The following is a 288,358-nucleotide window of genomic DNA, read 5'->3' as shown; positions in this document are numbered from 1 at the left end:
TAATGTCAGTGTGACACAAAATGCGTCACTTCCATTTGGTTTGGTTTAACAACACAGGTGGAAAAAAAAAAAAACAGCTCATATACCTAAAACAGCCCAAGGTTATTGGCGAATGTAACAATTTACAGCTGTGCCACAGCTGGTGGAGCACTTCCTCTATCAAACACTAACTTGTGCTGTCCTTATGTCCTCTTGTCCTTACAACACAGATTGTTCCTGGGACTCAAACTGGTTCCTGCAATATTGCGTCTTGCGGGTTAATGCCACTGAATAGTTACTCACTCAGAAGCTATTCTGATTTCCACTGGAGAAGGAGGTGGGAGGCGGCGCGCCATCATTTACCCTCCTGAGCAAAACATGTACTGAGAACAAAACATTTAAAGTGTCAGAATAAGCATCCGACGGGAAAATAAAACTCCATGCACATCAAATATGCATTGAAGTAAATGCTACTTTATAATCAATAAAAGGGGATTTGAAGTACTGTGCTTCAATCTGCCAGGTGTCAGAGAAGAAATCCTTCTCATGAATATGTTTCACACAGGATGAAACCAATCATGTTTGTTTGAATATTTCCTTTATTTACACCATTTTGTCATTTTTGACTGTTTTGTGGGTGATTTAAGGAAATTTGTGCTGGTTTTGAACCCTCTATATTTGCAGCACCAACAACAACAGAACAGAAAAACAATAAAAATACGTATCTCCTGCAGATTCTATATTAATTGATTAACTCCTAACATCAAAAAGTGATGAACTGCTGTAACCCTTTAAGACTGTGTTGTTTCAAGCCTAGTGACTGTGCTAATCTTTTATTTAGGTTTTGCTGTAAGCCCTGCAGCCTGATGAGAAATGACCTGAACTGAACTATTTCTTTGATGGTAACAGATGTGTCTAATAAAAGCCACTAATTGTCTGCGGGCCCAGCTAATGTACTCTGAGTAATCAATAGCGCAGTTAGCAGGTTGGCGTTTTCAGATCCAAATCAGTAAGAGACAAGCTAGCCTAATGGATGAATAAAAACAACACACCAGCATCCACTTGTATCGCTGCACCGTCTACACAAACATCCTGAATTTCTCCCTCTGTCTAATCTCATAATCCATGATTAAGCTTCGACTGACTGCTGTGTTTTCATGAATCAGTTTGTTTCGTTTCATCACGTGTTTGCGTTTATCGTCAGACAGGCAGAAAGAAGTGAAATGAAAGATGAGAGCTGTATTAAAAACAAAGGAAAGAAAACGGTTGTTATGGAAAGAGGGCAGCAGAGAGAGAAACGGGATGAGCTAAGCAGCGGAAGTGGGCGAGAAGTGGCATGGTGGGGGCTGTTACTCTGTTTGGATCCGATCTATATTTTCTCTTGGAGACACGTTGATGCCTCTGCAGCACCGATATGAGTTTTCATAGCTGGAATTATGAGTTGTTTCACCAACTCAGTAGAGCCGATGAAACCTTAAAGCATTTTCTCCAAAGTCATTTGTTTTCTGTGTCATTTTGCTAGTGTGCTTCTATTTGAGCCTGCAAATAAATGGATGTCTAATATTCAAGAAAATAACCCATCCTGATACAAAATAAGTTAGGGTCATTTTAAAATATATATGAGAGAACATTCAGTAAATCACCTAGTTGGAATATTATGTTGTTTGATGCATTCTTCTAAAGTTATGTCTACAAAAAATATATATGTCATAGTTCTGCGATTTATCTATCTGTGAAGGACGTTTCAGAGAACTTCCACAGCAGAGTTTAAGGCTAAAACTCTGCAGGCTTGTTTTTCAACCAGCATCCTGTTTGCCCAAAGCAGTCTGTGGCAACTGTGAGAGTTAATAAGTAATTTAGTTAAAAGGTCACAAAGTATTAAGGCTAATATCTATGCAGCACACTCCTACCTACTTACCATGAACCCTTACTGGTCTCTTTTTTTTTTTTTCTTCCACAGTGTAGCATTTTTTTAAAGAGGCGTCTAAGGTCATGACGGTGTAGCTTCCGTTTGAAGAAATGTTCTGTTTGTTTTTCAGGTTAAAGTTGCATTTGACTGAGAAGATCAATAAAGAGCAAATAGGCAATCATTTTTAGGGTAAAAGTTGGTGCTTAAAAGAAGAAAGACAAAAACATAATAAAATAAACTAGAACTTCTGTTTAATTGTTTCAGATCATCCATATCATTTTTGATATTAAAGATTATCTATAAAACCATCAAGCCCAGTTGGTTTTAATAGGGCTTTTCCACAATAAATGAAATTGTTTGTAAACATACAAAAAGGAGGACGATACTTTTTTTCAAAGTGCATAGATAGAAGATTTGTGACAATGTTTTAATCACATAATCCATGAAGATTGAAATCAAATCTGCATTTTTCCAAACAGATAACATTCCCTTTCATTATTTTCTTTTTTTTTTTTTTTTGCATTGAAAGCCAAAACTCCCAAACCAAAATAGATATCAGCTAATTTAGTCTCACTCACATGCAACAACAAAGAAATTCCACTATTCAAATCTCTTTTTATGTTTTGAATATTCAAAGCAGTTCAGGATGAAATCGGTGGATCACATCCAAAGCTATTTTGCCCAAACATATACTTCTGCAAGCACATTGTCCTTTTTTCTTTTTTTTTACAACATGCAAATCTAATATTCAAGCAGAATACAAATGTTTAGCTTCCGAGAACATGGAGGAAACTTATGATCATAACCAGAAGGAAGTGATATGTTTTAATGCCCTCCGTTTATAAATACTGTCTTGCAAATTGGGCATGAGCTCATCACTGGATAACATCACAGGCTGGTGCTTAGAAAGACGTTTATACAAAGGTGACACGCCAAAATGAGTTGAAACTTTAACATCAGGTCCGGTTCAGAGGAAAGCTGTACATCTAACTGAACAGAGATTTTTTTGTTTCTTTGGAAATGTAGTTGTGTTGCACATTTATCCACAAGTTTTCTTAACTACATCTCCTCTAGTTCTCCTCATCTACCTTTCTGTAAGAAAAAAAATCCTGAAATTATTTAATTTCTCTTAACAAAGACAGAGATAATTTGGGCCAAACGAATAGACCTCTTTCACGCTTTCGGGTTTGAAAGCGGATGTGGGGTTGGACAACATCCGGTGGCTATAGCGTTAGCATGAAAAGGCCAGGAAAATGGCTCAGTCTCGGCTTAGTTGTTTTTGTTCAGTCCCTGGTTGTTCATGTAGGGCAAGAAAACAGCCTGATCTGTCATATCATGAGTTCCCGACGGACCCGGACCAACGGAGGCAGTGGATCCAGGCGATCCGAAGAGATGAAGGTCCGGACTTTTGCATAAAGACGGGGAGCACTTTCGTATGTAGCCGCCACTTCACACCGGAGGATTTTGTTAGCGGATCCACCACCAGCCGCCTAAAAGTGGAGCTGTTCCTTCCCTGTTTGCCTGGAATAACTTCACTGCACCGGCAATGAGAGAGTCTGCTTTCGAGAGTGCGAAGAAACGGCAGTTTGTCCTCTCAGAAAGCTAGCCAGGCTGAAGATGCTACTGCGGACCATGACTACACGGCACATCTACCTGCAGGTAAAAGATAGTACGTTGTATATATTTTCCATGTAAGATAATTTCAGTGAAATATAACTGTTGCTACAATATTATTATTATTATTATCACATAATGATGAGATTATGTGGTTATGTATTTTGTGGAGAGATTAAGTCAATGCCTGTATACATAAATGCTCCGACTTCACAGAAGTAATGTTTCAAATATATAATTAAAACTTATTGCTAACCGCATGTTTTGATCATTTATTTTGTGGTTTTACAGGTGCACTTGATGAAGCTCTGGATTATATTAAGGAGTTGGACAGCATAGCTACTGTGACCATCACCTGGACCAACTACCTCTTCATTGTGTTCTCTTCCATCAACCTGTGAATTAGTCGTGAGAAGGTAAAAGCCAGTATGCCTCAGAGATTTCTGAAGTTCTCTCCAAATGTCCGTGTCATCTTGGACTGCACAGAAGTTGCTCTGGAAACGCCATCATCCCTCACCTTACAGTCTGAAACGTTCTCTGCCTACAAGAACCACTCCACTCTGAAAGGGCTGATTGGAGTTGCTCCCAGTGGGTTGGTGACATTTATTTCAGCGTTGTACACAGGCTGCATCTCCAACAAAGAAATAAGGTCAGTGGAATCCTTCCTCTGCTTGAGCTTGGAGATGAAGTCATGGCAGATAAAGGCTTCCTCATTCAAGACCTCCTTCATGACGTTGGAGCCAAACTCATCATTCACCATTAGGCATCCTGGTCAGTTCAGCAAGGAAGAGACAGAGGAGACCAGACCATCGCTCGGCTGCGGATCATTGTAGAGCGAGCAATCGCTAGAGTAAAGTGCTACCACATCTCACTTTAATAGGAACTGTCAATCAAATCTGGCACAACTGTTGTGTTTTGCAAATTATCAAGGCCCATTTTTTGTGTTGCAGAGTAAATTATTTCTGTATGTTAATTGTTGTAATGCTATGTAAAAAGTTAAATGTCTAGACTTTTGCAAAAAATATTCAATTAAAACACTTTGGCAGCACAATGTCTGGGATCACGAGCGCCCCCTGCCGAGAGGCAGGAGAACCGCCTGCCTCACCTCGAAGCTGTTCTCTGCAGTTTGTGATCGCTCTTCACAACACTGTACATCATATAAATAAGCTAAATTATGGAAAATCAGTTCATACAATAAATGCTTTTTAGCCATTGTATTGGCAATGTACAGACAGGAGGAACATGCGCTCATGCAATGGCAGCCAGTGCAGTTAGCGAGAGGTTGAGCAATACCAGGTGAGGCTGGTAAACGTGAAAATAGCAACATAAATTATTTTATCATCATATACTATTATTTTTCCATGATGACAGGTGAGGGTTAGGGTTAGGGTGCAAGTCACTGGCAATGATGGAAGAAAAGCTGTGAGAAGCTGCAAGAGATCTGAGACAGGAAGAGAGGTTAACCCTCCAACAGGACAGTGCAATGATAGTTTAGATCAGAGATTAAATGTCCCAGTTAAAGTCCAGACATGTCTTTCTATAAATTATAAACTCAGGATGGCTGAATCTAAATATACAACACACTTAACAAGCATAACCATTGATTTTATGTAAATGACATTAATTTGCACTGCTACAAGAAGCTTCTAGCTTCATGTTCTAGTCTTTGCTACACGGAGTTTGCATAATCTCATCATGTTCAACACACATGCATGTTGGGTTAACTAATCTCTCTTAATTACTCTTGGCCATGAGAACTTGTGTGGGTCAGGGTGCATTGTTTTTTTTTTTCCAGTTTGTCTCTGTGTTGCCTTGTTTCCTGTGAAAAACATCCACAAAGCTGGTTTTGCACAGGAAATAAAACTTTGTTTTGGCTTTCATGTTAGGAGGGACAAGGCTGGATTTAGGAATTAACCTTGGAGATCCAAGGTTAATTTCAATATGTGTGTTTTTGTTCATTCTTAGGCCGCTACTTTTAGAATTCTTGGTTCATCTGTTTTTTTCAGTCGGCTGTGGTTTTCCCTCTAATCATCTGAGAGTGTCTGCAAATGGACAAATGAATGAATGAAGACTGTGAGGAGGATTAGCTCTAGGTCAAATCATGCCAGGACTAGAGCCCAACTTGTGTGTGTGTGCGTGTGTGTGTCTGTGCGCGTGTGTGTGCATGCCTGGGTGACATGATGCTGCGTGAGCAGAACAGACACAAGGATTAAAGACAGGAAACCGACAGCTTTGAGTTTTTTTCCCTGGTCTGCAAACAAATCCTCTCACATTTATAGTCGCTATATATGTAGGACATTCACTGTTACTCTTAAATCAAACAAGTTAAAGTTACATTTCATTGTAACACAACCCAGCTCTCTTTTCACTGTAAAGGGCCAAAGGTAATCTAACATGAAGCAACAAGCTAACCAAGCACAACACAATAAACAGCAGCTACAGAGCAATAATAAACATGTATGGACACCCTCTTGATTTTAAAACCAAATATGAACAGACTAGAAAAGAAAAAGTTCCATCTTTTCACCTAGATTTATTTCACAAAAAGCCATCACAGCTCAAAATCATTTCAATTTGCTTCAATTCCTTTTCAGACAGAGGAGAACTGCTCATGATCTCCAACATCTTGCACTTCGGTCCAGTCGGACTGAAAGGACAGCGAGTTTTCTTTGGTTGCCTCAGACGCAACCTGACAAACCTGGACTGGGTTGCCATGTTCTTTCATCCTTGCAAAATATTTCTAAACATGACCCAGTTGTTGTAATTCTTACTTTGCTGACATTAAGTTTATCATTTAATGTAGCAACCAGGCACTGTTGAGTCTAAGACGGTGCTTCGACAACTTGCTTTTGTTTATCTTTGATCCTTGCATTGCCCGATCTCAGGTTAAACTTGCTGCGACGTTCACTCCTATTTACCCAAATTTGGCCTTCCGTTAAGCAAACCCATCAGAAGAGAGACCGACAACTCTCCATGTGAGAACATTCTCAACCGTTCTGGAAAACATTGTTTTGTGTCTTGGAGACAGACATTTTTTTGTTACATCTTGTGCTGACCCTAAGTAGATGCTGCCCTGAGCAATGAGCCATCTAAAAACTGCCACCGTCTATGAAGAGTGTTGTCTTTTTCTCTCAGTTTTATAAAGAATGGTCAGATTAGGTTCTTGGAGATCATCAGCAAAGTATTTTCTCCTTGGTGTGTTGTGGCTCTCTCCACCCTGCAGGCCAGCTGCTGTTTCACGCTGAATAAAATGACTTTGAACTGTTCTGTTGCTGCTTGTGCTTTACAAATAAATAAACTTGATTTAAACTTAACTGCAGCCTATTTTTTGACTATGGCAGTGCAGACTTTTTTGCATATTGGATTTGTTTTATTCAACCCCCCCCATAGCATGGTTAACTTGTCTGATTATGAAAGTTGTAGCAGGCAGAGAAAATATCATTTTTGCGGGAATAAAAACTTATCAACATCATAGAATGTGTCTTTCTTTTGTTTAATATTGATAAGTGAGCGTAAAGGAACCAAAACCAATCATGAGAGCAAAATCAAGGAGAGGAAGAGGAAGAGAGGACAAGAGTCCTGGAGGATGAGTGAGAGGAAGCGAATGTCCTTGCTAATGTGACAGTCACATTTAAGAGACTGAACTTCCTGTAACTAAGTCTGTGTGTGTGTGTGGGTGTGTGTGTGTGTGTGTGTGTTTGCTTAGGAGCATAGCTAGTCAATTGCCCAATTGCTTGACAGTCAACATGATTATCAGTCACAAAACACACACTTAAAACACAACCCCCCCCTCGAGGGAAGCTGCCGGAAGCACAACTAAGGCTCGCCTCCTCGTGGCGTTATCTCAGAGGGTTTCGATGTGACACGGCTGAATCACACTGTGTGTCACCACATTAGACAAGCTCATGCCTCTTGCTTGGATTCTTTTGAAAGATCCGGCTCAGTTGTGAAAGGTCAAGATTGAGTAGATTGTTACCAAACTTTAACCCCGAGTCCACTCAGGAGAGGCAGCAGTTTTTCTTTCAAGCTGTTTTATTCTGTGTGGGTTTTAATCTCACCTTCAAATAATTTAAGGATTTGTTTACAACTGTTTGATTGTAGATTAATATAGAGATGTATAGTTTAAAACACGGCCCTGGCTTTGAATATTTTAGATTTGTGTCCGATGAGAGAGTTTCTAAATAAAATAGTTGTGAGAAAGGTGGAACTGATCGGATTTCATGTGACGAACCAAGACAAACAGGACACAGATATCTGTAGAGCCACTTTTCATTGAAACTGCAGCTGCAAATGTCTCAAACTTTTAACATACAGATATATATCTTTGCTTGCGCTTCTTTGCAAAATAGCACCACTTTATTCAAACTGGAGATTGAGCGTCAGCTAATGTCAATTTGGACTTGAACTGGGCCATTTAAACAAACAAATTTGTTCAATTATGCTTTTGCAGGTGTGTGCTGGTCTGCCATGTAACATTCAGTTCAATAAGCATGAATACTTTTTAAAGAGACTGCAGCTTTCAGTTTTTTCTCACAGCTGTGTTTATGGAAGAAAACCAACATTTTAAGCTAATCAGAAAACACTGAAAAAGTACAATTAATTCGAAATAGAAACATTTATCTCAAATTCTCTGTAATAATGTTCAGATATTCATTTCTAATACAATATGAATGTGATGTATGTTTTGTGCATCATATCTGGTCTTACTTTACGGGAACAGAAGGCAGACTGTGAAACTGAACTTGTATCTGGCAGATCACCAGCTTAAATCCACGAAAAGCTAAAATTACTACAAGGATGGAGCTAAAGGCGGCGCAGTCTTGACTCCAATGTGAGCGCTTTATTTTTAATGCTTTCTAAAATCGATGGCTCATTTTTGTACTGCCTTAAGAACCCACAGCAGAGTAGAGGGCAACCTCACCTACGCTTTGAATCACCAGATTGAAAACTATTTATAGGGAGGCTCCCACACAGCTCCACACATATTAATGTAGGTTCACCAAAAAAATAGCAAAAAAAAAGCTGATAAGTAAACAAATGTATTACATAAAATATTACCATGGAAATAAATCAGGCATATGGTGCAGCCTATTGAGAATTAGATTGATTTATTTCACTATTTGAATGTTTTTTCAACCAATGAGGGCCTAGAAACACCAACAGCAGGAGTAGTCGCTGTTTCCTTGAAGTTAGATTAATGTGTGGGAGGAGCCCAGTACCTGGATAAAACCCAGTTTTGCGTAGGAAAAACATCCCAGTTCTCTTGCTTCTGCAGGGCAGAAATTTTTTACAATGGCTCCAAAATGCAGCTATGAAAAAACTGAGTGGAAATGCATTTAACACAGATTCATTTTATTCTCCAACTTTTGTTGATTGATCATTTTTGAGATATGTCAAAATATATTTTATATCTCTGAAAGCAAAGCGGATTGAGCTCTGTCTCTCAGTTATATTGTCTCCTGATTTTGCATACAACTTGGCCTGCAACAATAACAAATGTCCCAGTAGTTATTGCGATGATCGATAATATTGTTGTTTTGAGACTATTTACAAGTAATACATCAACAATGCTACAATTAACACTGGAACTGGAATATATTTTAAATATCTACAATAAAATCTGGAAATGACAACCAAAAACAATTTTAAAAAATGGACACAAAAACCACTTACAACCAAAACCATGCATTAAAAATGCTAACGGAATTGAACTCTTCCTGCTACAGGTGGTGTGAAAACTATTTTCTCCTAGGAATAATGTCAATAAAAAGTAGTTGAGGTGAGATTAGATCAACTTTTAGAAAAAAGATATGCGGAAAACAAATATTTGGATCCATGACCATGTTTGATTGAATGTTTTCAAATCTACATCTGTGTCTCTCATCTACTCAGGTGAGCTGCGACATAGAATTTCTCGTCAGACGAAAAGGGTCAAGCCACATTTACTGGACCTCTCAACTAGTCTCATTGCATTTGACAGAATATTTTGCCTTTTTTAAATGCGCTCTGGCATATCCACTTTGACTTTGTCATGGATACTTGTTGTCTCTTTTTGCTGGGAGGCATTCTGCTTTGCTTTGAAACGCTGTCCATTTAGATGGCATTTTGGTTAAACTCAATTCTTTCACATCTATCTATAGAATGTTATATAATTTTAAGATAACCCAGACCCAATTATGGTCACAAAATATGGCTTAGTGGAGTATTTATGTTTTAAAAAATGGCTGAACATGACATCAGATTACCTTCGTTGGAGTAGTTAACCAGGACACACTTTATAACATTTTAGAGAATATGACTCTTGACTGAATCCTGTATCTCCTGTTCTTTTAAAAGTCATTTTCATCGCATTAAAGGCAGGGAGTATTTTGGGCAGTTTGTTACATCTTCCACTGTTGGAGCCAAGCAAACCCCAAGAGAAGCACGAAGTGAAAGTTTTCTGGAGCTCACAGCCCGACTCCCACTCAGTACATTCACTGGAGCCAAAACACAGGGCCCTCGTTGCAGTGTCTAAAAATACGTTTGAGTTTTGCGCAAGTGAGAGAGGACTTTTGCTGGCAATTACAATGTTGCAAGCGCTGGTATCATCACTAATTGCGTAAAAACAAACATGTCTTCCACTGGCATTCAGCCTGAAGACAGAGCAAGAATACGTCCATCGGTGACTTGTTCATTTACGCTCTCATCAGCGTAAATGAGACTGGAATAAATCATTTCAAAATTTTTTTTGCATACTTTGCGTAGTATATCCCATAGAACTCAACAAAACCTGATTGTGTGATTGTGTACTGTGCACAATACAACATTACGTGAACTTTTAAGTCGCAATATTGATTGTAAATAGGCACAGACGAGGCCCATGCAACGGTGCTGCTTGCCAACGTGTTTTGTTTGTTCCCTTCCCCTCGTTCCGTCGTGCAACACTCCGCCTCCTCTACTTCCTGCAAACTGAACGTCACTGGGGGCAAAGCCATCACCCCGGCAGCTAAAAACAGGTCAAGTGTTGTTCCATGATGTTGAAATTGTTAACCTCAGCCCTCAGGAGAGAAGGGGAGCATGAGAGAACGAGCATCATGGGAAACGGGAGGAGTCAGGGAGGTTTCACATTGTTTGAAAGACAAACTGAGATGCAGCGGGCGAGTTTGAAGAGCGGCGCGTTTTATCCGGCTCTGCCGCAAACCACTTATTTCCTCTCCGTTCCTCCCACTCTGCTTCTGAAATCACATCTGCACCATTAGGGAATGATACTTGTGCTGAATTTTGAAATTACAATCAATTCACCAGAGGACGATGGCTACTCCCGAAATAGTCTTTGTGGGTAGTTATTTGTGGCCTTATTTCAGTGTGAGGAGCGCTCGGGTCAGGGAGGAAGCATTAAAGAGAACTAAAAGGGGCCGCATCATTTCATTAATGTAGTCATAATAAATTCCACTGGTTTATTTTTAGTGGGAGCGTGTTATGTAATAAGCTTTCATTGAAAAGGTTATTGCTGAAAAAAAAGGAAAGAAAAAACAAAGGAACTAAGTAGAAATTATGTCCTTTTAAACAAAGTAGAGAAAAGATTTAAGTAAAAGAACATTATGTGGTAATCTCAGTAGAAATTGTTGGGTTTATCACTAAAAACTCATAAAATGCTTTAATACACTAATTAGAAGAACCATGTGGCCCCTATGAAGGCTGGATTATCCAATGATCATTGTGGGCACAGGTAGGGAGGTAGGGAAGCTTCAGTATGTGACTTTTACAAAAACAAAAGAAGAAAAAAGTTTTTTACATATTTGATAAATTATCATTATTCCATAACAGTATAAGACATATAACCTGAGAAAAAATTAATTAAAAATAACAAAATTGAGCTCCTCTGTCTTTTCCCACTGCTAGCTGCAGAAATATAGAGCTCAGTCAAAAACAACCAATCAGAGCCAGGAGGAGGGTCCTAGTGCTGTTGATAAATGTTCTGTATGCGCCCACTCACCCCCAGCGCCTTTCTTTCTCCTTCACTATAGCTGGTGCTCATTCGCCATGCTGAGGCTAGTTAGCTTGCCCACCAAAGACAGCGGATAAACAGTTTTCCTGTAATGGTAAATTGTTTCTCTGCATTTAGAAGCACATACACAAGCATGATCGACATCGCGAAGACCCTACTTTTGGCTCTGATTGGTTTGTTACTCCTTCTGTCTGCATTCCTGCAGACAGTAGGAAGCATATGGATTTTTAAAAATATATATATATATATAAAAAGTTGTCAAATTTTAGATACTTCCAGCCTGTATATAAATTCATTGCCTGATTTTCTTTGTCAGTAGCTCACATAAGTGAGAAAAACAGCTTTTCATGTTGACTTGTCTCAATGCAGAAAATGGTACTCTATATAAAGTTATATTTTGAATCTTTGCCATGACAACGCCCTGAAATATTAGCTTGAGCTCTAAAAGCACAGCACATTTATCAGTGGGCTGCTGAAAGTGGAAGGGATTTAAATTGTGGAGGCAATCATCACACTCTGAAAGCTTTCACAGTTTAGCTGAGGTGTGTGATCAGTTCTAAATGCGTTTCTTATAAATTGCTTTATTTATGCATGAACTTCCTGAACCTGCAGCAGGAAGTTGCAGGCCTCTGTGGCCTCTCCTCATTTACAGTAAAACCGGAAATGCTCCTGACCCTACCTTACTTGAGTTCCTCTAACACATACACCCGCAGGGAGATTATTGGACCACTTGCTGCCATATGTGTTAGTGAACTTGTTTTTTAGTGGAGAGCGCCTGAGGGGTCCCTGGTGGATCTGGGCAGCTGTGCAGGACTCAGCAGCTCAGGGACGACGAATGACACAATTAAACAGAGCTTGATAGCACCTCTGTGACTAATGGTTTCCTTTGCTGCCCGTCTGAGCACAGACAAACATTACATAAGGAGCAAAGTAGTACTTTGGTGTCCTCTGAGGGTTTTATATGAATTCATTGCATACACAGGGGGACTTCTCTTTGTTAGTAGGTCACCTAAGTAAAAAAAGCAGCTTTTTATGTTGTGACTTGTCTCACCGCAGTGACTGGTAAACTATATGAAGTTCTCACCCCCATTTATGTTTCACTTATTTTATTGCTTTCAATATAAATTAGTTTTTGAGCACAACTCATTCAGGAAACAATCTTTTCAAACCTCTTTTCGAAATCTGTTTAATTTATTGAATTGATCAAAACATATTGTGCTTATTTGAAGCATTTTGTCTTCTTTTTTTAGGCAGATCAGAGGTCTGCAACTTGTGATCCCACATAATGGCACTTCATACCTTTTGCTAAAATTTAAAAGGAACTGGTTCATATTTTTAATAACCTGCAATATGTGCAGGTTTTGAACAGTTTTTAATTTCTTTTCCAGCAATATCTGTGATTTTTAAAAAAAGTCATTCTCATGTTTATCTTTATTTTAAACTATGCCTTCCACAGTAACACATTTTTACAGACAGTAAATTTCTCCAGTTATTGATAAACATCAACTATCATCAGTTTCAAGTCATATTTTCATAATGGCTTGAAAATATGATGCAAGTTTGCCTTCGGAAAGACTGATAATATTTCTGCACCTGTTACTGTGGAGAAATATGCATCGTGAAGGTGCATCTTCTAATGCACCTCCTGTTGTGAATACTCCGTCTGTTTTGAGGGCCTCGCTTACCTTGAATGCATGTTGGAATTTGTTAGCTGAACAGGTAAACCTGTTGTTTTTTTGTCCAAACATGTGTCACACTTGCAGGGGGTAGAATGCACTTCCTTCACTTGTGTTGTACACACCATAACGGCCCATCAGTCCACTATGAGTGGACCGACAGAGAGGTCATGTGGTAATTAACTTTGCTCATTAAACCCGACCTCAGACTTTGTTCTGCCATCTGGATCCAGTGTTCGTCCTCCTGTGTGCGGAACTGACTGACAAACTCTTGTTTTTCTTAAAGATAAAGGACATAAAATGTCCCCTGGTGCATTAATCTCTTTATTTTTTCCGCTTCTTTTCAAATATTCAATTAGAAATCTGGGATTTTATAAATAATAATGCTGCTGAAAAACAATGAGCCCTTAGTTTTTACCTCTCTACATTAGTCTAATGCATGTTTTCCTGCTGTAACCTCCTACACACTACGTACATACGAATGACGCACACAGTGCATTGTATTACAGAATCCCTATCTACATAACGAATGCTAAAGCTTTAGCCTACTTCTCAGTGAGTTGCACTGCATTGTAGTCTGCACACACATCTGCTCATCACATTCCTAAAATGCACTCGATGCCAAATTCACAAGAATATTGTTAAGACCACACAGGCAACTTATTTAGAAATGCAGCTGAATATGTGAAGAGGTGGTCTGGCATGCACATTCCACGTCAACTAAATTCCTATGCAATTATGTGAAAAGGCTCAAGAATAATAAAAATGATTTGCACCCATTACTGAGTACAGATTCTTCTTATTCCTGCTCTACAGAAAGCAAAAAGAAAAATTTTAAAAACAGGATATAACCAAATAAAACAGAGCCATGTGCTCCTATGCACAAGATTCGCCATGAGTCATTTTGCCTGTCCCAAACAGTTGCTAACAGAAGCTTTAGCTGACAGCCAAGTGCAGGAGGAACAATGAGTCATACCAGCCTCGCTCACAAGAACCCCATTTTCTGCCAGATTCTATGTGATGTATGTCGGCGAGTGTGTGCACACGAGAAACAGAGAAACTCTGACAACTCATAGATGCGAGCAGGGCAGGCATGGATACAGTCTTTACAATTGTTTGTGTGTGTGGGGCGACGGGGGTTGCAGAGAGAACAGGGGGTCTTTTGTGTGGTGGATCGTGACAAATAAAATGTTCCTGAGATTGATAAGGGATCACGCCGCCTACAGAGGTCCACGAAAACATAGCGTTATTTTACAGCTCTTCATTGTAAAATAAAGTGTCATGCACTAGCTTAAAAAGTTATGGTAATAAGTATTTTTTTAGATTGTACTTCTTACTTAGGCCAGTCCATGAAAACCTGCATGCTTTTCTGACATATTGTGGAAAATATGTGGTTGCATATTTTCCACAATATGTGGAATATTACAATTGCATATTTCTGCAAATCAAAGGGAGTTGTGGTCACATATTGTCGTGAATGCCTGTGAAAATCATAATGGAAACAGGAATTCTGCTCTCTACCAGAAAAAACTCAAAACCAAAGTTTTGTTTATCACTGGACTGCCTTAAGTCTAGACTCACAGAAGACAAGAGAGTCTGATTGATTGAAGACAAATCTAAATAAGATGATGTGAAACAAGTGGTTTGCTGAAGCTCAGAAATCTTTAAATATGGCTGAAATAAAACAATTGTGCATAAAAGAAAGGGCCAATATCTCTTCAAAGCAATGTAAAAACGCATCCATTTTTGTTAAGTGTTGTACAGCCAAGTATTAGGGGATACATTTTCTCCCTCTAGAGTTGAGGTAGTTCAGATAGCTTTTTTTTCCATTTGATAAATAAAATAACTATTAAAGAGCTACATTTTCTATTAAGGTTTTCTGTTATTTAATTTAGTTTGATCTGAAGCAATTAAGTGCTTTTATTTTTTCCTGCAAGATGTGATAATTCAAAATATAAGCAAGAATAGTGTGCATGTGTGTATTTGTGTGAGACATGCATACTAAAAGGAGGCAAGACAGGATCTGTATGACGAACTGTTGCTAAGCAGTGGTTGTTGCTAGGTGGGGTGGAGGTGTAAGAAGTGGGTTCAGGTTTGCAGACAGTGATGGAATCTGAGGGTTTACCCATGTTCCCGTGTGAGCACATGACGTGCGATCCTCTGGAATGAAGCGACATGAATACTAATGCTACAGAGTTTCTGCTTCAGACACGCACACACACCTCCACTCAGAAACACCAAGGCTTATTTATCCCAAACTGAACTGCAATAGAGACAGATTGCAGTTTTAAAAACAAGACTTGCATGTGAATGAATTCATATTTTAAAAAATATATAACATTTCTGAGTCTGTTTCAGGCTCCACAATAGAAGAATGACTCATCTGTCCTGCCTTCTCTTGCAGAGCAATCAAGGAACGCTGCAGAATATCTGGCAAAGGAACAGATAAAGCACAACCAGCGCCCCCCTTGGCTTTCCCTGGCACGATTACAGGGTTATGCACAGGAGGGGGAAAGCCTCGCAGTTTGCCGGCATCCCTCCTTTACATCTCCAGACATTCCCCCCTGCATGCAAGGCACACATGTTTGTCCAATAAAACACAGCCGGAGGCTACGTGTCCCCGGCGTAATCTCATTCTGATACTGTTTGATCCAATCGAGTGAAGGACACACTGGGAAGGTTGGCGGGGCGGGACACAGGCAGCCATTTGTACTGAAGGTCCTGCGACAGAGGATCCAAATGCCAGTCGTAGTTCTTTAGCAGGTATCTGCAAGCTTCCTGAAATATAAAAGCAGAGAGTGATTTCTATTTTCAGTGTGTTTACAGCAGGGTGAAAACAGTGTTTACCCCAGCCAAAGCTTTTTAGGTTTTCGCCGTGCAAAACAACAGCCCCCACAATATTTTGATTCCATGTCTGAAATTGCAAAGCAGGCCCTTTTATCAGCCAAGCTTCAACACAACATCAACTGTTTTGGACTGAGAAGGTAGCAACAAGTCTCATATTTGAATTCAGACCCATATTTTCATATCATCTTTAGTTTTCAAGCCTCTTCTTAAGATCCTGATGTCATTCCCAGCATTTCTCATTGGCTTATCCTGCGGCTGCTGAGCCGACCAATCGCGTCGCCCCTACCCTTCACTTTATGAATGAGGATTTTCCTGATGTTGGGGGAGGAGCAGGATGAATGAATGGGGAGGAAAGCACTGAGGGAACTGAGGAAAGATGCTGAGGGCGGGGAGGGGGGAGCTGGGGCAAGAGAAGTGCAGGGAGGAAACAAGAAGGAAAAAGAGCGATGAGTCACATCTCTGACCTAGATCCCCACAGACTCCTTGTTACTCTGATTACTTCCTCCTCAGTGTGTGAGCAGAAAATGGTTATCCTGTTAAAAACCAGCCAAATGCAATGGATTACCAGCCGGATCTGCATTCGTAATAAAACTAAATTGTTGGTTTTCTCTTGTACTAAGCTGAGGAAGTGTCTCTGTGTTGCCTGCAGGAGAATCTCCAGTTATTGGCCCCACTGTAACAGATGTAAATAGTCTTAAAATCTGTTCATCTTTTACTGCAGAATCATAATTTTAACAATTACTGGGGGTTGAATATTTATTTACCTCACTGTGAACTTGTCTTGCTTGTTACAGATCTTTAACAGAAACTATTTGGTCTGATCACAAACATTTTTCATATTATTTCCAGCAGAGGGTCAATAAATGTAGCTCTGGTGATTATTAAAACAACTATCTTTAGTTCCCTTTTGAGATTATAAGCTTGTTTGTGAAAACTTATGAGTTCAGACCCAATTTTCTTAATGGGTCCAAAAATGTTCATAAAGCAGGTTATTCTGCTCCAACTAAAAATATTATTCATTCATATAAATGTGTTTAGGCTTTCAGGATTGGTAGATATGTTTGTTACTCAAATAGTGTTTAAAATTAAATTATATACTTCCAAACTGTCCAAATAACTTTAGAGGAAATTGCATGTTTGTGAAAGCAAAAATTATATACATCTAAAAAAAACTGACAAAAAAGGTGCGTTTAACTTGTAGAAGTTCATTTGTGCAATTAATGTAGAAATTAATTCAGTAATTAATTTGTAAAAAAAAAGTTAATCCCATAAAAGGGAAAATATACATTTCAATAACAATGTTTTGTTGGATTTTTTTTTCAATTATTTGATCCAAATGTACAAAAACGTACAAATTATATACTTATAAAAGTGTTACGATTTTTCTGTCAACCTGGGACCAGTTCCAACAAATAAATGGTAGGTGAAATAGACGTTACTTAAAACTAAACGTTTTCTTCCATATTTTTTTGTATAAGGAAAAATAAATTACCAAAATAGAAATGAAATGACAATTGGCTAACGTTTCTTTGATTTCTGTTTAGTGAAAAAATATCTCTGGTAATGACATCATCAGTTTAAGCCAGCTAATAGAGCAGAAGGTTGCGTTTACTGCTGCTGTGTTGATGTATTGACAAATTGTAAAAGAAAACATTGAAGCGTGAGCTTTTTAGCAGAAGTTTTATCTCGACTCAGACTAAAACTGATGTTGGGGGAGGAGTGGGGGGGCTTCTCTATCTGGACATCCCTATATCAGGCTTGATTGACTCATATGTGATATATATGTGAGTGCAGGGTGTAGGTGTGTTGAGTCACTTCTTGGAGCTGCATTTCAGACAGACAGCTTGAGATACCACCCACCGGTGTGTTGCATTTTTTAATGTAGGACATGTCAGTGATGTCAATGTAAATATAATCTACCTACGCACATTAAATAACACGCTTTAATTGCACTAGTTAAACATATATACATTAGATGTGCATTTCAGCACCTGGAAAACATTTTCGTTTCGTCATTAGCCCAAGTCGAGCTGTGACTATGGAGAGAGCTGCTTTGGAGGCTGGGCTGCCATGGTATTCCCATGACCACTGATCTGTTTACAGGATGACTGGTGGTGGTTCACCTCTCAATTAGAGTCTCCTGGTTTTAATGTTGCACAGAACCTTCCTGACAACAACCACTGCATCTAACTATATGCACTTTGCCAGAGTACAAAGTATCTATCGAGAGAATTACAAAAAATATCAATACATTATTTGCTGCACAAAAACTTAAAATATTATTTCTTCAATTAAATAGGGTAAAACGTAAATATACACAGGGCAGAATAAGCTACTTCTATTGCTCCAATTCAAACTCAAGCTAGTGTAATGTTTATTTTTGTTGGTTTGTGTATCTAGAAACACTTTTTGTGTAATGAAATCAGAAACACACCTTTATGACATGGAACCTCATCATCAATGTTGGTGAACTAGCAAAAGCAATATCTGCACATATACAAATTAATAAGACACATTAGTAAACTTCTATATATGCGCAGACAGATACCTGTTTTAATTGACAAAAAAAATATTCTAAATGAATTAATTAGATATTTTTCAGTTTTATAACTTCTCGCTTCTTTGTTCGAGCTATTTTCTCGTTTTGTTGTTTGTACTTTTTTTACAAATAGGTTTATCACTTGTCAGGAACTACACAAGACAACTTTAATAGCACATTTAATGAGAAGCAGTCATATTGAAACTAAGGATGTGGCTGAAGGTTTTGAGCTCACCTTAATAAAGATCTCAGTAAGGGTCGAACCAATGCAGTTTCTGGGCCCATTGCCAAAAGAACAAAGCAAATGCTCCTGGCCTGCATTCCTGAAGAAAACCAGAGCATACAAGAAATTTCAAAGAAATTGAGTATTCTAGAATTTTCAGTTTTTACGAACATTCAGGGAAGTTCCTCTCTAACTAATAAAAGCCAGTAGAAAATGCTATGTGATAAAATCAGTTACAGAAGGTGCCAAAAAAAAAAAAAACTGAACATAGACATGAATTGTTTCTGTCTCCCTCTGTCATACCTGAAAATGTCCAAAAGAGAAATACATGCTGGTAGTTTCCATCCTCTAGTCAATAAAGTGCCCATTCAGGCCATCTCCTGTGTCTAATGTATCCTGTCTTCCTGAAACCTGAGCTCTGATTAAAGGCAAACAGGAAGCATTAGAGATGTGCAGAGTCTAGAAGCAGTTAGCCAGATGGTTGGTGTGTGTGTTCGCGGAGAGATTATTAGTGTTCTCGCTGCTATCTTTCTGACAATTTAATGTACTATTAGGGAACATCCTAGAACATTAAAACGATTGCTGCACTGCAGAGTTCTGTAATGCTGAGAGAGAAGGAGCGCTACAGCAAAAGAAAATGTCAAATATGATGAATGGAAGGAAAATGAGTCCAATCTTGAGTATTATATGATGGACATTATAATTCATTTTACTCCGTAAAAGTACAATGAGCGATCAGTCCAAGACTCCATGACCCAGACACCAAATGTACGAACATTATGTTGCATTGGTAATATTAAAAATATTAGGTATAATCTATTAGAAAGAAAAGCAGTTCATGAAAAATGCATTTAGATTAAGGAAGTTGTGATCATCTTCCAAATATTGGAATGTGATAATGGCTTTTTAAAATAATTTACTTAAGAGTCCATTAATAAACTCAACTCAATACAGTCAACTGCCTTTGATTTTATGTCCACTCAACCCATAGTGTTTATAACAAATGTTTTCTTAAACAGAAGAAATGTTCCTGATCTCAAATTCCTCTAAAAACCCGCTCTGATATCTGCTGCAGTCGCTGAGATTCCTATCTGACTCTGTAACATTTCTGATTATTTTGGGGTCGGAGCATGTGTGGGCGTTTGGCTAATGGGATGTTAGCTTGCCTGTTCACTTCCTTCTGAAAAAGCAAAGACACATCAATGCACACCATGACAATATACAGTGGGATTATGTCCAAAAGAAATGCATAAAAAACAAGAACAGATGAAACTGTGATGATTGTAGGTGGGCTTGTTATATAACAGGACTGCAGTCATTAAATTAGAAAGCCAGGTGGCTTGAAAATAAGGCTGGAAACTATCACGGCAGACAGTAAAGCAGTTTCCGGATAAGCTGACAGATGGAGAAGCAGGGTGAGAGGCAGATAGAAGAAAGGGGAAACAGACTGGTTGATGAAGGAAACCTTGGAGAAAAAAAACACCAAAAGGCACAAGCAGACACAGTCAGTAATCTTTATGAATCTTGTTGCAGAAACTCAGTAGCAAAGAGGAAATTAATGTTTAATCGTTAACCTCCATTTTTTAGCCCTACTAGTTTATGCAAAAGACAAACACCTTAAGTTATAAATACCATAATGTAAAAGGGGGAAGTTACAAAATATCATTGAAAGCAGGAAAATGCAAGATGCAAGTTTTTTTTAAATAAAACCATGTGGCTCAGATCTTTTTCCAGTATAAGTATGGAAGCTTCAATATCTGGAAACAATGGTCACAATTAAGGCGAACTGGAAAATTTTTTTAAACTGTTTTGCAAAATATGCATTTATTTAGTGCATGTAACACATTCACTGTGATATTTATCAACATTTTAGATACTGAATATACAACTGATATGGTTGAGTTTCAATAATAATGGTTTTTAAATTATGTCATTAGTACAGGACACAACAGTTCGATAATGAAAAAGCTAAGAAAAATGCAGTAGCTTATTGCATAATTATAAATGAAAAAAACTGACAAGTCAACTGATAAGTCAGCCTAGATAGCTGCAGGTTGCCAGTGTTTTCATCCATCTTGCTGCTCTACCTTTATACACTCTACTATTATGTTGTTGTTGTTTTTTTTATTTTAAACTGTGATTAAGTTACATGTGTTAGCAGAAAATGCTTTTTTTTAGCAACAATTCATCAATCTATGGTTTACAGAAAATGCATTATTTAAATATGCTACTGTATGAATATACATGCAAAAAGGCAACTAACTACCCACAATGTTTGATGAAAAAAGATTTCTTGCATTTATTGCATGTGCCACACATACTGACTAATGTCTTAAGGCCTTGTTCGCCCAAAGCTGGGAGTCATTCTACTATTGAATCCATTTTCAGACAGAAAAGAAACTCATTTACAAATTAGTTTTAATGACATTTATAGATGATAAAGACAGTATACTACTCCATCTTTTGTCAAACCCCATCAGTCTGGATGACTCACCACATAGATTCATACACCATTTTTTGTTATCTGTTTTTTATAGCTTTATTTATTTATTTATTTTTAAACTTTTACGTCACTGCTGCAAGGAAAATCTCCTCTGACTCATTCTTTAACTCTGCCCCAATCTGAACGATGCACTAAGGGAATCCCTGTTGGTAAAAATAGGTAAGGGTGGTACAGTTACTAAGGCAGCAGCTACCTGTCTGCTCATATAGATGTTTCTTTTCTTACTTCAATTGTCAAAAAACGTTTCTGAAATTACTATAATAATGGAAACTAAGCTGAATTATTCATTCATTTAAAACTGAATTCAATACAACTAGTTAAGCATATTATCAAGAACTACATTGATAAAGCAGGTGTAAGACATATTTGAACTACCACTTGTTTATTTTTTCGGACCTGCCTATTTCTCCCTGTCCAATACTTTCTGCTGAAACTGACAAAATGCAACAAAGCATCAAAGTTTTATCTGAAAACCTAAATCTTTTCCCACAAAAATCCTGTTGTTACAAGTGAACCCTCTCCGGTCACTTCATTAGAAACACCTGTTCAGATGATTGTCAACACAAATAGCAAATTGTCTAATCCCATTCCGGCATCAGAACGAGCATCAAAATGGGGATGAAATTTGTGACTGAATTGTTGTTGGGTTTCTCTGAGTGGCAGAATGCTCAGACATAAAAACCTCCTGGCTTTACAGGAAATGCTCTAAAAAATGGAAAATAACACAGAAAAGAGGCCGCAATTCACAGAGGCTGAGCAAAAATAATAGTTTAGAAACAAGTTTTCAGGTTTGATGAGAATCAATTTCAGCAGCCATTTTCAGATGGGCACACTGTTCCATTAGTACCTTTAGTAATTTTTTCTACAATCAGCATTTACTAATTTATTCTTCCCAAAAGGTGTCGACTAATTTACATTGTTTGAAAGACAAAACAATAGCAATATGTACGAAGCCTTTCATTGCCATTGAACAAAGTATCAGTAAGAGTCATTATTACGCAAACCATGTCAGTGTTGTGAATGACAGCTAATGTTCTGAGAGGGGAGACTGGGTGTTTGCAGCTCTGCAGCACTGCTGTGAAAAGCTCCAAGTCAACAAGCGGAGGTGAAAATGGCTTTGCTAGAATCAGTGCTGCAACTAATGAGTTTCTAATCAGATAGTTTTAGTACAGATTACAATCTGAATATTGATATTCTTCTCTTTTGGATACCTGACTGTGTATATTTAAACATGCAGAAAACACTTAAAGACAAAGATAGGTAAATAGTTTCCATGGCAACAGATGCATACATTACCAGGGCATTAATAAGCATGAATGAGAATAAACATGTGAATTGAGGAGGTGAATGAAAACAGAAAAGGGTCGACGGGGAGAGGTTTTATTTGTCCAGAGAAGTCACAGACATTTTTTTTAGGCTCTCATTTTTACACTTCTCAGTTCTTCTCAATACTTTAATGGATGTAGAGTATAAATACTGTGAATACAAATAAATTGAATTATGGTTGTGGTGTTATGAATATGTAATTCTCAGGGTATTTGATAACACAATTTAAAGAAGACCTCCAGAGTAATGTTTTGGGTGTTTCTGACAAATGTTCGCTTTTTCAATTCATCTGACCTTCTGTTAGTCTTTCAAGTACTGAAATGCAATTTCTCCGCTTATTCAGTTTTTCCAACCAAAAGTGACGCCCTTGACTACAACAATAAAAAACCTTGCTGCCGACAGAAATAATTCTTTAATTTCCTTTCCTTTGACAATGTTTTCTAGAGCATGGAAAAAAAAAAGATTGTGCTGAAAAAACACCTGGACAAAACTGCAACCTTTTATTCTCTTGCCATTTTAATGAAAAAAGGCTCTTTGTGACACATTTCCTCATCATCCTTAATGTGTTACAATAACTGAAACTTCCTGTCTCTTTCTGTTCTTTCGACAGTAAGCCACAGCAGATTAGCAAAGGAAACAAACTTTGAGTGATGGTGCAATAGATAATGCTCTGTATGGTTCTTGAACACAGGTGAATGTATAAACTTCATCTATTCTGGTAAAAATCACAGAAATTCACAGTAAAAACTCATATACTGGTATGACTATTCTGGAAATACTTTTGGACCATCAAGTCTTAGCATTTTCAGTGCAAGACTACATAATGAAAGCTACACCAACCGAGAAAGACCTCCCCATTCATAAGTTTGCACCAACAAGCTTGAGTACAGATAGCAACTGTTCACATGGAAGAACTAAAGGGCTTCTTTATAAGTATGCTGTGGTCACATGAGATAGAATATTGAGCTAAAATGATAATCATTTTAAAGTACTCAAAGTGAGGGCTTTAAACCTAAGAACACTGTGTCACCTGTCAAACACGATGCCGTTGGACTGGTTCATTGTACAAAGTTGATGAAATAACGAGGACTAGCTTCTCATTCTTCAGAAATCAAAAACTTGGCAATTGAACGTGTGATATTCTAGTGTTTCAGGATCATTGCATTCAGGCCAACGATTCTGAATGCACAGGAAAACTGTGTTTAGAGAGGCTAAAACAGGCTACCCTTAACATTCTGAAATGACTTTCCCAAAGCTCAATTCTCAACTCGACTGAAAATTATGGAATATATTTAAAATTCAAGTCTGTAAACCAACTAATTTAAATGTAATTTAATAATTAAATGTCAAAGAAGGACTCATAATTATGTCAGAGGAGTGTTAATGGCAACAAATGTAAATGTAAATTTGAGCATGTATGTTTATTTTTAAACTGTTTATACTTAAGAAAACATTCACAACTAATTTATTCCCTTTAATAAATCATTAAAGGCCAAAATGATTTTGCTGACTGCATAATAATTGTATAATTACATGCTGAAAATAATTATGTGCTTGATTAAACCTCTAAGATTTTAAAGCTCACAATAAAAAAACACATTTGCCGTAAAATACATATCTTAACACCATGTGTGCAATGCACTGGTTTTAAATTTAAAGTGTCCTCAAATTGCATCAGATCAGAGGTATTCAGCTCTGACGTATCAATGAAGCAACTGGAAGTCTCCCATGCCTCCCATGTTGTTGGACATGCAAAGTGGTCTAAATCTACTATGGTGAAAGTCAACTAGGAGAACTAAAGACCGTACCTCCCACTCCATCTTTCTGGCAGGAAGCTATCAGGCTGCTGGAACACCTTTGGGTCACGATGGATGAAGTAGCTGACATACATTGCGCCATAATCTTTAGGAACACAGAAGTCTGCCAGGGTGGATTCCTGCAACCACACAAGATTTTAAAATATTGAACGTTCATTGTAAAAAGGAACAATTTTACATTTTAAAAGGGTTTTATGGTTTTTTTCTTTTTACATCTTAGGTTTGACTACTTTTACTTCTGGACTCAAATTTGCTCAGTAGTAACTCATTTTCAACATATAAATGTAAAGTCTATGATATATGGAGTTTCCCAACCTTCTTACTACAGGTGTATGAAAGCACATCTAGTTCTTGATGGAAGATACCTTTGCCCTCCCTGACTAACCAAATTAGGTAGCTTGACATAAAATGTTGCATATTTTAGTTCCATCTGATGGAGTGCCCAGTTTTTTCCACCTGACTGTGAATATTAATGAGTTCCAGCACACTTTTTCACAAGCATAAACATCCTGCCACATAATTTTAGAACAAACTCCTTATTATCTATGCTCAAAGTTGACATGTATTTTTATTTTATATATAGCATAAAGTAGATTAAGTCTATTTTATGCTTTTAGTAACTAAGAAGACTTATGACAAAACAAATTCTGACCTGTGTGTGGTGACACCAATTTTATACTTTACTCATTTATCAAATAAAAACGTGGGCAGGATGGATGGCTGTGAATAAAAAACAGAAAGCTCAACTTTTTTACTACCATGTGGGAAAGTAGCAGTCAGGTGATGCTATTCATTACCATGAAGTGCAACCACTTCTAACTATTCTAAACACCCATGTATCATAAAGAGCTCCAAGATCCCCTCTGTATCAAAAATAGAATTTTAAAATTGAACCAGATATTCCAGAGGCTCTCCCCTGATAACAGCAAATATATCTCCCTAAATATGTCATTTCCTTCTAATATTATCTAAAAATTCCATGCATCATAAACCCCAGCAAGGCCACCAGGATCAGAATGTTCTGCTGCACAACCTAAAAGAATCAAAACTTTCCACTTCACAGCGTCACTGGCACACATCTGCCCCACCGGAGACCCAGAGCTCCCCGCTTGCTTCCTTCCGGGTCGGCCAATCAATCACAGAGACAGATCAATGCCTCCCATTGGACTGTTGCGTAACACTGTTTGATGAGGTCATAACGATCATAGAGAGCTGTAGCGGGAAGAGGCTGGGTGGAGAGTCCTTGCGCTGTGCACATTAATGTGCTTTAAATTGAGCCAAAAAAATGACAAGTCATATTAAATGGGTACATTTATTGTGTTTTATAAAATCAGAAACTGGTGTTTATTATGTTATTGAAGTCCTATGTGACATCTCAAAAGAAGAGATCTTTCCATAACTTGAATTTTTTTGCTGTTTCTCTACACTTTAAGTAGAAAATTCAACAATGCCCCACTTTGCTGACCCAGATTCCCAAAGCCAAACGACTTTGAGAACTCCTCAAACACCAATTCGCTGCATCTAGCGGTCCTAGCCCCGATATTTTAGAGCAGAGTGTTCTGCTCAACTCTCAGCAGCATGTAGGCCTCATTAGAAAGGAAATGAGTCGTTTTCTCTCTTGTCACCTGATGCCATCTGGTGGAAGAAAGAGCGCACAAAAACTCTAATTTTTAGATTCAAAGCTTACCATGACAACTCATCCAGCTTACCTTTTCAGCTATTCTGAGTCCACCAATGAAGGGCGGCCACAGTCTCTGCACCTCCAATAGAACTCTGTGAAGGTGATCAGGATTACGGATGGCTTCTTTACGACTTTCCCTCTGATACAAAGAGTTGTGAAGCGTAATTGTTGTTACTTTCAGATGGAATTTAATTTACATGTCCTACTATTAACAGTATTAACATCACTTTTTATGCTGCTAACATCTAGAAGGTTTAACAACAAATATTTACAGAAATCTCTGCTTCTTTTTTGTCTTTCTGGCTAACAAGATACTTGCATTCCTCTTTTGTATTAAGTGCCTGTCTGTGCATACCTGTTCAGGTCCTCCAAGAGCCAGAGTGAAAGAGGTGAGCAGCGATGCCAGAGCTTTGGGAATGAGTGCTGAGATGAACAGAAGGAGATGTTGAGCAGCAGAACCAGAGTTGGGAAATGGCACGGAACCCAAAGCGCCGACAAAACTGGATTTACATTGAAACCACAGTAACGTTAAAGAAGTGGTGATCATGATAGCTACAAAAAATCTTTTGTTTTATTTTTGGTGGGAGACATCAGAGGCCTCAATAAGGCTCTAATTCTTACAATATGAGATTTTGGGTGCATAAACCAGTTTCCAGTTAATCAAACAAACATGCTCAGAATTTTGGAAAATTAGTTTTAGCTGAATATCTCTAAATGAAAAAGAAATTACAGAAGAAAGCTAGAGAAAGAATGAAAAGAAGCAGAAGAGGCCTTTTTTCACTACATCAAGGTAACCTGAGCAGCCTCACCCCTGTGTATCATTCTCTAATTTGTCTTTGATGATCTCCATCAGTTTGCTTCTGGCATCCATAGCTTTGGCGAAACCCGATGTCCACAAAGGTACCTTCACATTTACTGGAACTGAGATGAAACCTGCCAGCACAAAGATACCCAGTGTCTGAAGCAGGAAAAATAAAGCAGTGAAGTAATCTAAAAAGAAGAAAAGAATGGATTTGTGTTGCAAATTAATTTTGAAGAATAATCTTCTTTTGGGGAAACAAACTGCCTGTGGTTTGTGTTTTATATTTTTGTTTTATTGTCTAAAGAAACAAAACGCATTACTCACTTACAACATCTGACATTGAGTTAAACAATGAAGAAAGAAAAGCGGACCCACTTAGGAAAGTGAAGGGACTTATTATTGTATTTTTTTTTTAAATGTGATAAGAAAACATAATTTATTTTTATATTTCCATTTGTCATCAAAATGTACCTTCCAAATGTTTTTCTTGTAGCTAATGCCTGAAACACACATCTGCCTTATCTGCATAAATTCATACAGTTTTGTCTTTCCCATTTTGAAGACTGCTTAAGAAATAATTATCCATCTCATATTTATAATTGTCAAGGAAGAAGAAAATCGCATGTATACTCAAATGGAAGTTCGATTTTTCAAATTTTTGGAGGCATGAAGTTATGTTATTGCAACAGAAGCTTAATTTAAGATACTTTGCAGATCTTTGCCACAGGTGCCAATATGTACTTTTTCTTACATCTCCAACCTTGCTACCCCCATGTCACCCTGGGCAGGTGCCCATGTTGCCCATATAAACACACTGGTGCCAATAAATGTTGTTGATGCTTTATCTGTGTGGATCTACCGTGCCAGTGTTCTGTGCAGAGCTCCATGATTTCCTGGAAAACCTCAGGCTGATCCTCAGCTCGTACGTTCAGGAAAAGACCCAACACCATCTCCGAACCCAGACGTTTAAAGATTGAATAAACACACTGTGGTTCCCCACTAAACACACACATACACACGCGTTTGGTTAGGTCAAACTGTAAATTAACCTGAAAATTCCAGCATCTATATCAGTGAAAAATAGGTGCTTGTTTCCTTAGCTTATTGTGTTCATGCCACTTAAGGAAACTGAAATTCATTTTGGTAAAATATGGAGTTTGGACAACTTCAATGTGTCAAATAGCTTATAGTGTCAACAACAGCACACAGGGTTTACATAACCTGATTGAGAGGTTCTTTAAGCAGTGGTCACATACACTGTGAAGAAAAAGAGTTTATATCATTTTAAATGTTCACAAAGAATCAATTTTCTTAACTGAAACCTTTGAGCGCATAACAGATAAATTAAAAACCAACACTCTTCTTACCTGGACAGGTAGTTAGTTGAGGATTCCAGGCATGTTCCTGTAAACAAGTGGTTGAGAGACAGACGGAGGAGGCAGGCCTCCTCACCTGAAACATAAACGCAACCAGAGATTAATATCAGTACATGTACAAAGACATGGACGACATCAACATGAGGGACTGTATCTGCTTACCATTCATGGTGACAACAGTGTCTCCATATATGTTTGTCATAAAATCAGTTGGGTCCTTCAGAAATATGTTAGACTTTTCTACAACACATCACATAACAAAACAACTTTAACAATGAAGCTCAGAATATCCAGACAGTGTTTGGGGATGTGCAAAAATAAAGCAGATACCCAGGAAAGTCACTTTATTGTGATAGGAGTCAATTACAATCATTGAAGTATAGAGGTACATAAATATCAGTACCATATTTTTTAAAATATTGCCTTAAAATACACATTCACCATACTGTACATTCAAAACAACCTGCTGATCTGAAAACATTGACTATATATTGTATAATAAACACAGTCACAGTTTCAATTCAATAATGTGGCAAATTATAGTTCAAAAATGTAGTTTGCAAGACAAAAAATTATTAAACTACATTGAGTTAATGTTTTGGTCAGGGAAAGTATCCTAGCTTCTAATATATTTTTCATATACATGTATAACATATTTTGATCATAGCTAGAGGTCTCCAGCACCAAGTCTTAGGTTATTGATAAATTGTATTTGTTGTGTAGCCTAGGATAAACTTTGGTTTTTAATCTAGAGAAGGCTAACACGCTACTCGACTAAAAAAAGAGGAAACAGCAATGTCTAAAAACTGTTATTTTCACAGAAGAACACCTGTGAACATACCACAGAGCAGCTCTCGCGCCCCCTCGACAGAGCAGATAAAGACGGTCGGTTTGTTCATCAGGCGGCCTTGGAACACTCTGCTGCTGTGTCTTTCAATTCTCTGTCGGCAGAAGATCACCGGATCCCGGTAGAAGTCCAAGGTCTTGTCACCAAGCAACGAGACACCTGCATTTCCTGGTAGTTTAGACATTCAGGACCGAGACTTATGCGCTTTTATCTAACGTGTAAACTGACTAGGTTCCTCAAAAAAGAAATTGCAGTTAGACCGCATTCAGCCTGCTAGCAGTAATATGAAGTTTTAAGTCAACAGAACTGACTTCTGGATCAAGTTTGTAGAAACTAGCTAGCAATGAGTGTTCGCCTGACCGTTGCCCTGAACGTTTGCGAATGTCGGCAGACGACGTTCGTTCGTTCGACAGCTGTGTCAAAATGAATCGGGAGCGCGCACAGTTTTACCTAGGCTACAGTGCGCACTCCCGACAAAGGGGACGGGGAGAACAAGTTTTCTCAGGGGAACAAAATTTCGCACAACGTGAGCAGACAAACGTCTGTCAAACTTCAAAAGAACTTGTATTAATGACTTAAAGACTATAGAGTCAAAAGTAATAATAAAACCCTCACCTCTACTATGTGAATATGAGAAACATTAAAAAAAAAATTTTTTAAGTCAGTGAAAACGTCAGTATTTTAAAACATCCAATACTTAGAAGAATATAGGATCAGTAGAATGACTTCAATATATTTTGTACAAAGAGTACTACACTAGAGCTGACTAAAGCGCTAAAGAAATTCTACTTTAATACATTTTGAGGCCTCTAGATGGAAGCACCGACCACATCCTCCCTGTCCAGGTGTGCTCTCTCTCTCTCTGTTTTTCTCTCTCTCTCTTCACGGCACGAGGCGCTCTGTCTCACTGTATGCCTGTCAGTGTCACTCATCTGCAGCTCGTGTGGATCAGGCTAGGTGGGCACGCGGCGGTTTAGTAATTTCTACACTAAAGTGGAAATATGAGAGGGAACTAAATCCTATTTGCTCCTGTTTTATCTGGATTTAAAGGGCGAGGAGCTTTTAGCAGGTGGGGTAAGATTTAAAAAGTTGGACATGTATTTTGTACTTTTTTTTTTTTACAATACCAGGTTGAATTCACTAAAGACATGTAATTTGTGTGACTTAATTTGTGATGGATGCAGGATTATGTTATGTGGTTGTGGCTTAGTGTGTGAATAGCCAGTTATTAGTCCTGGTGGTTTTTGTAAACTGTTTATAATAATTATTATAATTCATCCTGTAGTGCAATTTCAAATTTTTCTTTAATTTTCTTTATTATGAATAGGTTGTGCTCTGTGGAGGTGGAGCCTGAGAATAGAGCCTTGAAACTTTCATCAAAACTTCATTTAGTTCTGCAGTTCAGTCATTTTATGATATGGCTAATCTTATATATTATTTGAGCTTGAGGTGTGTCTACCTCACAATATGAATTCTTAAACATACGGCAGTCATAGCTGACCTGTGATAGAACTGGTAATGAGAGGGGATCCACAGGCATCCGGTCATTCTTCGGCTTGAGAAACATGCAGTAAAATACAAGTGCGTCAGTAGGCATTTACTGCCTGTAGTGTAGCCATTTGTTTAGACAAACAGAACAATGTCAGTAATATGTCATTGCACAAATGCAGGTATTTCACTGCTTTCCCCTGAAGCTTTGTCGTTTTGCCGGACTGCAGTTTCACACATCAGACTGTCTGCAATTTCTTACTCAAGTTTAGAGAAAAAGTGTAAGAAGTAACAAAGATACTTTCAGTATAAATCAGTTAGTCTCACAATCTATCAACAATTTAATTTGAAGAATTTATTGCACAACTTGCTACTAAGTGACCTACATTGCCTTTTTAGGAAGGCACAGATTTCTATACATTTGAATTTAAGATATCTGACCCAAACTCAGAGGATAAGAACCACCCGCGGTGGGTGAGGAGGGAATTTTTTATATATATCTACAATATTTATATATAAACAAAAGGAAACCTAGTGGTTTTATACAACAATAGACAAACATAATCTAGAGTACCCTATAATGTAAAGAAACAGAAAAGCACAGCTGGATTCACCATCCTCTCTCAGACCCAGTTGACCAAAACATTCCTGATGAGCTCTTAGGTTCTTTCTAAGGTTTGAACTCAGCTGTCAGTGTGAACTTTCAGGGTAGATGTCAGAAGGAACTGATAAGCTACTTAGAAGAAGCAAAACTTGAAAGAGTTTTGAAATTATTTGAAAATATAGCACTATTCTTACAGACCATGGTGTAAACATCATAAAACATATACAGAACACTACTAATACCTTATCATAACCTCCAACAAACATTTAAATGTCACATTTCATACTATACTTTTATCTGGCTAGCTTTGGTAAAAACAACCAAGGCCAACACAAATGTCAGATTGGATGGTGGTCACTGAGTTCGAAGAACAACTGAATGGTGATGCAGTGTTTGCTTTGATGCAACACCCCAGATCTAACCCTAACCCTCTATTTGGTACCCATAAATAAACTGTTCTATACACAAGTTCTTAACTGTTTTTTCATCAGTTTATTAGCTGTGGTATGAGTACATATTTTGATGAATTATGGATTTAAACACCAATAAAAATGCTAAAATCTCACAATTTTGCCCTGTTGTAATAAACAGGGCAAAGAAAAACAAAGACAGGGGAATAAAAACTTAGTTGAACACTTTCACCTACTTTTAACTAAACAGCAGCTCTGAAATTTATGTACATATTTTCTAAAAGTCTGAGATTGCTTCCTATATATTAATTGTGGTCCCGATTCCCTTTAAGTTCAGCTATCTAACATAAAATGACTGATTTTGACCCCTGATCACAGCAAACTAACTCTGTGGCCTTCAGGTGATAGATATTATTCATTTAAGTCACCTTCATACTCCAACATGAGTAAAGGTGATGAGCATAGAAAATCACTTCAAATGATTGGTCAGCAAAACATGAGTGAAATGCTGCCCTCATAAAATGTTCACAGAGGGTTGGTACAAAACGTCCTCAGAAAAATCATGGCCTTTCAGAACTGGAAAATGGACAAGAGGCAAAATTGCCAGCACACGTCATTGGTTCCTACATATATTCTCTTCCCTGACCTGCCTTTTCTGTTTTCTCTTTTGAGTCCTTCCTCAATTTTCGTTCAGTAGATTCATAATAGTTAGATAAAGAAATATATACTGTAAAATGTGTGTGCTATGAATATAATGAGTGTTAGATCCTAATAAAGTGGTTTCATCAATCTGGACTTTGCACAACATTGCCAGTTACTGGAAGCCTGAATTAAATGGAATATTTTAAAATTCTTATCTAAAAACCCATTCATTTTTATTTAAAAAGCTTTGTAGTTACATAACTGCACCATTTTAGTCTGTTTTTTTTTTTCATTATTAGCAATTTCCTCCTTGATCAGCTCTGATCATTGAATGAAATATTGGATTGTTCTCACTGAAACAAAACTTAAAATTCCCTCTTCCATTTTAAAGTTGGAAAAAGACTAAGGACATGCAGTGCGCTCAACAATAATTATCTTCATTTATAAGCACTCATAAATTTATCTGTTGTGTTAGAAACATAATTTCATATTGAAACATTAAGAAAAGTTAAACATTTAAGTTTGAGTGAAATAGTTGGCTTTACATACAAAGCTTTAAACTTATTCATCATATATGTCATCAATCAATAAATAAACTGCTTTTTAGGTGTTAAAAGTGTCCAGGAACTTTTCAATGGATTCCTATATTTATTGTTTTTCCGGCGTATAAATATTGTATGACTGACAATTTCCCTCAGGCAATCTTCAAAATGGGAACACCAACAAGAATTGTCATTGAAGTAACTCATGAATGTGTTAATTTTGATGAGAGATATTTGTACAAGATAATCACTGCTCTAAACTTGCCAACAGCTACAAATAGAGCAATATATTAAGGGTGTTCCAAAAGTATTCCAAAATTGACAAGCAGAAAACTGCAGCATAAAGATGAATATTCAGGTCAACCAGTCTCCATAGAAGTCATTTATTTTAAGGCCTTCGTATAGCTCTTCACTGGGGCAGAGACTCATTTTGGAGGTCGCTGCATGCAAAACAGAAGGAATGCAATCGACCTCAATCATTTGCAGTTCTGTATTCTGGATTCACCTGTCCACAGATTTTCTTGTGGAATTTAAGGGAAAGTATGTTAAAATGTATTTGTTGCTTGAACTAATAAAGCAGAGACTTTTTATAGAGTTTCAAGTATTCATAGATTTTGAGTAGGCAGGTGAGGTCCCTAGCCCTAAGGAATACTGGGGGTCCACTATATTTTAAATTGATGAGTTTGTAGATGGTAAAGTTCTTAAAAGTAAAACAAGAAATAAGCTACAATCAAAATCAGATAGTCAGACTTTTTTTAAAAAAAGCACAAAAAAATTTACATTTCTACCAAGTTTAATCAGAAAACCCACCTATCTGAATTTTGACATGGAAAGTTGTAGGAACATGAGCCACCCTGAACTCCATATTTAATATGACAGCCTGTGCATATAAAATGGTGACTAAGTTGGAGATATGAATTTTCTGTTTACATTTCTACTAGTTTGTATCAATCTAACCCACTGACACACATGATGCTGTTAACTTAGTGTTTATATCCATTTGATTTATGACACTTCAGAGATTTTGATAAAAAAAAAAATATATATATATATATATATATATATATATATATATATATATATATATATATATATATATATATATATATATATATATTTGGCCTAGAAATATGTTGAACATTTATCACTTTGTGTTGCCAGGTACCTGGATTAAAAATCAAACATGAAGGTTTTACATTTTTATTTGCTACTCACATAAAACTGGTCACTCCAAAACCTCAGAGAGGCGTTTTTATTGTAGATGCACCATCTTTTTTACTGTGGGAAAATCCCTGTCAACAATCCATTTTAAGTGTAATTTTGTAAATCATTGGTGGACTTAATGAGACCCACATTTTATTTTTTTATGATGCACGAATTAAACTAGAAAGAGTTTCTGAAATCATTTTTAATAGTCTAAGTTAAAACTTCTTCATGTTTTAAAAACGGTTCTGAATTTTAAAACGTAGTGAGATCTCACTCATCTTCTCAAGATTTTAACCTAAAAAAGAAATCAAGCAGCGTTGCTCCTCTGTTAATAAATCCTGGTTGCTGCCTTTCAGAAAAACTTAGATAAACCAGCTTTACTTTGCCAAGATATTTGTCCTTATCCACATGGGTGAAACATTTTACACAGTGTCAAATCTGTGAACACATTGGACTGATCCAGTTCTGATGACGTGAGCTACTAGATCCTCATCTTTTCATGTACCCTCTTATTTTTCCAAGAAAAGAGCAGTATTATTCCTTTTCTTAAATTCTTATGTGAATTTATCATCTGAGATTATCATAATCCCTCTATGCATCATGATGAAATTGAAAGCCTAAGAATGGCATGCATCCAGTTCTGGGCAGCAGCCAGCAGACTTCAAACCCAGTAAAAGTTCCCAGGTATCTGTAAATGAACCAGACAGCCAGGCAAAATAAGGGAAATTTGTGAACAGCTGAGTGTAACACAATGACCTGACCTCCTGAAAAACAGAAATAAAAAGTTGAAGTGGCCGTTTCAGGCATCAGGCTCTTTGTCGTCCTTTTTTAGCCATTCCCTGCAGACATTTAAGAGAGACAAACTGCCTTCAGGCTAATTTTGAGCCATCTGTACCAACGCCAACTCATTAGCCTGATTTTTTCTGAGCCAGCCAGAACTTATTCATTATCATCGTCACCTCACCCACATATGTCTCTTCTCAGTTAATGGCAGGGACGACTTTAAAAGCTCGTTGTTTTCTTGTCTTGTTGATGCAGATAATTCAGATTAGGTAATCACTGCACCAATTGTTTTATTTGTCTTCAATGTGGTGAATTTATTATTTCCTACCTCCATCTTTTAATTCCTATGCCTAACACCATTTCACAATTAAATCTCAATTCATCCGATGGGATTAGGCAGTCTTAGAAACATTCACTCATTACGAGTATCCCATCAAGCCAAAGGATTTTTCCATCTATTGATACCTAATCAGAAAAGGAAAAGTTATCTGATTTCCAATAAATTCAGCCTTGTTGATTCCACTGGAGTTATAAAATTACACTTCAGAGCTGACCATTAGCAAAACAGGATTTGTGGTAGTCACGTTTCAGTTATCAATCGTCTGATAGTCTTTGAAAGCATCGCCACTCAGATCAAGATCAACTTTTGGTTGAGCTTTTCCAAGGCTCTGTTTACACGACAACAATTTCTGGTGAAAATGGAAGTTTTGTTGTGTTTGTACTGTACACCGTTTGAGGACGGGTTCCACAGTGCAATGGCTCTAAAACGTACCGGTGTCCGTTGACTCGTAAAAATGATAAACGGATCTTTTCTGTCGGGGAATCCCCAGCTCATGCAAACGTTGCTGCTTCCTACAATCCACAGAAGAAGAAACTACTGACAATGCTGGTGTTGTTAGTTTGTGTTTCCACATCAGATACGGTCCCCCCTGGCGTCTCTTCACCGCTCCCCGTGTATTTTGCCACGCGAGTTTGTTAGTTCGGCTATCATAAGAAGCACGCGCTTGTTTAGCGCGCCTATCTAGAGAACTACGGCTACCGTGAAAGCACAAACAACGTGTTTCAGCGAAGTTTCCCCCTCTTTTTCCAACTAATCAGACACACAAAGTGCGTGTTTTCCCCCAATATCTGGGGGAACGGTAGCTGACGGGGAAACGCAAATCGATGTGCCTTCAAGTAGAATTTTTTTTTTTTAAATACAAGCACTCTTAGTTTCAAAGAACCTAGCACCAACTAGTGGCTTGGCGAGGGCATTACATCTTTTCGATGTGTACCTTTACTGTGTAAACAAAGATTATAATTAGATTGTCTTCATTTAAATGTGTTAACAGAAATGGAACAAAAATTCCGTCATGTAAACAGAGCCTAAAGTCACTGATTCTGATGCAGTCCGAAGACATTGCACCCCCCCCCACATAGGAGACATAGATGACATGCAATGTTTTGTAACAATCGTACTACGGAATAACTGAAACTTAAAATAATCTGATACAGTGGCCTATTCAAAGTCAAAAACTTTGCCTGATGGACATGATGTTCCCACAGAATCTTTGAAAAATTTTGCAAACCTCATTAGACTGAACAAACAAGTAAGGGAAAGCTGACCGAAGTTTCTCCACAATGACTTGAGAGAGTGGCTAGCTGAGACAGGATACATCTATTTATCTGTTAGTGATTTCTCCAAAAGATGGCAACTGAATTATGCGGTATACACATTTATTCAACAACTGTATTTCATCGAAACTCTTTTATCTCTTTGATGAAAGTAGCATTTTATTATGAGAAAGCATGATATGATGGTATGATTTGTGGACTTGAATTACAAATTCTCCAATTTAAGAAACATTAATCAAGCTTCTGTGGATTAGTCTGGAATAAGAATATAACATTACAACTTCCACAATTCTATTGGTACCCACCCAATATATCCAATATGAGGTACAGTCGCTGTCGAGCAGCATAAGATGAGCCTTAACAGTATTACGCTTGTATCGTTGATCAGTGTTTATATTTGGTGACATATGTTGTTGTCCGACAGATAAGCTGAATGAGTGCATTTATCTTGTGCAACTAACTGAAAGTTAGTTTGTAATGCTTGATGTCTAATAACAAATTTTGGTTAAATATTGTCAGTAAAACAAATTCAGGAACAGGAACTCTTTGCACAGTTAGTGATTTGATTTGAATAAACTGACCTTCTTAGTAGAAACATGCAAAACATTAAGTGAAACATTACACCCCTGACTTAAAGAACGATTCACATTTGAAGCATTCATTGCTTTTTAATCAGGCTTATTATAAGATGCATATTTCATTAAGCACAATTCAAGGGCATGTTTTGACGTGTGCAATGGTGCTAAGATAAAGTGTGAACCACAACAGAATTAACTTAATCCACAGGGAGGCACACAAAAAGCCAAGGCTTTAGCCTTTCCTGTTTTCTGCTTTTATCCATACATGGCTTTGTATGAAAGTGTGTACAAAGTTTTTGTGTAGAGCCAGATACTAGAAGTAATAATTTCAAATCTCGATGCAGGGCTGTGAAATTTCAACAAGTTCCAGAATTTGGTGACAGATTAATAGATTTAAATTATGTGCTAAATTCACAGATTAATAGATATATAAATATTTTTCAGAATCAAAAATTGTGAAAAATTTAGATTTAAAACCTGAAATGCTTCTCTATCAGTCAGTCTGAGAACATATCTTGCCTTCCTACAAGTGGCACTTTTTCTGACATTCTTGACTAAGCCTAAGTTATTTTGCTTTCATGCTGGATGTTTGAATAATTTAGCAATATCCTGTTTTATTTGAGCTGCCAAATAACATCTTTTAGCAAAACAAAAAGGAAACAAAATATTACCTAGATGCCAAGAGACTATTTAAGGGTTTACTGCACAGGCCTTTCCATAATTTACATGACAGACACCACAACAAGGTATGGGGTAATATTGGAAACATCCTGTTTTGCAACAATTACATTTTTCTGTGCCAACCCTATCTATCTAATCAGAATTAATCTTTTAGCAACTAACTGAAGTTCAGTTCAATGTCAAACTGAAATTTTTTGCTGCTTAGAAATCCTTTGTTTTCAGGACAAGTTTTCAAATGTCTAAAAGTGTAAAAACAAAAGACGATTATATTTATCATTTTCATTGAAATAAATATAGATACACATTTTGTATATTTAATAGTATCTAATTAATCCAAACGAACTTAAAATATAATATTTAAATTCATTGATCGTACTCATGTTGACTTTGTCTATGTTAGCTATTTTGTGTATTTGGCTATTAGGAATATCTTGAATTCTAAATTAGTCTTCAATATTTGTTATCAATCACAGGAAAGTTAAAAAACAAAACGCTACAGCTACACAATTACAGCTTAGTTATAACCCAACAACAAACACTGAAATATATGAGTGTGTTCAAAATTTGTTTTCTAATTTTAGTATCAGTTTGATGTTCTGCAGTGAGATTTTTACTTTGAAACAACAAATGATAATTTAAAGACATATCACAGTGCCAGTAGAATACATTGTGTACATATGTAATGGACTACTGTGATCAAGCTAAATGTATTAGCTGGATTCAATTTGGTTCTATGATGGTACTTTTACAAATGGAGAAACAAGAATTTAAATTCATCTATGGAGTTTAAGTTTTTTCCTACATACCTCAATTAATTTATGCTGCCATAGAAGTAATGCTCAGACCTGTATAGAGCTAGATAGTTTAGATTTAAAATAAATAAATAGGTAAATAAATAAAAAAAAAATGTTTGAATCTGTTCAGTTGTGTTGAACTCTGACATGTGGTTTTTGAGTGCATTAAAGCTTGCAGTCAAAGCATTTGTTGCTTTCGGTGCAACAAATGCTTGCAAATGGTGCAGAGCATTTGCACTGTTGTTTGCTTTATTCAGACTTAGCCAGATAAGTATGAACACACCCTTTATAAAAAGCTATTTATGAGTTCTTATGACTTCCTGTTAGTTTGTTACAGTTTGAGGATTGGCTTATTGGTGTTCTATGCAAAAGTTGGAGATATGAACCGGGAGCCTTATTTGTCTGCTACAATAAGTTTTTTATATTTCCCCTGTTCAATTTTTTCAGCAAAGTGCAGAAATCCAAATTTCTTGGGGAGACATTTGTAAAAACTCTTTCATGTTTTTAATTTAAATTAGAATGCCCAGGAAATACCTCCCAGTTATTGGCGCTTTTATGTCCAGCTTTATTTCTTAGAGTATTCAGTAGAGAAAGTTGGACAGTATGTGACATTCCCTTACTCAGTATAAAGACCATAATTTACTGTGAAAATAATTGAGCTAAAGACAAAAACATTGAGCTTTTAGGATTACCTCTACCACCAGGAGGTTTCTGGCCTTTCCTCCCAGATTCTAGCTCTAAACAAGGCCTCTGTGTTGCATAATTTCATTCTCAGTCTGCTGTGCGTACCAAACAAGTGTCTCTTCCCACCATTTCCTGCTGCGTCTGTCATTTGACATTCATAGTAAAAGTTTCACTGTGAAACAGGATAGTTATTTTTATTTTTTTTTTTAAGTTTTGACAAATCTTTGCAGAGTTAAACTGACAGAAGGTCTGCTTTCTGTTTGACACGCCTAAAAGCATTTTAGATTCTGCTATTACATCATAATCAGACTTTTTCCACCAGCAGTGAGTTTCTTGAGATTTAGAGCTTTGTAACTCTAGAGCAGGGGATCATAAAGTCTTCATAATGTTGCAGCACAAGGTCTTTGTTTTGGATATGTTCTGTGTGTTTTTGGATAATTATGGTTGACATTGCTAAGATCACACCGTGCCAATGATTTTCATAGTTGGTTTAAATGTCAAATGTTGGCGAACATATGAAGCAATCGGGTTTCAGAGAACCATAGACTGAAAGATGTCTTCGCTCTTAAATGTTCTTGTTTAAGAGACAACCTTGCTGATTTTATTCAGGATTTAAGCTGAGCTCTTTTATCACACTTACATCTCCAGCTCTCCACGGGTTGACTTCTCTGTGCAGAAACAGTCAGCCAGGCGGCCTTGCAGGCTCCTGCCATCAATCACAGTGATTACTCTTGAGCAATTGTCATAAAAACCTGAAACCTAATAACTTGAGTCCAGATAAGGCTTCAAAAGAGTCTGGATCTAGACTATAAAACCCTCCATTTGAGGACATCTGACTGATCTAGTCAGATGGTACATATCATACACAGACCACATTAGTCTTGTTATTATGTATATTTCTAAAGAGGACAGTTGACTGAAAATGAGGTTGAAATTTTAGATCTATTTATGTTTTTAATTTTTCTTAATATTGATGCAAGATGTGGAATCTTTGACTGCACTCGTTAAGTAACTTCATTCCATCTTCATGCCACCTATTTGTTGGTCCGTCCGTCCCTTTTTCCAGTCTGTGGTCTCTAGATGTCCATTTAAAAACATTTTTTCTTAAATTTTGTGGGCTCCAGTGTCCCTTACCTGACGGTAGGCTGACAGGAAGGGTTAAGGAGAGGAGGGAAGACATGCGGCAAATATCGTTGGGTCCGGTAATCAAACCCACAACGGCTGTGTCAAGGACTCAAGGCCTCCAAACGTGGGTCGCGCTATCCCCTACGCCACCACAGCATGCCCTGGATGTCCATTTTTAAAGCGTCATTCACAATTGTGTAAATATCTTCAATAGCGTTTTTTTTTTTTTTTTTCTGTTTTGTACTTATAAATGTCTGAAAAGTCTGAAAATTTGGATCTTGAAATGTGTAGAACTTGGAGAATAAAAGGTGTAGGAATCCCAAATTACCCATAGTATATATATATATATATATATATATATATATATATATATATATATATATATATATATATATATATATAGAGAGAGAGAGATTTTTTTTATTTTGCAACAATTCTTACTCATAGTTTTTTTATATTTTTGTGTTGCTCATGTGAACTCACTGAAAGGAATATTATTAACAAGAGCAAGCCCTAATAAATGGCATCGTAAAATGCCCATTACTGACTTTAGAAACTTACGTGAACAGATCCAAGTTCACTGTCTTCAGGCCTGAGATGACTCTTTGTTGAGTTTGATAAGCAAAAGAAGTTCCCTTCAATAACGTTCTCAGATGTTGCCAGTGCAGAACCTAATCTGAAGAGTGCCTTTTTGGGAGCTATTTTAAGCCTCTGATTTGGGGCATTATTGTGATCTACACAGAACTGAGTCAAAGTCAACTCTCTGTGTTTGTGATGTGGTGGGAACATGTAATCCAGTGCAGCTGCATGGTTTATTAATGACAGAATCTTTTGATGCTCTTGGTTTCTTTTTGAGGCTGACACTAAGAAGTCAGGTCAGACTTTACACACAGTGTGCAGCAAAGTTTCAGGTGAGCCCATCTGTCTGTGAGGTTGTTATTGCTTTGCTAAGCATTTGAAATTAGCAGGGGATAGAATAGAAATTATGATTTATCCCTTGGCAACAGTACCCTCCAACAGCCCTTCCACACACAATCTCACACAAACACACAGTTCAGCCTGCTCATAATCTGAGGTGTGAGAATATGTGAGTGAGAAGTATTTATTTACGTCCTACGTAACCAGAAAACAAGTGAATGCTGGAACCTTTGAATCAGCTGCAGTGTTCAGCAGCACAGTGGCCGCAAGACAGAGTTGGTAGTTTCTGTGTTGCCACGTTATGTTTTAGAAGAAATCTTTGTTAACTCATTCATACAGTGTGAAGCTTCACCAGGTTTTAAGAATACTCAGTTTTAGGTTATGCATTCAAGATGGAAGATTCAAATTTGGTGTAAACCTGCTGGCATGTGGTTCAGAGGAGTTGAGTCACATGTGAAATATGTATTAATTATAAAGGAAGGAAGTAATATTACAAGGACTTGTAAGCATATATGTAGTTTCTGTGTGACCTATACAGTTAATCTATTGTCTTTTCCTTTATCCTTTTTACAGGCATAGTTAGATAAGAGGGTAGTTGGGAATGCTGCAATGATTATATGGCTTGTGATAAGTAAACAACTAGTAGTGTTAAAAATCTTTCTGCTTTTCGTTCAGAGCTGCGATAATGAGCGTTGCAGCCCAAGCCACCAACATGTTTTTTGTGTGGGTTGTAATTTGGAAAAGTGTCCAGGTCTTGAAATTTGACACATTTTTGAAATCATTTTATAACTGTGTGATTTTAATTACTTTAAACAAATTAATAGTCACACAGATAGCAATTAAATATTTGCTTGGCGCATACCGCTGTGAAAACATCCATTCACTTGGAATTTGTGTCAACTTATGCATCTTCTGGCACATGAAAAAGTAACTTTCACATGAATTGTGCAGCTTTGCTTTGAAAAGTTAGTGCAAGTAAAAGTGGCTGATACAGGAGAGGAGGAGAAACAACATTGTCATCCTACCTGATATTAATTGCCACAAAAAAGGAAACTTAAAGTGCAGATGTTCAAAGTAGCAATTAGTTTCCCACACCTCCATTAAAGCAAATTCATCCAGTCAATATAACTGGAATGAAGTTCATTTATTTGCAGATGTAAAAGTGGTATTAACGTATGTTTAAAGTTAGGTATTCAGTGTCTGTTGGCAGTGATGGTATTAATAATAAAAATTGTTTGCCGTACAGCCAATACAAAACAGACATGAAAATCCGCCTAACCTTTTTCTGCCCCTGCTTTACAAAGTTTATTTTGTTCAGCTCAGCTCTGTGTCAGTCAGTTGTGAAATGAAATCGGTGAGCTGTGAAAACACGCCTCCTTGGAAGGAAATCACACGCAAAAAAATTGCAGCTGCCACTCAGAAATTCTTCTCCTTCCTTTCCTCACCCTCTGGATTCTATCTGTCCTTTGTCCTTACTTAGAATTTTCTCATTTACATCTTTCTAATTTATTTTAGGGGGAGTAATTGAGTAATCAAGAAGCTGGAGGACAAATGGACAAATGTTATTCTTTTGAAGGTTCTATGCAAGGATTTTTAACAAAAACTTAGGAATAATATTCACAGCTTTTTTTATAATTAATGTTTTCAGATGATTGTGCTGCTATTCCTCTTCACTGGAATGATTAAATTATGACTGTTAGTTAAAAAAGGAAAGAAGGACACAATCTCTGAAGAGGTTTTACCTCAGAGACCTCAGCTAGACATTCTAAAAATATAGCACCTCAATCTAGGAAAATACAACCCAGATTTCCAGTGTGATCCTTTAGCTAAGTTTATATGTATGCATGCATTTGCTTGCAGACATAATTCTGTTTGAGAAGGAATATAGCTTCATTCAGCAAAGGTAAAAAGATTTAAAATAAGTTATGATCAAGTCACCCAAAATTCAAACAAACCTGCCAATATTAGAAAGAAAAGAATCCAATGAATAACCTAATTACAGGGAAAACAACTGGAATTTTTCAACTATGAGCTTTTGTGAATTTAATATGACCTTAAAATGATGCAAATGTTTGATTAGATTTTGGTGGACAAATTGAACTATACAATATCTGAAAAAGGGAAAGAATAACACAAGGACAACTCTGTTTTTTTTGTTGGTTGGTGTATCACTCTGCCTGCTACACACAGCAGATAAAATATAGAATACACTACTTACTACACAAATAAACTATTCCTAAAATAAATAAATTTTAAAAAATTAATCTTACCACAGTAAATTGCAGAAGGGCTGGTAAATGCTTGTGTTGCAAATTTTTCATATTGCACTATATGGCTCATTGTTCTGCTATAGATGATGTAAAAAAAAAAAGTTTTAAAAAATTTGGTAAAATTAGGATTCAATGTTTTTGAGTTTGCTGCATGCTCCTTATTATCCATATAGTGTTTTCCCTTAGCTGGAACCAATCTTCTTTTATCCTTTGCCCAGACAAGGCTGTGCAGGAAGTGTGTGATCATCCCCTTTGTCTTATGAAAGCTAGAGCATCTTTTTCCTGGCAGATTTAGAGTGCAAAAGAGCCATTTATGCTGTTTGTATTTTAGAAAAAATACTCAGTAGGCGCTTGATTGAAAGCTTAGGCCACTGAGGATCACAGGATGAAAAGAAACTCCTCTCTAATCCTCACATGGCCTTCATGTGTTCAGAGAACTGTCTCTTTTAAGTACTGCTGGTATGTAGTGTGTAGTGGGAGTGTTCTTAGGCCAAACACAGGGCAATTGTGGTAGGTCAAGTTATTTTATTGCTCTCCTCCATCCGATCCTTTGACTAAAAAGATATGTCAGAAAGTGATGCAAGTCTGCAGTATTTGTGCTGATATGATATCTTTACCTTTTAAAATCTTAATTACATGTTTACATAAAAATATATTCAGAAATATCCTCAGTCCATTCTCACATAGTGGTGTTGACACAAGAGTCTTAAGCCTGCAGATGAGTCCCGGAGAAATGAAACTTAGATAAAAGGTAATGTGTCTTCAGGAAGTAGGTATTGTTGACAAGGTCGCCTCCTTCCAGTCCATCAGGTGTCGATATGGACCCTCGAGCGAGATAAAACCAGAGTCACCATAAAACAGGAGATACAATGGTGTTGTAATAGGTGCTTAAAACTGATAAGGGTCCTATAAGCCAGTCAAACAAACCCTCGCAAACAGACGCTTCATGAGGATAATCCTTTCTGCAAAGGATATTATTATAGCTTCAGTATATTTCCTACATGGACATAAGTGATGAGGCATTTTTTTTTTGTATCTAAATGGTTTGAAATGTTGCAGAAGCCAAATTTTACAGGAAATAAAAGTTAGTTGTGTGCTACTGTCATGATATTTCTGTTACTGATAATTTTAGACAAAATATAATAGAAATGTTGTAAGGGTTTCAAATATGTTGCATTTTATGACAGGTTTGCTGTTAGCATAAAGATGTAATTATTGTGTACCTTGTAAGTGAGACTGCAGGGATATTTTGTATCATAATAATTCTTTACAAATTAACGACAGCTATAAAGATTTATAAAATAAGTAACAAGTGGACATCATTACAATGGCGACATTGCTATTATCTAGTTTCTTTTTTTCTCACAGTGTACATATTTTATTCCAGTGAAAGTCTTAAAATATGTTTCACTCTTTAAATCTTTGAATGCTTTCTGTAGTGTCATGTATTTTAAGGCATCCAAATTGTGAACTCACGCAACATTTGATCAATAATGCAACAAAAACAGTATTTCACCCTATGCTGAAAGGGTGAAATACTTTCAGCATAAGGTGAAAGGACAGCTACTTTGTTTTATTGACCAAAGTAGCTGTCCTCAGCTACTTTTGAATTAACTTAAATTTGAACATGCTTAAATACATTTTAAATAACTCCATAAATAGGTCTGATACTTAAGGTCATATATTATTCTTTTATAGGAAAATGTCCTGGACTGAATATGATGTCTGGTGATCTACAGCAAATCTATTTGAGAAAAATAAACTGTTTCCAGGTGAGAAAATATATAGATACTCATTGTCTAATACAGTTAACCATATGTTGTTATAAGCTGTTAAAATTCCCATTTGAGGCAGATTTCTGACTTTTGACCTTTGGTGGCACAGGAATGAGGAAGAAAAGATTTTTTTTTTCTTTCATGACACCTCTTAAAGCACTGCCCTATTAAATTATCAAGCTATTAATATGACCTCTAAAGAGAAACTGACAGGTTGATTTATTCTGGTGGACATAGCTGGTGCTTGTGACGGTCTAAATGCCCTATAAACATCACACATCATAAAGCTTTGATCCAGCTTCTTATTTTTAGCTGCAAATGTTGCATTTCTGGCCTCTTTATGCTGCCACAAGACTGATACACAAGAGCAAGACATTCAGCCAGTTTACAGACGCATGCTGGCTGCTACTTGCAGGAAAAATGCAGACCTGTAGCAGGAGCCAACACAATTACTGTCTGGCTGTGTGCGTGTGTGTGTGGTGTGTGTACCATCAGGGCCATAGCATGGGGTGATGAGGACTTTCCTCGGCTGACCTCGGTGCAGATGACTAGGGATGGCCACAGCATCACCTCAACAGTAAGTCTAAAAAGATCCAACTTGATCCAGTGGACTTTGATTGTTTCACACACATTTATTGATTCTCATGACTAGTTATTGCTGACTTATCAGTTATATTTGCTTTACATATATTCAGGTTAAGAACAAAACTTAACTGTATTTTATTGGATCACAATTAGATTCCGATTGTAAAGTGAAAGAATAATAAGAGGTTTTATTTGATGATTTTTTTTTTTACAGATTAAAATCTGAAAAGTGTGTCATGGATATGCATTCAGCTTCCTCGAGCCAATACTTTAACAAAGCGCTGCTGTAACAGCAGCAGGTTTTTTAGTAGATGTGTCCAGATGCGTTAAACATCCAGAGCATAAGACTTTGGTTCCATTCTTCTTGTGCGTGAACATCAGTTTTTCAAGTCTTGCCACAGATTCTCTAATTAGATTTCAGTCTAGATTGCCTGGGAAATTCAATCACATGAAAATACTTAGCACTAACCCATCACATTCTTTGTGGATCACATTTTTTGGAACTATTGGAATCCTTGTTGTTAATAATTTTTATGCGCTCCTTTTACCAAAATGTCAATGTCGTACAATCCAATTCTGTGATTGTAATTTAGAGAAACATTTTTTTGTTACAAATTAGACCATACTCCTTTATTCTGATGTGTCTGTATTTTCAAAATGTTTCATTTTGTCATTTCTTATTCCTCTCACAGTTTTTCGGATGACGTAATAAATAATGGACAACAGCAGCAGGAGCAGCAAGAATACTTGAGCTCTTTGGAGACGGTTTTTCTCACCGTCTTCCTCTCCATCATCATTATTTTGACTATGTTTGGCAACCTGTTGGTTATGGTTGCCCTCTGCAAGGACAGGCATCTGAGGTAAGGTTGTTTTGGGTTGTTGTTTGGTTCCTGAAGTGGAAGAAGTGTTAAAGTTCTCAAGTAAATAAGTAAAGTCAGCCTAAAGCTGGTAGGAAGTGAACAGCAGTTAAACACCTTCATATCTATTTTTAATTAGATACTTAGATTGGTTTGGAAATGTCTGGAATTTAAGCATTTATTGGAGAACAGCATTTGTACTTTCTAAGGGACAGAGTCAATGTCTAATATTGATCGATTTGATTTTCAAATCGATCATACGATTTGAGACTAGAAAATATGACGCTTAGACAAAAAGAACGCAGAGGAACCCTGGCAAAGAACTAGAACTGATATTTATTCTTCATGTTTCTGAGTAAGCTTTCCTGTTTTGTTGTTTCCTCTTAGAAGAAAAAAGACCAACTGCTTCATCATCTCTCTGGCGTTCGCTGACCTGTTGGTTGCGCTGCTTGTGATGCCCTTTGCTGCCATCGAGCTGAGCACCGGCCAGTGGCACTTTGGAGAAATTTTCTGCCTGGTGCGAACCTCTCTGGATGTTTTATTGACCACAGCATCTATCCTTCACCTCTGCTGCATTGCACTGGACAGGTCTGTGTCTGCGATAAGGACACAATAGAGGAGAATTGAAACAATTATATTTTTTTCTAAAGCTTTGACACGCTGGACTTAAGACTTTTTAAGACTTTTTAAGTTGGGAGCAGCAGCTCTCAAATTTGAAAACAAGTCAGGAAGTTCTTAATACCATAGTTTTCAATTTATTATTTATTTTCTCACTATTTCCCATTTCTCTCCTATAGAAGGTATGTCTGGGCCAGTGATTGGTTGAGACATCATTAATGGGGCTATTGCTGCCTTTAATTTTGTGTACCCTTCTTGTTTTTCTTTCTCACATAAAAAGTATATATGCATTTTTGTTTAGCTGCGTTTCTTACTTGTTTTTCATACTGACTCTGGTTCTACTAGTGGTTTCTTTCTGTTACAGGCAGGAAGAAATCTGCTTGTATCAGGTTTCTTTGGTCCCTAGAGATGAAGAACTGATGAAAAGTCAAAGAGACGTCTTGATCAATTCAGTTCAGCTTACTTAGATACGCTTTTACTAACCGGCAATAAATTATCAAACAAATTTGACTTAATTGTATTACTCAATGTGTCTACATGCAAGTGGTGCCAAATCAATGCAATTGGATTTTATGTGAATGAATTGAAGTGATTTAAAATGAATTTTCTCAAATAGACGAGTATGAGTGCATCATAAACAATAACGTCCTGTATTCACATCTGATTCACAGCTTTGGGACTCTAAACATGAGCGCCAATTTTACAACTTAAAAAACATAGTTGTCTGCCTCCACCCCATTTTGCCAGTGGACACCACATTTTGATAACCAATGGTCACATTAAATGAGTTCTATGTTTAAATTGCATTCAATCTTGATCAGTGCATAATAAACACAGTGTGTAATGTGCAAATCTGTGTTTGTTTTTCTAGATATTATGCCATCTGCTGCCAGCCGCTGGTCTACAGATGTAAGATGACCACAGTCAGAGTGGCGCTTATGCTCATCGGTTGCTGGGTCATCCCCACATTTATCTCTTTCCTACCCATCATGCAAAAGTGGAACACTATTGGGATAGAGGACATTGTGAGTTCTCAGTAGCTGACATCAGAAATGTTGAAAAGGTGTTGAAAATAGTGGCTTACTTGTCTTTGCTGTTCAGATTGCTGACACAACAATATTTTCAGTTTCAAAAAACAGAGGTGAGTTTGTTCAAGGCACAGATTGCCAAAGACACACACATGAGCCATCAACTTATAGTCAGTTTTTCTTTGACTAACAGTCTTTACTTCCTTCTGTGATGAGACAGGAATGCTCTCATCACAGAAAAAAAATTAAAGCCACATGGTGTGAATACAAATGCACAGTGATTTTCAGACAATTTAAGCAAATTAATCCCTGTATCATATTTTTCTTTATTATTGTCCACTATATTTGGCATATCTTGTAAAATTCCACACAACTAAACTGACAGAGTTGTGAATAATTTGCCTAGAAACCATGGATTATATTAAATTGTTTTTACATCTCGAGGTTCTGCTCCACCTGTGCATTTTTTATTTATCCCTTGTTATTTCTTAGCAGTTCCAGGGCAGCTTGCCAGACAGACTAAATCTTTTTTAGTTGAAAAGGATATTACAAAGTACTTTTTTATTATGGCTTTTAACATAACTGTTTCTTCAGGCTGTTTGGAACAAATGATGGAAACCGTCAGCTTGGGTCTCTCCAGAGTTCCTGTGTTTATTCTAAGCTAAACTAATCCTCTCCATATAGAATATATCACGATTATTTCTTTGTCTCCTGTCAGGTTGAAGAGAAGCAATCCCTGTCGGGAGGCTCCAACACAAGTTGTGTGTTTCTGGTCAACCAGCCTTACGCCTTGATCTGCTCTGCCATTGCTTTCTACGTGCCACTGGCCCTCATGGTTTTGGCGTATCAGCGCATCTATGTCACTGCCATGATCCATGTCAGGCAGATACAGACTCTTCAACGTGCCAGCTCCGTTCCGCTCACAGATTCGGACCAGGTCATAACCATACGATCTTCCACCTCCTCGGATCCACTGAATCACTACCGCCTGAGGACAGCGACCGGGTCCTTGCCCTCAGAACATGCTCAAAGAAGACACAGACGCATGCGCATAGAGACGAAGGCAGCAAAGACACTGGCGATCATAATGGGCTGCTTCTCCCTGTGCTGGGCGCCATTTTTCATCACGAATGTGGTGGACCCCTTCATTCATTACTCTGTACCTTGGCAGGTGTGGACAGCCTGGTTGTGGCTGGGGTACATTAACTCAGGATTGAACCCCTTCCTGTACGCCTACCTGAACCAGGCTTTTCGAAGGGCGTTCCTCGTGATTCTTTGCTGTGGAGACGAACGTTACACTCAGCAGGGTGCCTGCTCCACAGGCTTCCCCAGGCCGACTTCCGTCCCGTCAGGGTCCTCCATGGCTCTGAGGTAAAACACAGAAAAAAAAACAAAAAACAATCACATTTAAAGATTCTTTGCTCAACAATAAAGCTGTGTTCCAGCTGTACTCAGAGTTGGTAAAGTCCTACTTCCTAACTTTGCATAGCCTTCCAAAGTTAAATTTGTGTTCCAATATGGCCGTATCTCACATGAACAATGATAAGATGTAGTGGAAACACATGCATTTTACAGGACACACATGTAAAAGTGAATCTAAAAGAAGGAGGCTGAATTTCTAAAATATAATTGCACATCAAGCCTATTGTCAGAGCAGTAATTACATGTGTGAGAGAAAAGGTGTAAATGGGCTTGTTAGAGTGAGCATCTGCATGTGGGTGTCTGTCTCCTACAGGCCTGTGGCAAAGAGAAAATAATTTCTACCTTTGGTCAGAAACAGATCTAAACATCACATTCATCAAGGCAACATAGAGATTATATTATTCTAAAGCGTATAGTGCCTATGAAAAGTATTCACCCAATCATGATCAATAAAATTTGGCTTTTTTGATAACATTTTAAGATAAAAATACAAAATAATAAATAAAAGTCAAATAGATATTTACGCCCTTCCAGTTTGTATTTAGTAGACCCACTTTTAACTGCAATCACATCACAGAGTCTTTGTGGACAGGCCTTAATCAAGTAGAACATCTGGATGCTGTAATTTTACTCCATTTTTCCTCACAAAACTATTCACTATCTTATGTTTCATAGAAATTGACTGTGAGAGGCACTTTTCAAGTCCTCCAACAAATTGATATCTGGGCTTTAACTGGGCCATACCAGAACATCTACCTCATTCTCCTCAAACTATGTTTCTGTAGCTTTGATTGGATATTTTATTGTTTCGCTGGAAAATAAATGGTTTCTCTCAGACAGAACAATATATCCTCCATAATTTCTATATGTTTAGTAATTGGTGCCCACCAAACACAGTATCTTGTCTGATGGCCAATCAGCTCAATTTTGGTCTCATCAGACTAAAGAACTTTCTTCTTCTTGACCATGGAGTCTCCATGTTTTTGGCATACTCTAGTAATGCCTCGTCGACCTTCCAGACAGACACACATGTCTTTATACTAAAATCATTTAAGACACGTTCACTGCAGTCTGTATTCCATTCACTGTCAGACTACAAGCTCAAACGGGCTTATAGATTTAGGTACGTCACCTACGGGATAAATATTTATGTAATCACTTGTAATACATTACATATTTTTATTTGTATTTTTATTTTATTTTTTGCAGAAACTGGTCTTAAATTTTAATTATACAGTTGTTGAAACATTAAGTGTTTCTGCCGAGGGGGGCTGAAGATGGACGCAGAGCTTTTCTGTTTTGTATGTGGAAATGATTTTTAAAACCCCATGCACTGTTCTTTTTCTACATTATGCATCATTTATTTTGGTCTGTCACATTAAAATTAAGTCAGTCTACATTGCTATTTCTGGTTATGTGATAAAGGTCAAAATATGATAAAGGTCAAGTAATTTTTTTCTTGAGTGCATCATAACAAACGAAATCACTATGCTCGTCATAAATGTATTTAAGCAAATACCTTAATGAATCACACCTCCTATATAGCTGATTTAAGTATAATATATATTACAATAGATATGTCTTTTTCCACAGTAGGGACTGTGTTAATGCTGGCAATATAGTTGAAGGCTGAGTTTGGGTTTTCTGCTTCTTCGAGTCAGGTGGATGATGAAGGAGGTGGCCTTTATGTGTCTGCACTGTTTAACATTTTTGCAAGTGCTTCATGCTCAGAGAGAAACAAAGGCGAGCGCATGATCACTTACAGTCACTCACAGATGACAGATTCATTGAATATGTGTGCAAGGCACTGGAATGTCTGCCACACCAAAATCCAATTCGGTCTGTTTATGTTATTTGAAAACAATAAAAGTTTGACCAAAGTACTGCATAAGTAAAAATAAATAAATAGTAAAAACAGACATAAAAACAATATTGGACAGCACAAAAACTCATACAGCAGAACAAACAGCTCATATTGTGTTGAACAGCAGCTCACAGCAGTTTTGTAATCCTCTGGACTTCATAAAGCTCTAATAATACAGGCTGTTTACCAAATTAGCTCTGACTATAAATGGTATTTTTTACTCCAAATTTTCACTAAGTTTTTCACTGGAATGTCGACAGTAATCAACATAATGGAAATTAATTAAAAATGTCCTCAGAATAAATCCCAAAGGCATGAAATACAAAGAGAAAAGGAGAAGTCCTATTACAGACTCTTGAGGAATCCCACAGCCAAAAGATGATCTTGAAGTATCATTCTGACTCTTTACAATTTTAGTTAAAGAAAGAAGTAATTCCCTCTCGTGTTTTTCCTTCAGCTGTCATTGTGAGTGTATATATACACAGTGGCTGAGCCGATATCTCTGCTCTAGTCTTAGAACTTTTACCTGGAATACCTATTTAGTGTGGGCTTATGTTTCTCTACCATCTCTGTACACATTTCTTTGGGCTCTTCATCTGTGTGTAGGAAACAGTAAAGACAACCAGCCTTGACTCTAGTCTGATGTCGTCTCTTAAAATCCGTCCATGACAGAAAACAGACTCAATCGGATTACTGCTGACATGACACTGGAAAGTCAAATTACAGGAGGAATGCTGTAATTTGCCACGATTAGTTAATTAGATTTAAGTGTGGAATTTGACTCGGCCCGTCTAACACATAGTCATATGTTGTCTGTTTTAGAGACTTTGAATTCAGGTCAGTTCTACAAAGTTTGTTTTTTTTTTAATTCAAAGAATAAAGTTATAATACTACAAGAATAAAACAAGAATAGTTGGTGTTAATATTACCAGAATAAAGTTGTAGTACGAGGAGAAAAATAGTCATATGTGTAATAGTAAATTTATGAAAATGCCAACATGAAAACAAAAATTAAACAGAAATGTTGAGCTTCTTGTCAAGTTATATTCTTCAAATATTAAATGTCTGAAGGCAAATAGTTGCAAAAAATAAATACTCTATTTATTAGAGGTATTGGGGTACAGAGAGATGAATAAGATTGCAGACTATTTTAGGATTTTCATTGCAAAAAAACAAACAAAAAAAAAATGCATAGTTTTCTGTTTAAATTACAAGTATACATTATATGTTGTAATTTCATACAACAACCCAATGCAGTACATTGAAGTTTGTGGTTGTAATGTGTTAAAATGGGAATAAGCTCAACGGACATGAATACCATTAGTGTTTGGTATTAAAACAAAGTTGGGCATTTCTTTCCCCTGGAATGTAGACTGTCTTCTAAAAGTAAAATCACAACCAATTTCAAAGTTCAAACATATTTTGTCAAGTAGTTTGACTTGTTGGCATTGCTAATAAACTTGATTAAATGCTTGAATGCAAAAGACTTAAGAAAAAGGGGAGGAAAAGAGTGGAAAAGATAAACAGAAAAGGGAAAGAGAGAGCAGTAAGGACATGAGAGAAGGCAGAGAACTGGAAGAAATGACTGTAAGGAAGGAAGATGAGGATGGAACAGAGAGAAAGACCAGGAACATGGAAATATGGGAGGAAACATCAGACAAAGAAAGGGAGACAGATGATCGCACTACAGGCTCTTATGACGTGTTTTTATACACCGTCCTCATAAATTCCAGCACGTGTGTGTGCGCACTTGTTAGCCCTGTGATGGACTGGCGACCTGTCCAGGGTGCATCCGAACTCTGCTGCTGATATAATCTATTTTCCTACCTCCCAACAGAAAAAGGAGACTTTGAAACCTCCCAAAGCTTGGCACAACTCTGCGTGTGCACATGCAGCATGTAGTTTTCAGTTTCTGTTATTGGAAAGTATACATTGGCTGACAGAGCTTGAGGGCTGGCTGAAACATCCAGAGAGAAAGAATGTGCCATGCTCTGATTAAACTGGAACCATTACAGTGAATCCAAGCTTACATCCAAAACATCAACAGCAGCAACTTATCCAGAGCCCAGAATCTTACAGCAAATGTCTTAGATCACCTAAACAAGACATGTCCTCTCAGTCAAACAGATTGGGAAACCTTTCGTCAGGGAGTGACATTGCTAAGTCAGCAAGTCAGTCAAACAAAGACAGCTAAATTATGGTTTCAACAAACCATTAGTTTAAGGGTATGCACACTTATGCAACAAGGTTCAGGGTTTGTCTTATATTTCATTTCATTTTATTCTTTTTTACATCCCCCCTAGTATTGGTCTTTTATTCACACTGTACATATCAGATTAAAGAAAAGTTTGTGCTTAATTCTTTGGGGTCCCATAATTTTACATCAGACATTTGAACAGCTCTGAGTATATATTGAGTTGAGGAATGGGGTAGAATTACTAAAAGGTTTATTTGAGTATTAAATATCAAAGGTGGCCTACACTTTTTCTCTGGGTTTCAGTAACAAGTAATTCCATCACTTTTTGGGGAATTGGTAATCTGCTTTGTGTTTCAGTGCATAAGAGTTATCCTTGACTTCTCTCAAATGGCTTCTGTTCACTCAACCTTCACGTCTTTATCGCCTTCAGAGATGCAAAATTTTGCACTTTAAACATAATGTATGCAGTCATCATATATTAAAACAACGTGAAAAGAAAGAACATTAACCTACATTATCCTAACCCTAATCAGTTTTACAATTTGTTTGCATGAGAAAGTGTATCATTCTTGTGGTTTGGACATCAGAGGAAGTGAAACAGACATGATAATTTGTCTCTCTGAGTGTTAGAGCGAGAAAAATATCAAGCATCAAACCAAGACTGTCAAATTGTTCCATTAACAGGATCTTTGTGATTCTCTGCGAGTTCCCCTTCAGCTCTGACTCAAATAACTGTTCTAAAAAAAAGTTTTTCTAACTTTTCTATAGTTTTTGAACAGAAGATACCAAAATACAGAAGCCATGCAACTTGGAAACTAAATAAACTCCAAATTCTTAAACTCTCTTTCCAAAATTTTAATGTTCCCTAATTATTAAGAGCAGGTGAAGCTGAGCTTCATGCTGCAAAGAAATTTAAGAGCTGTTCAGGAACAGGCAAAATCTATACTCAAGAATCCAGACGGAATGATCCTTTATTGGATATCCCTCAAAAAAATTGAGGATACGTGCATGAGAAGGCACGAAATATTTATTTTAACATTTACTATTCAATTGTAAAATAAATAAAAAGCTTGAAGAACTTATTACTTTGGTTATATTTGTGTAATTTCAGATCTGTTGAGCCACCGATCAACAGGTCTAAAATCTTCCATGTTTCCAGGGACAAGAGAATTTAAACAAAAAGGGGAACATTTTGTGCTGAATGTGAATATGGCTCAAGCTGGAGAGAGAAGTTGCACTTGAAAATTTGGAGTATGAAGTACAAACACAAATGAGGGGTTAAGGTAAATGTATTGAACTGCCACAGAACAGACATTCGTAGGTTCATGAAGAAAACCTACTTTACGCAAGATATACATGCATACAGTCACTTAAAAGAAGGCATGCACAGATCCAAGTGTTTCATTATGTGTCATAATGTGTACTGATTTAGCTGCAATATAAAGAGCATTCCACACCAAACTACTGCAATAACAGCTGGCAATGTCTGCTTAATTTTCATTTGCAGAGTTCAGGTTACTATGATACTTTTTCTGTAACAGCAGTGGGAATCAGTTGGCTGCTTTCCAGCTTTTTGGCTTAAATCAATTGTAGTGACAGGGCTGGTACTTTATCCTTAATTGAGCAGGACATTTTCAAGAAAAGCACCAGTCGATGCTAAAGTTCTTGAAAAGTGCCATTGAGAGTTCAAATAGTATTACACAAATGATAACCATTAGAAGTATTGATGTAAGCCGGTCATCATTACTGCACACAATCTATAGATCATACAGTTTCCTAACCTCTCAGGACTTTCTGTAAACATTTTCATAGCTGTCTTATTAAGAATCCTAAAACTGCACTGGAAATTAAAGTGTCCTGTAATATCAGACTATTGATTCTTACTGGATACTGCACATTTGGTAACTTTAATTAGACTAGATTCCATTTTTATGATGAATCAATGCAAACAGGAAACACTAAAGAGCTTCAACCTTTTTTCATTCCTCCCAGTTTGTTGAACTCCAAACAATCACATCTGTATTTCAGTGGTGCACACAGGGGTCACTAGTGAATCTTTAACCATTCAGCCTATTTTAGCTTCAGGTGAAGTACATACTTTACATTTCTCAGTCTGCACAAAATAAGTCTATAACAGTGGGTATCTGAAGCTGACTAGTGAAGGGCTCAGTTTAAATCTGACAAAAATACAGACACTGAGCCTGTGCACCCGCTGCAGCTGCAATTTAATTTCAGTTTAAACTTCAGACATTCTTAAGATTTATTTAGTTTATTTCATGTTTCGTCTCTCTGATCATGTGTTTTTATTTAAACCTTCTGCAGCAGAAACTTTCCCCTCAGAAGCAGATGAAATGCAGAGTAGTTCATTTCAGTTCTGTTCACTGCAGGTAAATTGTTTTTGAGGAAATTGATCATTGTGCTCCAAGTTCAGTAAAGTCTACCTGCATGCCAAAGCAAACATGAGTTTAATTTTGCGGCATTGTGCTGGCAGCACTCGGAGTGAGTTATTGTAGCTCTCCAGCCACCACAGCTTTTATGTGTGTCACATGCTGCCACAGCTCTAGCTTCAGGTAGATGAATGCTCTTAGCCAAGTTGCTAGTACAGAAAAGAGTCCACTCCAAAATATATATATAAAACAATTTTCAGGAGTCGTTCAAATACAAAGTCTACCTATTTGCTTCTTCTGAGACCCATGAGAATCAGCTGTAGGTTTTTAGGCGTCTAGTTTTCTACATTTAAAAATCTTGTGTCATTCTTGATGTAACACATGCTCACAAAAATACATACCTTATCTCAGATAATTGTATAGACACAAAGATGTTTCAGATGTCAGGATAATCACCACACCACATTCCAATATAAATCCACACTAGAAAACAAATTGATTTTTAAGAAGCAGAATTATGGCCAGCAGTGTTCTGGTCCAACAAAAACAGATGAAGTTTGGATCAACACAAATTGGCCCCAGACATCTTATTTTGAAAAAAAGTCTTCCAAAGGGTGAACGATGAACACCTTTGAGCTGACAGACCGGCTCGATCCAGCCTTGATTTTGCTTTACTGCACGTTATTCTGAGACTGGTATAAGGTGCAGATAGCTTCTAATAAGTTTCAGCTTTTTCCAAGAGATGGTATCAGGACGGGCCGGTTTTTCACACATTGGTTAGAAAGTCTGACTTGTGCATTAGCATATAGCTTACTAATATTTAGCAATGGATTGGCTTCTTAAACTGCAACATCAAGCTTAAATGTACAAAACTCCAAAGCACTTTGTTAAATGATTACTGTTTTAATGATGACCCCCTGCCCCCGTTGTAAGCAATACTTGCAGGGGTAAATGACAGCTGTCCAGTGACTGAGATCAAAGTACTACAACAGACCCTGAGTGGTTTTTCCTGTTATGTGCAGTGAGTGTGAAGTTAAACTAGGTAAAATTTAAGCCCAAATGAGAAGAAAATTGAGAATGATTGAACGAATGCAAATGAGAGCAACCGTCAATTCAATGCCCTTATGTAGAATCTGTTTTGTACATCAAAATGCCACAAAAAAAAAAGATCTCTAAAGGCTTTTGCTTGCTATCAAGTTGTACATCTATAAGCAGGAAGTGAGTTGGTTTTACTTCAGTGGAATGGGAGAGGATCAAGAAGAAAATCCTGGCAGATAAAATCGTTTTTCGGCCTTATCTGAAAAAACCAGGCCTGTTTGGAGAAAGAAGCGGCTTTTCTTTTGATCTCTGACAGGAGACACAGTAGAGCACAGTGATATGGATACAGGTAACTTTAAACTGTAGAAAATGAATTTTTAAAAAAAGATCTACATTTCCATACATTAATTTTTAGATTGACAAAAACAGGCATGAAGGAATAATAGACAACAAACAAATGCCAAAGGATTTTTTTAATGACATGCTAGTATGCAATTATTGTAAGCTTTAATTTAGATTATGCTGATTTACTAGCAAGTTTAGCTAAATTACTTTAAAGTAATTGGAAGCAGACAACATTAATAAAGCTGATATTGATGCTAGGAAGATGCTTGTGATCTGTCCAGAGACTTTTCTGCCCCAGAAATCCAGAAACCAGCGCGGACTGACGATAAATTATTCTGTTTATAGTTTTGTTGGTCATTGTTGAAGTTTCCTTTCCATGAAGAATTTGAGCTACAGCCTTTTCCAGACTTAATTTTCCTTTTGAGAGCAGTCCCAGTTAGGCTAGTGCTACATGGGCAAAAGCATTTTTGATCTGTTCAGCTGCAAACACATAAATAATTCTACGCAAATGGTCTGATTAAATTCAAAATATTAAAGAGCATCAAAAGTGTGCATGGATATGATTTCCTCTTATTCTCCAGTTCATGGGCAAGTTAACTTCAACAACATATTTTTGATGACTTACCCTTAGCTTTTATAACCCAACTGTATTCAGATTTGTTTTTTGTGGTGTTTATAAAGAAACTTTGAAATCTTTCACACCAAAAGACAGAAATAGCTGCCCACAGGAGCAAGCAATAACTTTTTATAGCTGTACTTGTGATGCCATCTGACTTCCTGCAATTTTACATTTAAACAATGAATGCAATGGATTACATATTGCAGCTGAGGGAAATGCATTTAAAATCTAATATAAGAAATTTCTATCTGAATTTCTGAACTGAGAGATGATTATTTTTCTTGGCATAATTACGTTAAAGCAGACTTGTATGCTCTCTTATTTAAAGGAGCAGTGTGAAGGATTTAGTAACATCTAGTGGTGAAGTTTCAAACTACTAGCAATCTGTCATGTTCCTCCATTTTGTAGTAGTAAATACGACATTCATACGCGTTGTTGCAAGATGATTGAACTGCAGCTTATTGACCTTCTAACCCTCTCTTATTAAACATACTTTTGATTATTTGGTACAAGACTAAATATAAAGCAATATTTAAAAAAATCACTGACATATGAACCTTGCATAAAAGAACCTCACTTCAGAAAGAAAGGTGAGGTTATTTGAAATCCAATTATTAATATGTTTACTGTTTAGAGTTGGCAACAAGGTTTAAAAAGAAACTTTAAAGCGTGGTTCCTAAGAATAATATTTTTTTACCTGCATTTTTGGCTGTCATTCTAGTTCAGCAGTAAACAGGATGACAAAGATCCACCGACTTTCATGCAAAATCAGCTTTTGGTGCACCTTTATGATACTAGTTTCTGCATGGGATATTTCATTAGTGTCTATTTGGAAGAAACCAATGAAAATGGCTTTTTGAAGGAAGAGTGGTTATTTTCTGTTCTTGTTGCTAATATTAGAGAAAAAAACATAAAAAACATACTGATCACAGATAATACAGGTTGTCGTATTATCTGTAGCGATTTTCCAATCTCTGTTTTTTTGTGGTTGAGGCAAGTTTAGGGGAAAAAAGTTACAAAACATTGTTATATTACTGTCATTTCAGAATGTAAAAATATTAGCTTTATGCTTTTACATGAGCTAGTTTAGTGAAAAAGGTATTTCCCAAACATAAGTGATACAAAGTGACTTTTTAAAGGACATGCATGCAACTGCAAAGATTGTTAAAAAGGCCACATGTAGGTCCAAGCAGCTCATCATGCTTGGACCTGCATTTATTCTGCTAAACTGCTTCTCTGTTCTTGTGGGAAAACACAACTTGTCTCCTTTTATTTTCCATCAACCCACCGCCGCGTCTATCCTGTCTCATTGCCTCAGCATTAAAAGATGATGAGACACAATTTGATTATTTAATGTTCCCAAACCATAGTGGGACAAAATTAAAAGAACACAAAGCTCCCCTCTATCTCGTCTTGATCTCCTTTAAAGGTCACATAACAGGTCAGTTGATGTTTTGTTCACAAACGACAGAAATGTTGATGTTTTCAGTGTAAGGAGATGAACAATTATTTCAGTACAAGTATCTGGACCGTAACAACATTTCTCTTGCACTGCAGAGAAAAACGTTTTTTTTTTCTTTTTAAACCAACAGATTGCACAAATATTACAAATTATGATGCCTTTTAAAATGTAAACTCAGTAGAATGAAAGAATTCTCCACATTTGGAATGTTAGGCTTTCTAAAAGGGTTCAAAGAAGACATTTGCTACAGTACTATTAGAATTTTAAAAGCCCTTTTGTTCCCATGAGACACATTAGTGAACATAAAAGCCGAGATTCTCCTGTTTCTCGCTGCCAGTAAAAGAGCGTGGAACGAAGCCTCAGCTGTTCTGCATAAATCTGAATTTGTATAGCAAGTGACAGCTGGCACGTCCTAAACAACATGAAGTGATTTTAAATTACAAAAAACGTGCTGCAAGACAAGTTGCCATCATGTTCAGCAAACTCTTCCAGGATATAGTCAGCTATGCATTTTTTATAAACTTATGCTGACAAATTTGATTTGGAAAATCCCTGTTCCCTCTGATTTTTTATTTTTTTTAAATAGAAATGTTCTCCTTTTATGGGGATGACAGATACTTTTGGGTCACAAATAAAACTCAGAATTAACTTCAGACTTCGGCCTTCAACTGTCTGAGGAAAGATTCATATTTTAACCCTTATTGTCAGTAGGACTAACATCTTATTTTGTGACCAATAATAAATGAAGTTTTTGCTGAGATGCGATTTTAATGTTTAATGTTTAATCTGATTTAATGTCAAATAGTGATAAAATGTAGATTATCGTTAGTAAATGTCTGTTTTAAATGATGAACATGCCATTGCTTAATCTTACAGATTATTTTGACGACCTTTCTTGACATCGGGCTCAAAAAGAGTTTTGTCTGAATCATTTTGTTTTTATATTTCTGATATGGAAATTCAAACAAAGCTTTTAAGATAAACAGTGTGACTGTTGTGATGTGACTGTGAAATGCAAGTCGTTTTTTTTTTTTTCATTTTTTTAATAGAATGATTATATGTTTAGACATTTTGAAAACAGAAGCAGCTGCAACTGTTATTTACGTTCCTTCCTCTTTAAGAATGTGTTTAATTTTTTTTTTTTAAGAAACTACGTTTGTGCTGGCTGTGTGAAGCAACATGACCACTCTTACCAAAGTCTGCTTTTGTTTTACTGATTGGACACTTGTGACATCCTATCCCTGCAAGAGTGCTGACTCAGCAAAAGAGAGACAGAAACCAGGGAGCATCCCAATTGAAACTAAACAAAGCATGATCAACAAAATGTTTATCGCGACCCAGATCTGTCAAGATTTGGGTCGCGATAAACATTTTGTTCACATCATATTCTTTGTTACTTCGGGTGTGAGAAAAGTTTTGTCTGTTTACATTAATAACCTTATTAATGATGCACATGTTTTAGAGTTTAGAGTTTACCTGTTTACCTTTGGTCTATTTGGCATTAGGTTTATTTATGTGGACTGTTTCTTTTAAACATTATAGTTAATAAATAACGTACGTAGCTTCCTTTCTGAGAAAGCAGGACATGAGCACGTGTGGTTTATATGTTAGTTTTCAGATCCTAACAGATTTTTCCACATTTTATCATCAAGACCTGTCTTAAAATATATAAAGTTTTATATTTTCACTCTATTAAGAATAAAAGACTGAATCATAGCCTTAAAAGTATCCAGGAGGTCAAACTTAAAATGGGCATCTGACTAATGAGGAGGATGTTTTGGCACTATAACTAGGATCAAATGTAATTCCAAGAAAGTGTTCATATAACTGTTTTTTTTTAGTAACTAACAGATGGCTGGATGATCGTGTTCTTTGCATCTCTTGTGGATGGTAGTAGACTTGAGCTCTTTTTTCAGTTTGTTGATCTGGAGAATAAAGATGTGACCATAATGCCAAGATGAAAATGTTACTGTATGACAATGGATGCTCTGTTCTAAAGTGCAGCAAAAAATAACGTCGAAAGAAGAGAAATGGTTGTTTGTTGTTAGTTTCTTTCTGGGAAGAAGAAAAAAATAAATAAAGGTACATTTTAAACTTTCTCAACTCAGTTAAAGAACAGTTAGAAAAATGTTTCGCAATTGGAACATTTTAAAGAAATGTTTCAGTTTTCCTGGGAGGAGTCCAAAATGTGAACCAAACTCAGACTGTGCAATCTACAGAGAAATGAAATCAAAAATCAAATCAAATTTTATTTGTATCGCACATTTCAGCAGCAAGGCATTTCAAAGTGCTTTACATCATAAACACAAAAACACAAAGTCATGCAACATAGAATAAACAATACATTGTTACATATTACATTTCAAATACAATTCTAAACAAGTGTGGTTTTAGTTGAGATTTAAAGGAAGTCAGGGTTTCTGCTGTTTTACAATTTTCTGGAAGTTTGTTCCAAATTTTTGGTGCATAGATGCTGAAAGCTGCTTCTCCTCTTTTGGTTCTGGTTCTGGGGATGCAAAGCAGACCAGAACCAGAAGACCTGAGAGATCTGGAAGGTTGATACAACAACAGCAGATCTTTGATGTATTGTGGTGCTAAACCATTCAGTGATTTGTAAACTAACAACAGTATTTTAAAATCTATTCTTTGAGCTACAGGGAGCCAGTGGAGGGACTTTAAAACTGGTGTTATGTGCTCTATCTTCCTGGTTTTAGTGAGAACGCGAGCAGCAGCGTTCTGGATCAGCTGCAGCTGTTTGATTGATTTGTTGGACAGGCCTGTTACAATAAAAGGCAACTAAAGATAAACCATCCAAGAGTTTCCTCTCAGACCCAACATGCCTCAGGCTGGCCAGTGAAGTACTGCACTTCCATGACTGGACCATTAGAGAAGGCCTGGAGAAGAATGTATCAGTTGGAAGTAGTGTCAGGAGAAAGCCTCTTCTCTCTAAGACAAACATGGGTTCATGACTCAAGAGTGTCATGTTGCATCCGGTTTAATCACAAGACCTCTGGAAGAATGTACTTAAACTGCAAGAGAGACCATATTGGAGATGTTTAGCCAATTATAAGGAGACATGTTTGGAGAAAATCAGAGTTTTGGGGTCAAGTGTGAAGTTGAAGCTTTGCCCAAACTGAATCGTTCAACCAAGAAAGCAATGCTGTGGAAATGAGTGGGTCAAAATTTAACCACAATAGCTGGGAATAATAAAGACACACAGAAAATGGAAAACTCAAGCTAAATCTGCTAAAGGTGGTTCTGCTAAATGTGTCAGTAATTCTCAGTGAGTTTGATTGGACTTCCCATGACTTCTCCCCAATACTGTTCCCAGCAACTCCTACCAACATCTCTACAGTAATAGTTTACAGATTTAAACATTTTCAATACAATAACTGAAAGAGTTTGTAAAGATGTTCATAATTTGAAGCCTATTTTCTTGCATTAAGACTTGGTTAATGTGGACTAACAGAGTTTTTGTCTCTTTCAGATTGTCCTTCCTGCCAAACAGAAGCTACAGCGACAACGGCCAGACAATCCTTGCCAATGAACAAGAGTCTCAGGACTCTCTTGGGCCCCTATGAGGATAACTTTACGGGAACAGAACTGTGAACTGCTCATCAGATTTAGGGGACATTTAACTACAATGTCTTGGCATCTGTGATCTTAAACAGTGTAATTTAATGCTAGCTTACTTTCGATAGCGATGCAGTTCCCTCATGACCCTTGGCTGTTTCATAATAGCAGTGTAATAGCTCAGTGAAGATGAACTCTGCTTAGAGAATGTGACATACAAGACAACTGCTGCTACTCTTAAACAATAATGTTTAATTAAAAACAAGAGTACAATATAAGTGCATTTTTTGAGGTAAGCATAAAGTATATTAAGGTTGAAATGGAGATCTTATGTTACGCTTTTATTTTATATTTTGAAATGTACAAACTCAATGTGATTTTTGAACACTAGATGGCAGTAAAGCAACCGTTGATGTCCTTGCCAAATGGGAAGGCATTTGAATACTGAACATGATATTTCAATTAATAATTGATTATGAAAAGCTGATAGATGAATGTGTCTTAACAGTAACGAGGGTATACCTCTGTCAGGTTTTTGATGTCTGGTTGAATGCTGACTGTCTCCAGCCCAGAAAACATCTCCCAAATTATGAATTTTAAGGTGCATAAAAAGCCATCCATTGATTCGTGTCACTTTTTTCTTTATTCTTCAACTCTCATCTTATCTTTTTCCAGTCACTCATGAGTTCAGGCCTTACATTTCATGAAACAAAATAAAACTAATTTTGGTTCATGCTTCAGCAAAAGGGAGCTCGTTTAAATCTTATGTAGCATTACGATCTCTATTTATTAATGACTCTAGATATCTATTTCTTTTGCTCTCTCTGCAAAATGAGTAAAAAGTACAAATGGCTACACGGAAGTACCTTTTTAAAAGTTTCAAACAAGGTTTTTCCAACAAAGCCGAGTGAAGTTTTAGTTTATATCTCCAGCACACAGACTGAGGAGATTGGAGAGTGAACTAAGAGAGGGACAAATGCTTGATTGTCCACCGCTGAGCAACAAGAGGAGTGACACACCTTAGTATCACCAAGTATCCATAACGACCATTGGACTCTATCTACAAGACAGGAAAAACCTTAACTCCTTCAATCACAAACCAAACTGCTGTTCTCTTGAACAGCAGTGATAAAATATTTTAAAACTGATTTCCTGATTGGAATAACACAGAGCCTTCTTGCAGCCATACATCAGAAGAAGGAATGCATGACCCTTTTGAAAAACATTTCACTCCTGCACACTTTGGTGTCTTATCTCATCCTAAGGCTTTGTCTCGCAGTCCCACAGAGCCAATGCTGTATTTTGGTTTTATTTTAAGGTGGTGCTAACAACAGAAATATATTTTTAACCATACAAGACACAAAGCCAATAGTTTGTCCTTTTAAGGACCGAAGGAAACCACTAGTGTTGCTATTTTGGTGAGAACCACGGCCTTGCTGACTTTTCTTCAACAAATCGCTCCACTGAGAGGGGAAAAATGTTTCTTATTTCATTCAACACATAAGAGGTCAGGCTGAACCACAGCTTTAAAACAAGAGCTGTCTGATTTTGTTAGAGAAATAAGGATATGAGAAGTGGCTGCCATGTGATCACATCAAAACAGAATATGTTTCCCAAATTAATCTAAGCCATTTATTTATTTAAAAAAAAGAAAAAATATTCTTTAAAAGTGGTTCAAACAAGATTACTGACTCTGGTAGTGGTGGCCATCTGAAGTCAGTCTTCGAGGCGCGTACCGAGTGAGAATAAACGCGAGGAGAATGGATTTTCACTTTTAAGTCTCGCCACTAGGTGTAGCTGCAGCACTGGTAACTGGTAACTGGTATGGTCCTCTGTTGATAAAGGTCTGTACATAAGAACTTATGTCTGCTTATTAATAACAAAAACATACAAAAAATAAAAACAGCAAAAACATGGTCAATGACATCACCTGCATTCCATTATTATTATGTGAGCAACGAACTTCAATGTCGACCAAATAATTATTTTTGCAAATTCAAATGCAGACGGACGAGCCTTTTGAAAGTAAAAGAAAAAAAAAAGTTGTTTTTTTCTGGACTTACCAAGTCAGAATCTGTGAAAACATTTACCCTTTTTAAAAATAGAAATGATTTCCTGTTCCTGTTCCATCTTAGATCAAGGCTTTTACCGGGTTTGTTAAAGGTAACAAAGGTAATAAGCAGTAATTTAAACAATCTGTGTGTAGAGTATGATAATTCAGCACAAGCAGATTTTTGTTGCTGCCACTGTTATGAACTGATGTTGGAGCAAATGACATGCAGAGACAGATTGCATGTCATTTGCACAGCACAAATACACTAGGACTTGCAGGAATGTAGTCGCTAGGGCAACCCTCATCCACAGGCACCAGCCCCTCCTCCTTCCGCTTCGCATCCCTCGTCCTCTCTGCCCCCCTCCAATCCACATACAGAAACGAGACAACGGCTGCTGCTCCCATCATGCTTTGCAGTAGGAAACAGGAAGAAGCAAGTAGACACTCCGCCAGCAGCCAGCACAGTGGGGAGCAGCACAGGCATCAGTCATCCACCACCAGACTGATGGTGGATGAGGAGGCACCACACGTGGAGGCATGGCTGATGTCGCCTCCAGGATGCACTCAAGCTGCTGCTTCTTTGGTGAGTTCAACCCTCTTTGAGCTGTTTCTCAACAGCTCAAATCGTGTAGTGGCATGCAGAAAGGATCTGCAGACAGATGGATGCTGCCGGTGGATTTAAAGCTACAGTGCGGTAATCCTCTGAGATGGGAAAGAATGAGGGGGATTGGGGGATTCTTGGCGAGAGACTGGCAAAAAAGTGATAAGGAAGGCAGGCAGAAACACTTCACATCTTTAGGTTCTTAGTCTTTCGTTTACTTTTTTTTCAAGCAGGAAGTAACACAGCTACTCTGTACTCTTAAGTTTCAACAACACGTTAAAATTATGATGCAATCTCACCAATTACTGAGTACATTAGAGGAACACAAAGAAAATGAGCAGCCACATCTTCCACCCTGACAATGATGACACATTGAGTGCAGCACTCATAGATAGACCCACATGCAAATCCACACACAGACCCTCACTGTCTCACATCCAGTCCATTTCAGTTGGATTTATTCCTCCTCATTCACTCTCTGACGTGATCTGTTCTGTACATTCAGTGATTAGACTCTGGAGGTCAAACATGAACAACGAGAAATAAAACAGCACACATCTAAGAATAAATACCTCATTTATTAACTGCAAATCCAAATGAAAGCAATAATTATTACATCAAATAAACATGAAATGAAGTAAAATAATACATCGAAATATAAGTTTGGTATTCCTTTAATTTAAATTGTTTGTTGTCTTCAACTTTCACCTTAATTTGTGATTGTTCACCCTGATCAGCAAATATTAAAGGATGTTCAGTGGGTATGAACAAAATTTTATTTGGACATAATTTAGAGATTATGTGCAATTTATTTTCTTTTTTATGCATATATTTATTAATGACTAACTTTATTTATTAAGTTAGGAAAAGTAAAACATGTAGAATTTCTAAGCTGAAGACTGACAATAACAAAAGGAGCATTGAATTTAAATTTAATGCAATAAACAAAACACATGACTCATCTGCATAACTCAGACTGATCCAAAGGCAAGAACACAACCTCGTTCCTTCAATGTGGTTTTAATTATGTCTGAATATTCGTTTTATTTGCAAACATAAATTAAATGTGTAAATCTCTTTTTGTCTTCTGTCAAAATCTGGGAAAAAAATGTAAAATATATATATTTTTTTTGTACAACATAACACATTAAGGGATTTTGTTGTAACATTATAAATCAATAAAGAAAGTTATTGTGATGGAGGTTGAGCACTTTTGTGCCAAGGGCAGATTGGGTTAAACCAACTCTAATTGAACAGGATATTGTGTAGTCCTTCAAAGTGATGTGAGGAGATATGTTTTGTGTTGCCTATATTACCTCCGTCAAGAAAATTGTTGATCCTGTCAGAGACATCAGCTAAATTAATGTTCTAAATGTCACAAAATGAGATAAAGCAAGGCTGATTAGATTTAGATGGTGGTAGGTTGACATTAAATGAAAACTAATCGAGTGCAATTAAAAATGAGTTAAAGCAGAGCAGGATGCTGAGTCCAGGATACTTCCTGTTTGATCTGCAGGGAGGTCAACATATTTCTCTGCTTTCCAAAACTCAGCAACAAAAAGTGTGTCATACTTGGAACGTTACACCAGACTAACATCGTTATGTTATGATCCGTAAATCATTTTCAAGTCAAGTTAAAGTAACACAGGAGAAGTTTTCTGATTTAAAACTACATGTATAAATTAGAAATCTGTAAAAATGCAGACAATTCAGAGTAAATGTTTTGTGTAAAGTCAAATATGAAGCAACTTATTTTTTATGGTACATAAAACTGCTGAAGAAAATCACCTTTTTAACAGCTGTCTTGCCATAATAACTTACTTGTGAGCAAAGAGAATATAAATTGCTGAAATGCACAGAAGGCAAAAAGTCAAACTGACTGCAAATATTCTCTACAATTCCAACATTTACATTTTCTGGTAAATCTTTAACAACAATTATATTTTATTGCATTATAATAAAATATCCCCACACAAAATAGTACATAGTAAAAAACATTTTCTAAAACGTTTTACTTGAATACATGTGTTGCGCTGCAGAAAAAAAAACTGCATTATACAAATAAAGTTTCTTTAAACAAGATACCACACCTAAATCTCCATTTATCATTCTATCTGGTACATTTCTTTCAATTTAAAGTTTCTACTTCACTTTCAATAAATAAATCTTTAAATAAGGAATTCGTTTGTTTAAATTCAGTGGGAAGGACGAAAGAACTTGCCATTGAAATAAGAAAGACTTTTTGAAAGAAAACTATTTTTGTCAGAAAATTCTCAGAAAACTGGTTGAGTGTCGACTTGAAATAACCAAATTTTTATGCAGACCCAGAACATCTATAAACTTTATGAAAAAATTAAGTGTAACATAGAAGAATAAGTCACTTTGTGGAAAAACGCTTGTATGAAGGATGCATTTGCAACAGAATAGTTATGTTACATATAATTTTAGGTCAATGATCAATTTTTTGAAGTTACATTTTCTGTTTGGCTCCTCATTTCTTTCCCCCTATTTTGAAATCTCAGCAGCAGAGGATTTCTTCACTGACCTTCTCAAGTGACCAAAACATTTCTGCTACTAAAATCCAAAGACCTTGACCCGTTTGTTTTCATGTATGTGACTAAACTTGCCACCAGGTGGAAATGACAGTACATGACATGGCATTTTCAAAAGCTCTGAAACTGCATCATCTAATTTAGGTGGTATAACAGCGTAACAGAAAAAAACATCACATTTCAGATGGCTCAGACATTCAGAACTCGCTCTGATTTCCTTCACTTCAGTCTGTTAATGGTTCAATCTGCTGTGGAAATACTCAGCTCTCTGCAAACACCCCCTTCACAAGCACAGCCACTGCACTCATTTCTCAGCATGGTTTTAAGACAATATAGTGAAATCGCTTTGAGATAGATTTAGGTTTTGGGAACTGTCATTCAATGAATTCTTGAGTCAAATATATTATAAATGTTGAAATCAGATCTTCATATGTACTGCATAAAAGACAAAATCTTATTATTTTCACTCTACATCAGACTAAACCTTTCCTGTTTTAGGTCAGTTGGGCTTACCTAAAATATTTCTACTTGTTAAATGTTCACACACACCTTTTCTCTTGTAACTGGATGTATGCATGTCTGATTCCTTACCTTTCCAACTCGACGTTCTTCCCTCGTACTTCCATCTGGTTGGTGGAGTTCACCAGGCCATCCTGCAGCAGAAAGAGCAAAAAAAAAAATAATCTAGATGTCACAACACTCTTTAGGCACAACTCTTTCACTTTAATTTCATGAGACTGCAAGACACCTCTCCAAAATCATTACTGGAAACACGCAAAGAAGGTTTAGTTTAATCCAATGTTGGGTTTTAATGGGAATAAGAGTTGTGTGTATTTCTGTCCTGCTGAGTATAAACATCTGGTTTCAACTTTAAATAAATATAAGATGTGTTTCAAAATTCTGAAAATGCTTTCTGCAATTTTTGGTTTGCAACAAATGATCTGAATTTATATTTATGTCTCTTAAGTTATCCTTGGATCTATTGGGTTTGCAAGCCAATCAAATTAGTATGAATCTTGCAGCTTTGCCTAATGAGAAACATTTTCAATTATTTTAAATAAGGGAAATTCCCTAATTTAAAATATGATTTTTAAAAAAGTGAAGAAATGATTCAATGTTATTATTAAGGATCAGATGATAAGAATGTCCCTGCAATTTATTTTTCCGAATCAGAAGCAGAAATTCCACATCTTAATGGCTGGAGTAAACTATTACATGTTTATTTTGTGTTACGCAAACACTCCTTTTCTCACATTTGCTTTATGTGGTTAAAATAAAAACATTACACACCCTTTTCCATTTACATAAATCAAAGCACTACCTCTCCGCTGGTTCGTTTTATCTTTTGTTTGCCATGCAATCCACTCTGTCCACAGGATGCATTTAAACGGTATGACATGTTGACAGATAGAGCTGTTCACCGTTTTTTTTTTTTTTCTTTCTGCAATCACTATTGCTGACCCAAACATGCAACAGGAAAGATAAACACCACTGTCCAGTAAAAAATTGACTATATTTAACCTCTTCTCTAAAGCCATACAAAACATGAGGTCACACCCACTTCATGGGATCGAGCCAATGGCAAGCAGGGTGAGGGTGAGCAAAGGGCTCCTTCTTATCTTGATATAAATTCTGAAAGAGATCGTACCCTCATCTACTGAGTCTTCATGCTCGGATGACGAAGCAGCTGCAGAAGTCACGCAGGGAGCAAAACAAAAAGAGAAACAGGTTTAAAAAAGAGCCGCCAACTCAGATTAAGACTGCAAAACTTCTGGCGGCCCATAAAGCAATGACTCTATAGGTGAGTAAATCATTACTGATCAGATAGTTCACATAAATTAATGCCTGTAAGTGTTTTTATTGTCTGCGCAATATTTTTTTATTATATTGTTTCAAACTTGTATGGTTTAATGAGCAGTATTAAAAACTTTAAATGATTTTTTTTTTAAATATTAATGCAGTAATGAATAGTTTTTTTTTCCATTTTATCTTCTTGGCTTTGTAGTTTGAGAAACTCAAAACTTGAGATGAGAAGTTTGTCTTTTGAGTATTTCATTTTAGATTAAGGTCACCATGATTTCAAAGAAAGGAATTCAAATAAGGAACTGTTACTTCGACCCTGCTGTTGAAATAATATGCTACACCTTCACTGTCGACGTCAAGGTCAGGATCAAGACCCGAGATAAAGACTGCAGCTACTAACCTGCAGCCAAATGTTTCTGTTACTGTGATAAAGCCAAGCCACACATGGCTTCATTTAAAGAACATATATCTATATGTATTTTTTTAAAATATAATTAACCATGTGTTCTTATAAAATGTTTTAATTTCAACTCTGCAGACTTTACACCTGATTAAATGAATTGTTTCCATCCCTTAATAAAAAAGAGATTATTGATTTATTCTCTTAGCAGGAGCAGGGTGCTATTATGTCGGCTGATAAAAGAAGGAGAGTGGTGACTAGAAACGGCTGGCAGAAACACCTTTAATCAGCCGCTTTCACTGTTGCTCTGAGCTGACACTGTGGTTCATTTCATTTGTCTGATCCTCAAAGACCCTTGGTGGGATTCCAGCAGGGATCAACAGTCAATAAAAACTTTTTTTCCAAGTTGTCAGTGAGAGCGAACTGCCTCACAACAGTAATCCAGTTTTTTTTTTTTTTTAAATGGGGTCATTATTCGTCTTCCATCATCTAAAAACGTCAAGTGAAATTTATAGGACCCGTCTCAACAGAGCTCGATCTTTGTGTCCGCTTCTTTAAAGTGAATATTGCAATGCAAACTGAGCTCTGCATCAATCTAAAGATGGTGATTTTAACCTAAAAAAATAAGAGAATACAAATTAATTAAAATACTTTGTAGAAAGAGTTTGGTTTTTCTTTTTTCTTGAAGTAGACAAAGAACCCAGTCATCCTGGTTTCGCGTCATATCTGTTCCTGAGAGCCGGCGTTGTCTCCGGAAGTCTGAATCACAACACATACCAGTGTTGTGATGGGCCAGGCAGATTACATGTCCATTAGAGAGTTTTATGGTTTCTGACACATGGTTTCTGCTGCTTCTCAACAGACACTAACCTCGTTAGAAAAGCCTTCAAATAATCACAAGTTTTATTCATGAGTGTCCTGCATGTGCAGATCACTTGACCGACGAGTCTTTTGACCAAGAATATCATTTCAAGATTGTAGAAGTCAAGAAAGCGTTCATTGATAAATAACTCCCTGCAAAATAACCCCAAATCTTAGGATTTCTGAGACAAGCATCAAAATTAAAAAATATTAATCACAGACAGTGTTTCTGTTACTAAGCCAGTGCTATATTTCACAATTGTTGTTTTTTCTTCATAGCTATACGATTCTCACAATAGTAATCAGAATTTCAGCCCTCTGATTGGTATTAATAAACAATATTAATAATATTGGTATTAAATGAAATTTTTCAATCAGAATTCATAGACAGCAGTTGGAAATAACGGTGTTTATTACCTCTGCTGCAGTGAAGCAAGGTTTACAAAGCTGTGTTTTATAAGTGGTGCTTACAGGAGATTTATATAAAACAGCAGTGGGTTCCATAGCTACCTTTTTATTAAAAAATATTCATTAAAAAAAACTGCAGACAGGAGTTACACAGAACATTTCAACCACTGTTGAAATGATGCAGGACCAATAGTGAGTCTGCACCCACAGTTACTTGATGATAAACAATGTTACAATAACACTTCATGCTATTGATTGAATTTTATTTTTGTTTTTGCCTGGCACTATATTTAGCAAACTGAAAGCAAAGTTTTGATGAAGTTCACCTGAACGTTGACAGCAAATTCCAATAAGCTCACTTCACCTTAGCGGCGGATGAAAATGCAGAAGATTGTCAAAACAATATGAATACTTTAAAGTTTATCAGGTCAGCAATTAATGCGGCATTTCTCAGTCGATGTGCAGTCAGACCCGTAACAACTTTTTTAGTTTGTTTTCCTCTCCATTTTTAGTTCTGACTTCTTGGCCAGCACTTTTGGGTTGTTTTATTGTCCTTATATAGAGATGCTCTCAGTTTTCTTATTGCGGTTGCATACTTGCCTTTAACTCAACGCAGACAGAGATATCCAAACACACAACGTCAGCACATAGTAAAGATGACAAACAAGGAAACACATATCTGTGCCTTCGATAGTGAAACTGCTTTCATCACCAATAAAGCTTGAGTAACAGCTGTTAGTTTTGCTTTTAGTATAATGACATAATCAAAATACCTGGATTTAGCTCAGTAACACAGGGAGATTAATCTGCACAGCAGTGAAGCTCTGTTGTTCTCTCACCAAACTATCTAATTGTTGATTCGCTGCTTTTCTTCGTCCGAGGACAAGACTTCCCAGTTAATGAGTAATTTGGAGTGAATCTTCCCTTTGGATGGAAAGAGGCTTTGGACATTTAAAGCCTCTTTCTTCTCCATTCTGATGCTCAATTTTGTAATATAAAGGCCTGAATGAGTTGAGTGATTCGCCTAGATGCAAGTTACTTCTCTGTTGAGAAGTAACTGAACAGGTGCACCTAATAAGAGGATACACAGCTCAGGATAAAATTACTAGACCATGGCATTGAATGCCATTGAAAACCACCAAATATTGACTTTTGAAAATTTGCATTATTTCTAAATGAATATGAACTTGTTTTCTTTGCATTATTTGAGATACTACATTGTTGCTTGCATTCTGAAAACATGTTGTCAGTAGTCCATTGTTTCTTTTATTCAAACATTTACTCAAACAAATATCTATAAAAAGCTAAATCAGAGAAACTGATCTTCTTAAGTGTCTGAATTTCTTCCTGAGCTGGATATGGTTTGCAGAATACAAATATTTCCTTAAAGAAATTGCACACAGATAAACGGTGTGGGGATCTATCAATAATCCTGTGTTTCTGATCTAGGAGTGCAGCTGACAGCCTCTGGGTCTTGTCCTTCCTCTCCTTGCGTTGCCTCCTCTTCTTCAACGAGATCATGGAGGAGGTTTCTCCAGACCCGGAAACCCCGTTGGCCCCCCAACCGCCCCGGCTCCTGGAGCGCCGGGTTCGCCAGCAAAAGCCGGCAGTCGCCGTTCTCAAATCAAAGCTGAAAAATAGTTTGGCCTGTTCTGGACCAAAGGTCCGGTCCACTCTGATGGGGTTTTTCCCGGTGGTGCGCTGGCTACCAAAATATAAGCTTAAAGCGTACATTTGGGGCGATGTGATGTCTGGGCTCATTGTTGGGATCATTCTGATTCCACAGGCCATCGCATACTGCCTGTTAGCAGGAGTGCCACCCATTTATGGCCTGTACACCTCGTTTTACGCTAATATCATCTACTTTCTCATGGGGACGTCCAGACATGTGTCCGTTGGGATCTTCAGCCTCATGAGTCTCATGGTGGGACAGGTAAAGCACAGTTTTAGAGAAACGTGTTTGTTCCTGAACCATAGTCACTTTTATCACGTTTTGAATACTGGCTGTTGATGGTGTCTCTGTAGGTGGTGGTTAGGGAGGTTTTCCAGGCTGGTTTTGATCTCAATGAGGACTCCACACCATCTCCTCATGAAATATTTAATGACACGCTGGACCTGAACTTCACTCATAAACCCGAGCTCACCGTGGAGCTGATGGGTATGCAGTTGGGGAAAGATTCCTACGCCATCGCCGTCGCAGCTGCTGTTACATTTCTGGCTGGTATCTATCAGGTAAAGGAGTTGGGGGTGAATTTAAATATTCTCATACCAAAGCTATAGCTGGTCAAATACACCCATAAGATCCTGTTTACTTTTGCAAAGCAAAAACTCAACAGTTAACAGGATTTAATTATGCTATAATAACCATCATTACAAGTTCAGTCATAGATTTATGAGAAAATAGGAAGAAAAACTGAGTTATACCAATAACAGGGAAAGGTGGCAGATTTTAGAGACAAAGTAGAGGAAGTGATGTAACAACATATCTGCAAGAATCTTTTTAGCCAAACCTTAATTTGGTTCTCAAATGTAAGGTTTTGACACCTTATTCTTTAATAGTTCTTGAGACTGTGTTAGCAGTGGAATCAATAACCTTGTATCGGTAAACATACAAAAGTCACACATAAATTGTATGCTGCTTCAATTTTGTTTTTAAGCACAAATTTTGTGAAAACTGCAAGTTTTTTGATTTGCAAGCCTCAAGGATTGCTCAGAGTGTCTGCTGTTTTTGTCTTTCCCATGTCAGATTTTGATGGCGGTGTTTCGGCTGGGCTTCGTCTCTGTCTACCTCTCGGCCCCCATGCTCGACGGGTTCGCCACGGGGGCTTCGGTCACCATCCTAACTGTGCAGGCGAAATACCTGTTGGGCCTAAAGATTCCTCGTCATCAGGGCTACGGGACAGTAGTCGTCACCTGGTTTAACATCTTTGCCAACATTCACAAGACCAACCTGTGCGATCTCATCACAAGTGCCATCTGCATTGCAATTTTAGGTCATTCATCTGTTCTTGCATCTCCAAGTCTCAGGGTTCTCGTTGTAATTTACTCTCACATGGTATAATGCTAAATATTTTTATTACAGTTGCTGGGAAAGAGATCCAGGACCGCTACAAGGACCGCCTAAAGATCCCCTTACCTACAGAGCTGGTTGTTGTAGCAGGAGCTACGCTTGCTAGCCACTTTGGGGAGTTCAATACCCGATACCACTCCAGTGTTTCCGGTCACATTCCCACAGGATTTACTCCACCTCAGATCCCCGCATTCAGTATTATGCCACAAGTTGCACTGGATGCAATTCCTTTGGCAGTCATTAGGTAATGTGTAACCAAACTACAAGCATGTTTGTCTGACATTAAACATATCTTATTTTGTCATTACAGACCCAATCTAGTGGTTTTATTTATTTCCAAATAAAGCAAATGTTTTACTCAATGATTTAAGTACATTTTTCTGAAATCCAGAATTACATTCAAAACTGCAAACATTTTTATTTTAATATTAGAGAGACAAACTTAAATGAAATGTTTAAACCACCAATAATAAGTGTTGAGAGAATGTGGTGACGTCACATTAGCGCAGATATTTGTGCTGGTTTCTCTTTCTAAAACTAAAATTGAGCAAAAAGGTTTTGCTGGAGTGTTAAGTGACCAGCAATATCTGAAATACAGTGAATGCCAGGTGCATCCTGCCTTTACATTTCTCCAGAGTCAGTGAAGTCCATTTGGGTTCAGGGTTTGCCTGATTTCACCATCCTCACCCTTAGCAGCAAATTATTATTTGACTGTTTTTCTTTGAGCTCTAGGATAACTTGCTGAAATACTTTTTCACAATTACTGAGCAGTTTCACTCAAATGCCTGAGAGGGAAATAATCTTACCCTTCATGTTTAATGGGATTTCTTGCAGTTTTGCCTTCACCGTTTCGCTGTCTGAGATGTTTGCAAAGAAACATGGATATTCAGTTCGTCCCAACCAGGAGATGGTGGCCATTGGACTCTGTAATGTCGTCCCCTCCTTCTTTCACTGTTTCACCACAAGCGCTGCACTGGCAAAAACGATGGTGAAGGACTCAACTGGCTGCCAGACTCAGGTGAGTTTCAGGCCATGAAAAAAAGACAAACCTGGGGTGACTTTTGATCTAAGTTTTCTAAGTCCATAAAACCACAAACTGAATGCTGTGAAATCAATCAAATGGCTCTGATCCAAATTTAGAATCAAGAACATCAAATATTTAAATGAAAGTAGATATTTTCACACAACCACTAAAAATACTCAATTTTCCCCAATGCTTGGCACTAAATCACTCTAAGTGTTTTGAGTTTTAGCCTATTTTGTATTTCCAAAGTTTTTTTTGTATTTTCTAAATGTTTTATTTCTCTTAAAATTCAGAGATGTAAAGTCGTCACATATTGTTCTTTCCTCATGATGCAATTCGTTTCATGAAATTCTCCAGTTCCTCTGACGGCCCTTACTTTCTACTTGCATTGCCGTACTCAGGGTTAAAAACTGACCCTGTTTTTTGTCCCCCTCTGAATATGATTAGTGTCATTTCTACCAAAAACAAACACATTGCCCCAATTTCTTTTTACACATACTGACATGGTATTGAGATGTTGCCACTCCAATGTCAGAGCATTTTGTTTTTACTAGTTTTTTTTGTGTCTCATATTTTCAGGTATCGAGTCTGATCAGTGCCCTTGTCGTCCTTCTTGTCCTCCTCTTCTTCGCTCCATACTTTCAAGCTCTTCAGAAATGTGTTCTTGCTTGCATCATCATCGTGAGCCTTCGGGGAGCACTGAGGAAGTTCAGTGACGTACCGGCCAAGTGGCGAGCCAGTCGAATGGACGCCATTGTTTGGCTGGTTGCCATGTCAGCCACAGCCCTGATCAGTGTGGAGCTGGGCCTGCTTGTTGGCATTGTCTTTTCAATGAGCTGCATCATTTATAAAACCCAGAAACCAAAGGTTAGTAAGTTAATAGAAATCCTAGAACATTGGTCGTGTTCTCCAGTTTTCAAGGGCCAGTGTCCAGGAACTTTTAGATGTTTCTGTTTCAGTGCATCAAATGATTGGATCAATAGTTTGACTGCATGCCAAGATAGTAGTTCAGATTGTTTGATTCAGATGCGTGGGACAAGGAATACTTCTTAAAGTTGTTGGACATTGACCCTCGAGGACTAGAGTTTGAAAACCTTGTACTGAACATTAAAGGTGACATGTTTACAAAATGATACCAGAACTGCCAAGATCTAACGTTTGTTTTCAGGTGTCTCTCCTTGGCCGGGTCGACGACATTGATCTGTACGAGGATGTGGAGGAGTACAAGAATCTAACAGCCCCAAGTCAGGTTAAGATCTTCCGTTTCCAGGCTCCTCTGTACTTTGCCAATAAGAACTCTTTCCTCAAATCCCTCTACAAAGCTGTCGGAGTCGAACCTTTCTTGGAGCTGACAAAAAGGAAAAAGGCAGAGAAGAAGGAAAAAGACAAGTCCAAAAAGCAAGCCAAGACAAATGGGGAGGCAACCAACTTTGATGTCTTTGTGGGGCTTGTCCAGAAAGAATTAGAGTTTCACACTATAGTTTTAGATTGCTCAGCCATCCCTTTCATTGACTCAACAGGCATGGCCACTTTCAAAGCGCTGGTTAAGGAATACAAAGAGGTCGGTGTAAGTGTGCTTCTTGCATGCTGCAACACCTCAGTCATCGATGCTCTACAGAAGGGAGAATTCTTTGGGAAAAATAACAAATACATAAGTAGCCTGTTGTTTTATACAGTTCATGCTGCTGTTCTTCATGCAAACAGAGTAGCAGAAGAAAAGAAGGCTGAGGACTCTGCGGTGTAGATTGACAGGAGGAAATGGTTATTTTCCTTTCGCCTACGTGCTTAAAAGTGATTGTAGGCCATAACAATGGTGGCTTGGGTAGCGCTGAAAGAATAACAGGGGAACTTTGCTCATAAAACAAAGAGGTACGAAGAGCAGACTTAGCAAAATGAAGAATATGTGCATATAATTGTATCCCCTGGAGTAATGACGAATGATGCTTGTTTTGGGATAAATTTGAAGGTCCAAAGAACTGGTTTGTAAAAAGCTAGTAAATACACATGCTGATGAACAAATTGTGTTTGAAAAATTTCTCTCAATGTTAAAGTTCTATTTTTCTAAAAAGCAACTAAAGGTTGGAAGGGCAAGTGATTAAAATCATTTCACTAGTAGCCCTTAAATCTGTCCGTGTGTTTTGCTCCGCCAGGTTTCGACTTTTGCTCTCCTTTTTTTCTGCATTGTTACAGATTTTAATCTATTACCAACGCAAAGGACTGAGTCACTGGTGGAATATTATTTCGCTTTCTCCTATGGAGTCTCTCCTTCCTTCCTTTCTGCACAAGGGAAAGGAACTCAACTAAAGGCCAAGCCAAACACACCTATGGTTTTTTACCCAAGAGAGTGCCTGTGCATTATTTTTAATTGTTAAGTGTAGATGTGTTCAACATTTTTAAGAAGTCTGACTAGACGTATTTTGGAATTGCTTTAAGAATCTTGCCAGAGCATTAAAAGAGGTATTAAAACAGATATAGCACTCGGAAATTTCTGCAGTTAGGTTAGTGTTTAACCAAACTGGATCATTGTTCAATATATGTTCAAGTAAGAATGAGTGACTTTTGTTAGTGATTTATGAGTTTTCCACCAACACTTGTGGAAAAATAAAAGCAACTTAGAGAGAACATACAAAGTCCACATAGTCTTTACTCCACACCTTCAGAGTCCAGACTTGCAAATTTAGCCATTTCCTTGCGTGCCAACTGTCGCCTTAGCTATAAATTATTTCCTAACAGCTGGTTAAACTCTTCCTGCCTAGCAGAAGAGAACAAGGACTTTGCTCGTCCTGAGAACCTTGCATTTAGAACCGGGTCAGTAGAGCACTCTTGTGCACATGCCTTGTTCTGAACAGTCAGCAGGAGCTTTAAAAGAGTGTTTGAGTGTTAGATCTTTTGGTGCTTTTAAAATGTTTTGAATTTTTACTAAAGAATCCAGTGGCAGCAGGTGATGTCTCCAGTGTATTTTGTCAAATTTTTTTAAACTTTTAGTTTTTTTAATCAAAAACTTTGTGACTAGTGAATAAGCTCAAACTGTTATTTTTACTTTTTTTTGTTAAATTACTGTTTTTCATTGTCTCTTATCCTGTTGAGATCAAGACTGATAGCACGTCTAACTGTACAATGTGAAAATTTTACAATAATATGCAGACATGATTGTAAATATGGACTGCCTTTTTATTTATATAAATTAATTAGTAAACTCTTCTACGCATTAATTTAATTTAGGTTTAGAGGTCTGTGTGTAATTGTGACTTCCTGTTTTTTTTTTTCGGCATAGCAATTCGGCATTCAGAAAAATATTGTAATATTCAGTACTTGGAATAAAATTAGTCTTTAGTAAAGCAAGTGTATGAGTCTAGACTCTTTTATTAAATGGGGTTCCTCAGTATTTTGCAGTTTGGATCTAATTTGGGGGAAACTGGTATTTTCATTGTCAATCTGGCAAGTTTAGACCATATCGGATATTTATTTATTTGTGTCGTTTACTCTCTGCTCACTGGATGATAATCCTTTTTCAAAACACTCTTTGTGAACCCAGTAAATGCTTGAGAGTGAAAAAGCTAGTCTATCCTAAAATACTTTGTCCGGTCCATTTGGCACCAACAGCCTTGCTGTCTTCAAAGTCACTTAGAAGTTTAGATGCCGAAATGCTTGAACTGCTGCAGTCTTATTTCAGTATTAAATAAATGAAAGCTCAAAATAATAACTAGGAAGGAAAGCACCACACATCCACAATCTTTCCAATAAGACATTTAGAAACAGTCAGCTGTACATAACTAACCATTAGGTGCCGAGTTAACAACATAATCATCATACTTTCAAACACTGAAGTCATGTCTGGTGAATAATAATTCCCCCTAACCACTACCTTTTCTGACTTCAAATGAGAAACTTTAGAAAATGTGATCCTCCAAACAGAAACCACATACCTGTTTGCAGTTTACTGACGCCAAGTATGCAGGTATCATCCAAGAGGTTCATCTTTCACTTATTAACGGTAAACAAGCTGAGAAGAAGCTCGCTGTGCATCCTTGCGGTCAATGATTGATTTACCTACGTGTCAATGTACAGCCGGCGTAATTAAAGCAACACACAGACGGAGTGAGAGCCCAACATGTTTACCAAGACAAGAAAGGATTGGTTATGATTAACAAAATGGTACCAATGGTACCAGCCAATGTTTCTAGCCAAGGTTGTGTCAAATTGTTCTAATAATAATGGCATCATTTTAATCTGACGTTTGGTATCTTAATGATTTGAGTTTCTTTTTTGCAATGGAAACAACTTACATTACTAAATAATTCCATATTTTTAAAACTATAATTTTTTGTGGATTTTCTACGACATCTTTGATACAAGTTTTTGTCGCTATCAACAAGATTCTGGCATAACTGGTAGAAACAGTGGAGGCTCTTTAATGAATCTGGTTTTAGGAATGGTCAGCACATTTTTGTCTAATGTTCATCAATTTCAAAACTATTCAATGTGTGTTTTGGATCAATGTCTTGATGGAACATTCAACTATATTGTGTTTCAACCATCTAACCTAAATGTCCTCATCCTGTGTCTTCCTCCATTCAAGGAGAGGCTGGCGACAGCTTCAAGTTTGACTGAAGTCTGTTTCCTAAAAGAAAAGTGGTCAAATACTTAGCCAGCATTGCTCAATGACAGCATCAAAATATTATCACAGTGAAACCTGCTAAATGAAATTTAATCGCACACTCGTGAATGTGTGTTTATAATTTGAACCTTTTTGAGAATGTCTAGATTACACAAAATCCTCAAATGAATTTAAATGTCCACTTAATTCTTCTTTTGAAATTCATTGAAGTTGTAAAGTCATTCCCCTCCGGAAATAGAAACATGTGATACGAGGTTAAATCAGCCATGTCGTGCAGGAGCGCATGTGTTTAACATGCATGAAGGGAGCTGGTAGTCAGTTGATAAGATAAAGACATATGTAATTCACAATGTCACCTCCCGCCTAAAGCTAAGAAACATGGGACAATTAAGTTTTTTTCATCAATTAGTAACCCTTTGACAACCAAATATGCTTATACACAAAGAGGGATAACTTTATTCCTTGTGAATCAAATTAGGGACACTATTTCTCTTGGACAAAGGTAGAGACAATGACTCTGTCCAGGTAATTCACTGATTTCCCACAACTCCGGAGGATGACGGTGCTTCCAACCCTTCCACTAAGACTGAGCAACAAAAAAAAAAGAAGCTCATTCCATTCACTCGTATCTGGCATCTCGTTTTCTTCTTTTCATAATCAATATCCGTGGACCATAGATAAGGCTGGAATGAAGATGAGCTGGTAGACTGAGACCTGAAGTTTATAACTCAGCTCCTACCTTACAGTGACAGAGCACTTTACTACAGACAAAACCCTAATTAGTCTAGGAATCGTCTGCTTTTTCACCGACGCATAAAACACTGAGATACTGGAACAACTTCGATTGCATGAGAGACTGAGAAGTCCACCGTTTTTCAGTTGAGTACCAAGAGTTCAAACTTGGAAGAGGTGACTGTCATTCTGGCTGAAAAACACTCCAGAGCACATGTCATGTTATGGCTCCAGATGCAGAGGGAAATGCATCATCTGCAAACAGCACAAGGCTTTCCAATCTGGACGTCCTCGTCACCATGACTAGGATTTGAGATCCTGTCTGTATCTCAAACAGCATCTCTGACGTTAGGGAATCCAAGTCACCGAACAAGCTGGACTGCGGGCCATTATATGCAGACATATTCCTGCTTTTGTCATAAAATAAACCAGTAAAAAAAAAAAACTGCCAAAATGTGAAGTTAAAAACAGTTAATCCTTATTGGTAGCGCCAAAATTAGAGATCAAGTCGGAGAATGTCTCTAAAACTTAATCTCTAGCATTTTCTGGAGCATATACAGTCTAACTAAATTTAAGGCTAATGCAGGAAATATCAGCAATAATGCACAACTCTTCAAACACTGCTTCTGTATTTTAACAAAGCTTTTGTTGATTAGAACTTACAGACTGTATTTCAGGTTCTGTTGTTTATCTCAGAACGCATTTTTCCATAGTTTTGAGATAATTCATTCTTTTAAATTTGCGAAGAACATTTTCTGGGATCAAACTGTGTGTATGTGAGAACTGTCATGTTTTATATCGTCAGTGTTTTCAGAGTCCAGTAGATGTGAATGATTACTGAAACTGAGGGAAAATGAATTTTTTCACAGTGAACTTTTAAGACAACTTCAATGTTTTGAATATATTTTGCATATATATTAAACACATTGCTGAAGTTGGCACTACAGTTCAGCACTGAGCTAAAAAGTTATTTTATAGCTTTTTTGAGAAACTTTTCATCCTCCTGAGATACTCTCAGTTCTTCATAGTTTAATCTCTTTTATGGAGTTATCTTTACAAAGATTTACTCAATTATATTTTTCTAAGTACCTCGTAACTTGAAGTAACTCTTTATAATGTGAATCTTCAGGTAAACAACTCCCAATATGTTAAAAAGTTAAAACCTGAAATCACCTGTTTCAGTTCTGCCCTCTGCTGTTCAACAATGGAACTACAGCCTTGTTGAACCCAACATAAAGATGGAAGATTTATTTGATCCTTTTTCATTATTATAGTTTTCCTTGGACAAAAGAACAATCCTGACACCCATATCTTTGTTCTTAAACACTTTATTTGTTCAAATGTTCAAAAATATTTTTTCACAGATGAACTGAAACAAATGTTCATCTCATCTCATTGATCAGTGCTTTTTCCATCATAACACAAGGAAATATAAACACACAAGAGAACATTCAAGAAAACTGTTTGCATTGTATGGGAAGACAGTTATTTATTTTGCTATCTGTCCATGAATTCAGCTCTGCAGTTTGCAGCAGTAAGAGTTTTTTATAGTGCATTCATTTTCATGGTTTTTAAGTTAAAGAAACATTTTGTTCTAGTTTGTGAGAAACAGTAAAAACACAGTACAGTTACTCAAAGATAAGGCAAATGAAACACGAACAGGGCTAAATGTGCAAAAATAAAAACATTTAATGCTTGTTCTACTAAGATCTCATTTTATGCAAGAGCAAAAAAATAATGAACATAGGTAGTTTCTGTTTTCCACTGGCCTCGTTCAAGCAGGAATAAGGAAACAAGTTTTACAAAGCGGAAATTAAAGGATTTTAGAGGCTGTAGAGTAAATTCAATTATTTTTAAAAGGTCAATATTATTACAATTTATACCAATCAGTCTGTAATTGATGCTTGCAAAAGCGAAGAGGCTTTTACTTGTCTTCTGGGCTCCATTTACCTTGCAGATGAACACATAAATAAGCTGCTGGACACACAAAACATGTTCTTCCACATCTGATCTTTTTGATCTTGTCTGTATTTTAACTGAGATGTATTTGCATTTTTGTTTAATTTAGTGGAAACCCAGAGATTTAAATCAACAAAACTTCCATCAGCTTTTCAAACAGAGTAAAGATTTCAGCGCGGTTCTCCATTGGTATATTTCTGTGTTCATCTTAAATACTATAATGATTTGTCGTTTACATTCATAGTCTGTTATTTCAGTAATCTTGATAAAACTTGAACCAATCCTAAAAAAAATATTCTTCAGTTTGCAACTTAAACATGGAGAGCTAAGGTGCATGCATAAACATAACTGAACTGCACTTAAAGTGCAAACATGCAATTCAAATGATCTTTTTGAAGTTATCCAACTTACAGTTGCTATTAAAGATTAATATTGTGCATTCCTCCATGCACACACAATACAGATCAACATCAACCTATAGTTGGCAGTAGAGGAAAATAAAAAAGATAGACTTTTAGCATCATGCCCTGCTTACAGACTGAGTTAGTCGCGTAATGTCATATTTAAGTGATTACCTTAGAGTGATTGTTGTGTTCATTAGGCTACAGCTGAATTGTGAAAAGAAAAACAAAACTGTTAAGCAAAATTACAGCATCAGTCTGGTTTGATGATCAGTGATCATTCTGCTGTGACTGATTCTGTTGCTCATGACTTATCCTCAGGAGGAAGGACTAAGTTTAAAAACAAGAAGAGCAACTAACAAACAAACGATTCTTTCAGATATAACGCCGTCACACACTTTTTTTTTCCACAGGAAATGTATGAGACACACAAAAAAGAAAAGCCCCCACAAAAGATTCACGAGCAGCCATGTTTAACTAATAAAATTCATTTCTGCTCTCACTTGGAGAAGATATTTCTGATTACAAGTTTCTCACATGTGAATAGGTGTGAACATTACAACAGATACTCTCGTGTTGTTAATGTTGTCGCCACCTACTGGTTGTCTATGGGTGTTTCAGCAATTTGGTTCAGTGTTTCATCCGTGTGAATTGAGACCGTCTTATTTTTAGAAATGGAAGAACAGTCAGGAACGACATCATCATTTTTTTGACGTCTTCACCAGAAAAAGGTTTTATTTGGAATATGCAATGAGTTGTGTGAAATGTTGCAGTCCTTCTTATCCAAATCACACAGATGCTATAAAACTAGTTCCAGTTGATTCAGAGCATAATGAGACAACTGCAGATAAATTAGACATAAAATAAGGTTCACAGATAAAATACTGCTGTGCATGTGAATGCCAAAGATAAAGATAAAACTTCCTGTTTGGATGTGAAATCAATATTTCTATTTATCCTCCCAAAGTTTTTATAAAAACATAAGAAGTAGACAAAAGTTTAAAAAATTCAGGCAAAAGAAGGCAGATTTCATGCAGGCAGTTATATTTGATTCAAATAATCCCCTCTTAAATAACTTTTACACAAAAAACAGACAAAACCTAATCAAATGTAAAATATGTCATTTAAAAACATCAAAGTTGAGTTTGTTTCTTCAAAACAATGAACACTTCAGCTTCATGCATTGAATAATATAATAGTCAATACTAATAATAATATAATAATAATAATAATAGTCAACTTTCTGTTCACTGATGTAAAAACAGAAGGTGCCTCATTTATTTTCCAATGCCACAGTCACAAAACTCTGAGAGTTTTCAATATCGGTCAATGTTTATCACTCAGCATCAATATCATAGACGCCTCGCACTTACAGCAAGAGAAGGTGAAGGCAACAACTGAAGGTTGTGGTAAAATCTTGTGATGTTAAGAGGAAAGGTTCACTTATCTGCCGCCGGTCCGGCTGAGACAGGGCCGGCTGTGTCTGAAGTCCATGATGTGTACGGCCGTCTGGTGCCACCAGTAAAACATCACCACCACCAGTACATGCCACAGCTGGTGGCTGGCGCCGATGTAGTTCACCTGACCTGGAGGGGGAGAATAAAAAAAGAAATATATGTTAAAAAAAGAAAATCTACTTAAAATAAAGAAATTAAGTTTATAATCAAGTCCAGCTAAATAAAACTTGTAACTGCAAATGTTACATGACCATGTTCTGAAAAAAAAACCCTGCTCATAATTTTTGATAAATGTTTGCAAAAAAATTATTCTCATGTCTAAAGAACCATCACCTTATTTCTGCTTTTAGATGTTAAAAGACAAATAAAAGACAATACTTTGCAATAAAGTGAATGTCTGTACACTGTAATATTGAAATCAACATTTTATATATATATATACACTCCTGATCAAAATCTTAAGACCAGTCAAAAAATTGCAAGAATTTGCATTTTGCACTATTGAATCTTAAGAAGATTCTAAGTAGAGCTTCACAATGTTAAAAGAAAATATTAGTGCAAGAGACAAAAACATTTGAGCAGGGAATTTTCTGAAAACTGCATTTACACTCAAACATGATTTTTTCAGCTGATCAAAAGTTTAAGACCATAGTCTTTAAAAGCCAAAAGCTGTGCAAAAATCTGGATTCCATGTCATGTTCTGTGAAGTCTTTACACTGTCAAGACCTCCAGATGGCAAAAGCAAAAAAATTCACTGACTTTGAACGTGGCAGGATTGTTGAGCTGCATAAGCAAGGCCTCTCACAACGTGCCATTGCTGCTGAGGTTGGACGCAGTAAGACAGTCATTTTGCATTTTTTAAATGATCCTGAGGGTTATGGAACAAAAAAGTCAAGCGGTAGACCCAAAAAAATTTCACCAGCTCTGAACCGCAGGATCCGATTGGCTGTCCATCAAGACAAGGGACGATCCTCTACCCAAATTAAAGCCATTACTGGTGCCGACTGCAGCCCGATAACCATCAGACAGCATCTGCAAGGGAAGGGCTTCAGAAACAAAAAACGTCTTCAAAGGCCATGTCTTGTTCAACGCCACAGAATTGCCCGTTTGGACTTTGCAAGGGTGCACCAAACATGGGACATTGAAAGGTGGAAGAAAGTTGTCTTCTCTGATGAGAAAAAGTTTTGGCTTGATGATCCTGATGGCTTCCAACGTTACTGGCATGACAGAGAGATCCCACCTGAGATGTTTTCTACACGGCACAGTGGTGGGGGCGCCATCATGATTTGGGGTGCGTTTTCCTTCAATGGAACAATGGAGCTTCAGGTTGTGCAGGGGCGTCAAACAGCAGCTGGCTATGTGGAGATGTTGCAGCAGGCATCCCTCATGACTGAGGGCCCTCGTCTGTGTGGTAATGATTGGGTTTTTCAACAAGACAATGCTGCAGTTCACAATGCCCGCCTGACAAAGGAGTTCTTCCAAGAGAATAGCATCACTCTTTTGGACCATCCTGCATGCTCCCCGGATCTAAACCCAATTGAGAACATTTGGGGATGGATGGCAAGGGAAGTTTACGAAAATGGACATCAGTTCCAGACAGTGGATGCCCTTCGTGAAGCCATTTTCAGCACTTGGAGCAATGTTACCACTAGACTCCTGGAAACACTGGCATCAAGCATGCCTAAACGATTGTTTGACGTCATCAACAAGAATGGTGGAGCTACTCATTACTGAGTCCTTTTTTTGGCACTTTGATTTCTGTTTTGGGGGGTTTTGGAGGTTTTTTGAGCTATGGTCTTAAACTTTTGATCAGCTGAAAAAATCATGTTTGAGTATAAATGCAGTTTTCAATTAATTCCCCGCTCAAATGTTTTTGTCTCCACAGATTTCTTCTTTTAACATTGTGAAGCTCTACTTAGAACCTTCTTAAGATCCAATAATGCTAAATGCAAATTCTTGCAATTTTTGACTGGTCTTAAGATTTTGATCAGGAGTGTATATATATATATATATATATATATATATATATATATATATATATATATATATTATATATATATATATATATATATATATATATATATATATATATGTACATATATGCATATATATAGAGAGATAGATCTATATAGATATATCTATATATATATATTTAAAATCATTAGTTGGTTCTTTATTGATTTTTGTAAAGTGATTAACAGCCACTGCAAAAGTTTCAAAGAGCCGCAGGCTGCAGACCAACTAAAATGCTTTAAGATCAAATAATGTTTTTTGCTTCTTAGACATAAATTAATGGCATAAAGTCTGGTCTGTGTCAGAACTTAAATGTAAGATGGTATTTTCCGCAGAAACACTAGAACTTTATTCAGTTCATATTGCACCAATTTACAGTGAAAGTCATCTCCAGACACTCAGCAGATTGCTTTAATAGATCACGACCATGGATGATGTTATTGGAAAGATTTGTTCAAATCAGACAGAATCCTGGGTTCACTTTTAAAGTGGAATTGAAATAATAAGTCTCAGTTAGTGATACGTGGGAAATTTCAATGCAGGTAGTTTCATGACTGAATGGTTGTTTTCATCAGATCTTGGAAATCGCAGCACAGAGAGACAAATGAAAGACAAAATAAAATCTCACCAGGAAAATATCGCTCTGGAATTTTGGTGGCGTAGAACAGGAATGCAGATCCAGCTATCAGGTACATTACAATCACACGAGGCAGAAACAGCTGCAAAATAAATGGGTTGCAGATTTTAGTTTTGGTTTTCTTCTCGATTTCTTACGACACTGCTTTTCCTTCCGCACCTGCACAATCTCAGAAGCGAACCCTTCACTCAGCCAGATCCAGTGGCAGGCAGGAATCACACCGACGCCCGCCACGCAGCAGAAGATTGACATCCTGATCATTTTCCAGTCGTTGCTGAGGTAACGAGGGTGAACCTGAGCGCAGAAGATGGCCAGGATCAAGGAGAGCACCGTCAGCAGATAGACCTGTCGCCAAAACTGGAGGAGAGGAGATGAGGCAGAGTCCAAGTCTTCAGTGGGCGGATATCTTTTGAGAGAAATAATCCTTGGATGTGTTGAGAAGCAGATGCTAAACGTCTTCACTCACAGCATTACAGTAGAAAGCATAGAAGATCCCAGGAACGTAGCAGCCCAGGATCCCGATGGAAATGCCGGCGTAGTCCAGCGCCAGCCAGCGGCGGCACGTCTTTTCCAAACGGTGGCATGAGAACAGGTGGTAACCCACCGAACACAGCATGCAGACCTGAAGGGAAAACAGTTCAACTTTAATTTATTTAGACAGCAATAAATTAAACACAAAGCTATTTCCAGCAACTTGATTACTTTTGGTATCGGAATCACAAGTTTGTGCATCTACAACATGTACATTTATCATTTCAAGACATCCACAAAGTACACAGAGGAGAAACTTTGCAAAATGTTACATGTAAGCAAAACCAGTTAAAGCCACTGGTTTTTGATTTAATTACTGGTTTCCACACAAACTGGCAAAAACACACAGCTAACAGTTATTGATGCCAACTTCACAGAGATGAACTACTATTCACCTACACACACCTGTTAAATGATACCGTGTTTAACCGCGGTAGGGTGATCTCTTGTGTTGGTTTTGGCCCAGATGAATAGATCACGTTCTTTCACCAGGCTTTGGGATATTTTAGATCTGATATGAATAGTTGTTTTCACTTTTATAAAAAAAATGTTTGTTGTTCTGTTGCTGTTCGGAAATATTCAGGAAGGTCACTTGCACTGTAAAGGCCTCATGTTGCTACATAAAAGTACATCAAATTTAATTGGTAAAGTTGTTTGTTGTTATTGTTAATTCTGAGTCTCCTGCTGCCAAATCCAGACATACAAGGAACAATGTGCAGAACACACCCACTGCTTTCTGGAATGATTTCAAAAGATGTTTCATCCAGGTATTGATTTGAGGATGTGCACAATCATGCAACGAGGTTACTGCTTTTTTGTACGTTTTATATTTCAGTTGAACTGCACGTGTCACATCAGAGATGAAAAAGTTCCTAAATGACCTAATTTAGTTGACTTTTTACAGGGTTGTGTACACGTTTTCAATCCACTGTGACTCCACTGTCAATACACACCTGAGAGGGTGCAGCTGACTGAACCTGCAGCAGGAAAAGCAACCCTACATGAATCAGTTTGTTAAACCAAACAATGAAGGAAGCACCCAGCTCACCAATGATGGACAAACAAAGACAATTCTCAGAAAGAAAAAAATAAAAAATCAAAATCAACGTGCAGCAGACTTCAGCAGCTGTTACCTGGAAGCAGAAGAGTCCTATCACATAGATGACGTAGTCTTCTCTGTTTGCTCCAGCGGCCGGTAGTACTGAGGAGAGGTCATTGACCCCAAGAGAAAAAAAAAGGAGAAAACCCAGAAGGTGGCTCCAGATATTCACAGTCTCATTGGATAGAATAAATATACTGTAGGGAAAAGAAAGCAGGAAACTGTAAGCATCATGTAGAATATCTCAAAAGGTTACTTCACATGTGATGTTCATTGAATAAAGTGTGCGGCTGTTTCATTTCCTCCACATTTAAAGAAATAAGGCATTTGAATTGATTAAGAAAACATCAAATTGTTTCCTTGAGGTGGCATTGAGTAGATATTATCCAATTTCACCTGTTTCAACGACTGCTGAGCTCTGGAAAAATATTTTTAGGTGAGTTCTTGGTGACATAAATTCATGTAGAGCCTATACTGGCTCACCTCTTCAGACAGAGCTTGGAGGTCAGGTGTGCCCTGTAGCCGTCTGTGATGTAGGGGTTTTCTTTGAGGAACAGGGGGATTTGTTCGTAGGTGTACAACCGAATCCTGTGCGGCAGCAGCACCGGCCAGTGCTGGTAGCTGCCTAGCTCTATGTAGTGGGCAGTTTTCAGCAGCTTCTTCGGCATCTTCAGCACCATCTTGTTCTGGGCTCAGCGGACACGGCAGAGCAAAGCTGGAGACGTTAAGGCTGCGGGGTCAAACACAATGGTCAAAAATCTAGCCACGTGTAAACAAATAGGTACAACTGAGTAATAATTCCGACAACAACAAAACGAATATTTACGGATGAATTAGACCTTAAATGTGACGGCTCCAAGTTCTGACAATAAGTTCTGGAACCAGCGAAGCAAGCATGTTCAGTTTTTTTCTTTTTCTTTTTTGCTAAACTGGTTTGTTGATGACGTCCAGCAGGCTACTCCTAAGATGCTAATGCTAACAGGTTGATAAACTTGTATAAAAATAACCGGAAGCTCACCATTATGAGTCCGACTGTCTTCGAACAGGTATTTCAGCCATTTCCGAAAGGCTGTTAGTTTTACGCGGTGGTAAAGAAAAGGATCACATTTTGGTAAATGTACACATTTTAATAAGCTAACATATAGTATGAGTGTGTAGAACCCTTTAGCAGCATCAAACCTGTTTGTTTTGATAGGAAATATGGAAGCTCTGCGTTACTGCCACCTACTGGTGACACGGCAACCTTACCTCTAGAGCATTTATTAAACTTCAAAAATAGAAAAATGCATTATATTACTGTAAGTTACATTTTCATTGAATGGAATTTTTCTATTTCGCACTTGCCATAATTTACAATAATAATAATAAATAATAACAATAATTATATATATATATATATATATATATATATATATATATATATATATATATATATATCAATGCTAAATATATATATTTAGCATTGATATTATAAAAAGTCCTTGCTTGTAAGTGTAATTAAAACACTTAATGTTTTCTAAACTCAGGCTATAAATCTTGCTTTGTTTGCTTATTTAATAGACAAGGCTTATGACCACAGAGACAGTTACATTTTTTTAACGCTGTGATAGACAGCATGGATTAACTGTGGTCACAATATTTCTCACTGGGTTTTCAGCTATGGCTACAAGCATTCTTTCATTCTTTGTACTATTAACCACCCATTTGCCCATTATTCATCAATCAGCAGAGTAATTGCCCTTCCTGTTATGAGGAACTCGTCCTGTTTCTGCTTTTTTAATTTGCAAATAATAAAATATATTTTTTGACCTTTTGTTTTGAAATAAAAAATAAATAAATAAATAAAAGAAGGTCCAACCACACTCAAAAAATACAACAGAGATCACATCATCCATTTTGAGGGAGGGGGATTCATTATGCTGTGTAATTATACGAGGCGTTTGCTGTCATGACTTAATTCAAACTGTTTGCTGAGCTAAAAACCAACTTGGAGTCCACATTGCATCCTCGCACACTCCATAATGAAAAATGTAATTACAGGGCTGCTGCATCACCAAAGGACAGACAGGAATGAAGTCAACATCTCACCCTGATGAGGTCTGATGAAGTTCAGCTCTGTGACAAGACACTGATCTTTTTGCTCCAATGTAAAAGAACGTGAAAGACAAGTCAATTATGAGTTAATCAATGTGTTGATGACATAACCCCTGACTCATGACATGGTGATCACAGTTATTCGCCATTTGGGAAATCACGTTTTGGATCAGCTTTAAGCACAGACACACCAAGGATGTCTGACGAGCGTATTGAGTTACACCACCATCTGCAGAGGATTAACACAGTAATGATGCACTTGTTTAAACATTTTGGATAAAAACACACTTTGTGGCTAATTTATTGGACAGTCAAAGTTGCAGAGCATACACATTTTAATAAGCCACTGGGCTGATCTCACACAAAGTGACATGTTTTGTTAATTCTTAATGTCAGCGGGACATTATTTAGCTTCTTATGCTGAAAGAGAAATATTTGAAGTCCCATAAAGATTTTTGAATTATTCATTTTAGTCATATGTCGGTTGTCTCTGTGTTTTTCTATTATGGCATTGTTATCTATTTAGTCAGCTGATCTTGAGGAAGGCACAGGAAGAGAAGGATGGATCTTCAAAATAAAACTCCATACCAAATGTGTCTATGTTTTCCTGGCAATCCCAGTGTTAATAATTTGTTCTGATAGATTTCGCATTATTAAAAACAACAAAGTCAGAAATAACTTTGTATCTCTATTTCTGGAACAATCTGTGTAAAAAAACCAAAAGTGAACTAAAATAAAATAAGATATATTCTATCAATATTGACTCAGTGGAGTGTTGTAGAATTACAAAAATATATCTTGTTTTCTTTACTATTATTATTACTATTATTATTATTATTATTACATGCATTTCCTGTTTTGTGATGAAAGCTAGATAGTTGATTGATGCTTTGTTGCTTATGGTGACCTTGAAAGAAGGGGTCTATATAAGATTTTTTGTTTTTCCTTCAAACTGCTCCTTTTCATTTTAAACGTTTGTTTATATATCAGCATGTGACATTTTTAAAATCTAAATGATTGAAATAAACAAACAAATGGGACGACTGGTTTGCCATTTGAAAAGGTAAAAAAGAAACCATAAAAAATGATTTTGTTATATTTATTTTTAAGGCACCACTAGTTGACAGATCTCAATTCATTCTCAACTTTGGATTATTGTCCACAGAGAGAAACATACTCACATGGATTTGGAGTATGTCACTGTGCCAGTATAAGTCAGACACTGTGCAACACTTATTCCAAAACTATTTGCATCATGAACTTTTTACTTTCAAAGAAGTAACAACTTAAACAAGACTCGGCAAATGTGCCGATTATCAACTCGAGTTTATTGGTTATTTCTTTTTCTTAAATAAAAACCTGAGTTTGGGGAGGTTCTTGAATCCTGACCGGAAGTCACCAGGAAGTCCTTTGTTTTCATCCTGGGAGTTTTGACGGCGGTGCCTGCAGCTGCCTGCGCGCGCCAGCCCCGCCCCTCTCTGCTCTGCTGCTGCTCTGCTGGCTGACATCGCCCGCTGCGCTGCGCGGCATCGCCAAAACAGCGACATGTGAGCAGCCGGCCAGACCCCAGGCTAACAGCAGCGACTCATTTCTTTAATCCTCCCTTGAATCAACCGGGTGCTGATATGTAACAAATGGACCATGGATTGTGGACGCGGTGCCAAATCCTGCTGCTGGTTCTGCGCGTTTACTCCACGAGTCCAACGCTCCCTGAGGAAAAGGCGTCCTGCGATGGAGCGTTTGATATTTATTTTGTTTTGGACAGGTGAGTTATGGCGGCCTATTGTGTGCTGTTAGTTGAAATAGTGTTAGTTTCTACAGCAGAGGATGCCTTTATCTCAGTTTTGTCCATGTATGGCTGTGTTTGGCTTCCCTTGTCCTACCAAATGCAAAACACTCCTCTTCATGTATTAAACACCCCTGACCCGGACTTAGTTTATTCATTTTCATCATATATTATTTTTCATAATGTCTTAATATTTTTGCAATATGTGCATATTTTTAGTTACGTTGCAAATAAAACATAGCTGCTGTTCTAATCTCTGACTTATGGAGGCATCACCACAGCTGCTCCTAATTCTCCCTAGTTTAGTTTTTACTGTGTTAAAACTTGCTTTCTTCTCATGTGAAATCTTGCATCACATTTTCAGTTGAACTTTGACCGGGCCGTTCTAACTCATAACATGTTGTCAGGGTTTTTGTCCTGAAGGAAGGTGAACTTCCACCCTAGTCTCAATCTATTTTTTCTTCCGCTGACAGGGTTTCGGTCAAGATTTGCTTGCATTCAACCTCCATCAAACCATATTGTGTTTTCATTGTGTTGTGCAAAGATAATTTTCTTGCACTCACAAAATTTTGCATGGACAAACACACACTGTGTTTACCCAAAATGACTTGTGGGCAGCTGTTGATCTGTCACATAAAATCCAAAATAAATTCAGGTTTGTTACACAATGTTCAACATTTAAAGTGTTTTTTTTTTTTTTTTTTTTTTTTTGTTTTTTTACTTTTCTGTTTTTACAGGTCAGGTAGTGTTTCTAAACACTGGAACGAGATCTATGGCTTTGTGGAGCAACTCACCAGCAGGTTTGTCAGGTAATCCAAATAAAGGTTTTGCACATTATTCCTCCTCTTTTTACTATCGAGGGAGAAACAAATATCCTTCTCCTGCAGATTCAAAAAAACAAACTTTTACGAGTCACGCATTCAGAAACAGACGTTAACACGGAGCAAACCAAAACTATTTAAGTAGTGGCTAGTCTTTAATACACTCCAACAAAAAAGGGTAAGAGAAGTAGGGCATGGCTATTTGAGGTTGCAGACATCACACAAAGCCAACAACTGCTCCAAAACTCCTCTGGGTAATGGTGTGTGGTATCTTTAGTTCTAATAGCAGGGTGGGTAAAGCTGGACGTTGGCGTCCAACAGATGTTTAAATCTCGTTCTGACCCCACTTAAAAGGCATTAAAAAGCAAATGCAGCAGAAAGAGCAGCAGTTAATTCTTTAGCTCAAGTTTTCGGGAAATGTTAAACACATTCTATGTTTAATAATGCGTGACAATGTGATGTGCTTCAGCCCCAGGATGAGGGTCTCCTACATCGTCTTTTCGTCCAATGCATATGTAATACTCCCTCTGACAGGAGAGAGGTGGGTTGTCAGCTCTTTTTTGCTCTGTTTTACAATTCATCTTTTATTTTCTAACAATGCACAGAAATGTACATTTTTCTCAAACTCATGTTGTTTTGTGATTTGCTCCAACAGGTCTAAAATAGAGGAGGGTCTAAACGAGCTGAAGCAAATCAAACCTTCTGGTGAAACATACATGCACGAAGGCTTGAAGGCGGTAAGCTGAGCCTCAGTGCTTAATCATAATCTCATAAAACTATTTTGTTTGGTCATAGGAATACATATGACCTCAACAATGCTATATATTTTATTTGGTGTGTTCCATAGCAAGTTGCATTTCAATCACTCACTTTGTATAGCCCTCAATAAGCTTCTGCGATAATTCTGTCCAATTAAAAATAATTGTTTTCCTGGAACAGATCTGGCATTTGAGCACAGTCCACAGTAGGAGTGAGGCTGGGATTTGGCCAAGCAATTCCAAAAAACTTGACATAGTTGGGTCCATTACAACTATTACCAAAAGGATTTGGATATGTGATTTGGTTTATTGGCCTATACAAGTATATCCAATGGAGTTAAAGGTTTCTATTGAGTTAAGTTAAAGAAATGGGAGGAAATCTCCAACACCGTTCCGTTTTACTTCTGTGACAAAGACTTGGCTTGTGCAGAGTTAGTCCAATGTTCCTAGTTTTGAAAGCCAAGACTCTCCTGAACATGTTTCTTATGAACTGCTTGACATTTTGTCATTCACTTAAAGGTGACAGCTTGGGTCTTCTTCCAGACTGTAGCAAAGTGGCATTAAACCAAATGACATTCTTATACTGACATTCCTGATCCCCATACATGGCTCTTCCTAAGAACTGTTCTGACATGCTGGGGCTTTCTCACTGACCTGAATACGATTACCAAAAGTTAAAAATCATTTAGTAATCTTTTGAACTCCTTGTTGCACCTGGTTAATAATGACTCAGATAAATGAATGAAATATTTCACCTGTTAGGTGTCGGAACAGATGAAGACCCAAACTTCACTGTCATCCAGTATCATCATTGTTCTGACTGATGGCAAGCTGGATATCTACCTGTATGAAATGAGTGTGAAGGAGGTAAAACACACATACACACACACACACGCACATACACACACTCACATGCATACAGAAACACAAGCTGCTGAAAATAAATCTAATAGTAGAGGATGTGGGTGTGGGCAAGGTTTGAAATAATCCCCACTTCATGTTTTTCCAACTGGACTATATTATGTAGAAACCAATGAGAAACATTGCTGGAAAATAACTTAATCAAATTTGACCAAAACAGGATTATTTTTAAGGCTCAGTTCAGGCTGACATCTGCCTGAACTGAGGCTTTAATTTGAATTACTTTGCCCCAATTACCTTTTTTAGCAGCTTTCATCTGCTCTGATCTCGTAAACTGTGGGCCAGTGTTGAAGCAGAATTTCCGTTTCTGTGTTGTGATTCCCAGGCTGACAAAGCCAGAGGATTTGGAGCCAGAGTGTACTGTGTCGGGGTCATGGGCTTTGATCACAAACAGGTAGGAGGTACCTCTCTTCTTTTACTATTCACTCACATGAAGCCATCTAGAACCCGTGAGAGAGAAGCAGCTTGTTTAAATATTGACTTTTTATCTGCCTTTCGGTCTGGTTAGACTGTAAGGACTCAAAGAAAACCCCGTTGTTTTCTGTCCCAGTAACCAGCCTTGACACTGTTGTTTTGTCTGTCAACCGAATCTTTCCGGGACGTGAACAGAATGCAGCTGGCAGGTGTTCAGAGATCCTGGTTTACCAGATTTTGACTGATCTGAGAGAAGCTGATGGGCAATTTTAAGAATGCGTCCTCATGTCTGAGCAGGACAAACAGAAATATCCTTTGTTGACTGTAAGAGCCTATGGGGAATAAAGCCACATACATTAAAACCCCACAGTGATTGAGAATCACTCCTCTGCTGTGACATGTGGTCTTTTCCACAGACTGCAGTGTCTCATTACTCCTAATGAGATTTGGAAGGCAAAGGAAACACTGTAATTACATTGGAGAATGATATACTGCATTATTGTATCTTGTTGTGTATCTTTGAGTTGTGTCAGCATCAATGGTGCTATCAATCTGTGTGAAAAATAATATAATGCTAAGATGCTCGTCCCCCTAAATGTCCCTTGAAGTCTTCAGTTCGAGCGTTTCAGTTTCAGACCCACAGCTCTCACTGGCCTACAGAGGAAGCAAATTACATCATTCTCTAATGATATAATGCCAGAGAAACTTCCTGCTTTGCTATCATTAGCTAAAGGCTGCAGACAGCTGTCCAGAGCTTTCATCTCTCAGGCACAGACTTGCCCTCCTTAAATGTTGCTGAAGCAAAGAGCATCGCATCATCACAGGGCAAAGACCTCCCTGAAAGGCGTCTGGATGAACTTGCAGAGCTTCACTTCAAAGCCCCTCCAAATGTCTTCATTCCCTTTGGACTTAAAATCCTGACAGTCAACTTTCAGCAGGTCCTTTTTTCTTCAGAAATACCATCCATTCAACTCTGGATGATAATCTGATAACCTTTCCTCTCTCTGATGTAGAAAAGCGTCACCATGGCATAATCCATGAGGGCTATTTGGTTTCCATGGTGCAGTGTTGGCTTTCCACCACAAATTTAAACCAGAGCACTTTCCTCTACATTTTAATGTTCCCTAAATGGCTCGTGGCAAATTGAAAACTGGGCTTCTTATGGATTTTTTTCTTGCATGTCAAGTCTCCAATGAAGGCTTGATTTGCAGAGGACTGACTAGCAGATAGTCAGTCCTCTGCTGTGCATCTCTGCAGCTCTTCCAGGGTTGGATTAAAGTATCAAATGTTGGGTTGTTTTTATGTAATTTCTCAATGCAACTAAGTGGTCTGGATGTTACTTATGAGGATCAGAGTCCACAGAGCTAATTATAAATATAAATTGCCCTTTTCAGATTTTTATTTGTAAAAGACAGAGCCCATAACCCATTACTCTAACCCATACACTGGCTCCTTGTAGTTCTATGATATAAACACTTTTAAGCTCCTTCTTTCTTTAATGTGCTGTACAAATAAACCTGAATAGTGAACATTTTCTACTTTGGTCACAGCTTGCAGAGATAGCTGACGGCACAGAACAAGTGTTTCCGGTTCTTTCTGGATTTCATGCCCTCAAAGACATTGTCAACACGGTAAGTTTGTGTTGCAAAATTTGATCCAGAAAATCTGCACAAATTGATGCAAACAGCATGTTAGTCTTGTCTGGTATCGTCTTTGTGCCTCGCAGGTCCTGAAACAGTCGTGCAGTGACGTGTTCACAATAGAGCCGTCCAGCGTCTGTGTGAACGGTAGGTTTGTTTTGTTTGTTCTGTCTGTCAGGTTGTCCCAAAAAGTCAAATAATTGTTCATGACTGTGTTAGTATATGGAATAACCTTTTTGTTTTTGCTATTTATTGCTCTGTCATGATAACAAATTTTACTAGACAATAAATTTTCACAGAAATGATAACGATAATCAATAGCCTTGTTGTTTTAAGACAATTTCCAAGTAATATGTTTTTAATGGCATGATAATGGAAGTTTGCCCATCTAAAACCAATAAACTTTAACTTTGTAAAGAACCATTCAAATTGACATTGAAATAACCAAAATAAGACGCAACCAAAAACAAAAAATAAAACGGAAATAAAAACCATCCAACAGAAACCAGAAATAAAATGGATAACGATGTCTGTGTAAATAAAATTACCTTTTAAAAAATACCAATCACGAGAATGGAAATTATTGAGCTAATAATAACTTACCATGTGATTAATTAGTTAACTGCTTAATGCAACAGGCCTTTATACATTTTTAGATATATTTGTACATTTTTTTACTGGATGATTCATCCTGAAGTTGGATAGGGCGCGGCTAACTTGCTGGTGTGTTTTACATTCTACTCAGCGATGTGTTGCTAAGACGAACTTGTGTAATCAAAATGTTTGACTGTTCTTTGCTTTTGGCCATGGAGTGTCATTCCAAAAGCTGCAGGTCACTGAACATCTGAAGATGTTGTTCCCTGACCACAGACCAAACATGAGAGTTGATTCAGTCATGTTACATTCGTTTCTCCTCTAATTGGCTTAATATTTCACTGAAGTACCTTTGAGACGTCATCACGTGCTCCAGTCTTCTTGGGTGTGTCGGTATGAGGTTGGCGCTTGTTTGGGTTGTTTTCTACTCACATCTGTCCAGATATGTTTGATTTAAACGCGAAGACGTTCACAGTCTGCTCCTGAAACTTCTCCTTTCGTTATCTTGGCTGTGTGTTTTGGTTCATCATCATGCTGGAAGATAAATTATAGGCCTGATTGTTGGAATGCATCAGCAAGGGAAAATCTCCTGGGTGGGTTTCAGATCTGCAGGGGGAATATCAGATCTCCACCTAATGAACATTATAGTAGTTGGACATCTCTTACTGGTTCCCTTCTTTCTCGCCCAGATTTGTGTATTGACACGATCTAGTTTTATACATCTGCAGACTTTATAAAAAATGGCTTACTCAATTCTTCAGTCAGCTGAATTTACCACAGGAAGCTCCAATCAAGTTGCAGTATGTAATCAGTGGAAGTGGCTGAGCTCAGTTTTGACTGAAATAGAAAAGGGTTTGAATCTTTATATATGTATAATCCTTACATATTTTAATTTTAAAAAATTGTATACAAATATTTTATGACTGTTTATAATGAGCAGATTTTATTTCAAGAAAACTTGATTCAAATCAGTTTTACAAAAACCCTGTTACAAAATGTAGAAAGAACAATGTGGCCTGGATCCTTTCTTTTGACACTGTAAGACAAATACAAGTTGCAACATCTGTTTTTTTAGATTTTTTTTTAAATAAAAATGTGCATTTTTTAATTGTCTATCACTCATATTTGGTCCCACCCCCAAATTATGATGTTATACATCATCTGATATTTTCTTATGACTTTCAGTTTTGCTCAATTTCTATATTATAATCTTCTACAGACAAAGGGAACCAAAATGCAGCTATGTAGAAACGTGAGCATGTGTTTATGTATAACTAAATGATGCCATGAGGAAGAGGAAAACTCCACCTACAGATAAACACAGGGGGGTCCTATCTTGCTCTGAATAAGTACAAACTTCAGGGATGTTTTCAGAATGACAGAAATTGTTTTAAGCCGATGTTCTGATTGTTTTAAGCCAACAAGCCTTTGCAGACTTTAATTCAGTTTAGAATATTTTTGGAGAAACTAGAAGGTAAAGGTTTTGAGAAAAAACTGCTGGAAGTGCTCATTGTTTTGATCTGCTTTGATGTTTTCCTCTCCATCCGCTTCAGAAATCGAAGATCTGTCAGAAATTCCTAGAATAACTACGACTGTGAAGACTAAGTGTGTTAAAAGCAGAAGAATGGCAGGTTGAAGAAACTTCCAGATGGCTGAAAAAGCTTTGTTATTGCCAGTGATTCTGTAGTCAAGTCTGTTTTATTTGGCATCATATAAAAGAATCAAATGAAGCTTGAGCTGCCATCTGATGGTAGCATATGTTACATCAGGTCTGATTAAATCAATTTAAGATAATGAAAAAAAAATCTATTATATTCTCAGCAGATCTGAACATGGGATTTGAAGCTACTCTGTATTTCACATTTAGAGCTTGTCAATTTGGATATAAACATATGAGGTTGAAAATAATTTTGTGGTACTTTTTTAATGTTCTTTTTCATTATTTTATGCATTTTTTTGTCTTTTGTGCGACTCTCTTTTTTGCTGCAAGATCAAACAAAATAGGAATCTGACCAAATGTTTTTGGCTGTGCGGTTTAAACAGAATAGAGTTTTGTAAATTTTATTGGGACTTTAACTGGAACTGGAGCTTCTGTTCAGCTCTCCAAACACTGAAGCTGCATCTGGTCCAAAAAAAAAAAAAAAAAGGATGAAAATGTGGAAAATTATGGTGGAGAATCTGCGATGCTGTGGGCCTGATACACAAACTTCACTTAGTTTTAGATTTTTATTCTCTGCACTGAATGAATTTGCTGAAATTCAAGATTAGGCAAATTTGACATTTTGACAATAAATCTGACATACACTGTTTAAAGACTTGTGGAGGATACTGCATTAAAAAGTCACTTTAGCATTCTTGTCATTCCCGTTTTATTTTCTTCCAGAGTCTTTCAACGTAGTTTTAAAGGGGACCGGATTCAGCGGAACCAAGAGGATCGACAACCTTCTCTGCTCTCTCACTGCCAATCACGTGACTTACCGTAAATGACACACTCATGACATCTCACGCCTGTTCACGGTTTCCAACTACAATTAAAAACTGTCACTTGTTGCTACTGCTGTAAACCATACGAAGGAATCTGTTTGCACCAATCCACACGACGCCAGACTGCTCACTGGGAAAAACCATCAAGTGCCACTTGGAACAGTGTGCAGATGTCTGAGTTGCAATGGAAAATCGGGAGTCATGGCAGTGAGAAACAAACAGTAGTTGCCTTTTATCAGTTGTGGCAAGAGAACAGGAGACATTATGAGGTTGAGCACAGGGAGGGAAGAGATGCTCTCTGCCCATTAGTCTATTAGCAGATCGATGGCATGAGCTGTGCTGAGGTCAGTGTCACTGAGAGGACGAGCAAACACAGCATGTGATTCCTGTTGAGCTGCTGCTGTTAGCAAAAGTGTTTACTTAACTCCCAACTTCCCTGTGTTTTGTATAAAATCAACTTAAACAGAAAATCTAACAAAGACGCTTAAGTTTATAAAATGATTTTACCTCTAAAGTTAAATGTCAAAATAACAAACACTGCATGTAATTAGTGTACAATATCTCCAGCTTTACACAACGTGCCCTTATGTTGGATTTATTCTGTTTCTGTGTTTTTCCTCTCAGATGAGAAGCCGACGGTTGTCCAAGGCGGATATCTGCTGTGTCCAGCTCCTCGTCTGCACGAGGTTGGACAGTAAGTCTGCAAACAACTCCAACCAACAAAGAATGTTTTCCTGGGAGATGCTGTTGGAATAACGTGTCTTCTTCTTTTTCTGATGCCTCTGTTTGTTGATTACAGATCAGTTGAAGTGCTGATTAGCCTGAACAATGGACAGTCGTACATCTCCGCTCCCATCGCCATATACGCCACCTCATGCGTGGGTATCAATTTTTGAACTCTGTTGTGCTAAACAAAACAACCTTTCTGTTGGTGTAGGAGAAAATCTGAGAGAGGATGGAGGCAGCACTGCTGTTTTTATTTTATGTTTCATATATGAATAATCATATGTGCACAGTTAGTGGGGATCACACATTTTGTGCCTTGTCTGCTGCAGTCAGACGGGATCTGGGTGCTGTGGTTGCTGCTGGCTTTGTTACTGTTACTGGCTCTTGGTTTATTCTGGTGGTTCTGGCCTCTCTGCTGCACTGTGGTAAGTTTTTGTTTCTTTTATTTCCATATTCTGTTGTTTATCAGGCTTTTGTTTTGTAAAATACCAACCACACAACACCCCGTTTCCCTAAAGAGCATTTTATAACTACATGTAAGAAGGAGGCCGAATGTTGACATTTGAAATTCTCATTTTTTTTAAACGACTGTTGAAAATGTTGGATATTGTTTTCACACAGGTCATCAGGGACCCTCCTCCCTCTCGTCCTCCTCCACCGCCTCCTGTTTTTGTAAGTGAAAAAAGTCTTTTCTGAAGAACCTCCATGTTTTGGGGCACTATACCTCACGCTGTCATCTTGGCAGAGGTGGTTGAGAGAAGATCTAAATTTGGGTGAACGCAGAAGGAGCGTCGGTGGAGCTTGGGAGGCTGACAGAGAAATGCTTTGGCAGGGTTCATTTGTTGAGCTCGAGTGAGAAAACTGAATTCCTTATATTTCTGTCATACATGGTGGAGATTAAGTTAGACTGACTAACATGTCACAGTGTCTATAAAAAAAAAAGTAAATATAGAAGTCCAAATTTGGAGGCATAAATTTGTGTATATTTTTTTACTCCCTAATTTTATTGTAAAGTATATTTTGATGTTTTTTCACTCAGGAACCAGAAGAGGATCCTCTGCCCAAACACAAGTGGCCTACAGTAGATGCTTCGTACTATGGAGGCAGAGGTCCTGGAGGAATCAGACGCATGGAGGTGAACATTTTAGAGTGTGACCCGGAAAACCTTTCCAGAATTTAATTTTTGTAAAGTTTGCGTGCGCCCACTTCCTGTAGGTGAGATGGGGAGAGAAGGGATCCACAGAGGAAGGGTCGCGTTTGGAAAAAGCCAAAAACGCTACAGTCACTATGCCAGAGGAAGTGGAGGAACCCATCATTCCTCGGCCCCCGCCAAGACCTCCACCTGTTTACAGCTCCCCGACCCAAACCAAATGGTACACTCCCATCAAGGTGAGACAACTTATCCATACGGTCTCTAAAATAAATTATACTGTATGTAGTCAATTTAATGCAAATTTTCTTCATAAAAAGTGACATGTTGATGTCCTCTTCAGGGGCGTATTGATGCACTGATGGCATTACTGAGAAGGCAGTATGACAGAGTGGCAGTCATGAGGCCAACACCTCAGGACAAGGTAAGGAGCAGCTTCAATTCTTCACTACTACAACCCAAATACAAATTAATCTGATCATTATGAGTTATAGATTATTATTTTTAGGTTCTTTAAAAGAGCAGAAATATTTTTTTCAAAATAGGTTTTCACAGATACATTTTCTTTAAAATAGATAAACATGATTTGATAAAACGTATTTAGTTAATCTTAGTTATTATCACCCAGAAAGATAAATAACAACTCTCTGCGTACACTTAGTTTACTATAATTAGCAGTGAACGCTTGCATGTATTGTCATCAAAAAAAGAGCTCAAACACTCTCCAGAGTAACAGGATTAGGTTTTGTCATTGATTTTTAGTTTGAGATTTAATAGCATAATAAAAAAAGCAGTTTCTCCTTTGGAATTCGGTGTAATATATTGTTCTTGCAAGGCATTAAATAAAATCCAACCTCAGATGAACAACCAGACATGACTAGACGTTTTTATTTATTAAGATTAATTTAGCAGTTTCAGACAAACTGCTAAAACCTGCTTTTTGATATCATCCATGTCAAATTCCAAAACACTGTAAGATTTGATCATTACCTGAAAATCTGACTTATTTGTTGGTTGGAATTGGTTATTTGCTTGTTGTGTTTGGGTATTTTTTTTTTTTTTGTGAAGTTCTACCTAAATTTGAGATATTAATGGAACCAGATAATACATTTAACCAAATCATAAAATAGAAAAGATAAGTAATTTAGCAAATATGTATCATGACTTTATTTGAAAGCCTAATTTAGGTTGTCAAATTGCTTCCATAACCACATTAAAATAAATCAATACAATAATGTGTAGGTCCCCATTTAGAGTTGTGGACGATCTTTATATGTTGACTTGTGATTACAAAGTTTGACTTAACAAGAAACATGCATAAAAGACATATTATCTTATGGAATTGTGTTTTATAAGACTTATTCTTGGACATTTTCAGCAACACAACTCACCGTCCTGTTGTCTTTTAGGGTCGCTGCATCAACTTCACCAGAGTTCGTTCTCGCTGAGGTGGATCAACCTTCACTCTCGTCTAGTTTTTTTTTTCTTTTGATATTTTTGCCAAAGATCACCAACACCTACTTCCAGAAGTTAATGTCTAAATTTCTGTGCATTGTAAATAAACGTCTTGATAGTTAAATGGACGGTGTTGCAACAAAATATGTATGTGAAAGTGTTTGTGTCTCAGAAAAAACAAAGAAAAAAAATATTGTATTTGTTTATTCAAACCTTCAAAGAGAAAAAATATCTTTCCACACAAAAAAAAAAAAAAAACTTTCTACAGATAAATAAAAGATGCACAAGACTCTTTAAAAAATATATAACAAAATGACACACAGACAGTGTGCCTTTTAAGAACATGAAAAATGCATCATCACTTTCACTCGAAGCTGGATATTAAAGGTTCTCTCACAAATCCACAAGCGGGACAAGAGGGGCTGGATCATCTCTATACACACATACAGTTTTCACTTCACTCTAAACAAATACTTGTTTTTGACATAATACATGAACTGGTGTTGTAAAAGCTTACCATCACAGAGCCAGCCAACCTGCAACAAGCTCATTGTGAAACTCATGGTGAGTACAAGAAAACAAAAACACTTTTTAAGCTTCTGATACAAAATACAACATGATTAGAAAGAATACAATGACTCATATGAGCTGGAGTCACAGAATGCCATGATTCACAGCACAGGGACTCACACTCAATTGCATTTTGCTTGCATGATGCAGCTGTCACATAATGTAGCTTTACATGGAGCCACATTACTTAAATGCTGATAATAGTTATCACATGACTTCACTGTCCAAATTGAGATGGATGACTTGAAGGTACAGCCGCATCACTGTGTACAAGCAACTAAAAGGCTTTAATTTATGACACAATTAATTCATCATGGCTCTTTCTGTCCATAATTCTTATTCAGCAGCTGTAACTTGTTGAACATTCACTTATTGGTACTTAGGAATACGAATCCATGCACATTTTTGCCTGTTGTCCTTTTAGCATGTTTAGATGCTTTTTGTTTTTTCTTCAAAAATTCTAGCTTAACGACAGAGTTGTTTCTGGCACTTAAGTTTTTCTTTATGTAAAATTACTGGCACTCTTTGTAGTCCCAAAGGATTGAAATGAACTTCTTTATTGTTGATTAAGTTGCATCCATTGTTCTGCAGGAGCATGCTTAGGTCCAAAATGTAAACTTTGGCCTTGGGAATATAAATCGAAAGTATCAAGTGGAGAAAACTTCTTAAGAGCGATTTTCTCGATGGAGAAGGGAAGATCTGGAAGATAAAACAAAGAACAAGTTAATTTTTTTCCATGTTGGCTTATTTCCCTATATGATTTAATTCTCATTATCCTGCACCCACCTCAGAGATCTGCGGCTGTCTTTCTCCATGTTGTTTTCTGGTCCTTCGCTCTCATAGGAGGCCAGGTGCAGCTCTGCAACAATAACACAAATTCAATTTCATTTTCCCGTGGCTTTCAAAGCTGATAGTTGATGTGAAAGTGTTCTAATTTGTACTCACCGTCTTCAGTGTAAACGGACGTGGTGACCAGATACTGAAGAATGCGGCGGTCTCTGTCGAATGGACAAATTACTTGCCGCCAAACCAGGAACTCGCTCACTTGCTTTGCCAGCTCCCACAGTTTCTGTAAAAATGTCACAAAAACGATAATGATGACGATTTTCATCTGTTAAGGTTTCTAAGGCCAGAAAATCTGTCCAGTTTCCACACATTTTAAAGATTCAAATTCTGAAGATCTCCAGACACAAATGATCAGAATTCTCAAGTGTTTTCAAAAATGAATAAGAAGAAAGAAAGAAGTTCCCATATTATAGTTAAAATCTTTCACTGGCAGATTATTTTACTGATAGCAAGAGCTTTTTCCATATATATTAAGTAATTGTCTTAAAACAATTTCCTACTTCTTGCTGAAGTTTCTTATAAGTTAGTTTTGTCTTATATTTGCACTAGAAACTAGATTGTGTGATTCAAGAACTCCTCCACAAGGGGGGGCTGTTGGTCTGCATGAGAAAGTCACATCTCCAGTTTTTATTTTGAAAAATGCTTTGAACTGACCTCAAAGTTGATGTGTCCGTTTGACAGCCTGTTGGCGCAGCCTTCATTCAGGAAGTAGATGTCTTTAATGAGGAGGCTGAAGAATGGAATCACAATCTGCAGGAAGAAGATTTAGTTAGTTTAAATGTAGAAGAATGAAGTTTTTCTTTTTCAATGAGCAGCACGCTCCGGGTTCCCTCACCTTCTCCTGGCTGCTATGTGCGGTCTCGGACCTCTGGGTGGCGCCGCGGAGCGCAGTGCGGTAGTTGCTGAAGTTACTAGACGGGTCCATCTGGTGCTGGATGAGATCACACACATCGAACGTCAGCAGACAACAAAACCATGCTGACCACAGCTGAGCAGAAAACGAGTGTCTAATCTGTGAACTGCTGACGTGTGTGTGAATAATTCTGACCTCCAGGATTTCAAACTTGTCTGTGTTGACTTTGTTCCAGGTTTTCTTCAGTCTAGCGACCGGACTCATGTTCATCCCAGCTGAGAGACACAGGAGAAAGCGTTTAGAGACAAAGTGCAGCCTGCAGAGCTCCAGGCCTCCGCTAACTGAGTTTAGACTTCCCTAAACTGATTAAAGTCAGCCTAAACTCCAGCTGGCACTGCATTTGTTGGCTTTAGTGAATTCAGTGGCTCTGCTCTACAAAGACACCAAGGGAGTAACGGCTGATTCTTTTTCTTTTCCTCCTTGGCATATTTTACAGCAAAAATAACCAAAAATGACAGGACACTGGTACAGATTCTTAATAAAAACGGATCAAATACTCACTGATGATTGCCATGAGAGAGTTAAAGTTGCCGATGTTGAAACACTCCTGAGCCACATCAATGAAAAACTCTATGATCCGCGCTCGGTGTTTCTTCTTCGCTGGCTTGAATAAAAAGACATAAAGAAAAAGATTTAAAATCTGCTTCTAAATATATGAAAAGCTTAATCTACATTTACATTTTCAGCATGTTTCCGTGCACATACTTTCCTTCGTTAGGCATTGTCAAGTTGTTTTGGTTACTTAAGTTTCAAAGAAGTAGTTTCAGTATTGTTTTAACGTTTGTTTGAACAAACGCCAACAAACCAGAAGTTTCATCAATAGATCAGTAATCCCATTGATCAGTTACAGATACTTTTGATTTTCACTATGTGTTTTATGTCTGGAGGAAGAGAAATACACAATTGCCAAAGTCAAACACATCATGGATGGGATCATTTTCTAACCAGAGTCTTAGGGAAGAAACGAGCAATTATTTCAGTAATCAATTATTCTGACGTTTAATTGGATAAAAAATAAATTGGCACATTTTCATATTTTTTTATTTAATCAAGTAAGCCGTTTTATACCATGTCATGAACACATTGAAGGATGTAAAAATTACTTTAGTAAATTTGAACCAGGTGAAGCTTTGGGTGAAAAGCTCCTCAAACTCCTTACAGATAAAAGTGTTTTTATGTTAAAAATGACAAATATATGTACATTTTGTATAGCTTTGGCTGAATTTAGTTTGATTTGGCAATTGGTACCTTTTAAACCCCTTAGAAATGGCAACATATGTGTTTTTTTTTTGTTGTTGTTTATATTTTTCTATTCCCATTAAAATTATGCAACTATAAGAATTAGACATTGCTCTCTGACAACTAATTTGTCTGTGTGAAATACCATGCAGATTTCTGTTGCCACCAAGTAGCTGAGCCTGTTGAACCAGTTGACGTAGGCCTCCAGGTTACTGGTTTTACGTTTCCGGAAGAAACCCTGGAGGAGGAACAGAAGAAGAGAAAGACGCAATGAAACCAATTAACTGTTAGTAAACATTTAAAGAAGGACTAGGAAGAAACTCTTCCAGAACCGCACCAAGTAATGCCTGCATAAATACTAAATTAACTTTACTGGCAATGATTTATATTTGTTTTAAAACTTAATTTTATTATAGAGTAACAACTACAGAGTATCTACATTGCAAAAAAGAAAAGAAGTGGGATTTTTAGCTGCTTCCATTCACTGCTGTTTTATATTTGCTTGGTAGCTAATGTTGGCAGGGTTTGAAAAAAAGAGATTCCTTGGGTGTGATGTTCAAAATGTCATAATGTTATGCATAACAAATTATTTGATGTCTGAATATATTTAAAAAAATCAATCATCGGTCTTTAGCAACTTCTCATTTCTTGTCTCAATTTCATTCTTTTAGAGTTTTGTACATATTTGTCACCTTCAAACATTAAAAAGATTTTAACTGCTGTGAACTAACAGCTGAAGTGTAACAAAAGGGATGATGCATGTTCTGTAGTAGGACAAAAGTCCTTAACTAATCTCACAGAATAAAATTTAGCATCAGACTAATGTGATATAAATCTCATATGATGTGCCACATCTGCTTATTTCTTAAGTTTTTCCCATAAATGTGACAAAGAAGCTGCTTCTCTTCCTTAACTTTCTTCCTTAATAGATCCTGTCGGCTTTTCACACCAACACAATCTGCCACCGTCACACACGTCTCTCTTTACGCACATATGCTTTCTGGGTGCCCTGGCTTTTCCATTAAACATGTGGTTTCAAACCTGTTTTCCAAAGGTCCTCTTACATAAATAAAAGCTGTGTATAAATAAACCGGACTCGGCCGTGATGATGCAATCCCAGAGGTTTGAGGCTCCGCTAAAAGCTTACGCAACACCGGCATCCCACTCCACTCCAAACTTCCCCCTCTCTACACCTCAGGACCCCATTTTTAGTGACTCAACTGCTCTTTTACGCAAAGTGGCTCTTATATAACTGCAGCAAAGCAGGTGGGAGCGCAGCGGCGGCGGCAAACGCCGACTGAGAACGACCCTTCAGCTGATTTCTAGGATCTCTCAGCATGGAAAAGATCCTTCTCTCCGATGAACTGAGACACACGCAGCAAAGGCTCTTTTTGTTCTCTTCCAGACGTTTTCAAGAGCTCAGATAAAAATAAAGCCGAAAGCTGAACAAGTCCCCTTCTATCTGCCGCGAGGCTCTTTCATGTGGTTTCTGTGGCAAATACACTCAAACTGGAGATGACCACAACACTCAAAGCAGGCCCAGAACACAATCGAAAATCATATCAAATGGCTCAAAAATAACAATGTGTGGTTCGTCTGGGTTGGGACTTTGATGTAGATAATTATAAACAAGTTATTTTGCTGTGTTTTCCAGCTTTCTTGAGAATAAAGCAGCCCTTGCCCTAACTTATTGTTGTCTCATGCTGAAACTAAAAACAAAAGGAAACTGCTCTGCTCTCTCTGGGTAAAATATGTGAAAATTTAACAAGACTGGATGAGAATCACACTAGTGTGAAATATTTGGTCAGAAGCAGACCACGACTCAATATCTTGCAAAAATATACCCAACCTTTAGTACATTTTATCACCTTTCAAATACAATTTTTAATATATTTTATCTGGATTTGATTTGATGAACCCAAATCTATATTCTTTTCCTTCCATTTCTCAAATTGAAACTAACTTGTGCTGGTCAGTCACATGAAATGTTTCCTCTCAGCTTTACCTTGTGGTTTTCCAGAGGATCCTTCATCGCAAAGACTGAATAAACTCCTCAGGACCAATGAAGCTCAGTCTATCCTAAAGGCAAACGTCAGGCAGAGAAAAGTCAGAAAAAATGATGTAAAAGATGATGCTGTGTTTAAAATCTAATAAAAACAAGAGTGACTGTCTGGCACCAAGCCCTGAAACAGAACAGCTAAAGTAACCTAATTCTTATTTAACTTTTAGTTATCTGACCTCTTACCAGTTCAATGTGTGTCAGCTGCTGAGCGAGGATGAAAGGATCGTCGCACACGCTCAGCATGTCGGCCCTTTGAGCTGAAGCCTGTTTGGTCTTCAGAGAAGCCGGACGTTCCTGCGCCGCAGCATTGAGCGCAGCTACGGCTTCCTCGTACTGACCGAGGGCAGACAGGCGCTTGATGAGACGCTGGGTCATCTGCTGCATGGCCCGCCAAGAATACTACAGACACACATGAAGACACACATGAACTAAATAATCACACTAATCTAGGTGTGGTTCCTACAGTAGATGAATGGATAAAATAATTGATGGTTGGATGAACAGAAGAAACACAAGATGGGTGGATGAATGAGTGGTTGGTGTGATGGCTGGATGGTTGGTTGGTTGGGTGGTTTGATGGACTGATGGATGCTTACCTCATCCCCTCGCGCCACATGGAGTGTCATGTCCTTCAGGCATCGCATCATGCGGTCGTCTCTGAAGTCGTATGGAAAGGTTTCCGTCCACTCTGTCAGCAGCTGCACTAGTTTCGGTGCCACCTCACGGAAACGGATCTGAACATGTTGCAGACGGCACAGAGTCAGTCTAAAGACGTCATGACAATCATTTAAAATCTGTTATTTGTGAATATGACTTCTTCTTCCTGGTATCTGGATTTGGCATAAATCTCAGCTGCACTGCAGTGAGATCTCTTTCTTTCTTTATTCTCCTGGATTTGCGAGTTTGTCAGTGGGAGTGAAATTGTGTGGGACTAAGTGAAAGTGACAGTGTGTGAAATAAATACACCTGCACATGTCTGTGCCATTGTTTGTGTGTGTGTGTGGAGGTCCACCCACCTTATCCAGCAGGGCATCTCCGGATCGCTGCTGCTCCACACACAAGTGACAAACCCTGGTCATGAGCTCATATGGGTGCAGGAAGAGGCGTGAACTCAGCAGGAAGGTGAAGACATATGATCTCTGAAGACCAGGAAGCACAAACAAGTCAGGATTCTTTTACAACTACTACAAAATTTACTGCACAATCTTTAAAAAAGTAGAACGGCTACATACATCCGGGTAATAATCCACAGTGGGAACCAGATGCTGGATCAGCGCCTCAAGGGAAGCCGAAACCAAGCTGTTGTCGTGGTAACACATCTCTCCATAGCTGGTGGCAACGCCATGACCGTAGAGCCGAGCTTTCGCCGCAGCCCCGTTGTTCCGGCAGGAGTGCTCACTGCTGCAGCTGCTGCTCGTGTGGCGGTACGCTCGCCCGGACAGGAAGTGCTGTGCTGGCGAGGGCTGCAAGGCTGCGGCGAGGAGTACGGGTTCTCCGAAATGGTACAGCTGCTGCCGTAGTGGTGCTCCTTGGCACTCACAGAGGAGACGGAGGTGGTCCGATACGCACTGTGAGGCTGCGGCACGTCGTAAGGGTTTTCGGTCGGGGAGTAGGAACCGTTGTAGATGTTGTCTCTGGACAGTTTCGGAGCAGAGCCGCTGTGGTACGGGCTCGGCGGCTGAACGTGGTTGTTGTTGCTGTACGACGAGCAGGAGTTGAACTTTCCTGCGTAAGGGGTTGTTGGGGCATGATTACCTTCAGAAGAAAGAAGAAACGTAAATATGAAGATTTTAGAGGCGGGCACTGAGCATGGATCTGCTAAAGCAGGGGTTACTCTCCACTTTCACCACATGCTTGCTCAGGATAAAATATCGCCATTCAGTTAGCTGGGTTTCCATATTAAAGCTAGAGGTTGTTGTAATCAACCTCTAGTTCGTTTGCCTAGAAAGTCCGGTTTGTTTGGGGAAGTGTGAATCAAACTCTGAAATGGACCAAAAAGCTAAATCTGATCTGCCTGCCTAAAAACCCCGGTCTCTGGTAGAAGTGGACTCTGGCACGGTTCGAATTAATAAGAGAATGCAAGTGGACTAGCGAATGCTCCAATGATACAGCGCCACCATAGGCAAGGAGAGGAACGGGTTTTTAAAAGGGTTTTGTTCGCTTGACACACTGCAGTGTGAAAGAGAACCACGCCAGCTGAAAATTGAACAAATGTTGCAATCTTGGTCACCAATTGAGCAGATTTTATCGAGCTATTAGGTGTGAAAACACCCTGCATGTGGTTAAAGAGCACTGATGTCACATTTGTTGTATAATGGAGCTATAAAAAAATAAAAATTATTGAATTAAATTAAATTAAAGATGATAACTTAAATTTCATATCTGCATTTTCAGCCCTAGATATGTTTAGAGAGTTTTTGTTTTTAGAACCATGTTGTAAAATCAACTTTAAAAAAATTATTCTCACACTTTTGATACAATGTTAGAAATACATGAGCAAAAAGGGGAACTAACCTTGCATAGTGAAGCCGTGTTAAGTCATCACCCTATTTTTTTTTCAATGTGTGGATATGTTGTGGGTGGAAGGGTGGAGTATATTTAAAAAAAATAATTAGCAGTCATTTTCAAACACTGTTTCAGTGTAAAATATCCATAATCAATATAAGCAGAACCAGACAAGTTTCTAAGAGGTGTTGAATGAAGCAAATTTACATCAAGTAATTCCCTTTTTATCCAAAACCATCATATTTCTTTTTTATGGTGAACCATTTCCTCAAAAGCCACTGCTGCTGTTTTAAATTATGGGCTTTTTTAGGTTTAAGACTGGCTTAATTGCAGTAAGGCAGAGTTATAATAACATGTTCTCACCACATTATTTAATCCAGCTTTATTTAATGCATTACTTTTGTAGTCAGCTGACTATCCTTCAGTCAACATGAAGACAAAGCTATATCTCCTGCAGTACTGTAGATTTCCTGGTGTTATAGTATCCCTATCCACCTGATTCCCTGGGAATGTGGTAGATGTTTAAACTGCGTTCAAATATCTCACTCTGTCTCTCAAAGCTGAGACTCAGTAAGTGTCTGTGACGATAATCGCACCTAATCGCTTAATTTTAGATCTCCTCATTCTGTTATTTGGTGTTGTCAGCGGTTTATAAATCCATCTTATTTGGAAATGTTTCTCCAACGAGTCGATTTGTTGGGAATTTTTACAAATGAGCTTGTAAGAAATGTCTGCTCCACCCTATTTCACTGTATCTTTTACTACATTCTTGGAGTGAACTTGTTGGCAGTCGTGCAGCATGTGGGCGGAAAACATCATGACAAATGGATGATCTCTCAGGACAGCAATGATTTTCTGTCTTAACAGTTAAAATAATTGGACATGAGGTCGGTAAGCTGATCCCAGATCGCCAGTGGAACGTGCTTTTGCACTGGAGCCATCTTTATCCTGCTACTGTCCATGAATCCCAGGCATATATGTCTGGAACGTTTGGCACACACACATACATGCGCCAGAAAACAGAAAACCCCGCAGGAATCCAGCAGAGTTTTGTTTGTCCATTCCTGCGCCAACTGTGGAGTCTGTTTCAGCCAACATCTTACACACTCTCTCACACACCCTCGTCCACCATGGCGCCTTGCCCCCGATGCCAGTATAATCCAGACTCGTATGCACAAGTTACACACAAATGCAAGACGGGAGGAGCGATGCAAACACACACAGTCACAAGGATACCGCAGCTTCTGGCATCCTGCCTGAGGAGGCCTGTCCAACTTTGTGTTCTGTGATCTCAGCCTGCTGTTAACCTTCTGACTCGGTTGAAAGATCACAGCGTTTTCACCGAAAAACAAAGTCAAAGACGTTAAAAGTTGAGATAACAGTCCAATGGCTGATATTTCCTCTGTGGCTCTGTGTTTATGTTTTCAGAGGGGTAACACGTCTCAGAATTTGAAACCAGTGGCGATTTTTTTCCAGACCCACTTCCTGAATAGTTGACCCCGTTTTGGGTTGTTGTGGCTTTCAAGCTGCGGTGCTGAAATTGCACTCTTTCTAAATCATAGGTTGGATTCCTTTTCGGACGGATTAAAAATGGCATCGGGAAAATAGCTTCATATTAAAGGGGATCGTTTGCATTCGCTCGCTTGCAAACTTTGAAACTACAGCCTTGTAGGTCGGTTTGATGTGGGTAGACAGAAATTCAGAAAACTTTTCCTGAAGTATTGGCGACACACCAACACTGTTTTGTGGGAAATTTCCGATGACCTTATTTTTTATTTTTTTGTAAATCTTTGATCTGTCGATACTGACTGAAAACAATTCTGATTTTTCTGTATTCTTATAAACTCCTGCCACAGTCACACATCAGTTATTTATATTTTAGAAGCAAAGGCGATCTCACAAAGTTTGCTGTTGAACTAAAATTTGAGTACACTTAAAATGAAGACAAAACAATTAAATTTTCAACTGTTTTAGCATCTTTTTGGTTAGCATCGTTAGCATTAAGCAGCAGAAGATGGAGATTTCTCAAAAATTTCTAACATTTCCAAATAAGAGTGCGCCCCATTTACACACATATTTTGAAAACAACAACACTTTGGTTTGTTCAGCCTTCCTGTTATCAGATAGAATTCTTGATCTCTTTCATAAGAAGTAAATTTTCCACATTGATACTGAAAGAGTCTTCTTCTCTAGGTAACTGCATTGATGTCAAAGAGTTTTGTTTTTACTGATATAAAACAAACTGGAATTCAGCGTTTCAGACAGTCAGTCAGCCATCCTCAAGCTAAAAATCGACATCTAGTCAAAAGATTTCTCAACAAATCTCTCCACAAAGATCTAAAATAGTTAGCATGCTTTTGAAGTCAGTTTTGATTGATTCATACAGTTATGTGTTTTTGTTGTATTCCTAATTTTGCATACCTTTTTTTTCTGATGCACCATCTTTAAGGTTTCCACGTTCAGCGTGGTTTCAAAACAAGCACAGTGCGTTGCTGAGACCAATGAGATGGTGGGGGTTCTACAACAATAGAGGCATTATCTCTCCTGTCATGGCATTAACAAATATTCAAAGACACCCAGGAGGAGATCAGAAGAGATCAGAGCACATTGGACACACACAGCAGCTTTCACACTCTCTGGCTCCTAGGATCACTTTTCAATCAGTCGTACATGTAAACCTTAGTTTGAGCCAGAAAGTCAGAATCTTCTGACCACATTTAGGTGCAAATGTAAATGTCTGTGTGCTCTTGGGAAGAGGAGTACCTCCAGACCAACATGTTGACTCAAGCGTTTCGCGGACAGACACAGCAGCAACTCCAAAAATTGTACAAAACAGACTTTGAGGTTTCACATTTATGCATACACAGCACTGACCGACAGCAAAACTTTGCACTCATGAAAAATAGCATGCAAACTGCGGCTAGCTCAGTCATTCTGACTTATGCTTATTCAAAGCAAATTGACTGTACACTCTAACCAAAAACAAAACAAAAAACTGTTTGCACAGATATTCCCAAGACAAATAAAACAACAACAACAACTCTCATCCGCTGAACCACTTGTGCAGCTCTATAAAGTCTGGATGCTTATCTGAAAGCAGAATCCAGTTTAATTAGTACAACAGAAACCTCATAGTCTGAAGTCCAGCATGAAGCATAGGTCAACACACACTGAACATTTGGGAGGTTTCGAGGACTGAAGAAACACCCTGCATCTGATAAGAGGAGCTTAAAACAGCTTGTCAGAGTGGAACAGGCCAATGTAGAGAGCTGCTATCTCTGCTGAACTCTGCACCTCACGTACTTTGACACCAATAAGACAACAACAGGTATGAGGTGTGAGCAAGGAATGCATTCGACACTGAAGGACATTCCTAAGTCAGACTTGTTAACCCGTACTTAGATCACATGGATCCTTTGTCATCCATTGCAAGTGATGGTTTTACATGTGCTGCACAAGCACATGTAAAACCATCACTTTTCATTTAAATACTTTTGGTTACACCCATACATGCTCTCAACCACTAACAGATCCATACGTAGAGCTAATGAGACCTGAGTAGAGCCAACAAAACTGCTAAGTGAAGCTTTTTAGAGAAGAAAATGAAACCAAGAAAAGATCTCAGCCACCATCTTTGTTGTAAGGTCAAAAGAAAATCTCAGAGGTCAAAACTCACACATTTACTAGTTTAGAAAGTTCTTCCTGTTACTCCTGATTTTGGTTTCGGACTTGCTGCAACTCTGTTGAATTAAGTTAAAAAGTTAAAGTCAGGAGTAACCTTCCAAGGTTTTGGTTTCATTCTAACAACTGATGCACTAAACAATCAGTCAGTGATCAAAATCAGCCTTTTTTTTCTTTTATTAGCAGGTTGGATATAGACATCCTGGCTTTTTATATATTTTTATTAAACTTCTGATTAATAAAAGCCCACTTATTTTGAAAAGACACATTTATTTTAATGCAGTCTTTTTAAACAAAACATAAAAGTATACAGTAAATGTAAAAAAACAAAGTTCAGTATGGATGAAATCTGTTATGCATAAAGTGAAAACTCCCACCTTTTCTGTCTTTAAAACACATAATCAAGTAGCATGTTCATAGGTAAACTAATTCTAGTTTAATTACAATCAAATAAAGGTTAGAAACTTGTGAGTGGATAGTTCTATCCTCAAACAAAGCCAAAAATTGGTAGCAATCAATAAAGGGTCCATTTTTAGTTCTAACAACACAAACACAAAATAAAGTGAGCTTCACAGAAGCAGGCATATTTTAGCATTTTTCTCATGACAGTTGAACAACATAATCAACCACTTACTTATACTTAACACATTAGTGTGTTTGACGGTTATTGAACATTGTTTTAACAGCCCTGGTAACTCACAGCCAATTCATCATGCAGCTTTCCCACGTCATTCACATAGCGGGAAAAGTGCTCTACTAAAATAACGAGGAAACAGCCCAGAGTCCAAACAAACGCTTGAGGAAGCGTGCGGGTCAGAAGGGGATCCTGCAGCCACTTTAGGCAGACCCAGTGACCATTACAACAATCTGATAAAGGAACCAGAGCCCAAACCAGATTCACGGATAAACAGGTTCTCCAGCAGTGCATTGAAGCAAGGGATGGCTTGTGGTTTCAGGTTGGTGTCACAAACACACCTGCTGCTTATTTGATGGGCTAGTACAGTATTAACCCAGAGACATAAAAAGGATCGAGACTTTATCTCCTCTAAGCTCACACACACAGTTTCTGTTGTCTTCAAACCTAATTCAGCGCTCCTAAAAATTGTTAGAAAGAACATTAGTCTTTGCAAACAATGGTCTTTCCAAATTCTCCCTAGATATGTATGTGCATGGTTTTGTCCTGTTTGTTTCTGTGTACTTTTCAAGACTGTAGGAACGCCTTAGACTGCTTGTCAGAAAAGATTTTAAAAGCTTGTTGAAACTTTCCATAGTACCGTTCCTACTTCTTTTAATGGGATCTGGAGTGACCGGAGCTTTGTTTACAGGTTGGACCACACACACAGCACAGACCCTCTCCCACTTGTTTCTGCACATTGCCAGAAAAGCTCAAATATTCCACACAAAACGTACTTGAGGAGTATTATTTACTTCATTCTATTTTCATTTTTGCTTAAGTTTACATAAAAACAAACATTATATAAAACTGTAATCCTGTACTTTACATTACTTTTGTATATTATACTGTTTTTCTGCAACTTTTGGCAGGGTAAATAAAATAAAGTAAAACACTTATCCCTTTATTTAATTTCAACGTGAATTACATAAAATCACAAAACTTCACCAATTACTACATGGAACATTCTAACTTTATTTCAATATTTTCAAATCTGACCATATCGCTTCTGTAGGAACAGCAACTAAGGTTAACCAATAATTTGAGATGGTAGTTATGCTTTCAGCTGCCAGATTACAGCCAATGAAGGGAGGAATAAAGCCTTTTTAAAAATAAAAAAAAAACAGTCTGGCCAAACATCAAGCTCCACACACACACACACACACACACACACACACACACACACACACACACACACACACACACACACACACACACTCAAAATCCATAAGCAGACCACACGCCTGTTCCACATTATGAGCTTCTTACTGAGTCATAACACAGTTAAAAAACAGTGGAGGCTGACTGTAGAGAAACCATGCTGTGCAACCACAGGTGCTGGGTGAGTAATGTTTGCTTCTTTCTGACTGCCAGCCTAATTATAAACTCACATGGGCGGTAAACAATAACAACAACAAATGCAGTGACTCCACAGGGAAGAAATTGGACAATATTATTATTATTGTCACCTCGAGAGGCTAAGCTTTGCATTTGTCTTTCCAAGAACCAAAAACTGTTAGAAACGTGTTGATGTCACGCTGTTTTTAGGCTGTTCAGTCTTTTTGTGATGCTTAATATTTTTTAAAATGTATGCAAGTACATTGTCTAAGGAAAAAAAATCAAGTGAAAACTTTAAGGTGCAGCTAAATGTAGACATAACTCTTAAGCAAAAGAGGAAAAAAAAACTTACCTCTTACTTATGGCGCTCAAAGTCCGAATAAAAGCGTTTTCACTCGAAAAAGAGCTATTTCTATCTAAACTACCTACAAAATCTTCGACACTATCGCTAAAAAGATCACATAAGTCTATCAGCAATGTCTCCGCATGGCACTCTCCTTCATTGTGTGTCTCCGCTCCTGATATTTGAGTCAATTATTTGAACCAGCAGGGCTGTGTTGACTGAGCCCCACAAAGCGAAACGTATTCAAATGACTTCACTAGAGCCGGGAAAACTAGCCAATCAGCGGAGGGGCGGCAGCCTCAAAGGAATACACGGACCAATCCTCGAAGAGCTGGCACAAAAATCGAACTCTGCCAAGATTCTGATTGGCTGAGCCTCTCCTCGGTTGGTTCTGTGTTCAGGGCTTGCAAGAGGAGCTGGTGTTTTTGTTGGAGAGCTGAAATATGGAAGGTGTAAGGTTTCCCCCCAGGAATGCGTTTCTGTGTGGATGTGTGGTGGTCTCGGTGGCTTACGAGTCAAAAGGCTGTAAATGAAGCAGCCTATAAAGAGACAGACCATCAAAACTACTACATAACTGTAAAACAGAAGAACAAAGATGTTTACAAAATAAAACATTTCAAAGTAATGTGGATTGTAAGTAGACCCCCCATTTAATTTTGGATCCACCTTTTTTTTTCAAAACTGTTTTAATAATTTTCCATTTTAATGAACCAACATTTTTAAACATATTAACATTCAAAAAAGAACAAGACAAAAACAGAAACAAAACTCCACCCTATCAATAATATACCATAAATACTCTAAATAGACTAAAATACAACTTATAATACCGATATGCTTTACACATGTTTCATCATAAGTCTTCGGGGTTCATTTTATTTAATCTCCAATTGAACTTCACAATACTAATAGTCTTTTAATGGAACTGTGAAAGTGAGGACAACGTTTTACTGCAATTACAGCTGTAAATCTTGTAGTTTTGTAGTTTTGAATTGACCAGGTAAAAAAAATCTGTATTAAAGTTATTGAAGAGGTATTAAAACATTACAGTTTCTATTCAACAGACCTGAGATGACCATCGGTTTTCCCTCACTGTCTTCTGCAGGGTCGTGTTGCTAATGGAGTGAATTGCCTCCAAATTTCAGCACAAGTTTTTTTAGCTATTTTCAGCATAAAGGTGGTGTTCACTTCTGAACTTTGCAATCAGTGCAGCAGTGGTTAAAAAGGCAAATGTGCTAATTTTCAGAGCTCTATTCATTACCAAGACTCCATCTTTCTATGACAGATCTTTACTTACGTCAAACTATTCAAAGCGACGTTGAACTATTTCTTGATGTAACCCCACAGCTCATACACTGTATCTGAAATAAATTTTATTTATATTGACATCACTTATCTCCACTCTAACCTGAAACAGCTGAAAAAGTCAAGACCAGCTGAAACTGGTGAATGAAGCTCAAATCTAACCTGTGGTTTGAGCAGATTGCCCCATGCTTGCATGTTGTTTTAAAAAACCAGTGTGTAAATTTAAGGCTTTGGGTCTTTGACTGCTTGAGCTCATATCTGACACAAGTAGGTCAAGTTTTGTCCTTATTTGGGGCCTTTCAACATTATTTTAGTTTGCCTCGTGGAATGAGATATGATGTGGTGGAACAAGGAGTTATGTAGATCTGAAGGTTTACTTTTGATATCAGTTTTTAAAAATGCAGCTCATAAACTACACTTTGTCTTATTTTAGTGAACCTGCTTTAATGGAGGATTTCTAGGGGGGGATTTGGGCACCTCATTTTTCCAATAAACATTTCACAGGATTGCAGTGTGGGCAAGATGTCTTAATTAATATGCTAATTGGGAACAAAAAGTTTCTACTTTTGATGTTTATATTAGAAATTGTGTCCTTGATGAGCAGGAGAGCAATTAAAACAGTGATTCATTATGGTTTTAAACTCTGACATAAAAGATTTTAAAGGAAATTTACAACCTTTTGGGTATCTTGATTCTACTTTTAATCAAAAATGCTTGAGAGTGTGGGATTGTAAACACGTTTTATTTTTTACTTTATTTGATCACTTTCCCACATCATGTGCTCTGAGAACTCTTTAAAGCCAGTCATACAAATGGAGTATGGTTTAGCAGCAGGGCCACGCCTCAACCCCCCATCTAACTACCCTGCAGTCTGGGTAATTAAAGGTGTGATTGCATTTATATGTCTTTTATACTCAACTCTCCTGCAAAGCATTGTCCACCCTCTGTTACTATTAGATGTTTCTTTTTCAAACCTCGTCAATCTTTAGACTCTTATCCATCATCCCAACCTCATTCGTTCCCTTTCCCAACCTGATGCACCCTAAATTCCTACCTCATTCGCCCCCTATCCTATTCTCATTAATCCACTATCCCTTCATTATTCATCCTGTATTCCTGCCTCATTCGTTCCCTATCTAGACCTCAGTAAGCCCTCACCCTTCATCCAAATCTCTATCATCCCCCATCCATTTTCCCATTGCGCTACTGTCGTCATCTGCTAGCCGTGGTTCCTCATCCATCGTTCCTACCTCGCTTATTCTTTCATCCTTCATTCATACCTGCTTCATCCATAGATCCTTCATCTCTCATTCTTCCTCCCTGCCTCTGACACTCCTCATTCCTACCTTCTTCTTTCCTCATCTATTTCTTCATTACTTCATCCACCATCCACACCTCTTACATTCATCTCACACATTTTTCCACAATTGATTCTTTTAATTCCTTATCCTTACTTTCTTCATCATGCTTCATGTACTCCTTCTTTCTTCACCCCAACAGCCTGCATCAGTACCTCCTTTTCCTAATATGATTAATTCTTTCAGCACCTCATTTAACTCAATTCAGTTCAAATAGGGCCAGTTCCCAACAGATGCCATCTCCAGGCACGGTACAAAAAAAGTACTTTTACGTTAGAGAAAAGCAAGAAGTTAACAGCAGTGGCAGCTTCATCTTGGAGAAAAATGCAACTAAACAGATGATCTCTGAGCTGGTTTTAAAAGCTAGTTAGTCACAACCAAACCTCAGCCAAGAAACAAGTCTAGAAACACTGAAATACAGGACCAAGTGAGTCATCTATTGCATGAGGAAGGTGTCACAACTAAACAGAATGCCAGACGTGATGAAGTTTCTATAAAAACAAAAGGAAAAGGTTAAAAATTTAAATAGCAAGAAGAATGTAGCAAAGGATCCCATCTTTCTTTCACCCCTCGTTGCCTCCATCTTTCATTCATACCTCATTGCTCTCATCTCTACTTCCTTCATCCCTCATTTTCTGTAACCTCTTACCCTCTTCACATACTGCCCTAACATCTGGGAGGGTCCTTGTTTGGCCTTTAGGAGTCAATGTACTGAGACAGAACCACATCTCTGAGTCTCCATCTCCAGCAGCAATTCTCCCGACATGATTCCATCAAATTTGCTTCTCCAACAACATCCACAAATCTCTCCCAGAAATCTTTTAAGCTGTGTGTTGTGGCGTGGTCCTTGCCAGTAAATTGCTTGTGCTGCAGCTCTCCTAAGCCATTTAATTGCACCTGATTTGTGTAAATATGTAATCAGTTGTTGACTCTCAGTGGGAGTATAATCCCTACTCCCAGGGAACCAAAAGGATTTCATCATCCCACAACCTAAGAGACGTCATTCAACTCATAACAAAGTTTTGCCTGAATTAGAGAGAAATTCAGGAGATCATGGCAACAGCATTCTTGGGAAACAACAGAAATACAACGTTGACTTTTTTTTTTACCAGTGTCTTTATGGTATGTCCATGTAGATACCAGTGAAGTTGGACAGAATGAACTTTTCACTTAGTATGACTGTACAAACATATTTCAGACACCTCATCTGCTTTTCTAAATGTTAGAGCATACTGTAAAATATATATAAAACGCACCTTCCCACGTTCTAATTTCACTTAATGTATTGCAATTAAAGCAAGATGGCTGCACATGCACCCGCCCCCTCAATTACCACCATCCACCTCATCCAGGCAGATCCTTTTCTCCCTTGCATAAATGTCAAATTACATAAACACCGATTTAGTCTTGCAGCATACCCGGGTTCTGAGGTTGTAGGCGGCACTTGGTTTCTCTGATCACAGACGCCTCTTACATTCTGACACATCACCATTCAGGCAAAAATAGCTGATTTCTGATTCGTTTGGGGCTGCGGGGTCTTCTCATTTCAATAATCCGACTCCTACGCTCCCACGCCAAGCACCCTTAGCGCACAGCTTCCGGCTGTGGTCATCTATTCATGGACCTGAAACACTCTGAGACAAAAGCGCTCCAATGCAGGCAGAGACATGCAGGCACTTGCATCTTTCACTGGTAGTAATTGACGTTCAGCAGATTCTATGAATACTTTTAAAGACTTGTCTCCTTTTGTGAATGGTTCACATCGCCGGCTGCCAAAAGTGTTGATGAAGATTTCCTGTTACATATGAAGTCAAAGCTGCTATTGTAAATGTATTAAAACTGATCTCACGCAATCATATTTTCAACATCTGTTTGAATTGTTATCTGCTGGATATGACATCACACTCTTTTTGTTTGGCATTGCCTGCATTTATGAAAGATGGGCCTTCACCAAATATCTGTTGTGTTAACAACAAACTCGATAGTTAGTGTCTTGCCCAACAAGGGCAAGACACTAACTTGCCCTTGCCATGACCTCTGAAGTGGAGGCTGGTTTTTGTGGTTTTTGAGGTGTCACCTTAAATCAGGATGACATTTAATTATACTTGTTGATGTTCTAATAACATAAATATGTAAGGTACAATAAATATGTCTTTTTCTGATTAATACCCAGCTAGGAATTTACCATATTCTTCTCAATATGAATAAAAATAAGTTGAAATTTGTGTTAATTCCTCGGTTCTTGAAAAATGTTGGTGTTTTCCATAAATAAAACATAAATCGAGGCTTTAAAGACACATTTCTTCATTTTATTTTCTACTCATGATGTTGACCTCATTTTCAAATATTAAACGCTTCACATTTGATGGGTTGATAAAATTTTGGTCCATGATGGTTGCTAATTTTTATCACTGTTAGAAGAACATAAAAGGTTTGGATCAACTCACAAAAGCTGCGACTGAAATGCAGCAAAAATCTAAGAGACGTCCTTGACATAACTGCTTTGACTTAAAAACCTTTTCCTGGTTAAAGCAGAGTCTTTCTGGAAATTACCAAATTATTCACACCCTAATACTAAGTGTTTTCTTTCTTTGGCACAAAAACATTTAAGTATAAAGAAATGCCAAAAGCTTTCAGTCTAAAAACTATGAACTTCCTTTAAGATTAATTGTGGCACATTCTACTGCTCAAATTTATTGTTGATATTTTTCAGTTTCAAACTTCAAGGCATAACAGTAAAAAACAATGAGAACAAATTCCTTCATTGACTCAGTAAGGGTTCTCATTCGGTACACATGCTTTTTTTGACATGTGGGCATTTTGTACCAACCATGCAGAAAATCCGCCTGGGGGACATTTTGTACCTGCTTTGACAACCAATCTACTGTTTGTATAGTTCAGCAAAACACCCACAATTAAATAATATTGGTCCCTCTTTTGGTTCGAACCGGGGTTATAATTAATCCTTATTGAAATGCCCTAATGGAGGTAATTCTTTTTTTTTTTTTACATTTGAGCATTTTTGTCCAAAAAAAACTGCAAAATACTCAAAGATAGCAGGGAAACAAGTCAAGTTTGATTTTTATGTTTGGATAAAATGGCAACACAAAGTATGTAGTCATACACTGCCAGCATCTCAATAATTTCAATGCCAATATGAATTATATTGACGCCAAAACAATTAATTGCACATGCACAAAAATATATTTGCATATTAGAAGGGTTAGGAAGATTGTAAAACTTCCCAGGATTTTCACTTTTCAACTGAAATTATGTTTGTTTCCAATGGAAAAAAATGTTTTTTTAATTTGTTAAAATGATGAAGCGTGTTCTCTGCAGAATTATACAAGTTGCGACATCTTTGACTTCCACTGAATTTTGGATTTCAGGGAAATTGTGACACACACAAAACAAGTGGTGTAAGCCCCCAGCAGCAGGGGACATGTATGCTGCCATGAGTGTGGATGGGATTACACAGTGACAGCTGTGTGAGATCATTACAGTTCGGGAAAAGAGGGGAAAGAAGGGAGGGGGTTGAACCCGAGAATCGGGGAAGGGAGTGGGCTATTATGAGACTTTGGAGCAGAGGGGTGCGGCGCTTTGGCAGTACCGCTTCTCACTGTGAGGAATTCCTTTCAGTGTTGCATTTAGAATCTGCAATACAGGATGTCATTAAATGTGATCGCTGGTGCTGTGCATTTTGGCTAATATTTATGCATCGTGTTAGCCAAGTGATGAGAAACAGAACCCTGATGTGAGATAAACAGAGGGGTGTGGGTGAGGAGAGAAAGAGTGAAAAGGAAGATGTGTGACGCAGGCAGGCCTTCCAGTAAGAGGTCTGACTCAGCCCCTGGAAGCCCCCTGACCCTGTCTGGAGACAATATGGGGGCAATAATCTGTGTTTTCACTTTGCAGAACAGAAAGGTCACTGAACGACTGCAGCTAGAAAACATGTACACCACGCAGCCTCAACTGGGTTGACATCATAATTTATTTTATTTTTATTTTAGCTTAGTCTTTCACTTTTATCAGCTTTGCTCAAACTTGATAAGGCATCAGATTAAATTTAGTTTTGACTGCAAAAATAATATCTGTGAATCACATATGCCTTTATCATCCTGCACTTTCTAAAATAAACAATCCATAGTCAATCATAAAGACAATGTTTTTATTTCGTTGAAGTAACTGTTTTCTGTAAAACCTCATTAATCTATTATGTCATTCTCTGTCTGTGGGTTAGTTTGGTGATTATGGATACAACCTCCACAGCAAAAAAAAAAAAAAATCCCTTTTCCAGCCTTTATATGGTGAAACAACAAGGGAAATGCAGGTGTTTGATTATGCAATCGATGACTAAGGTTTCAAACGTCAGTCGTCATCTGCGAGTGCTTTCTCCTGCTGTCATCCTTGAGCGGGCTTCGAACCAGCAGAGAGGATCTGTTTGAGTATCAGATGAAACAGTCATCCCTTTCTTCTCCTTGGCAGGGATGGAGTTCTCACTCCTGCAGAACGATAACGCAGCACAGCAGGAAACAAGGGCCGGCCGATGTTGTCTGGTTATATAATCCAACCTGTAAGAGGAAACTCAAGTGCAGAATCCATTTTCCAAATCGCTTGACTTTTCTAGGACCTGAAGGAAGCATTACAGCTGCTTCTCCTAGTGATTTATGCTGTTCAGACATTAAAGGAACATTTTCACAACTTCACTGTTCAAAGCAGAATGTTGCAAACCATGAGATTAACTAATAATCCCAGCAATTGTACAACATCTACAATTAGCCTTGCCTAATTAACAATTCCTCAACTGTTGTTTGTTTTCCTCGAATGTACACTACTTGGTGCAATTCTCTTATGTAAAATCCTAATAAAATACCTTGCAGTTAACACTGACACAATCAGAAAAAAGAAACTGTGGATACCTTTGGAGGCTCTGTGCTTCTGCCAGTTTTGTGTGTGATTTGGCGTGGCACACCAATGATGGATGATAGTAAGACAGACGGCCTGTTTCCTGCATGCTCCCCTCACTTCCATGTCACACACACAGATATCCTTTGAGGATGGGAGGTATATAACAACTTGATGCGCACGGCCCCAGATTTACACACACAGACAGACCCACCTAACATCCTCTTTGGGGAGAAAAAAAAAACGCTGAACATTTTGTGCTAACCTGCACATCTCAAAAAGAAAAATAGGATTTACTAGGTCAGCCAAAAGGTTCCACCAAAAACAAACTGCTTTTCCACTGATGAGAAACATCTGAATCACTGGGAGTTTTCTTTTTTCTTCTTTTTTTTTTTGGTTTTTATAGTAGTGACTTGCACTTCTTTGGAAATGTGCACACGCTTGCATGTGTGTGTGTGAATTCAACTCATGCTATCATGTGGATATAATATAAAAGTCAAGACCTTTACAAAGGAGTAGACCACATCTGTCATCTCTCTCTCTCTCCCCAGCTGTCTTACATTCTTAATTATACCTCCACTCCCATTCATGTTCACTGTCTAATTGAAACTGACAGTCCATGCAAAGTAAATATTTACAAGGAGTCAGTGAAACACACATGCATGTAACCTTCTCTTTTAAAGACACAGTGCAGCCATGGCTTTCCTTGTAGTTTCATCCTCTGCATCTGCAAGAAGTGCCCACTCTGCTGTCTCTCCGATCCAAGCAATAAAGTGTTAAGCCAACAGAGGTTTGAGGTGGGATGTGGGCAGCCCACGCTCCTGCTAAAAACAAAAGTATAAAGATACATCTGGGATTGAGCACAGACTGAGAGTGTTTGATTTACTTCTGTAATTTCTCTGTAGCTTCGGTGGTTTTACTGTAAACCACTCCTACACCGTCTGCAGATGTGGCATCGGATTCAGTGGGAGGGGATGGATTTGTGTAGCTTTGCGCTTCTGTGTGCTTCTGCTCCCTGCTACATGTCCAAATTAAAATAGGGGTTTGTCGGCATTCTCCTGTCAAATTTCCACCGTTGCGATATTTTACTCAGAATGACAAAGTATAAAGTAATTCTGCAGACATCATTGGCTTTTTTTTTCTTGGTTTAATGTGCAAGAAAATGGAAAAAGCAAAGTAGAAATGGTGCACCATGCACTAAAAAAGTCGTCAAAGCATATAAAGTCTATCTGTATCTGTTTTTTAATGCTGAAGAAATCAACAGCTCTGAGTTTATTAATAATAATAATTTAAGAAAAATTGCTGAAGTAAAATTGGTTTCACAGAAATGTAATAAAAAGGAGGTGGAAGAAGGTGTTCTGGTTGAATCAAATGTATTTTTTGCTTCCAGTGTTCTCTTTTGTAAAGGGAACACCAACACAGCAAATCACTGTGGCATGTTGGTGGCAGCACCATGGTGCGGGAATGCATTTTTAAGCAATATCTAAATCACGCCTTGGTGCAGTTATGAAATCTAATTCAAGTATTGGATGATTCATGCATGAATTTCATGATGAAATCAAATGTCTTTTGTTCTGAAGCTTTTTGTGTTAGTAAGTTGTGGCCAAACGAAATGAAAAAACTAGACAAGTTTGGACAGGTCAGACTGGGCTTGAACTGAGATCAGTTATGATGACAGTCTGAAGTTAAACACGTCCAGTCATACCCAAAGAAATGTACTTCCAAATGTTTCTGTGACTGAAAAACAAAAAAGCATTTTGTAATAGCTTGAAGTTATGCAAATGTCACAGACATGTCTCCAATTTTGTAAGTAAGCTTACTTTATTTAAATAGTAATAACTAATTGGACCTTGAGGACTCTAGACATATTTTGAGGTCCTGCAGTTACCAAACTGCACTTTTTAAGCCTGCGAACAAGAGCTGCTTTTACTGTTTCAGTGTAGTGGAATGAAGTGATATTCATCAAATCTTTTGTCAAATCTTATTATATTTTATCATTATATTTTTTGACATAATCCTTGTGTTTTCTTACATTTGCTCTCAGGGCTATTGTCCACGTCATTCTTCTCATCTCTGAGCCACTGTACTTATTTTGAGGGCTGCTCACATTCCTCCCATTCTTCTGTATAATGGGATAGATACAATATCTATATTCACCACTGTGACAAAGTGTACGCTGTCGATATGTAATGCAAAGAATGCAAAGGAATAAAAGGGCATCCTGGACTCTCTATTGTCTACTGTGTCAATAGTCGGTGGAAAAACAAACTGATTTTCACCAAGGAGCGGCATTGTTTTCCATGTACAGTTTGTTGCCGTGGCCCTGATGAAATCAGCGTCCATTCGTGGGGCAAACAGCTGAGATTGTTTGTGCTGCTCTGTGGCTGCAGGTGCACAATCAAACCCAAGGGAAGGAAACAAACGAGGAGGGGTTTGAATGTGACACAAACAGGAAGCAAGCAGAGTGTTCTCTCTCCTGTTCAGCGGTGCACACAAAAGCTTCATTCTAAATTTTGTTCTGGTACAAACTGTTTTTGAGGCCTTTTCGGCACTTACATAACATGGTGTTATGAAAGATACTGACTTATTTAATTTGCTACTTTTTCTTTCCCTAAACTTTTTTTTTTTTAAGATCTCGGTCTCCTTTCCCCTTTTTGTTTCCAGACTTTAATGTGAGAACAAATTTCAGTCTTTGAGTCAGTGAGGGCTCTGGGCAGAGGGCCACTCCAAGTTCAGGACTTGGCTCTTGGATTTGAACGAGTTTTGCCAAAGAAAATCTCCTACTTTTATGAAGTCTGTTTCATTTCCTTTTTAAAATCAGACAGTCTGGGGTTACAGGCTTATCCCATAAAGATTTGTGATCGTGCTACTCTCTATAAGGACCCTAAGTTACAATTCTTACTTTGGCTTCTTTGAAAACACGTTTTTTTGTGAGAAACAAGAAAAAAGAACTTAAAAACACTAATAACACAACGACATTTGAGCAGTTTCTGGAAAATTTGACCCAAGCTACTGGTTGATAAATTCTCAAGTTTACAAGTTTGAAAATATTTCATTTTTAGCCTTCTAATATTGCACAGGAAGTGGGGGGCTTCCATGTAAGCAAAACCGGAATAAGTGAAAAGAAACAATAATATTACTTTTTTTGACATTTTAACACCTAGACAAGGTTTTGATTCTACATGTTCGACTTTTTCATTAAAATCTTATAAAAAAAACTCCATGTTGGAAAGGGATTATACCTTTCTTGGTAATCAACTGAAAACATTTTCTTGGCAATACACCATCTTGCATATTTCCACTGTTTTGACAATCTGGTGATGGGCTCTAAGGTATCCCCCTAACATAGTTGAGTCACTTCAATATGACTGTATTACTTCCTGGCACCTAAATCTACAAAGATTTAAACCCAACAATTTTTGTTTAACTGTAAAAGAAGTGAACCTGTGAGGCCTTTGATTTTAATCAGGTTGCAGAACTGACTAATGTTCTTACATAATGGTTGCCATTTGAATTAATAATACATAGAGGGGTTATTATTTTCTCTAATTTATCAATGTATGTTCCTTCTATAATTTTATTCCTTGTGTTTTTGTAGAATGGTTTTCTGTGAAAGCCATGAAAAAACGTTATTAGTAATAATAATTCATTAAAATGGACAATCATGCATTGAATCAAGAATTCAATGAATTCTTTACAGCATCAGGAACACCAAAACAACTTTTACTATGTGTTTACGTTATGTACGCATAGTATAGTGCAACATTACTATTGTCTGCATGTAAGTTGTGAGGTTTGTGTGCGTGTCACTGAGGGTTGACCTGCACACTGTGGGAACCGATCCTTTATCCACACAAGGAGCAACAGAAGCTTTGGAGAAGAGGGGAGGAAACGGGTCGGGAGGCTGGTGGGGTTGGAGGTCGCCTTTTCAGGGAAGGACGGAAACGAAAAGAGAACACCCTCTCTGTCTCACAACAAAACCCCTCCCTCCGGCCCTTTCCTCCCCCTTAACAAGTGCACATAGTGCCCCTCTCCCACAATGAGAGCGCTGCAGCGTGGCACAACAACAAATAGTGCGTCACTAACGAGTCACGGCAGACATTACCAGTCGTCTGCGTTTGCGTGGCTTCTCCTGAGTCCCGCCACTTCAAATGTGTTTGGAGACGTTTTGTTGTGGGAGGGGTCCTGTCTGTGTTTACCTCTCGTTTTGAATCCCTTTAGAGGCTCTCTTCGCTTACTCTTGTGTGGTTGATTGTATAGTAATCATCGGATTACTTTAAATCAGCTTGGTTTGAGTTTAAACAGCATGTGATGCTAAAAGTTCTCCAAAACCATTGGCATTTGCAGCTTATTTATGTAACGCAGAAAGCATTTTACAGATAGGCAATATTCCAGTTAAGCTGTATATGCTGAGGTAGCACTGTAAAGCTTCAAAACGTTTTCTCTAAAGCAAATCTGGGCAGATGTCAACGATCTCTAAGTTTTTCTGACTTGATTTGAAAGTTTTTTATAAGATAGAGGGAGATGAACTTTGAATCTTATCTTGATTCAGCGAAATATGAGCACAGCCAGGCCGAGGACTTGCTTCATAAAGCAACAACAGCCTCTCACTTAAATCTGGGCAGCAACCCACTCTTCAGTAAACACAAAAAGGGAGGGAACAGTTTGCTTGTTTTTAAAGTGAAGTGCTCCTCCAGCTCCACTCATGGGAGTGATTCATGTTCCTGTTGCAAAACAGAGAAACAATAGGGAAGAGAGGTTGAAAAGAGAGCTGGGAAACTGAATAATAATGCTTTCTGTTTTCCAGAAGGTCCATCAAAGGTGAAGCGAACACATTAAAAAAGAGAAGCACCTGTTATTGTGGCCTCTCACTGGAAACACCAGGTTTGTTTACGCCTCTCAAGCACTCAGCCCTGGTACCATTTACAGCTCTTCCTTAAATGTGTCGTGTGCTTTGGCACAGCAGCCACAGCTGATATCAGAAGTTTACATTTGCCAAATAAAAAGATGCATGCATCTTTTGTGCCACTGTCTGAAGTCAAATCAAACCGAACTTATCTTGTTTTAGGCTAGTTAGTATTACCAAAATTATTTCTATTTACTGAATGCTTCAGTAATCAAAAAGAACCTGCCATCACAGTTGGGATTGTGCCACCAAGCTCACATCTCCCTCTTTCCTCCAAATGTAACAAAGATCATTACAGCCTACATGTATACCACTTTGTAGTAGACCAGTAACAGGTCACCTTGAACCCAAACTCATCATGGTGAAGCACTATGATCTCTGGGTCATCCTTCGAAGTTGCTTTACTTAACTGGGAAGCTGGTGAGCACGCAAAACATTTTCATTCTGTAGAAATGCAAGCTAGTCGAGTGAGAGACTATGGCGAAGGTGTTTCTGCAAAATACTGATTCTGAAGAGCTGGAAAAACAGACACACAACAATTTTCAGATTGTCATTCACAAAGACACCTTACAAGCTTCCTTTCATTTTTACAGGGACGATCGAGAGCGTCCTCTGCCTCAACGTGACTGTGTGGTATGGTAGCTGCACAGCACTGGAGAGGAAACAACTGACACGGGTGGTGAGAACAGCACAAGGCATTGTGGGATGCCCCCTCCCGGACCTGGACTCTATTTACATGGGCCGGGTCAAGAAGAGAGCTGGATACATAGCCATGGATTCCAGCCACCCGGGCCACAGACTGTTGTGCCGCTGCCATCAGGCAAGCGGTTCAGGAATATCCGGACTACAACAAACAGACTGAGAAACAGTTTCTTCCCCACAGCCGTCAGAGCCATTACTCCCTGCCGCCCCCTCCCACACATATCATAACCTCACATACACCCCCCCCCCCCCCCCACACAGCCATATTGTTCTGCACTTGCACTGTCACATCATCTGCACTTTACCATAATTGGACCTGCTGCTTCTTCTTTGGTGTGGTTGAGTGCCTTTAGTTAATTTTAGTTGTATATATTATTATTATTATTTTGTGTTTGTTTATTTAATATTGTATATTTTGACTTTTTGCACGGGAGTTGCAATAGAAATTTTGTTGAATCCTGTTCAATGACAATAAATGCTATTCTATTCTATTCTATTCTATTTTACAAATATGTTTTACTTTGTTGGTCTGTCACATAAAATCGAACACCCAAAGATTGGCGCATAAGATTCTCACAGTGCAAAATGTGGTGCTACATAATGAAATTACTGACTGATAAATAATAAAGTTCATGAAGTTAAAACTTCCAACTTTTTCAGAGCAACTTAAATAAAAAACAGCATAATTAACAATTCAAAGTATCTGATGAGTTTCTATCTTCACCATTGGGTTTCAGTTCAACCTTTTGACCCCCAATGTTTTTTTCTTTTTTGTCAGTGATTCTCAGTCATGCACTCTAATTGCTGTCGTTACAATTGGCCCTTTCATATACTGCACACACCCACTCTGCCTTCCCAGGCCAGTGAATGTATTTCCTTAAATCACAACACACTGTTGCACTTTTGAGACTCGTAGTGCTTGTGGAGCTCGTTAGGCTGAAAAAATTGAGAATATTAAACAATCCTGGGGGGGATGGCTTTGCATTTTATGTATGGTTAGTAAATTATGCACACTTTGCACAAAGTTTCTGAACCATGATGTTTGTTATGTGATGCAGTCATGCTCAACATTAAGCATGCTCCTCTGTTCTCGTTCCCAAGAAGCAAAGAAAAAGAAGCATTCACAGACTTCAGCTACAAAGCTAAGTAAATGTAATACAGAGAAACTATGTCACCATAGAAAATGCAATTAGACTCTGCATGGGAAAAGACCACAAGGAAGCTCCATCAAAAGGAACTTGAAGTTTGCTTTGGGTGTTGCACGGCAAACGTAACATTGTTCATGCTTTCAACTTCATCAACAGTCTGTTCATGTATTTTTAAGGCTGGCAGATGGGAACTCAGTAATGATTGAACTCTAATCAGCCTCAAAGTTGTGACAGAGGATCTTTTCACTTAAACTACCGTGACCTGCACACGTCAGCAATCTCCTGTATTAGTCTGTTGCTGTAAATGTGTCCAGTTTGCAGGGAGTGAGCACAGGACTTGTTTTGTTTCAAAGTCTGGATATTGAGTTAAGCCATCTGATATGTTGCAGGGTCAGATGGTTTGGAGGTGAGTCAGGCAACCGGCTGCTGACAGCCATTGTGTTTGCAGACTGACCTTTATCACAGCGATGGAGTGGAACAGTACTGATGAATGAAAAAAAAAAACAATCCCCTGATAAACTGGTGGCATTATATTTTAGCAACAAGCTAGTATTGTAATGCAATACTGGTCTGTATTGAGCAACAACCCACAGCAGAGTTAAAGACTCGTCATGAACATAAAGTAGTCATTTTCAGTACAACTTGATCAGGCTCCATATCAATTTAGAGCTAATTGGGCCTGATTTTATTTGCAACTTTGCTCCAGTTCAACAATTCCTTTTTTAAGATCTTAGCTGATGTGCATCCTCCTTGCCAAAACGCCTATATTTACAGCATTGATTGTGTTTACTGATTATCAGTTAATTATGAGCATTTCAAATGGATTTAGATTTTCACAAACAGCTGTTCTGTTTGGCTTTGTTTTTGATATTGGAGTAAAGAATCTTAAATCTGCAAGTCTTTTGATGACGTCCATAGATGTAAAACCCTTGAATTAAAAGAAGAAATAATTTTGTTTAACTAAAATGAAGTATGTGAGTGTATGTGTATGTGTGTGTGAGCTGAAAAACTTTGCTTCATCATACATGTTTGGAGAATTTTCCTCAATGACAATCGCCTGTTTCTCTTGTTTTGATGGAGCTAAGTTCTGAAAAAGCAGATGAAGACCTCCCAGCGCATTTCCATTTCTTCAGCTTCCTTACCCTTCTTGTAAGATTGTTTCCTCCAGTCACCTCCCAGACTTCCTCCACTCCATTTCCATTTTCCGTTTCTCATCAGGATGAGTGCTGATCCTGCAGATACATCTTTGTTTTTGCAGAACGTTTTTCTTTTGACCCTTTTTGGTTTGAAGCCTTAAAATAACCGTAAGACTCAAACTGTGGTTGGAATCTGAGATAGTGGATGCTAAGCCCATTGCTTTTTCCTAAAGTTGCACACATTTATATTAACTGTGTTAAAGTGACTTTAAGATTTAATTTTGAATATGATGAGAAATAGATCTGGTGAAATATGATTTAATTTCAGCTCTGAATTATCTATGTCTTTCAAGAGAAAATGAGTTAAAAATGCACATTTAACTGAACTTTATATGAATATCTACTTCATTCATGTGCTTGTTTTTCTAGGTAACAGTTCACTCAATCATATATTGTACAGAAATTACATCCTGTTGTGTTTGCCTTCAGCCAATCAAAGCTTTTCTCTCTGGCTCTAATCTAACTTATCTCAGACAAGGGAAGCAGCTTTCAGTTCACACAAACTGAAGAATGGAAACAAGAAATGATTAGAAATGGAAGATTCTTGGTGAAATTACAAAATATTCACTGTATATGATGCACTATTCACTGGTAATAAAACTGAATTCAAATGTAAAATCCAGACTGGCTAAAACCAAAACAACAAAATTTATTAGTGTACTGATTTTGTGTTTAACACAGTGAAGTTAGTGAAGCTAATGTTTAAAGAGAACTGCCTTGAGCTTTGAAGCTCAATTAATACTTTGTGAAAGAGAACATTTAGTCCTGAGGATAACTTAATGTCAGTATCAGAATTAATGTCTTCAAGCACTCTTATGATCAGAATGATACATTGGGCTGGATTTGTTATGTTTACTGCAGTTTGATGTCCAAAAAAAAAAACTTTTCATTAGCACAAATCCCATCTGTACTAATGGGATCAGACGCAGTTCTCGGAGCAACGGTCAATGAAATGTATTGTCTGAGATTCTGGGACACGCGTGTGTCAACCTCCTTGACTGCATATCCATAAAAAAGAAACGTTTTCGAGGTACAACCGACAGATGAGTTAGTTTCTCATCGAATCCCCCTTCTGATGACATGTAATTAGTGACCCCAGCATGTCACTTTTCTGCCAGAGGTAAGTAACGGAAAGCTTTGGAGACTTTTATGCACTTCCTCTCCATCATCTTCACTCTTGATGTCGGCAACACATATTTGATGTTTTCCTCTAACAGTTCAACAAGTTTGCTGGAGATGTAGGTCAGATGCCTACATTGGGAGCCATTACCTGGCCTTAGATGAATGGCAGTTTCCTTTCCTGTTTTGTAAGCTAAAAAGAAAAAAGAAAGTCAAGTTTTACCAGTGAAAAAAATATGGAGCATAAAAATATGTGAGAATTTGTTCAAATGCCTAATCTAATAAAGTAGTTTCTGTTATTAGAAGAATAACTGTCAGGATCAAATAGCAAATAATTGGCCCACATCGTCAAGGAGTCATTAATTTAAATGAACCTGTAATCAAAAAGATGCCATCATACTTTAATGTCATGCTGATCGCACAAATTGCTATTCATGCTCATTCTTGTAATCTTACAAATGGATATAAGATCAATTTCTTCCAGCAACTGAGCTAAACAATCCTAAATAATCCCTGTGACTCAGTGTGACTCACACGTTCATCACTTTACACATACACATATTCACAAAGCCTCTGAGGTGTCCCCTGGGCAAAAGAAAAGCTGTTCTCATATTCATGCTTGGAATTTTGGCAAAGAAATATCAAATTTATTCAAAGCTACATGCACACACGTGCTCTGACGAGCAAACTACACTATTATAACGCAGCTAAAAAAGCAGCCAAATTAAAAGAGAACAAGCAAGCTTCAGTTTATTCCCACATATGTTCACAGATCTCATCATGCTCAGAAAACAACTCTCCATCTTCCTGTTTCTCACTCTGACCTTTCGCTACATCGCCTTTCTTTCTGTGTTCTTATGCAACCGTTGCTCACATATACAAAAAGGATGTCACTCAATTATTGTATTCATAGATGAAATAGACAACAGGCTTGCAAGCGTCCTTCCATTAACCTGCATGACTCATCCAGTCCATCTGCACAGGTGCTTAATGCCACAGCATTTCTGTTCTTTTAATAGTTTGTTTAGTGGCTTAAAAATCAATAGTCGCAATCGCTGTTCTCCCTCTGAAAACCGAAACCATTCCACAGTCAAGCTTGAGCAAATATGCCCAGAGTTTAGTACACAAAAGGTGACAGCGGAAGGATAGAAAGCTGGGAACGGATGCCAAAGGAGGCTGGCATCCGTTCATTTTCCAGAGAGGAAAGCGACGGGTTTGACTCAATGTTTTTCTAACATGTTTGCTTGAACATGCAAAAAAAAAAAAAAAAAATGGCGGGAGTAGCGGAGACTCTTCAGACAGCTCCATCCACATGTTTGGTGTGTTTTTGTTGTTTTAGCTGCTGCTGGAGTCACATCAGTCCCAATGCATTATCTCTTCCTGCTTGGTCCAGTTGGCCTGATCCTTAGCCAGGTGGTTCCTGTCTTCTACCTACCAGACTCAGGCTGTGGGTGGAGCTCCCACAGAGTCAGCAAACCTTTCTATAGCACATTAATTGTTTGCCGTTAGATTTTTATTAACAACTAAAACTGTTTTTGCTGCGGACTTTCTACTTAGCTGCTTTTCTTTGCTTTTTGCATTTTTTGGCTGGTCTCACCCAGCAGTGTGCTCTGTCCCAGGCTTTTAATTAATCCCAGCAGTGTAATTGACACAGTTTACAGAAATGTAAATCCCCACTGAGCTCAGTTATCAAAACCAGAAATGTGAAAGTGAAAACCAAACACACAACACATGTTAAGCGATGTAAAATCACATCTTTTACCACTGTGATTCAGAAGTAATTTCAACAAACTGATGATGTTTGCGGGAATGTTGTATTTATGCAGTTTGGTCGCCATAAGCAACAACACTGTGACACTGAATCAGCATTTTTTACAGTGCGTTTGTGTCAAGCAGCTTCAGTTCTCACACAAATATGGGTCAATAAATGAGTCTGGCATGTTAGTTCTCCAACAGTGAACTTTTTGACACATACTCACTTTCCTCATCATCTACCTCACTGGTGTGTGGTCACATGATGAACTTCTCCCAGCTGTTTTATCCTTGCTAATTATTGATTTGATTGTAGATCGACGGTAGTTTAGGCAATTAGCTTTTTTCCGCAGTCGTGTCATTTCTTTTGTTGGTTAATGCAAATCTGGTTTATTTATCTTATCATAATATTCATACATTTAAACTTTTATTTTATCCTTATCGGTCAATAACAAGCCAGTGGTTTGTAAAAAACAACTATTTGTTTGTGTTGAATATTTTCTTCCATTGACTATTTGTCCCCAAATTAAAAGTTGGATTTTTCAGAAAAAAAAAGAAAACATATGATGGAAGGTTATGCGACTACAGTAACATTTTAATTGGTTTTACACACACAACCATGGATGCCAATGGTTGTGTGTTGAGCTGTAAAATAGAGGATTTCAACAATTTTTGCAGGTTGTGCACTTTGGATTTTTCCAGGCCAGGGAACAGACCTGTAATCCTCTCAGCGTGGGATTCAGGCTCATTAAAGCACACCGACCCTCTCACCCTGAGATGATCCATCACCAGCTGAACTGTGACCTATTTTTTTGGGTGTGACTCTTTCTTTTTCATAGACTTGTTCCGTGGTCTATTATTCGACATCCTGGGAACGAAACCTAAAATTCTGCACTTATCCCAAGCGCCAGCCAGGTCAGTTTGAAAGCGCTCCAACTCACAGATTCCCAGTCATCTAAACATCTTATTAGTAAAACCACTTATCCTTTTTTTTCAGGGTCAGTGGGGGAGCTGGAGCATGTCCCAGTTTACACTAGAGGTGAGATACTTTATCCTGGATTATCACAGCGCTTTGTGAAAGTTTTTTCTCACCAAGAAGGAAACTAAGTGTCCAATGTGTTTTGTTTATTTTCGGCTGTCTCCTAGCAATAAAAACCAGCAGGTTAAACTACGTAAACATTGGTGGAAAGGTGGAAAAAACCAATATAATGTGCCATGAAGCCCCCAAGACTTTCTTTACAGCTGGGAAGTAAACATCTGCCAACAGCAGTTTAGTTTAATACCGACTAGAAAATTAAACATAAAACACCCAAGACTGGTCCTGAATTATACTTATAGTTAACAAGAAAAAAAGTGACTTATAATTGTAGAGAATATAATATGGTGCCTTGCAAAACTGTTCATATGTCTTGAAATTTTTAAAAAGCAGTGTTGTTTTCCAGCCACATGGTATCATTTGGTACTTCAATCAAGAAATTGCCTTGAGTTGTCATAAAAATGCACTATATTACAAAATGATTTAAAAGTAATTTGAAAGTAATTCAACAACTTGAAATTGGGCCTGTCTCTTTAAGAAAGTTCTGTTTTTTCTGGCACGCTGCCTTCAGCATATCCTTTATTAAAACCTTTAACAATGTTTTAACCAGGTTTTCACTTATAAGTAGCTTGCATAATGAGCTCAGCAGATGCACAGTTCCACAAGGTGTTTGCTAATTGCTGCTGTCTAGGCTGAAAGAGTTGAGTGAGGGAGCTACGTCTTGAAGGCAACTGTTGGTCCCTCCAAGCGTTTTGCATAGCTGAATGGTTGCCAAGGGAGATTAAAAGATTTCTTAAACATGCATGAAAGAATGAATGAAAGAATATATATATATATATAAAATTCCCTTCTCACCCACCGTGGGTGGTTCTTATCCTCTGAGCTCGGGTCCTCTACCAGAGGCCTGGGAGCTTGAGGGTCCTGCAGTATCTTGGCTGTGCCAAGGACTGCACATTTCTGGATTATATATATATATATATATATATAATATATATATATATATATATATATATATATATATATATATATAGGTAAGCACCTTTGTCTTTCTTGGTGAGATCCAAATCACCTCATAGCAGCTCTTGCTGTCTGTTTGGAGACATTTTCTGCTCATCTTTCCATCTTTGCCTCCAACTTGCTGTATCAATGCTTCCCCTCAGCAAGAAGCTGCCACCAACAGAGACCCTGTTTGACTGCTATGTGGTTTGTGACAAACCTGCAACAGGATTTCTTATGGTTTTATTTCAGCAGGGGATGCATAGATTTAAGGAAAAAATAAATAAATAAACAATGATTTGATACATTTATGCCAAACATTTTTCTTGGAAATGCTTTTTCTTGTACTTTCCAATATTGCACTTTGAGTTTGCTTTTTGCTGCTTAATACCTTTTTGTTGTCCAGCATTTCTGTGTGTAACAGTAACTGTCACTGATTTTGTTTTCCCACAATCTAACATGAGACATAAGAAAAGTTAGAATAATAACAGAGTCTCATCTGTGTCTTTAACAGTGAAACAACAGTAGGTATCGAGATTCAGTCTTCCTAAAACCGGAAGCTCTACACAATCTTTCATTCTTTCTAGAAAGCACTGCTTGATCCTCCTCCCCCACAGACAAGCCCCACTCGCCAGTTCTCACTCTCCTTATGCTGCAACACCTCCCCCTTGTGTTCCTTTTAGGTACTGCGCTAGACTGAAAGGCCTGGATTTGATGGGAGGGTTTGGGGGTGGCTTCTCTTTTGGCTGTTCTGCAAACAGCTCAGACACAGGTACATGCTTTGAAATGCTGTAATCCAGACTGTTCAAAGTGAGCACAGACTGTGTGGAAGTTACCATTGAGAGGAATGCTATGCAGAGCCAGCGCTGTGCAGTTAATGGAACGTGCAGTCAAGCAGCCAGATGTTGCTCTCATCTGATTTGATAATAATAACCTGACCAACAATGGGAAGTTTTTTGGCTGATCTGCTAATACTTCTGATTTCTGTAGAACACGTTTATGCAGGTAAGGTGCTGCAGAGAATATTTACGCCTACGAATGATGGCAGAAATGTGGAGAAAACCAGGTTGCTACTTACTAAATTTATCACATAACTAAAATTGAAGAAACCATAAATATTTTATCAAAGATAATTAATGTTTACACTGTATCTGTTAGAGTTTTGTTGTTTAATCTAGTCTGTTATTGTGAATTGGTAATCTCGGAAACTGGATTATATTTGATGGGATGTGAGGACTTACTGCTTTTGACAGTAACATGCTTGACTTAACTTTAAAGTACTCCCTTGGACAAACCTGTAATTTACAAGAGTATCATACACAAAACAGTATATTAGAAGGATGCAGCACAGGGCATAAATTGATTTAATTTGCTTTTAAATAGGAACATTACGCATGGCCTTGAATTTTGCCTCAAAATGTTGCTCACCGCTCCACACCTTGAAAGACACACATCCTCATTCAAGGTGTCTGCTTCTGTAGGAAGATTACTAATAATCCAGAGTGCGCTGTATCATAGAGGCAGATTAGGTCGCACATGGGTTATGGGTTATACTGACAGTGGGTTTATAGGCTTTATGCAGAGCTGCATGCTGGGCCAGCCTGCTGACAGGGCGCTTCTCACTGGGACCAGTCTCGATCCAATTAATTTTCAAACAATAAATTAGAAAGGATCATTTCTCGATTTTCAAGATTTATTTGGGTAAATAAGGTGTTTCGGAAACTATACTTAAAAACTGAAAATTGCCTTCATTGGTTGGGGGTTTCCTGCTTTTTCAAATACAAAACCAAAAATGAAATAAGAACTTTCTTTCATGGATTACATTGGGTTATTGTTGTCTCTGATAAACACCAGCATGTGTCTCTGACCTCCGTTCACTGTACACTGTGGGATGTTTTCACAAATTGATTATCGTTTTGACTGAGTGCTCCATCACTGCCATTTTTACAGGTCAAATCATTGAAAGCAAAGACAGCTTTACTTTTTTTTATATTCACACATTTAATGGAAGGTGAAAATCCCGCTCATCTTCTGTGAAGACCATGGGGTTTTTTTTGTAAAAGAAAATCAAAGCAGCAGCACAAAAATCAAGGAACACAGAACTTAAAGTTCAATTACTTCATAAAACAACATCTTTAAACATGTCACAGAGCAATGCTCAGTCCACCATCTAAATATAGAGCATTGAACAACTGAATCAAATAGATGTTTTTTTTTTTAAATGTGGATCTCCTATTAAAATATCACCATGTGTTTTAAGGTGCCAATTACAACAAAATGTTCAGCAGAATTTTTGCAATGAGCAGAAAAGATTATAATCTTTGAGTAAGCACCACAACAGATTTCTGTTTGACTAATTTTGATTTAAAAAAATTGACTTCATTTCACTAAGATGTTGTCAGTCATTGCCATTGGACATTAGCTTGTAAGCATGTCAGCATATCTGAAAAAGAGTGCAAGCCAAATATGCAAAAGAAGAGTATTATGTAATGACCAAACCACGATTAAACAGCAGGTTGGGATCAATTAAACATCTTTTTATTTTGGATCTGTGAGATTGCTATTTAAGTTCCACAACATGTAAATTGCAAAAACACATCCATCTAAAGTTGGATGTGTTTTGCATCCAAAGGGTCAATTTGTGTCATCTGGGTCAACAGAGACGTTCAATTAGCATCAGAACATTTAATTAGCAGCTTTTTCTAAATGCATTAACTATCATTAACTGAAGTCAGATCGAAGCTGCAAAGTGCAGAATAGACACTACATTGACTGACAAATTCACCAGAATCAATGAAAGTCAGTCATCATTTATAGTTGTCTAAACCTTTAGGCCATTAGGATCACCCAAACCAACACTTAAAACATTTACATTGCAGTGAACTCTTTTCATTTCCATAAGATCAAAATCACTTTTCAAATGTTTTTGTCTAAACAAAGTAAAAATATATGAATAAGAAATGAACAGAAAGAGTTTTATTGCTCTTCTTCTTGCTGTTCCTCATCTATTTCCATTTTCCTTGTTGCAGTTTCCTTTTATGGCAATGGCTACATTCACCTGCAAGCAATAGAAAAGTCCATTCAGACGTTAATCCACGTACGATTTCAAACCTCAAGTCAGTCTGGGCTACTGCTTCTGGCAGCAGGACAGAGAGACTTTTTACTTCTTGAGCTGATTTCTGGACGCCTGCAGGTAAGCCCTAATTCAGATTACATAATTTACACAGTAAGCCCAACAGAATAAACCTTCATAGAGACAAATAAGGTGATGAACAAAGACATCTGGAATGATGTACACACCTGACATGTTTCACACATTCACATCGCCAGGGATGCTCTTTACTATATGGAGTAAAATAAAAGAAGCGACCTGCCACAGCTGGAAATTGTTGTCCTTGTTTCAGACACCAAGAATATTGTGAAAAGACAAGGACCAGTTTGTCCTTGTCTTTCACCATCATCTAAAGTTGATATAAAGTGAAGAGCAACCATACCTCCCAGGATACATATAACTGGAGAGATTCACACATTTAAAGTAAATGAAACTACCTTAGCATATTGTTGTAAAACATTGTAGCAGCGATATGCTGGGTTTTACTATATAAAGACGAATCAGCAATAAAACGCATAATTTAATGTCAGAATGTTGAAGCTGAGACAAAAATAAACTCTCTGGCTCTGATTTTATGTCAGAACATGTTCCTTCATGAATGAGGCTGGAGAAGAAAACCATAACTGTGCTTAGTTGCTGCCCTTATGAAGTCTTGGTTGATTTTAGAGCATGAAACTGTAAGATAGCAATGTTTCATTCCTCTCTCTTTGCTTCTTATCTCCTACCTCTCACTTCAGGTACGACTGAACCTGGGCTCAGGTGAGCGGTTGCTACGTTCAGAAAGGGGCATCCATCTTAACGATCTGGCCTGGCACACAGTGGATCTAAACCATACACACCACAACATCAACATGATTGTAGATCGGAGTTCTCACACTAGTCTCCGAATGCCAGGACCAGATTTGGAGCTCAGCATTGAGGATGGGCTCTTTGTTGGTGGGACAGCTGGACTAAACCATACTTACCTTCTAAACATCTCAACTGGGTTTAGGGGTTGCTTGGATGAGGTTGTCTTCAATGAACACAACCTACTGTCCAGCCTTCAGCCGTATTCTGGGTACAGAAGCATCCACGAGGTATCCCTGGGTTGTAGTCCACACTTTTTAGCAACAGAAGAAGATCCTGTGAGGTTTTCCAGCTCTAAAGCCTTTATCTCTCTCCCACAATGGGAGGTGCTGCAAGAGGGGACATTTGAGTGTGAACTTCACCCTTCCTGGACAGATGAAAATGGACTTGTGTTGTACAGCTCTGGGAGTGAAGGAGGGTTTGTCTCGATTGAGATCAGAGACGGTCACCTTGTGGCCTCAATAGGAAATGGAAAGGGTAGTAAAACAGAGCTGCATTCACTGACACATGTCTACAGCAAGCACACCTGGTATCCCATCCAACTGCTCCTGCAACCTGATAGCATCCAGCTGAAGGTAGGCAAGGAGTTAGTGAAGGCCAGCCTGAGTCAGGAACTTCAGGCCATCCAGCTCAAAGGACCTCTCATCCTTGGAGGACTGGATGATGTTGCTCTCGGAAAAGCAAGAAGTGCTGGATTATCTTCTGTTCTTTTTGGAGAAGAAGGAGGAGGGAGATCATTTAAAGGCTGCCTCCAAAAAATTAGAGTGAACACTCTAAAAACTGGCTTACCTCATGCAATGGTCACCAAAGACATTACTGTGGGCTGCAACATAGGTCAGGCTCCAAAGGTAGTGATCATTTCCAACCCAACAGATCTCCCTGACTTTGATGTTACCACAACACAAATAATCAGCAATCAGAGGGCTACAAACCTATTGGTGCTTCGAACCCTGGAGGTAGCTGAAGGAGGCCAGGCACTACTTGAACCCAAACATATGAGGGTAGGACATTTTATGTTCTGGTAGTATTTCACAAATATTTTCATTCTGTTTGACTAATTTACAGGAGTTTCCATTTGCACATTCCACCAGGTGAATATTGATTTTCGCAAACTGGGGATCCATCCATCAGAGCTGATGTGTCGCATTGTTGACCCTCCTGTTCATGGTCAGCTACATTTGAACCCCAATCCAAATCCAGATGGGTTGTCTGAGGAAACACAGGAGAGAATTATAGGAATAGGAGCACAGGAGAAGGACCGATCTTTCAGCATGCTGGACCTGTGGCAAGGTCGGATTATGTACGATCACAGTGGCTCAGAAGACCAGAATGACTTCTTCATGTTTTCAATCTTCTCTAACAATAAGAAGCCGCTGCCTGTACTTCTGGAAGACAACCATGTGCACCGGTTTAATATCAGCATCACTCCAGTTAATGATCCTCCTGTTCTCAGCTTACCACAAGGAAACCTTTTCACTCTGCCGGAGAAGTCCAAACGACAGGTAGACACATCAGAATTCCTTGATATATAACACCTTGAATTATTCCAAGTTAAGACAATTAAATGAATGTGTTCTTCATGACAGTTGACAACAGATATGCTGAGAGTCTCAGATCCTGACAACAGTCCTGAGGATCTTGTTTTTAACTCAATGGGGAACCTCAATTCTGAAGCTGGTTACCTCGAGAACCTAGATTACCCTGGCAGGTTAGTCTCATGGGATGTTCTCAAAGTGCCTTACAAACCTTTTTAGACAGTTTATCCCCTTCACTGTCACCCTAAAATGTTTACATGTCATCAAATGTGTTTATGAGGACACCAAATTTCTGATGACACTTAGGGGTTTAGCATCTATATATGGGTTGTGGATGTAATTTCCAAGAAATCTTTCAAATAAACCCTGCAAACATTCATTTGGAAGAAATGCAGATAAATGAGCGAATCACATGACAATGTTGCTCTTCCAGGCCTGTCAACTTGTTCTCTCTAAGTGACCTGGAGGAGGGTAAGATCAGCTTTGTGCACACAGGAGTTTCTGCCTCCAGGCTGGTCCTCAGAGCCAGTGATGGGCACAGAGTAAGTAAGCATATGGTTACTTTGCTAAATTCTAACCAGCTAAGTAAAACTATTTTTTTAAAAATTCAGAAGGGTTAAACTGATGTTTTCCTCTTTGTCAGTGCTTTGGTTGATTATCCTTTTACAGTATGTATTGTAAAAGGATAATTTTACATAATTATCTTGTTAGAGGTGCATAGCATCCTTCTCTTGTGGCAGAAAACGTCTTAGAAAGAATTAATAAAGACTTTGTAGATATGTACATATGGAGGAGTCATTCAATTTTCGTAGGTCAAAAAATGGGGAAGCAAAAACATATTTTCCATAAATTTTTGACATTTTATTTTCTTTCATATTTACAGGTCAGCAACGCTGTGGTTTTAAGGATCATGGCAGTGACTCTTGAGTACAAACTAGTGAATAAAACTGGACTGGAGGTGAATCAGGGAGAATCGGCCATCATCAGCAACAGACACCTTGCAGTGCGGGTCAATGTGGCTGATAGTTCAGTGGATGTGTGGTATGATGTGACAGACTTACCGCAGTTTGGTGAGATCCAGAGATTACACTCAAGAGGTGAATGGAAATCCACTACCTTTTTCTCACAGAGGATTCTGGAAAAAGAAAGGATTCGATATATCAACACCTACCGAGGAATTCAGACTCAGAGCAACATTACAGACCGATTCAAATGCAAGATAGTGATCAATTCAGTTGCCAAAGAGGAGGTTGTTTTCCCCATAGAGATCCACTGGATTCAAATGAAGGTAACAAGGAGCAAGATGGAAGTGACCGGCCTTGAGAGTGCTGTTCTCACACCTGAAGACCTTCATGTGATTTCTAAAGGTGTTAAAATCAGTGAGAGTGACCTTTACTACAGAGTTCTGACAGTTCCAAAGAAAGGGCGATTGTTCCTCAACCAAATGGTCATGCAAAAGAACTCAACCTTTAGCCAAGAGAACATCACAGAGGGTTTGGTTAAGTACGAACTTTTTAACAGGCTGCATGATGACACAAGAGATTCCTTCAGTTTTCAGGTGTTCTCGGCTCGTGCTGCTTCAACACCTTATGACTTCAGAATCAACATTAAAGCCGAGTCAAGTGCCGTAACCATTATAAATAAAGGCCTTTTAATCCTTGAAGGAGCAAGTAAAGTAATTACAAAAGATATTTTGTTCACTCACACTGTAAGTAACCGGGAGGTTCATTATAATGTAACAGTGAGCCCCAGGCATGGCCAGTTAAGGAAGATCAATCTCTCCAACTCAACTTCCATTAATGACAACATACTGACGTTCACCAATCAGGACATCACAGAGGAGCGAATCATGTACGTTCATGATGACAGCGAGACCAAACAGGATTACTTCACGTTTCAAATTGCTGTTTACAAACCGCACAAAAACACAAACAAGAAGGAAGACGGAAACACCGAGCACCAAACGTTTAACATCTCCGTGCAACTCGTCAATGATCAGAGACCCGTCAGGGTGGTCGATGAGGTCTTTCACGTTGCCCGAGATGGACAGAGGTTGGTGACACTGAAAGACTTGCGGTACCGAGATGACGACTCGGATTTTGAGGACAGCTGGCTGGTCTACACTCGGAGGGGGATTCCAATGGGGGAGCTGGTGCTGGCCAGTGATCCCAGTCACAGGCTGTATGAGTTCACACAAAGGGACCTTGAGCAGGTCAGCATCTACTTCTAAATACATTTGATGGATCATTGTGTGAAAGCTTTAATACCCTTGCTGAGAGAAGCTTAAACATTTTTGGAAAAGTCTGCACTTCCTGGTTTGTTTGAACAGAAGGTTGGAAATTTTAGAACAATATTTATAGCAAATCTAGTAGTGCTTAAAAAGTAAAAAATAAAATAAAATCTCATAAATCATAAAAATTTGATGGTAAAAAAATGGAAACAGTTGGCCATTTGCTGTTTTTGCTCTGCCTTGTATTGGTGTACAGCATGGTGTCTTCTAACCACTTCTTTGATTTGGTTTGAAGTTAGTTGTTAAAATATTGTATCTTTTCTAAGCCACAATTAATGCCAGACATTTTGTCCTAACTCTAACTGATTATTGGGTCCCTTCTTTCCTCAGAAAAAGGTGTTGTTTATCCACAGTGGGGTCAGTTTTGGCCGCTTTGTGCTTTTCGTAACAGATGGAAAACATTATGTTTCAGCCCTGCTGGAGGTGAATATATATTTTGCTTTGCATCTTATTATTTTACTGTAGAGATAGTTATATAATTAACAGTGAACAATACATTATGTTCTCTGATTTTTTTTTTTTCCTACAGTGTCAAATGACTGGCTTATATGTCAAAGATTCCAACTGTTTGTTCACAGCCATGTAATTATACAGCTGATTTGGTATAAAAGAGAGAACCACTCAAAGAGAACAGCAACATTAACAATCTCTTTAAAATTGGTCTTGATTGTCAGATGTTCTCATAATTTCCAAAAGTGGTTTTGATAATTTTTCCAGAAGGTCTTTAAAAGCATCCTGTTAACCATGGCTCCTTTGATTTTAGTTGGCTTCATATAGTTGGATTTATGCTGATATTTTAATTCTTCAATCAGTTATAACGTGACTATCTTATATTTCTGAACAATTTTCTTTGTGTCTATTGGGGTAGGTGATGGCACAGGATCCATACCTGCAGGTGGAGAACAGCACAGGCCTCATGGTCCAGCAGGGCGGGATTGCAGCCCTGACTTCTGTTAACCTCAGCGTCATCAGCAACCTTGACATTCGGGATCCTCAGGAAGTGACTTTCGAGGTCTATGTTCCACCTAAACATGGCGTTCTCTGCTTCAATGATGGGCAGAAGGAGGCGATCATAGGAACTGATGCCATTTCAGTTTTCACCCAGAAAGATCTGGTGGCGGGGCGTCTGGCATATTACCACAGCGGAGGTCACGAGTTGTTGGATGTTTTCAATGTGACGGCAAGAGCAAGGGAAAGAAGTACTGAGAGGCGGACTGAAAGAAGGAGGAGGGAAGTGCATCTAGATATTGGAGTGCCGGTGAAGATATACTTAGAGAGTCATCACAGACCTCCAACTATCAAAACCAACCGTCCAGTTGTGGTGGCCGAGGGACAGAACACCTCCATTAGCAGAGAAGACGTAGAGGTGAGAGATTCATCATTCCTAACCCATGACATGTATGTGTCAATACTATTCTTATTCTGTCAACAACAACTCCCTTTTCATGTGTTTTCACACCAGGTTGTCCATGAGGACAGTTTACCCTCAGATATAGTCTTCACTGTCCAAGAATCTCCCGCAGTGGGCGTCATTTATAGAGTATCAGCCAGCAACAATCTGGAAAATGTTCATGGAGAAACACAGGACCTTGAAAAGGTGTGTTCACTGTTGGTCCAGTTGGACAGAAATTGTTCCCATATAATCAGTAACAAATTGTTTCCTATCATGACAACATACTTTTTAACTATTAGACATATTGATTGTGTAACTTACAAGTTTTACTTCACTCTGAGAAATGAACTTAGAGAAGAAGTGAATGGAAAATAAATAAGTCTGTCTCTGAGAATTAGGAAAAAAAAACCTATGTAGTTGTGAAACCTCATTTTGTATTTCACTTCTTTACCAGCTATGCCTGAATTACTCTCTTTTTAGCTTGCATAATAACAATATTAGATTATATAGTTTTTTTTTTCATTGTACTCAATTGCTGTTTGGTAAGTGGCCACATGGTGGTGCTTTACTGACAGTTATCTGAAGCACACATCAACAGATTTGGTTTCTAACAAGATTCAAAAGTGAGTACATTTACTCCTTAAATATTAATAATGTAACACGTTTTTGTTTCTTTGTTTTATCTCCTTGTGAAGTTAGCCTGGGCGAGTTTCACCCAATTATTTATTTAGAAACAGTGATTACGTATGATTTGGTTCTGTCCAGGGCTTCAAGGAGCAGCCTGCAACTTCCTTTACCCAAGAGGATCTCAACCAGAGATCAATCAGGTATCAGCAGCAGGCTGTAGGAAGCATCAACGACTCTATCATCTTGGAAGCAACCAATGGGGTGACAAAGGTTGGCCCTATCAGGGTGGTGATTGACATCATACCTATCCTGCTTCCACTGCAGGTAGCAATTTTGTCCGATAAGTGGAACGAATAAATGTCTAAAACTTATTAACGGAGCTCTGTTTACAAATCTATTAACTGAAGTATTTTTTTTGTCCTGCTTGAATCTTCAGGTGTTGAACTTGACCCTGGATGAAGGGTCGTCCCTGCCACTCACATCCAGCATAATCAAGGTTGCCAGTCATCACTTTGCAGGGTTGAATTTCCTTTACCAGGTTATTGCTCCACCGAAGTTCGGACACTTAGAGCACAGCCGTATCCCAGGGATGCCTATCAATGCTTTCACTCACACAGAGGTACGATTAAACACATTTATAAAGATCCAACCTGTTGAATTAATCCCTCAAAATGGACTTTATGCTTTGTTTTCAGAGATCATAAGTTTTTATTACAATAAATAAATAGGCTAGCAGTTTCTGTTAGTCTTTTGTATCTAAGTCAATTGTTACATACGTTTCATTTCAGTTTAAATCCTTTCTTTTATTTAACACAGAAAAAAACTGATTTCCAAATCTACTATCTGAACTGGGCCATGTAGGAATTTAAATATCTGTGTGTAGGTGGAGCTTGAGTACATCTCCTATGTCCATGATGGCAGTGAAACACTGAAGGACAACTTCACAATTGTTGCCAATCAAACTGAGATGAAAAAGCACAGCTTGCCGCGCACTGTTTACATCACAGTCACACCTGTCAATGATGAGACCCCTGTTGTCACCACCAACTTTGGGCTGAAGGTAGGAAATTTTCCAAAAGATGTTTATGTTTGAAAGACAGTTCTTTAAATGTTTTGCATCCTGGAAAAACCCACTGAAGTTGTTTGGAGGGAAGTCAGCACAGAGACAGCTTGATTGATTTTAAGTATTTTAAAAGGGAGTATTTTAACAGTATAGCTCTCTCACTCTCTTCTGTTGGTTTTTACAAATGGTTCGCAAAACAAAAATTGTTTAAATAAAATTTAAAATAAGTGTAGAATGATTCAGTTCATGTTTGACAAGTCCATATGAAGCAGTTTTTATAGTTATCACTAATCAGTGTAAAACTACTCAGTTCAAGTTTGCTTTAAGTTTTCAACCAATGATGTTCAAGTCAAAGGGATGCACTGAACCAGATGCTAAACTCATTATTTTCAGTGGGTTGCAATTAGCCTGTCGTGTTCCCCTGGTGCTCACAAATGGTTTGCATTTTTTCTTTATTTCTCACGGCCACATTGCAAGAGTCAAAAGTGCTACCACATCAAAGATCTTACACACAGTACTTGTTTAACTGTCTTTCTTACCCACCATCATCAGCACAACAAAGCACCTCAAGAAAAATGTATTTTCCTTTTAAAGTAAAAGTCTAAACATAAATAATGCAGGGAGTCAAACTTATGTCAATCAATGTCTTTCATACTCATGGCCTACAATAACAGCTTACTCTTGCTTCATCAGAAGTCGCATGCTGTCTAAATGAATACCATGAGGAAGTATTTAAGAATGAAAGTAGTTCTTGTTTTTCAAATAACAGGTAACGCTGGCATCAAATAGTTGGATTTGTCATTGAATGTAGAAGAAATATTCTTGTGTTAGTCTATTAAGAGAGACAATGTAACGTTCTTTCTGTTTTGCCTTTGCTGCAGGTTTGGGTGGGTTCTGTAACAGAAATAAGCATAAATGAACTCAGTGCAGATGATGTGGATACTCCACCTGAGGGCCTGGAGTTTGTCGTCACCCCACCAAGCAACGGTCACTTGGCTCTGAAGAGCGCCCCCTCCAGACACATCCTGAACTTTACCCAAAATCACATCCAGAGCAGAATCCTGGTGTTTGTGCATAGTGGTAAACACACATGTATATCTATTTGTAGTGTCAAAGTCCAAATGGGGCTCTGGTGTAAAGATTGGTTTGTTTAAACTCTTATCCCCCCTGCAGGTGCATTATCAGGGGGATTTCACTTTCAGGTGAATGATGGCGTTAACTTTGCTCCTCGGCAGATCTTCAGCACAACAGCCTATGCTCTCGTTCTTACCTTAGAGAAAAACCATCCTATGGAGGTGTACCCAGGTATCACTCATCAGTCCTTACAAATGGCATTTCTTCTCAACAACTAGTGTGAATTCAGTACAACGTGGCTGAACTGTCTCACAAACACATAAAATTATTATCACTAAGGTAACTGGAAAACTGTGCATAGTAAGGCTGCTACCCTCCACTGTAATATGCAAAACGGACTCTAGGTGGCAATGCTACTTTTGGAATATATTGAAGCAAATGTAGCAAACAAAGGAAGTATAAAGCTAGTGCAAAAATATGCTTTGGTTTCATTCATAATCCTGATTGTCCGCAGGCACCTTCTGGAGTGCAGATTGTTTTTATAATTTAGGTGTTTGGAAAATATAAACACAATGATTAAGATGATTATTTTCTTTTCAACTAATGTGTGCCTGGTGCTTTTCTATAATTAAGTAAGTTGTCTAAAATGTGTTAAGAGCCCATTGTTGCTTTTTTATTCAGAACACAACCGTCACTTGCAGAAATTGAAGACCATAACTCACGTAAAATATATAGCATGGCTACTAAAATACTTAGTAGCCCGTCAACCATTTTTCTCTCTCCTTTTTTGTTCCTCTTGAAGGCTCTGTGACACCAATCTCAGAACAGGAGCTTCAGGTTGTTACCAACAACATCAGCGACATTGGAAGGAACCAGTCTGTGGTTTTTGCTGTGACTGCACCTCCTAAATTTGGACGTCTGGTCCTACGAATGCCTGACAACTCTTTCAGAAACATTTCTACATTTACACAAAGCATGGTAGGAAAGCCAGATTTTTGAACTTCTGTTTCAAAAGATTGAAAAAGTCTGCAAACAGAAAAAAAGTTGCATAAGCACAAAAAAAATTTTTTCCTAAAATGTAATAATATATTTTCTGCCATTGTTGACAAATTGCAAAAAAAAATTATTTTGTGAGATAAATATTATTCAACCCAAAAAATGATTCAATTGTAACATTTTATAAGATCCCTTTATTTTCTTGGGAAGATTTTATTGAAATATTCATAAATGGACGTCTCTCCCTCCTGACCGGATCATCTCTCTCCCTCTCAGGTGAACGATGGGTTGATTCTGTACGACCAGAACCAGCCAGAGTCGGTTGGGTGGTCAGCTGCAGACTCCTTTTCTTTCACCGTTTCCTCTCCTCCAGCTTTTCTTCCTCCGCACACCTTCACCATTTTAATCTCCTACCAAGCCAACGAACACCTGGGCAACCCTAAACATAGGACTAGACTACTAAACAACGCAGGTACTCAATCTCTTTCAGCTGGACACAATTTTCAGAGAAGAGTTCAAGAAGGAGGAATTTTCCATCTGTCTGTGTTTGCAAGGTGCCGTGGTGGCCGAAGGAGGCAGAGTGACCATTGACCGCTCTAAGCTCGATGCCTCTAACCTGCTGGGAAACCTTCCAGAGTCGCACAGAAAGGACCACCACATCATGTATCGAGTGATCTCTCTGCCCAGACACGGAGCACTGACCATACAGGGACACAATCTCACCAGGTGAGATCCTGCAGAAGTTGTAGATTTTATCTTTAAATTTAGCAAGTTGCCCCCGAGGCGGCTTAATTGCAAGTGTCGAAGTAAATTTGGAGAAACATTTTACTTAATTTTAATTAAGTCTTCCTTGGCTTTTGATACTTTTTCACAGCAGACAATCAGATTTCTCTCAGGCCACCCTAAACAAGTTTGGCATCATGTATCTCCACGACGACTCAGAGACGACGAAGGACAACTTCACTTTTCGAGCCTGGGTTGCTCCTTTGCATCTTCCCTCTTCCTCCTCTTCATTATCCCTGTCTGCCTTTTCCTCTGATTCCTCTTCCTCTTCCACCTCTTTCTCTCCTCTCTATTCCCCTTTGTCATCCTCCTTTCCAGCACTGGGCACAGCCTCTCATCGCCACCCTGCGGTGGATAACGTGGCAGTGACAGAGATGTTCAACATCACTGTGACGCCAGTCAATGACCACCCGCCGCTAATCAGGAGCAGAGCTCCCAGCATGAAGGTTGTGGTTGGGGAGAGAGTGGTTCTTGGACCTGACAACTTACAGGTGAGCCGGTGTTCTCATTTTTACAAGTTGAATTTTTCCAGCTGTTGGACCCTGACAAAAAAAAAAGTCTAACCTGTGGTATTTGCTAAGGAATCATTAATTAAAAATCTATTATTTCTTCTATGACATATTATTTTGCTCTCAAGTATATTTTTCTAAATCACAGCCAGAGCTGAAGCGAAGGGCACAGGATTTTCCAAGACCAGCACTTTTTGCGACTTGCAAGTTTAATGACATGTTTGTAGTTTCTGGAAATTTAATTGATGTAGATGCAAAATTTGTTGTAGGAACATCCTGTTATAAAGATTTGTGACAGGATGTTATAAATTTGGTCAAATCTAACAGACCTGGACATTTTAGGACCCTTGTGCAACATCTGGTCCTTTATTTGTCCACTGCCCTACATTGGATATATAAAAAAAAGAACCCCTCATTCTGTTTGCTAATTCAAATAAGCTGCTTCTATCTTGAAAAATTTGTTTTTATTTTGAAAACATTTCTACATGCATTTTGCAAAGTCCAGAAGTGTGCCATTGTTAGAGTCCTTTGCATGACTAAAGAGAGAAAGACGCAGGTTCCTGCAAGTAATCTTTAGTTCATCCAAGTAGAAAGAAAGACTGATACAGAATGTAGTTTTTATCAAAAATAGAGGCTTTGCAGCAGTGCACTAAAAACATTCACATGACTCATTTAATTAGAAGCAACATTCTGGATGGATGTAGTCATCTGTTTTTCTTAAAGTCTTGTCTGGACCTGGCTTCGCAGAACCTCTCGTTTGTTCTGCTCATGCAGAAAAAGGTCAAGTGGAAAAGGAAGTGAGAATAAGTTGGTTGTTAACCAACTTAAGTTGGTTCTTAACCAACGTATCCTCAAAAGATGCGGAACATTTATTTTTAGCTTTCTGAATATACCTTGATTAGTAATTTAGAAGCCTTTGTGCCTCTCCAGTTTTGATTTTTGCTTAAACACCCTACAGGTTTTACAAATAGCTAAGTTCTGTCATATTTTGAATGCCATCTCTTGAGCAAAGTGAACCAATTCCACTCTACAATGTGTTCATGCTACTTGTTAAAAAGGTTATTGTGCTTTGATTTCTTTTTTTTTAATTCTCTTTTGCGAAAAATTTTTTCTGATGACGCTCTCTTATTTTATTAAAATTTTTTTTAAGGTCGAGGATCATGACACGCCACCAGAAGAGTTGCACTACCTTGTGATCAGTAAGCCCAACAATGGCTACTTGACTCTGGGAGAAAGACCTGAGATAGTGACCTCTTTCACCCAGTATGACGTCAACCATGGTCGACTACATTTTACACAGCAGGTGAAACAGACTAATCTCAATTCTTATTAAAACTGCGGAACAGTTTTCATTTCAGTTTTGGTTTTCATTTATTATCATTGCTGTGATTTGTTCTACAGGGTGAGGTTTCAACTGGAGTTTTCTACTTCAATGTCACCGACGGCCATCACCGTCCGCTCTACAAGCTGTTTAGTATGGAGGTGGTTAAACCGTCTGTATACATGGTTAACAACACCGGCCTGTCGTTGGTTCAAGGTCGCACAGCGGTGGTGCTGACAACCAACCAGCTGGCGGCTCAAACCAACGGTCAGAGACAGGCCAATATCTCCTACACAGTCACCAAGCACCCACGCCATGGACGGATCGCCATCAACGACCAGGAGGTCACAACCTTCCGGCATGAGGACCTCCAGTTTGGGCGGGTTGTCTATCACATGACTGATCTCAGCGAATCAGAGGACAGCTTCCAGGTGTCAGTGTCAGCCTGGTCTGCTGGCGTTGACTATGGGAGATTGACAGGGCAGACGGTGAACGTTACGGTGCGTCCTCTGATCTACCTGAGAGAGCCAGTCAGAGTACCGAGTGGTATCGCAGTGAAACTGGGCAAAGCCATGATTGATGCCTCCGAATTGGCCAGAATCAGCAGGGTCGATCCGGTCTTTGAGGTTCTTTCTCCACCGAAACATGGAAAATTAGTCAAGGTAAATCCATTTGATGTGATTTTTCAGCAGTTTAGAGCACTTTTTATTTTATGAATATTCATTCAGGTCAAAAGCTTTTCTGACGGACATTAACCATCCATTGATGCAAAATCTTCTGTGTCCTCTGTAATGATTAACATTCTAATGAACATAAATGAACACAGGATTTTAAGAAGAGTAGATTTTTTCCAAGTTGTAAAATGCTGTAAAAGTATTTTACGATGCTTTTATAGCATTGTTAAAGTTTTGATTGGGAATACATGACATTCTGTTTCTATGACACATACGTGACACAGAGGACAGTTTCTCCGAGCTACTCATCAAAATGGAAAATATAAGAAATTCAAGTAAAAGCTTTCATAAGTCTGTACATTGCTGCGAGAAAATTGTTGCTCTTTTAGTTTGATCACATCTACAGTCTGAGCAACATTTAAAAAGCTTAAGCAACATTGATGAAAACATTGATTTGACAGAAACAATGTGGTTTGGTCAGATGAACCTAAATGTTTCAGAAGCAAACACTCCATGTTATATGTGATGCTTGTGGATGTGTTTATTCTCCAAAAGCCTGGGGAATCCTGTCAAAGTACACGTTAAAATGAGATTCTGAAAATACCAAGTTATAAAAATGCAGGAAACTGAAAATAGATTTCATTAAGTCTTTTAGCAGAAAATTATTCAGAAATATATGTCCAAATCAACACCAAACGCTGCCATTTCAGCTTCCAGAACTAAATTCAACAGAAAACCTGTGAGCTTAACTGAAGAGGAGTACCAGAGCGAACCGCAACCTTTCTTTGTATGCTGCAAAATTGTGAAATGTAATCATATATTAATAACAATAAGCACAGTAAAGTCAAGTTAAGTTTATTGCACATTCCAGCAATAAAGCAGTTCAAAGTGCTTATACAAAACATAATATAGTGAAGGGTTATGAAACAATGAGAAGCATCACATTTGGTCAAATGTCATCATCAAAACTTGTCTCAAAGTTTGTTCTCACTAGCAAAGGGAGGCTGTAAAATATGTTTAAGTTGGTAATATTGATACTTTAATGAATACATGTGGCATTCTACTACTGCCATGAAACATTAGTTTAGTTCAAGTTTTTAAAAATATTTCCACAGGGATGCAAGTTAGTATGGAAATTATTGCTAAATTAATTAAAGCTCTCAATTCAATTGTTTTGTTTCCACATATACAGATTACCTACGACCCAAACCACGCGCTAGAGGCACCGAAGTCATTTACATTCAGGGATGTCGTTCAGGGCCGAGTTGCCATAGAAGAGACTCTCAGCGACGCCAACAACCAGATACACAATAACGAATCCTCGCGCACAAAAGCGCGAGGCCACACTCCAGCCACACCCCTCAACGATTCCTTCACCTTCCTGCTGAAGGCCGGGAACGTCCAGCCAGCAAAGGGTGAGCTTCACTTCACCATCTTCCCCCACCACCAGATGCGTCACGGCACAAAAGGTGTCCACAAAGTGCACGGAGCGAGTCACGAACGCACGACCTCCCATTTGGGAGCACACAACAGAACAACTCTGGAACCTGGACACAGAGACTCTGTGACACACGGTACGACTGCCAAGAGCTCGCACCCTCACATTTTGTCAAATAAAAACCACAAGACTCAGCGGAAGGTGAAACCCCACAGCCGCTGGGGGAACCGAACGCGAAGTCATGGAGGACGACTGGGGAGCATCTCAGAGGTAGCAGTGGAAGAAGGCCACACTCATGCCCCACAACCTCACACTCCTCCGGTACCAGAAATCCCAGTTCCAATAAACCCTCCGATCCCAGACCTGGTGCAAGTCGAGATCCTCCCCCGTCCCGCCTCTGATCCCCTCCTCATTATCCTTCCACTGCTGGCTTGTTTGCTTCTCATCATAATCCTGGTGATTCTGATTCTGGTTTTTCGGCATCGCAAAGAGAAACAAGCTAGGCAGAGATTGATGCATGAACTGGCTGCGGTGCAGCTGCCCGCTGAGGACAGCCCATACCTGGGCCAACCGGAGAGAAGCATGGCCATGCCCAATGTGCTGGTCACTCAACTTGGCTCCGCAAGCTGCCCCACCTCCCCCAGGGTCCCCATGAGCCCGAGGAGGAGTCTGGCTCCAGGAATGACCTTCTGGGGGCCATTTGAATCCAACTTAGCAGGCAGGGATGGAAATATCAGAGATCGTCACAACAGCGAAAGAGATTCTGGTGATATGCCCCAAGTTTCTCCTGCAGGACTTAAAACCTCTTGGAGATCCCAGTCCCCAACTCTCAAAGACAGCCAGTACTGGGTTTGAAGGCAAGTTCTTCATATATACACTGTGCCTTATAAAGGTGTATTAGTAGATATATTTGCTTTCTATGGGTCATATGTGGCATTCAGGCTGAAAAATATGCATTTTCCATCTCAGTGGTTTAGTTTCACTTGAACTGTTTTGCTAAACTTTGCTCTGACGATGGAAAATGTCAATGTAAAATGACTTTTAAGGGCAAGGGTTTCCTGGGTTACAGTTAAACAAATATTTAATGAGGAAGCTTGCTGTTATACTTTTTAATTTGTTACCAGACAGCTCAGTTAAACATAAAAAAACAAACACATTATATGGCTAATATACATCTCAGTGAGGTAATAAGTTATTAAAGAATCTCTTTCCATAAATTTGATGTTACTTCCCTAAGTTAGATGGTATTTTACTCTGTGTGCCCCTTCAAGTATTATAAGTTCTATGTATGCAACAAACAAAGCATTGCAAAAGAATTCATACCCCATAACTTTTTTTTATATATATCTACAACTTTCAATGTGTTTTATTGGGATTTTATGTAATACACCCACACAATGTTATTGGACATGTTTCATTGTATTGTTTAATGTATTTTTAATCTTGCCATCCTTTTGGAATACAAACCTCTACACGTTATGCTCCACAAGCTGTTCAAGTTGATAAAATTATCAATACTGTTCGCAGATATGACATTAAATACAAATATAAACTCTGAAAAGACAATAGTTTATTGTATTGTTCTGGTTTGCTTTGAAGTTCTGGAAAAAAAAAAGATAAAATGCATACATAAATACAGGTATAGGGGCATAAATGCTTGTGCAAGGCAATACCTGCATAAACATTGTTTTGCTTTTTGAACTCTCATGTTTCATTGGTTAAAATTTGTAACCAGTTAAGGCAATGAACCGATGCAGCAGCTACATAAATGATGTAGACTGTTACTTCTTAAAATACTATATTTTTGTCATTTTGAACCTCTCCATTGTGTGCTTTATTAACCTGTGTTGTTTTACTCTTTACTGTTCAAATGTAAAACTGATTTTAATAAAATATTTTTCTTAAAAATTACCGTTCATGTCAGATAGTAAACTAGAAATTCAACGTTTCTAAAAAAAAAAAAAAAAAACAACTCAGTTTTCTATTGAGGTAAACAATCTACCTGTCTTTTGACAGTAAAGTTGCAGATTTGACATATCTAAACTTTCTCTTGGGTTTTTCCTTAAGATACGTAGCTTGCAGATTTAATGCATTTTGCATTTTGATTTCCAGAAGTGAATAAATGTTTTGCAATGTTCCCTTTTCACATTCTACTTTTAAAACTTAAAGCATAAAATATGCATTAAAATAAAAGTATTAATATAAGTGAGAAACAAAAGGTGTAAAATGGAGAGTGAGTAAAGAAGGAAAGGAGGCAGATCTAAATAATAAAGGGCCTGCGGCTAAGGTAAACTGATCTTAACTTTGTGATTGTAGTGTCAGGTATCAGGGATGTTATTACTGGAAAAACTAGTTACAGAACTCTCTTCCAAGGCATGCATTTTATCTGATGACTTCCAACATATGCAATTTATGATTTACTCGATATCTGGATGGATGAAGTGGTCTCTGGCATCTTTAAAGTGAAGGGAATGCATATTATTATGGGTTACTTTTTTAAATATAAATTAGGAGGATTTCTAAGAAAAAAAGGTGGACTAAATATAGCTCACTATAAAAAAAGAGCAGTGTGCTTTAAGGCATACATGTAAATCAGCTGCTAAAATTTGACATAATGAGATTCTAATACAGCCTTCAGCAGAAATACCACAATTTTATGTTATGATATACAACAGACAAATATAAACAAAAAAAACTATACATTGATATGCATGTTTTTTTATTCTGCATATACAGTAATATCAGATGTTTCTGTTAAAAAATTTTTTCAATCTATATTAATATTTGTGTGTTTTTCTGATAAAACTGGAAGTAGGCGTCAGCTAAAACACCCAAGAAGCAGCAGGTTAATAGTTTTTTTAATAAACAGTTGAAAAGTGGTAAAAAATAAAAATAAAAACTTGAAGAAAATACAAAGTGAAAGTTGGAGATAACGTTTTGAGGTAACTATGCCTGTTGAACACTCATTATTGTTGCAATTTTATAAAGAAAATAATGGCCTGACAGTTGAGTCAAAGACTGTATATTATTGATTACTTATTACTAATATTTATTAAAGAAAAAAATCAACTTAAAAATCTCAGTAACTTGTGGTGCCTCAAGGCTCCTCCCTTGGACCTCTCCTGTTTTCTTTGTAAATGTTACAAGCCAGCTGTAAATTTCCTTCAACCCAAATGGAATATTTTAAACTGAACACACATCAGACCTGGATCCCGGATATTAAATGCAAATGGATAGTACGTAACTCCCTGCAGCTAAACATGTACAAAACTTGTGTAACCTTTTTGACTCAGATGTATCTGACTCACTAGTACATGCCTGAACTTCAGGCCAGTAACAATCTACTATTTTATACTGTTACTTCACCTCCAAAGCACTTCAGTTATGTGTATTGCTCAAACATTTTTCATGCAGCTCCAGAGACTCAGCAAGGTCACTTTAAAGAGGTTCAGACATAATCATTCATGCTGCATCTCTGGTATATTTCCATTTTGCAACTTGTCTGATCCTGCAAAAGTTACGCAAATTACTAAGAGGAAAATGGGGAACATATTGGTTCACAGTGAGTCTTTCTGATCTGCCAATAAGCAAAGTTCTGTTGGTCATACCAGAACCTTGACTTTGAAGGAGCTTTTTCGGTTTTTTCTATCTATGGGGATCAGATTTGCATTCTCAGGCAGGATGTTTCTTGTGTTACTAATTTTAGTTTTATTTGTGTTTAATTGTCTGATACACATTTTTTTTATTACTGTTTAAATGTGTTCTGTTATCTTGTAGTTAATTGCTTACTTTATTCTCGTATTTATTTTTCAATCATAACATTTTTGCCTTGGTCTTTAATTTTCTCATGTAAGGCATTTGCTACTTGTGTTTTTGAAAGGTGTTTTATTCACCAAATCCAGATTTGTGAAAGAGTATTTGCCCATTAACAGATTTCTTCTGTTTTGGGTACATTTAAACGTCTCGGTTTGTAGCTAACCTATGTGAATGTAAAAGACAACTAGAGCGAAAACAAAATACAATAATACAAATATTTTTAAAATGATTTACTTTATTAGGGTAAAAAAAAAAACATTCAAACCAAACCAACCTGGTCTTAGGTCTATTGCAGCCTGGTTTAATTAAGATAAATATTATTTAGCTACAGGGAGGTGGACATTTGTGCGTCAGTTTATTATGCTCTCTGACCCAAGTGTATTTAACCTTTAGGTCACAAACTGAACATTTTTCTTTCTACCAGAAAGCAGAACTTAAGGATAAATGAATTACAGCAAGTAGTCAAGATCCAGAAGAGGATCGTCCAGCCCCAGATTGTCATGCTACTACCATGTTCCAAGGCTACTGTGATTTTCTCTTTTTGAAATGCTGTTAGTTTTATGTTGGTTCCAAAAAGACACACAACTTCCAAAATGTACCATTTTCACACAAGCTGTCCACAGAACACTTTCCAAAAGGTCTTGAGGATTACAATCTGTTTTGTTGCAAATGTGTTATGAGCCTTTGTGTTCTTTTTGGCGAGCAAGGGCTTTTACTTTTGGGTCTCCCTGATGCCATGTTGCAGACGTTTTTTGTAATTATCAAATCCTTAAGCATGTTGAGCCTGCAGAGTTTTAGATGTTGTTCTGAGGTTTTTGCGACTTCCTGAATGAGTTGCAAAAACACTCTAGCTAAGGCTAGCCTATCCAAAGCTAACAGCAAACTATCCACAGCAAAAAGAAGTATGCAATTCAGCAGATGAACAGCCTCAGCTGAGACTCTCAGGATCTGGAGACCATCAGAGCTCTCCAGATAGCCGCTAGCGCTCTCAGTTATCAATACTGGCTCATTATTAATCAGATCAGAACCTGGCTTCAGATTAGATAACCTCATGCAAAAAGGAAGTAAGCACCACGGGCTGCATAATAATCCTAATTTTGACTCTAGTGTATCAAAAGCATGATCTGAACCTGTTTTAGGGTGAGGATAAGTTTCAAACTCCAGGCAGAAACTGGAGTTTGAACTTTAAAACGCAGGAATTGGAACAAAGGACATTCTTGCTGCAAGGCAACAGTGCTATCAACTACACCAGTCTGATTTCAGAGTTAATTCAATGATTTGACACTTTTAAATGTGACAAAGGCAGAAAACGAGTAGAACTCTACAAGGGGGCAAATACTTTTTCACAGCCCATTAAATAAGGGAATGTAGAATAGATTGTAAAACTTTGAAACTATTGCAATATCTAAATTGTCCAAGAGATATTATTTTATTTTTATAAACTGTTTGAATTTCTCCAAACTGCACATTCCAACAATACTGAGTGGGTTATTCAAGTAAAACTTACAGATGGAACAATGATTACAAATGTTAACTTAGATTTCGATATAGGCTGTTTGGGAAGTCTTTTGTCCGTGTTTTATGTTGGTTTAGACCCACAACCCTTCAGGAAGAAACAGGAGACAGTGAGATGACCCAGAAATCATGATTCAAACAGCAGGCTCCAGCACACCGAGAGCCGTTTTAAATGTTGCATGGAGTGTTCACAAAATCCCTGGAACTGGTACGCTCATCAGAGCTCTCCAGATAATCCCACAAGTTGTGCTGTGGCTATTTTTGCAGATGCACACCTTCCAGAATGCCAGATGGAAGATCCATCACATCTTCAAGCTTTTTCTTTTTCCTTTTTTCTTTTAAATGCTTCGATGTCGATCATCAATCCTTTGACTTTGTACTAAAGTTTCCTTCAGACTAGCACTCCCAACCTCTTTCCTTACTTGGTCCTCTCCTATTGGTCATTGTCGTATTTATGCAAGGCATCCTCTAACTTGGCAGTGATCTTCTGGAAGAAGCTGATCTGCTGGCGCAGGTGATGCTGCATCTGCATCCGGAAGTCCCGCACACGCGTGCGGTGGAAGTGCTGGATTTCTGCTAGTGTGGCACAGGAAATGATGTTGCAGCGATCGTGGAGCTCGCCCTCCTTCTTTGGGCAATCTTTCACCTTGGTTAGCGCACCTGGTAAACAACAGAAAAGATTAAATGATAGTTAAAGTTCACTTGCTTCATCCTTGATATATAAACTTTGCAACATGCCAGAAGATTGACAAGATTGAAGTTGTGTCAATTTTTTGACTGGTTCCAATTGATCAAGAGCAGAAAACTGAAAGGTATATTTCCTATTTATTAAGAGTAAGACAGAGTTTTATTAATTTACTCAGTAAAGCAAAGCAAAGAGAGTAATGGAGTTGATATTTCAAACAAGCTCAGCATCTTATATTAGCACAATTAGTTTTGTAAATCTCTTAGATGTACGAACAGATGCCAATATTTCCAAACCTAGCTGGTACAATGACATGCAGAGGTTAAAACAGGAACTTCACCCTGCCTGGTTTCTGATCAGAAACCATTTCCTATTAAATAGCTTCTTACTCCTTTGTGCTTTCTCTGACTTGATCTGACTTCATTGGTCTAATTTTATTTCTTGCACCACTGGAAATAAATCTCACACCTAAGAATGGCCTACTTAGTGTTATCAGTTTGTGTGTATGTATCTTACAGTCAGAGTTTCCTCAGTCAGACACAATATCTTGGTTTGTTAAGTTGGAAGTCAAATGATTCTGGGCATCAGCTGATGTTTTTCATTGGATATTAAGACTAAATTCAGAAGATGATTTAATCTTGTAAGCAGCACTTTACATTCTACCAATTTCTAGCAGAGATCTTCTCATTATCATCACAGCTGCTGGACCTGCAGACCCTTTTGGACTGGGCAGAAGGTCACATTCGGAAGAAGCTGACAAAGATCACAACTTCCATGAAAAGCAGAAATGAAATTGTGAGGCTCCCAGCCAGCCAACCTCTTGACCTCAGCTACGCATTAAAATTCTCAGAAACAACAACAACAACAACAAAAAACAGTTAGGAAGAAAAACTCAAACTTTAGGTCTAGAAAGAGCAGATTGGATATAGTACGTTTCAATACTCTTCCATCAATAGGTTATACATTTTTCCCACTACACATGTGCCCTAGTTTCAATGCTCAATATCCTACAGCCATGAGGCTCTACAGGACGGCAGCCCTCCTGCCATACTGCATTTTCGGCTCGTTTTTGTGTATGCTGCCTCTGCAGTCAGTCTTTTAAAAAGCTTTTTGGTTTTGTGAATTTGCAGCCATCTCAAAATCAGCAACATGGACATTCTGACCTTGCAATTGTCAATAAATCCTGGTTTTGAAATTATTTTTCAAATCCCTCAGTGGAAACAAATATACATTATTTTTTGACAGAATTGACATTCTACAAAGTCTTGGCAGTGACTTTGACCTCAAAAAGTTGGCATTTTGTCATCAATCTGGGAATTATTCTTAACATTTCTCTAAACCAGGTCAAACAGATATGCTTAGTTTCATATGAGTGTTGTAGCAGAAGAGAAACCTTGCCCTGCACTAAATATTTAAAGTAAGCCATGCTTGCCTTTCTAACATAGTTCAATGCTCCATATGCTGGCCTCTCTCCCATGGCTGCTTTTGTTTTTAGGATGATTAGATAAATCATGACACCGAGTGACAATAACTGGATGAAATGCGTTAAGTCCCAGCCCCAGATTTTTAACAAAACGTTAGATCAGGGTTATACAAAAGGTAAATTCAGAAGATGAAATGTTTCAATAAAATCCCAAATTTTAAACCTCCAGAACTTGAAACTTTAACAGAGATGTAGATCATTTTGAGCGAAGTGGAGTGTCAATTTTAGTTGACGCTCCAGGATTTTTATTTATGTATATATTGCGCAGATTTGTGAGCTGGTTTGATCCATTGTTGTGTGTTGTTACTGTATGTACAGAACCTTTGGAAGACAAGGCAAGTTTGTAAAAGTTCTCCATAAATACATTTGACATTACTGCTTGAAAAAGGTGCTAACCTCATGTCTATTAGACACCATTCCTGCTCTACATTTATACCGTCTCCACTGAAATAGCTTTTTATGATTCACGCAAGCTTGCTTTTGGCACAAAAGCTGAACTCCAGTAGCCTATTTAGTCAGAGCATCTACCCGGATTCACAGTGACGACATTAATCTGACTTTAGTTTGACTTTTTGGGTTTGAGTTTTCCTTATTCTTCAAACGCACTAAAAATGAGCCGGCTGGCTTTTTCCATGCTTCTTTGGCATTAATGTTTAATATGACTCGACTTTTAGTGCGGAAGCGGTCTCTGCAGACCTGACTAATAAAAACGGGGATGGAGAGGAACTAAGAGTGAAACCCTGACATGGTAGCAGGAAAAGAATTTCTTTTCTTTTCCTTTGTTTCTCAGAAACAAACAAAAAGCGATTTTCACTCGCACAATCATAAAAGCGAGAAGGACTTTGCTCTCCCCCACAGCCAAGGCGATTACAGTGCTGTAATTTGAACTTGTGTACCGCGGTCTTGGTGGGAAACATGCACCAGAAAGAAGAAAGGGGGGAAAAAAGTGGGGACAGAAAAAGAGGAGGAGGGGAAGCTAATCTAATCCTAAAGCTGCTCCACTGCTGCATTCCTGCAGTCCGGGGGCAACATGGGACAAGAAGCCCTGAAATCTTCGTTCATTTGAATCAGATGAAAACCTTTAGCTCTTTCTTCGCAGAACTATGATTGATAAAACTGGAAAGAAGAAAGTTTGCCCTTCATTTGGATTGTTTTCTGCACCTCAGTGCTACAAGTTTCAAAGCAGAGCTGCAGGAGAAATGGTTTGACCAAATATAATGCTGTCAGATTAAACTTATATATAAAACTGTACAATAATTCTATTTCAGTCCATATGAATCTGGAGTTAAATTTTGTCTATAGAAAGTGGGAGAAACCCTTCAATTTTTGGCTGAAAGTACTAATTCCACTAGCCTGACAGCAGACTAAGCTATGCATCGGGGCAATGAGGTCACAGCAGTTCTTGTGCTGACACATGCAGAAAGCCTGGCAGCAGCAGTCTGCACAAACTCAACACTCAATTGTTATCTTGAGTGAATTCATCAGTCAGACACAATGCTCTCCTCATTCATTAGATGAATCAACGCTGTAAATTTTTTTTGTGGCATGTGAACAAGCTAACAATTTGAAATATTTACTAAAGGTGTAGATCATTCACCCTGAACAAGGAATCCGAAGCAATTTGTTTTTCTTTTATGGACTTTTGCTTCATTTATTTGTTGAATTTAGTAAAGTTTGAATACATGAATACATTTATAGAGAGGCAATCAAAATGGGCAAACCAGACCTAAAAGAATATTGACTGGAAAAAGCCTGAACGGCAAATTTTTTTCTTGCAACATCTTTTTTTTTTTTGCTACTCAGTTTCTTTTCAATGATGCTGAAACATCACGATCAGCTGTGTCTTGTAACATTAAAGAGTCTAGACCCCCCCCCCCATCAGGCACCAACACAGCAATGTTGACCTCCACATCTCAAATTACGTCATTTACAACTTTAATCTGCTTGAATCTTTCCGGTAAATGTCAAAAAAATGAGTGCTTTCCCAAGCCAAAAAGAAGGTGATGTCATGTCAGTCACAAGGATATTTTCAATTGGGGCTGCTTGAATAGCTCAGGGCTGACATTGTATCGGGAGAACGGAGCTCACTGGACTAAAAGAATCGGTGCCTCTAAGTTTGGCAAATGTCTGGTGTTTGCATGCCAGCAGCAACTCCCTCCTCCCAACCTGCCAGGAACTAACAAGCCAACTCCTCTGGAAATGCTTTGTGAAGGTCTATGTGTGTGTGTGTGTGTTCTTACATTGAGGCTCAGTACTTGTGTTACAATGACCCACTGGTTTCAGTTTTCAACCCAGATTTACTCAGCAGTCGGGTAAATGAAAACAGATGTCCTCCTTGGTATGGAAACACACAGAATCTCTGCATATTTTCTTCCTTCATATCTAACGTTATTAATGGAGAAACTGAAGCCTGGATGAACTTTAAACACCGTTATTTTTACTTATTTTTTTTTTATTTTGAGGGGAAAATACAGAATCCTGTTTAAAACTGCAGTTTTGTATTGTGGGAAAAAAGAGCCAGTGGCCTCCAGTTATTTAAGACAGACACCACTGTCTTTTTCCCCCCTTCTCACATCTGTATGAGCTGATGCATATTTCTTTCATTTCTCATCACACTATATTGTGAAAGCAGTGTGAAGTCACAATGTTAAAGACAATAAATTTGAAGAAATGTAGCACAAAAAAGTTGCAGAAACATATGAAAAGGATTTTTTTTTCACTTACTGATGGAAATGATTTCACACACAGAGCACAAACATGGTTCCCCACCTTTCTGCACGTGGATGATGTCAGGGAAATTGGATAGATGTCCTCTGTAGATGTCCAGCAGATCAGAAATGGGTTCCAGGTCCTGCCGCGGCTGCTCTGCAAAATACTCCCCTATGGCCTCGTAGGCCTCTCCAGTGTAGGAGATGGCTTTGTTCAGGCCTGCCGAGTAGACCTGCTGATCCAGCTCAAATGCCTGCGCCAGATGCTTGAACGACTGCCCAACCTTCTGGTACTCCTTTTTGAAGCCCGTTATCTGCTTGCGGGCAAACTCGCTGATGGTCGTGTTCACCACAACAATGTTCTCGTCCATCTTCTTGGTGAAGCTCTTAAAGCCCTCGATCTTGCTCTCCACTTCCTGAAGGTCCAGGGGGACGACTGGCGTGCTGAGAGCAAAGACAAGCAGGGTGGAGAGTGATGTTACTCTGTGTGAGCTCGTTTTGATTCCCCGGCCATTAAAATCCGATCAGTCTTGTTGTTTACTTACTGAGTCAGCAAAACACTTGGGTGGTGTTGGTCATCAGCATATGCTTCTTGTTAGTGAGATATTTTTTTTTAAACTAAGCTAGAGTATGATGGTTTGATGGATTATGGAGAAGAAAACTCCAGAGAGGAATTTCGAAACAACTCCTAAAAATGTATGTGTTGAACAATTATAGTTTCTCTTTTGAAACATAAATTGTATTTTATGTGTTGTTAGACTACTCAGTTCACTCTGTCTTCTCTGTTCTTCTTGTCCTATTCAGGTTTTGGTGGGTTTAATTGTGTCCCTAGAATGAAGCCCTTATCAGGATTATTTTTATCAGCGACTCTGTTCCCTCTCTTTGCTTTTCTTTCCTAAGTAAGAACTCCTGGCTCTGGGAGAGTTTGCTTCTATGTTGTTTGAGTTGCTGCCGGAGCTATCGCTGTCTTTTCTTTCCCATAGAAACTATTCCTGATCCAGTGCTTTCATATTTAGTTGTTTTCTTCCCTGAACACAGACCAACTCTCTTTGATTTTCTTATCAGTAGAAAGTTCTCAGCGCTTCCTGTCCTCTGAACCCCCAGTCGATCACGCCGGTCTGCAACAAACCTTTCGTCCATTAACAGGGTTTCTACTGCAATGCTTCTAACAATAGCAATGTTACCAACTTAAAACATCTGGCTGCAGACTCGGTGTCCTGTTTCCCTTTGCGAAATCTATCAGACTACCCTGCACATTAAAAATTATACTGTAGCCACTCGAGACGCGCAGTGCTTTCCAAAGATCAGAAGGCATTTACACATGTAAATTACTCCCGTGACTCTTCTGTGAAGCATTTTTATGGCACCCACACTACGTCTCAGCCAGCAACAAAATAAACAAATAACTGTGTGTACAACAGCAGTGGTATCATTAAATGTCTGACCAATTGTTTTTATGAATTGAGGGTTTTTTTAAGAAACAAAACATCCAGCTAAGCATGACTGACTCAATGAGTAATTTAGTGCTGTACTTCCGTTTATAGTCCAAACATTAACTTGAGTTTTAAAGGAAAAGAAAACTGACAAATCTTGAAAGGCAAGTATCCACGCAAAGTCCAATAAAGCAATATAAAAGATCAAAAGGACATTTACTACTTTCATAAAAACTGACTTCCTTAAGTTGTTCAGGATTGTCATGAAATCCTTATTAGGGTGTAACCAATTCTTTTATTCCTACCACAACTGTGTATTTCTGATGACAATGATAAGGATTAGAAACTCTCTAGAATGACCTAGAATTCCAAATAGTGTGAACAACAAGGACAAGTGTAATATATTTTTAATAACACAGCAATGTAAATAAACTAAGAATCTGACATATTTGATCTTTGCAGTCCTACTATAATTGTATATTCCTTCTAATTCACATTTAGAACCATTGCATTTACAAACCTCAGTAATCTCAGACTCCAGCTCCCATCTTCTGTAGGGATGAACGTCTCACCTGATTGTTAGGAAGAAGTTTGCGCCGACCAAGTCGTCCCTCTCTGCCTTTCTCTTGCCCATTTTCCAGGCTTTCTCGTCGGCGCCGCAGGTCAGGAAGTGCTGGAAGACGTCACAGTGGGCCAGGACGGGGTGACTTGTCATGTGGTTCATCCACCAGATGAGACCCTTCCTCCTCTTAGAGATAAAGTCCTCCTCAAAGCGGCCCGTAGCCTGCTTCTCTGGCAGGTGGGGTACTGAGATTACAGGGAAGCGCTCAACAAGCCGAGCATAAAGCCAGTCAAAATGTTTATACCTGCGGTGAGATAAGTTTGAGAATCAAATGGGAAAGCTTGTATGGATGGAAAAGGAGACTGCACAAACTGAATACCTGCGGTTAACTTGTACATTAGTGTGCGTTGGGGTGAGGCCATAAGACATATAGCTCTTCATGCCTTTGAACTTGGTCTGCTTCGTGGGGTCGTCAATGGTGCATGTGAAGGGGTAAGGGTCCTCCTGCCACTCTGGCCCATACTTCCCCATCACCACACAGATCCTGTCCCCGTCTTTGACAAAAGCAGAGGCCTCCCCGAGCAAGAAGGCCTCGCCGCCAGACTTGACGAAGGTGGAGAACCTGTTGAGGTTCCTCCCAACTGTAGCCGAGCTCTTGGCCTGCTGTTGCTGCTGCTGCGGGCCGGTCCCCCGACCTGGCAGCGAGGTGGTGACCGGGTACAAGGGAGGGGTGGTGCCTAAACCCTGAGGCTCATACTGAGCAGGAGAGCTTTCATCCCAGTCGTCGTCCCAGTCATCGTCGCTGCCCTGGCTGGTGTTGAAGCTGCTCCCTCCACCGCTGCCGACCTTAAACCTCCTGTGGGAGTGGGCATCTGGCGATGCGTACGAGCTGTGGCTGGGGGACTGGGTTATGGTTTTGGGCGAGGAATAGCCATTGTTGCTTGCACTGGAGGTGATCTGGTCCCTGATGATGTCAACATAAGAGGCAGGAAAGAGGCCAACCTCCCCTTTGCTGTTCTCCCCCTCCAGCCAGCCCTCCAACTCCTCCTCACTGAACAGAGTCACCAACTCATTCTCTGCTATGGAAATCTCTCCTGGGTTTTCAGCGTGGAAATCATACAATACTTTGGCTTTCAACGCCATTGTTTCACATTGACTAATGCTATCTTCAGACCTAAGAACTAGAAAAGTTTCCTTAAGAACTCAAAGTTAAAAGATCGTCCTTAAAATGTTCATGAGATTTCAAAACTAAAAAAAAAAAAAAAAAAGCTTCAGTTTGCGGCTTTATTCACCACAATCCAAACAAAACAAAACACTGCATAAAACAAGAGGAACGGAAGACAAACAGCCTTGTATCCAACACCCACCTCCTCTCTCTGCGCTGCTTCTGCTGGCTTCAAATATCATCTGTTTCCACGCAGACATCAGACATCATTAAACACAAGACGCGTTTCTTCTGCGAGCGGAAAACAATCGATCGAGGTCGAAAGTTGTCAAACCCGCGTCGGCCGAGAAAGCGGCTTGTTTCCTTCAGATGGAAGAAGAAGAAAAAAAAACAACAACAACAACAAAAAAAAACTCCAGCCAGGACAAAGTTCCTCTGAGATGCTGGCTGGTTAAAGGCTCCGAGCTCAACACGTAGTTGAGCGAGTGACGGAGGGTGGAGCCAGCAAAACATTCAGGCAAGTCGCCTTCAGTTCGGTCATGGAAAAAACAGAGACTGTCCATGAGGGAGAGATCCACACACACACACACACACACACACACACACACACGCACACACACACACCCACACACACACACACACACACCCACACACACACACACACACACAGAAAAATGTTTGTGAAATAAGACGTGACGTCATCAGTGCGTCAGAGAGTAAAAAGCTCCTTGAATAGTCAGAAACATTTTGGGATTTGGAAACCAGGTTTAATGGTTAATAGAGGTAGGTCAGTGTTGAAGAGCAAAGTTACATGTGAAACGATAACCAAGTTTCTTGTTGAGTTCAAAATGATTTATGGAAGAAAAAAGTACGTGTCACAATAATTAATTGATATATTTTATGATCGCATATAGATTTGAGTTTTTGTTGTTTTGCAACTTGAAAATGTTTTTTAAAATCAGTTTTGTAGTGTGATTTACAAAAAAGCACTTGACATTTACTTAAGGTTGTAATACATTCAAGTATATTTCATATTTCTAAGTTTACTTAGAACAAGTATTCTTTTCTTAAAAATCCAGAGCTATTACAGCTCCAAAAATACAATTTAAGTTGCAAGAAAAGCACATCTATGTTATACAGATGATGTTGCACACCTCTGATTTCTGCACAATTTTTTATGTATTGTGAATAGTGTTATTTTTTAAAAATAGAAAGTACATACGCACATCATGCACTTTTTTAAGTGATCCTACACATTTGCACATCCCTTACATCGGATCACGCTCCTTCTGATAAGAGGATTTCAGAAAAAGCAGTATTTCTATCTTCTTTACTGTTTTTTAATCTAACCACTAGAAGCCACTGTTACAGCATGTACTGCAACTTTCCTTTCAGCTGACGTTGGAGCTTCAATGCTAAGAACTCGGTAATGTGAAATAAACAGGGTCAGCTGGCAATCAGCGGATTGGAATGGTGCGACTCTTACAGACACTCTAACAACAATAACTGTTGAGTGGGTGTGGCGTTATGAGGCTTTCATTGATCAAATGAAATCTAAACTGGAGTTATTTTACTTCAACACCTTCATTGATGTGTTCATGTCAATGCAATAAGAATTATAACATGTGTAACTAACCCTTTTGTTCCTTTGCATTTCAAATATCCAATCTCAAGCCGTGTGAATCACTGTAAATAGTTGTTACTCATGAAACATACAGAGATGTGCAAATGTCTTTAAAAGGCAGTTGGATCATTTACAAAAATTGGTTTTCTTAACTGCAGTTGTCTTGAAACTTATGTTTTAAAATTTTTCTAAAGTATTTTGTTAAATCAATGTATGGTGTACAATTATAAAATATGAAATAGTTATGGATTTTTTTGTTTTTACTAAATATTGTAAATTGTATTTGATTTGTTTTCCTTGCAATTCAACTTAATACAAAAAGAAAGTCAAGTATGCTACCAAAGTGTTTTAATTGAATATTTTTTGTAAAAGTCTAGACATTTAACTTTTTACATAACATTACAACAATTAACATACCGAAATAATTTAGTCTGCAACACAAAATGGGCCTTGATAATTTGCCAAAACACAACAGTTGTGCCAGATTTGATTGACAGTTCCTATTAAAGTGAGAGGCACCGGGGAATCCCAGATGTGGTAACACTTTACTCTAGCGATTGCTCGCTCTACAATGATCCGCAGCCCTTTCAGAGTGGAGTGGTTCTTGTAGGCAGAGAACGTTTCAGACTGTAAGGTGAGGGATGATGGCGTTTCCAGAGCAACTTCTGTGCAGTCCAAGATGACACGGACATTTGGAGAGAACTTCAGAAATTTCTGAGGCATACTGGCTTTTACCTTCTCACGACTAATTCACAGGTTGATGTAAGAGAACACAATGAAGAGGTAGTTGGCCCAGGTGATGGTCACAGTAGCTATGCTGACTTGAAACATGTCAGCAATGAGCTGCTCCTTCATGCCCACTGCAACCCTGAATGAGAACATCAGGAACTCATCAATCAGAGGCATTCAGCAGGCAGGGCTGGCTTCAGCACATGCTTCCTCTCCAAGTTTCTGTGCTCTGGTCCAGAACACCAGGCGCGATGCAGAGGCTGCAATGGACTCCCAGAAGATCCGGAACACACATTCAGATGGAAATTTGGTGTAGAACCGGATCTGGTCATCAGAGGCACAGTAGCGGCTAAAAAGTGTGGCAGACAAATCCACTTTCTGAAGTCTGGCTTCCAACTCCTTAATATAATCCAGAGCTTCATCAAGTGCACCTGTAAAACCACAAAATAAAATAGCAAAACATGCGGTTAGCAATAAGTTTTAATTATATATTTGAAACATTACTTCTGTGAAGATCAATACATGTCGTGAGTCGGAGCATGTATGTATACAGCCATTGACTTAATCTCTCCACAAAATACATAACCACATAATCTCATAATTTCATCATTATGTGATAATAATAATAATAAAAATGATAATAATAATAATAATAATAATGTCATGGTCCGCAGTAGCATCTTCAGCCTGGCTAGCTTTCTGAAAGAGGACAAACTGCCGTTTCTTAGCCCTCTCGAAAGCAGACTCTCTCACTGTCGGTGCAGTGAAGTTATACCAGGCAAACAGGGAAGGAACAGCTTCACTTTTTAGGCGGCTGGTGGTGGATCCGCTAACAAAATCCTCCTGTGTGAAGTGGCGGCTACATACGAAAGTGCTCCCCGTCTTTATGCAAAAGTCCGGATCTTCATCTATTCAAATCGCCTGGATCCACTGCCTCCGTTGGTCCGGGTCCGTCGGGAACGCATAATAAGGCTGTTTTCTTGCCCCACATGAACAACCGGGGACTGAACAAAAACAACTAAGCTGAGACTGAGCCATTTTCCTAGCCTTTTAATGCTAACGCTATAGCCACCGGATGTTGTCCAACCCCACATCCGCCCCGGACCCGCGCATGCGCACAACCGACCCGGACCCGCGCATGCGCACAACCGACCCGGACCCGCGCATGCGCACAACCGACCCGGACCCGCGCATGCGCACAACCGACCCGGACCCGCGCATGCGCACAACCGACCCGGACCCGTGGGGCGGGGCGGGGCGGGGGTATAGACTTTTTTCACGCTCCGGGTTTGAAAGCGGATGTGGGGTTGGACAACATCCGGTGGCTATCGCGTTAGCATTAAAAGGCTAGGAAAATGGCTGAAAAAAATTACAAAAAAACTCACCTCCATGTTGAGATGCAGCAAATATAATCCTTGATGTCTCCACTTCTTAATCCAAAGTTTTGAATTTTGGTTACGTCTTTTTTGGGTTAAAATAAGTCCGCAAACTAAAGTTACCACTTCATCGTTGTTGTCCATGTTTGTTCGTATCTGGGATTAGAATGTGTGCGAGTGAAACCTCACACTCTACGATCGAACCCGTTACACCTACGATTTTAAATCGGCTAGAGTGTGGTCTCTCTCTCACGTTTTCAGAATCGGCTGACTTTTCTAAAATCATGTAGTGTGAACCGGGCTTAATTGTGAGATAATTGAATAGTAATAATGCTTCTTATTACTGGTATATTATTATAGTACTGCATTTTCCTTATTGTCCACTAGAGGACGGTGTTACTGCAGGTTTATTTTTTCCAGCGGCAGCAATACTAATGTTGCAGACAGTTTACCAACACATATTCTTACCTCCAATATGTGTTGGTTTATCCGAGTTGCACCATAATCGTCCATCACATAATGAGTACGTCATCATGCTATTTTTTTTTTTTTTACTATTATTATTATTGTTGAAAAGCTAAAGAAAACAAAAGAAAATGAACAAAAATGTTTGGCTGAAAGAAGAATTCCTTTATTGTCCAGAATTTTTCACATAACACAAATTTAAAAACTCTGCAGAATGTGCCTTGAGTTGTGCCATGACAGAGAAGCTGAACCATGTCCGAGTTGTGTGTCTGCTTGCCATCTCTGGGGAGCAAAACAGGATATCTGATTGTCATTTCCCAATGTGAAGAATGTACGAGAGACTCTCCAGATAACATAATTAAGTCTAATTTCAGCAGACTCAATTAAAAACAAAGGGAACAATAGTGTGTTCATGCTGTTTCAGAGGTGCTGCAGGAGGATGGTGAACCAGGAGTCAAATGTCATGACTGCGGCTCCAGACGGGGAAGGACAGGGAGTATGAGGTTTCCGAATGAGGAGTCCTGAGTGATGAAGAAGCCTGAAGAATGTGCGTGAGCATGCTGCGAAGAAAAAGGAATTAAAAAGGAAAAAAAGGAAAGGAAAAAAGGAAAAAAAAAGAATTAAAAAACAAGCATGAAGACTGAATCGATCAGGCTGCGGTTTTGGTTTGGTTTCTCACCTGTAATGCAGCTCTCTGCTGAGCGGCGATGTGCTGCAGCTCTGCGCTGTCTCTGAACTCCTTCATGTTTGGTCTGGACAGTGGGATGCTGCAGGATGAGAGGACGACCGCAGCAAAAACATTTACAATGTTCACATGGCGGCTCGCTTCAATCTTTGCTCCAAAAAGCCTCAAGTCGGAAACATTTAATAAGTCTCAGTTTTAGATTAGGCTTTACTTTTGTTAGTAACTGTTAGTTATGTGAGAAAAAGCTATGAATACGTTGTCACAATGCTGAAACGTAGACGTTTTTTTTTCAAAGGTCTACATCTCTACCTGGCTCCTGGGACATTCATGGACTGATTCTCCCTCAGTCGCCTCTTCTCCTTCTCCAGCTCAGCCAGGATTGCTACCCGTGCTTTACTTGGAATGGCTGAGTGACAGAAACGGGACCAGACAGACACAAACACAGAATGAAAACTTACAAAATATCAGATAAGAATAAATGAAAACAGAAGGGATGGATTGCAAAACAAGCTAAGCAAAGCTCTCATTTTGGGTAACCTGACTTTATAAATATAAAAACTCCTCTGTGGAGGGAAAGATTGTGACGCGATTTGTCAAGTTGGCTATTTCACTGCAAGTTCTGTACGTGCTTATATGAAAAGGGAAGTTTCACAGATCATCCAGATAAGGTTTGAAAGACAAAAAAAAAAATGTGCCCACAGCACTTTGTTCAGAGAAATAACCTTTCACATTCACAAAGAGAACAAAGAGGTGATGGAAGGATAAAACATTCTGTTCCTACAAAAAAAAAAAAACATAGTTTACAATTATTTTGCAGTTAATTTTATGTTTTATGGGTCATCAACATTTTGTTGTTAAATAGCTTCGCCACCAAAATAAAGAATAATAATTCAACAATGCATGCATCCTCTTAATAATAACAACTTACTTTATTTAATTAATTCAAAAAGTTTGTACAATTCAGAACAATTCAGAACTGCTGTTGTAAACAGAGTTCATGACATTGGGGACGTTTATAAATATCCCAGTCTGAGGTTTGAAGGGGGCCAGCAAGCAGGAAGATTTCACCACTAGATCGCTAAAGGTTATAGCTCCGCCCCTGCAACAAACAGGAACATTAAATAGCTACAAAAAAAAATAAATAAAAAAACAGTTTTAAAGCATTACCTTGTCCCGGTGGATTAGCAGCCATGTACTTGAAAGGCAGGAACCAAAAGGCTGGAATGAGCAGCGATTAGAAATAAAATGAAGGATTTTTAAATTCGTTTGGCTTTCGTTTCTTTTAACACTCCAGCCTGCTAATGTTGCAACACGGAGGAACGTTAAATGGGGCCTGCTTTTTATCAGCAAAGGTACACAAAAGTTGAAGAAAATGAAAAATTCGGCTATATTTGTTTAGGAACACCTGTAACAGTAAGGCTGGGTGTTTGAAATAACCACAGAGCTGTCTGTGGTTGTGAAACGTTTAAAGATCAGTCGAATTTTACTTCTGTGTTTTACCCGGTTTGTAGTTTAGATGGAGGCAAAAAAGAGGAGGTCTCACTTTGATTATATTTCGGGTACTTAGAAAGTTAGCATACTGGTGGCGATTAGCAGAAAGTAAACATGCCTACATGAAAAACGTAAATATATTCAATTTTTCCTAATATATATATATATATATATATATATATATATATATATATATATATATATATATATATATATATTTTTTTTTTTTTAATAAATATATATTATATATATTATATTATAGAATATATATATATATATATATATATATATATATATATATATATATATATATATATATATATATATATATATTCTATAATCTCTGAACATTACAAATACCAATCAACATTACACATCCCAAAATCAAATTATTGTTTGAGTTCTCCAAAATAATGTCTCAATAGATGTTTAATTAACATTCAATCCAATCTTTGATCAAGTGATTCATCTTTTCTGCTTCATTTAAAAATTCAGGACCTTTGATTCTCACTTGATAATTAAAATACTTAATACTTTCAAACTTGAACTATGCTGTTTTAAAGCATTCAAAAGTATTTTCTGTGCAAAACAATTTGAACTGCCTGTTGCTGAAATGTGCTGTATACAAATAAACTAGATTGATTATATACTGACAGATTATATGTAACAGTCTGTGGCTTCCAAGAGCTACCAGTTTGTGAAAATAATAGACCAAAACTCCAACTATAAAGTTACTTTTTGCTTCAAATCTCGTTAATTCTGACTCACCATTAGCATTAGCATTAGCTCAAGGCGGTTTATGGCTAATTTGCTAGTAAAATAGAAGAGCTGTAGATGCATCCATTTCAACGATCGGTTTCCTCCTCTTAATAGACGATCTCTGGATTGTCAGCCGTTGACGTGTTTACAACCGGGGTCTTTTAGATGAACATCCGGAACTGTGCAGTGTAGGTCAGCTGACTGTTGTGATCAACTAGCGGCTGTTGTTAACGTCTCATCTGAAGGGGAGCTTTGAGGTAGAAAACCCGTCTCCTCTGTCCGCCCGAACGCACCGAGCCGCTCCCCAGCCGCTAAGCCCGATAACCGGCCACGTCTTCCCGCCCTCAGCAGGGATGAGTGTCGGCGCTCCGAGAGGCCTGGCCAGCTCGGGGCAGAAGCTCATCACGGAGATCCTCCACCCGCTGTCCGCCGCCGAGGAGCCCCTGTCCCCGGGGCAAGATGTCACCGTCAGCGCAAAGGAAGAGAAGGTGAGGCTGGGCTAGGAGCTAGCTGCGAGGTTATCGGAAAGCACTGAAAGAAAAGAGAAGTAGACACCAAACTCTGTGGAGCGAACATATGGAAATTCTAACTTGTTTGCTTCCAAAGTCGTAAGTAGATTGGAGCTTGATTTTTTAAAAAGATTAAACTCAAGTTTGACTTTTGAACTGAATCAAATCTCAGAAATAAAAACCTAAATCACTTTTTTTCCCAAGATCACACAGTTCAGTGCTCATTTTGTCAAGTTAAAACTAAAATCTTTTTATTGAGTTTTCCCGTGACTGGTCAATATAATGTCGTGCATAATGGAGACCACACGCTTTTTTTCCAATAAAGCCTGAAATATGTGCCCACTCTTCTTTTCAAAATAGCTCAAGCTTGGACAGATTGGACAGAAAGCATCTCTACTCATCAAGCCTTTTCAAATTCCTAATTGGATTAAAGTCTGTGCTTTGACTAGGTCAATGTGACACATGCTGAAGGTTGAAACTCTGTTCTTGCTTTTGCAGCTTTGAACATGGCAATTGTCCCCAAAACATGATGCTGCCACTGCCACCATGTTCCAAAGGGTCTGAGTTGTTTAAATTGACAATAAATCACACACAGCTGAACTCTACATGCTAACTGCGTTTTCTGGCGGCTGTTGTCTTAATCTCCTGTTTATTTTGTTAGAAAATCCACAGATCAAGAACGCTAATGGAAAGATTTGTGTGTTCTTGTATTTTCAGCCCATTTTTCTTTACGTTTGAATTTTTTTTTTTTTTACACATTTGTTGCTTGACACTGAATCAACTTCATCAGTTTTCAGCCTAGAAAACACAAACACAGCACACACAATGCACAAGCAGGGCTGGAGGATAAATGGCCTCCTTGACAACCTCTGAGTGCTGCGTCAACATAGATGGAGCATGCAAGCAGGTCACAGAGTCTTTTTTACTCCTCTTGGAGCTGCGACTGTAGCAAATCAGCGGTTAATCATTGCCATTGAGAGCACCTGAAATTTGCTCATCATGGTTAGTTGCTCTGAGTGTTGTTGCTGCTCTTGTCCTTCTGTTCTCTCTTCCTGTTAAATGCTGGACAGTGAGGTCACTGTAATCGACTTAACTGGAGAAATATAACATCATTGGGAAGTGGAAGAGAATGAGACATGGTTTTTAACAGATACAGATCTTAAATGTGTGGTGTGGATTTGTTTACGGTCTCCTTTACTCTAATATCTCTAAAATAATTCAATTGAACTGCCTTTAGATTTCACTTATTTAGTTTTTATTTTAAATCCAGCTGGTACTTGGAGTGCTTTAGAAGTTTGTTAGGAGATATTAGTCGACAAATATAATCATGGAGAGGCAAAAACACAGGTCAGGGATAAAGAGGAGGCAGTTAAAGCCTGATTGGGTTGTAAAACAATATTTAAAGTTTTAACATCACATGGACCACAGTTCAGTTCACCACCTTAAAAACAGAAAAAGCAAGACACAACTACATACCTATCCATAAGCAGCTGAGGACCAGAATTACACTTAAAGTATTTTTTTTTGTAGTTAAATATTTGTTGTCATCATATTGAAAATACTTTTGTTTAAATTTTCCAATTTTCTTTTTGCCTATGTTTTTTTATTTTTAAACCTCAACATATTAGTTAAGTTGTAGTTTTATAAGTACATATGTCTCTGATATTGTAAGTTTTCTTTTTTCAAAAGGCAATATAGCATTCATGGCTCTAAACAGGTTTTATTTAGCTGAGCTGAGGGTGAAAATGTTTGTTTGGGTTGTAAATCTTGCAGACCGCTGCCCCAAACGGACATGGCGGTGGCAGCATCATGGTTTGGGATGCGCTTCTTAAACACAAGGTGGAAAAACTGTTGAGGTTCTCCAGAAGATGTGAGACTGCAGAATAGTCTTAAATATTGAGCCAATCAAAGTATATTTATTTTCAAGTCCAGACCCGAATTGCTAACAATTTGATAATCTGTAGTAAGATGAAAAAATATATTTTTATCGCTTTTAACCAATTTAAAAGCTGTTAGAGACAAAAAGTGGTTTTTGGAGGTGGAAGAAAGAATAAAAAAAAAGCATTTTTTTTTTTTCCAGTTTGTGGTGAAATTGCAAGCTATTGCAATATAACACGGGAAATGATTTGTACTTTCAGTAACTTCTTCTCTTTCTGGACCCAACAGAGAAGTGTCATTTGCTTAGTAGTAAAGAAAAAAAAAAAGAAAAGATCAAACAAAAAAAGCAGTCCCACAGTTTCAGTTTTATTTCCAGTCTACGTTGTTTGCAAGCTTCGCTGGCCTGGTTGTTCATTCATGGTAATGTCCTGATGCAGTGTAATTATCTGAGCTGTGATTACCAGAGCAGGTCAGCAGTCCAGAGGTAGATTTCCTCTGTCAGCAGCCTGTTGGTGGGTTTTCTGTCTGCTAGCGGTGGACATAATGTGTTTGTGTGTGCATGTGAAGTGGACTGAGGAAAGGAAGACAGAGGGCTCCTCTCCTCTCCTCTCCTCTCCTCTCCTCTCCTCTCCTCTCCTCTCCTCTCCTCTCCTCTCCTCTCCTCTCCTCTCCTCTCCTCTCCTCTCCTCTCCTCTCCTCTCCTCTCCTCTCCTCTCCTCTCCTCTCCTCTCCTCTCCTCTCCTCTCCTCTCCTCTCCTCTCCTCTCCTCTCCTCTCCTCTCCTCTCCTCGCTGCCTGAGTTTGACACGTTGCACATGTATCCTCTTTAAAAGAAAAAACAAAAAAAGCAGATAAAGCTGAAGCACAGGAAGGTTTTCTTCACTCCATTTCTAGGTGAAAGTTTTGCATGTGAGTCAATATGAATTGTTACTGTTGGGAAAGTTTTGCAGCTTCCTCCAAGACTGAAAAAAGAAGCCCTGAATTCTTCCTGTTGTGTTATGAATCAGAAAACTGATCTGGGCTGCGCATCGTATTCACGATGTCCCGACAACGCGCCATTGACGATGAAAAACGGCTTTATCAGCGTGACGGTGGTTCTATCAGGGAGCTCTTTGTCTGCCATCCTCCCTCTAAGAGCGCCACCGTGACGTCGCTGTCGTGTCCCTCGTTTTCCCGGCAGGAACCGGGCCTGACCAACGGCACGCCGGCGGAGCTTTCCAGCCCCGCCTCTGCGGCGGTGCTGCTCAGCAGGCTGCAGCTGGACGGCGACCCGGAGGCCGACGCCGACGACCCGTTTGGCTCGGGAGAACCCCGCGACCTCTTTGTCACCGTCGATGACCCAAAGAAGCACGTCTCCACCATGGAGACGTACATCACCTACAGAGTCTCCACTAAGGTTTGTCCTCAGCTGATGTCTGGTTTTAAACCAGCTCTAACTAGACTTGACTAATTCTTTAACAATCTTCAAAATTACCCTCAGCATCATTGCGGTACATAAAACCTCCACCATGTTAAAGCTGCAGTTTGCAACTGTCATTGAAAAAACGTCAGTTTTTTTTTACATAGTTGTTTAAAACATGAGATAGAACGTTTGTGAAAAACTCGAGCTCCTGCGACTCCTCCCTGTAGAAATGCAGTGCTCGTTCAGAAACAACCTCTCTGCGAGGCTGTCGCTGCGAGGCTGTCGCTAGTTCCCCACACCGGAGCGAGTTGTGAATGCTAAATAAATAAATAAATAGTTTTTATGTCACAGTAAGTTGTTCCTCTGCGATTAGCAGCGACGGGGCTTTCCCATGGTGCACCAGCACTGAGAGCCTCTCCTCTTCCCTGCTCTCTAGATACCACAACTATTGTCTGTACATTAGTTGCGAATGCACCTAATGTATTCACAATTTAGCAGCACGTTCACAAGAATGATTAACAGTCTTAAGACATGCCTCCTGACTCTGATTGGCTGCTTTTGGTCAGGAGAAGCACATTTCTTCAGGTGGCAGTAGTAGCTCAGGAGGAGATGATGAATCTGTCTCATGTTGTCACACCATGGTGATAGATTTAACAAATGTATAAAATGTTTTTAATAAAAGTTATTTACTGCAGCTTTAATGCTTCAATTTTTTTTCCTCCTTGTCATGAATAGATCTACTCAGCTCAAAGGTTGTATTTTTCAGCCTAGAAATGACATACTGAGCTCGAAAGCAGAGTCCTTTAAACCTAAAGCTTCAGACATAAAGTTGAACTTGCCTTCACTAAAGCCTGGAGGAAAACCTGAGTCTTACTTTGGAAAGAAATGCGTCAGGAACAAGAAAGCGTTTTTCAATCGCAGCGCTGCCACGAACTGAAAGTCCCTGCAGCCAGGTTTCCGTGATTGGAACTGGGAAAGAAAAGGAAAAAAAACAACATTTGGCTTCAAAACTTACACCTCCGTGACAGTGACTTCCAAAGATATGGCAAGAACTGCTTACATTATTGAGCATGGAAAGGCTTCTCCAAGGTCCTGACCTCAACACTGTTTAAATTAGAGGGAATGAGTCAGAATAAAGGAGAAAAGTTTGTTTAACTTTAGCAGTTCTGTTATTTTAAGGCCTTCAACAATCCAAACTGAAAACACACAGAGGAGAGCCAAAAACGCCCCGGAGCTCCTTCATAATGTCACTCTGCAGGTTGTGATGAAGTGAAGTTTGACAGAAGATTTCGTTTCTATATTTAACAGCTATAGAAAGTCTGCGCTTGCTTGCTATTATGGCAGTAATCCGCTAAATCTCAGGGCGACATGGTGACAGTTGCTTTGAGCAACAAGGCTCTTGGTGTCTGAGGCTGCACAGCAGTGCTTCAGCCAAATAAAAGCACAAAGTGTTAATGGAGACCCTGTGTGTGTCTGTGTGTAAAATGTGTTTCTTTCTTTCTTTCCCCCCAGACGACACGGATAGAGTTTGACCTTCCTGAGTACAGCGTGCGGCGGCGCTACCAGGACTTCGACTGGCTGAGGATAAAACTAGAAGACAGCCAGCCGACCCACCTCGTCCCTGTACGTCCCACGAGCCTTCCCCGCTTCGCGCCGCGCTCCCGTCGAGACGCTCCTCATTCACACTCCCTCTCCCTCTCCTCTGTCTCCAGCCGCTGCCAGAGAAGTTTGTGATGAAGGGTGTGGTGGACCGCTTCTCCGAGGAGTTTGTGGATACAAGGATGAAGGCTCTGGACAAGTTTCTGAAGCGAGTCGCGGACCACCCAGTTCTGTCTTTTAACCCACATCTTAATGCCTTCCTGACTGCCAAGGTAAGGCAGCGCTGGACTCAGACTCCAATAAATCATCTCAAGTGTGCCAGAACAGGAAAACAGTCCTGCAGAGATGTGAATGTAGAACACAGTAGAGAATCTTTCACAGCATTCTCTGCATATAAAAAAAAGACTTTAAATAAATCAATCCAAAGCATTCTACTTTAAATATATGTATTTTTCTATACAAAATCACTGGAAATAATGCCCAGCCAAATCCTAAAAAAAATAAAGTAACATTAACCAACCTCAAAAAAAAAAATGTACGTAAGGCTGTAAATGCCAGTTATTCACAATTTTCCATTGTGATAAGGCAGAGATCTGCAGCCTGCGACTCTTTGGAGCTTCCTCAATAAATTGCTTAAAAATAGTAAAGAATCAATAAATGTTGTCAAAGATGGATAAAACAAATGCAGGTTTTAGCCGGTTTTTCAGATTTTTTTTTCTTAACTGCCAATCATTTGTGAAATAATGGCAATAATTTCTATAACAGAAAGTTTAAAGTACCAGGAATGTTCCTTTATATTGATCATGATCAGTTTTTGGGTCCTTTTTTTTCTTTTTGTTTTTAATCATATATCCATAGAATGAAATGCACCCATGCTTTTATTTTTTTTTCTTTATAGTAAAACCTAAAAATATGATGGTCCTTTTTCTTTTTTCATGGTGTCTAAAAATAACAAATTTAGAAATGTATAAAAGTTTTTTTTTTTTTTTTTTTTTTTTTAAAGGTTATTGAACATTTGCAGCTCAAAAATGATCATAGAAAACTTTTTAGTGGGTAAAGGCTGCTGAGCCCTTGATCTGTGGTGTAAATATGATTACACCCAGTTACACAGGATGTGACTATACAAGTATAGTTACCCACCAAAACTTGCTAATTTTTACAGTAGGGGCAGTTATTTAAAAGTTCAGAAGATCTTGAACTGCTATAAATAATTCTGTAGGTAAACTAGATTTTCTTTACCACCCTGTTAGGACAGAAGAAGAAGTGCCCAAAGTCCACAGTTATTACAAAAAGTAGCATCATAAAGTCACCAGGTTTCCATTAGACGCCATCTGCTGCACACGTTAATAAAGAGGGCCTCTTTTGTTTTTTTTAATCTTACTGGTTACCCTGACTACACATGTCTTTGCAGGACCTGAACAAGCGTCAGGGTCTGGCCCTGCTGACCAAAGTGGGCGAATCTGTGAAGAACGTGGCCGGAGGCTACAAGCTGCGGGCGCGGCCGGCTGAGTTCTGTGCCATGGGAGAGTATCTGGACACGTTCAGCCAGAAACTGGGAACCATCGATCGCATCGCGCAGAGAATCCTCAGAGAGCAGTCGGGTATAATCAGAGAGCCTGCTGGACAACACACACAGCAGTTCACTGCAAAAACACTCCATTTTACCACGTATGTCTGCTCTGGTTTCCAGTGCAAATATCTTTTGTGCACTTGAAGTAAGACAAAAGTAACTTTTCAGCTAGAAATTGGAGTTTGTGTTAGTCAATATTTTTTTAATATTGACAAAAAAGTCCCAGGTCCATTGGCAAATTATTATTTTTTTTTACGTATATCCAGTACAGTTCATAAATAATAAGGAATCTTTGACTTAATACAAGCTCCTATATCTTCTTGAAAAGTTGCTCTTTAGTTTGATCTTATTTTAAGATATTTCCACTAGAAACTAGACCAAAAATACAGAGTTGGCGTTAACTGAGTTTTACGTCCATTCTAGCAATAAACATAGAGATGATGACGTTGATCTGAATGATGGTTTGACGTTGATCTGAATGATGGTTTGAACCTTTTCATCATAAATCTAAACGGTCTAAACTAAGCTGTATGTGTGAAAGAGAAACTCTTCCTGCACTCAGCAGTGAGGAAAGAGAGGAAAAGCTGCTGACCCTGTTCACCTGACTCATGCATGATGTGTGATGCTGTAAATACCTGCCGTGTGAAATGTTCCCTGTCACCGTCTGTCGGGGCTGTTGACATGCGGCGTTGGACACGTTCCCAGATAAGATGGGGACTATTTCTAAGTAATCAGTTGCAGAGAGTGTGCCGGACTGTTTAGGCCCAGTTTCTTCTCCAGTCAAGAAAAGAGAACAATTCGCTCTCTAGATGAGAACGCCTCGCTCGACTCACCCTGCTGTCCTTTCATTTTCGCTCCCAGAGTACCTGACGGAGCTGCGCGAGTACGGCGCCATCTACTCCACCTGGGCTGCATCAGAGGAGCAGCTGCAGCGCCCCCTGGAGGGCGTGGCCGGCTGCGTGTCGACGAGCTGCAGTGCTCTGGAGGATCTGAGTGACAACATGAGCCAGGACTTCCTTCCTGTTCTCAGAGAATACGTTCTATACATCGAGTCAATGAAGGTAAGAGTGCAGTTAGATCAATGTTATCATAACTCATTAGAAATGCAACAATATGAACATTTGGACTGATATTGTATATGTTTTTCTACCGTTTTGACGCTTTTGGGAATAAAACCAAACTCATATCAGCTTCAGAGTCATTGTCATGTCCACAGCCGATGCTTTCCAGCAGCAGTCAGCCTTGCCACAAATCTGAAGAGGCCTCTGACCGAAGACTGTTGCAGAATCAATATTTCATCAGTGTCATGATGAAACATAACTGACTTCATTATATTTTTGTAAAATAAAGTAAGAAGAAAGTTTCTTCCACTGCCTTTCAAACCCAGAGCTGCTTCCACTTTGCTACCAAACTAGAAAAGGTTCCGCCAGTGTTTGTTTTTTTTGCATCCATCATGTCCTGTCCAGCTCAGGACTCAGCAGAACTGTCTGAGGCCGCGCTGTGTTGCGACTGACGTGGACAGCTTTCTTGTCTCATAACAGAACGTTTTGAGGAAGCGAGACCAAGTTCAAGCGGAGTACGAGGGCCGCCTGGAAGCCGCCGTGTTGCGCAAACAAGAAGATCGGACGCCCGTAAGCAAAACCCTTCCTCTTGTTTGATTGAATTTCACAATTGTCTATTAGGATAGTTTGCTTTTCAGCTGGTTCTAGTGAACTGTCGCCGTGTCTGTTGCATGTCTAGAGTAAAAGTGTTTCTCGATTCTTTCCCCCCCTCCACGCTGCACCTCGTAGTGTTGAGCCCGGTCCCCGCTAGCTCTAGTTTTGTCTGCTCTGCTGCAGATCCCTGTGGAAGTGGAGAAGTGCCAGGACAAAGTGGAGTGTTTCAATGCTGACCTGAAAGCAGACTGGGAACGCTGGCAGCGGAACAAGAGGCAAGACTTCAAACAGCTCCTCACGGGCATGGCCGACAAAAACATCAACTATTATGAAAAGGTACATGGGCCGAGGTCAACCTGAAAGCAACCCAGATCTCCACCGTGTGACATCACAGTGCCCTGCAAAAAACACTTTTTTTTACTCCTCTTGTCTTTTGTGTTGTCTTGAGATCTTATGCGATTTTGCACAATCAGAATTTTTTCTGTCTTAAATGTCACTCAATTGTCATTGATAAGAACTTAAAAAGTATTAAATTTGACTTACTGAAACTTGTCGATACCTTGAGAGTTCCTAAGTGCAAGGTTAAATATTTTCTAATTATTTAAAATGAAAATTATAAACGTATGCATTTGTGTGCATCCCCACCCCTCTTTATCCTAATACCCCTCGAGGAAATCGTTGCAGCTAACAGCCTTCATTAGTATGTAGTCTGTCTCTTAGTGATTTAATCTTGCTATTAATACAGTGGTTGTGTGCCGACCTAAACTGACCCTTCGTTCCAGGAGAGTTGGGTTTTGTAGCTCTAGAGGAGCTTCAGAGATCACCAGCTCAAGTTGAAGAAAACATGACTTTTATGGAAGAGTGGAGTGAAGAATTAAGCCAAAACAAGTCCAGTTTTCAATTTTCCTCAGTGGTTCCCAAACTGCTTCCAACTCACAAAGCAGCAGAGCAGATTTTGGGAGTGAAAAATGACTTTCCAATGAGCTATTTTCCAAGAGCCACTATTTTGTCTGTTTCCATTGTAAAAATGGCTGACCTGTTGAGCACCGTTTCAGTTGTAGGCCCATGTAGGACAAAAACACAGTTCAGTTAGGACGGAGCTACTAGCAAGTAAGAGACGCACAAGTGCAACGTGAAGCGTTGGTGTTTGACCCGCCTGCCCATTCACAGTCCAACTAACGGTGGAAACAGAGAATACAGCAGAGCATAAAAGCTGCATGAGCAGCATGTGAACTAATTTTACATCTCTGTAAGCACCGTTTGATCCATGGTAACATTTACAAATTAAAATATGCTTTACTTTTTTCTTAGTTTTTTTTGTTTATTTCAGAAGATTATCTGGAGAGGTATGAATTGTAATTACAAATAAATCTCTCCTCTGTGCAGAGCCAGGCAGCGTGGGAGTCCCTCATAACGCTCCTCCAGGAAAAACAGACTGAGGACAAAACGAGCGAGACGAACTGAACTGAACTGAACACGTACTTGAACGTCACGCACAGCCAAGCCAAGGAAAACCAGCGACAGGGCAGCAGGTTCTAACCGCCAGCGGTCCGCCTCCTGCTACCCTGAGAGAAACAATGACGATGACACGGAGAGCGGCCGCCTTCCACGCCGATCCGGCCTGGGAAGAAAGGTAATGAGAGGTGTGTTTGAGGTCAGCTGGGACAGTGGAGAATCTTCTGTACAGATCCGTCTTTTTTTTTTTCTTCTTCTATTTTTATGGACTTTTTCTACCTAATATTTCAGATTAACGGTCGTTTTTGTTTGTTTGTTGTTGTTGCCAATGCTGCTTGTGTTTATTTATCTACTTTTGTGGGGAGATGCGTTATTTTGTCCGCTCTCTCCGTTTTCACACTGAGCCAAATGGGTATCGAGGACCGGAAATGCCGCAGTTCAATATATCAATAAGATGGTAAATAAATATTTATACATGCTATAAGTCAATTAAAGTTGTAAAGAAATTAACTGATTATTATTTGTTAAAAAGAATAACAAAATGAGAAAATGTATTTTTTTTTTTAGCTAAAAGCAGACATGATTTATTTTTTTAAAATTTACTTCACACTTTGATCTGCTTGTTTTGTCCGACCTAGTAATGGAAGTGTTTGGGCGGAGCTAGTGTTGCTGCAGACAAGAGGATTGGTCGACAGCTGAATTGATGTGCAGCTTAACCAATCAAAATTTCTTTCTCAAATGCAGCACAGAACATGTGACAAAATTGAATACATTTGGACTTAGTTGTAAATAATGTAATCCATTGTTAATTTTTCATGAATAAATTTATTATTTTTTTAATATTAGCTAAATTTATAGGTTTGTTTATTTAATGTGATGCAATTTCATGTGGATTAAAATTGTACATGTATGCAAGTATATAAATGTTTATTTACCGAATGTATTGGATTGTGGCCTTTCGTTTTGCTTTTGACAAATGGGAATAACCTCAAAAAATTTTGGTTTGATTTTTACTTTTTTATTTATTTATTATTTTTCTTTTTGCTTCTACAAGAAGGTAAAACTCAGAAATTGTTACATCAAAACTTGTCATTTGACTAAATTTTTCAGCTGAAACAGTTTTTTTTTTTTTTTGGATCCTTGCATCCAAGAATTATCACAGGAATATCCACTTGACGCCCTCTAATAGCTGTTTAACAACATTTCATAAATATTTTCCCACATTTTCTTTAGTATAGTGAACGATAAGTGTCATGATAAAACCAAATGAGGAAAAATATCCTAGTTTAAAATTCCAGGATATTTCCTAGAATGTTACACACTTATAAATAGATAAGTGTGTAACAGCACCACCTCGTGGCAAAGTTTTCCTCTGCTTCTCATTCTCTACTTCTGCTGGATTCGGTTGTTAAAGTGGTTAAGGTCATTTAAAGGCACGGTATATTAATATTCCAGCCTTCTTTGACATGCTATAAAGTTGGGAATGTTAAGTGGAATATGGCCTTGGAATAACTTTGAGGAAAAAGTGAATGCTGTAATGCAAAAAAAAAAAATGTATAGAGCTGGAAACGGTGAATCATTCAACCCTGATGGAGCTTAAGACCGCCCAGTAAAAATGTGATTTTTGCTTTGGAACGACAACCTGTTGCAGGACCTACATCCGAGGTGATTCCATTTTGCTTTAATATATTCAGTTACTTATCAAACAGAAACTGCAGGAAGCCAATTGACTGAGCAAATCCTTTCCAGTATACATTTGTTCTGCTTGCTCACAGTATTGACTTTGTGGAATCATCTGCAGAGCTGTGACTCAATTGGAAAATATTAGAAAACACGGAAGCAGCCTCCCGAAAATACCCATTTTTTTTTTCTCATATTCTTTACTTGATCTCAATTCTAAAGGGGAACAGAATCACTTTGCTGCCATCGGATCAAACGGTTCTCCTTTGGTGGCTCTCAACCACGGTACGAAGATGAAACCTGCTGAAGCGTCATAATATATTCTCTCTCCTCAGCTGTGTGTGCTTGAGTCAGTGTGACCTGGTGTTAAGTTGCAAAATGTGACCAATGTTTTCAGGACAAGCTCAGTTATGTGACATTAACCCAACACCATGTTAACGTGTAGCTTTAGTTCATTTTTGCACAGATGTAGCCTCAGACAGAATCATCTGTCTGATAAAAGAAGAGATTCTTGAAATAAAGGTACGATTGTTTAGATTTTTGTTTTTTCAGGCTGATGCCACATTACCGGACCTGCCCTCTTTACAACCGAACATGAAGGCTGAGTTGGTGTCTGCAACTTGTAGATGTTGTCAGCTTCCTCGTTTTTTTTTTTGTTTTTTTTTGTTCCTCATTCTTATGTCTACCTTGACCTTTTTAACCTTTGACAGTAGCTACTTCTTTAACTGTTCTATCAGATGTGAAAAAAAGGATAAAAATGAAGGAAATAAAATGCAATTAACTTGTTTTTTTTTTGAGAGGTCCAGATTGAGATGATGGTTCCAGGTAGCTAAGACAACCGGAGGCAGCTGTAACAGAGGTTCAAACTAAAAAAAGCCTGAATGACTGTAACTGACTGAAATAATATCAAAATATGAGGATGCACTCAAGAGATCCAAATACCTGTTTTGTTTTTGGGGTTTTTGTAACTATGATGCTGCTGTATTAAAACAAACTATGTTTAAATATTACATTGAATACATGCTTAAAAACTGTGACTTTTACAATTATTGGCACCCCTAGTAAAGACGTTTGAATCTAATCTCACAATACATGATGGCGTAAAAACAACTGCGGCTATTGTAGCGAGCCACTGGTGATGCTGTGGGAGTGAAACAGGCCCTCAGCATCACAGACCCTCCCCCATACTTAACAGTGTGTTTTATACATCCTGTTTGTTTCAGAGTCAACGCACCTGGAGTGTTTTCTCATTGAGCTTCAATGATTGTAATTTTTTTCTGTGTGTGGAGGGGACATGAAGTTGGGTACAGTGCATGTTCAGTTGACTTGAGTGGCAAGTTTTCTCATCTTTCCCATTTTGAAACGATTAGGAGAAATTGACCTCCTTTTGTACGTCATAATTTTTACCTCTATTGAAATGAACACCATCAGTTGCTAATTTAAAGTTTCTTGATATTCTGATGAATCTAAAAAAAAAAAAGAGTATAATTTGTTGCATTTGTTTTATAGAAACTGTTAAGGTGCCAATAATGAACTTTATTTAACAAGTTTCCTAACCTTAATTTGTTTTCTTGCTGACTAAAGAGACTTAGATTTTCAGTAGGAGATCATGTTTCTCTAAAAAGCTGAATTTATTTATTTATTTATGTTTTTGTTTTTTTTTACATTGTTTTACCAGGAGTGCTGATAATTGTAGAGGGTGCTGATTTGAAATCATCAATTGGAAACCTTTACGTCGGTACTCAGGGGTCCTGACCTCTAATAGTGGTAAAAATAGAAATGTTGGTGACCAGTTTAAATGAATCGTAATAAAAATGAAACAAAGGGAAGAACTTCCATCGTCAAGCTTGAGATTTTCACGCCCACTTTTTGTTTACTTTGCTATAGACGGAACCGTCAGAGAGGAGTATCATTTTGTCATTTTGTTTAAAATTATAAACAGGTAGGAGTTCATCCACGGACCTCTTCCTGGAGAAAAAAAAACAGAAACATTTTCCTTGGTGTTTGGTTTTGTGACACCAAAATGAAGTAAAAAAGACAAAAACAAAAAAGTTACTCTTGCATTAAGGGAGAAATATTTTTGTGTTTTTTATTTTTATGGCGTCCAGTTGCTGCCATTTGACTCGCTAGCGAACCGACTGGACAGGTGTTCAAGTCGGGGACGTTTTTTTTTCTTCAAAGCTCTTAAGCCAAATGTCCTCGTCTCCTTCCTGTGCAACTTTCACACGTTTAATGAGATCTATTTTTGTTTTTCTCTGTTCCACCCCAGTGTGCTCTGTTTACGTCCCGAATTGTACATTCGAATGTTAATAACAATTTGTTGTAATTATAAATAAGCTTGTATACTGATGTTTTGATGCAATTTATCTTTACCACATTTTTTGGATATACTGGACCAATAAATAAAGAGAATAAATGACGACTCATTTATTTTGGATTTGAATGCAATGAGAAAAGGTAATTAAGTCAGAAAATGTGCCAAAACATAACAGGACCAATATGGTTTAGTTAAAAGTGTCCAAAACTTTTTTATTTAAATGAACGTGTGAACAAAAAAAACACGTGAACAGTGAAACACCCTGTAGTGCATCAACGCTTCAATAAGAACATTTCAACACAGAAGTTATTTTAAGCTGCAGCAATAATAATAATAAAAGCATTTCAAATTGTTTAGTTTTATTTTATTAGACTAAATAATGCCTTTTTCATGGTTCGAGCCCAAATGCAGACTTCAGTGATCAGGTATAAAAAGCGACAGAGAAAAATATGAATCGTGTAAAAATGACATATAAAAAAATATATTTACAATGCTTAATAGAAATTAGTCTCCTTGACAGACTAATTTTTAACTAATTTTTTGGTAAACAGCTGAAACAGTAAAACTTGTTAATGTGACCAAATATACAGTCGCAGTAAATTCTAGGGTGTCGGTGGGTCTTTACTGAGTCCCACAATAATTTATCTCTCAAGTGTACAAAACCAAACACCACTGATTCCACCATGTCATTATTTGCTAAACAAATATGAAGTAAAAAAACAAAACGAAGTCCTCTTAAACACTGTACATAAGTACAATAGAATCACACATTAATGATCCCCCCAGCAGATATAGGCTTAAAATAATACGTTAATTTTCCCAGAACATTTCTTCTGATGAAATAATACCCATCATTCATCGTTTAGCTTATGGCACATTTCAGCTACTATGCAGTTCAAAGTGCTTTACACCATGAAAATATAAAAGCATCATAAGTCACCAGTGACTGTATGCAGTGACCCAACCCGAGCCCTGAACCGAACCCAACGGGGAATCCAAGGATGTTTGAGTTTAAAGCAAAATGCCAACAGAGTCGTTTCAATTTTAGGTGACTGGGTCAACCAGTCTCTCAATAGAATTTCTGAACCGGTACCAAGCTGAAATGACGGCTTCAGGTTAATAAATCTCCAGTGTACAACATGTAACGAGTAAAACCTGAGAGCCAAACATTGCGTAACATTCTCAGTTCAGATTCACTCCCTAAATCTCCAAAGTGTTGAAAGCGCACGGCATGCGTCATTTTCAAAACGACTTCTTCTTTTCTAACAGAAGCCATAAACATCGTCTGATAAAGTAATCTGGACGATGACGCTTTCCTGTAACCTTTGACACGATTTCAAAAACTTTTTTTCTTTTTTTTTGTCCAGTGAGTTTTGAATATCTGTCAGAAAAAGTACCACCCATTACACCACAATGGAAATTATGGTAGGCAAGTATTTTCAAAAATGCTGCATCAGCAGGTTAGAGGAAGTGGCATGTTTATGTTTCAAACACTTAAGTCTCATTTCCCAGTTTGCTTGTGATAAAAAGAGCTCACTGCTCATTCGTCAGTCTCCCTGAATCCTCACGTTCTCCTGCTTCTGAGCCGACCTGCAACCGACGATGCTAGAGGAAGGACGCACAGAGAGAATGAAAATCAGACGGAGTGTTATAGGAATAGGTCTCTCAGCAGTTTTCTGAGTGGCGTACCTGACGGGTATCATGGAAGTGACTGTGATGACGCTGGAAATCATAAACACTAGGCCTGGGAACCAGGTCAGACTGCTCTGATAGATCTTTGTGAAAGCAGGAATGTAGATGGCGCCGGCCACCTTTAGAGTCATCTGCAGAAAGGTCAGAGCGATGCCTGACCAAAAAAACAAAACAAAACAAAAAACATCCAAAAAAGGCGTCAAGGATAAAATACAAGAAAAGAATCATAAAGTAAAGGCTGTGTTGACATTTACAGTTTTTATTTGGTTTGAAAAATTTTAGCAGTGATCTATTAGAATTGGTGAACAAAGACTGGATGAACCAACTGCACAGGACGTGTCTGGTTTCTAGTAAATGATTCTGCAGCTTTAATTTCTGCAGAGACTAACTTAAACAACCCACGATCTCTGAGATCTCTGAGGCCATTTTTTTTAAAGATCCAAAAATCCTGACCTCATAATGACTTATCTGGTTTGTATCCAGTTAAATAAAATATATAAAAACAGTTCATTGTTTTTTTGTGTGTGTGTGAGTGCTTTGAGCGAACTGTGCTAAAAAGGACAAACAGAGACTTTCATAAAAAATAAAAACATATGTGTTTTTATTTTTTTTTCTATAGGGAAATATTGCTGTGAATTGTGTTTTCAGTCGCGTGTTTTGCCACCGTCACACATCGGCCCGGACCGGGGACTCACCACATCGGGACGCAGGAACCTGCTGAGAAACCAGGGCCCTGATTGTCGGCATGGGGATGAGCGCAAAGAGGGTGAATAAACGGGCTGTGGAGAGAAAGTTGAATTAATTATTATTTTTATTCTTCCAGGCGGCGTCCCCCTGCTGCTTTGAAGCTAATGCTAACTTCTTTCGCCCCAGCTAGCCTTTTCCCGCCCGGGTTGTTTGACTTCTTTCTGGTTGGCTAAACTTAAATACCTTTAGTTTCTTTTAAGTGCTAGTGGATCTTCATCAAGATTCAAATAAACTAGTCAAATCACATAAACTAATACTAAGCAATCTTACCAACATCCCCTGACAAAATGCTCTTAGGTTGTAAACAGATTGAATGGATTTATGAAACAGAAATGCCACCAAAAAGTGTTATACAAGCATAGCCTATTACACTTACAGAAAAAAAGAAAATGCCAAATAATTTCCCATTGTTGTTCTTGTTTGCACACATGCTAGCGTTAGCGACGCAGTACAGCTAGCTAATACAGGAAGTCAGAAAAGTAGAACTTCAACACAGCTTCAAAACCAATTATTAGCTACCATAATAAAGCATAAAGTCGTGTTTTGTTGCAATTCTGTATTTCACTTAATTATATGCCAGTCACTTTTGTCTTTTTCCCTGGAGATTTTGCAGATACAGAATGTATGTTATTGTTCTGCAGTAACCTTGAGCACTGTCTGAAAATCTAAGAATAGGAAGACTTTATGGCCTCAGATCGTTCCCACTTCCTCTTTCTTGAACTAGTGTTTTCAAAAACTTAGAAATTGCACAGCTAGACTTTAGCAGACCAGAAACGGAACGACGTCAGCACCGACTGGTGCCATTAGATGTTATATTGATCACTAGTTTGTGGAAATGATCCCTCATGATGCAGCTCTGAATCAACCAACACGCTGAGTCTCACCAATGTAGAAGAGGGAGGTCGTAGTGACGAAGGACATGACGTAGATTCCCACAGCGAACGACAGCATGCCAATCAGGATCATCGTTTCGTCACCGACGCATTTTCGGAACATCATGACGCCAAGAAAACTGGTGACGAAAATCCCGCAGCCTGCCGCATTTCCGTATCCCACCTGGAGAGAGAACAAAGAAATTTAGAGCACAGTTGGAAGATGCTGTGCTTTACATTTGTTTGAAAGCACAGTATCAAAAAGTAACAACTACAAACGTGACGTTACTTGTGTGGCAGTCCAGCTGAGCGGCGATTTCAGCACGAAGGGGCCCAGGACCTCGACGGCTCCGCCCACAGCAAAGTCGTAGAGGAAGGCCGCCGCAAACAGGAGAACCACGTTGGGCAGGTTGACCCCAGCACAACACCCGGTGAGACGATGATGACGGGAGGCGTGAGAGAGGAGGTGGTAGCGTTCCTCCGAGTCCTCACTGTTCACCCGTTTCACCTGTTGATATGAAGGAAATGCAAAATGCGCTTTCACAGAAAGTCAGAAACCTGGAGAACTACAACCTGCAGCTGCACTCAAGTTTTTTCACATTTTGCCATATTGCAGAATGGGAGTGTAGTGTATAGTAGCAGAATGTTGTCCTTCATTTAACCTGACAAAACCCCATTGAGATCCATATCTCATTTGCAAGAGGAACCAGGGCAGAAAATCCGCAACACACAACAAACTGGTGACATTATTGATTTTATGTGACACTATCACAAAGCGGCTTATACTTGTGAACTGCAAGGAAAATGATGCTGTTCTGTTAAAGCCTAAACGGTTTGTTAAAGGACATAACAAAGACCAAGAAAGTTAGAGAACTTGTTGCCAGAGCAGGTGAATGTCTTGCATTCTACAGAGCTGGTTTTATGGTATTGTGGTGAGAGAAGCTACAAGAAGTCTTTGCAGTTTGCCACAAGACATGGAGGGAAGCAGCAAACGTGTAGAAGAACAGAACAAAACTGAGCTTTATGGCCTGTGAGCAAAATGCCACATGTAGCAGAAAACATACAATTAGCCTCATCGTACATTTCATTCTGCTACTTTGTTTTGGTCTATCAGGCTACAAAAACATTAAAGTTTGTGGTGGAAACATGATAAAATGTGAAAAAGCTTATAAACTTAAGCAGAGATATAAACTTTTGCATTGCATTTTTTCTTTCTTTTTTTTTTTTTTTTTTTTACTGAAAGCCAACTATGAAGCTGGAAAACATGTAACAGCAAAGTTTCCCCCATAAATCTTGCTAAACCCGGTGGTTGGTTGCAAGGGCAGTCATTCATCCAGCTGCTTGTTGTGTTTTTGAGTTAAAAAACGTTTAAAGTTGACAGGAAATTTGAAGATATCGCTTGATAATTATGTGTTATTGAAAGATTGGATGATTAATACCTGAACACCAACTATAAAGTCTTAAAAACTGCAAACAATTTAAAAAGACATACATAAATAAGCAATGCTTAGCCTGGCGGTGGCACAAGTAAAGCCTGGTGGTCCGCCAGACTTATAATACGTTGGGGGAAACTGAATAGTCACTGACCTGCAGCAGGGCTGCAGCGAATATGAAGCAGAGCAGGTTCAGGAGCGTGCTCACAGAGAGCAGGACGGTTCCGTTTCCCAGACTGGAACTGTAAAGCAGGAACAGATGACCTGACACCAAGCTGCCCACCACTCCTGTCAACCCGTACAGCAGCTCCACTCTCATCATCACCTGCGTGGCAAAAGAACAGGAAGTGATTCCTCTGAGAGAGCAAACGCACGGCAACTGAAAAACGCTGCTTCCACGTCGGGGGGCCACTTGCCACACTCTAAAATCTGAAGCTACGCTACGACAGTTATTACTAGAAAACATGGACAGTCACATGATTCAATTTGACACATACAGGAAAATGAGAAATAAAATTTAAAAAAAGTCCCAAGTGTTGCAACAAAAGCAAATATTGGAGAACAGTGAAAGTGAATCTAAAGAGTGGTTTCACATGGAGCAGGAGAGATAAAGGCTGATAGGCAAAAGAAAAATAAAGGTAAATAGAATCACCGATTATTAAGGAGAAAAAAATGTTTTAGTCATTCCTGGTTTCCATCAGCCAAAGCCTACAAGTGCATCTCAGTGACTTATGATGCCATTGAAAAGTTAACTTACTTCACTTATTTAAACACAAAAAGAAAGTTCAGGTATTTTTTCTGCAATGAGTTCTGCTTCACAATTCTCTCAAGGCTGTGGTTACTCCTGTCACTTGAACACATTGTCCTTCCACTAAACTTTCCAATGATGACTTGCCCTGTGTGGACATGCTGCTTCTTTTATCAGTGACCATTTCTGGCTTACAGGCTTTGTGGAGGCTGATAATCACTGTAATTACTACAGTTATTAAAAGTTTTTGTTTGTATGAATACATAACTGGCAGCCTTTCCAATCAAAACTCACTCTAGTATAAACCACCGACCTTGGAGCGATCAGCCGCCGTGGAGCCGAGCGACGCCAGAGTCATGATTCCGGGCCAGAAGGCGCTGAAGCCCCCGCATAACCCGAAAACCACCGCGGCTGCAAACATCAGCTTGAGCGGAAGACCTAAAATGACCACCAGGAGCAGGGCGAGCCTGGACAGCAGGTACCCGCCCAGGGGCACCACGATGGGCGCCCTCCTCCAACCGCGATCACCGAGGCTGGCCAGGACCAGCGCCGGGATAACGGGCGTGAACTGGACGATGAGGTTATAGGTCATGTAGAAGTCGGTGATGGCCGTCTGCCGGCTCTCCTCGCTGGAGCGGCCGGGCTCGGTGATGTTGGCGGTCCGGTCCCTCACCACCATCTGCAGGGCGGTGTCGAACAGAGTGCTGCCCAGCTGCTCCAGCGCGATGATCGGCTCGATCCGCCGAAACACCGCGAAGGCTGAGCCGCACAAACCCGGCGTCGCCATGACGTTGGGTGATCGGCTCTTCAGAGGGAGCAGCAGGGACTGACCGCTGCTGCAGCTGCTGCAGCCGCTGCTGCTTTCATAAAAATCACAAGAACGGCTCTGAGCAGCGAGCTGCCTCTGACTGGGAGGGACTGCGGGTCCATTTCCTCATCTGTTCACTGATCATCACCCGATGTTCCCTAAAATGAAGGAACCTAACTGAAGTGTGATGATCAGTGGCAAAAAACAAAACAAACAACCTTTCAGGAATTTCCCCCGCATTTTCTCAACTTTTTATTCGTGTATTGTTTCCTGTGTGTGAAAGTTGCTGCTGTCAACAAAAGTAAACCTGGAGATTCTCACAATCACTAAATGTTTATTACTACTTTACAAACTTTCTCTAAAGTTTCACTGTGTTGGTTGATATTTTCATCTTTTGACAAATGTTGCCTATAGGGAACTTATAAGTGCTTAAGTTCCATATAAGTTCCCTATAGGCACTTATAGGGAACATTTGGGAGCCTTGGGGGAACAAAGCGGGTTTAAAAACTGGCTTTATCGATTCTTGATCCTTCATTAAGGTTTCTGCCAGTTACCTACAGTCCAAAACCATCTAACAATATTTTTTTTAAACCGACTTTAATTGGTCTTAGTTGTCTTTATGAGAATACATTTACAAGAAACCACTTATCTAACTACTTCTATTATAAAAAAAAAGAAAGTTTCTAAACTATAAAAGTAAGTGGCACATGACTTTTAAGACATGTGCCACGATTCTGAAAGCATGTTCACATCACAGGTTGGTCGAAACTGGGTGTAAACCACTGATTAAGGGATTTTGTGTCGACAGACTGAACTGTTATGTTCAACAATGGCACTGTTTACTCTCAGCCTCTGTTTCAGTTTTTAAAAGATGCCTCTCTTTTTGTTTAAACATGTAAATGAAGCACTCTGACACCACACATGTCCAGGTTTTACTTTTAATGAGAAAATATCCATAATATGTGTAGTATGTGTATACTGTGAGCCTTACATGTGCTACAAAATAACCAAGCAGATTATGAGCATACAAGTGGTTAACATAGGAACAGAGGTTATGTCGTATATTTAGCAAAATATTACTGGTTTAATCACACACACACAGAGACAGCGTGGGTCACACACTGACGCCTCTTGAGCTTCTAAAAGGAGAAAACTGAGTCACCAGCATTTAAAATGACAAATAAAACCATCTCTGCACTTTGGCTTCAAACATAAAAGCATCACCTTAATAATAATATATAAATCACACAGTGCAACAACTCCTCTGTGTGTGCATGGGACAGATTGTGAGAATAATCAATGACATTTGGGAGTTGATTGAATATGATCAGAAAAAGTTCTTGCAAATATTCCTCCTCATTTACCTACATGTGAATTATTAAAGATTCAATGCTGTGCTGAAATGTTATTTTGCGATTACGGACTCCGTATTTCTATAAAGGAAGTAAAGCAAAGTATTTGCTTGTAAGCAGTTGCAGCAGCTGATATCACGAGGAGTGGAGAACCGGTTCCACCTGTTGGGGTTTTTTTTTCCTCCTACTTGTCCTCCAGATTCTTTTCAGCGCCACACTACAATTTATCTAACATCTGAGTTTGTGGAAAAGGGACACAATTCCTTTAAAAAAGTAAAAGTGAAACATTAATAACATTAACTGAAGGTGAAATGAAGCGTTCAGGTTGCTCCCGGTTTGGGTACACAGAGGTTTAGTCCCATTTTGAAAGTTCGGGACAGACTGCGACCTTCGGTTTAAATAAATCGTTTTATCCTCATGCCTGCAACGTGGCAGAGAAAATAACCTCACAGGTCAGCTATGAAATAGAAATTTGCCTTCCTTTATAATTCTTGAGATTACCTAGGCCTAATAATTAAGCATGTTCCCACAACACCACTGCAAAACTGCCCTGTTCCTACGAATTAAAGTCAATCACTGCAAAAACACAAAATCTTAAGTTTTTTTGGTCTTCGCACTAGAACCTGGTTTAGCTTACTACACTTGAAGTAAGAAAACTAGCAACTTTTCAGCATGATCCAGGATATTAAATTACATAAATAAATCCTTAATACTAATTTAAAAAGTACTAGTTTGGATTTTTATGCTTAAAACAACACATTTCTATCATGTATTAAGTGTAAAAATCTGACATTGGAACGTGAGTTATATAGTTTTTTATCTATGTTAAGAAACTGCTCACTTAAAACAAGCTATTATATCTTGCTTAAAAGTTACTTGTAGGTTAGTTTTGTCATATTTCAAGAGTGCTAAGATACCTGCACTAGAAACCAGACAAAACATATTTTCTATGATGTTGTGTTTTTGCAGTGAAGCGATAAGTGCCTGGAGTTTTCTCCAGCTTTATGGACCATAGAGTAACAGAGCACCTCCCTCCCCCACTAGTTGCTGCACATTTCCAGTCAGCTGGCTAAAAGCAGCTGCGTATTTTTAGCCACAGCTCATTCTACTTACAAAAGACAAAAACCGTATGCGGGAAAACAAGACGAGCAGGGTGCAGAAATGTAGTCGCTTAATATCAGCTTAATATCAGTTCCTGCCGCTGCTCTGTGCTTGTTGCAGTTTGGGGGGAAAAGAGTGCAAATCCATGCACACAATCAATACTTCTTAAATAGATTTAAGAGCTTTTTTCCCCCCTCGAAATAAAATTTTGTTTTGGTATAACAACCTTTTTATAACCTTTTCAGTATCCCAAGTCAAATTTGATCTTCAGCCACATGTTCACACATCAGAAACACTTCACTGTAACAACTGCTTACATCTGAAAGCACAGGCCAACGAACCCAACAAAATTGAAATAACTGGTCTTCAGAATATGAAACAAACACTTAAGTCTACCTTAAATCTTAAAAATCTGTGAAATTTAGAGATTACAGACAAACTTTCAGTCAGATGTGGTTCCATCTTTTCTCTAGGTCCTATTGAAGGAGAAGTAATACAGATAGAAGAGAAGCAAATACATCATATGCAGCAGCTACTGATAGTCTAAGGCAGAGACAGTTTTTGCTATTGTTTTTTGCAGATTTACTTACCAGCATTTAACAATCCAGGGATGCTGTCGATCCGGCACTTTAAATTTAATAAAGATACTTAAACAAGTGTAGAAGTTCCCATCAACATTTGACATAAAGTGTGCACATCCTAAAACAACGTGGGTTGGAGAGTCAGTGGTGCCCTTTGGTTGAGTTCCTCCAAGACGCTGTGGTCCTTCTGCAGCGTTGTGAAAGTTTCAAAAATGTCGGAAATGTCAAAAATGTGTTCATGCTTTCTCTTGGCTTCGTCTTTCTTTCCACAACGCACACACACGCGCGCACACACCTGGTTCTCTTCCTGTTGAGACGTCAGGGTTTTCTAAAACAACCGCAAGTCCATTCAGCAACTCTCTGGAAACAATCTTTACATCTTAGCTCTTAGTTCAATCATTAAACTGCAAATAGATAAAAAAAAAAAAAAAATTATAAAATAAAAATTCAAAGTCACTCAGCGTCTACCAGCTTGTGGAGACAATACGCCTTAAATGTTGAAACCTCATCATCAAACCTCCGTAAAACCCTTCTAACATGTCAACTATCAAATACCAACCTCACTGTTACTACTTGGGTTCTCAGGTCCCCAAACTGATGCATCTCATCAGGCATCTTGTGATCATCAGGATACAGTTAGCATAATAAATACTGGTTAATTCGCCATTCTTTCCACCCCATCATCCTCATCAACGCACTCTGTCTCCTTCTTCACAGTCCCTGAAAAGAGTTGTTCACTCTTCCTCCTCCTCCTCCTCTTCTTCTTCCTCTTCTTCCTCTCCTTCCTCGTTGGCATAGATACCAGCTTCCCACTTCAGCGCCATGTTGCTCTTCCTCCTGGTCATCCTTGTTGCCTCCAGAACCTGAAGTAGATACAATGTCCAATCAGAGTGGAGCGTGGTCTGAGCAAACTAGTGAACAGAACACACGCTTTTTCTCCAGCAAGGAGCAGCAAAGTCTTAAAATCAAATTCTGACATGCAAGTTAAGCTGAACTCTGGGTGACGGCCTTTTCTGCATCAGCAATCTCCCAAAAAGGAACTTTAAATCACATCCATTCAAATAAATTTAAGGAAGCAACTCGAGAAGATTTTAACAATAATAAGCTTCTTGTAGGAAACCAAGTGCGGCATTAAGTTTATCTAAAGAGAATGTTTGTTTAATTTTAACATCTGAAGTCAATTATGTGTTTCTGTTTAAATACAGCAGATGACATGAGATGTCATTTCCAAGTAAGCAATGAAATAAAAAGTCAAGAAAAGCTTCCTCTCTGTTTTGATATCACTTGTTGATAACTCAGGAATGCTTGGGTTCCAGTTGTTCTCTAAAGAGTGTACCGCTAAACTGAAAGATGTCTGGGGACATCTGAGGGAAGCAGCTCACACTATACACTGAGAGAGGAAAAGGAAACAGCTGCAGCCTCCTATACTGAATTGTACAAGGTATGAAATACCTACATTTTGAATAAAAATAATTTTTATGCACAAAAATTTTTATGGTGAAAATTACAGTTTTGAGAAATGTGCACACATTAGGGAAATATTTTTTAAAACATTGCTGCTCAAATTATAGCACGATGTACTAACAACATAGTCTATTTAGGGACTGAATAATTATATAAAATGCAATTATGGGGAAACTAGTTGGACATTTGAGACTTCAGGTAACAAAGTATTTTGATACATCCTTGTTAGAAATAAATAATATTCAGACTGTACAATTGGCTTTCAAAAGGTAAAATGTAAATGAAGACACATGCAGAACCAACACAACAAAATCGAACAATGCAGTAAGACAACAAGCAGACCTGGGACCATATTTACACCCATTTTTGCTTCCTTTAAGAATTAAAACAAGATTTATATGTATAAAATACATTGGTTTCTTAATTCAAGGGACATACCTGCAGTAGTAAGTATCAAGACATTCAGCGGTTGTCTAACTGTGTGTAACCAAACACCTCTAAAGTTCAAAGACAAACAGGAGTGTGCAAATTTTTCTGACCCAGGTCTGTTTGTAAAGGCAGTTAAGGGAGCGGCGAGATTTCAGGGCGTATTGAATACCTCAGTGGTTACTTCATTAGCCCGCAACAAATGTGCGTACTGAGCGACCAGCAGGAGAGAAGCAACAGGACAGAAAAGTCAACACATGATGTCATCATGAATAAAAGAATCACAATTCATCATGTAATCAAGGTGAATTCAGTTTAAGGAATGTAAAGAGGTTTTGCAGTTTGCAAACTGTTACTTTGTGTGTCTTTCTTGGCATATCTGCATCATGTTGGGTCATAAAATGAAAGGAATCCTTTTTATTTTGCCTCATGTGAGATCTCAAGCTGAATATGTGGGAATAGAAAGCCCCGACTTCAGTGACTTGCTTTCACTTTGATTTTCACGCTTCAGACAGGGAATTTCCCCTTTTCTGTTGACCAGTCTAAGATCATGCCAGTTGCTGACTTCATTAATCTCAACATGTGATGTCTGAGGTACTTTCTGTAACTATCTAGAGGTTTCACAGAAGAGCTGAAGGTGCATTTATCCAGGGAACAAACAAAGGAGGATGGATGAAAGAGATTTACATCCTCTATTCTGTAATATTGCATTTGCTTATTTAAATCCTAAATGTGAAAATACTTACACTGTTGTCCTCCATCTTCTCTTTTCTCTTCACCTTGTGTGTTTCATAATCTTCCAGAAGCGTCTGCATCAAGTTTTTGGGTCGTGATCCTCCCGAATCCTCGCTGCCAGCATCAGACAGAGCCCCTTCTGAAGGGGAAGGGGAGACCGGCGGTGCAGGCCGAACTTTCTCAATTTTCCCTGAAAACCAAAAATCAAAGTGACCTTACGTAAAGCAGGTTGTTTTAACGAGCTGCTTCCTTTCAGGAAAATATATTCACAGATCTAATGTGTTGGAAAAATATCCATGTCCCTTACATTTTTGAACAGTGTGTTAGGTAACAATAACAAGCATCAACTGGAGCTTCACATCACAGACACAAAGTTGTGCATAACTATGCAACGAAAGGAAAATGATTTATAGTTAAAAAAAAAATAAGCTAATGTAAATCTGAAAAGTATGCTACGCCTTTGTAGTCAGCTTTTCTGAGATAAATAACGGCAGAAGAACATCTGCTGCAATTGCAAATGCAAGTGTTTTGGGGGATTTCTACCAAATTTGTGTAACCACAGACATAAATTGTATCATTTTATATTCTGATACAGTTCAGTCTCACTCAGAGTGGATGGAAAGCACCTGGCAACATTAGTTTTTAAATCTTTCAATGGATTCTCAATTAGATTTGGATTAAAACTTGACCATTTCATTATCCGATTAACTAATTAACTGTCAGAATAATTGATAAAATAGTTGATTCCCCAAACATTCAGCCCTACTATTAACTAACCTGGCGCTGTTCGTGCTGTCAGGGTGAGTCTAGCTGGCAGGCTGTTGCTCTTCATCTTGTCTGCGGGGGCAATGGCGCCGTGTCTCACTCCCGTCCTCACTGCTGCTGGACTGTTGCTGGGCGCGACGCTGGAACGGAAGACAACAGCAGGCTGCGTCTCCCGCTGCTTCTTCAGCTCTTCCTCTCTCTGCTGAGCGGCTCGGATCTCCTCCTCGATCATGGATAAAGTTTTCTGCTTTTTAGAGCGCAGGCGGAATGGGCCTTGAGCTGCTGCTTCCACCTCGGGGCCTCGTGACGCCGCCGCTGTGCTACGGAGCTCAGCCGCCTCAGAGTATTTGCTGAAGTAGCTGAACTCGGGCTTCTCCGGACTTGGAGGAGATGGGGGTCGGTAGACGGGGGTCGGTCTGGGGACGTTAGCTGGAACAGGAGCGGGAGCGGGGGTCGGAGCCGGAGCCGAGGAGGCGAGCGCCCGAGTGTAGGATGACTGGATTTTGATCCGTGGGCCTCCGTTTCTGGGCCTTTGCGGTGGGGAAACGGGCTGGGAAGGAGGAGGAGAAGGAGTCTGGAGCTGTGAAAGTCGGGATAAACTGGAGGACTCCGATGCCACTCTTTCACCAGACTGTGTGTCCGGCTGCGGTGATGGGATGGACGGCGCAGGACTGGAGGACGCAGGCGACTGGAAGCTGAGAGCTTCAGTAGAAGACACAGGTGAGGACGAGACTGGCACTGGACTACTTGTGGAGGCAGAGGATGGAGACACCGGACCACTGAGCTGGGAGGAGTTCAGCTCCCCTCCGTTCTGAGCGGCAAGGGCGCTCTGGATGGCGTTTTGGACCAGGACCCCGGCGTGGAACTCCAACTCGTCTTCGTTTGGGCCGCCGCCGGCACTCTGCCCGTTGACTGGAGTTGTGGGCTGAGGGGTGGGGGGCGATACTGGAGTGAGTGGTAATGGAGTTGGGGGTAGAGACGCCCCGCTGTCTGAAACATTATCCAAACTGAAGAGAGTTGTGTCCTGAGAGCGGACGGACAGCTCATCCAACCCAGAGTCAAACTCTTCAGGGTGGAATGGTTGGCTGAGATCTTTTCCTTCGTCCTGCTCCGGCAGGATTGTCATCACGGCTCGGGCACAGGTAAAGTCTTCTGCCAGCCCCTCGTCAGACCACGTCACGTGAGTCTCTCCGGTTTCTGAAACAAAGTCGCTGATGCCTGGGCTGCTCCTGGTTCCAGATTTACAGAAAGGTTTGGCAGAGTACAACTGAGGAGTTATGTTCTTCTTGGCAGCGCCTCCCTGCAGAAACTGCTTCCTGGCAGATGAGAAATCAATCTGCTCTTCCAGAATGTCCTCCTTCCTAGTAACATCAGGATCAAAGGTCACCATCGTTGGGGGACCAGACATGTGGGGCTGCAAGAACACATTAGAGACATGGCAGTGAAAATGAGATGAAAACTAAAGTCATCACAAGCCATCAGCTTCTTCATATTACAACATATTACAAATGAAAACTATGAAGAGAAATTTGTTCCAATATTATTAAAAGCAAAGTAATTTAAAAACTGAAATTTATAAAATAAAGTATTTCAAAAATAAAACTTGGAAAATTTGCAATGTGTGTACAACACTTGAATCTACATTAATGCAGTTTCCCATTTTGTCAGATTTTATTTTACTATTTTTTTTATTATTTTGTAAAAAAAAATAGTTGAACCTACTTGAGTGGAGTTTGTTACTTTTCTCAGATTAAATATTTTCAAATTATTTTCTGCATGTGTGTGTTTGTTACCTGAGCGTATGGATAGGGATGATTTTGTTTCCGCTGTTTCCTCTCCTGATATTTCCTTAGAGATTCCAGCTGGTCTCTGTCCAGTTGCTCTTCTAAAGGCACCTTAAATTATTAAACAGCCCAACAACCGATAAATCAACCTGTCAGGGGGTCAGAGTTCACAGAAAACCAAAGACTGCAGTCCTACCTCCTGAGGAGGATTCCACCAGCGCTGGGCGATACCAGGGTTCTTCTTGACTGCCTGATCTTTGATCAGCTCTTGGCGCTCGCGTTCCAGTTCCTGAACCTGGACAAGAAGAGCAGTTTTTGAAAAAAAAAAACTGTGTGAATATAAACATATTAGGTCGTAATGATTTTAATTAATGATTGGAAAAGGAAAAAGTATTCTACTCAAAGAAAAACCCAAGCAACACAAGGGTGTGTATTTTAGCTGTGGTAGTGGATTTACTGCACACGACACACATTACCTCCTCTGATGGCCGCCTCCTTGTCACCCTGACCTGCTGCTCTTCTCCGGGTGTGAAGAGTTTTGCTGGTCGCCTCTCCTCCTGAAACGCTCGCAACTCAAACTTGACTGTGCCATGCCCCGACTCATCTCCCTGGATGTGACCGTTGGTTCTTACGACAGACTCCTGGTGGGGGACCGTGCTCGACCTTTGCTCCTCCACGTTGATTGATTGGCGATTGTCAGACACACAGACAGAAGAAGATGTTCCGTTGACACTGATTGGTTTTTTATGGTCTGACAGTGAGGGGTTTCCATTCGTGGGAGTCTCTGAAGCTGCATCCAGCACCTGGTCCAGGTAGCAGATCTCCTGTGAACACAAAGTGAAGAAAATAATATTTTACAGGCAGAAATGGGAAGTAGGCATTTTGATGCAGAATATAGCTTACCTTAAATTGTACAAATATGTATCTTTTGATCATATTATTTCAACTAATTTGGACAAAAATTGAAAAAATAAATTGTACAAAACTAAAGACATAAAAATGAATAAATACTCTACACATGTTTTCTTAAATCAATCAGCATTTTAAGAAAATGACAAGTAAAAATTCAAAACATTTGACTACAGAACTCTGGAATTTCAAAATAATTACTTTACACCAGTAGTCATCCAGCAATAGTGGAGGAGTATTTTTACAAAATAAATGGAATAAAATTGGCATACTTGCACCACTTCGCTGTCTGGAGTCTCTGCTTTCACAACTACACTCTGGCCTTGGTTGCTGGGGCTTCTGAGGCAGCCATGTTGGATCTGCTGGCTCTCCAGCTCCATGTTTGAAGGCCTGTCAGTGATAACGCTGACTGAGTCCTGGAAACTGACACTCTTCACGGCTCGCTCTCTTGGTGAAGTGTCAGTGGCATCCTCAGCTGCCCGCCACGGGTTCTGCGTTGGCAAACAAACATGTGCTTCAGAAGGTAGTTTAGTCACAATACTTCAGGCTCAAAAACAACAGTCAAATCCACTTGGGAAGAAGATTAACTTCTGACTTTTCCCTGGACCCTCTAGGAAAATATATACACTCACATACTTCCTGTGTGTGTCAAGCTGCATTGCAGCAAGAAAGTGTTTAATCCTGTTATCTTATAGTGTATTGACTGGCACTGACCACTTGAGGGCACCAATCATATGCTGCTACATAAACTCTCAATCAAAAAGGCATTTCTAAACTGGTACAGAATAACTTGGGAAAATGATGTGTAACATTTTTCTAAATGAAACAAAAGTCTTAGTAAACTTGGACAAATGCGAGAGACAATAATGATGTTTATCTCTAGAAGTGACTCATGTTTTCAGTGCCCCTTGGTGTTATTATACTACAACAAACATTTATGTATTGTCCTGTAATTTTATATAATACAGCAAGGAAAAGTTAAAATCAAAGGAAAAGATGACAATCTGAAAAACATTTCAGGGCAAACATTTGTATTCAGAATTAGTTTCATACATCTACAACCTGAAATTTTTGACCATTTTTCTTTGCGAAATATCCCAAAATTATTGAGATTGACTGGACATAATCTGTGAATACCAAATAAATTCTGGCACAGAATACTAATTCAACGTGGGGTGCATTCACACCAGCACCAGTGTGTGAATGCACTCTAAACTTCCCATTGAGTTTAAAGTTTTTTCTGGCCTCTGTCCATGTTGAAGAGAAGCATCCCCACATCATAATGCTGAAACCGCCATGCTTCATCATGATAATGGCGTCTCCATATTGATGTGCTGTGTAAGGTTTCCATCACCATCTTCTTGGCTTTTTTTTCACAACAGCAAAATAATAAGTTTGACAGTTATTTAAAAATACGGTTATTTTTAAATAACTGTATTATGTGTAGCTAATGTTTCACTTTCACTGAGATTTTCTAGGAAAGTAATCCACCCAGGAATCAGAGCTCCTGGTTCAGTGACCCATCCATACCAAACATTCCTGCCCTGCTGTTCAACAGCAGCTACATTTACACACTCCTGTGCTTATGACCCACCCCTTTGTTCTTCTGAGGGTCTCTGACAAATAATCTATTGGCCTCCGCTTTTAAAAGGTCTTTGCACCAACTGCTTCTTCCATAAGCGTGTGTTTATCTCAAAGAGAAGCTGTTAACCTTTGTGTTTCCAAATTTTGAAAGTGTGTGTGGAGATTAATGAGGGTCACTTGAGTAAATTGGCTCACCCTTCAGTTAAAGCACGCAGTGGCATAGGAAAGTGGTGTTTGCAGCTTTTTCAGCCTCTAACAGAACCAGTGACAGAGCGGACCAGGACTTATCATCAATCAGAGGGGTAAATCTAGGTCATTTTCATTATGTAGTCCTTCTCTACCCGCCTGAATCCCCTCAATCCTCTTTTTGCATCTTTTCCTTCCTCTTGTGCTTCCTCTTGCCACAGAAACAGAGACAGCAGCCAAAGGAGTCACATGGTGGATTATAGCAGCCTGCTTGCTGAAAAGGACTTCTTGTCTGTCTCATAATCAGGCAAAGATTTTCTTCTACACTTCGGTGTGGTCTTCTCCACCCTCCCCTGAGAAAAAAATGTGGGTTTGAGGGTATTTTGCTCACTTATTTAGCTGAGTCCCATAAAAAAAAATACTTGGTCTTTTTGAGGTAAATACACCAGAACATTGGGTCTATTTTCCATTAGACTTAACAGACTTACAAAGATGTCCAACAGGATGACTTGGATTTCAGTCTGAAGTGAACTTGGCCGATCTATGGCATTTGAAAAATTTGTCTCTCTGCAGATATCAGAGAATAATCAGGTTGTAACATATTGTCTACCTCTGAATGAAGTGCTTCAGATTACTGAACAGCGTTTTAAAAGCATAGGTAATGCATGGTACCTAAAGCTAGCAGAAACATCAATGAGTCTTATCAAAACAGAGAGAAAGCACACTTAACATTAGCCTATCAGTTCTGGAAATGGCACAGCATAAAAACATCCAAAGGAGAAATTTATTGAAGACTGTAGTTGTGTGTTGAGTAAGATTTCTTTATGAACACTATTTTTTATAACATTGCGGTAGATTTAGCAAACGTGTTAACCTCTTGTTGGAGAACTGTATTGCTCTTTTCAATGTTTTGAGTATTTTTAAAACCAGAACACACTTGTTGAACAATCGCTACACTGTAAAGCGTCGAAATATTACACAAATACAGAAATAGCCAAACTCGACTAAAATCACCAAGTAGAGGAACACAGCTTTCAAAGTCAATACCGTAACATAATGACTCGCTGTGCTCAAGGTAGCCAGAAGGAGAGTTGAAATTTACAATGCAAATCCTGGATGTATACAGACACAAACAGGAAGCAAGGAGGATATTGGGTGAACCAAAGAGTACATATACTTGATTACTGGATGCAACACAGGTGAGTAAAAAAGTAGATGGGAAGCAGCTGTACAGTAGGAAAAAACAGAGGCACTGGTGAGGTAAAAAGCAACACTAGTGATTAACAATACATATCTGGAACATCTCAACCAAAACAATTAAACTAAAGTCAATATCCAATAGGTCTCTTCAAATTTTAATCAAGTATTACCAACATTTTAGAGAAACAGCTGTCAGATTAAAGCTGAAAACTAGGAATACATGATTTTTCACTATCCCCAGTTTCTTTTTCTTCAAGTCTCTCAGTTTTGCCTTTAAACAAGTCAAATGATTTTTCACTGTTAATTATGTCAGCAATCATATGAGAACCAGATGTAGCCTCTAATTTCACACTCCCATTGAGCTCACTGTATATGCGACACATGCATGTTTGTCCACACAGGAATGTGTGTGTTTGTGCAAGTGTAGCAGTGTGTGTCCAGCAGACAGAACAGAGGGGGAGGATATCCTTTTACTGCCTCAGGAAAACAGAACTAAAGTACAGGAATGTCTCCTATGCAACACAATTCTGCTTCAAATGCAAGACTGAAAAAAGGGTGGATGTGACTGTGCAGCGGTGCATCTACATCAGTGTCTGTCCTTATACAAGAGTTGTGAGTATATGATTTTTGCTTCACACTGAGGTGAACACACATTCCAGGCATAGCTTGCTCTCCTCAAGGCGCAGACTTTAATTCTTATGATGAAGGACAATGTTAATCCTTATCCAAGGAAAGTTAACAAGGAGCATTTCTGAGGATGAGTAAAAAAGAAAGTAAGGGCAAGTAAAAGTAAAACTGATCCTCAGTAGAGCTGTATCAGGCAGGACTTTCATTGGTATTAAAAAGGGTGGAACTGGGTGAATTATGTGAAAACACATACCAAGCACTGTTAGTCAATCGTGGATGTTTCTGAGCCTGCTGCGCTCCAAATCTACAAGTTGTCTCCATTCAGAACATCTGGAAATGCTTACACTCTGGCCGTCATGCACAAAAAACCCCGGCGAACACACAGACACATAAACACAATGTCAAAACATACGCGCTAAGCTGCATGCTTAGAGAAGACAGCCAAATCCATCCTAACCGGAAATAAGTCACATAATGTCTTAAAGCTTTGATCGTGGGTTTCTCTGTAAAACTTTCACCTCAATAAGATACAGCCCTAACTTTAGATACCACGAACAGTCTTCTATATTAGCTTAAATATGACAATTCGGATTTTAAAACTCTAACTTCAGAATAATCATTCCTGTGTCAAGCAAGTACAGTCAGTTCCTGGCTCTGTTTCTTGGATAAATACGATCCTGTGGAGTAACTGGACCTGTCTGCAGGTTTGGCCTCCCCTTCTCAGATTCAAACAACCTGGACTATGAACTCTGAGCAAACACAACTGTCCTGTACGTATTCATGACATCAGTGAATTTAACCTAGAATCTGTTTTTTCATCACAATATCCAAGCTCAGTGACATTTTAGCATCAAGATTAAATACTGAAGATTACATGTATTGCACATTAGTCCTCTTCAATAAATATTGTCAAAATACTGAAAAAAAACAGGATTCATCCTCACCTGTTGATCTCAAAAACACCAACGGATTCATCTATTTCAACAAAGTCGGTTTTGGATCCATGCTACAGCAGAACAATCATTTCTACCATTAGTGTGTCTTCTTCTCATAATCGTTATCCGTTTTCCTATTCGGTTCTGTCCACTTGGGTCCAGCCCTGATCCGTCCTGTTCCAGATTGTGGGAGTACTGGACTTTTCCGCGGCCAAGCCTTTTCCTCTCCTTCTTCCCCTCCTTTTCCTCCCCTCCCGTCTCTTTCCTCTCCTCCACAAAGCCTCTCCTTTTTGAGTGGCATTCCTGTCGGCTGCGTGGAGAGTCGTGATGTCATGGGCTAAATGGGTGCATACGGCCGTAAGCGTGCATGTTTCTCCAGATGCCCACATGTACAAAGCTGCCTACTGTGCAAGCCCTTACACACACACATACACACACACACATGCACACAGGCCTGAAAAAGCATCCACATTGCGCTTCCTCATCACACACCCAGGTTCCCTTTAGCCCTCCAGCTTCTATCAGAACTGGGGAAAAAGCAGAAAGAAGCAGGTGGGTCTGCTATGATGAAGAGATGATGACTGATTGGGGTGCTGGCATTTTCTTCTGTCATCATGTGTATGAAACTTGTGACTAAGTATTTTGTGAGGGTTAGACAGACTTAGTGGCTACATTCACAATTGAATGAAAACAATGAAACCTGCAGCCAGATTCTAACGTGAAACCGCTAAACTTCAAAATATTTTATTATAAGACAAATTGGGGCAAATAAATACTGATCTGAGAGGTTTGAGACTATATGAGCATAAAATCCAGATTCAACTGTAAATTATTTCAGTAGTATGGGACGTTAAAAACAAAAATGTCCACATTTTGTATCATTTTGAAATGTTTAAATTTTTTTTCTTATGAATAAATACTTGACATATTCACAGGAACAACTCCAGCATTTTTCAAAGGAGATGGGATGGGGGGGCATGGGTCCCCCAGATAGTTATGCTCATGTCAGAGAAAGGCATACATAAATGTAACACAACAAATAATTATATAATAAATATGGAATTTAGTTCCTTTCTGATCAGAGGGATCGACCAGATGGAAATCAAATGTCTATGTTGGTCTGTAACATAAAAAGTCAAAAAATATATTAAAGCTTGTGGTTTCTACATCAAATGCTGGTGTAGTGGTTTAAAAGTACTTTACGTTGCAAGGTACTTTAAATCTTGTCAACTTTCTGCCAGAAAAAATGTTAAAAACCAAAGGCTGTGTGTCTGCGGGTGTTTTGTGTGATCAGATACACGTTGGGACATAGGATCTGTGAAACCAGAGCTGACCTGAGTCATGGTTCACTTTCTCTGCTCACAAACACCACAGTAAGACGTAAAGGAGGTGGAAACACTTTCCTCAAATTTACAAGAGCCATTACAGGCTGCAGCAAACAAGCAACACAGGTCAGTATGGCAATACCTAGTAAGAAGGTGAAGATGTGGTTCTAGGCTGGTATACTACATTAATTCCAGTAAACAGTTCGAGGAAACTGAAACAGACCAACAACTATTCAGCTTTTTGCTGATTATTGTTCTTTCATGCCACTTTGTTTAAACTAACCTCAAAACGGAACCGTTTTGAAATGAAATGTACTTCAAAGCATGAGGTATTTTTTTTGGTGGACTTGTCTTTCATCAGCCCAGATCACAAAACAGTTACAATTAGACTTTCAGTTTAATGTGTATACTAATTTTGCTCCCAAACCGATGAAAATCAGAAGTGTGTGTGGAAAGCAGCAGGGTGGTCCATAAGTCAGGGAACTAATCTAATGTGAGTAAAACAAAGGCCTCAACAACAGCATTTGGGCCCTGTTAACAATTATACATGTCATCAGAATAAAACAAGTGGTGCCTAACCCACTGGAACAAGAGTCAGCCCCATAAAAGAAACATAATGAAGGTAAATATGAGCAAAACATGTATTATTTTGAAATGATAATACATAAGCTGTGGTCTCAAGCTAAAGGAAATATAATGAAACCCAATCGGTCACACAAAACTGGGGCACTAACCCAATTATGGCCCGTGTGCACCGGGAAACTCACATCCAGACTGATTTTCCTGTAACGTGGTCATCACCGCATGTCAGTGCTAGTGATCTATAAAGAGATTAGCTAATTACAGGGAGTGCAGGCGACGAACAAACTGGAAGCTAATAGAAGAAAAACAGAAAATAGAGGAGGTCAGGAGGAGGATAGTTTATTTACGTGCTTTTGTGTGTATGTAATTACTCGCATCTGGGTCAGTTTTATGAAACCTATAAACTGTATTGCCCAGAGCAATCTTAAGCACAGGAAGTGGGCTGTGATTGATCCAAAAGATAAATAATGAAACGATAAACTGTAAGAGCATATTGTAGTATTTAGGAAACAATAGTTTACACATTATTGAAGACCAGGCAGTCTTCTGTGCTACTGCTAAAGCATACCATTATATGTTGTTGAGGATTGCTATTCTATATAATACAACAACCCTAATTTTTGACCAAATGTAAACTTTAGTTGGGCCTAAAGGTGTTTGGATTCTAGATGGTGGCAGGACATTGTCCTTCAGGATTTTGTTGTCAAGAACCAAAGCAACACCACCACCATATTTAACTGGCAGTATAATGTTTTAGTTCTGAAATGCTGTGTTTGTTTCACACCAAAGTTCTACTTTTGTCCTGTCAGCCAGCTGAATATTTTTCCAAAGTCTTGGGGATAACAGAATGTTTCTTTCTGGGTCAACAATGGTTGTAACCTTGGACACCATGAATAACATTTGTGTCCCATCTCTTTCTTAAGGTCTAATCATAAACACCAACCTTAACTGAGGCAAGAGTTGTAGTCTGTGCTTTTGATGTTAGACTCCATTCTATATCACAAATTAAACTTTGTGGTTGCAACACTTCAAAATATGCACATCATAAAAAACTGTTTGGTCTACAATGAATGTTAGCTAAATAAGTACCAGGAATCATGGTTCTTTAAGCACAATATATATTTGGAGGCAATTGTTTAATGCAGCATAAAATGTTCAGATATTAAAAAAAGATTGTACATAATAAGTCATGTTCAGTTAAATAGAAAAAAAATAGTTTGAAGAGTTTGGGGGACAGTAAAGGGACATTTGCAGAGCAGAAAGGAGTGTTTTATATTTGCGGTTGAATTTTAGAACATAATTTATCTATAGTTTACTAGAACTGACAGTGTTTATCTCAAGAGTAAGTCCCTACAGGCAATACCATCTTTCCAAAAGCTTTCCTTCCACTTATGGAGAAGCCTTGTTCAACATCATGTTACTATAGTAGACATTTTTTTAAGAAACAGTCTAACTGCATGATAAGATAATTTAAGTAAAAGAAGAGGAGTACATGTTTTGTAACCTAAAAGTGAGACTAAAAGATGCAACATACTGGATAAAAGCCTATCACAATTCACAGGTCATTTCAACAGGAAATCAGGACATTGTGCACAGTCGTATCTGTGGAAACAGCAATCAACACAGGAAATAAAACCAAAATCTGAGCCCATAGAACAATAAACAAACAGAAGTTCACTTCAGGCAGCAGAAGTGATCAAAAATGGAACAGCTTGGCTCTGATGACTGATTACTATTAGTGACTCTGAAATGAGATCTATTAGCCAAACAAAATGGCAGAAACAACTAAAATCCAAGCTATTTCTCAGCAGAAACAGCTTGAATGTATTATAAAAGCTACTGAATGTGTATCTTTACAGCCCTCTAATCTGGCAGAGTAATGTCAAATTGCAGCGCTAATGAATATTAATAAAGGTAGGTCTCACCTACTCATCGCCACAGAGCATAAAACAAGAAGACTGAAATCATATGAAGGTCCCGTCAGGTTTGAGTGCTGAAAAAGAACGTGCAACATGCCTGGACCCATAGCAAGCTATTTGTGTCCCTTTCCAAACGTCTTTCGCCACCACTCACACACATCTCCGACCCCCACAAACTCCTTCCCAAAGCAGCAACAAAGGGCCACGCAGGAGCTTCGGTGCCATTCTCCAGACAGAATACTAATGCTGCACTCCACAGCAGCGCCTCCCCACACACACGGCCATGCTTGCAGACGAGAGCCCTTCAGAAGGAAGGTCTACAGCCAGAGAGTGTGGTGAGTTGTGTGCAAGGTCTTTAAACGCAAGACAGACAGACAGACTGATTAACATTCCCAACAGATGTACTGGACAAACTGGGATGAACATGATCTGAGGGTGACAGACAAGTAGTGCTGTATTATTTTCTCCTTAGACTAAAGGTTACGATATTGCTTTGGTGTGTAATTATGTTTTTATAATAATAGCCCCAGCTTTGTAATTAAAAACACTACTTATTTGAGCTGGTTGTGGTTCACTGTCTGTCTGTGTGTTAGATAATGTATACTCACAAAGTTGAGTAAACAGTGTTAGAGTACAGGTTGACCTCATCTATCTGAACTAATAACACAGTCAATTTGTTTCTGCTTCTATCATCCAGCTGTGTTAAACATAAACGTTGGCCAGTCTGTGTCACAAGGTATATCATAGATTTAATAAGTTATAGTTACAAAAAAAAACAACGTAACCCATTATCATATAGTTCTTATTGTTCAATGTCCTTTAATAAAATGGCAGAGGAAATTTTATCCGGCTGTATGGAGTAGTGCCACACGTCTTAACTGTTTCGGCTCATTAGTATCACACATGGTTCTTGTTTATAAGAAAGAAAACTGGCTGTTTGGAAAATCATAATGTAAAAACTAAAAGAGAGTCGGTCATTAAACAATGTCATGTCAAACATCAGAGTGCAGGGTAGTTAAAGATTTAAACTTAATTAAACAAATATTAACTCCATATTTTGCTTTACTCTTCCAACTCTGTACATCTGATATAAATCTTTTCAAACTACCACTTTGGCTGAAATAGACTATATTTATCTCTCTACTTCCGATTTAAGTAGAATTTAGTCTTTCAGTTTTCTAAATAGTTAAAGTAAACTTCTTAAATCATTGTTATAAGAACATTAAACCTCTGAATCTGATTTTAAACAATAGGGACTAACTTGTATAATAAGAAATAGCTGATAAAAACTAAATTTCATAGATAGCTATTATGTCAATTTTAGCTAAATAATGCAATAAGAGTTGTGCTTCGATTTAAAATAACATTTTTTGTGTTAAATACACAAATCTGTGAAACTGTGGCATATTTACTCAAAATTATTATATTTTGAGAATCTCATGATTAACTGGACAATGGGATTAGCGCCTACCATTTTCAATGAGACCAATGAGAACTACAGTATGGTTTCTTGTAAAAAAGATCTAAATCAATTAACTGTGGTCAAGATGAATACAGCAGATTTGACAAAATAATCTTAAATGAAAAACTAAATGTTTGTTACAACAATTTAAAGAGTTGTACAAATAGAGACATAATAAAGACATCAAGTATTTAAAAAATATTCTACACACATGAACCAAAACAAACCCAAACTGTAAAGGTTGTTTGTTCACCTGAGCCAATTCCATATTAATAATAAGAATACATCTTACTACAAATACAACCAGAAGCACTTCAGCGTGACCAGTGTGCTCCTAAAGAGGCAGTAGTTTTGGCAGTTCATGACGGAAAGACGTAAGTAACAAACTAAAAGAAACAAACGTTGCTGTCCATCAGTCCGGGAGGCTTGAATCACTTTCCCAAGACATTAAAAGTCCATCATATTAAAGGGACACAGATTATACACCAGAAAAGAATGTTACCACTACAGTCACCAAGCTTCCCGAGAGTGAACGCCCCGGCTAATTCAACACAGGGTCAGTGCGTGTAACACAGAGAATGTGCAAAACCCCAAACGCTCCACCTATTTGCAAAATATCAAACATATGACTCATTAGACGCTTTAAGGACGAGGCACCACTTTCACAACAAAATGGAAGCATGACTCAGGTTTGTTAAGACTGTATCTAAAAGAACCTCAAAACTTTTTGCACAATGTCTTGCATTTTATTATTGTTCTAAACCCAATATTATGAGCAAAGACATGAATAACTGTTGATCCAAGTTGTTTAGAAGATTCTTTTTGTAAATAAACTTGTAACTGCTCCAATGAGAAACATGTCTCTTAAGTTTAAGGTATTTTTCTCAGCTGAACCTTCCAGCAGCCACTCAATTAGTAAATGAATATCACTGAGATCATCATTTCCCACTTTAAGAAGGAAACTGAGATCAGGTCTAAGAACTTCCTTGAAATCCAGAATAATATTTATGTAAACGCACCTTTCCGACATTTTCTCTGTCTCCATTATTCAACAGTTCAATTCACCTTGCAGTCTGCTGCTGAGCAGATTGCTTTGTTTCATATCAAATTGTCACATCACAAACACACAACAGAACACCAACAATGCATTGCAATGATTTGTTCTCCCTCATTCATTGCTGAACTGTTTTAAATTTTGAGCCCTAAAAGGGAGGAAGTGGCAACAGAGCTGCCAAGAAGGCATTTTTTCTTTGAACTCATGACTGAATGAAAAACTGAAGGTAGGGAAGTTTGAACAAACACAAAGGAAGAAACTGGCAGAGAAGAATTGCGATTTGGAGCTTTTATGTGGCTATATGTAAGGATGAGGAGAAAAGGCCACAAAAATATAGCCCTAATCCTCTCCCAGCATGAATCAAAATACTGTGGTATTTTCTCCACAGGACACAGAGTTCATAGACCACACAGAGAGCCTAAATGCTAACAGACCATTTGGCAGCTTTTTTTTTTTTAAATGAACATGACATTTCTTTTGGGAGAGGCAAACACACGAGTGCACTTGTAGATTGTAAGTAAAGCTTCGGTAAATTTAGTTAATTTTAGATTTAGGCCTACTTTAAAACTTGCATAAGCACTGTCATACAAAATCAAGTTCAAATCAAAAATAAAGACTGAAATTATTAAAGGCGTAAAATCAACTGTTTCAAAAAGAACAAAGTTTTCAAGGTGTTTGTGTCTACAATGAAATGTCCTGCATTTCCATGCTGTTGCAAGGTGTTTATTCCAAACCATGACATAAAGCATGTTAACATGTGTGTTGTCAGGACAGAGTGAATCTTCTCACTGTGAATGTTCTCACTGTGAGCTTATAGCATTAACCTGCCCTGCAGTGTGTGGCCCTGAGAGCTGCACCGAGCTCATCAGCAGACTATTTCTGGAAACTAGCTCATTAGTCTCAAGTATTTAGACAAAGAAAAGAGGCTTCACACTGGACTAAAACAGTCCACAATAAACAAGTCTGGGCTTGAGGTTAGCAGTGTTGGCCAATTATTTGAATGACACTATCTTGTTGCATTATCTTTATTTTTAATTTTTATAACTAAGAGATTAAATTTTCTATAAAAACTCACAACAAAATATTTACATTGATGAATGTGAATATATATGATTTGATATACAAATAGTTTCTCTGCACTTAAATGTATATCTGTACAGAATAATTATAACTTTTCAAGTGTTTAGTGGCTAATATTAGGTATTTAACACTTGTCTATTTCAGGCTTTGTTCCCTTTTTATGTCAACAACCACAGAGAAAATAACATTCTTGCTAAAACAGTCGAATGTCGTTTGGGATCTTGCAATAAGCTACAAAATGTCTGCTGCTCAGTCTTTGCCCTCCAGGCTTAATAAAAAAAAAAAAAAATCACAGCATCTACAGCTAAGACCATTTGCTTCAACTTCACGGGTCCTCCTTGACTTCTTCCAAAATCTAAGTGCTCTGCACATTATAAAATACCAATCTGGACGGGTTCTGTCTAAGAGTCCATACAAGGCAACTTGAGGAAGAATGAGCCAGACAGACTATTATTAAACTGGTAAAGGGGAGAAAAGAGTAATGGGATGCACCAATAAGGAAATTTGGGCCGATATCGATAGCAGTAACAGTTGAAATGCAAAAACATCCTTGAGGTTTTATTACTCAATAGGGCTTTGAGGTTACAACACAGTTTCACATAGAAAAATAGGCTCCCTTTTCTCATATGCAAGCTCTAGGATGGAAGGATTTTGCATTAATTCACCATGAAAGTGATCTTCCAAATTAAAAACATTCAAACAACCAACCATGAAATGTAAACCCGCGTCTCGCCTGGTGTGACACTGTTTCAGCACTAGGTGGGACTTGTTAAGAGTCCAATGACAATTTGTTATTTACTCATTTTCTGGTGAAAATTATGCCCGATATGAAAGATACATAAGAGACATACTGCTTGCCAGAAAGATTCCATTAAATTGACAATAAGCTTACCATACACTAAACACACCCACTTTACTGCTGACATCACTGAAAACTCAAACTGTGGACAACTAATTAAAATGACTCCAAATTCCTGTCATCACTAACAGCTCTTCTTATATTACATTGTGTGAAGTTCTTCAGACAATAAGTCAATTCTTCCTTTTTTATGTCATGGCGCAGTGTCTTCCAAGTAAAAGTGGTGAGAACTTATGAAAGATGTGTTTTTCATTGAACTGCATTTACCCAAGAGTGACATCTGCAACGGATAATGACATCATCACAAGCGTCAAGTGATTTTAAACATATACAAGAAAGTGTTAAACTTCCTTTTAAATCCTTTTTCACCACACAAGGATTTTTTGTCAAGAAGGTTTCTAGCCAAATAAACATTCTTCTGTTGTTTAGGTCTAAAAATGAAACTGGATGACAATTGAAATTGGAGGAAGCAACTCTAACCCTGGAAGTCAACACTTTCCTGGACTCCCAGAACAAAAGATAAAACTCTTTTTACTTTAATTTCAATGTAGCTGAGAGTGGCAAAAGTACAGCTTTTTTCCAAATATTGAACCAGTTTCCTCTGTTTTTTGCACTTCATTCATATCATCTGTGTGTCTGAGTGTGTTTGTGTAAACAGTGTTTGTGCTAGCAGGTATTTTGTGCTCTACTTTGTGTTCAATGAATGGTTTGTGCTGCATAGTACAACAATAATAATCGGTGGATGTTGTGGACAATAGTGGGCAATGGAGGTTGTGTAACTGAAGCCATTATATGGCCGAGTCGCATTGTTGTGTTTCCTGAATCTTTCAAATTCTCTTCCTGTCTGGAACACAAATATAATCGTGATGAAAATAACCCATGTCTAATATGGATGCTCTAAAAAGTATTTTATTTAGCTTAAAAAAGAAGGATTAAAGCAGAGCCTTATAAAAATGTTTAAATTGTGACAACATCTGAATCTATAAGTGGTGGGAGACAGAAAAAATCTGCTATTTGATGCATGGAGCTGCATCTTACCCTTACAAGCTTTGATTATCTGATCGCACAAGACGGGCCTCTGAAATGAAGCAAGTGTGTCACCTGAAAAGTCTATGGGGAGTATCACATTCAAAGAGAAAATCAATTGGACAAAATATGCAGGATGTGTGAAACTGAAAGCAAATATTTTGAAACAAGAGGCATGACCCAAAAATGTAAGTAAAAAAAAAAAACTATGAAACTAGCAAAAATACCCCCTATCTCAGAAAAGTTGTTGAAAAGTTAATTCCTATTATTGCAGTGATGGGGGTCCATCCATCAAGAGTTGCTGAGTATCAGGATTTTTCTCCTACAAAGTGGTTTTTGGATAGAAAATTCCATCTTGAATTTGTTTCCAAGAAATGCTAAAGAGCACCCATTATAGCCAGAGTAAAACAAAATTATGTGATCGTAACAGCTCTAACAAACTATTCCCACGGTATCCTATGTCACCATATCTGTGCAGCTGCTAGCCTGTTGTTTTGGGAGTCATGCGTGTCAAGCAGGAAAACACCAAATTGGTAAGAAGAACTCAGCTTTTGTTACAAGTGAAGTGGAAGATCTGTATGGAGGCATGTTAGGTGGGGTCAGAGGTCAATGTTAGGTCATTAATTGATTTATAATCGTATCTTAAGACTTTTAAATTGTAATCAAATCTATTTGCAAAGTGCCTAAAGATTCCCACCCCTACAATGTATTAAACAAGGTATCTGCAGGTCACAAGTCAAATTAAAGACTTTAAAGACCATTTTAATGCTAGTAAATAACTATAGCAATATAGTTATTTGGTCGGACTTTGCTTGTACAAATAAGCGGAACAAATTAGAAACTACCAAACACATGGGTTGTGTTTTTAAAAACTACAATTCTTAAATATATTTGTAAACTGCAGTAAAGAGCGACATCTTGGGGCATCAAGTCTTTATGACAACTGTTAGATGCAATTTACATGTCAACCGGTTCTTATCCCAAAAGTAAATGTTTTGAATTTGCTAAATGCTATTGAACTGCAGCTGGAGTGATCTGATCAGATGAGACTTTGGATAGGTCAAATTGTTAGAGAAAAACACTCCAGGTGGGTCGAATGAATGGATAGATTTATGGAAAGATTCCCCATGTGCACTGTTACATATGGTGGAGTACCTGTGATGCTGTGGGGCAGTTTGTATTTTAAAGTCCATGTTAATGTTGTTTTGAATGCATCGTAAACTTATGATTCTCATGGTCGCAGTTGGGAGATAAAATGTTTGAGAAACACTGATCAAGAGATCAGTGGTTTTTTGTGTTTTAAGAGGGTTCTGTATGTAGTATGAGCAATATGAAACCACAATCACACATCGACTCTAGTGTGTCACTTTGTCATATATTCCCAGAGGGTTAACAAAAATAGCCACAAAATGTCATTCACAGCCTAGAGACCTACATAAAGCTGCACAAGCATAAGAAAACATTGTTTAAACACTGGGAAAATTATTTTCATTGTCCAGTCAGAGAGATGGCCAGAGGGACATTCACATGACTTCTTCTTCATGATGAACACTCACGATACATGTTTGACGTCCTTTTCAAGTTATCGACTCACCATCAGCTGATGCATGAAACTCATGAACAAAGAGGTGACAGTAAATATGTCATGACACAAGTGTATAATTAGTCTGCTTCCTCTGCGATCTTCTCTTATCCGCTTTTCCATCTACACAATGCCTTGTTCCTATTTCTACCTCGGCAAACTTCACCAGCATCAAAAAGCTGTTATATAATCTGTGATTATGTGTTTCAGTGTGCGGGGTTGGCTTGCTGGGAAGAGGGTGAGGTCTGAAGGAAGAAGACCTCAGTGATAACTTTATTGTTCCTGCTGGTGTTCTCACAAACTCTACTTTACCAAAATGGGCGGAGGTGGAAAATGTGCTTTCCTCAGACACGCACTGCACAAAAAAAATAATCTGGATGCTATTCTAACAGACACCGAGCGTCCTACCGGGGAAAGAAGCATGCCGAAGGTCCCTGCGGACAGACGCTACAGTCGGCTGTGATCTTTTCTGTCACAGAACCAAGCAGAGGTATTGGCAGACGCGCTCCCTGAATTGGCAGCTTGCCGATTGGCTTCATTATTTCCACAATCAGCAACCGATTTCAAATGATGACCACACAAAACAGCAAAGGCAGTTTGAAAGCTATTTTAAATGGAGTGAGGACCAAAAAAATATTTATTCATCACAAACACAACCTTTGTGGCTCATAAATTTTGAAGATTATAGAACAAATCTGACAAGTTGCCAGTGATTAATTGGACAGTGGAAAGCCAAGTCCTATTTCCAATTCACCACAAGCTATCTAGGGGACACAGCCAACATGAGGAAGAAGATACTGTGGTCAGAGCTGTTGAAAGTTACAAAAGACTTCAGTCTAGGAGGGAGATTCAACTTCCAGAAGGAAAATGACTAAACATACATCCAAAGCTTTAAACGAATGGTTTTGATTAAATCATAGGGTTTTAAAGTGTTAAAATGTCAATCTGACTTAATTTGAGCAAAGAAGAACTGGCAATTGCTGTGTCACAATTCAGGGGCTGAATCTTTTGGAAGTTGCAAAAGACTTCCAAAAGTCTTCGACTAAGAAATTGCTGTTACTTAGTAGAACTAAGTAACAGCAATGTGACAAAGGCTGTGAGAGTTTTGTAAGGTGTTGTGTTTCAAAAGTTTTTTTACTGATGGCTTTCCCCTGCTTCTTTTCACCAGATGGCTGTGTTTGCAAGGTTTTGCAATGTACACTCCAGCATGCAAAACAAACATAAGCTGTCAAAAATATGAAAGCCTTGCAGACTGAGAATATTCACCAAGACAAACCACTGAAACGTCCATCATTCCTGTGTCAATAAACAGGTCTGCTGCCCTCTGGTAAAATGTCATTAACTCCACTGTAAAATCAATCCTTCAGTCAAGTAAAACTAATCAACAAGACTAAAGGCAATGAGACAACAAGGTCAAACTCTTCAAGCTGGAAGCTGAAACAGCAAGACTGCATGTTCTTATTTAAAACAGCCAGAATGTGAGTTTCTCTGGACATCAAGAGTGCACACTTAAAATCATCAGACATATATTGGACTTGATAACATCCACACCCATCATCAGCAAGATAACACCGCCCTTCAGTCAAGTCTCTAGTGAAGGAACTGCAAGTTGCTTGGCAACAGCAAAAAAATAAAATAAAAAAATGAAACTGAATATAAAAAATTCAACATGAAAAAAAAAATCAGTTGCGAACAAAGTCAGACTTTATGCTTTTTTTCTGCATACTAACCACATTTTCACATCTTTAGTATCGTCTTCAACTACTTTTAGACATAAATCAAGGTCAGTTTTTGATACAGGCAATGTGACTCACCACTCAGAGTGGCATCTTGATGAAATGACACAAAGGGCAAGGACAACCGACATACAGAATCAAAAATAGTTTACTTAAGCAACTTGCCAACACTTAATAGCTTGCAAACCAGCTTTCAAACAATACATCAAAAAGCTGATTTTATTACCCGAGATATTTCAAAACAGCTCAACATGGTTTTTAGTCATAAAAAGTATCACACTTCTTTTAACCAAATGACCAGCAATGTGCAATAAGAAGTGGGGGAGGAGCAGTACTGCATTGCTCCATGCTCTTAGCGACTTGCTATATTCAGCTATTTTTCTAACAAGAAATATTTAGAATCAGCAGGTCAATTTTTTTTAAAGATCTCTGACCGGCCAGAATACTGCAATCAGTGCAGTCCTACTATTCTATCAAAGTGCCATCGCAGAAATGTAAGCACTTTTCAAACCATCCATCTATCATATACTCGCTTGTCCTTGCACAACCACACTTTGTGTGTGTGTGTGTGTGTGTATGTGTGTTGGAGCCATGACATAATTCATGCCTGAACTGCCACTGCCTTTTACCCTCATGTTTTCAAAATGGCTACTTATGAGTGTTATGATATTTTTGACAGTGGACAGAGCTGAAACTGTCTGTACAGCAACCATAACCACAAAGATTTATAGTCTGAGGAACACAGTAGTCTGCCAAGTGAATGGTGAGCGATTCAAGCCTGTCTTTTCCACGTCAAATGTCAAAGTATCCTTTGGCAAGACAAATGCCCAAGCTGGCCCAAATCTTAAAATTGCTGTTTCTACTTTAGAGCAAGAAAAAGCAATTGCTAGCCTGCAAGAGGCTGAACTGCTGTATAAATGAATGTACGTGGCCAAAAGTGTAAAAATGTAGTTTAATCCACAATATTAGATCAAAATCAACAGTGTAGAAAAATAAAGCATAGTATTTTTGTGAGAAATAGTACAAGAAGCAGCCCTAACAGCGCTAACAGTGCTGACTTTCCACCATGTTAGTCAGTCTGTGGGGGATGAAAAGCAGGTTAAGGTCATTCCAATATGTAGGTTAAAGTGATGCAGAGGAGGACAGAGAGACTGCTGCAGCAAACAGTCTGGTCCACTGACCTCCTTTGGTCGTCTCTCTTTCTGCAGTATTATGTGTCCTCCACACTTTAAAGCTAATCAAACTGATTGTTTCGGCTATCCACATACACAATGACCCCCACCGGACACACACAGGCCTACATTTTTCACTTAAGCTAATGTTACACTTTCGCTGTACGTCCGGGCACTTAAAATGTCTCGGAGTAATATGTCAAAGCTACTTCCGACTCATTTCAGTTTAGTTTTTTTTTTTTTTTACTTATTTTACCTGGGTGATGAATGCTGATGATGAAAACAGTGCTGATTTCTTTTGATTCCCTGCTGCCGAATAATTAAGGGATAATACCCGAGATTAGTTTCTTCTCTCCTTTTTTTTCTTAAAGAAAGGACAAATGCTTAACTGACCGGCTTACGACGGAGCTACTTCTTTTCCTCAGCACCCGACGACCGGCCAAATGAAGCGGGGAACCGATCCTCCTCGTGCGGGGTCCCAGCGGCAGTTGTAACGGTAACGGCCGCTGCCTCCAACTGGGATGGCACTGAGCTCCTCTCACACGCCAGCTTTTCCAACCGGCCGTTCTCTCCTCCCCCTTTCCCTCCACCTTCTCCTCCTCTCCATTTTCCTCTCCAGGCTTTCTCGTCTTCTCCTCTTTTTTGTTTTTTTTTCTCCGAGACACGCGTGATGAATAATGAAAGGCTCGCGAGGTCCCAGGAGTGTTTTCTGTCCCGTTTTTTTTTCAGAGCGCGAGGCGAACACAATGAGGCCGACCCGCGTGGATCAAGTTACCACCGTCCTGCCTTTCATTCATTCATTTATTCAGCCGCTAAGCAATCTGACTGCAGCCCTGCCAGCTTCAGCTCCCTCCTGTCCAGCTTCATCTCCCTCTCTTCTTCTTGCAAACGCACCTAACCGAACCAAACAAATTATTCCTGATCTTTATGTCGCTTTCAAGTACACTTCCGGAATTAGTTTCCTTACGTTTTTTTTCCAAGTTTTTTTCTGAAGCTTTGGTCAACTTTGTTCACTTTTTACTTTATTTTACTATACAAAGTAGCTAATAATAGTCTTATAGAAAGAACTGAGACGTGGTATACATTTTTTCAAATGAAAATCTGAAATTTGTGTCCAGCGACTGCAACCTCCAGTCTCCTGAGGAATGTCTCTAGCAGTTTACCAATTTACCAGAATTAAATGTTTGCTCTTTCTTCTTGACAAAAGAAGAAAAGAAAAAAGGTGAGTCTAAATGAATGGAGAGCATATGCAAATGCCAATTTTCAAGTTTTGTCATTGTTTCTCAATTGGACTTGATTAACAAACTTTCTAAATTTGCATGTGCTAAAAAAGAAAAAACACAACAAATATTACCTTTCTCCCACTTCATGATTATGTGTTACCCTGTGGTGGTCTGTCTTATCCCAACAAAATTTTAATATAAAATATGCAAATAGTACAGATTGAATTTTATTTTAGTTTTTTTTTTATGATTATTACTGTGTCTGGCTGCCCCCGCTCTTTTGTTTAGGAGAACAGTCTGGTCTGAAGGCCAGCTTGTTTTGCTTCTGGTCTGTTTTACTACAAAGTGTAACTGCAGTGCTGTCTTTGTCTTTCTAAAACAGACAAAGCTTTACCTGATAAAAAATGTTGGGATGGCTGCATATTTTTGTTCCAAAGGCTGCAGCTTTACCATGACCTTTCCACTAATATGTCCTCTGTGTCCCAGGATGGAACTCTGCTTTTCAAAGAACATTGAATGCAGTTTATTTATTAATTTTTCATCTTTAAAATAAAGGCAGCAAACTAGATTTTTTTCCCTCTTTTGTCTTTCTAAGTGTGAAGTGTCTTGATCAACAGTTTTTCAACACAAAAGAAGCTACAAATGGAGTTAATCAAAAAGAGCTTACATGTGCAACTTTTGCTATACACTGAAATATTCCTAATATTCTGTTAGGGACCAATATGTTCAGTATTCAGTCAGCTATCAGCAGGAGAAGCAGAAAAATTGTCGTGTCACACATTTTTCTGGCTGCAAAGAACTTGCAGTCTTGTCATTGTTGCAGCACTGTGGTTGTCTTTCATGTCCTCGCTAAACTTTTATCTGGAAAAAATTTTGCTTTGAACCCAGGATCGTGACAGACAGTTGTTGTTTTTTTTTTCTATCTTTCGAGTTGGTGTGAAACCAAAGTTTGTGACAAAATTTGAAACATATAACCTAAAAAAGTAATGTTTCAGGGCTCACGTAAACCATAAAAGAGTTGAATCTGAATTGGTAAGCATTCATTACTCACCATGGCAGTTTGGTGGTCTATCCTTGGAAAAGGAGCTTCAAAGCCATTTGCTGTCATTATGGTGGCCTCTTGGCTGTAGCCTGCACAGTAAAATTTGAGTTATTGATAGTGTTTTCGTAGTTTTACTTGTGATATATAACCACATTTGAGAATTTCGATTGAACCTGAACCACATAAGACATAAATGTAAACTAATTTTGTATAGCCTGTATATTATGTGTTCCCACAGGATATGTGCAGTGGTATTAAAGGGATTTTTCATGAGTACTGAGAGTTATACTGAAAGAGAACATTTATTTTTATTCTGCATCCTGTGTCCTGTCACTTATTCTTGTAACAACATAAACCTTCCACCCGGCTAAAGTTAAACCTGCCAACACTGAGAAATTTTAGTGCAGTGAGGGTATTTCTACTTCAAAGACATACTCTTTGGAATATGCCTTTAGAGACTACATGCAATCTCTAAAGGTATAAAAGTCACATTAATTTGGGGCCTTCAAAAATTTCATTTTTAACAATCATCTGGAATAATTCTAACTGGATATTTCTTCACTTTTCTTGGCAGAATTGAAAGAGTTAGTTTAAATTGGAGAAGGTGAGGGCTATAGAAAAGTCATTATAGAAACTTATAGAAAATATCACCAATATTGTTACCAAGTCGGTGTTAGTACTGGATCAATATTATACTTTAGATTGATATTTCCTCTTGAAATTCATTTTATTTTTGTACTTCAGTTACTCAGCCCTACCTAAAAGAATGTCGTTTTGATTTGCTGCCAAATGATACATTTCTGCACTTTGTTTATTAAGAAAAAATGCACACATTTTTTTAAATTCTCTCTATTATGTTGATATGTTATGAAGGTGTTTGGCAGACACCAACTTTGCACAAACTCTATTCTAGGTTAATTGAAAGAAAAAAAACCCCCCACAAAAACAGAAGAGTCAGAATTTTGATGATATGTCAAACTTAAATAATAAAAACTGTCTGTATCAGCATTGGTGATGCTGGCCCAGTATTTACCTGGCATCATATCAATACCAAAATATGCCCTGTTTACATATCACACACTTCTACTAAATACTATACAAGTGGGGGTAAATATTTAAGCTCGTCTGTTTGATTTTGAGTGTGAGTGAATGTTTTTGTCTAATTGATCCAGATATTTTGACCTCTCTATTGCCTATCAATGTGAAAATAAACATGCTGTCCAAATGTTCTGAGCATAATGTCAAAAAATTATGTTATGCAAAATTTTAACCCTAACAAAATATGCGTGCTTTGTTAGTGGCAGTGGATATTACGATAGCTGGGTGCAGTAAGGACAGCTTGTGATCTTTTGTCAGCAGCCAAAGAAAAAAGTGGATGTTAGAGACAGATGGAAAGAACAAGCAGGAGACAGCAGGGGGTTCACTGGAGAAACTCAGCTTTATTGACAGAAGATGGAGAGAGAGGTTACAGATGTCAGAGCAGAGACAGAGAGTGGAATAGAGGGTGTGACAGAGTGATAGGGAAGTACAGAGAGAGGTGTGAACAATAGAAAATGGCTTCTTAATTTTTGTTTCAACAGTCCAAACTACCAGGAGGATAGAGAGTCAGGAAAAGGGAGACTCCTACAGATTCACAAGAGTACTGCAGACTTGGCAGTGGGGCTGGTAAACTGAGTTTCCAATGTGTTTGTTCTTACTTTACATCCAAACAAACAGAAACCTGTTTGGGGAAGCTGCACTGGTCTTCCTACATTCCCAAACTGTGAAAATGTTTTCTAATGAAGGTTTTTTTGTTCACTACCTGCTCAATACTGGGAAAACTGGAAAATAAAAGAATAAAAACTCTTTCCAGCATGCACACTTCTGGATACTTTTCTCAGCGACAAAACCAAAGTAGGGTGAGGCATGTTTTATCCAACCCACGTGAGCAAAGAAGGATTGTTATTTTCATTGTCCTTAGCCTTGAGAGCCATTCAGTTTCCTTGGTGTAAATAAAATATATCACAAGAGTTTTGAAACAACAGTTGCAAACAAATGGAGGTTATGTGTGGTTAATGGTGAGATCACACACAGCAAAGCAGTGGGTTGAGTGATAATATAAAGATCTGAATTGTGCGCTCAAACAGTGACTAAAAAGGCATTGCAGAATATTTCTAATATCATAATTTGAATTATTCTCTGTACCTACAAACATGTGGTAAATAAAGGCATCATTAAATAAAATAAGAGGGTTTTTACATTCTGTTTCAATATAGAATGCCAGAATCTAGCATACTTGCTCAGTACCTAATTCAATAGCTTGATGGATTTACTGACATTTGCGGTAGCCAGTCACATTAGAGCATATATTTGTTTAAAGAGTAAAATGCAATTCCAAAGTGGGAGCTTAGTGTGTGATTTGTGGATAGAATTACCTATAATAACATATTTATGAGACCGCATAGGCTGGAATTGCTGTTGTTTCCACCAGAGTTAGCAGCCAGAGCAGGTGGTCAGTTAGGTTCTTTAGTAGAAGATCAGGGTCAGTAAACGAGTCAATAAATAACTGTGAAGTGTTAATGTTGTGTCTAAAAATCAGAGTGCAGAGGCACATATACGGTAAAGTCTTGAAATTCTTGAACTATTTTAAATATCCAGATTTAATCTGCCTATATATTATATATATTTATATTTATTTTACACTTTTTAAAAGATAAAAATAAACAAAAAACTGCTTTCGGGTTTTGAAATTATCATTTTATATGTGAAAACACACAAAATGTTGTGTTTTTGTTTTCCCAAAAAATTTCTGAAATCTCATCTCTGTCCTGAAACTGATTTTTTTTTTCATCTCATCTTGTGAGATGGATGTTTCATCACTTTGCTTATTCCTGATAGTGGTCAGCTGCACAGAAATCTAATACCACTAATTGTCTGGTTTAAAACTGGTACTGGTGAGTGAATCATGTCAAGATCAGAGTACATGCATTAAGCACGTTAGGTGAGTTTCCTGATTTTTTTTTTTTATGGCAAACTAGTGTTACAAACTACTTCACAAATCCTTGAGAATTTTTAGCATCCTTCTCGCCAAAGGCTGTGCTGACTGTAGAAAGAGCTGGCAGTGCTTTTAGTCTTGTTTTTGTAAAAAGTATTGTATTTGTTTAGTTTTTCCACATCAATTAAGTGATGCTACAAAAAAATACTCATTAAAAGCATGGACCTTTTTTTGTTCCAATAAAAGCTCATAAGAGCACATATACAACTGTAACACCAACGCAACTTCTGTGTCAGTAGTTGTACATTATTTTATGATTAAGTGTTTAAGTATGCATTCCCACACTGCAGAGTGTATTTGTTTTCAGCTGCCTGTGCTTTTAATAATTAGACACACTGGAAAAGTTGGCTGTTTTGATCCTACTGGCTGCCAAATAGTGATCCGGACCTTCCTATTGGCTTGTGAGTTAGGAAGAACAAGAATGAGAGGAAATTACCTCAACTGTTGGAGCTGCTGGAGTTAGTGGTGGAAGCAGCAGAGGGAAAAGAGAGAGAAAACAAAAAGTTTCTTGCGGAAACACGCATCATTGGATTTTTGAGTTTCAAAACAAAACAACGTGTGGTTGCATAAGAGAAGCAAAGAAATAAAAGTCTATTTATCTCTATATTTTGTTAGAACTATCAGTGTTGTAGAATGAACAGGCACATAAAGAAACCAAGGCAACAAATGCCCACCTCTCCTGTCTCTGGAGAGAGACTCTGTACAAGGAAAAGTGTGGGTCGGTTCAGTTCGTACATTTCTCTGTGTGATTGTTTTTATTGGAGTGTGTTGAACAGGAGGCTGAGGGTTAACAGAGGAGGATGTGGCCTAACGGAAAGAGTTAAGGAGAAACAAGTGATACTTTCTTTAAATGCTTAATAGGCTGTAACACCAGGGGAGATGATCTAGTTGGTTGATGTGTATTGTTTTTTTCCACCTTTGCCCAGACTGACTTTTCCTTAATCATATTTTTTTTGGCACAGATATTCTTATCCCTTAAGCTTTTCCACTTTTTGCCACCTCAAAATCACAAACTTCACTTTTTATTGGGATTTTACCTCATAAATCAAAGAAATTGGTGCATAATTGTAGAGTAGGAGGCAAATGAGATATGGTTTTCAACTTCTTTAATAAAAAGAAATCTTAAATGTGTGGCATGCACACGTGTCCACCTCACTGCTATTATAGCAGCAAGTCTTTTGACGAGCAAGTCTCTATTGTCTCTGCTCATCGAGAGACTGAAATTAATGCCCATTCTGTTTTGACAGGATGGAGAGTTTTTGTGAACATGAACTTTTAGTCTTGCCATGGTTTCTCAATTGGATACAGGTCTAACCTTTGTGTGTGCATGAATAATATTAACATTAATATATTTTGGAAGGTGAACCCAAGCCTTTTGTTGCCTCTAGCAAGTTTTCTTTCTGGGATTTCTCTTTCTTAAGCATCATCAAGCTTGACATCGACTTTGACTTGCTTCCATGTCCTTCTTGGAGAAAAGCATTCCCACGTCATGACACTGCCACCAGTGTATTTCTCGATGGAGATTGTGTTCTACGTCATGTTCAGTGTCAGGTCTCTGCTATACACTTATGTTTTCTCTCATCCTAATAAAGTCCCTTCTTCCACAAGTTTATTGTGCCCCCTCAATGACTTGCTGGAAGCAGTAAACATAAATATTAATGACTTTCTTTCAAAGGTGTTTTTCTTCCTGCCACTTTTCCATAAAGGCTGGATTTATTTTGTCTTCGTTCACTTCAGCTGTTGTCTATTTATAAATATTTTTGAAAACCGTTGGTATATTTGTCTTTCATTTCACCATTGTATGCTGCTTCCTGTTGGTCTAGCAAATAAAATCCCAATAAAACACATAAAACATGCATGATAGCTGAAGAGGTATGAATATTCTTATCAACAGCTTATTTCCTGCATCTTTTTTGCTGATCTGAATTCACAAAATACCGTATTGTCTGATAAGACAGCAGATGGAAGTGTTATAGAGGTAACGAGGGAGCAAAACTGATCAGATGGCTGAGTAGAAAGTCAAAAGTAAGACAAGACATGGAGTGTGTTTGTGCGTGTTGTGCCAGTCATTCAGAGTCCAGAGGAGGAAGCCAGAGCTTCTGTTAGTAATCATCCAAACACAGCGCAGAGGAAGGTGATAATAAAAGGTTGGAAGAAGGAGAAGACTCAGTCACATGACGATGCAGCACTGGCACCGTTTCCTCTTGTCCGTACCTGTGGCGGGGGTGAGGCCGGGTGGCGGGGCTATGTTTGCTTCTGGGTTTGCAGGGGGTGAGGACGCGCTGTCCGGTTCGCGCCCGTCAGACGACAGTTCTGTGCTGACGGCCTCGGATGTGGCCGGCCGTCCCGACACCAGGTCAGCGGCGGTGCCGTCGATGATGGAGATGTCAGTGACCGTCTTCTCCCTCAGGGATTTCTCATCATCTTCGTCGATGAGCACGACCTCAGCCTTGACTGCACCGTCAAAGCCCAGCAGCCTCCTGCTCTCACTTGTGTCCTCAACTTCCTGGTAGCCAAGGAACACCATGGTGACGGGGTGCTCTGTGCTGGCTTGGGGCATGGAGCTGAGGTCATTGCTCTGATTGGCTGATGAACCTGGTTGGGTTGTAATGGGAGCAGTGGAAGGAGGCATCATGCCCAGCCGGGTTTCCCTTTGGAGGGTGATCTGGGCTGGTGGACTGGAAGGAATGGATGGTGGGGCACAGGAGGGCGGTGACAGATCATCCACATCAGCAGGAGAAACGTAAGCTTGACGTGGAACTGGGGTCACCGTCACCTGACCCCTCCTGCTGTCTCCTCCTCCTGCATGTGAAGGCCTGGCAGCTCGCTGGACTAACTCATCAACCTGTGCAGAGCTCCAGCCATTCTCCACGGTGCTGGTAGAGACGCCCCCAGAGGAAGTGACCTCGTAGACGACTTTCCTCCCATCATCGTAGACCTTGACACCCCGCGAGGCAGCCTCCAATGGGCTGACGCGATTGGCCGACAGGATGCGCTGCTCACCGGTCTTCGGATCGTGCTGAACGTTGATCTCCATGGCGAACATTGCTGTTAGAACAGGAGGTGTGGGATGGGATGGGATGGAGGGGAGAGTGGGTTTGAAGCAGGAGTTAAGGGGTGGGTTGAGGGAAGTGAAAAGTGGGGTGGGAACAAAAAGGTGAGGGGATGAAGTGGGAGGATCCACAAACAGTTTCTTAAATAAAGTGATAATTAAAATCATATCTGTTAAACTGTTAGTAAATTATAAATTTATCCAGAATATTAGGAAATCTAATCAGTATGATTACTAAAATATTTTACTGTAAACATGTTGATAGTAAGTCAAGAACAACAGACAGTGGTAAACTTGTCACCCCTTATAGTTTTGTATTTAACTTTCCTTTCTAAAATAATCAGTGTCTAAAAATGACTTATGAGTTTCTATTTTTCCATTAATATAACATGAACACTGACTCCCAAAGCTACTCTTCAAAATTGGAAAGACAAAAGAACAGACTTCTAAAGTGAGGTGGTGGAGAAAAATCAACTGGACTGAACTTTGTCAAGTCAAGAAAGAGCAAGAGTTAACGAAGATAAAACAATGGTAATGGAGAATTGGGTCAAAGACTGGCATCTTCGGGTCACCAAATCTTCATACCAACCAGAAGATGCCATGTATCTGACATTTGATTGTGGTGCAAATAAAATTGCTTTTTCTATCCCACCATCACAGGTCTCACTTATTGGAAAAAGAGGGTTGTACAAAAGGATTAACATTGCAGGACTTGAAAAAAAAACAAAAAAAACAACAACAACGATTATTTTGCTCTAATATTTCATACTCTATTGAATAAATGTAAATTTTTTCAGTGTGAGCTCATGCTACTGCAATAACTTTGCAGATCATTATAGAAGTGCCAATAAGCATGAAGGTCGCTGTACAAACTCAGCTCCCACTGTGACTGTCGCAACTGCACTGCTGCTAAAGTTGAGCTTTTGTTTTTCAGGGCTCTGCACAGTCAGCAGCCCTTTATAGTATGCAATGAATTGAGCTTTCAAGAAAAAGAACCCATACTTTCATAAACTATGTCATTATTTCTCGGATGCAGTATGCATTTCTATACTAAAAGTACTTCAGATCTGCTTTTTCCCTTGATAATAATAGTAAATACACAGGTTTGCTAATAAAAATGTTAATCAATTGAAAGCATTATTCCATCTTTGATATTCAATAATTTTCATGTATGTGGATATTTAGCGAGATAACTTATCCTGGGTAACTTTCTGAGAATTTCAAAGTTGAAAATCGGTTCAAATGTGCGCATATAGTATAACTCGTTTGTTCTTCTAGTGAGGTCATACTAGTCATAATCCCTCTTGGCTCAGACCCAAAACCTTTCTATCCTCTCATCCCTCCCTCCATCCCTCTTTTCCTCCTCTCTTATTCTTACCGGGTCTTGATGTGGTGTGCTCTCCAGAGGCAGATCGGCCGCTCCGGAGATAAGCGGTCAGGTCTAGGTGGTTGGGATCGGGATCCGAGTAGTCCGAGACGGGGGCGGACATTCTGCCGGCAGCATCTAGTGAGCGGGAGCGCAGGAGGAGAAATGGCACATGGTCAGTGAGATGAGAGAGAATCACACTCTACTCTAACTATGCGCTATTGGAGATCCGTAAACATGAGTACGCTGGGGACACGCACACACACCTCAATGATGCAAAGCCACATCCGTGCGAAAATAATACACACACACACACACATAGCCCGGCCTCTCTACTGGAAAACTAACCCCACCCCTGCGTGACCCTGACCACCCCATCCACATAAACACCATTGCACTCTCCCTCTCGGTTTCTGTGTTAGTGCCAACACTGGTACCCCTGAGTTACAGTGCTTATGCAGCAGAAGTGTGTCCAAGTCCATGATTGTGTATTTGTCTTTCCATATATGTGTCAATACGTGTGTGTGTCTGCAGGAACAATGCATCAGGGGCTTACGAGGCTTGTTGGTGAACAGTGAGGAGATAAAGGGAGCGGCTAGAAGGTGCAGAGTCATGGCCTTGTGTGTATGCGTGAGCTTCAATAGTCTCGCTGAGCTTCATTGTGTGTGTGTGTGTGTGTGTGTGTGAGTTAGTTTTGGTTTGGTGCATGTATATATTTATGTCTATGTGGAGGGGTGTGCGTGCGTGCATGTGGCTGGCTGGCTGTGTGTTTGGGGGATTCAGGAGAGGGCTCTGGCTTCCATCTCTCCTGCCTCAGCGAGACTATTATTCACATACCCGCCATGCAGATGCACACAAACACAGTTCAGGGTCAAGTTATTGCACTTTCAATGTATGCGTGCGTGCGTGTGTGTGTGTGGGTGTGTGTGTGTGTGTGTAAATTTGTTCCATTTTCTCATTACCGCAGCCTTAAATTGTGCAGTTTCATTAATGCAGTACAATGTCCAAAATACACAAGCAAACAAGGCCTTTATAATAAACCACCAAAGTCAGCAAAAGTTGATAAGAAAAAAAAGCTGCAGCTGGTTTAATCATGAGTTCATCCAAGGAACCCACTTGGCTTGGACTACAGTATCTTTAACTTGTTTTACCTTTGCAAAATATCTTATGGAACAAATAGATTACATTTAAACAAGGATATTAATAAAGTTCACAGACTATAATAAAAAAAATAGCCTGATGCTACTCAATGTATCAAATTCTGAGGATTAATTCACCCCAGATAAGGACTGACTCTCCAGAGCCTCTTGGACAGATATAAAGTTGCCAAATCTCCAAAGGCCTTTATGACCCTACCAGACTCTTTCAGTGCTATCCTAACATAATGCCATTATCTTTGGTATCACATTGGCACTAGTGTGGAGCTTGTAGAGTTTCTGCACCTTCATCATAAGTTTCAGTCTTATGATGAAGTAGAGGCGGAACCGCCATCAGTATTTTCGTTAGCTTAATGAGTAGCATAGGAGGCTGCAGCTCATTTGATTTCTTGTACAGAGTGCTACAGATTGCTAAGGGTGATGACTTGTGCTGAAATTTCAAACCAGGGAAGTGTACTATGCATTTATCTTGGCAAGTGCTTATAGAAAAATAACAAAAAAGAAAATATTTTCTGAATGAAAAGAAAATTTTTTTCCTTTTTCTTAATTTACTCTTGGACTCTAATAAGACTTTTAAGTCTAACTATGGTTTTCATAGCTTTACAAATGGTTTTTAATGACAGTGATTATATGATTGTAAACTTCTATTCTAAACATTGTTTTAGCTGCTTGGTGAGCAGCAGATGTAATGCATACATCATCTACACCACCAAAAGGATTATTTGAGCAACATGGCCAGTCTTGCCTTGAACAACACATGCAAGTGTACAAAGACCTGATATTATGGCTAACCCTAACCCTAACCATAGGGTTAGGGTTAGGTTAGGGTTAGGGTTAGGAGTAAGGACACTCCTGTGTCCTTACTGTTCCTCAGAAAACCTCTCCAACAACTTGTAAAGATCATCCACAGTTATTTTTGATGCCATGATGCAATTTTAGTTCAGTGTGAAAATGAAAGAGGCATCATGTGACTACTACTGGAGACCTGGCCTCATATTATGAACATTTTCACATGTGCATTTTTCATTCATCTTACCTTTTTCCTGGGTCATGAGACTCTGCAAAAAGACAAGACAAAATCTATTTAAGCTACTGCAGCAGAGCACAAACAGCACAACAGAATATGAATCTGGTCTACTTTGATCTCCAATTGATCTCTAGCAGTTTATTAATATGACTGCTATCTTAGTGCTATTCATATTCTTTGTGCTTTCAGGTTAATGAGGTTGCTTCATTGTTTTGATGAACATTAGTATTTCAAATTAACCAACAGGGAACAACAGATTAAATATAAAAAAAACAAGGTTGAATTCTTTCTCAGAGAAACCACATTGTCAGTAAAATATCAAAAATCAGATTTAAAATAAACTAAAACTATAATTTGTGGGCTGCTGACATTTATTTTAATGCTAGAGTACAGCACTAGTCATGTAATTTCAGTATTTTCAGACCTTTCAATTAAATGTCAAAAGTCACTACATTTTTAATGCTTTATGGATTCATTTGAATTTTTTTACCTTTTGCAGGTCTTCTATGGAGCGCTCCGTCTCTTTCAGACGCTGGCGAAGAACTTGCTCTTTGGCAGAAATTTGAGACTCTTCACTCTCAAGTGCACCAATCTCAGACTCCAATCTGAAAGCAGACAAAATCCCACAAAAAGGTTGATGTCTGTACAGGTGAAAATTAGATAATAATGTCATGAACATCAGAAAACATCTCTCAACTGTAATGCAGCTGAGGACTGAGCTAGAATATTATTGTTGCATGTGACTTCAAGAAGAGTCAGTTTCTTGGCCTTTTTGTCCCCCCTAAACCTTGACAATTTTTACACATCGTCACAATTCTCCAAACTACAACATAAACAAGGCTGTGTTCATACAAAAGCATATCCACTCCATGCTCATAGATTTTCAAGAGATGGATGTAACAACAATACTAGGAAGTTCTCTGGGAGGAGGACCATGACTTGTTCCCTTGCTTCAGAATATGTCCCTCGGGGGAAATGCGGTATTTGTGAGGTCAGAGTGTGTAAGAATATGTGCATACGAAAGGTAAAAGGGTTCAAAACAATACCACATTAAGAGGCAGTCTTTCTATAGAGTTTAAGTGGAGCTCACTCCTAATTTAGTGAACCTATGAGGATGAATAAGAGCCTTTGGGGTTATGAAAGCACTGTTTTTTCTGAGGGACATTTTACCAAAAACACATCACTAAAATTATTAGACCTACTGTAATAAGCTGACCTTGTTCAAGTCTGAACTTCGGTGGGAATTCAGTATGTTATCTGGGAGCATTGAGGATAATGATGTTCTGTTAGATTTGTGGATATTTCTATGAAATTACACAGAAACTAATTATCCTGTTACATTTGTGCTCATGGTCACAACTGCCCCTCACACAACTGCTTTTACATTTTTTTTGAGTCTATCTGACCTGTCAAAACCATCACAGTTTTAAAGGCTTGCAACTGCCTTGCTTTCTTTGGTCCAATACTGATAACTAGCACAATATTTACTGCTCATGAATTTGTATGCAACTAGGTTGCTTAAATTTTTTTCTATTAGTTTTAGATTACTGAAATGTCTCTCCCCTCGAGCAACAGTCATAGGAAACATGCAAAATACACGTAAAGCAATCCAGACTTCTCAAAAAATGCTATGGAGTTGCATTTTATTCAAGCTGCAGTATATAATTTTAATAAAAAATATGTTCTTCATATTTGTTAAAGTTGTCACCATGTCGTGACAGTTTGTTGTGAGACAGATAATCTGTGAAAACCATCAATCACCTCCTTGAGCTACTATTACTGGTTAAAGTAATGTAACGTTCCGACCAAAACAACCAATCAGAACCAGGGGGAGGGTCTTAGTGCTGCCAATCAATCTTCAAAAATACAATATAATAAATTTTGTAATTGACAGGGCCCCAAAACAATAAATAAATAAATAAATAAATTGTGGAGGGCCCCCTGTTAGTCAGGGGCCCTTAGAATTGTCATAACTCCCCCTCTATATGGCGCCCCTGGGCAGCAGTAATGTCATTAAGCTGTAATGTAAAATTTCCATTGGATGCAAATACATTTCTTCCCCTCCACTTACACAGAATTGTTCTGAACCCCAAAAATTCTCTTTGTCTCTTTAAAGTATTGTTTGAAGAACAATTAGTTTACTGCAGGGAGGGCCAGGGTCATCTAAAATGAGAAATTTAAGGGTCTGTCTAAACAAAAGGCACTTTGAATTGTCCTTGCTTATGGAAGGACTTTAACAAACATATCCACATACAAGACAGGAACCATAACTCTGAAGATTGTTGTTGGTTGTGTTGGGCTGCCTCATTCTGACCTCGGGATTGGTTGCTTTATCATTTATTTCCATGTGAATTTTGTTCTGAAAAGAAGAACTTACTAAATATTCATGTCTCTTCAACCTTTCTTTTTTGTCACGTTTCAACTACAGATTTGAAAGTATTTTTTTGAGACTTTGTGGGAAGCGCCAACACAAAATGGTGCACAAGAGTCGAGTGGAGTTTGCTTTCAAATTGTTTTTGAAATAACATTTCAGACCCAAGTCCAATTGAGGATCTTTTTTTCTGACCAAGAAGAGTATCAAACTGGATTTTTTTTTTGCCATCAACAGGCAAAATTTCTAGCTTGTTGTTGTGCAAAGCAGGTAGAGCCAAGTTAAGTAAGGTTTATTTGAGAAGCTTATTTCAGCAACAAGGCAATTCCAACTGCTTCATATCATAAAAACTTCTTGCAGTCATCAATTATTAAACAAGCAATGAGAATTACATTTTGTTAAATGCCATCATCAAAATTATCAAGCAAATACACATCAGATATGTTGATCAATGTTTCGCTTCAAAGAAAATTCTAAACAGGTGGGTTTAAAGCCTTGATTTAAAGGAACACAGTGTTTCTGCTGTTTTGCAGTTTTCTAGAAGTTTGTTCCATATTTATGGTGCGTAGCAGCTGAATGCTGCGCCTCAATGTTGGAGCCTTACCATAAAAGACACAGCTGATGTTGCAACACATTTCTAGAAACTTTGGGGGTCTGACTAAAGTGGACACCCACTTTTCAGATGTTTTTCTTTAACAACTTTTGAAAAATGCTTTCCTACAACAATACATTAAAGTTTGTTGTTCTGTTGTGGCATAAATATTTAAAAGTTCAAACAATTTGCGAGAAGCCACGGCTGAATGATGTGTGTCCAAGTTCCCCCTTGTGTGTTTAGATGCTCAGAGCTTGTGGATTTCACACAATATAAATTGCCTTAAATTGGATACACAGGTCCAATTTAACTCTCTGTAAACGCACATTTACAATTCTTCTGCCAAATAAATATAGCTCATCACTCTCTCTGCTATCTGCACAATTTCTTCCCAATTCTCCCATTTGTTTAAAAAAAAGCAAAACAGTAATTGCCTCATCAAACACACGTTTTTGTTTATTCAATATGACTGCAAAACTCTTTTGCTGATGCATTCAGTCTCACTGTCTGTGGGATCTAATGTGTTAACTTAAAAAAGTGAATTAGAATCAAATTTTAACTGTCAGCTGGAAGAAAAAGTTAAAGTCTAAACCCAAGAACATTTATCCCAATAATCCATCTGACTGTTAGATCAGATTAAATGCGTTTATGTTATTTAAGTCTCATCTTTCAGTAACATCTTTAAATTATTTTTTGTCTATGGAGTCTCGGCTGGATTTCATGAGGCGTTGATTTGGCGCCATCTAGTGTTTAGAACAGTGAACGGAGACCCCATTTCCACGCAGCTTCCTAATAGTCCAGGAAGGACCACAACACTTGCCACTGCACCCGCCCTGTTTCCGAGCTACAGCCCACCCAGTTGCCATGTTTACCCCCAGAGAGGCCAGCCACCGCTTTCTATGTCATCCACGAAGGAAGAGCTGCACATCTGGTTTAGTGTGTGTCCCCAGGGCGAGACAACGATACAACAAGATGAACAAATAAGACCAGGACACAGTTATTAATTATGCTCTCTGTGGTGTGTGTCCTTTATTCTTTTTTTTTTTCAATTTATGCAATTCACTGCTACCATTGTATGATGCCACCAGCATTTAGTTTGACAGTTCTTGGGTTTGAAAGCTCACCGTCTCAATGTGGCCTCAGTCTTTACCTCAACAGAGCATTTCGTTTTTCTCCAGGAGATATTTGGTTTGTCTGTATGAATGACTGTAAAATTTGTTATTAAACAGCTACTTCCTTTCATCTGAGTTTAGATCTGACAGTTTGAACTGGGTATTTTAACGTGACAGTAAACCTAAACAGAAAGAAAAATTATTCTTTGAATGAATAAATCAGCCTTACATTAGTTTCTAGGAGGCTGTTCTTGTTTTTAAGTAAGCATCACAAAGCTTTCTCTCACCGTCTAGAGACTTTGTCCAACCCATTGTTTAATGTTCAAAGGATCCAGAGAGGAAGGATAGGACTTTAAAAATAATGCACAATGCATTCTGAAATTGGGACAATGAAAGTGCTTTCTCAAAATGTTTTCTTAAGAAGATGAGTACAGTTGATTTATTCCTTTTCAACAGTTCGGTGTCAGACAGTTTTTAATTAAAAATGTAAACATGTAAATATAATGTAACACTGCTGAAAAAAAGAATTTCAAACAAATATTATGGTTAGCAAGAATGCTGCAAACAAGAGCAATTTCCTCAAATTTCTTTTCATACTTTCCAGTTTTCATGGGAAATTTAATCTAGATTTGATTATTTTCTATTTATAAAGAGGAAAACAAATAAGTACACCATAAACAAAAGAGTTTAGCTTAATGATGAAAACCAGGATGTTTACATAGTAAATTTTTCATAATGAGATTATGCTCTTGCGATAAAAGAGCAAATCAATTTAAAGCTTTTTGAGATTTTATTTCATTTATTTACCAAAGGTGCAATTGCCCATAGAGGGCGTTGTAGCTTTAGCAAAAATTGATCTAATCTTCCATTGAGGCAAGAATTCACGTTAGGAAAGTAAACCAACAAAAGCAAATATTTACCAAGAGGCAGTGTGGAATGAAAGTGGACTGCATGGATTAGGGGGAGATTTTCTAAAAGCACACTCACATACATTTATTAGTTCAACCAGTAACTTTGCAGACCTTTTAGTTTTTAAAGGAGTGCAAGGTTTCTGTCTTCTATTTGCAAGAAGGTCACCTCCTTAGGCTTGATTAAAAAAACAGTAACAACAACAACAACAACAACACCCTAATGTGATTATGGTAGCTTGTTGGTACATCCATCCATCCATCCATTTTCTGATCACCCTTCTCCCTAACGGGGTCGGGAGGTGCTGGTGCCTATCTCCAGCTGCGTTCCGGGTGAGAGGCGGGGTTCACCCTGGACAGGTCACCAGTCTGTCGCAGGGCAACACAGAGAGACAAACAGGACAAACAACCATACACACACACACACTCACACCTAGGGAGAATTTTGGGAAGGCCAATTAACCTGACAGTCATGTTTTTGGACTGTGGGAGGAAGCCGGAGAACCCGGAGAGAACCCACGCATGCACAGGGAGAACATGCAAACTCTTGCTGCAAGGCAACAGCGCTACCCACTGCGCCACTGTGCAGCCCTGTTGGTACATGTTGATGATATATAGTATTACATAGTGAAATGCTGGCAACAGCAGCAAAATGAGTAGGCACATCCCGTCTGCTCAGAGCTCAGAGCTGGACCTCTGTTCAGGCGTCCAGAACGCATCACACTTTCCCACACCTGGAAAAACTACAGCTACCTTTCTGAAGCAAAAAGAAAATTCTGCAAAGATTATGTAATAGGGCATCTCACTGAGCTTGCTGCAATGTGTGAAGGTTGCAGCACAAAGATCTCCTGCGTTGAGTTCAGAACTAAAAGGTTTTCTGGTCTGGTAATTTATTGATAGCTACAACAAGATAAGATGCAACAACATTGATCTGCAATGAGAGGAGGCCAGGGGTTCGCTAGGGAACATCAGACGGACTTTGATTACACACATAAACGATAATGTTTGGTTATGCAACTATATCAAACACAAATGAAAGTGTGTGAAAAGTGGGCCAGGGTGTATTAATTACATACTGCAGACCCACAGTTAATTTTGATATGTGCTCCGTCGGTGTAAATAAGCACATAAAGGCCTCCTCTTGCCGAATCGCTCTTGCTTTAAATAGAGCAGTGAAATATAACTGGACCATCTGAGGCAGATGCGTGTACAGTACGAAAACCACACCGATCCCTCACAATGATGGCGACATCTGCACAAAGCCGTCTGCTGCGACATAAAACGAGCAGTGATCCAAAAGCGGCACGGTGTGGGCAGGCATGGGTCAGCGCCACCCTGTGAAAAGACCTTCCTCTGCTAAATATCCCTCTCTGTGTTTACTTATCACAGCCATGTAATGACAGACAAGTCTGTAAAACCACAGCGGCTGCAGCTACACGCTTTTATTCAGACCCTTTGTGCATCTCTGCAGAGTTAGTCTTCTTCTCCACACATTGAAATGTCTGTGCTTGTCTCCTCTCTGTCAGTTTCAGTAGTTAAGTGCTGTGCTTTGCCAAAGGATCCACCTCCTTCAACTGTACAACTAGAATAAAGGGGACAGAAAACAGATACATGCACATTTCAGGTTTCTATTCATAAAACAAGTAAAAACCACCCGTTGTTTTCCTTTTGCCCTACATTTATGCACTACTTTGTGTCAGTCTGACAAAAAAATCTCAAAAAGTCATATAGAACTTTGTGTCTACTTACAAAAGGTTGAAAGGTTCAAGGAATTTAAATACCTTTGCAAGGCTTTGTGTGAAAAATGATATTTCTTAATCTGATTTGTAGCTCAATACTCACAGTGCACAAAGTTGTCGTTCTCCAGATGTTTTGGTGGGACTTTGTTTTGTTTTTAACAGCATGTTTTTCATTAAGTTTTTACATTCCAGTGAATATTCTGAAGGGACGGTTGTTCACTTCTGGCTCAGTTGATCAGCTATTCTCTGAAGACACACAGCTGTTCCACTTGAATGCACTCAAAAAGTAGAAAAAACTACGAGGCATCCATAAACCCAACTCCTCTGTCTTTGTCTCTTGCATTCTAACTGAAGTGTCCACCAGTGCATGTTGCATTAGAAGACAAACAGCAAGGATGAACAGGACGTCTGGACTGAGTTTTCAGAAACTTTTTTGATGTAGGGGAATGGAAGAGTGTGGGCTTTTCACCACAGGAATCCAGGCTTTAAACTTGATCTCACCTTTACACACCATATTTATCTCACTCTCTCTCTCTCGTGCTCCGGCGTGTTGAGATAATTCACTAGTGAGCCCCAACAGTTCACCTCTGTCCCTCTCAGCAGTGGAAAGACTCCAGATCCCTCTCTTGCAGGATATTCTGGGACAGTGTCCCACAGTGAGTAAATATAGACGACACACCCTCAGTTTGAAATGTGCATACACATACACACTCTCACATGCTGACACGTGCTCGTCTGTCTCTGTCCTCTTCTGTTCAAACATCTAAGTAGAAATATGTCCCACCTTCACACAATGTCATCAGACCAATGACAAAGTGTGGAGTTTCTCAGCGTTCTTTTCCCTCACCTGAGGTGAAAGCAATAAATTACAGATACTCAAGAATCAAAAATCCTTCAGTTCTTTGCACTTCATCTCAATGTTTTTTTTGTCCTGTTCTATGTATCCTTGCTTTTGTCCTTTGATACTTTTTTTTGTGACATTTAATGTCGTTTCTGGAGCCAAATCTTAAAGAAATGAATGAGGGATGCTTTCAAATTAACAGAACACCTTCTGCTCTTTTTGCTAAGTAATTCCACTTATTTTTAGCTAGGCACAAGAAGCTATTATTTCAACTTCTTTACAGATTGTTATTGTCATACATTCAAGTAGCAAATAAAAAACTCTTTAGACTTCCACACAAGTTTTCTGTGATCTTTACTGGATGAATAATTTTAATCTCACACATCTGACCTAGGGAACCAAGTTATGGATTAATGACTTAAGCTAAAATTGATTGATCTTTTCAATTGGCTGATGATAAGCAGCCATTTTCTTAAAAACGGGAATTCTCTTGTATGGAAAGTTCAGAATATGTTGAATAAAAAAAGAAGAAGAAAAAAAAAACTTAAGGAGCTTTTAGAGGGATTCTATTTTAAAACAGATTTGCATTAAAGTGAAGTTTCTCCTTCCAGTTCTGGTCATGTAGTCACCAAGTCAACTGGCTCCTCTTAAAGATGACCACTGGCGCCCTCTTCTGGATGGCGGCCAAACTACAACTGATATGACATTTCTACTTAATCAATTGGAACTCTTTGGCTAAAAACAAGTTCCAATTGTTCTTAGAATCTGAACTCATCTTTCCAGCAAAATGTATTGCAAATCTGACATCCTGGTTCACAACAAAACCAAGATGTTTGGAAATCTGACATGATAAGACCTGAACTGAAAGCTGTATCTAGATCCAGTCCAAACTTACTGCTGTCTGTTGAAAGCAATACAGTCAGGATTTATTCTGGCGCCACATACTGGGTTTGAAACTGACTCCAGTTGTTTAAACAACATTCCTTTTTTGAAACTTGTTCAGGTTAAAATCACAGTTTTATTGCAGCGTCACTGTTATTTCTTTCCTCTTTCTGTGTGTTTCAGGCCTGCTACAAAATATAAAAATAAAACACAAGCCGTGCGATTAAAAGCTTAATTGGTTTTTGTAAAGTAATTGAAACCACCAAGAGCAATATGTTTAAAAGAGTGTCAGAAAGCGGTTCTGTCCAACAGAAGCTGAATGAAGTGACTCATATGAACAACTGTACTGGAGCGCCACAATGCTCGCTCTTTGAGCATTCACTGCTGTGCTGTTTACACCAGATCGACTATTGGCTCCGTGTTCCTGAGAGTGTCTTATGTTGATGTTATTGCAAAGCAAGTGATAATCCACGGCCTTCAACAGAGTCTCTTTCATGCACTGAAGTGACAGATGAGGAGTTGGAGTCGGAGTGTGAGTCAGTGATGGCAGTCTGGTCCAGAACATCTGGGTCTGCTCTAATCTCACTATTCATTTTTCTTCTACTGTAAAAAGCCGCTGTGACAGCATCAGGAATTACGTTACTCCTGACAACATCAAGGCTATAGTTATATCTCTGTCATTTACACAAGTTTGGGTTTAATTTAATTTTCTTCACTCAGAAACATGAGATTTTTTACAATTATTTTGTAAATTTTCCAAAGATTTGGAGAAAAACAAATAAAAAAAAATGACTGTTTCTTATTAAAATCACTTCAAGGCAAAATATGCAAATGAATTCAAAGAGGATTTTATTCCAATATTTGTTTTTAAGGAAGCTAGCCTGAATGGACCTGTGAAAAATTACTTAAAAAAAGATATGTAGTATTTTTTAAATAAGTTTAAGTACAAAATTTGGTGATAAAAAATGATCCATTTTCAAAAAAAAAATATTTTCTGTTTATAAAAGTTGCAAGTTCCACAAAAAAAAAACACCTCTGATTTCAGAGAATACAACTGCAGGCTCTCTAAAATCAGTCTAGTTTCAGAAATGACACAGAGCAGCACAATCTAAATCTCAAACCTAGTATGGCTGGCACTTTATTCATAACATGATCTCATGCTGTATACTTCACCAGGGAATAAATGACTGTCTTGCAGTAATGCTAAGTGGGAATCAAGAAGCTCCTCCAAAAGTCACAAACAAGGGAAATTCATGCAGCATCACATCACTCGTTCCCTTTTCTTATTTTATTTTTCAGTTCTCTCGGTGTCTGCCATGCCTCCCTTTCGGAGTTACACCCTGCTTTTCAGTTGCTCTCCTTATAATTTTCAATCGACATAACACATTTCCTCACTCGCGTCAATAAGAAGCATCAGATAAGACGGATGCTGCAGTTCAATATTTTGTCTTTGATAAATGACCTATTTTGGTTTGCACATGAATAAAATGTTAAAAAATAAAACTAATAAACAACAAACTACAAAGGCACAAAGGAAATCCAAATAGTTTATGTGATCTGCATGTATTTGGAATAAATTGGTCAAAAGCTTTTGTTAGAAAACAGAGCAACAGCATGTTTAGCAGACGTGGCAGCTTTAATTTATCGGTACAAACATCCGTTCAGAGTCAGATTTTCTCAAAGTGTGACAACATTCTCACTGGAAATCTGCAACAGTGTATTCAGTGATGAAGTGTAACATTTGAACAAGCTATCCTGCCAAGATGAATATGAGGAAAACACCCCAAAATCCAAACGGCAACAGTGCGTTACCTTTGTATGATGTCTTCGAGCTTCTTCCCTTGTTCTTCATCGTGTTCCAGCTGTTTCCGCCGTGCCGCCTCTTCCCCGGCGCCCATTCCCTGGAGAAGCCATCGCTCACGCATTGCTTTGGACTGCAAAGGACACAAAAAGCAGCGAAATAAAGGAGATTTAGGTGTCAACACAAAACCAGTGATATTAGCTCTCTGTTATGAATCTTAGATTCACAGAGGTTACTTCCTGAAACATAATTAAAATTACAGTAGACTGCAAGGAAACCATTCGCATTAACAGACAAAGGTGAAATGTCACGACCCAAAAGAAGAACTTATGTTTTTTTGGGTCAATTTCCATTGTTTTTATTTGCAAACTTGAACTAAAACACCATAAAACATGACAGAATTACCTCCAACACCCCATACGATTTTTAGGTTGCTCTATGTAAATAACATTTCAAATCATTTAGGCGTGACCTTCCAAATAAATTTCTATGGAACCACTATAAAACTGCAATCTTTGGCATAAGTAAGTGAGTGTGAATGTTGGGTGTGAAAACCAAAACTTTTGCTGTTTAAATTGTAAAATATTAAACCTGTGGAACGACACACACCATCCACAGACCTCCACCCTGAAGGTTCAGGAAAGTCTCAAAATGTACATAAATATTTTGGGGATAAATATTTCTCCACATGAAAATCAAAACTTCTCTGGACTCTGATGGTTTTGCTTTAATATTTGTATTGATATTAGTAACTGGTTTGGCCCCAGTTCCTGCAATTGAAGTAACAGAGTTAAAATAATGATGGCAGAAAATTCCCTTGAGTCCTGAAAAAAAAAGGATTTACATTAAGGTTTACTTCATGTTAGGTTTACTGCAGTGTTTAAATTAATAAGATTTACTATGTTAATTAGGCATTACATTAAATCTTTAAAGGAAGTTGTTTTTGTTCATGGAGCATTTAATATACAAAGACCACAGGGTTGCCAGTCGTCTCACCCTCAGAGGTTGGTGGGAATCCTTTATAGAAGCCTCTGACGCTGTGTTTATGTGACTAACGTCTCCATCTGCCTGTACGGCTTCGCTTGTTACCACAACAGAGTCGAGGGCGAACACTCTGCTTCACCTTTGGCTGTTTACACTCAGTCTGTTACTTGACTGGAGATCTGGAAGCTTAAGGTTAAAAGTGTGAGGAGCTGCACAAACACTTAGAAAGTATTTAACCACCTGCTGCCAGGATGTGGCTGCTCACATCGGCACACTTCAGCACATTGCATGTGTCGCTCATCAGAAACCTGAAATCTATTCAAATTATTTGTGGTTTTGAAGATATGATCCATGCGCATGGTTCTCACCAAACTTTATTTGGAATGTGTATAATGAGATATATCTTTCAGGAGATATCCAGTAAAATGTGAACTTTAAGGATTATGTCAAGCTGATTTACAGTAAACTTTACACTCTGGATAATTGGGCCATCTTCAGATATTAAGACGTTATCAATTGTGAAAATACTCTGAGATCTAAATTCATGTGCAGACTTCACACACAAGATGTGTGTGAAATCTAGAGTGTTTGGTGGAAACCCAGTCTTAAAGTGCTGGTTGTGGTTAAACTTTGCTTTGGAATCAGTAAGATGTTTACATGGTCCAGGACTCAGATCAACGCCTCCTTTCTAAAGGATTTGAAATGCGCAGCCTTGAGGTCCTTATCAAACTCTCTGGGCTCCAGTTCCCATTTCCTCTCCCAGGCCCGCTGTGTCTCTGGAGAACGGCCAACAAAGCCTTCTTCATGGTGCCTGGCCATGTGGCATTCAGGGGTAATGGACATAAAATGTGACTGTGTTACCAGATGTTGATTACATCGGGAGTTCACGCATATTGAGGCAGCAGGTAAGATTTCTAAAAAGAGCAGGACAGTAGCTTCAGTCATTAGAGGTTAGAGTGTTTTGGTAGAGCAAATTCAGTTTCCTTTTCCTCAAATTTAAAACTTTATCAAAAAGTATTTCAGCTTTAAATGTGTAAAATTCTGATTTAGACTAAGCATTTTATCATCTTTTTGCATACTGTAGTTTACAAAATGTCCTGCACAATCCTGGTTTACTATTATGCTATTGATCTATGAGATTGGAAACTGTAATTAAAACTGCATCTATTTGGAAATCCTACACTACCTATGCTTCAGTTTACTCATCAGTTATTTTATTCAATAGCATTTTACAAGCATGTCTATTTTAAGATCACCAGCAAAAATAATCAATACTTCCTTTTTCTGCACCTTCAAGCCTGGCAGAGCAGTGTTTATGTCCAGTGGCTAATCAAGGATCAATAGACAAAAGACAGGGGGACACCCTGGGAAGGTCTCCAGTCACTGATTGGTCCACACAGAGACCTTCAGCCATGTCAATGCAATTTAGAATAAAACTCTTTATGTTTGGATTACCTGTCACAACACATTTCAGTATGGTGCTTCTAATGTGTGCTCATCATGCCAATTAATATGCACGAGTTGTGTATATTAATTGACACACCATTGCGTTTCAGTTTAAACTCCTATTCTTCTAGCTTCTTGTTTTGGCTAATGCTAGCTTGCACAGAAACAAGATATGGAGATACAGTTCAATCTGTGATATTTTCATTTACGTTGAGGAGTAACAACAAGTCCTAATCACATTGTTGCAGATTAAAAAGCTGAAGTAATTTAGGAACATCCTGAAATATCCATCCATTTTCTGTACACCCTTGTCCCTAGTGGGGTCAGGAGGGTTTGTTGATGCCTATCTCCAGTGAAGGTTTTGGGCAAGAGACGGCAGTCTATCGCAGGGCAACACAGAGACGGACAGGACGAACAGGGAGAAAGACTCTGGGCTGGGAATCGAACCCAGGACCTTCTTGCTGCAAGGCAACAGTGCTACCAACTGCACCACTCAAATATCATATTATCAAAACATCTAACCATACAGCTTCTCTGAAATAAGAACCAAGTCTGGCCTGAGATTAATCTGAGGATGGCATCATGGTTCAGATGTCACACATTTGTTGTGCATGTGTTGGGGAGGGGAGTCTCTGCTTGACTAACTTTTATGAAGGGAGGACAAAAAAAAACCAACATCACTGTTTCAACAAGACTTTGAAGTATCATAGAAAACGTGTTTTCCAGGAGTATTTGTGGGAGAAATATTGCTGAGTGACAGCCTGTTTTCTCTTGATGAACTTCTCGGCCTTTCCCGAATAAAACCTCTTATTTCAGCAGATTCTGCTCTGCCATCAGAGTTTTTCCACAGTTGTTTGTCTTTCGCGTTTGCTCTTTGAATTGCTTTTTCTGCTTTGACCTTTGAGAGTTTTCCTTAAGGGTTCTCAAACTTCTGAAAGTTTGTTTAATGATTATTATTTTTATCAACCTAAAGAGACATTTCTCATTTATCTGCCAGGAAAAAAAGTTACCTGACACTGTTTTCTTCAAGAACACCTCGACTGTTAATAAAATAAGTTTTTATGATCTCCACTTATGAAAAGGGTAGATTCACACGGCTCTAATCAATGTGTCTCTCCTTCCCATAACCCTTTAATGGGTGTTAAATTCTTGAAAAGGTGTGGTGTGTGGATTCAGACCTGTTCAACAAAGGATTCGTTGATGCAAAATTTGTTTTATCACTCTAATTTGTGATTGGATTGTGTTTTTATTGCAAATATTAAAGCTGGCTACTATAGATGTTTTCTGAATAATGAGAAACCACACATATGCTCTTACCCACCCAGTGAGTCTGGAGCTGCAACGCCTCCAGGATTTTCCAAATAAGTCTTTTTGGAAAAACAAACAACTACATTGCAGCAGGGCAGCACAGGAAAATGAAACCCAGCAGATTTGTGAAACGTAACCTAAAATCTTTTCATTACGTACATTTGCCTTTTGACTGTTAATATTTATTTATGCCAAATTAGTTTAGTTTGAGTCCCTCTGATAAGGCTTACTCTGCTTTTTTAGGTTTATGAGTAAAATCCAGTTGTTTACCCTTTGCTTAAAGAAATTTAAAGAACACCACATAATTGAATCATTAAATGTATTTTTCTACTATTTTTTTTCTCCACTGATGAACTCTTGAATGCCTCTAACTTGTTCACTGAGTCAAAAGCAACGGCTGGGTTACCAGTTGTGGCTGGCAATAAGTGTTAGAAGTTTTATTTGTGAGTGTGCTTTGATTTAAAAGGTTTCTCTTCAAATGAGAAAACAACCTTTGCTGTTTTATGTCGGCACACAAGCCAAATTAAGTGTTGGACATTTGAATGGAACTGGTACAAGCAGGGGCGCTGCCAGGAATCTGAGGCCCCCTGACAAAAAAGTAAATTGGGCCCCCCACCCCCCCATGCAGTTGCTGTTATTTTCTGAGTCGATCTGACCTATCAAAATGTTTGCAACTGCCTTGCTTTCTTTAGTCCAATACTGATAACTAGCACAGTATTCACTGCTTATGAATTTTACATGCAACAGTCCACATACAAAATGCAAGCAGGTTGCTTAATAGATTTTTCATAGTATATCTCTCATTCTATCACAACATAATGTGACAGTATGGTATCACATATTTTTTTGACAAATATGTGAAAAAAAAATCTAGATTTTTATAAAAGTTACATGCTGCAGCTTTAATTTCATTCAGGAGAGGAGGGGTCAGGAGGAACGTGGGTTAGAGCTGCTGCTGACTGACTCATCTGTTGTCAAGTGGTAAAAGGTACAGGGACAAGTTAAATTTATGAATTTCTTGGTAATTCATATATTACTGTTGGTCAGGGGCCCTTAGAATTGTCATAACTTTCCCCCTCTTATGTGGCGCCCCCTGGGTGCAAGTCACTGAAAAAGTTATTTGTTTTGCTGGAACTCAGATGGGCAAACACAGCTGAAAACCCAATCTAAGTCTTAGTTGAGCAATACGTTTATCCACTGAACTTGGGTAACATGTGTGTAACCAACATTGGTTGGTTTACTGGATTAAATGTGAACAAATACAGTCAATCCTATGCACGTTTATGCTGTGAGTCCGAAGTGGTCAAAGGTCTGGTAATGGGTATAAGCAATTCAAAACTGGTAACAGATGTGGGATCCATCTGGCCAAACCATATGGGCTACACATGAACAAATACAAGCCAAATACTTTAAACATGTGAAGCCCACATGTAGTTTGTTGGGTTAAAATGCAAAAGGTAAGGGGAAAAAATAGGTCCTAATACAGTCAGTTGCTATGAAGCCACTATGTGATGTATTGAGCAATTCAATAAACAATTCAATAAACTGTGCATTCAATATTATGACTTAATTAGCTGGTGTGGACCTTATTTCGTGATCCAAGCTGACTTAATTCAGCGTGGCATGAATTAACTCAGCTTGTCAACCACATAGCACATTTTGTAGGTTCTGAGGTTCATGAACAAACCCACCAACCTTAACATGCTGAAGCTGTAGCACCAGTTCGTCAAGCTGACTTCTTTTGTCATCAATTTCAGTTTGTCGTTTCCGCTTCTCCTGAGGGGTAAGAAGAAAAGAAAAGAAAAAAAACAATATGAAAGATTATTTATTTACATGGAGTGTTAAATTTTTGACAAGGTGAATGTACTTGTATTCAATTGTAGCATTTAAAAATGATTTCCGTTTCAGGCTGCTTGCATTGCTAAACCGGTCCAGGATCTTTTGCCCGTATTTATTTTTGCCTTGAGAGAGAACTGTGAGAAACTGAGACAATAACGAATCGGGACTGTTCGCATGGAGGAAGCAATGCATCAAAATAGCTGGAGGTCAGAGTTTATCTAACTTTGAGAGGGGTTAAGGCGCAGACCAATGCAGGGATGATGGATTAGACCTTGATGCCGAATCTAAACTTGAAGAAAGAAAACGATCCTTGACTTTACAGAGAAATGGATGAGGATGATGCGTGGAGTACAATCTGCCTGCGCAGGGAAATTAAGATGTCTATAAAACACATGGAAACATAAACACAAGTCATTCCAGGACAACCCTTCTTGGGGCATGAGTACAGAAGATACGAAGCATGTGAACAGAGCTCTCTCTCTCTCTTTCTGTGGGAGTGAAACAAGGATTTCTAGGACATTTCCTGTCGGCTAAATATAACTTTCAGGGAAAGCCCCCAAATGTAAATGAAAGTTAGAGCATGACTTAAAGAAAAGTAGAGTCATTGTGAATTTAGAAGAAAGAATAGAATTGACTATGGAGTACAGGTCAAAAATGGCATGAAAAACCGTTATTAATTTGGAAAAAAATAAAAACGACAGCAAATTTGAGGAGTGATTACACCATGAAAGACGTCTTCCTTTCTTTGCCATCTACCTTGAAACTCGTCTCAGCTCAGTGTTACCCTGAAAACTTTTAAGGCATTTATCAAGCACCTTTATTATCATCTTGTTATATCTAAGTTTTATTCTTTTTGTTGCTATGCAGAAAACTTTAGGTATCAGAATATATTAAAGGTGAAAGCTTCAAAATGAGTTGATCTGGTCTTGTTCCTGTATATGCAAAAGATCATGTCAAAAATACATTTTAAATGTGGAACAGAAAATACCAATTATAAAACATTTCAAATTGGTCCAGTTGTGTGAAGAGTGAAGTCCTAGCAGCAGGCAAGCATTGTGACAGCTTGAGGCAGTCAATGATGGTTGTGAGATCAGTGTGCTCGTTTCCACAGAATTAGTAAACAGGCCTCAGGAGGAGCGCAGATGAGCTCCAGTGATCATTTTCTACACGTCTCCTCTGCTCTGTTCAGACAGAACACAAAAACACAGCTGTTCTACAAACACGGTGAAAAACTCAGTGGATACAGTTCGAGAGCTTTGTGCAAGCTGGAAAAATATCTGCAGCACGTAATTTTTGTCTGTCTCTCTTGCACACACACACGCATGCACACGCACCACAAGAGCCTACAAAGCACCGGTTCCCATGGTTGGTAAAGTACAGTCATAGCCTCAGCGGTATGGCTGACAGATGTCAGGGGACTGTTGAGAACATGTGGTTGAGGATTGAGCTAAACATACAAACGCAGACACACACACACGCACACATTTCCTTTAGTTTTTTCCTATCCTTCTAATAATCCAAAATCTTTGGATACCAAATTACTATCACATGCTAAAAATGAGCACCAGCTGGATCGAAAGTTTACTAAATTGGCAAAGTAACAATGAGCTATTATAATACCAAGTTAAGAGCTAAAGGACCTATTAAAAACCAGGGGTAGAAAATTTGAATTAGCCATCTTGTAGTCAAACAGCTGACTGCTCTGCATTGAACAAAAAAATTTAAAAGACAAGAAACTAGTAAAGTCACAAGAATAATTTAATGAATGAAAGTAAGAAGAGTTGCAGCTTCTTCTGGACAAACTGGACAAATGGGCGACTTCCACCCACACATTCTGTAATGTGGAGCAAAACTGCATCTTGCTTTGTTGATATGAATGGGTGATAACAGCCTGTAGGCAGAATGGACTTTTTCTGGCCTATCATTTTGAAAAATTGGCAGAACTTAAATTTAAATAACAACTTGTTTTAAAAAAAGGATAAATTATTGACTATCAATCAAAAAAAATATTTGTAAGGGATTACCGCAGTACTGTTGCAGCTGGGAACTTTCACTACTCTTTGTGTTCAAAGAACTGTCTTGAATCATAAGCAGATTAATTATCAGGGAGATTAAAAGGTGTTGGAAAAGTCAAATTGAAGAAGCAGGAAAAAGACCCTCAACACTGATCTGTTCACCGTTTACTCCCGCCAAACAAAGACATCCTCCTCTTCCGAAAAATATGTTGACATTCTCAGTGACACACTCACGACTTCCCACATTCTGACTCACAGTGTTTGGCCCCACTTGTACTGCTACTGCTGCTGCATGGGCCCTGAACAGAAGTCACCACTTTTCCCACAAGTGTTGACACAATGGGAAAGAATGACGGACACGCTCAAACAGAAGGCCGTGCTGTAATATTTAAGTGTTTAACCTCTAATTCTAACTCCAGTTTTGTAACTCTATTTCTCTAAAACTTTACACCAGCTTTAACACATTTTTTAGCGTCATGTTCGGAAAGACAGAAACAATATCGAGACCTTCCTTGTAGACTTTTTTGTCAATTTAAATATAGTTGAGTGAAGTCATATTGGCCTGAGTTTGATTGGCTCCTGTAGCAGAACTGTGAAAGTTCCCCACAATATAGAACAGCAACAACAAAAATATGCAATCCAAGTTATATTTGCATAAGGATCAGGCTTTTTGTGCACAAAATTTGACAGGTAATGTGTTTGTGTGTTCAAGCAATTTTCATGACACCGTTCAATTTTTCTAATGTTTTCAAACCTTTCTATACCAAGTCAAACCAACACACTAATAAAACATCCAACCAACGCAGCAAAAAACAAAGACATACAAACCAAGCATTCGAAAACTACTAGTTAGTCACAACAAACCAAACATCTAAACAAACTAACCAAAATAAGCAAACCCAATCAAATCAATTTAACCAAATGAACTAACTAAGCAAACCGCTCAAACAATCCAAATGTAAAAGTACCAAACCAACCAACACTTTATGAAACCAACTAAACAAGTAAAGGACAACTAAGCCAACAAAACAAATAAATTAAAACCAGTTAATTAAACCAGACACCAAACCAATCAAAGAAGAAAAGCAAACCAACAATAAAGCCAACAAAAACAAATCAAATTGGTTAAACAATTTCACTGACCAAAACAAAGAGTCCAGCCAGACTGACTGGACTCAACCAAACCAACTAAACAAGAAAATGAAACCAACCTAAAAAAAGAAAACTAAACAAATTAGTCCAACCAACAAAAATAGTCAACGAAGGCAATTAAACCAAAGAAACTGAACCAGCAAAAGAACCCAACTTAACAAACCCAGCCAAGCAACATTACAGATACATTGAGAAGGGATCTTTAACACAAAACAAAAATTGAACCCAATAAAGGAAGTCAAAATTAAAAGGAAACCAGATGATTCAGTTGTTGAGTAAAGGCTGTAACAAAGAAAGGGTCTGGTGGTGAATCATCTTGGACCGATTTAAATGGTGTTCCAAATTAGAAAGCTGCTAAACATAGAGGTTCAATTTCACACATGCCAAGTTTTAACTGAAAAAGACCTACATTTTATCCTTTCATTAACACCTTTTGTTTAAAATTATTGAAGCTTTTTGTTTACATTTCGGAAATCTCATTTACTAAGTGAGTGTGTATGGTTTCATGCACTTGCTTTTCGAGTTCAGCAGTTTTAGAAAGATTATTTAAAAACCTTGGAATTGTGCTTTCTTTTTGCCATGGTGGTTAAATGAGGAATGTTTGTATATCTGGAACTTGAAATCTCAGGTTAAAAAGTTATGTTTGCACAAGGAACTGGCTTGTTGTGCACATAATGTCTCGAGTGACATGTGTGTTTCTTTTTTATATATAAAAAAAAAATTCCCTTCTCACCCACCGCGGGTGGTTCTTATCCTCTGAGCTCGGGTCCTCTACCAGAGGCCTGGGAGCTGAGGGTTCTGCGCAGTATCTTGGCTGTGCCAAGGACTGCCCATTTCTGGACTGAGATGTCTGATGTTGTTCCTGGGATCTGTTGTAGCCACTGCTCCAGTTTGGGGTTACTGCCCCGAGGGCCCCGATGACCACAGGCACCACTTGTGGTCTTCACCTTCCAGGCCCTCTCCAGTTCTTCCTGAGGCCCTGGTATTTTCCAGTTTCTCGTGCTCCTTTTTCCTGATGTTGCAATCACTTGGTATTGCTACATCAACCACAACGGCTTCCTCTGATGTTTATCCACTACCACAATGTCTGGTTGGTTCGCCATTACCATTTGTCTGTCTGGATCTGGAAGTCCCACAGGATCTTAGCTCTGGCGTTCTCCACCACCTTTGGGGGTGTTTCCCACTTTGATCTTGGGGTTTCCAGTCCATATTCTGCACAGATGTTTCTGTACACTATGCCTGCCACTTGGTTATGTCGCTCCATGTACGCTTTCCCTGCCAGTATCTTGCACCCTGCTGTGATGTGCTGGACTGTCTCAGGGGCCTCCTTGCACAACTACACCTTGGGTTTGTCTGGTGTGGTAGATCTGGGCCTCTATTGCTCTGGTGTTTAGGGCCTGTTCCTGCGGCGGGGATGAGGGCTCTGTGCTGTCCTTGAGTCCAGCTTTTCCAGCCATTGGTAGGATTTATTGATATCAGCCACTGGGTTATTTGCTGGTGGTACATCCCATGTAGGGCTTGTTTCCCTGTTGTCTGAGACATTCACTGAGCACATTGTCTGTTGAGGCTTTGTCCCTGATGTATTTATGGATCTTAGTTGTTTCGTCCTGGACAGTGGTTCTCACACTCACTAGTCCTCTGCCTCCTTCCTTGCGGCTCGTGTACAGTCTCAGGTGCTGGATTTGGGGTGGAACCCTCCATGCATGGTTAGTAGCTTTCTAGTCTTAATATCTGTGGCTTTTATCTCCTCCTTTGGCCAGCTAATTATTCCAGCAGGGTATCTGATTACTGGCAGGGCATAGCTGTTTATCGCACGGATTTTGTTCTTGCCATTGAGCTGGCATTCTCAGGACTTGCCTTATTGTTGGAGGTATTTAGCTGTGGCTCCTTCCTTGTGGCCTCATCGAGGTTGCCATTGCTTGTGGTATACCTAGGTACTTGTAACTGTCCTCTATGTCTGCTATTGTTCCTTGTGGGAGTGAGACTCCTTCTGTGCGGATCACCTTCCCCTCTTTGTGATCAGCCGACCACACTTCTCTAGTCCGAATGACATCCAATGTCAGTGCTGTAGATCCTGGTGGTGTGGATCAGTGAGTCGATGTCTCGCTCACTCTTGGCATACAGCTTGATGTCATCCATGTAGAGGAGGTGACTGATGTTGGCCCCATTTTTGAGTCGGTATCCGTAGCCAGTCTTGTTGATAATTTGGCTGAGGGGGTTCAGGCCTATGCAGAACAGTAGCGGGGACAGAGCATCTCCTTGGTATATGCCACATTTGATGGACACTTGTGCAAGTGGTTTGCAGTTGGCTTCAAGGGTGGTTTTCCACAGCTTCATCGAGTTTGCAATGAAGGCTCTCCGAGTCCTGTTGATGTTATACATCTCTAGGCATCAATGATCCAAGTATGCGGCATTGAGTCATAGGCCTCTTGTAATCGATCCAAGCCATGCACAGGTTGGTGTGTCGGGTTTTGCAGTCCCGGGCAACTGTGCGGTCTACGAGGAGTTGGTGTTTGGCTCCTCTGGTATTTACACCGATACCCTCTGTGCCGTGCTCATGTGTTTATCCATGTGTTTGCTTATCTGGCCGCTATGATGCCTGACATGAGCTTCCAGGTTGTGGAGAGGCAGGTTATTGGTCGGTAGTTGGGTGGGACTGGACCCTTTGATGGATCCTTCTGGATTAGGATTGTCCGCCCTTCAGTTAACCATTCAGGGTGAGTCCACTTTGTAGCAGCTGGTTCATTTGGGCTGCAGTCGCTCATGGAGAGCAGTGAGTTTCTTTAGCCAGTAGGCATGGATCATGTCAGGCCCTGGTGCTGTCCAGTTTTTCATACCTGAGACTCTCTCTTGAACATCTGTCACAGTGATGGTTACCGGGGCTTGCTCAGGGAGGTTGCTGTGGTCCTCTGTGCATTGCTGTTGTGGGACGCCTCCCTTTCCCATATGCCTTTCCAGTATTGTTCAGTCTCCAGCCTTGGTGGGTCTGCTCTGTTGTTATTACCTGCCATTGAGAGTACACCTTAGCTGGTTGAGTGGAGAAGAGCCGGTTAATCCTTCTGGATTCATTCTCCCTTGTGTATCTCTTTAGGCGGCTGGCCAAGGCTTGGAGCCTCTGTTTGGCAGTTTCAAGTGCTTCAGGTATGGGCATCTGCCTGTACTTTCTGGGTACTGGTCTTTTCATTGTACCCTTGTGGAGCTCTGACAGTTGGCTCACTTCCCTCCTTGTTACCTTGATTTTAGCCTCTAACCGTCTTTTCCATGGGGGTATTGGGTCTCATGGTTGCTCTTATAGCCAAGTATCTCAAGGATCACTGATGCTGAGTTGTAGATCAGCTCATTGGTTTCTGTTATGGTGTTGGTAGGGATCGTTCTCAATGCTGCATTCACATTCTCAATGAGACTTTCTGATGGTACTTCACTCAGCCGTTGTAATTGGCGCCGGGGAGGCCTGGTTGTCATTCGGGTCATGATTCTCTCTCTCAGGTCAGCAGCTGTCTCGTTCAGCTCTGTTTCGCTCATTGGGGCCGTGTATCCCCTCACTGGATGGGGACTTGTAGTTAAGTCCCCACAGTCCTGACATCCGGGTTCCTCCCTTTTGCCGTAGCATTTGTGTTGTATCTCGTCAATCTCAAGTTGTGATAGCAGTTGCCGTTTGCGGATGTTAGAACACTGAGCTACTAGTTGTTTAGCGCTTAGTGTTGACTGGGGATGTCGAAGTAACCATTCCTTCCCCAGTCTTTGCATGTAACCCCTCTGACTAGGGTTACTTGAGTAGTAGCATTCCAACAGATCCACATTTTCATCTCTCGCCCATTTCCGTCTTGTTCCAGTAGCCCATTTGTCATCAAGGTGCTCTGGTTCCCCAACACCTGACGCAGACCTTGTTTGGCCGGGCGACGTCTGAGCGGCATGTTACGCAACTTAGTATCTCTCATGGTATGAGGTAGGCAGTAGCTTGAAGGGTCTTGCCTAAGGACCCAGACTGGATTCGAACCCGCCCTCTCGGGTGATATACTGATGCCTTATGTATTGAGCTATCCAGTCAGCTTATATATATATATATATATATATATATATATATATATATATATATATATATATATATATATATAAATTTCATGAGACTTAAATTTTTCTATTATGATTTCAAACTTTTCAATTAAAAGACTAATCTTTACCAAGTCAAAGATTAGTGTTTAGTGTTAAATCTCCTTTGCTGCTACTCTAACAGTTCACTATAAGTCAAATGAGAGAAAATGGACTTTCCTAATATTTATGGTGACAGAAATAAAAAACCTTCTTCTTTGGTAAAAAAGAAGACACAAATCTTTAATATTTTCAAGTGTGCTTTGTGAATTTGTAATTGAATTTGAGTAGAAAAATCTCAAGAAGAATCCTCTGAGACTTAGCAAGCAATCATTCTTGGAAATGGCTATTTTAAACCTTAGTGAATAAGCTGTCCTCGCTTTCAAGTTATATTTTTTATGCTTTATCAGGAAGAAGGGGATTTTAATACCAAATGTAATCCATCGGAACGGGTCAACAGGACAGAACAGGGTTTTTCTGTAGTATTTGTTTTTGTGATATTTTAAGCTAAACATAAGTTCAAGAGAATCTTTAGATTTTTTTTTCCATTTTAAACTCCAAGTGAAAAGTTTTGTTAATTTATATATGCCTCGTTCAAACTGAATTCCACACATTGATCGTTACACACTCAAACACGGACACACTGTTCAAATCAGGAGGGCTTCAAAAGTGACACATTCCAGGACCAGACGCCAACAAAATCTGTTTAATTTCCACAGGTTTAGACCTGCATAACAAGTGTTTCTTTCAGTAAAGAAGCTGTAACATGTTATAGCTTCTTTAACATGAAGTTGTAGAAATACTTCTTTAGATTATTTTTCAAATAAATTATAATTTGTACCTGATGTCTTTTTGGTTTGAAATAGGAGTAGACAGGGATGAAAAGGAACGTACAGTGCAGGTATATGATACTGATGTGAATTTGAAGGTAGTTTAGACAAATGAAAAGGAGCAGCAGTTACCATAACCAAATAATTATCCTAGCATCTTCATTAAGTGTAAATGGAGATACATTGTTAGCTCAGTCTTGGGGTAAAAGTCATTCTTACGACGACTCAGACTAAATCAGATTTCTTCTGTCTTTGAGCAAATTTGATTTCAGAAACAGAGTGGTTTAGATAAGCACTATTTTACGATGCCTTGAACTATTTTATGCAACATAATTACATTCAGACCGATATCTAAATGTAAGATGTTGTCAGGCTTCTAGCTTTTTAACAGAACCTCCCCTAAAAGTCAAACTCCAATTTCAAAGTCAAAGTAGGTCAATTAAGCTGCTGTTGAAAAACAAAAAAACTCCAGGCAACGCATTATTAATATGAGACCACGCATAAAATGTATTTATGCAAGTATTATTTTGTGTGGTTTTGCACTCTTGGTTTGATATAAGCAAAAAGAAAGAAAAAAAAAAGTTACTGTGGGGAGACGAATGTGAAGCAAATGTTCTCAGATTACACATTAAAGCAAATATTGATTCACAGTGTTTATGGGGTGGGAAACGGAATGTTAAGCTACATAAACTCCTCTATATGAGCTGGTGAAAATGTTTTTGTCCTTAAAGCCAGTGGAGCTCAGAGAGAGCATGTTTTGATCTTGCACATCCAGGATTAGATCAGACTGATTACTAATCAAAGTTCTGCTGATGCTGAAGTTGTGAAGAGGGCAGGGCAGCAAATCAGATTGGTTACATTCTGTACATGCCAACACACCCAGCAGAGAAATCTAACTGGGAATATCATCTTCCATTCTGTGGACAGCCATACCTGAGAGCTTAGAGAACTGAAACTGAAATGGACTCAAGCTTCACGAGTCACTGGTGTGACCACACACTTAGCGGATCTTTGCATTTTACAATCATATCACCACTACTATTTCTCAGCTTATAAATCTGTTCAATTAAATTTAAAAATAAAATAAATAAACTTTAAAATTTTTCCATGTTGCAAAAAAAAAAGTGTTTTCATACTCTGCTGTAAATGTTTCACCACTCTTGATGGATGTAAATTTTTGCTACAAACGCAAATACCTCCTTTCTCAAAAAACTTTTATTCATTACATTTGAATGACAGCATGCTAATTTGGTACCTACTCGGCTAACAGTCGGATCAATAATTGCCAAATCAGCACATTGCTGAAATGTATTGCATGCTGATGTTACACGATTACAGCAGCAGGTGGTCATTATGTGTACGAAGTCCAGCAAGGGAGAAAATAAACTGTGTGCTACTTGGAAATCACATACGGACATAAAAGAAAACATTTTAAAATGTTACATATGGCTCTAATAAATGTGGCTACGGTCTTTTGCTGAGAACTTGATACTTTTCAAGCTTTTTAGTTGCAGTTCTGTCGATATTCTGCTTGCATTGCACAGCGCCTTAAAAAAAGCTACCACATCTGTGTAACTTTCCCACATAATTTCACATCATAACCACAAACACCATACGCAATTGTGATTCTGGGAAAACGATGTTCTTATAGACTTTCGTGGCATCCACTTTCTTTACTTTGGTACCCGTAATAAAAGCCCACACAACTCCCTGCAGGAGTTGCCTAAATTGTAAACATAGTCCATGAGACCAAATTAGACCAAACTTTATCCCGTACATGGAAATTGCGATGTGGCGGAAACTTTGTACCATGACAGCAACACTGAAAAGCTACAATTTAATGGAATTTTGAAATTTGAAAATTGCAGCTTCTAGATTCTTTATAAGTTAACTCAGGGGTCTGAATGCTAACCATATTTTTCAGATCTTCATTTGAAAACATTTCTGAAAATTAATCCGTGTAACACTTTCTCTTTGCAGTCACATGTATCTTTCTGCTGATCCATCATGTGGAAATCCAATCAAATACAGTGACATTTTTGGTTGAATCAGGGAAACACGTGAAAAAGTTCAAGAAGTTTAAATACTTTTGCAAGGCGCTGCATGTTATTCAAGCAGGAATACAATTGAGATACATTTCCAAAGTGTGACAAGTCACAAATAAATCCATTCTGGCCTCTCGTGTCTCACATCTCTGCAAAACTCCCATTCAAACTCAGTCACACACACAGAAGTATGCCACAAGTAACATACAAACACACACTCACAAACCCAAAAGACCAGTAGGTTCAGGACAGCTGCTGCTAATTTTAGAGGGCTTGTAACTCCTGCTGTGCCCGAGACCCCTTGCTCCCCAATACGACACACCCCTTCTTCCTTTTTCTAAATGCCTTTTCCCCAAGCACAATCCCCCACCTCTATAAAATAAAGTCAATAAACTAGGTTTCCTTTAGCGCCCTGGAATCCTGTTAGCTCAGTCTGTAATAGTCTACGTCTACCTTGCCAAATATTCACAACCTATGACACAATTTTCGGGAAGCTGTTTAAACAGATCTGATTTTGAAAGAAAACCCTCAGAAATACAAGAAACTGAATTTTCTCTTTAGTGTTTCTACTGGCTCTAAACAGCCAATAATTAACGATAAATGAATGAAGAAGGTAGAAACAATATTTTTATGGATCAGACAGAAATGTGGGAATGTCTTTTTCGATTTTTGTGTTTCATCACTGTATCGTGGAGATAAAATATTGTACACCTTTTTCTTGGGAAAATACTATTATAAAGCAGTCTTCATTTTCTGATTCAGAACTAAAGTCTTAACAAAAATACAAGCCTTGATTTATGGACATTTAGAGTACTGTGCTGCAAACTTTGTGCTGGCAAAATACTCGACTAAAATTGAGTATTTTTAGTCCCAGTTCCAGTTGTTTTAAGAATTATACTATTACTAAGTTATTTTTATCACATTTTCACCAGAGTGGCTAATAGTGATATAATATAATATATGTTATATATTAGAGTTTTGGAACCTTAACTTTGACTTTACAACTAGTTGAGAGTGGGTCATTCTGATAAACTGCTATTTATGTCCTTTGTACAACAATCAACTGTGTTTAATAATTGCATTTATTTATTTTTACAGAAGCACAGTTAAACACAGCTTATTACAAATTTATTCTGTAAAGTCAAGAGACTCGATGAGAACTAACAGAGTGATAATGTATGATATGAATCAGTGGTGTCTAAACCTTTTGCCATGGAGGCCAAAATTGTAAAGCTAAAAAAACAACAACAACAAAAGACACATTTGTTTTGTGGGCCACAAAATAATAATAATAATAAAAAAAGAAAATAAAACAGGAAGAAAAAATTACTGTGGTGCTTTTTTCATTTTAGCTGCTCAATAACTTGCTCGTAATTTTTGAAATAAATATTCTGATCATCAATGATTACCTCACATCACTTCCCTTTGAAAAGACAGTGATATTTTGCTTTGCTTTTTGGGTTGGATTGCTTTCCTTATTTGGCATTAAAAAAGTTAAACTCCTTCCTTTGCAACAAGAACAGTGCATGGGTCAATGCTGGCTCTTAAGTGGAATCATTGATGATTCATTCTTTTTCTTACAAAATGATAATAGAAACATTATTATTAAAAGAGAAATACTTTGTGTTTGACATAATTAATTTTGAAAATTGAATTTCTGAAATTGTCAGACAAATTAATCAGAGGATATTTTGGCAGCAGTCACTGTGATGGAAATGACAGATAAAAAGAGCCCCATGCTCATTACAATTTCATTGAAATGATCTTTTTCTTAAGTTAAATATAGTTTGAGGTGTTCCCAATCAAACCTACGCTTGATGTAATTTGAACCACATCATAATATTCACCAATAATGTGGAAAAAAATCGGTAACTTATTTGTGACAGATGATTTCAGTGAAACCATTGTCAAGGTTGTGGTGCAGTCAGTGTCTGTGTGAGTAAACAGCTAAAATTGAAACATCAAATGCCTGTGAGCAGCCCAGCCCCCCCACACTTATCGAAGGCCTTTACCCTGACCCTCCACTGCATGCTGCAATCACAAATCTCAGAGCATGTTGCAGTCTAGCAGCAGCAGCAGCAGCAGCAGTAGTAGTAGCAGCAGCAGGAGCAGCAGCAGCAGCATCAACAGCAGTAGCAGCAGCAGCAGCATCAACAGCAGTAGCAGCAGCAGCATCAACAGCAGCAGCAGCTCACTCTTACCCTGCCCTGTTCATCACCACCTCACTAAATATATTCTAAGATTTCTCCATTTTCTAAAAACCTGCAGACATCTCTTCCTCACTTATATTTAAATAAACCTAATATGTGGTTTGTAGGGGTTTGTGAACAAAAATCTATTAGTCTTGCATGTAAGAGTCCTGAAGCATCAACATAGATATAGCACACTTTGAAGTGCTGAGAGGTTATGATTTTAAAGATGATGCAAAAAAAAAAAAAAAAAGAAAAAGAAAAGTGGCACGTTTGTACTAAACATCATAGTGTTTGTGGGTTATATCATTTTTGCCTGGTTTTGTACTTGGTGTCAGACAATTTGGGGTCTTTTGCACACTGTGGGTGTGTTTTAGGGGGCCGACTGAGAGTCCACAGTGCTGAGGTCATCTGTATAAACATTACAACACAACAGAGGAGTCAGTGAATGAGTGCATGCTGAAACACAGACTCCTGTATGTACGTTGTCATACGGCTTGTGGCTGGAAGGCTATATGGGTAATAGTTAATTAGAGCAAAGAGTCGCTCACCAATCGCTGGCTGATGCTGAAACCACATGCAAGGTTTTTGGTGAACGAGCACCTATTTGCAGATGTGCTTAAAGTATTTTGGCCAACCCTGACCAGAAAGTACTCCAGATCGCTTCCAAAATTACATGGTAATAACAAACTAATTGTGGGTCTGAATTTAACAAGATGACATCAATGCTGTTTTCTAATCTGGCCAATTAGTGTTCACAGAAACTCGCTCAAAAGGAGCTATGTTCATAAACGCAGCGGTAGTTTTGACTGTTTGGCTGACACATGACTTTAATTTTGATTTCTTCTCTCAAAAGAAAGAAAAAAAATCAGTTTTTCTCTGAACGAAGAGGGAAAAGAAATAACAGCTCACTGCCTGGTTAAGTTGCTTCAGCATTTAACCAGACCCGAACAACAGTGAAAGAATGAAGCCTCTACTGTTACAAATCAAAACACGATAACTTTTTTTAGATGAATTATGCAGATGGTCATATCCAATCAATTTTGCCAGGACCCACCATGAACATAATCGACCTCAATTTACCCCGCTGACCCAGAAAATGGATCTTTTTCCAGTCACCATATAAAAAAAACCTTCAGAATAACAGAACAGGAAGAGCTTTTAATTTTGATATTTTAAGGGAAATGGTTAATGTTGCAGCCAGCTTCGCAACGAGCGAATGTCAGAGGTAGGTTATGTTCACAGTGGACCCTGGCCTGTGGAATGTGACTTCAAATTATTTTCAGAAAACTTGCCTATTCATGCATATTTTTGGTTCCTAACCATCAGACCCACACGAATATCACGCTGTCATTCAATGCAGCGTTCATTTGGAGATACATTTATTTAGCCATTATTATGAAGCTGCAGCTAGCATGAACAGACTGTTATGGACCATTAGCAGCCCATAATGCACCAACTGAAGCATTTTTCTCACAGTAAAACATGAGCACAGACATTGGATGCGTGGAGATTTGAAAAAAAATAAATAAATACAAATATTCTCATTGATGCTTCTCTTTAGAGAGTAGTGCAGATAGAGCATCAATCTCAGTTTACTATAGTTTTGAAAATAAATAATTTATATGCAAATATAGTGATTCAGTTTTTAAAACAATTGTAAAGCAGACTTTAACTGTGTCATTATGCCTCAATTTTAGAGGCATGAGCACCATGATTTATTAATAATGCAGGCCCGTCATTGCAGCAAGTGAACATTAAATGATTTCTGTCTGATAACAATTATTAATGTCAATACTTTAGCATCCAGCATGGTAGAAAGTGGTAGCAAGTTCAAACTTAGAATTATTGTGTCACATGCCAGTTTATGTTTCACTGCTGTCATGTTTGAAAAAGGGGTTCACAAACATTGGAGTATTTTTTTAAAGCTTCCCACTTGGCTCAAGTTCTTCTGAAGTATTAATGAGGACAGAAATTGATGGTGATGACAAGGAAATCTCAGGGGAGTGATCAAATATTGATGAAGCAGGAGACAGGAGCTGCTTATGTACATTGCGCATCTATTCAAAGGTTTTTATCATACACATCTGTAGGGCTTTCCAAAGGGCACTCAATATATTTTCTTTCACTTAAATGACTGATTTGAGGATATGCTTAGGGTTGCTTCACATCTTGAAGACCAATTTCCACCAAAGCGTTTGAAATGTTGCTCCAGTATTTCCACACACAATTCTCTCCTCATGATTCCATCTATTTTGGGAAGTATGCCAGTCTCTCCTGCAGCAAAACAAGCCTTCTACATGATGCTGCAACTTCACAGAAGGGATGGAGTTCTCAGCCTCACAAGCTTCCTGCTTTTTTTCTCCAAATGCACCATTGGCTTCTTCCTGTCTGAGAGGCCTTTCTGTCCATGTACATGATTCACTCTTAGCTTTTGGTTTAGGGCTCACATGCCCATCTTCAATCAAAACAGAAGAGGTAAAAATATTTCTTATTTTGCAGTTTCAAATAAAAGCAATTTGTTCACATTATAGAAGTTTGCTTTGCATGTGAGTCAGTGTCTAGATACCTTTTTGCAAGGTTATCACGAGAATCTCATACTGTCCCCTGCCTAATGAACAGCATGAACCGACTTCAAATTACATAATATAATTCTTTTCCTTGCAGCTCCACTGACAAAGACCCAACAAACTGTCTGCAAGGACAAAACATACGAGTTTTCCTTTCCTCAAACTGTGAGAACTTTCCACTCTGTTCCTCTTTAGATGTTATGTGGAGGCTGGTATGGCTGCCATCTTTCAACGTGGCCAAAATAGTTTCTCCATCTGCAGCTCCGACAACACCCTCCCCTCTCCCCTCTCTCCCATGCATCCACAGAAACACACACGCACACACACGCACACACACTTCTCTATTTACATGCGTGTGTGTGTTACGTCCTGTGTGTGTGGTATGCTGTGGTTTCCAACCGGTGCCAAATTTAGTTGTGAGCAGTGAACTCTGGTGCAACTGTTGCTTCTGAGTCGTATTAGCACAAAGCCAAACATTAGGACTTATTTCAACATTACACATAACGGTAAGTATCCAAATGTATTTCTGAGAGACCACCTCAAGAGGGGGAGTCGATGTAACTGAAAACTTCAAGCATCTGGCCAAACCAAAAACTGAGAATCAGATTTTTCCACCAATGTCTCCATTAATTAATTCTCCTTCTATAAAATAAGACATAGAAAAACCAAAGGGGACACAAATACCAAAACAAATGGAGCAGGATTACGAGACAGAAGGTTGGTGAGGGTGTAAAGAACATTACAACTGGTGCAACAAGATCGGACTTTGTCCAAGATTGGACCACATGAAAGTGAGGGAAACGTGTAGGAGATTCTGACGTCATCCTGAAAGGTTTCCAGCTTGCATCACTTTGAGTTTTTGGTACAGGATCCGTCCCGAGTGCAAGACAGAGGCACAGTTTTCCAGATAAATATGACTCCATCTTTCACAACAGATTAAGATCTGGGTGAATATAGGTGGCAATTACAAAGATATAAAAGTTAGTTGTGTAGTCAGGACTTTGGTAAAGTATCAAATTAAACAGCCTCACACTCATTGGACAGTAGTGCACATTCATACAGAAATCTCCTGTGTCTGTGTCATTCACTTTTTTAGGTCAACATTTGAACTTCTGCAAAATAAACAAGCAAAAAACAAAATGAAAAGCTTTTTTTTGGTTATTTTGCAAAGCAAATAATACATAGAACTAGTGACAGAAGCACAGAAGCTGAAACGACCGCATAAACTCTGAGGTGAGACACTGAAAGAACCTGGATGCAATGTCCAACAACCCCTTCGGTTTTCACAGATAGGCGGTAAAACAAACAGACCGGAGGTCATCGAAAGAGAGCAAAAATGAGCAGAATGATGTGAAAAGTGAGAGTTTCAAACACTCACCGCCAGGGCCTGCAGCCTCTCTTTGTGGAGCTGAGCCTCCTCACACGACATCCTTAGGGGGAAGCAGGGGAGAGGGAGGTGAAAGAAGAACAAGAGGTGAGATTCTCAAAGAGTCCCTCAACTCGGAGAACAGAGACGCCGAAGGGAGGGAAGTAGAGGAGCGAGGAAGAAGAGGTAGAGCAGGAGGAGCGGAAGGAGTATCCAGATGATTTCCTTCCTCAGTTATAATCCAAGCAGAATGAAAGACCTCTCACTCGGTGGCCATGTGCCTCACACTCAGCCCTCTGCTCACATTCTCTTTCTGTCTGTCACCCACTCTTTCTTCAGCTCCGTTCGTCTCTCCTCCCATTTGTCCCCTCTTTTTTCCTCCTCCCTCTTCCTCCCCCCTTCTTTAGGCATGAGCCATGTGTGATTAAACAGCTGGGAGGAGCAGCTGAGAAAGCGATGGAGCAGAGGAGAGAGAGAAAGAGAGAGAGAGAGAGAGAGAAGAGAACGAAGGGGTTAAAGAAACCCAGGGAATTGGGGAGAGGATGAAGAAAATTGCAGATGTAAGGAAAACTGTGGGAGACAAGCACTTTTTCATATTAGAAAGGTGAAGAAAGGTGCTTGAGATGCTGAATAAAAGATGAAGAGGTAGAAAAAGAGCTGGTGTAGAGACTTCTGTAGCTCTCACTGTGTACAAAGTTTTTTATTTTCATTTTATGGAAGAGAAGCTACTTTCATTTGGTTTTTAAAACTATCTATTTTTACAGTGATGAACAAAAAGAGGACAACGGTGTGTTAATAGAGACCCATGATGAACTGCAGTTGTTGGAATGTTTAGATGATTTGTGGTTTTGTACATTGAGCATAACATTGGAGCTCTTTCTTAATCTTATATGCAAGCTCTCTGTCATCTGTTTCTGACATAAATATTAATAACATGCAAGCCATAGATCTGTAGCCAAAAAGTTATTGGTTGCAGAAGACAAATCTGAAATTTAAAATATGCAAAAACTTAATATAAAATAAATTTAAAAGCTCAAATCATTGCTTTTAAATTTGAAAAAATAGTAAGTCTATTACAATCCAATAACACCAAGACTTTAAATTGTATAATCGAAAGTACTCAAAATAACAAAAATAAAGAACAACTGAAAAAAGATGTTAAAGTTCAACTAAAAGCCATAGTGAAGTTTAAATCAGCCGCTTTATCAACAGTCTACTGTTCATTTATGAGCTGAAATAATAAAGTACTCTTCCCATCTTTATATTATTTCACGATCCAGTTTTCATTCCCTCTCATGCACCTGTCTTCTTCCAATCAGTCGCCAACATTTTGTTCCTCTTCCCTCATTTTTACCTCCACGTCTCCTTCTACAGACAGGCATCCTTATAAGGAGAAACAGCAGCTGTAGACATTGCTTGTGGGAATACACATACGCACGCATACGCACACAGGAGCAGAAACACTTTAAAATATAGCAGCCACAGACTGACTCAGAGAAAGAGAAAACAGCAAAAAAAAAAAAAAAAAGGATGAAGATGGAACAATAAAATGCATTTCAGCAAAATGATGACACACATTTATACATGAACTAAAATTTTCATATTTACACATGAAATAGGAAATAAATGTTCCTTATAATTCAAGATAGAAAAAGGTAACTAAGTCTGTGTTTAGACCCAAAGTGGTCATTTCAACCAATGCCAGATATTCTGGTTGTCTAACAGTTTACTTGATTTAATTAGATAAGCATTTTTGGCATGATATATATATTATATATATTTTTTTTTTTTTTTGATGAAAATATATTGTAAAGAGGACAACGGTGTGTTATAAATAACATTTTGATGAAAAGTGTATAAATAAATAAAGTATGGATTGGATGGATGGATGGAATATGGAATGGATGGATGGATGGATGGATGGATGGATGGATGGATGGATGGATGGATGGATGGAACCTAGAAAATAATGTGTTGGCCAACTGGGTTGAACCAAGTTTTAGAAGAAAGATATTTGCTAAATAGTGGTCTAACTAAAGTAAGAAAGTGCCACAGTTTTTTTTGTTGTTGTATGGAACTACATCTCAAACAGATTCAGAAAACAAAACAAAACAAAAAAAAAATTATGCATGGTGTAAAATATGTAAACTATCAGGTCTATGCAAAAGAATTGGACTGGGTGGATAGATTTTACACTCTAGTTGTTGTAAAAGCAAAGAATCTCCATGAGTCTCTGTACTTTTTCTTGTAATTAAAAATTCTTGTCACATGCATTATTAAACTTTTCATTTTTTTCTGAGGTGCTGTTGTGCTTAGCTTGTGCCGAACTCCTAAATCTTCATCCACTGAAAAGTGGTCACCTTTCCTCCCTCTTTAAGCCCTTCACTCTGGGTTGAGCTACGCTGGCGGGTCGTCACTGGAGACAACGGCATCATTGTTCCTGAGCGTCGCCACAACGAGGCGATGACCTCACTGCGCAGCCAGCCCAACACAACCCTTCTCTCCCCCTGCCCGCCTCAACCAATCCCAGCCCAGAGGTAATGACCTCCAGATGTGAAACTAGAGGCAGGAAAACGCACACATTAACTCGCACACAAACAGAAAAGTGTAACAATATGCAAAGCGCGAGTAGGAGGCAGAGGCAAAGAGCCAATGCGGACAAAGAAAGCAAGTCAGAAAAATTGTGTATTTGTGTGTTGCGTCCTGTGTGATTCTCATCAGTTCAGTACTCCTACATTTCAGTTTTACTAATAAATGTCTCCCAAACACATGAACAGAGAACTACTACTCTTCACGAGAGATTTGTTTATTTCAACATAACTGTCTACTGTACGGTACAGTATGTGTATACGTATGGTAAAAATAACTCCTTTCAAGCAGACCTAAATCTGTTCACACTATTCTGCAAGTGCCACTTTATATTCTTTGTGAGAATGAAAATAAAGCCCCCATGTGTCAGTTATTAAACCTTGAAGGCCTGCTGTAAAGGTTTGGGGAGGTTAGGTTTGTTTCGGGTAAGGGAAGTAGCAGTTTAGGGTTAGAGAGCAAAAACGAGAGAAACGAGGAGGAGGAAAATTAAAACAACTCCAGCAGACATATTTGTAGGGCAACAGACTGCCAGACCTTGATCTCATTCATACTTTATATATTACTGATGGAAGTTGAGCTATGTCTGGATGCCTTTAAATACTACGCAATAAAACCTTTTTTAAAAACAAAAAAAGATTTTTGAAAGGAATATGGGTATTCTTACATCTTTCATTTTCTGGTGCACAGCTTTGCATTAAACTTTGTGAACCAAAAAAAAGGGGAAAAAAATAAACGTTTTCCTTTTTCAAGTCAGTTATTTGTGTGTCCTGAGATCTCATGATATTCAAACTCTACAGTGGCTAAGGCAGCAAATTTTAGTAGGGTCGCCATGCCGCTCACTCAGGAACGGGCCAACAACTGATCGGCGCCAAAGCCAATTTGCAGCACAGCAAAAATATGTCCTTGAAGCAAATAAAAACACCTTTATCTTTATAAATATTTGCAGTCTAAGCAGATGCCACTGCTGCCACCAACCGTTTTGGAGGGGAACTGCTTGTTCCGGCAGAGTACTCTAGTGGTGAGTTACCTCCTCTTGGCCCTGGTCACCACTGGCCAACACCTGACCCTGCTATATTTTAAAATAATCTTTGTCTTGCCAGAAGCATAGCTAATTGCTTTGACTTTGGTAAACAAGAGTAACAAACCCTGATTATAACAGTAAATGCATTAAGCTTGAAGCTCTTGTTTTAGAGTAAAAAAGGGAGTAGTTTTTAAGATGAGACAGATGGTTTAGTTAGTTCACAATGAGAAGTTACAAAGGAATTGATTAAATAGCCCTCCTCCACCTTCTAGACTGCTGATCTGGAAGTCCTTTTGGGAACTCAGAAGAAAGATGCCTTGGCAACAGAGCAGAGCAAAATCTGAATGGGTTGTTAATGATGTCAGAATACCACAACTGGCAAATCGTTACCAACTAACTACGCTGAAACTGACATATGCTTGGATGCTTTTTATTACAGATAAAGTTAAGGTTCTTTGTATGTCACCCTTTTTAAATCAGTCTGAAGTGGGTGGGATTAATGCAAAACTGAAAATATTGGTCAAACCTAAACAGAAATTACATCCCTAAAAGAGATGCAGAAAAAAGTAGTTTGGAAACAGAAATGGAAACACTTCCAAGTCTTTTGTTTTGCATTTGGATCGCTTTAAAATTTGATAGTCATTAATCCACAGCATGAAGACTGGTTTTACCGAAAAAAAACCTAATTGCAGAGTTTTAGCCATGCAGATTTGTGTAACATTTACTTTCACGGTTCTCAAACTGTGAAGCACGACTCATAGTGGTATTCTAAAGACCAGTCCGTTAAACTACAGCACAAATCTTTTTACAAGAGATTCTACATAAGTGACTGAGTTTCAGAGAACACGTATGTGCAAAAACATACTCACATCCGGAAAACATTCAAGTAGATGAGTTGCATACAGATAAGGGACCGACATCCCCAGCCATCACACTTGTCACAACCTCAGCACTTTCTTTAGCATCAAAATGTATTTTTTTTTGTCTGTTTTGTGTGCATATGTTTTCATGACCCTGCATATTTACTTTTAGGATTTAGGGATTGGCTCAGTCTTTCCCTTTTACTGCATCAGTGTTTCGGTTTGTAAATGTGTTGCTTTGTATGTAATAGTCCAATGAAAGGAAAACAATGAAATGTAAGATGCAGCTAATGTTTTCATTTTCTTCTGTCTGTCTTCACCAGGGATCTTGTGAGATCTGCTATGCATTATTTATCCCATTAGAATCCTTCAATACTTGCTTGTTTAATAAATAGCATCAGCGAATGGGTCTTCTGTGGCCTCTGCAGTCCACTTTACCACAAATGCGATCTCATCTTTCTGCTGAATAAATAGGGACTGCGCTGTGTTTGTGGGACTTAAAAGAAGCACCTCAGAAGAAAAAAAGACAACGTGAAGGAACAATAGGATGGGTCGTACTCGAGTCCCTTTTTCACAATTAAGACATTAACTATTGATGCACAAGTAAAGCCTGCCTGTTTCGCGCCTCAATGCACTTTTCTTGCCTGCTTCAAGGGTGTGGTTCTCAAAGAGTGTGCAAAGAAAAGTCAATGATTTGTCAGTGAAATAGCTCACCGACACCTGGTTGAAACTTGGTTGTGACCAAGCACAAAAATATTTCAGGGTTTGTCTTTCAAGTTCAATAAGTCCTCAGCATCTGCTGACCATAAAAAGCTTTGCAAACAGTTGAAGTGAAGTCACAGACTATGAAAAGGATCCTCACAAATCAAAATATCTGACTTTTTGATTGCAAAAAGTCAGAACCCGTCGAGATAGGAAATGGAAAAAAAAGAGTGTCTATTATGGTTTGAACTTATTCTCGAAAGGGACGATATTTGTTGTAAAAATCACATTAGTCAGGAAACATATTCACAAAATATTTCCAGAATGAGGTTGCTAACACAAGTCCGTCTTTAAGCTTCCTCATTTGTTTGTGCCAAACTGGCTACATGAGACATTCATACATTTCGCTTATATAAATACGGTAAACGTCACTGTACTAATGACTTTTACCAGCAAAGTTATATTTTATGAAGGATTGCATATTTCCATTTCCACTTCACAACTGCTTTCCACTGCTGCTGGAGTCACAGCAGTTTAGCAGGTGATTCATTGTACTTGCTCACCTCTTGCATAAATCACAAAGGGTCTGGTTTAAATGTGTTTTTTGAAAATGGGAAGGCATCCGGTATACCTTGGTCTGGGAATTTTTAGCTGGACCAACCCTGCCAAAGACTGACCCTCCAAAAGCGTTTTTTATGTCACTAAATGATAATTCTATAGAAGCAACTAATTGAGCGACAATATTTTTATGCAGATGCGTCGATGGGTGAAGAAGATCAAAGTTGGTTCATTTCCATTGCAGTCAGGTGTTTTAAAAATGACATCAGAGGAACTGTGGAGATGTAAGAAACAGGAGTGATTTGGATCCCACAAGATTTTCATCATCTGGCAGATGTCGCACTGATTCAGTGAGCATTTTTACGAGGATATTTGCTTTGTGTGGTTTGGGTTCCTCTTTAGCATTGTGCTAAGGTCTCAGGAGGGTTAAAAGGAAACAGTCACAAAAAAGAAAATTAGAAACAAAATTCTGATGGCTGCAGCTTTATGCTGCATTGCTTATGCTTAGCACACTTACCAAAGATATATGCAAATTCGTGATCTGATTCTTAGCCATCAAATCCAAAACAATTTTTTGTTTGTTTTCTCAGTTCTTAGGAACAGATTTCATTTTGACTGGTCCTTAGATTGGCCGGCTGTCAGAACTAATCTCCGTTTCTGCAGCCTGAAGCCATTCAGTTCAGAACGTTATCTACTGAAGGGAAGATATTGATGGCTCATAAGTTCTACAGAATCCCACTTTAAAAAAGCTGAACTATTCACTCACTTGCAGGCATCTAGGGAGTCAACAGTACACATATGTCATGAATTTCCATACCGTATAAAAGGAAATATTAAAATTATATTTCTGACTGAGGGCAGATGTCCATGGCTAAAAACAGCTCAACGCTGGCATAAGAACACAGAACATTACAGGTTTTAAGCTTTGAATATTAAACTCCCACCGTCTTTGTCTTACTACTGCACTGCTGTCATTACTTAACTTCTATTCAGTTCACAAGCCGGCTGTGGGCAGCTCAGGCAGTATGAGTGGGAAGCATATTGACAACTGGAGGAGTCTGCTTTTTCAATCTGAAGAATGAACGGTGATGAAGAGTTTCCCTTAGCTTGTCGCTCTGAATTTACTTGTAAAAACTCATCAAAATCATATTAATAATAGCTATTCATAAAAATGATCAAATAAAATAAAACAATGTGGTTTGAAATCAGATAAAATACCAAGAAAAGCAGTAAAAACAACATATACACTAAAATAATAAAAAATGCAAAACAGGGGAGTAAATGCATCCCCATAAAAAAATAAAAAGAATGTGATTTTTTTTTTCAAATGATATACTTTAGTTATTAAGGTAAAATAACTGGCTAATATCTCATTAAGATTCAAAATGTTGTATATTATAAATATGCATTTTAAAAATCCCACATGGAGAGAGACTGGACTGGTGGACTGCAGCATGGCGGATTGTTCTTGCCTGCAGCTTCCCCACTGAAAGTGCTAAAGCGTACCGCACCAAACACCTGCATTATACATACACATATACATAGCAGCATGTATAGATTTCCATTGGGAAGCAAAAGTGAATGAAGGGCTGATGATGCAAAAGAATAATCACTCTAGGGAGAGAAAGTGATGCAAAAGCAAACAATAGTTCCAGAGTGTGGCCTCAGAGTGTTGGTGAGCAGCGAGGTGAGATGTTTCCAGGGGGAGCTGTGAGGGCGACTGAGGGAAAGAAAAAAAAAGAAAGAGGGATGCAGTAAGGAGAGGGAGGAGTGTACAGGGTGTACCGCGTGTCCCCGCTCCAGTCATGACTGAGCTGCAGCCTCACCATGACGGAGCTCCCGTTCCCATGACAACTCAGCCTGTCAGATGGAGGGATGCGGGCCGAGAGAGGAGTGATGGCGGGGAGCAGACAGAGATGGAAAGATAAAGAAGAACATCTACTCACGGGGCTTTGGCAAAGCCGTTCCTTTGCAAAGGTGTGTCTGACATCTCTGCAGCGACCCGCCTCCCTCTGCTGTCCTCCCTTTCTCCTTGTCCTCTTCTTGTACTTCTGTCCTTTGGTGTCCTTTTGACAGAGTTGTGTCCTCTTCCTTCTCTTCCCCCTCTCTTTCCACCTTCTTACCTCTTCCTTCTCTCCTGCCTTTTCGGTGTGTGGTGGTTATGGATGTGACAGAGCAGCAGCTGCTGCTGTGCCTGCATCACCCCGCTCCACTAGGAGGAAGAAATGGGTGGAAGCATGTTCCTGTGTGTGCACATGTGTGTGTGTGTGTGTGTGGGTGTGTGTGTGTGTGTGTGTGTGTGAGAGAGAGAGAGAGTGAGTGAGTGAGAGAAAGGGAAGAAAAGAAAAAGAGAGAGAAGAAGAGGAAACATAAAATATGAATAAATAAAATGAGATGAGGTTTAGCGAAACAAAAAAGGAAAAAAAGAGATAACAATGGAAATGCAGGAGAACAGAGAAGGAGGGATCAAACTGATGATGAGAGAGACTGGACAGAAAGAGAAAATGGCCAAAATGCAGCAAAGAATCAGAAGGAAAGAGGCTTTCGGGAGTAGCTCTATAATGAAAGGAGTGGCCAACCTGCTTACTGGAGAACAACCTTTTCCCTCTGAGGTGGAGGGAGTTTCTTTTAAAGAGGAAGAGAAGAGAAATCACCTTTTAATAAAAAATTAAAAAGACGAACTTCACAATGAAATCTTCAGATCTAAAAGTGGTCAGAGAATAATTACACATAGAACAGAGCTCATGTAAGATCTATTCTTTTTTCCTTATTGTCAAGCATGAAGTTTTTCATAACTTAAGATTCCCAAAATTATTTCTATTGTCTAAATACCAGAATATTGAGGAGGATGTTTTTAGAGCTTTTGAATGACTGTTTTCTTCAAATTCAGAAGCTTACAGACCGTAGTTACTATGCCTTCAAGCAATTTAGGAAACCCCAAATGCTGGGGTGATTTTCTTTTGCAAGCATCTGATTGGTTAATTCACAGCATTTGAATTCATTTCAAACGTGTATAAATGTGTTTTAATGCATTAGCTTTAAACACTCTTTATGGTCCAGAATCATACAATCTAATCAGCTAAGGTTCTATGAAGAAAAGTGACAATCTCGTCAACTCTGGTTCGTCCTTGGTCACAATTTCCACAAACCTGAAGGTATTTTGAATGAATTTTTTTTTCATACTTTTTAGGAAAGAGACAGGTGCTGTGTCCCAAAGACGAAGAGTATTTTTTTCTGTGTGAAATCTCTCAAATCCAGAAGCAAAGTGAATGTGAAGACGGTGGCAGAAGCAGGTAAAAGAGCGTCTTTATCTACAGTGAATGGAGTCCTGCAAGTGTCTTCAGAAAGAAAAAAAAAAACAATGACTGCAAAAGCAACATAAAAATCAGGATTATAGTTTGGAAATATCTGGGCCAGAGAAGATACGCTGAAAGTGATCAGTATATAAAAGCCATTAAGAAGCAAAAACAAGTTCCACCACTAGGGGATCCAGTTCCTGTTTTTGAAGGTTAAGCTCTTTTGATAACTTCATCAGAGAATATCAAGCAGGCTTGACCCCTTTGGCCTCTTACTAAAGTCACAACCTCATCCCACCAGTATGACACTGGTCAAAGTACCCAAATTTACTTTAACCTCTGTCGACAGCTGTTTTGTATGAGGTTCCTTCCACTCATCTGGCTGCAACAACAAGGTTCTCAGCAAGAAGCTAAACAAGCTCTTTTTTATGAATACTGGACAAATATGCAATGGTCCCTCTAGAATAGATCTCTTAAATGGGGCAAAAATGCTCACGTCTCCAAATTACACAAAGGGATCATGACTGACTGTCCCACCATCCAGAACATGGGTCTGGAAAAGACCATGTTCTGCTCTCTAGAGCAGCTACAATCTCTGGAGACCCCACACATCCTGCTTACAAACAGTTTACACTTTGGCCTTAAAATCAGCTCTGGTTTTCAAAAACCAGTCACCTCAGAGGAAATATATATTTATAAATGCATTTACTGAGAGCCTAACCAAAGTCAAATTGTTTTTGTACACAGACTTGGTAAATAAAGCTGATTTTGATTCAAATAACTTCCTTCACAGTTAAGGTGGAGCTGCAGAAATCTCCCAAGTGAAGAGTGAAATGTCAAATATCATTCCATTAGGGTAGCATTACTGGTTGGACAGAAATGGAGCAGCTGGATCAAGTACTAAAAACAAAATTTTGTTTTTGTTTTGTTTTGTTTTGTTCCTAAATTTGCCACAAGTTGATGATATTTTGACAGTCTAAGAGATTCTGGAGACTGTATGCGCTCTAAAGCTGATGTGCATGAGGCTAATCATTACTTGTTTCCACCATTCCTTTTTAAGAAGGACCACAAAAAACAAGAACTTTAAATAAAAATCTTGGAGGCCTTTTTCTCCAAATATAATTATGGTTTGAGCAGTTAGCAGTAACTTTCATGGGGGTTCAGAGAAAATGTGGACAAAATCATGGTTATATTATCTCTTGTCATTATTTCTAACCTCAAAATGTTGTACTATGAGGTTTTGATGGGAGTCCAAGCTTTCTGTAAACAAACAAGAAGACTTGTTATATCTTTTAAAATGAAGTTATAGTGAAAACAAAAGACTGCAGCTCATGAAGCTAAAGGCTTCAGGCATGTTATCTATTTTCTTTAATAAATTCCAGCAAGACTCCAGTTGCTACTGAAAGTGAGACCTGCTGAAAGCTGTTTAGTCTTTGGGATCTGGCTCCAGATAGTTGTCCAAACAAGAAGCTCAGCAGTGTTTTTATGGGGTCTGTAACCTGCTGCCGGAGTGCTTAGCTGCACTGATTGAAGGGTAGAGGGAAAGGCGAAGACCATCTGTACGTTTTCTTTTTTTCCTTTTTATTGTGACTTCCAGAACCGACTCTTTTTTTTTTTTAAACACGCCATCCATCAGTTTATATTCTTGTCTTTATTGATGATTTCTGCAACTGTTGCTCCTTCCTGTTGTCTCATCTCAAATCACATGGCAGGGGCCACTTCTCATAAAAGTACCAAGATGTTTCACATTCCTCACTGTCTCACATTTATGTTTACACTTTTAACAAGTTCTCAACATGTCTGCCCCCTGCGTGTGGCCTCCTCTCTATCTGCGTTTCCTTTCTTGACAGTCCGCGTTGAGCTGGTTATCATGTTGCTTGGTATGCCAGTTATTCAGAGGCTGCTCCACAAGTTTTGGTAGTGACCTTAAATGGGCATCACACAGGCACCCTTCACATATTCTGTCTCACACACACACGCATTCTGACTCTGTAGGTTGAGTGTTACAAGACCGCCAGAAGCCGATTAGTCATTTGAAGTGCATTACAAACCCTTTGTGAGCAGTAATTTAATACAACGTTATTGTAATAATTTCCACACACAAACTCGCCAGCATGCGGAAGAGTTGGGCAATTTTTTCTTTGAGATCAAAAAGGAAATGAGTATTGTTACTGACTCGTTGAATTGTTTTTTTTAATAATAATAAACTTCAGTTATGTTACATATTTTTTTAATCCATGCCTGTCTTTGTGTAGCTTGTTCAACTTTTTACAGCGATTTGAGTTTCCCCACATATTACTCTACCAAAATTTAAAGGTTTGTTCAGAGAGGGGGAAAAAAAAATCCCTCATTAAAATGTTTTTAGCAGAATGAAACAACCCTTAACAATACCCATAAAATAAATGTGAAACCATTTTCACATCCGTATAGTTCTTTTTAAGTTCAGTGTCAAGGAACATTTAATTCACTACCTTCCGTTTCTTTGGGGTTTAAATGTTACCTGATGTGGAAACTCTTAGAAATCCAAAAGCTGCTGCAGCTTTAAGTGGAGCCATGTCCTTTGCTTAGAAGAGTACAACATATTTACTCAGACCGGCATGAAGAGCTCTGGACCCTGCACAATCTTTCATAACTTTCTCATTGGTACCAGGTCTACCTTAGTCCAGTAGTGTATTAAAACATGTGAATTTTAAAGTTGGAGTATCTTGTAATAAATATAAAATCTTCAAAGCAGTTTGTGAAATTTGGTACCAACGTCTTAAAATTCCCAAAACATACCACCCTAACCAAACCTGGTTTAATGACCACAGATCCAATAAAGGCCAAAGTTAAAGCTGAAAGTATTGGAATTAATTTCCTTTTCATAATTCAAGGTGGGAACATTTAGTCGGTTTGTCAAAAACCTAAATATTTAGTAAATATAATTCAAATAAAACTCAGTCTTAAAACCACGGCAGCCATTAAGCATCCAAAGACTTTTTTTTGTCTTAGAAGAGAAAAAGAGTTTGTAAAAGAAATTAAACATGCTTTCACACTAATTTTGACTAATTCCAAACTTACAAACCTGGAAAACAGTAAATGTTAACCTTTTCCAGATTTTTCCAAAATAATTTAGGCAAAATAACTATCACAACATGCCCAAAGTTAGGTACTGTAGAGGATCAATGATGCCATGTGTTAGTCTTTTAGAGAGTTCATGGCATGATAGAATATTTGGAATACTTGATAAAATTAAAATATTTGAAAATGGCTAGTCACAGCAGAAGACAACTTAAAGGACACAGAACTCTGAATGTTCTATGTTGTGCAAAGATCAATGGTTAAAAATGACTCCAACCATTTAAAATGTTTTGGAATAAGGGAGAGCACTGTTGTTCAAGTATTAAGAGAAAAGTGTAACCAAGTGTAGCACAGGTGAATTTCATACAAAAAACGTTTTTGTTAAATGAGCACTGCAACTTTAAGTGTGAATAAAATATTTCAATCAGATTTGATTTGGGTATAAATAACTTGCATTCTTCTTTCTCCTGGGAGTTTTTTCCGTTTTCTGTTTTTGTGTGGCTCCCAATTACAATCATTAGTTACAGAGAGGTTCGAAAATTTTTTCAGCAAAGAATAAAACTTTGGAAATGCAAGACTTGCCCAAGTTGCATCATTTATTTGCACTTTTAAGGAGATCTCTATGGATGCCAACAGCTTATTTGAGATGCCTCAGGAATCTGCAGCAGAGGTAGAAACTTAAAAAAAAAATTGATTAGAAGCATATTTGGAAAATCTTGAGAATATTTGCACTTGAAGCCAAGTTCACCGTCTTTGTTCAATATATGCGATGTGTTCTGCTTTCTCTGCACTAACACTTCCCTGACAACAGAGAAGCTTACTCAGAGCTCATATAAAGAGACATGACAACTATCTGGCAGAAAGACGGGTGACAAACCTGGCAGAGAACCCTCTCTGACAGAAATGATGAATGAGGTGTCAAATATACCAGCTGAATGAACTGATATTCCCTTTCGGGGCACTTACTATTAGAAGCAGCACAGTACGAGTAATCCTGCTATAGAAGGTGCTGACAGTGTTGCACAGAGTGGATGGTTGCAAATGGGACTCGTAAATTCAACCGACTTCTGCCATCTTGTGGGCATAAAAAGTCATCACTAAGAGATCCAACACTGCAGCGTCAACATGGAGATGTTGCATCATGCAGTTATTAGAAGTGGTGAAATGATCAGCAGAGCGTATGTAGTGTCTAGGTGCTGAGCCATGACTCCTCTGGGATGTAAATTACGTTGAACTGAAATGCTCACTGGAGCACTGTGACTGGAGAACCAAAGGAGGCTGTGTAGGAAGGACTGGGGATGTTTTAGCATTAAATGTACTGTCAATTTATTTTCAAAATCTTTGCAAGGTTGGAAATGTGCTACATTCATATTTTTCTTGTCAATATGTCTAATTTGTTTATTCTACACATGCTGTTGCTGTGTTAAATATAATAAAATATAGATTTTTTTTATAAATTAATTACCTCCATCTGGTAGCAATATATTCATAAATCCTTGTTTGATTGGAGAGACAAAATTTCCTAAACTTGCAATGAGAGCAAGAATCCAGAAGAGGTCGCTGCTTTTTAAAATTTAAGATTAAATCAATTAGCAAGTAAAATGTTATGCTTTCAAGAAAAAATTATCTAAGAAAAATAAATAATTATGTCCTTTAACAATATCAAGTATTACATGTCACAGTAAATTATATTTGCTGGCCTATAAAGGCAAACATGACAGTAAACTACGGTACAGAGGTACAAATAAATGGATCACGTCAAAAACATTTATTGTATTAGTATTGCTGAATATTTAATTGTGTCCAAAGTAATTAATATGACAAAACTTATATAACACATTTTGCTTATTAAATATACATTAATGTTTATTTAGAACAAAAAAGGTGGTCTTTTTGCAAACGTTAGGTAGTACTAGTAGTTTAGGTTAATTTTAAAAGTCACAAACTTCTTACAACGGTCTGTGTCCAAAATAAAAGCAAGTAGAAATAATTGCAGTTAATAAAGCAACCAACAATTTTTAATATATATATATATATATATATATATATATATATATACACACACACACGCAGCCCCCCCCTCCCCCATATATATATATATACACACACACTATATATAGGGTTTCAGTTTAATACCAGTGTTTGATGTGAACAGGAAGAAAACAGCACAATAATAAAATTTTCATAAGGCTGACTAAATGAAAAAAGAAATACAACTGTATGACCCACTTCAGCTGTGGAAATAAGTTTGTTTACCACAGTGATGATGAACAATTCATGAACATTCTGGTCGGGAACTGAGTAACAATGAAAGATGCTGACATCCTAACTGGGAATATAAGTGATTAAGAGAAATAAAAAATTTAACAAAAGAGCTTGGTTTCTATTTCAGTGCAGGTACAAACAAGTCAGAGTTACTTCCTCATATTGATGAGATGAGTTTCATCAATATGATATCATATTGATGAGTTTCAAACTTGGAGATATCTCAGAGTTTAAAGTTTGTTATCACAATAGTAGGACCCTGGCTGGAGAGAACTGGAGTTTGAGTTTACTTCAGAAGTCGAGCTTCCATTCAGATGTTGGAGATCAAACAGCATTTGAACAGGAAGTAGCAAATATTACATGACTTTATGCCCCACCAGCGGGGGGACTTATCAAAAGCGTGACTCCTTGCCAGTGAAAATGTGCAGGCCTACAATAAAAATGGCCGACAGCTGGACTTTGCATCTGCTGCATAGACCAGGTGAGCGCAGTCATTCAGCGCTCACCTCAAAGTAAAGTGCTGTCAAATGGCATGAGGCTGACTTGAGCTGACTATATTTTTCACCTATAAGTAGAATAATTAAGGTCAAAGTTCTCCACAAATGTCAGCTTCACTTCAGTGATGGACAGACCAGAAGACAGATGACAAAGAAACAGCAGTCACCTCATAATCAAGAAACTTTTTTCCCCCCCCAAAAAAATCTGTTCAACAAGCCTGGGAAAGCCCTTCAAGCTCTGGGAAATCCAGTAGCTCAGAGGAGGAGATAGAAAATTGTGTGGAGGCCTCTCTGCTCAGATGGTGAGGAGGAGGCATTTAAGTGCAGACAGTACAGCGACGTTGTGCAGTAGATGCACAAAACAAATGTTGCTTTTGCGGGTTTGATGTATTCACAACATAATTCTTTTACAGGTTAGTGTAGAAGACGTGTGTGTGTGTGTGTGAAACTGTGGCACTCAAAATGAAGGCCAGGGCCCCCGAGACAAACGTGTCCGCTTACCGGCTTGGTTACCATGACGACAGGGGGATGGGAAAGGCTCTGTTGGAATCGCCATTAAAATGGAGAGCGGTGAGCCACTGCATGCCTGCACATACACACAGCACGTTCTCATGAGGACCAGGCACTTGTAAAACACCCATGTATCTGACCACAGTGAGCATGCAACTATTCCATCTATCAACATGGTAGTACTGCGGTAACAGCTAATAAAATAAGTGGGTTGTTGTAATGTACAATCCTCCCCACAACTGCGTAACACAGCTATAGTGCTGGGAAAAAATGATTTCTCCCCTACGAAGCTTATTACAGGCGATCAAACATATTTTAATGACCTGGATAAATTAAAAAGTCAGTTTTAAAATGATTCCATTTATTAAAGACGAGAAAATTTATGAACTAATTCAGCAAGATCTCAGCAACCCAGCGGAAACATGAAGATGAGTGAAAAGGTGAAAGTCAAACACCCACACATACTTGATGTTCCAACTTTATTTAAACAGTTTTAATCAATAAACGGCACAATAAACCATCCCAAGTGTTTTTAACAAAGTCATGAAGAGTGGTTGCACTGAAAGTTCCAAGAGAACCTCAAGAAAATGTTTTTTTTAAGGCCTTAAATAATTAACTTCCCGCTGCAGATGTGTGTTTTCCTGATGGTCTTAGTTTTGTAAGCTGATGTCCATTTTGTTCCCTCACAGATCCTGTTTTAAGCTGGATTGATTTCATTACTGGTTTATTGAAAAATATTTGTAGCATAGAATTAAATGTTTTTTTTTTAAGATTCTTTAGCTTTTATCCTTTTTTTTAAGTTTCTATCATTCTAATTTAAGTTGCTCCTTCCACCTACCCTCGCTACAATCTCAGCTTTCTTTCACTTCATATTTATTTTTGATAAAAAATCTGATAACGTTGGTTATCAGATGCTGGATAACCAACGTTTTGCCATCATATTTAACCAAATAGATGCTTTTCCTCATTCCATCTGAATGATCAGAAAAACGCTCATCACATTTCTTGCACAGTCACACTAATCGGTGTTGTTCTTCCATTGCACATGCGTTTGTAGTCATGTGACATCATGCTGAATCAGGCACCTCTTTGACGTGTTCGTCACTAGAGAAAGCATTAGCATATCATTGAAGAGCGTCATTCTGTTGTGCAGTTCATCTTCAAAGGGAGTACAAAGACAAGCATATTTTGCATTAATAAAAAATTTAATGTAGAAAAAGAGAGCTGATGCTTAAAATAGATCAGCATCAGGGTATCTGAGCTGACACTATTAGATAACTGAAACTGAAGTGCAGAATTGGGGAAGAAGACCCACAAGATTTTAGACCAGATTAACTTACACATACAGGTAGAGCTGCAATAGAATGATTCACTTCAAAGTAAATCTAGGTGTAGGGATGGTCCAGTCAAAGTCCAGACCTAAGTTTGAGAATTTGTGGCCAGATTTGAAAATTAATGTGGAGATCCAATTGGATTGAACTTAAACTATTTTCTAAAGAAATAGGACTAAGAGACTCAAAGCAAATGAAGATGATTCTAGACAATATTGAGACACATGATGAGGGAGTCAGACATTTGCCTGATTTTTATTTGCGAAAACGTTTTTGAAAACAAAGAAACATTTTTCTTCCACTTCACAAAGATGCATAAGTTTGTGTCCATTATATGAAATCCCATAAAATACATTGAAGTTTGTTGTGACATGACACAATGAGAAACAACTCAGTAGTTTTCAAGAGCATCAATCCTTTGTGCAGCTCATGAGTATGAAAACTTTTGCAAGATACAGCAAAGGAGTTTGCACATTTTCACAATTATATCTAAGTAAAATAAAATGGTAACTTCACCAAGCATAAAGTTTGTACTAAGTATAGTCATATTAATAAAACATGGCAGTCAAGTGAGTCGCAATCTACTAATAGAAATAAACAACAAAAAAACTGGCAGAGGGGTATAGACAGTAAAAATTCATTTCATACAGCCATCTTTTGTAATAATATTTTAGTTTCTTAAATCCAGCTTCAGAAGTGAAAAACAGTAAGAAGTCATACTTTACATCAACAGGAATTATTTCCCTCTAATGTGATTCCCTCTGAGTTCTTGCAGCAGATTGAGTCAGAACACTGGCAACAACAGAATTGTGATTTCACACCACGGTTGGGCTCTTTCAACACGCAAATATTCAGGTCATGCAAATAGCTCCCTGATAATATGTGTAAAGGCAGAAGCTTCTCTAAATAACATGGCGACAATAATTAACTGCTGCAGTCAAACTTTATGTGCATGTCAATTTGTGGCTTTACGACAACTGGCTCTGGACCATGACCTTTACTTTAAAGGGTCTGTGTCCTCCACACTGACATGTGAATCTTGCAGCATTTGATGTGTGGCCGTTGGATGTGCGTCTCATCTGAGCTTGTTTTATGCTCACTGACCCGTACGTCTCTGAGAAGTGACAAAACGCGAGGGAAGCATTGAAATGAAAGATTTTAAATAGTTAGGATAGAGCAATGATTCTACATTCTATTATTTATTTGCTGCAGATATGAGTCTGCATTATTCATCCACATAAGAAGGACATATATGACTCGCTTTGCAATACGTTTCCTTTTTGGTGTGGATGTTTTTCTCTTTCAAAGCATAGGCAAACTTCTTTAAAATATATGACATTTTGATGCTTAAATAAAATAATATTTTACTGTTATGCTGAGCCCCTCACTGCTTTGGGCAGACGCCATTAGTAATGCTTTTTCTTTCCTTCTCCTAGTGTGTGTACGTTTGTTTGAGTTGAGTCACATCGTAGGCTTTCAGCCCTCTGAATTGAACAGAGCAGAATGCTGCATCTTTTATCGAACAAATATGATTTAATCACATAAATAGGTAGCCCAGCTCACCTTTTTGAGTCTATACTGCACACTGAATGAATGTAGATACAAGTTCATATTTTCCTCTGGCGTTAGACCAGAATGTTCAGGGTATCTGAAAGTCCAGCCTAAGGCTTGGGTATGAAATGACATTGGAAGATGTGATGGTTCGTGTGTTTTTGGATACTTTTTTGCAGTATTTTCATATCTTTTGCGTATTGAATGTTACATTATCTGGGTCAGCCTCTTGGTTTTCAGCTGAGATTAAAATTACAGTTACTTAGCCCGAGGAAGCTTAAACTGAGTGCGATCTCAGTTTATTAGGATACAATGCTGCTGCAGATTTAGGTTTCTTATATAAATGTGAATAAATTATTCATGTTCAGCCAGTTCTCAAAAGCTGTGCATATGTGTGTGTATTTTTATCTTTAAACGTGCAGAGCTTAATTAGTGTTGCCACAGGGATCATTTTTAGCCCACCCTCTGCTGACATCATAACCCTGTTTGTTCACCCCATGAACATCTGTTCCCATTCAGTGCAAACAATTCACCTCGAGAAATGTGACCCTCTTCACAGTTCAGACATGCAGTTGGTATCATTTAAAGCAAAAAAATAAATAAATAAAAAAACCCCACATAGACTTCAATGCAGTGAGCACAAATCATCTGTCAGCAATTCACTGCACAAGAGACATTATATATATATATATATATATATATATATATATATATATATATATATATATATATATATATAAAATCTGATTATCATGTCGCTATCCTACTGAAAAGCATGATCATAACAAAAGGTGATAATCATATCTTTCCTTTGCACATGAGATAAGGCACAGTGACCATGCATATATATGACATATAGTTTTCTAGTCTCATACAAAACAAAGTTGAATGGATCGTGTATGCTAATAATTTTGTTCCGGTAGGAGCACTAGCGTTTCCTCTGGTCACTTTTAATAGACTGATGAATTCCAACTAGAAATACCCTGAAAGAGCAGCTATTTTTCCTGCTTTCAAGTTTTTGAAAACAACTTGTTTAAATGAAGACATTTAAACAAGTTGATGTCATCACTTTGCTTCACTCAGTATCCCGGGTTTGTTTGTGACAGCATTATGGTGCGGTTTACATTCATGCAATGTCTTTTCAAAAGCTAGCACTACCAAACTATTAGATACATATACACATTTCTTTTCTCACACGGTACATTTTTGGTCAATTATTTGTTTTTTTTTCTTTATACTCACCATTCTTTGTCCCTTTAAGTGCCACAGCCCAAGCAGGTG

At 38.5% G+C, this 288,358-nt stretch overlaps 12 protein-coding genes across 20 annotated transcripts; 5 read left to right on the top strand and 7 right to left on the bottom strand.

Moving 5' to 3' along the window:
* Positions 1–12,659: 12,659 nt before the first annotated feature.
* Positions 12,660–29,528, bottom strand: LOC129366680 (uncharacterized). Of its 2 annotated transcripts, none has more exons than XM_055040652.1 (11): positions 29,121–29,528; positions 28,442–28,519; positions 28,271–28,355; positions 28,125–28,160; positions 27,763–27,902; positions 26,911–27,034; positions 26,457–26,601; positions 26,130–26,240; positions 24,412–24,539; positions 18,787–18,874; positions 12,660–15,943 (listed from the first exon to the last, which is right to left on the bottom strand). In XM_055040652.1, the coding sequence occupies exons 1-11, from the start codon at positions 29,308–29,310 to the stop codon at positions 15,797–15,799; spliced, it is 1,272 nt and encodes a 423-aa protein (XP_054896627.1). In that variant the 5' UTR covers positions 29,311–29,528; the 3' UTR covers positions 12,660–15,796. The 2 variants fall into 2 exon arrangements, with proteins under 2 accessions (XP_054896627.1, XP_054896628.1); XM_055040653.1 differs by lacking the exon at positions 12,660–15,943 and adding an exon at positions 19,078–19,192 and having other exon boundaries at positions 18,799–18,874.
* Positions 29,529–30,059: 531 nt separating this feature from the next.
* On the top strand, positions 30,060–63,859 carry si:dkey-247m21.3 (5-hydroxytryptamine receptor 4). Its single transcript, XM_055040029.1, has 8 exons — positions 30,060–30,195; positions 45,164–45,237; positions 45,736–45,817; positions 46,518–46,685; positions 47,070–47,270; positions 48,172–48,325; positions 49,047–49,699; positions 63,150–63,859. The coding sequence occupies exons 3-8, from the start codon at positions 45,795–45,797 to the stop codon at positions 63,241–63,243; spliced, it is 1,293 nt and encodes a 430-aa protein (XP_054896004.1). The 5' UTR covers positions 30,060–30,195; positions 45,164–45,237; positions 45,736–45,794; the 3' UTR covers positions 63,244–63,859.
* Positions 63,860–65,777: 1,918 nt separating this feature from the next.
* slc26a1 (solute carrier family 26 member 1) lies at positions 65,778–78,947 on the top strand. Of its 2 annotated transcripts, none has more exons than XM_055040662.1 (8): positions 65,778–65,871; positions 73,363–73,846; positions 73,939–74,145; positions 74,660–74,906; positions 74,996–75,227; positions 75,818–76,001; positions 76,587–76,874; positions 77,176–78,947. In XM_055040662.1, the coding sequence occupies exons 2-8, from the start codon at positions 73,433–73,435 to the stop codon at positions 77,749–77,751; spliced, it is 2,148 nt and encodes a 715-aa protein (XP_054896637.1). In that variant the 5' UTR covers positions 65,778–65,871; positions 73,363–73,432; the 3' UTR covers positions 77,752–78,947. The 2 variants fall into 2 exon arrangements, with proteins under 2 accessions (XP_054896637.1, XP_054896636.1); XM_055040661.1 differs by lacking the exon at positions 65,778–65,871 and adding an exon at positions 70,006–70,242.
* A 3,728-nt stretch (positions 78,948–82,675) lies between these two features.
* On the bottom strand, positions 82,676–90,633 carry LOC129366604 (progestin and adipoQ receptor family member 3-like). Of its 3 annotated transcripts, none has more exons than XM_055040570.1 (7): positions 90,473–90,633; positions 89,938–90,184; positions 89,489–89,651; positions 88,291–88,446; positions 87,984–88,181; positions 87,816–87,906; positions 82,676–85,303 (listed from the first exon to the last, which is right to left on the bottom strand). In XM_055040570.1, exons 2-7 carry the CDS (start codon positions 90,132–90,134, stop codon positions 85,161–85,163), a joined length of 948 nt encoding a protein of 315 aa, XP_054896545.1. In that variant the 5' UTR covers positions 90,135–90,184; positions 90,473–90,633; the 3' UTR covers positions 82,676–85,160. The 3 variants fall into 3 exon arrangements, with proteins under 3 accessions (XP_054896545.1, XP_054896544.1, XP_054896546.1); XM_055040569.1 differs by having other exon boundaries at positions 89,938–90,140; XM_055040571.1 differs by lacking the exon at positions 90,473–90,633 and adding an exon at positions 90,294–90,456.
* Positions 90,634–93,094: 2,461 nt separating this feature from the next.
* Positions 93,095–104,425, top strand: LOC129366715 (anthrax toxin receptor 2-like). Its single transcript, XM_055040713.1, has 17 exons — positions 93,095–93,313; positions 94,072–94,143; positions 94,625–94,696; positions 94,811–94,892; positions 95,676–95,780; positions 96,160–96,228; positions 97,799–97,879; positions 97,975–98,035; positions 100,866–100,961; positions 101,591–101,660; positions 101,766–101,844; positions 102,022–102,117; positions 102,314–102,364; positions 102,732–102,827; positions 102,908–103,081; positions 103,186–103,266; positions 104,252–104,425. Exons 1-17 carry the CDS (start codon positions 93,183–93,185, stop codon positions 104,288–104,290), a joined length of 1,455 nt encoding a protein of 484 aa, XP_054896688.1. The 5' UTR covers positions 93,095–93,182; the 3' UTR covers positions 104,291–104,425.
* Positions 104,426–104,575: 150 nt separating this feature from the next.
* LOC129366666 (ras-GEF domain-containing family member 1B-B-like) lies at positions 104,576–113,564 on the bottom strand. Its single transcript, XM_055040637.1, is given in 16 exon segments — positions 104,576–105,566; positions 105,654–105,726; positions 105,813–105,936; positions 106,368–106,463; positions 106,549–106,644; positions 106,762–106,841; positions 107,128–107,230; positions 108,011–108,103; positions 109,871–109,905; positions 109,908–109,944; positions 110,111–110,326; positions 110,524–110,661; positions 110,944–111,066; positions 111,160–111,359; positions 111,362–111,682; positions 113,552–113,564. Coding segments are annotated over 16 exon segments (1,782 nt in total). The 3' UTR covers positions 104,576–105,532.
* A 26,157-nt stretch (positions 113,565–139,721) lies between these two features.
* On the top strand, positions 139,722–158,837 carry LOC129366609 (chondroitin sulfate proteoglycan 4-like). The gene is made up of 22 exons (XM_055040573.1): positions 139,722–139,895; positions 141,920–142,083; positions 142,740–143,849; positions 143,940–144,350; positions 144,435–144,556; positions 144,817–144,925; positions 145,267–146,595; positions 147,004–147,096; positions 147,542–148,039; positions 148,136–148,270; positions 148,832–149,017; positions 149,130–149,312; positions 149,577–149,753; positions 150,638–150,836; positions 150,930–151,061; positions 151,633–151,808; positions 152,103–152,298; positions 152,381–152,552; positions 152,701–153,100; positions 154,269–154,421; positions 154,520–155,101; positions 156,306–158,837. Exons 1-22 carry the CDS (start codon positions 139,835–139,837, stop codon positions 157,404–157,406), a joined length of 7,689 nt encoding a protein of 2,562 aa, XP_054896548.1. The 5' UTR covers positions 139,722–139,834; the 3' UTR covers positions 157,407–158,837.
* Positions 158,838–161,773: 2,936 nt separating this feature from the next.
* Positions 161,774–170,394, bottom strand: LOC129366572 (sorting nexin-18-like). The gene is made up of 4 exons (XM_055040520.1): positions 169,133–170,394; positions 168,764–169,057; positions 166,820–167,202; positions 161,774–162,542 (listed from the first exon to the last, which is right to left on the bottom strand). The coding sequence occupies exons 1-4, from the start codon at positions 169,894–169,896 to the stop codon at positions 162,316–162,318; spliced, it is 1,668 nt and encodes a 555-aa protein (XP_054896495.1). The 5' UTR covers positions 169,897–170,394; the 3' UTR covers positions 161,774–162,315.
* Positions 170,395–174,256: 3,862 nt separating this feature from the next.
* LOC129366400 (SOSS complex subunit C-like) lies at positions 174,257–177,235 on the bottom strand. Of its 2 annotated transcripts, XM_055040219.1 has the most exons (5): positions 177,057–177,235; positions 175,965–176,015; positions 175,107–175,203; positions 174,792–174,879; positions 174,257–174,672 (listed from the first exon to the last, which is right to left on the bottom strand). In XM_055040219.1, the coding sequence occupies exons 2-5, from the start codon at positions 175,987–175,989 to the stop codon at positions 174,574–174,576; spliced, it is 309 nt and encodes a 102-aa protein (XP_054896194.1). In that variant the 5' UTR covers positions 175,990–176,015; positions 177,057–177,235; the 3' UTR covers positions 174,257–174,573. The 2 variants fall into 2 exon arrangements, with proteins under 2 accessions (XP_054896194.1, XP_054896195.1); XM_055040220.1 differs by lacking the exon at positions 177,057–177,235 and having other exon boundaries at positions 174,792–174,864; positions 175,965–176,324.
* snx30 (sorting nexin family member 30) lies at positions 177,221–191,216 on the top strand. Of its 2 annotated transcripts, XM_055040217.1 has the most exons (10): positions 177,222–177,304; positions 177,399–177,535; positions 180,614–180,829; positions 182,348–182,458; positions 182,548–182,706; positions 183,846–184,035; positions 184,866–185,065; positions 185,546–185,635; positions 185,843–185,995; positions 187,046–191,216. In XM_055040217.1, the coding sequence occupies exons 2-10, from the start codon at positions 177,401–177,403 to the stop codon at positions 187,121–187,123; spliced, it is 1,332 nt and encodes a 443-aa protein (XP_054896192.1). In that variant the 5' UTR covers positions 177,222–177,304; positions 177,399–177,400; the 3' UTR covers positions 187,124–191,216. The 2 variants fall into 2 exon arrangements, with proteins under 2 accessions (XP_054896191.1, XP_054896192.1); XM_055040216.1 differs by having other exon boundaries at positions 177,221–177,535.
* Positions 191,217–192,423: 1,207 nt separating this feature from the next.
* On the bottom strand, positions 192,424–197,698 carry LOC129366398 (thymic stromal cotransporter homolog). The gene is made up of 7 exons (XM_055040215.1): positions 196,917–197,698; positions 196,010–196,180; positions 194,712–194,930; positions 194,435–194,606; positions 193,499–193,582; positions 192,801–192,957; positions 192,424–192,716 (listed from the first exon to the last, which is right to left on the bottom strand). Exons 1-7 carry the CDS (start codon positions 197,388–197,390, stop codon positions 192,659–192,661), a joined length of 1,335 nt encoding a protein of 444 aa, XP_054896190.1. The 5' UTR covers positions 197,391–197,698; the 3' UTR covers positions 192,424–192,658.
* A 637-nt stretch (positions 197,699–198,335) lies between these two features.
* On the bottom strand, positions 198,336–277,095 carry LOC129366317 (A-kinase anchor protein 2). 3 transcript variants are annotated; one of them, XM_055040096.1, is made up of 17 exons: positions 276,514–277,095; positions 268,850–268,901; positions 252,438–252,518; positions 247,016–247,137; positions 237,249–237,363; positions 236,768–236,789; positions 234,587–234,712; positions 232,371–233,204; positions 227,132–227,211; positions 206,801–207,019; positions 206,096–206,443; positions 205,816–205,914; positions 205,629–205,730; positions 203,848–205,249; positions 203,082–203,260; positions 202,508–202,546; positions 198,336–201,308 (listed from the first exon to the last, which is right to left on the bottom strand). In XM_055040096.1, exons 1-17 carry the CDS (start codon positions 276,555–276,557, stop codon positions 201,180–201,182), a joined length of 3,993 nt encoding a protein of 1,330 aa, XP_054896071.1. In that variant the 5' UTR covers positions 276,558–277,095; the 3' UTR covers positions 198,336–201,179. The 3 variants fall into 3 exon arrangements, with proteins under 3 accessions (XP_054896071.1, XP_054896072.1, XP_054896073.1); XM_055040097.1 differs by lacking the exon at positions 202,508–202,546 and having other exon boundaries at positions 276,514–277,093; XM_055040098.1 differs by lacking the exons at positions 236,768–236,789; positions 237,249–237,363; positions 247,016–247,137; ... (1 more) ...; positions 268,850–268,901; positions 276,514–277,095 and adding an exon at positions 234,841–235,651.
* Positions 277,096–288,358: the final 11,263 nt, after the last annotated feature.

This window comes from Poeciliopsis prolifica, unplaced genomic scaffold (assembly GCF_027474105.1).
Source record: "Poeciliopsis prolifica strain line A6 unplaced genomic scaffold, Auburn_PproV2 SCAFFOLD015, whole genome shotgun sequence".
NCBI classification, from domain to species: domain Eukaryota; kingdom Metazoa; phylum Chordata; class Actinopteri; order Cyprinodontiformes; family Poeciliidae; genus Poeciliopsis; species Poeciliopsis prolifica.
The sequence above is the reverse complement of the archived record's forward strand: the minus strand, read 5'-3'. Positions and strand labels throughout refer to the sequence as shown.

Coding starts and splice junctions, on each gene's coding strand:
- LOC129366680 (XM_055040652.1), bottom strand. CDS start 29,310: ATGTCTAAACTACCAGGAAATGCAGGTGTCTCGTTGCTTGGTGACAAG. Junction 28,520..29,120: donor GGCGCGAGAGCTGCTCTGTG/GTATGTTCACAG, acceptor GATGTGTTGTAG/AAAAGTCTAACATATTTCTG. Junction 26,602..26,910: donor TTAGAGAATGATACACAGGG/GTGAGGCTGCTC, acceptor ATGTAAATCCAG/TTTTGTCGGCGCTTTGGGTT.
- si:dkey-247m21.3 (XM_055040029.1), top strand. CDS start 45,795: ATGGCCACAGCATCACCTCAACA. Junction 46,686..47,069: donor TGCAAGGACAGGCATCTGAG/GTAAGGTTGTTT, acceptor GTTTCCTCTTAG/AAGAAAAAAGACCAACTGCT. Junction 47,271..48,171: donor TGCTGCATTGCACTGGACAG/GTCTGTGTCTGC, acceptor TTGTTTTTCTAG/ATATTATGCCATCTGCTGCC.
- slc26a1 (XM_055040662.1), top strand. CDS start 73,433: ATGGAGGAGGTTTCTCCAGACCCGGAAACCCCGTTGGCCCCCCAACCG. Junction 76,002..76,586: donor CAACTGGCTGCCAGACTCAG/GTGAGTTTCAGG, acceptor TCATATTTTCAG/GTATCGAGTCTGATCAGTGC. Junction 76,875..77,175: donor ATAAAACCCAGAAACCAAAG/GTTAGTAAGTTA, acceptor GTTTGTTTTCAG/GTGTCTCTCCTTGGCCGGGT.
- LOC129366604 (XM_055040569.1), bottom strand. Junction 89,652..89,937: donor TCCAAGCTCTGTCTGAAGAG/GTGAGCCAGTAT, acceptor TTTTCCCTACAG/TATATTTATTCTATCCAATG. Junction 88,447..89,488: donor TAGGACTCTTCTGCTTCCAG/GTAACAGCTGCT, acceptor TTTTCCCTTCAG/GTCTGCATGCTGTGTTCGGT.
- LOC129366715 (XM_055040713.1), top strand. CDS start 93,183: ATGGACCATGGATTGTGGACGCGGTGCCAAATCCTGCTGCTGGTTCTG. Junction 100,962..101,590: donor TGCCAATCACGTGACTTACC/GTAAATGACACA, acceptor TTTTCCTCTCAG/ATGAGAAGCCGACGGTTGTC. Junction 103,082..103,185: donor AATGGTACACTCCCATCAAG/GTGAGACAACTT, acceptor TGTCCTCTTCAG/GGGCGTATTGATGCACTGAT.
- LOC129366609 (XM_055040573.1), top strand. CDS start 139,835: ATGGGAAGTTTTTTGGCTGATCTGCTAATACTTCTGATTTCTGTAGAA. Junction 147,097..147,541: donor ATGTTTCAGCCCTGCTGGAG/GTGAATATATAT, acceptor CTATTGGGGTAG/GTGATGGCACAGGATCCATA. Junction 149,018..149,129: donor CTATCCTGCTTCCACTGCAG/GTAGCAATTTTG, acceptor TTGAATCTTCAG/GTGTTGAACTTGACCCTGGA.
- LOC129366572 (XM_055040520.1), bottom strand. CDS start 169,896: ATGGCGTTGAAAGCCAAAGTATTGTATGATTTCCACGCTGAAAACCCA. Junction 169,058..169,132: donor AATGTACAAGTTAACCGCAG/GTATTCAGTTTG, acceptor ATCTCACCGCAG/GTATAAACATTTTGACTGGC. Junction 162,543..166,819: donor CATCATCCACGTGCAGAAAG/GTGGGGAACCAT, acceptor GTTGTTTACCAG/GTGCGCTAACCAAGGTGAAA.
- LOC129366400 (XM_055040219.1), bottom strand. CDS start 175,989: ATGGCTGCTAATCCACCGGGACAAG. Junction 175,204..175,964: donor TGCTAATCCACCGGGACAAG/GTAATGCTTTAA, acceptor TCTGTCACTCAG/CCATTCCAAGTAAAGCACGG. Junction 174,880..175,106: donor ATGAATGTCCCAGGAGCCAG/GTAGAGATGTAG, acceptor CTCATCCTGCAG/CATCCCACTGTCCAGACCAA.
- snx30 (XM_055040216.1), top strand. CDS start 177,401: ATGAGTGTCGGCGCTCCGAGAGGCCTGGCCAGCTCGGGGCAGAAGCTC. Junction 177,536..180,613: donor TCAGCGCAAAGGAAGAGAAG/GTGAGGCTGGGC, acceptor TTTTCCCGGCAG/GAACCGGGCCTGACCAACGG. Junction 182,707..183,845: donor ATGCCTTCCTGACTGCCAAG/GTAAGGCAGCGC, acceptor ATGTCTTTGCAG/GACCTGAACAAGCGTCAGGG.
- LOC129366398 (XM_055040215.1), bottom strand. CDS start 197,390: ATGGCGACGCCGGGTTTGTGCGGCTCAGCCTTCGCGGTGTTTCGGCGG. Junction 194,607..194,711: donor TCAGCTGGACTGCCACACAA/GTAACGTCACGT, acceptor TTCTCTCTCCAG/GTGGGATACGGAAATGCGGC. Junction 193,583..194,434: donor GACCTCCCTCTTCTACATTG/GTGAGACTCAGC, acceptor TTCTCTCCACAG/CCCGTTTATTCACCCTCTTT.
- LOC129366317 (XM_055040096.1), bottom strand. CDS start 276,557: ATGTCAGACACACCTTTGCAAAGGAACGGCTTTGCCAAAGCCCC. Junction 237,364..247,015: donor CTCGAAGACATCATACAAAG/GTAACGCACTGT, acceptor GTCTGCTTTCAG/ATTGGAGTCTGAGATTGGTG. Junction 201,309..202,507: donor CTAATGAAGTAACCACTGAG/GTATTCAATACG, acceptor TATCTACTTCAG/GTTCTGGAGGCAACAAGGAT.